Here is a 207,375-nt window from a genome sequence, read left to right on the forward strand (position 1 = left end):
TTATATCTATTAAGCTGGCTTTACTTAATATCAGATCTCTCGCCAACAAATCATTCTTGGTAAATGACATTATAATATCCTACAACCTAGATTTTTCTCACTGAAACGTGGCTAACAGAAGATTGTAGTGCTACTACTCTTAATGAGACAGCACTTGAAAAATGTGGCTATATGAATATATAAGGAGGAGGAGGAGGGGCTGCCCTATTCAAAGATAAATTCCAGTGCAAAGAAAATACACTAGGTAATTTATTTATTTTGAATACTTCTGTTTTACATTGAAGGGTACCCCCAAAAACAGTTCAGCATCTTAAAGCTTCCACTTGCTGTCTCAAAACACACTGCTATCAGACTTTTTTTAAATACATTTTAAATACATTTTTAAAATGTATAACAATGGACCTACAGCATATAGTTAATAACTCTCTGCAATCAGGCATCTTCCCAACGACTCTAAAAACTGCTGCCATTAAGCCCCTATTAAAAAAGAGAACACTGGATGCATCTATAATGAACAACTATAGACCTGTATCAAATCTCCCTTTTATAGACAAGATCATTGAAAAGGTTGTCTTCAATCATCTCAGCAATTTTGTGACCTCAAGCGGTCTTTTAGACAAATTTCAGTCAGGTTTCCGACCTCACCACAGTACTGAAACGGACCTGATTAATGTTTTAAATGATATACGGCTGAATACTGATTTTGATAAAATAACACTTGTGGTTCTATTAGATCTCAGTGCAGCATTTGACACTGTAGATCATAGAGCACTTATAGATAGGCTGGAAAATTGTGTAGGACTCTCCGGGACAGTCCTTGATTGGTTCAGATCTTATCTAGATGGCCGGAATTACTTTGTCACCATTGGTAATCATGAATCTGATAGGGTGGCTATGACATGCGGAGTTCCACAGGGATCAGTTCTTGGAACGCTTTTATTCAATCTCTATATGCTACCTCTTGGCCAAATTCTACAGAACAACAACATTAACTACCACAGCCGTGCCAATGATACTCAAATATATATGTCACTCGAACCGTATGTCACTGTATAGAGCACATAAATACCTGGATGAACCAAAAATGTCTACAATTAAACCAAGTTAAAACTTGGTTTAATTGTTTGGCAAAACAAAAATAAAAGAACAAGTATTATTAAAGAGCTGGATTCTCTGGTCCCTTAAAACCAGGGATCCAGTGCGTAATCTTGGTGTTCTGATAGACTCAGACATCACATTTAAAATTGATCACCAAAACAGCATTCTATCATCTAAGAAATATAGCCAGAATCAAAGGCTTTGTGTCCCAAAAAGACCAAGAGAAGCTCATCCATGCTTTTATCTCTAGTAGGGTTGACTACTGTAATGGACTCTTAACTGGACTCCCGAAAAAGACTGTAAAACAGCTGCAGCTCAATCAGAATGCTGCTGCTAGAAGGTTAACCAGTTCTTAAATCTTTGCATTGGCTTCCAGTCAGTTACAGAATAGATTTCAAAATGGTGCTTTCAGTTTACAAATCTCTGAACGGTTTAGGACCTGAATACATTTCTGATATGTTTGAAGAATATAAAACGAGCAGGGCTCTTAGATCCATGAACACAGGTCAGCTAGTAGAGCCCAGAGCCAAACTAAACATGGGGAAGCTGCGTTTATCACTTATGCTGTACACAACTGGAATAAACTACCTGAAGATCTTAGACATGCCCAAACATATCCATTTTTAAATCCAGGTTGAAAATACTTCTATTTTCACGTTCCTGTGACTGAGCACTTAAACTTAACCACACTGTTTAGCCTTATAGCTTCCTATGTTTTTATCCTATTTTTAATCTTTATATGTTTTTTATTGTATTTTTTATTATTATGATGTTTTAATTTTTTTTATATTTTTTTTAATTTGAGTATTTGTTTTTATTTTATTGTATTTTTATATATAGTTAATTTTTATATATATTTATATCTAAGTTAACAATACAGAACTGTATTTCTCTGCAATTGTGAGCAACCAAACACCTACTAAATTAACATTATGAAACATTATGAAAAGCATGCTATTTTCTAGGTCTCTCAACTCACTATGAAACATTATGAAAAACATGCTATTTTCTAGGTCTCTCAACTCACTACCCTGGACAATTTACAAATAGAACAATTATTTGTAATTTGGCTTGATGACAAGTTATTATTTAAAATACAACCTATGCCACTTTTATGTCAGTCTTGGAATATGGTGATACAATTTATAGGCAAGCAACTGCCTCACTTCACTGTGCCCTTAAATTAATCTTTGGTGACAGTTTCAGGACACATCATTTTACTTCAGATCTAATGGTGGAATGGGCCTCTCCATAGGTACGACAAGAGGAGCACTTTTGTATATTTACAAATGTCAATTATCAAAGTTAAAATAACAAATGACAGTATGAGAACATAGGACTGTGTAGTACTTGATACGCCAATGGCTGAACTACGTAAAACTCCTTTTACTTTTTTCATTTCAGAAGCAAAATAAATAATATAATAAATAAATCACATTTGTATAAAACAACGTTTTTGGGACTAGCTAATAGGCTTGTCCCACTGGCGATGTGTGCAGGTATACTGACATATTTTGGGGATTTATATATTTTATTAATAATCTTTAAAATCAGACAGTGAACAAACGTATTTCATATATTGCAAATATCAATAAAAAAGGAAGGCAGGAGGCTCTTGAGTGGCACAGCATACTAAGACACATTCTGTTCCCAGGAATCCTGGGCCCCCTGAAAAGATATAGGCCTGGGCCCCCTCACCAATTGAAGACACTGACATTATTACCACCAGTGGGCCCTGCCAAATCATGGTCCCCGTGCATCATCCCCACATTTCCCAGCTGTAGCTACAACCCTGCTCACGAGCACAGCTGTGTCATTAAAAACAAGGTTTGAATCCTGATTGCAGCATACTGATATTGCCTATCAGACCTACAGATGGTGGTGTAAATTCTCCGGAAATGTTCTTCCTATTGCACAAAATAGAGCAAAATAGCTGGGTTTTGATGACGAAATAGTTATTGACCACTCAGAAAACGTGGCTAAATAATGTGGTTGCTTCATGTTGCGCATGTACAGTCTTTCATTTAATACCCTAGAAATACCTGTGTTGTTTATTTTAGCTTTTAATACCTAGAATGTAGAATGGTGTGGTGTCTTGTTTTCTGTTCTAGTACACGGTGGGCGTATCCCTTTAAGTCACTCACTATTTTCACTATGAACAGTACATGGAAAGAGGTGTCTCTCTCTGTTTCTCTCACACTTTCACTGTCTCTCTCTTTCAATCTCACTCACACCCACACACACACTATCTGCAGACACACTCCAAAGAAGGAGTGTGTCTGCAATCAATGACATTATTTTACAACGCTGTTTCCAAACATTTTGAGACGCTGCGTAAAATGTAAACAGAGTGGAATGATGTGCAGATCATTTCAACCCTATATATAATAGAAAATAGCACAAGTCAACATATCAAATGTTGAAACTGAATTTTTTTATTGTTTCTTGAATAATATATGCCCACATTTGATGCCAGCAACTCGTTTCAAAAAAGTTGTGACAGAGGCAACAAAAGACTGAATAGTTGTGTAATGCTAAAAACATAAACCTGGTTGAATATCACACAACTAATTAGATCAATTGGCAACAGGACAGCAACATGATTTGGTATTACAAGGTCAATCCAAAGAGGATGGGTCTGTCAGAAGTTAGGATGGGGAAGGGTTCACTACACTGGGAAAGACTGCATGCAAATTGTGCAACAATTTAAGAATAATGTTTCTCAATGTAAAATTGCTAAATGTTTTGTGATCTCATAATCTATAATACATACATACAATCATTAAAAGATTCAGAGAATCTGGAGAAATCTCTATATGCTAGGGATGAGGCCGAAAACCAATATTGAATGGCTGTGATGTTCGGGCCCTCTGCACTACAGAGGGGCCCTCTGCAATCCTTTAGCCCATGCAATGATATGCAATCATTGCATGGGCTAAAGGAACAATTCCAAAAATCATTGTCTGTGAACACATTATGCAATGCAAGTTCAAATGCTACCATGTGAAGAAGAAACCAGATATAAACAAAATCCAGAACCACCTCCGCCGCTTTCCCTGGGCCTGAGCTCCTTTAAGATGGACTGAGGTGAAATGGAAAACTGTCCTGTGGTAGGAATCATGGATGCCCTGTCCTCCGGAGTAAAGAGGTGAGAGACCATCTAGCTTCACATTACAGTACATCAGCACACAGTACAAAAGCCAGCATCCGTGATGGTATGGGGGTGCATTAATGGACATGGCATGGGGGACTTGCACATCTGTGAAGGCACCGTTAATGCTGAACAATATATACAGGTTTTGCAGCAACTTAAGCTGCCATCCAGACAATGTCTTTTTCAGGGAAGACCTTGCTTATTTCAGCTAGGCAAGGCCAAACCACATTCTACACGTATTACATCAGCATGGCTCCATATTAAAAGAGTCTAAACTGGCCTGCCTGCAGTCCAGACCTGTCACCCATTGACAACATTTGATGCATAATGAAACGGAAAATAAGACAAAGGAGACCTCAAACTGTTGAGCAGCTGAATTCCTATATAAGCAAAAATGGGAATATATTTCACTTTCAAAATTACAGCAATTGGTCTCCTCAGTTCCCAAACGCTTACAGAGTACTGTTAAAAGCAGAGGCGATGCAACACAGTGGTAAACATGCCACTGTCCAAACTTTTTGAAACATGTTGCTGGCATAAATTCAAAATGGGCATGTATTTTTCCAAAAACAATAACATTTCTCAGTTCCAACATCATATTGTCTTCGTACTATTTTTAATTACATTTAGGGCTAAATGATTTGCACAGCACTGCATTCGGTTTTTATTTGCATTACAGTGTCCTTTTTACATCAACAGTTGTCACACAGTGCTTTTACAGATATCCAGCCTGAAACCCTAAAGAGCAAGCAACAACAATAATTGATGCAATGTGGCAAGGAGAAACCTCCCAGTAGGGTTGAAACTTAGGAAGGAACCTCTTAGGGGAGGAACCAGGCTCTTAGGGGTGGTCAGAATATGATCAGAGACAGACAGAAAACTAGTGAGAGAATATGGTCTGGTAACATTATGGTCAAAGAAACATGTTAGTCAATATCAGATAGTACTCACTGCAACATTTGCCACAGCGGCCATTGTCATAGTCCGGGTTTTCCAGGGACAGGGAGCGTTCTGTGGCCGAGGGCCTCCGTCCGCTCTTCTCCCTCAGACGAGCTGCCTCTTCTTTAGCATATGCCCCCAGGTCCTGGGTGTAGTGACCATACATCTGGAACGTACAGGGAGGGTTAGAAGAGCAAACAAACACATTAAAAGAAAAATATATAAATAGAAAATGATAACCCCTGAAGTTTGTAGTTTTTTTTCGGGCATTGTATGCTTTATTGGTGGTGAATGTTAGAGGGCATAAGTAGTGAAAGATAGAGGACAGAAATGTTTTGCTAAACAGCTACCAGGTCACATTTCTTACCACAAGCTGCAGCAGTACTTAGACCTCTTTATTTTCAGTTCAACATTGTTTGCATTCTGTACCTGACAACAAAATTAATGTAGTAGCAAGGTTTAAAGTCTTAAAATGTTTTTGCAGGTGTCCTAGCTAGGTAAAAAGCTAGTCAGTTGACTGTTAACTGCTAACTGCTAACTATTGGCTCATTGTGAAAGTTGCATTTTCTTATTATGTGGGGCTAAAAGTATTCTTTACTTTGATTTTGAAATTTTAAAGAACCGGGTTGGTTGAGAATGGTTTTGATGTACGTCATGAATGCTTGGTGAAAACAGCACAGCCGGTCCACACTCAGAGGAAATTAGTGAACTTTAGTAACTGCTCCAGTTTTTTGGTGTGTATAATCATTGTTATTTTTGATATCACATACAGTCCATTAGCAAATATAAATATGTCAGGCACGGTGCAAGGTACTAGAGCTTCAAGACAGCACCCATCAGAAGCATTCTTCCTTCAGGCCATAAAACTGTTAAAAATTGTGGTCAAATGAAAAATTATCAACGTCAATGATTATCAATTGTCTGAATTCATTGTACCGTGTCAGTAATTAATATTAGCTCTCTACACTCTGCCCACAATCTTCTCACAGGCATGCTCTTTCCATTGACACACGTGTTCATACATTATATCACATGTACAGTAACATTAACATGGATTCCAAAGTTGAACAAACATACAGTATGTATATACACACAGGCACACACTTCACACTCATCACACACTACTACTGCCACTGTTTATCCCTCAGATCAGGTAGAATATTACTAATAATATGTCCCCTATAGTGTGAGCCTGTTGTTTGTTGGCTAAACACTGCTGATGATGCTGGGCGCTGGCTGATCTGTTGGAGGTCAAGTCTCAAAAAAGCTCTCCAGTCAATTATATTTCTGACTTTTTTAATGTTTTGGAATTGATTATCCACTTCACTGTCATGAAGATGAGATGTTAATGAACAATTACAGACTAAAGCTTTTTTTGCAATCTTGGGAAAATGGGGATGAGTGGTACATGGAATGTAACATCCATTAAGCAAAAATGTTGTACAACATGCAACTTATATCAGACCATCTTAAAATCCTTTTTGTAAAGCTAAAATGTTCCTGTAAAACTTCAATTTCATGTTCAATGTGTGACAAAGGCTTTGCTTAATATCACCCCCTTCCAGTGGATTGGGGGCAGTCAATGTTGAGATATACAGTACCAGTCAAAAGATTCAAGTGAATGGGTGTGTCCTAACTTTTGACTGGCAGATTACTGTATGTCCTCTGAAGCACCTTCTGGTTCTGATAATGCACTTCCTCAACCAGGAAGTCTACCGGAGTCCTTATATGCCAGAGTTCTGCCTTGATTAAACAAGCAGGCAACCAACCCGCCACTAGGTGACGCTTGAGTGTGACGCAGAAGGGCAACCATATTCAATTGCTGTACTAAACTCGCCAAACTCAGATGGTTCTGGCAAATCATTGTGAGATCCCAATGATTCAGCTTTGTTTGCAGCAAGGTATACTAAACTGAGGATAGTCTTGGAGCGTACATTTCAAATGGAGGATCCTAGTATATAAAAGTGATATAAAGTCAGGGCATGGCATCTGTGGGTGCTACAACAGTGATTGGGCATTCCTATGCTATCTGCTGTCCTTCACAAAACATGGAACATTTCATCAACTGTGTAATGATTGATTTCTATCACGCACTATTTAAGATCTGAATTAGTAGTCTGTAACATACGAAACAGAGAGTGTAAGTACTTGAACAATAGTCAATCGTCTCTAAAGTAATAATGGAAATTATTATATTTTCTTCCAAACGGCTATCCATGTATTGAGCTAAGACTTAGGTCTCTTTTGTGTACACTCCCCCCAAAGGGTACTAGAGACAATCATGAACGTTGTATATTTGAAAGAATAAGTGGAGAAGGAGATGAGATGAAGACAAGCAGGCTGACCATTACAATTACCTAATAAACACTTTGCATTGGGAGCACTAATACTGAGCACCTGTAGAGACTGATTGACATGCTCAAAGAACTTGTTTTCAAATATACTCTGAAATTAAATCCATACTCACTTCCTAAGAGTGATTTAATCCATTAATATTCAACATGGTAATATGTCTTGTTGTATATAAATGTCTTAGATTATTCACTGTGGCTAACTGAATGAGCTTAGACTAATTAACTTAGGCTTTTTAAAACATTATTTATTTTTTACATGTTGTGAGATTGAAATCATAAACCACTCTGCCATAAGCATGTCATGACCTCTGATTTGATCTCTTATTTTACCAAAATGAACATGCCCAGCACAGCAGCTTAAGACTCAAACCTGATTTAGAAGGAAATACAGAAAGTCAAAGTAAAGTTCACCTACCAATGTTTGTTCATACTGTAGCTCCTGCTGATTTAACCCGGCCATGGCTGAGCTTTGTGATAAAAAGGCTAGTGAGAGAGATGAAAGTGAGGAATACTTTTGAGGTTGGAGTGAGACACGCTCCCTTTTGTTTGTGAGTGATTAAAACATGATGCTAATTATTGTGTCATGAAACTGATGACTCAAAATTGCTGCATAACAAGCCAACTCATTGTTTTTTCTCAGAAATGTTTTCACAACGTAAACAGTTCTACCGTGGATATATATACTATTTAAAGAACATATTGCTCATGGTTGTGTACAGTATAACAAGACGCTTGTACACCAAAAGAAAGATGCAAGATGTATAACCTGTTTATAGATTTTCTCAATGGCTTGAGAACTTTTTTCCATGCAGAGTTTCATAACAGTTAACACACAGGTCCTAATGAAAAACATTGTTAGCCAGAATGACAAATTTCGTTTTGACTTTAATTGAAGTGCAAACTTTTACAGACTGTACATCTTTGTCTTTGGGACACTTTATTGGGTAGGATTCAATTTCTTCCTGAAGGGCCAGAAATTGGTTTATGTTTGTATATAAAGCTGGCATGCAGAAAACACACACCTCTAAAAGGAAGTGGAGAAATGCAGTCATAGAGATGCTGCAAGCTTTTTTTAAGCTACTCCGATCTTGGAATGCTTTACAGGGTGACCTTAAATTAGAAAATCTGATGCCTATAATTCAGTTTAAACAAATGTCGTAGGTACTGAAAATCCAATGTGCAAAACCTTGTACAAAAGCTTGTGCAAAGGAGGGAGATACCTTCTTTTTTTCATCCACATATAAATATCCAGATTTACAGACATCATTAATATACAGACTAAACCCTGGAAAACTCTGTTTTGAACATGAAGAAATGTCTATATGGCTCCGTCTGTTACAATAGACTGGTTACAGGGTGCATACGTAAATTTTTTTGCATAAAACTTACAGCCGAATTCGTAAGATATATTACGTTATATGAAGTAATGTTTGAGTAAACACTGGCCGTTAGAACCAGTGTTGAGTGCAGTAAGAGTAAAATAGATGGGGCATTTTAGTAGGGGACTCAACACAAACCTTAGACACTCAAACCTTAACCCCAGTACTATGATACCTAAACATAAACAAAACTTTTTTCGTTTCATAACCTTAACGTTTACCCCAGTGATGTGATACCTAATTTTAACACTAAAATGTTTTCGCAAAATAAAATACATTTGTGTAAATTCTTTAGATATTATATGTTTCAATAACATTCGTAATATATGATACATTTTAGTAGCATTCGTAACATATGATACGTTTCTGTAGATTCATATTGTTTTGGTAGCGCATGGTATTGTAGCCTAATCTAACGTAACATATCATTCCTGATAGGGTGTCACAGATGTACGTATAGAATGTGACGTATTCCACTGAGACTACATTAATTACAATGGCCTGTGTTCTATTGCTAAGGTTATGTTCATACCATTAGCAGACCTGTGGTCATTCCTAAGGTCAGTTTCTTCAACAAAATGGAATTATCTACTGTTTTGAAAGCTTTTGACAGAATAATAAATAGGGCAACATAATATAATTTCTCACCCAAGGCTTTGGTAATATAATTCATGACCAATGTAGTTGTTGTAATAGTACTATGCCCAGATCAAAAACCCGCCTGATATGGGTTCAGAATGCAGAGCTGTATATTTACCCATGACAACATTTTAGCTAATACATGGGAGGTTTTTGATTAGAAAAGATGAGTTAGTTCTCCAGAGGGGCAGGAGTAACCAGCAGCAGACTGGGATAGTTTGTCAACCATTGAGGATTAGTAAGTGCCAATAACTAGTAAAGCATCGAAGACCAAATTTTTCTGTGGAACTGTGGACTTAGCAAAAACAGTTGTCTGTTAACAAAAGTTAATATCAGTTATTCTTCCATTACTTTGGATAAAAATTGACATTTTCTCTAAGAAAGGTGGCAATTTGTCAGGTCCTGGCTGGGGGCCTCTAGGCATCTGCATGCACCTGGGTGCCACAGTCAGGACCTGACTACAGGGGTGCCTCTAGGCATCTCTGCGGTACTGTTTTCTGCTGTCCCCAATTAGAGACAGCTGCGTCTCGTTGTCTCTAATTGGGCTCTCTATTTATGTTGTTCTGTTTGCCTTTCAGTTCGTTGGTCATTGTTTGCAGTTAGTGTTGTGTTTTGCTGTGCCTCAGTTCATGGTCATACTCTTCTTTTGTTGTTTTCTGCTTGTTTTCTGGAGAGAAACATTAAAAGGATGTTCCCTAGCTCTGCGCCTCGTGTCCTGCCTCACCTACACCATGACACAATTAAAGGCATCAATCAGTAATAGGGAGAGATTCCAACACTATCTGTTGTGGCAGGATTTTCCAGTTTTCCAAAATTTGTTCTATAGTTTTCCCGTTTTCCAATATGTGTCTTAATTCCCATTACAATTAGCTATTGTATCAGAATATATCAGATTTTATCATTCGAACAAGTTGTACATGCAATTTTCTTATTTGCTTAAATGTCAGCCGGTCTGAAGTTAGAGCTGTTTTTATAGCCTGGTTCCTCTCTAGGTTTCTTCCTAGGTTTTGGCTCCTTTTATGGAATTTTTCCTAGCCACTGTACATCAACACTGTTATTGCTTGCTCTTTTCAGGCTGGGTGTTTTGTTAAAGCACTTTGTGACAACTGTTTATCTAAAAGGGGCTTTATAAATACATTTGATTGATTGATTAAAAAAACGTGTCAAATATTCTAGCGATACCTCAGCTTCTGGTATAACAGAAACACAGTTGAATTTACTTTGGTAAATCTCTTGTAAGAACGCTTGCTCACTAATATAGAAAAAATATATATTACTGACAAGGCGAGGTTTGGCTCTCAGAGTTCTGACATAGCTGATACAAGTACCACAGGGCAATGGTGACTAATATCTAATTGAAAGGAACTAATAAACCTATGTTTATCTCAGACATTTGTCAATATGAAATCAATTATTGTAGAGTATAGGTTCCTTTTGATTAATCCATGTTGGCTTAGTGAAAAACAGGCTTAGGTTTAACTCAGACTCCCTATCTGAGGCATGTGCTGCAATCAGAAGTATATGAAAATATAATCATTTCAGTTTAACAAACTGCAGCTTACAGGTTGGTTAGCAGATTTATGTCCAGTACTTTGACAAGGGGAGACACTAAAATGTTAAACTTAAAGCTTGTAATTCAAACTCTTTAGTTTTGAGATGTGTTTTTGTAAAAATGGCAACATCTACACCCCTACCCAAACTATCTAATCTAAACACATTGTAACCAAACACATTGCATGGCTGACATCTTTACTAATGAGGCAAAAATCTGCTTAAAAGCAATATCCACTCCCATGAATATGGTGTCCATAATAAAAACTCCACAACAGTTCCAAAGGTGTGATCTAAATTTGTATATAAGATGATTGCATAAGAAGTTTTGAAATTATCCCTATATTGAACAGAAATATGTGTTGGTCTGATGTGTGTTATAAAAAATAATCTGATACTGCACTTCAAGCATTTATGAAATCCCTCCTTATGGATATTGATAGGCAAGTGCCTGTCAAGAAACAGATTGCTTGAGCTGCCAAATCCCTGTGGATAGATTAGAAAAACGGATGAGCAGAATGAGGCAAAGCAAGGGAATAGCAAATAAGTCAGACCATATAGCAGATTGGCAAACACACAGTCAATTTGAGAAATCATATTAAACTTAATTGGTTGTTGGTTTCAACTGTTCTCAAATAAGGTTATTGAGAGTGAAGTAGGGTTTTAAACTTCATTTGCAAAGATCCAAAGGTGGCTTTTGAGTAAATATTTCACAAGTACTACCAATGACTGTGTTTGCTAGTGAAGAAGAAATGCCTTTACTTCATTAGTTTTCAGTCCTGTGGGTTACTTTTATATACAACCTTTTTCCAAAAAAGTTGGGACACTGCGTAAAATGCAAATAAAAACAGAATGCAATGATGTTCAGATCATTTATCCCTAAATTTAATTGTAAACAGTACAAAGACAGCATATCAAAAATGCTATTGTTTCAGGTCCGGTTCCACGGGGGCGGCAAAAGGGGGCATTGCCCCCTCAGGTAGAAAGTTGTGCCCCCTCAGATTTGTGTCTCCATGTACATAGCCGATCGTATATGAATGCGACCTGGTCCGATCGTCACAATCCGAAAGTTGTGATCCAAGTGTTTCGGTCGGCTTAACATGCATATATACATTTATTTATTTTTTGTCTGGGGCCGAAAGTGATAAGACACGCCCCTCATATATTCATCCTGGCGCCTGCCCTGGGTTGATTTTGGAGAAATACACGCCCATTTTGAATTTGATGTCCGCAACATGTTTCAAAAAAGTTGGGACAGGGGCATGTTCACCACTGTGTTGCATCACCTCTTCTTTTCACAGTACTCTGTAAGCATTTGGGAACGGAGGAGACCCCATTCATGCTTGATATAGGATTGCAGATGCTCGACAGTTCGGGTGTCCTTTATCTTATTTTTAGTTTCATAATGCGCCAAATGTTTTCAAAGGGTGACAGGTCTGGACAGCCGGCAGGCCAGTTTAGCATTGTCTTGCTGAAATTTAGCATGGCCTTCCCTGACGTCATCTGGATGACAGCATATGTTGCTCTTAAACTTGTATATGTTGTTCAGCATTAATGGTGCCTTAACACAGGGGTTCCCAAACATTTTTGGCCGACGACCCGATTTCGATATCTAAAAGCCGGATTTTCCCTCTCCTCTTGAGCCCAGAGGACACAGCCTCCATAACTCCCAAAAACAATTTCAAATGTTGATTTGTCAGACCATAGCACAGTTTTCCACTTCACCTCAGTCCAATTTATTAATGAGCTCTGGCACAGAGAAGTTGATAGTGTTTCTGGATCTTGTTAATACATGGTTTTGTCTTTGCACAGTAGAGTTTGAACATGCTTCTGTGGATGCTGTGATGTACTGTGTTCACAGACAATGCCTTTCTGATGTGTTCCTGAGCCCATGCAGTGTTTTCCACTACAGAATTGTCTGTTTTAATGCAATGCCACCTGAGGGCCCGAAGAGCACGGCCATCCAATATTGGTTTTTGGCTTTGTCCATTGCATACAGGGATTTCTCTGGATTCTCTGAATCTTTTAATGATATTATGTACCATTGATAATGAGATCCCCAAACACACTGTTATTCTCAACGTAAAAGAGTGGGGAACCCCTCCCCATCTTTACTTCTGAAGGACTCATCCTCTCTGGGAAGCTCTCTTTATACCCAATCATGTTACTGACCTTTTGCCAATTAACCTTATCAGTTTTTTGAAACGTGTTGCTGGCATCAAATTCAAAGTGGGCACTATTTTCTATTAAATATAGGGTTTAAACGATTTGCACATCTTTGCATTATGTTTTTATTTCTATTTTACACCGTGTCCCAACTTTTTTGGAAGCAGGATTGTAACTAAATGATTCATTAACCTTTCCTTAAAAAACAGTATTAATTTTACACTGACCCATATACACTGATGAGAGAAAACATTATGACCACTCGCAGATAAAACTTAACGTTGATCATCTCCTAACAAGGGCACATCAAAGTCAGGGTAGAATGGTTTTATTCAATGTGTTGGATGCAGGAGAAATGGACTGGAGTAAAGACCTGAGTGATTTTGACAAGCCTCAAATTGTTATGGCAAGATGACTCGGCCCAAGCATCTCTGAAACGGTAAGAACTGTGGGGTACTACTGACAGTTGGCCGAGGAGGGACAAACCATAAACCAGCGACAGAGCGTTGGGCCATAATCTTTTTCGGTTTCTAATGACTTTCACTGACCTTGAAAAAATCCTATGTTGCTCAACTGTATACATGTTGGCTACAATAATAAAAAATAGCTATTGCCTGGTTCTCAATATTTAAATTAATGCATTAAAAGTTAAATAACTTGCACAAATCAATTGCTGAATCCTAAACCTCTTATATAGTGGATACAAAAATTCTACACGCCCCTGTGAAAATGCCAGGTTCTTGTGTTGTAAAAGAATGAGACAAAGATAAATCCTGTCAGAACTTTTTTCACTTTTAATATGACCTATAATGTGAACAATTAAATTGAAAAACAAACTGAAATCTTTGAGGGGAAAACATTTAAAATAAAAAACTTACACTAACCTGGTTGCATAAGTGTGCACACCCTCTTATAACTGGGGATGTGGCTTATAACTGGGGATGTTAAATAGAATTCATTACACACCTGATATTATTTAAAGTGACTCTGATTAATCACAAATAAAGTTCAGGTGTTTTAGTAGGATTTTCCAGACATTTTCTTAGTTGCATCTCAGGGCAAAAGCCATGGTCCGCAGAGAGCTTACAAAGCATCAGAGGGATCTCATTGTTGAAAGATATCAGTCAGGAGAAGGGTATAAAATAATTTCCAAAGCATTAGATATACTATAGAACACAGTGAAGACAGTCAACATCAAGTGGAGAAAATATGGCACAACAGAAACATTAACAAGAACTGGACGTCCCTCCAAAATTGATGAAAAGAGGAGAAGAAGACTGGTCAGGGAGGCTTCCAAGAAGCCTATTGCAACATTAAAGGAACTGCAGGAATTCCTGGCAAGTACTGGCTGTGTGCTACATGTGAAAACAATCTCCTGTATTCTTCATATGAATGGGCTATGGGGTAGGGTGGCAAGACGGAAGCCTTTTCTTAAAAAAAAAACATCCAAGCCCGGCTGAAGTTTGCAAAAACAAACATCAAGTCCCCCAAAAGCACATGGGAAAATGTGTTATGGTCTGATGAAACCAAGGTTGAACATTTTGGCCATAATTCCAAAAGGTATGTTTGGCATACAACACTGCATATCACCCAAGAACACCATACCCACAGTGAAGAATGGTGGTGGCAGCATCATGCTTTGGGGCTGTTTTTCTTCAGTTGGAACTGGGGCCTTAGTCAGGGTGGATGGAATTATGAACAGTTCCAAATACCAGGCGTATTTCAGGCGTCCGTTAGAAAGCTGAAGATGAAGAGGACGTTCACCTTTCAGCACGACAACGACCCAAAGCACACATCCAAATCCACAAAAGCATGGCTTCACCAGAAGAACATTGACGTTTTGGAATGGCCCAGCGAGAGCCCAGACCTGAAACCAATTAAACATCTGTGGAGTGATCTGAAGAGGGCTGTGCACAGGAGATGTCCTCACAATCTGACAGATTTGGAGCCCTTTTGCAAAGAAGAGTGGGCAAATATTGCCATGTCAAGAGGTGCCATGCTAATAGACTCCTACCAAAAAAGACAGAGTGATGTAATAAAATCAAACGGTGCTTCAACAAAGTATTAGTTTAAGGGTGTGCACACTTATGCAACCAGGTTATTGTGAATTTTATTTTCTTTTTTTTTCCTCAAGGATTTCAGTTTATTTTTCAATTGAATTGTTCACGTTATAGGTCACATTAAAGGTGGAATAAGTTCTGAAATGATTTATCTTTGTCTCATTCTTTTACATCACAAGAACCTGGCATTTTAAGGGGTGTGTATACTTTTTTTATCCATTGTAGGTATGTTACTGAATAAAGTGCTGATTGACAAAGTTGAAGAAAATAAACTGCTGGATGTTATAGATAGTAATCTTTCATACTCAAAACAAGAAGGCTCAAATGTGTCAAAAAAGAAAATATATATAAGTCCTAAACAAAACATTGCTCTGCTTTGTTGACATTTCACTCAACTATAAAGGTCCTAAAGGGTCTAATTTTGTTGTACATTTTACAACGGTCCACTTGTGTCTAAGAAGGTCATTGGTAAACAGCAGTTAGTCGTGAACAGAGCAGCACATATTGCACTCAGAGGTACACAGACTGTAAATGTCAATAACATGCATGTCAATCTCTAGTTGCTCAAAGCTGAGAGGACATAAGGTGCGTTACTATGTGCAATGTGTGGATATTTTGAAGGTGTCAAAGTGTTACCCTCAATGCTACCAGATATGCAATGTATGCATTAGTTCTGTCTGTACTCCCTAGGAAGAGCAGCTGCTGTCTTGTTGGAGGCTAATGTAGAACTGATCTAAACGCTATATACCAAATACTAAACAAGACTGATGAAACTGAAAGCAAGAAAGTTCAGGAGTGGATATTCCCAGGACATCCATATTACCATGACGGAGCCCCCCAAAAGTAATTATTTCCAGGTAGACAAACATAGAGTAACTAACATCATACAGGACCAATTAGCAATGTTAACTGTCTTGCTCAAGGACAGAACAGACGATTTTCCCCTTTCCCGGCTCAGGCTTCGATCTAGCGATCCTTCTTCTAACTTTTCCGTGGCTGTTGCTTTCCTATTTCTTTTGATATTGTCACACTCCCTAGTCCCTGCAGTGAGGGGCATACCTATAATCTCTCACTGACAGATACTTTTTGTAAACGTTGATCATTTGTCAAGGCTCACATATAATGATGTGATTTCAAGCAACAGTGGGCAAATTAGTTTTGGACGGTACAGTGCCCTGGTGGGCGATGTTTGCTTTTGAGTTTACTTTTTGGTCATGATAAACGGGAGTGACATCAGTGAAAATGAAATGTTGGAAGAGAAGGGTTTGGCCTTTTGTGAAGGAAAATAAATCAAAACCAAGTATTAACAAACCAGCCCCATGCGTGATTACATGCCCAAGGAGGTTACATGGATGTGATTATTTTCTATTTAGTAAAAAGTCAAGGGCGCATGCTATATTTCAGAGATAATGGGGAATATACTAGTCATTCCATACGGCATTGGACTGAATTGCCCAATTACAGAGGAGTTACTTAACTTATTAGTAAACACATGATTGCTGATGTGACTTGAATCCGCACTGTAATTTGATGATACAGACTGCAAGACTAATGAAATGTAGTGATTGGTGCTCTTTGAAACTAGGAACTGACTGTAAAATTAAACAGACTTTTTAAATCCGGCTCAAAGATTATTCCAAGGGTATCACAAAGGTCGGTACAATTGGCCAGGACCTTATGGGTTTTTTGGACCAGAGAGTGCATTCCTTCTGATTCCAGTCTACAGGATTCCAGTCTACATTTCCTGGTTGTGTGAGCAGGATGTTAAGAGTCAGAATGACATTGGATGTGCTTTAGAAGACACATATCTTGATATTGTTTGTCCTTGGTAAAAGTTTGAAAAGGTAACTAGGAAATGGAGCCTCACAGAATAGTCTAAAGCGCTTTTTTGTAATGCAAAGCTGAAAGTGCTTTGAAAGTGATTACCTGATTTAATCTTGTTCTTTAAAACATGTCTCTGGGTGGCTCAGTAGATCATACTTAAGTAGGCCTACCTGTTTATTGGACTAAAATCTAGGCTAATACCTATGGAATTTGTAGGCTAATTTCTTCTGTTTCCATGTCAGTAAAAGGTAGTTAAAACCAAAACTGAAAAATGTATGTTTGTGTGGGTGAGCCATAACTTAAAGGGGCACTGCTTCCAAGCAATAACACGACTTGTTACCTCCTTGTCTTCCCTATGAGACCGGTAAGGGAAGGATAGTACTCTGAGTGTCTAAAATGAGACTAAGGCAATTACAAGTCAACTGATATACGGGCTGGTGAGAATGTTCAAATGGGGATTATGTCAGTCACTCTGATACATTTTATAGAAAAATATTATTTGAACCATTTACTTAAAACATTTACTGCAGGTGTCTTACTTGCCATTTTTGCTTGTTTTTATTCTAGTAGTACAGTAAAAATCTTACTTATTACCCCTTTAAAGCTAATGTATAGAAGCATAGCCCAGTAATGATGTGCAGCCACTATGTCAAAAACAACCTTTTTTCAAATTTACTGATGAGGTCAAACTGCAGGCGATGTTCTTCAGATGTTGGGTAACTGGTTCCGTTGTGCTGAGGTTTTGATATAGTTGTAGCACTGTTCCAAACATACACGATTTTCATAATAATAATAGCCAAAATGTCACCTCGGCTGCAGAATGCACCATTCCTTGTCTTGGCATCAATGTTGAGCCTGTCACTGACCTAATGGATTTTCTTTTATTTATAGATTTATTTTCTGTTCTTGTTATGCTTTATTTGTCTGGAAAGTGTGTAAAGATAGATGAGAGAGTTTTTGCCAAATGAGCAGTGGGCCATATTCAAACCTATGCCACATCCATACATTTGTATTAGAGGCAGTGGCTCAGACGTCTTTGTTGGTCACAATCTATTGGTATTGTTGTATTTCTTGGTCAATGCATATCAGCATCCCTCCCTCGGGGTTCCTAGTGGTGAGGTTGGTTATAAATACAACAGAATGGGCCTAAGGAATGGTGATAAAGGAACCAATACATGCTAGGTAGAGCATGCCCCTATCTGAGCGGCTGAGAGGCTACCAGGACAAAACATTGTAGTGGTGGAGAAGGCATTATTTACTTTCAATCTCCATTCTTCATGATTGTATCATAAATTAGTTTATGTAGACAGACAGTGCATTTCATTTTGCCAATTAAAACAATTAGTAGTGCGTTATAGCAATTAGGATGTAAAATCATTAACGTGTCACTGTTAAAAATAATGGTGCCTTTAAAGATTGCTATTATTTTCATCATGTTTGAACATGATTCTAAACTATTTACATCAAAGAATATCGTTCAAATGAAATGTTTGTTCCCTTATTTCAATTGTTGCATGTGATCCTTTGTTTCAAAGGAACATATATGGGACAAATGCCTGTAGAATGATCTGAGGTGTAAGAAAATATTCTGCCCTCCTTGACCTCCCAGACAGCGGTTGTCTGTGAATCCACAACCTTTGAACCCACAGCTCTGTGTGCTAAAAAATTGCTGGGCCACAGTACTGCACTATAAACATTGCTGCAGAATATAGTTATTTGATGCTCATGAGATTCTAAAACTGCAAAGGTAGAGCTCTGATGAGTGTAAAGGTTTGGCAGGTTCTCTGCTAGCCACTTCATGTTTAATTGTTTTTGTCTCTGGGTATGAGGGAAGGTGACCTGAAAATAAGTAATGCGGAAGGAAGGGACATCCATTTTTATTTCATGTCCGACACACTCCAGGTATCCCTGATTATAAATAAATCCCTTAGCATACCCATAACATGATGTTGCTACCACAATACAAAAGATCGACAACCTTGACTTCAACACCCACAATGATGCTAAACATAGCCTGCTTGAGCCTGCTGCTGACCCACAAGTCCACTTACTCCAATGCACAAGTCCATTTCCTCCAATGCACCTGTCTTTCATTATCTTTTTACAGGGAGAGCTAGTGAAAGGTTCAGTACATCTCCAACCTGAAATGTAAGAGCTAGGGTGAGAAATACCAACAAAAAATAACCGGTAACACTTAATGTAACAACTGATAATAAAGCATTGGTGACCGATTCGTAAATAGTGGATCGTTTACGGATTTATTCATTGTTATTCTCACATTCACTAATACTTATGTGCTATTTCTACATATTATTAATTACTTAATAATTAGTATACAATCTTAAATTATGTATTTGTTTTTAATGTGAACATGTATAAGGTGTTTGATGATACTATTTCTATACTTTCTAAAGTATTTATGGACCGACCTTTACTTAGGTTTACCCAGCTACATAGGCTATGTGTCATAAAATGTAGGAACGTCATAGCAGTCATATCTTGGTGACATTTACAAAAACCAGCCCTACATACTGCATTCCCGTTTTGTCGCCTACTCTCTCTCTGACCCCTTTTTCTCCTACACCTCTTGTCTTCCAGTCTCATCCTCAGTTATTTCTCTCTCCCCATCCTTCACCCTTTCCTTATTCACAGGAGCTCTATTATGCAACTAGGAGGATGGCAGGACTGAGTGGTCCCTTTGCCAGCGGGCAATTAGCCGTGCAATTATGAAAACAACTGACAGATGCGTAGAGCAATGGGACGTGTACATCTATATCACTTTCTTTCATCCTCTCCTTATGCGTCTCTCTGTCCTTCCTGTCTGTCCTCCCCCCGGGTCCTAAGTTGAGGTTTTTGAAGTTAACTGGCTCACAAAGCTGCGAGTGGTTGCTGTAAGAGGCGGGTGATGCGACAGGTGGCCCTGCTGTTCAGTGGTCATATATTGCATCAAATGTGGATAAGCTTCTCTGTCCCAGTGTGGCACAGATGTACTGTTCATTGCCCCATTTTTACCTGGTTCTAGAATGAGTCTTGGGTCCTGATCTTGTCCACGTTGGGATGTCCTCATTTTTAGACAGGTTTAGATGTTTCTAACAGGCGTAAGTGTACAGAAACAACATTGGGTGAGGACATCACAACATCAGTATGTACTGTGTTAGAATCAGCTGTAAATAGGGCTTTGGGTATGGAGGTGTGTTCTGTGTGAATGTCTATGTTTGAATTTGTTTCTCTGTGTCTTTATGTGTGTGGAGAGACTGGCAACATGTTCTGTAAAATAAATAACATCGGGCACATATCACAGAAAGAAGCTCTCATTGCTGCCCCAGATTCTGTGTGTGGGTGTGTGTGTGCAACTTACTTTTAAAAGTTAGTTTAGATTAGTGTTAGGTTAAGGTTGAGGAATATCAAACATGGACTTCTGGATCAAGGTAGGTCTCAGGTCCCCACAAGGATAGAAACACAAACATGTATATGTGTCTGTGTGTGTCATTCTTATGGTGTGTGTGTGTGTGTGTGTGTGTGAAACAAATGTCTGGGTGAGCTCCTTTCTAAAGATAGACATTGGAACATCTGTCAGACTATGGCAGTAGTGAGGTGGTTTGTAAACTGTACAGTATGAATATTTCCACTGTGGCGGCCCCATCCGTCTTCACCCCAGTTTCCTCTTGACAGAGGCTGAGAGCCACCGCCTCACCACCCACTGGCCTTCTGGTGAACGTCTAGACACACTGTTAAGTCAAATGCTAGTCTCCTCCATCATTACCAAGCAAATGACTCTGAACTACTTCATTTCCCCCTTCTAACCATCAGGAGCGTCCATTTGAAGCTTGCATCGCCTGCTTGACTGTAGTGCACGTCTACCGAGCACCAAGGGTTACTGTCCTTCAAAGCCCAGTCAAGCTTTTTTCTGTCCTCAATCTCCAATGGTGGAACCATGAATCTAGGACAGCAGTCCCTGTCCATTTTTCAAAATCTTCTGAAGGTCTACATTTTCTAAGGCATCTAAATACTCTCATTCGTGGAATAATGCTTTTCCTTTTTTAGAACTTGCTTCTAGCAAAATCTTAAATGTAGACACCATGGCCTGGCATACAGAACTAGCAGGGTTGTAAATGTCTCATTGGAAAGCCAGAGAGTAATCTTTACAGATTAGATAGAGCTGGGAGAGGAGAGTTGGGCTGTGTTTAACCCATATTACACTCTGCTGCTGCCGCAGTGCTTAATTAAAACCACCCACAATTCCCTGGGTGTTGGGCGGTGAGGTGACACCTAGATAATGTGCTGGCTCTGGTGCGCGTGCACGCATATTCACACACACCAACACAGAAACATGCAGATATGCGCACATGTGCGCGCGCGCGCCCACCCACATACACACACTAAAGAGCGTAGATTTTGGGTGGGACGGTGGGGACACCACTAATAGTTACGATTATATTTTTTCCCATTTCACAATAGGTTAACACCTTCCAAGATCATCTGGTTGTAGGAGAGCTTTGATTTTACACTGAACAAAATTATAAATGCAACACTTTCGTTTTTGCACCCATTAATCATGAGCTGAACTCAAAGATCTAAGACTTTCTCTATGTACACAAAATGCCAATTTCTCTCAAATATTGTTGACAAATCTGTCTAAAACTGTGTTTGTGAGCACTTCTCCTTTGCCGAGGTAATCCATCCACCTCACAGGTGTGGCATATCAAGATGCTGATTAGACAGCATGATTATTGCACAGGTGTGCATTAGGCTGGCCACAATAAAAGGCCATTCTAAAATGTGCAGTTCCATCACACAGCACAATGCCACAGATGTTGCAAGTTTTGAGGGAGCGTGCAAATTGGCATGCTGACTGCAGGAATGTCCACCAGAGCTGTTGCCCGTGAATTGAATGTTCATTTCTCTACCATAAGCCGTCTCCAAAGGCGTTTCAGATAATTTGGCAGTACATCCAACCAGCCTCACAACCGCAGACCACGTGTAACCAAACCAGCCCAGGACCTCCACATCCAGCTTCTTCACCTCCAAGATCATCTGAGACCAGCCACTCGGACAACTGCTGCAACAATCGGTTTGCATAACCAAAGAATTTCTGCACAAACTGTCAGAAATCGTCTCAGGGAAGCTCATCTGCATGCTCGTCATCCTCATCGGGGTCTTGACCTGACTGCGGTTTGTCGTCTTAACCGACTTGAGTGGGCAAATGCTCACATTCGATGGCGTCTGGCACTTTGGAGAGGTGTTCTCTTCACGGATGAATCACGGTTTTCACTATACAGGGCAGATGGCAGACAGCGTGTATGGCGTCGTGTGGGTGAGCGGTTTGCTGATGTCGACGTTGTGGATCTAGTGGCCCATGGTGGCGGTGGGGTTATGGTATGGGCAGGCGTGTGTTATGGACAACGAACACAGGTGTATTTTATTGATGGCATTTTAAATGCACAGAGATACCATGACGAGATCCTGAGGCCCATTGTTGTGCCGTTCATCCATGACTATCACATGTTGCAAGCATCTGTACACAATTTCTGGAAAACATCCCAGTTCTTGCATGCCCAGCATACTCACCGGACACCCATTGAGCATGTTTGTGATGCTCTGGATCGGCGTATACAACAGTGTGTTCCAGGTCTTGCCAATATCCAGCAAATTCGCACAGCCATTGAAGAGGAGTGGAGCAACAATCCATAGGCCACAATCAACGTCACCAACTCTATGCGAAGGAGATGTGTTGCACTGCGTGAGGCAAATGGTGGTCACACCAGATACTGACTGGTTTTTGGACCCCCCCATCCCCCCCCAATACAATGAAACTGCACATTTTGGAGTGGCATTTTATTGTGGCCAGCCTAAGGCACACCTGTGCAATAATCATGCTGTCTAATCAGCATCTTGAAATGCCACACCTGTGAGGTGGATGGATTATCTCGGCAAAGGAGAAGTACTCACTAACACAGATTTAGACAGATTTGTCAACAATATTTGAGAGAAATAGGCCTTTTGTGTACATAGAGAAAGTCTTAGATCTTTGAGTTCAGCTCATGATAAATGGGTGCATAAACGAAAGTGTTGCGTTTATAATTTTGTTCAGTGTGATTTGTATCAGGCTGCCACCAGCTGTGTGTATGAGTGAGCAAGGCGAGTCACTGAAGAAAAGTAAGGAGTCTTGGATCATGGAAGCACTGAGTGAATGATAAACCTTAAAAAAAATTCTAATATTTCCCTCCTGAATAGTTTTGTTCAAAATGTATAGTTACTGCATTTCGTTGTACTGTACTTGTACCTGTTTACTGACAATAAAGTTGAATCTAATTGAATATTTTTCTAAAATTAGCTACCCAATGCTACCTCTATAAGGCTAATAGGAACACTAGTGGTTTACAGTAAAAAAGACAAAATAATGAATTCTTTGACTAAGCTTCTTTAAAATATAATGTATTGGGGATAAATATAGACTGTAAACTACAGTCTATATGTTACAAACATTTCTGATTAAAATTATTTATTTTCATTAAACGTTTAGTCAAGGGGGTGCTTTTCTTTGCAAATGTATCCATCAGAGAAAAAAATTATAATCCTTGTAAATGACTGATGTACAACAATACGTTTAACAGTTAAATACAGTAAGATGTATTTTACACGTATTAGAAAATATGAGTTACCTTTTAACAGACACCTAACATGTTGTTGCTACATTTTCTATGAGCGCTAGTTTATGAAGCCCATCTGTTCGGTTGGTGAACAAATTATATTGCACTTTCAATAAAAATGGTAAAACAGTATATGTGTGAAACAAACATTAATCCTTTACTTAAACATTTTGGTCCAGTTTTGCAGACACAGATTAAGCCTTGTCTAAGACAAAAAAAATGAAGTTCAATAGAAAACCCCATTGAGCTTGTATTTTTTTTTGTACGACTGTAGACTAGGCTTAATCCGTCTGCGAAAGCGGCCCAAAGAATACTTATACAAAAAGGCTTCGAAAATATATGAAAAATTGGGTTATCTAGGGGTCTTCAATACATCAAAGGTTTTCAGTTTCAACTTCTGAATTGACGGGGAGGAAGTACTTGGACACCCATAACTTATTAATGACAGCTGATTGATTGGCCACAAATAAATACATAGTTGTTCCAAGCAAATATAATTGGATAGAGACATTAAGCATCACAAAAATATATTTCTTCTCTTTTTGGCCTGAATTCCAAGATGGAAGTTGACTCAATAGGCAGTAACAGGATATTCAAAAGATGGTCAGATGACAGTTGTAAAGCGCAACATTCTCACAACCTTGGTTATCACCTACCACATACCTAAATAATATGAGTGCAACCGTCAGCTCACTTATCTGTCATCTTATCTCCACTTCTGTTATTCCTGGCCACTGTTGCTGGACACACCGCCTTGTAAGGAGAAAGGACTATGATGACTTGGGGCCACAGCATGCCACTTTCCCAGAATGCTTTGCCTTTGTTAAATTAGACACATAGTGACAAAGGCAGAGAGCTCAGTTTCAGTTTATCGGTGTATGCATTGGGAATAATATGGACTACTGAAGTCTCTCTGAGCAGAGACTCAATGACAACAGAGCCACCAGTATATTCCTAGTGTGGTCAACTAAAAGTTAATAGTACTTTTCAACGTTTGTGTTTTAGACACCACTCATCACCATGGCTGTGAGCAGCTCTTCGTCCAGTCGGTCCTCCTCTTCGTCGTATCGCTCCTCAGCACGCTACAGCAGCTCCTACCGGTCAGAAGGGTCTGGTGGTGGGGTGACTGACCCCCTGTTTGAGCCCTTCCTCGAGACGGAAGTGGTGGGACCCCACAGCCTGTTTGGAGAGGATGGGGACGTAGCCCCTCTGTGTCTGCCCCCCTTCAGCCGACACCACAAAGACGGCGTCCCAGGTGAGTGGAGAGTTGGCGGTTTGGGAAGTAGACGGCATTTGTGGTTAGTAAGCGGTGGTTAAATAAAGATAACTACGGCGCAAAAGCCTGGCCGTGGGTCAATTGGACCAGACAGAGTCGAAGTCTAGCACTTCACTGGTCCAAAGAGAACAGTAGGATGTAAAGTCTCTTAAACCAAGAACAAGGTGTGTTTTCGAAGGAGTGATCGTGTAAGTGTTTCAAACAGGGATCTTTCTCTGCCATCTACAATGGGTTATGCAAATGTTTTCCCATGGGGTGGGTGCCTCTAACCAAACTGCCTCTGGCCTTGAGTGCAGCAAATTAACGTCACTGTGGCGCCAGTCTGTCTCCAGGGTTCCAGTTAAAGTGTACTTACAGACAGTGAAAGAGGCCAGAGTGCTGGACAGTGGTGAAGCACTGAACGTTTCATAGGTGTTACAAATAGATAGAGAATAAAACAAATGAGTTACCGCAAAGCCACAAACAGACCAGATAGTGTGTTTAATAGACTGTGAATCTCAACTCTTCATAACATCATAATGCTGTCATTAAAGAGTGTGTTTATGGCCTGTGTGATTATTCTGCATGTCTAATAACCCAAATCTAAAAAATCTAATTGTTAAATGATTTGTATGTGTGTATATGTGTGTATATATTTGTATATATAAAGAAAAATGGGTGTAAAACAGTTGACAGCTTTTATTAAGAAATATTTGGAGTAAGAAATTACAGCATGTAGCAAGGAGTGGTCCAATCTCTACCACCAAATCCCTCATACTGATAAACGGTTAGTTGGCTCTGATTTGCTTCTTTTTTTTTCCACCTGTCCAGATGGACGTTTTACACTGTCCTAGTTCACTCATGAGTTGCAGTGTCTCCATATAAAACTGCAATGCATCCTCCTCGATAATGAACCTTAATCACCCCAACCTTACCTTAATTTTCCCATGTATTATTACCTTGTCATATTGCATTTGTCCCCAAGTAATTGTGTAAATGTGAACCTAGTAAATGAAGGGTTATGTTGATTGATAACATATTTTCCCTATTTGTTTTGTCTTCCAGGCTTAACAGGTGGTACCGTGACAGGCCGTCCTGCCAGTATGGGTGTGGTCAAATCATTGGGGGATAGTTACTCCATGTCAGCTGATGTCAGTCATTTTGAAGCTCATGATGTGGTGGTGATGGCCTACAACCACCACATAGTAATCCACGCTGAGAAGGTGAGAGAGGGTCAGTGGTAGAGCGGGTGTCTATGCACATGCAAGGGCTGGAAGTTCCCACAAAAACAGTGAATCCAGACAAAATTTTCCCCAAATGTTATTGAGCCCTCACTAGGAAAACTGTGAAATCCGTAAGAGCGCAGTAGCTCTAGATTACAGTTGCTGCAGTATGACAAAAAAAGTTGTGTGTGGTTTGTGTGTGCGCAGTGTGTTGGATTTAATGAAGTGCTAGGTAAATACTTTTGAGAGGCACTGTACTGGAAAATATTTCTATACGCATGTATACATACACACAGAGAACATTTGAATAGCAAGACAATTTGAACAGAAACACAAGTCCTTTCTCCTGCTGAAGAGCATGAATTAGGCTGTTTTGAGGAGGTTTGAATCCTGCCTACACACACAGTACAATAGACCAACCTGCAGTTGATACTGTGGCAGGATTAAAGCTGTGTGTGAGAAAACCTTGGTAGAGCATTTTTCTTCGGCTTCAAAGCAGTGCATAATTCGGACTTAAAAGGTTGTGGGTCTTCCAGCCGGACAATGGCCCCTTAATCCAATAGAAAAAGTATGCTAAGAGCTGAAATCAATCTTTGCCAATCATATTTTTCCATGTCATTTTTGTTTATTTTCTGAATGACATTAAGAGACTTGTTTCAGTAAGACCGTCAATGATAATGTGTGGAAAACAAACTGCTCTTAATTTTCTTCTACTTCCTTCTACTACAAGGTTGGGATTGTTTTTTTTGCTGCAGCTGGAAGTATGCCTCCATTACCCCCAAAGCAGTTAAGCAGTCTAATACATAAACATAGTGTGGGATTAAGTTTGTATCTGTATGTGATTAATTACTACAATTAATTAGAAATTATAGAACAACATTCCAGCCTTCCTGGATAGGTAATTTGTAAAGAGGTAGAATGGTTTGGGACGAAACAGTATCACAGCTTTTGTTGAAACAGACACAAACTGCTTATTCTAAAATTGTGAAATAAACACAAACAAGTATATTTTGGATACAGGACACTATTATCTTCAGATTTTGGAAGCAATGCAGGCTAGCAAGAACACTGTTCTTACTTTAAACCTTAACCCTTACTCCTACCCCTAAACATATCCTTAATCCAAACCTAGTTGTTATCCAACATGTATTGCATTAATTACTTTGCTTCAGGTAATATCTGAAAAAATGGTGTCCTGTGCATTATTTCTTTGAAGATCTGAAAAAATTGTCAGGTACATTGTAGATCTGAAAAATAATCCTGTCCTGTACATTAATAAAAGTCTTATGTTACAAAGTTTGATCTTACTCAGTACTATCCCAGAAAAACATACAAAATGTAATTTCATCAAAAAAAAAATTGCAATGGCTCATACAGTTGAATGTCCTGCCCACATGGTCCAGAAAGATTGTGAGCATACTGTTCACTTTCGCAGCAGAGTCCCAACGGATGCTCCTGTATTAGTTATTGAAACATGCAATGTGTAGCTTGTCTGGGAGTAAGATGTCACTGCCCATAATAAGGCTGGAATTCACTTTGTACTCCCTGCCAAACCCTTTTCATGTCTGACCCATTGACATGTGAATTTATTTGTTCTTATACTTAACTTTTTAACCAAAGCCATGTCATATTTCGCTTTAAAGTTGTTGTATGTCTCTAGGTTTTTCCTATCCTTTGTGCATCAATTCTTGTTGTTGCTTACTTACACTTTGGGATCTATAGGCTGGTTATCTGTAAAAGCACTTTGTTAAAGCTCCACTAAGTATGATTTTCAGTAAAACAAAAAATTACTATTTTGCATTACTCACCGGTCAGAAAGCGGTTACGCACCAATGCACAATAGAGAATGAACCTCATAATAATGAGAAATAGATTAACCTATTCCACAAAAAAAACTCAGAGTTCGATATTATTAGCCTTGCCTAACACTTTGGGTTCCTGGTTGCTAGTTATAGAGAGCTAGTCTTCTTTCGGTTCTGTGCAGTTTTCATAGTCTGTAGAAGACAACGGAAGAATTGGCAGTTTGTTATCCTGGTCTCTAGCTGCCATTATAGTTTCTTACAGTAAGCGAACTTCACTCCCTATGGCTACTTATGCTATATATATCTTCCAGGAAAAATTCGCTTTCTCAAAATAAGTCAAGGCAGAAGGCCGCCTCTCCAAAGGCTAATTGGCTTAAACCGGATTGCTGGAACAGAATTGGCTGGAAAGTGGCGGCATGCACCAAAAATTATAAATTGACATTCCACTGGCACTGAGCTGTCTGTGTTGCAGAACAACTCTTATAGAGGGCCTCGATCATAACATGTTTATAGGGGACATCACTTTTTTACTAAAACAATACCACCTAGTGCAGCTTTAAAACTATTCATATAAAAAGGGCCTTATAAAATATGTTCTTATTGAAATGTTAGTAGTCAATATATACATTTCCTGATAGACCCGCCAATTCCAGAGGCTTACCCGAAGCTTTACGTTGTCCTGTACAATTGTCCTGTACAATTGTCTTAGTTTTTTCTACAAAAAACATTTCTGTTTTCCTGAGATTGCAATAAGAATTTTACGGCCTGACTGTTAGTCAGAATACACATTCCCTTGCCCCCTTAATGGCTTCCACACGTTGGAATGATCCTTAAGACGAGTGGAATATTTCTCCCGTGTAGAACACAACAAGCCGACTAGCTAACTAGATGAACTACAAGGGGGAAGTGTGGTTTTTGTATTAATTACTTGTTTTGTCTGCAGAGGAAAACTTCATTTGGACTGTACGTTATAGCAACTTCAAAGAGCACCTCGGAGGAAATATTTGTTCAAAGATTTTGCCGCAGGGCAGCGACGGTTCATTGAATGCCACGTTGTGTTATATCGGGTGTTTCTTTAGTTTTTTTCATTCAGGCTAGGATGAGCAGAATCTAAGCATGGTCAGATTCTTCAACAGGGTGCTGGTGATATAGACCTGCACCATTTCTGAAATAGAGAAATGTATTGCATGGTCAAGTAGAGAATAACTTAAGAAAGCTTACATACATCCAGTCCTTCTATTCACTCCACCGGGCAGGTCCATGGTTCTGCTTAGACAAACACTGCTCTGGCATTAATCGTTTAGGATCCTCTGCCTGGTCTCAGCTCCCGAACTGCTTAGATTTACTACCAACCTCGGTCTACTCTGCCGTTGCTCATCCTCATTCACTTTTGTATTCTTACACCATTTCTGTCCTTACAGGTCCGGTAAACTTGAACGAATCATAACCCAATTTTCTGCCTCAGCGGATATTTCAGCCAAAGCCAGGAGAGTGTACTTAATCCTCATTAATATGAATTTTCAGATGTTACACAAACAATCGCACGAGGCAACAGTCAAGAACAGCGACAGCATTGAATCCCTGTGCATCAATGCAAAACGTGGCACAACGTTAAGTGGCCTTTCCCAGATCAGAGCTGTACTAGCAATAACTGCAAATCAGTAGTTAGCCGGCTGTGAAAAAGACTAAGAATTATGCAGTACTGAACTAGCTTTTAAAAATGTGTACGAACTATTTACTTGTACATTCCGGCTCCGCTGACCGGCAGATCCTGTTGTAGAGGTGGCAAGACGAGGAGAGCTACAGCCCAAACAACTTTGGTCAATCTGGCAAATAATGGCTAATGTGAAAACTGTCAGCAAAGGACATGTTGCGTAACATCGTTTGTATGCTTGACTCTTGTTCTTTTGGGGAAACTGGTGCATTGGATGTCATTTGCGTCTTGATACACGAGATCATTTGCATGGAGAGGACAGTTCAATGAGCACATGTTGCCACTGGTTAGCAACACCTGCTGGTATGCAGGTACATACTTCATTCCGCCTTGAAAATTCACAGAAATTGATTCCTTGCATTGATTAGAGCAGACATTTCTACCAGACCTTTAAGGGGAATGGCATTTGATTTCTTTTTGCACGACGTTAGATGGTTCAATTATCAGTTTTCTGTAAACATCAATTTGAAAAGAATAACTTCACTTTATTTAAAAATCAATCATTGTATGTAAGGATAACGTAAAAAAATATATACACAGACTTTTTTCCCATCAAGTTTAAAAGTGTCAAATTCTCCCTGAATCTCTGCTTGCCCTCTCCCTCATTCCTCTTTTATTTTATCTCCCTCACTCCCCCAATCTTTCCCTCTACCTCAGGTCTTGGAGAATGGTAGTGTCAGTGATACATTTACCCATAAGACCCTGCTACCAGAGGACATGGACCCCCTGTCGGTCAGTGCCACGCTGACCCCCATGGGGATGCTTGTCGTCAGTGTCCGGAGGACCCAGGCCCTGGGAGGACTGGAGCCCTCCGCAACCCCCTCATAGAGACACACTTCTGAAAACCATTCATCTTTTAGTCCTCTTTCTGTTTCACCACTATAGTTTTGTACTTTTAATGTAATTGAGGGAATTACAGAAGTGGATAAAGTGTTGAATTGTTTTTTGTCTTTTTTGAAGATTATTGAAACTTTAATTTGTTGTCTTTATAAAGACTTGTATTATTTTTCAAAAGGGAATGAGGCATTGCAACCCAATAAAAATACAATAGAGGTTTGGATATATAAAATGCACCTGAACAAAGCAACCATTAGATACCAACTAAAACTCTGAGTAGACCTGACGGAGAGAGTTCTGTTCTCCAGTAAGTAATACAAATAACTAACTATTGCTTGCATGATCCCTGGACAATGAATCCTTGCCCAGAGCCTTAGCCAGTAATATCCTGGATGATAATTGGTCTGACAGAAGGTTTTAAGAGAAGCAAAATGAAATCTCATGCTTGTCATTCTTCATCTCCATCTCCTCACCTTTAGCACTTTCTTTCACAATCACACAAAGACCGTGCGAGAGAGCGAGCAAGCAAGCAAGCGAGAATGTTTCAGCATCAGAGTTTAGGTTGCTTGTAGAAACCTTATTCATTGAGCTGTCTGCAATTTTTACCAGCAATTATACCAGTCTGCCTATCGAACGGAGTCATTGTTAAATATTCCTCTCCTTCTACCCTCCTTACTTTACAATGGACTTGATTATTTTGGCTTTGATACCTTCAACTGCTATTAACCAATGTAAAGTCCACATTGTCTGTGAAAGGAGACAAAACTAAAATGTCTGTCTCAAAGGACTAGCAACATCCATTCCACCGCAATAGAAATTACTAGTCCGGCAGTAAACTGGAGTCTAAAGACACACAACCATTTTCTGTGGGACATTTAATCTTTGTTTCTGTCACACAGTCACAGGAATAATCCAAATCTCTAACAGGATTAGGCAGTTTTTTGTCTCATCTCAGATTGCAGTGTTGAATGTTCAGGGATTAAGGAATGATTACACTGTGACATAATTCAGTATAAATCTAGCCATGAATTAACACACACTGTGTTTTCTATCCTTCCAGGCACCGGAAACCCAGAAATCCATCTTCCCTATCCTTTAGCCCTAAATCTGACACCAAGCCTTAACCCATAATAAACCCAAAAGTAACTCCAATTCCAACACAATGCCCATTGTGCATTTTACCCTAAACTTCACACCTTGCCCGGAAATCATACTGCTTTAGTGGGGACGATTTGTCAGGTTTTACGATCTTTGTGGGGACATCTGCTCCACCCACGCACACACACACACACACACACACACACACACACACACACACACACACACACACACACACACACACACACACACACACACACACACACACACACACACACACACACACACACACACACAGGAAAAGGTGTACTACTCACAGTGGATGTCCGCCAGCAAGGGATAAAGAAGCATACTTAACGAACAAACCTGTTTAGCTAATTAACAAAATATCTTCCAATTTCAGTACAGATGGTTCTTCACTCCAGGGAAAAATATTACATACCTCAGAGAGAAAGAGCAAGAGAAAAAAAAGAATGTAACAGACGAGAGAACAAGATGAAGAGAAACATTACTCTTGCTGTTATAATGCCTCTGGGAAGAAAAGAAGAGGGGAAGAAAGGAAACAAGGACAGCTATCAAAATGAGAAGTTATTCTGACCAAGACTCCAGACTCACATTTGTTAAAATCTCTTTATTCATCCCTGATATACAAAACATTATTCATTTGTTCTTGTGAAAAATAGCACTGGATTTGTTAAACTCTAGCTGGTTTGACCCCAGTGGGTTTTTGTAGTTGGCCTTTTCACAAACATATAGTCCAGATGGCTTTAAGCAGCGGAATTCATAAAGGGCCTGGGACCAATCAGAGAGTGAAAGTGTGTCATCATACACATACACACCGTCCTTTCCTTACATCCATACGCACGGTCACACAGCTTTATTAGTTTTCCTCATATAGACACACACATACATACATACATACACATGTGTATGTATGTATGTATGTTTATATATATATATATACACACACATACATACAGTGGGGAGAGCAAGTATTTGATACACTGACGATTTTGCAGGTTTTCCTACTTACACAGCATGTACAGGTCTGTAATTTTCATAGGTACACTTCAACTGTGAGAGACGGAATCTAAAACAAAAATCCAGAAAATCACATTGTATGATTTTTAAATAATTAATTTGCATTTTATTGCAAGACATAAGTATTTGATCACCTACCAACCAGTAAGAATTCCGGCTCTCACAGACCTGTTAGTTTTCTTTAAGAAGCCCTCCTGTTCTCCACTCATTACCTGTATTAACTGCACCTGTTTGAACTTGTTACATGTATAAAAGACACCCGTCCACACAATCAAACAGACTCCAACCTCTCCACAATGGCCAAGACCAGAGAGCTGTGTAAGGACATCAGGGATAAAATTCTCAAAGAAAACCATTAGTAACACACTACGCCGTCATTAATTAAAATCCTGCATCGCACGCAAGGTCCCCCTGCTCAAGCCAGCGCATGTCCAGGCCCGTCTGAAGTTTGCCAATGAACATCTGGATGATCCAGAGGAGGAATGGGAGGAGGTCATGTGGTCTGATGAGATGAAAATCGAGCTTTTTGGTCTAAACTCCACTCGCCGTGTTTGGAGGAAGAAGGATGAGTACAACCCCAAGAACACCATCCCAACCGTGAAGCATGGAGGTGGAAACATCATTCTTTGGGGATGCTTTTCTGCAAAGGGGACAGGATGACTGTACCATATTGAGGGGAGGATGGATGGGGCCATGTATCGCGAGATCTTGGCCAACAACCTCCTTCCCTCAATAAGAGCATTGAAGATGGGTCGTGGCTAGGTCTTCCAGCATGACAATGACCCGAAACACACAGCCAGGGCAACTAAGGAGTGGCTTCATAAGAAGCATCTCAAGGTCCTGGAGTGGCCTAGCCAGTCTCCAGACCTGAACCCAATAGAAAATCTTTGGAGGGAGCTGAAAGTCTGTATTGCCCAGCGACAGCCCCAAAACCTGAAGGATCTGAAGAAGGTCTGTATGGAGGAGTGGGCCAAAATCCCTGCTGCAGTGTGTGCAAACCTGGTCAAGAACTACAGGAAATGTAAGATCTCTGTAATTGCAAACAAAGGTTTCTGTACAAATATTAAGTTCTGCTTTTCCGATGTATCAAATACTTATGTCATGGAATAAAATGCAAATTAATTGCTTAAAAATCATACAATGTGATTTTCTGGATTTTTGTTTTAGATTCCGTCACTCACAGTTGAAGAGTACAGAATGACAAACTTCTACATGCTTTGTAAGTGGGAAAACCTGCAAAATTGGCAGTGTATCAAATACTTGTTCTCTCCACTGTACGTACATACATACATACATACATACATACATATACACATATATATATTTTTTTTACAGTTTTCAATTTATTTAAAAAAATAAGTTTCTCGCATTCATGTCAAGTCATAGATTAAAATCTGGTTACAAAGTGAATTGAACAAACGTTATTGCGCAAATTGATTACCTAATAATTCTAATAGAAAAAAGAAAAAAAAAATCACAGATTCTTCTATTTCAATTAATACATATTAATAAATATGCGCCTGTAATAAAAAATCTATGGAATGAGATGTCAAAGTGTGAATAAGGAAAATAAGGAGATGGACTGAGAAACACTTTGAAAAACAACAAACAGACAAAAACAATTTAACAAAAGCAAATCAAATATGGTCAAATCAAATATGGTCAAATCAAATATGGTCAAATCAAATAAGGTCCCTTCAGCAAGTCTGGGGACTGACAACGTGAACTGGCATGGTGATTTGGGCATAAATGAACACTGACACAGCCTTCTTCTTTGTCTGTGCACTCGTGCGTGCATGCATTTGTCATTTCCCTCAAACTTAATGACTAACAAAGCAAACCTATGCTACCCTTGTCACCCCACAGGGGCATGGAATGATGTAGGCACTTGTGAAATGATGAAGTCATATTAGCCACAGAACGTTAGAAGAGCAACGGATCTCTTAATGAGTTGTTAAATGTTCCTGAATGGTTCAGATTCCTGCAGGTTAGTGATGTTCAAATGTGGCCCTCAAAGCCAGTTCCACTCCAGTTGTTCACTGCAACCCCCCAATCAGGGACGTTGCCTTCTGATCTACCTCGTTAGTAATAGCACTCACCCGGTGTCCCACTTTTAAATAAGTCCCTGATTAGAGAGTTGCAATGAAAAAGTAGAATGGAACTGGCTATGTGGGTCAGCTTTGATTACCACCATTAACTAGTAGTGGTTAGTGGGAATCAGTCTACTAGTTAGTTTTATTATCATTACACAAACGTCATACAGTACAAACACTTTGGAAATGTTTGTGACATGCTGAGGCTGAAAAGGCATTTAATATGATCAGATATAGAGGAGCAATACACAACTTAATAAAACATTTAAGGAAGAGAAAATGGACAGTGCGCAGTGACAGATAAATTGATGAGATGAATGATTATACAAAAACGCTATGATATGTTAAATATATTAAATCTATAACCCTATAGCAAAGTTTAAAATCCACACATGGCCTAAAAGCCCTGTCCCTATTTTCGAAAGTAAGCCATGATCAAAGTTCGTCGGATGAATTATCAAAGCCAATCATACTTAACTTAATGATCCAAATGAATTCATATAGGAAAGACACAAAATACTCATAAGAAAAATACTCATGACAACTAAATATCCATCATCATAATGACATTGTCCATTAACGTTTTGCACAGCATATATTTCCCATATTTCTTGTTTGATCTATTTTGGTCATACCGTTAATGTCACGTGCGCTGCTTTTAGCAAGGCCATGCGTTCAAATAGGGTTGTGAGTGTCAGTACCAGACCCTATGCATATCAGGAAGGGCACACTATTCTGTGACAACATAAATGTGTTTGTTTTCTTTTCAGTGGGCGAGGCTACTGTAAATAAAAGCTTGTCATGCAATAACACCTCCAATTGGCGGAAGTGTGTGCGTGTACTTTGTTCAGTGTGGCACTGAATAAGACATCTACGTGCCTTACAACCACAGTCAGAGCTTGCATATAATAGAAGACACCTGACGTCGCTGACAGATAAAACATTAGCAACAACAGTCAAATCAAAACAACGACTGAAGGTAGGAGTGTTTGGCACAGTAAGTGACTCTGCTCAGTACAAGAATTACAACGAAGATTAAAAAATAAACAACAACATGACCCCTGTCAATCAGAGAGAGTGTGTGAGTGAGAGAATGGAAAAAAGTAGCAGCCATACCTACAACCAGAGATGTTAGGTATAATGACAATATATTTGTCTGCACCCTAACAATAGGATTCATAATAGGACATTGTTACCCACAATTCAGTGAGGGAGTTTATGCAATCTCATTGGAAGCTTCACACCGTGTTTGTGCAGAATGGGGCTTCTATTGCTAAGCAAGTCCTCATTAATAGTTAAATAAAATCAAATGATTAAGGAAACCATGCATCATATTGAGCTAGAAACTAATGCAAATACATAAATAAGTAAAAAGCAAAGGTCAGGTTCTACTGAATACACTCCCCTAAAGTAAAACCATAGATAAGGAAAAAAGGCTTTCATTTTGTCATCTTTCAGCCACCCAATCAATTTCCAACCTTCACTCCTTCCCCTCTACTTCTTCCTCTTCTCCTCACTCCCTCTCTTCCTGTACACTCCAGCTAAACACAGTGAGTCAGGGTTATTAAGAGCTATATTTGGAGAAAACGTGTGTCCGAGTATTCTTAGAAAAGAGTGCACAGCACATGTGCTTTCACCACCCTAAAATGCTCTTTCAAATATACCATTTGTTGGTTTGCATAGAGTAGGCTATTTACTCACCAAGACTCAGTAATGCAACACAGACAAATTAAGAGAGGAAGAAAGACAGAAACAGAGTTGTAATTATGTCTCCTAATAGGAGCCCAGTACAGTATGTGGTTCTGTCTACAGTGACAAGATGAGAACTAGCTACAGTACAGGGGGTGTTCTTTCTACTAACCACCCACCCTGCATTTCCAGTTTATCGTCTCTAAGGTGGAACATATTCCACTAAGGTGGTGACAGAATAAAACTGCTGACGTGTTGGATAATACAATAAAAATCACAAAGTAAGAAAAATAAATGGTTGGTTTTGCTACTTCGTCTGTCCAGTTACCTAACAAACCATTATATCCATAAACTCACAGTCCATACACTTACACTATCACTCACACCAACATACACACAGGTACACCATCTTCCTATCTCTGTTTAACCTTCTGTATATGGAAGACTGGTGAACATTTCTACAGGTCCCCAGAATACTTACAAACTGAGAGAAATACCCAAGTCCAAGCAACAAAAATAAAAATCCCTTTACAGTTCTACCATATTCCATAAATTTTGTTTAGCTGGGACATTTTAACCTCCCCTCCACACAGCTCTCTTGTTGTGGCCCCCCCCGGCCTGGTTGAGAGGAGGGTCCAGTTTGAGGTGAGGTCTTCCTCCTTCAGTGTTGTGGATTCAGTGCAGGGCCCAAAGACCCACTGGGGGTGTATGGGGGAGGAGGATGGGTAAAGGGGAGAGGGAGAGGCAGGAAGGTTAGGAGAGGAGGTTGAGGGGAGAACTTTCTACTCCAGAATTAAATATGGACCCAAGCCCTGAGGTTGCAGTATTGGTTGAGGCGGCGGGGTTCTACGCTTCTCCCCGCCAACATGCCCGTCCCCATTCTTTTCTACCTGACCCCTCACTGGGACTTCTCGTCAGAGTCGGAGGGCAGGTGCTCCCTGGGGAGGGACATGGACTTGTGGCGGTCCCACAGCTTGTGAAGCTCTGTGGCTTCATTTTCGCTATTGCTGCTGCTGGTGCCGCTATCCCGGAAACTGGCCAGAGGGGGGCGCACCTTCACCCCCTTCACCTCCACAGAGCCCTCGATGGCCTTCCGCAACTGGAGAACATAAAGGTAAGTAAGTCAACAAAGGTCAACAGACAGGCCCAATCCAAACCACGTAGCCTCTTCACACACAGAGTACACATCACAGGCGTGAATTCCCAGTCTATTTGGGCATGAGCACACAGTTGATGAGAAAGTATATGGCCACTTTTACACTAGATGCTATATCTTGCCCCTTATTCCAATATAAAAGGTGTTAACTAGGGCTGTCACGATTATTACATTTTAGTTGACGATTAATTGTCGCACGAATAATTGCGATTAACAATTTAATTGTCTAAATTGTAAATTGTATGCCACTATTATAGTGTAAGCCTAATAATATTGTAAAAATACAGCTCCACTGCACCTTTTTCTTTCTTTTCCAAAAACTTCTAAAAAGGAAGGTTCTGAGTGAGGAACAGAAGGGTTAAAATTAAGAGACCACTGCAAATTGAACTTCTGTACCTCACTCCAAACGTTCCTTTTCAACTTTTTTGGAAAGGAAAGAAAAATGTGCAGTGGTCTCTTGTTTTTTTCTGGAGTTGTACATGGATGGTGGATCTGGAGGTTATTCTTCAGATTTGTGGTATTTGCGCTTTTTAACACCGCCTTTCTGGAGCAAATCCGGCAATTTGCCTCCTCCAAATTATTGGGCTCACCACTTTCAATTTGGCTTAAAACCAAAATGAGCCCAGAGTGGTGCAGTTGTTTTCAAGGTTGAGTTTTAGTAATTGGATGAACTACACTGCTCAAAAGAATGAAGGGAACACGTAATCACAGTATAACATCATGTCAATTAAACTTCAGGGATATCAGTCTGTCCATTCAGGAAGCATAAGCGATTGTGATTCAATGTCACCCGTTTTGGTCCAAATGAAAGTGACAACAGGTGCACTGGAGAGGAAACAGCAAGACAACCCCCAAAACGGGAATAGTTTTGAAGATGGTGGCTGCAGACAATTGCTCTCTTGTTATCCTTCCTGGCAGATTTTCCTCTAGTTTTGCATTTTCCTTGTCACTACTGGTAGCATGAGGCAGTACCTGCAGCCCATTCAGGTTGCACAGGTAGTCCAGCTCCTCTAGGGACGGCACATCTATACGTGCTGTCGTATGAAGGTTTGTTGTGTCTCGCAGTACAGTCTCAAGAACATGGAGAAGATTCCAGGAGATGGGCCATTACAAGAGGAGATCTGAACAGGGCCATAGAAGGGCATCAACCTAGCAACAGGACCGGTATTTACTCCTTTGTGTGAGAAGGAAAAAGAGGTGCACTGCCAGAGCCCTACAAAATGACCTCCAGCAGGTTACTGGTGTGCATGTTTCTGACCAAACTGTCAGAAACAGACTCCATGAGGGTGGCATGAGGGACCAACGCCCTCTAGTGGGACCTGTGCTAACAGGTCCGGGGCCGAGCAGCTCGTTTGGCATTCACCAGAGAACCTCAGAATTGGCAAGTCTGCCCCTGGCACCCCATTCTCTTCACTGATGAGAGCAGGTTCACAATGAGCACATGTGACAGACGTGAAAGAGTCTGGTGAATGTTATGCTGCCTGCAACAACATCCAGCATGACCGGTTTGGTGGTGGGTCAGTGATGGTCTGAGGAGGCATATCCTTGGAGGGTCACACAGACCTCCACGTGCTAGCCAACAGTACCCTGACTGCTGTTAGGTACTGGGGTGAAATCCTCAAACCCATCGTCAGACCTTACACTGGTGTAGTGGGCCCTGGGTTCCTCCTGGTGCAGGACAATGCCCAGTCTCATGGGGCCAGAGTGTGTAAGCAGTTCCTGGATGATGAATGCATAGATACCATTGACTGGCCCTCACGTTCCCCAGACTTGAATCCAATTGAGAATCTCTGGGACCTTATGTAACGGTGTATCTGACGCCGCCAAGTAGCACCACAGACTGTCCAGGTTCTCACTGATGCCCTGATCCAGGACTGGGTGGAGATCCTCCAGGACTCCATCCGCCGTCCCATCACGAGCATGCCCAGATGATGTTGGGAGTGAACACAGGCATATGTGGGCCATACACACTACTGAGTCACATCATGGGTTGCCGTGATGAAATTCATACAAGTTGGAACAGCCTGTGATTTCAATTGTTTACACTGATTTTCAATGTGACATTGAATCCAGCCCGTGGTTGGTGATTTTGGTTTCCACTGACCGTTTTACGTCATTTTGTTCTCAATGAATTACACAATGTCCAGTAAAGATTTTTGATGCAACAGATATGCGACTGAAATGTGTTTGTCTACTAAATAACAGTGTTGCGAAATGTCATTACCGTGCATAACAAAACAATTATAAACTATGTTTTAACATGCTGAAGTTAAATTATTTTCAGTAAATGATCTGTGCCTATAACTTCCCGCAGAGCTGTCAAACGCTCTTCTGCTCCCATGGGCTAGACATCCTAACTGATGGAAACAGAAATCATTATCTGGCATTTGTTGAGATGTTTCCAACATTGGCCTGAAAACCCCTTATTCAGATTGGAAACATGATTTTGGAATCAAAAGATTGTGCCAAAAGATTGTTAAAAGATCATTGTTTATAAAAAAATTATTGCGATCGGGCTCAGCCGTAGTGTTAACAAATTCATTTAATTAATTTAATTACTAAAAGTATGCTACATCCAAAACCCCTAAGTAAAAAGATAATTAGACTCAATAACTTTAGCTGCTATGACTTCGTTCAAATGCTTCCTGTAGCTGATGTTCGGTCCGATAGATCAATGTTAAAACATAATATATCTTGCTGAAAAAAAGCATTTCTTCATGGCAGAGTCATCCAATATTCCTCCACAGCAATTTGACAGTGATCAACAATAACAGGAAGCATTTGGTTGAAGTAATTACAGCTAAAGGCAGCACAGCCAGTTATTGATTGCAAAAAGTACAATCACCTTTTAACAAATGGACATTAGGTGTTGCATAATGATGTTAATTCGGTAACTGAAATAAATACCCAAATAAAGTGTTATTTAATTACACAGGCTCCCTTGATCTTATATTAGGTTTTATTGAAGGATCTTAAACCCTTCAGTGTAAGAAAAGAAGCAACCATAGAATATACTTTTCAAAGGCACTGTACAGTTAGAGGTATCTACGTGCAGTCCAAAGCTGAATGGTGATGATATTACAGGGTTGTTGCTATGGTGTGACAATATACAGTATAATGAGTTGCGGCCAAGCAGGTGTACATATTAAAGTGGACATTGAGAATAGGTAGTGAAACAATGCTACCATGGGAATTAGATGATCAAATGTTATGGTTCTGAAACTCAACATGTAACAGACAATCAAATGTTTTGGTTCTGAAACTCAACATGTAACAGACAATCAAATGTTTTGGTTCTGAAACTCAACATGGAATAGAGGATCAAATGCCTCGGTTCTGAAACCCAATATGTAATAGAGGATCAACTGTTATGGTTCTGAAACTCAACATGCAACCACCCTCACACGCACTACCTCAGTGTACCCAGTTATTAGGAGGGATATGAAAAGCTAACGCAGCTGTGATGAGAGGCGTGAAGAGGCAATGCTCGTCTGACTCCTGTTTTTGTCTGCCTGTCTAACACCAAACAAAAGGCCTAAATGTCAGCCTGCGGAACAGCACCATGCTTAGCAACAACGCCTTGTTTTACTGCCAATTTACAAAGGCCGAGTGCCTCCGAAGAGAAACCAAGAGAGGAGAGACTGCAAGGGAACATAAAATAGTCCTTTGTCTCGCTGCCTGTCAGTGAACAAGGGATGGAAAGAACAGGGCTTATTATTACTGGCAGGGTGTGTGTGTGTGTGTGTGTGATGGTGGTAGTTCTGCTGAAGACTGACAGTTAGGACAATGATGGAAATGAACGGTGTCATAAACGATGACAGTGCGACAGTGTCACGCCGACGTGGTCAACACCAGGTGACCCGTGTCACTCACCTCTTTGAGGGACACCACCCCAATGAGTCGTCCGATGCTGGTGACGTAGGCATGGTCCAATCCCAGCAAAGAGAAGATGGTGTGGGTCTATGGAACAGGAGATTAATACACTTAGCCTACATCAAGAAGACGTTCCCATTTGACAGTACTTCAAAGATGGAATCCGTGACCCACCAACATTAAACATACTGACATATGGTTTGGTTTTTGTTTTCAAAAACAAGGGAGCTGGCATTTTGTGCCGTCAAATTATTTGGCCGGAATTCTTACTGGTTGGTAGGTGATCAAATACTTATGTCATGCAATAAAATGCAAATTAATTATTTGAAAATCATACAATGTGATTTTCTGGATTTTTGTTTTAGATTTCGTCTCTCACAGTTGAAGTTTACCTATGATAAAAATTACAGACCTCTACATGCTTTGCAAGTAGGAAAACCTGTAAAATCGACAGTGTATCAAATACTTGTTCTCCCCACTGTATTACATAGGTCCTGGCCTAATGGCGAAATGGTTTTGTCTGGAGACATGCGGTTTTCTACATTGTAATGGACAAGGTACAACCGTTTGTAGGCTGCAAAAGGGTGCTTACATGCTGCAGTTCAACAACATCTTTACTCATGGTTTTCACGATGCATGCACAGGGCACGTAACCTGTTGCCCCTCAAGCATAAACGAAAAGGAGAAAATAGCTATGATCCTGCAGAAAATCCCCCAAAAAATCATTCTTGAATGCTGCAGGCCAGACAGTAGGTTGTTATCCAAGGTTGTTGCTTGCTTATTTCTGTCTGTCACTAGCATAATCAGAGAAGTCAGCTTAGCTTTCTCCATTGAGACTGTGACTGTGCCTCGATCTAGGTCAAGCAAAGCAAAACAAAGTGGTGTTGACCACAGCAATCTTTCTAGAATAAAAAAAGATGGGAGAAAATGCATCTAAAAACGGTGTTAGATCCCGCGCTTCAAAAGCAGTCAAAGTCAATGAACTAATCACTCATCATACAGCTAAACCCCCAGCATCCCTCAAAAGAGGCGTGGTTAATATTTTCGACTTCAAATATCAATTTACATTCAAACAAATGACTGTTTATTGAGGTTCTAGCCATAAAATCTACAGGCCCTTTCACACTGCATAATGCAAAAATAACCCAGTTGCATCACAAATGTGGCCTTCATAAGACAGTGGCAAAAAGAAAAAAGGTCTCAGCTAGAGTTTGCCAAAAGGGATATGGAAGACTAAGACCAAATTAAAGAAGATTCTATGGTCTGATGAGACCAAAATATAGTTTTTAAGACCTGTGTTTGGCACAAGACAAACATAGTGCTTTGGGGTGGTGGAATCATGCTATTGTTATGCTTCTCAGCAGAAGGGACTGTGAGACTGGTCAGGATTGAGGGAAGGGTGAACAGAGCCCCTTAAAGAAAATTTGATCCAGAAAGTACAGGTTGATGTGAAGATTCATTTTTCACCACAACAATGAACCAAAGCACACAGCCAAGACAATTCTATGAATGTCCTTGAGTGGCCCAGTAACAGCATTCCTTAATGAGTTTGTAGAATTCATAACCAGACTGTATAGTCAAGACGGATAAACTTGACTACAATATTAAAATGTTCATGTTCAATGACCATCTCCCCAAGGCCATTGGAGCCTGTGGCTTTTATAAATAAAAAAAAATCTAACTTACACATTGCTACAACCATAACTGGGATTTAGTTTGGTCCTGTGGAACAGATATTGTGGTTTAAACTTTTTCCCGTCATAATCTTGGAATAGCAGACAGCCATCTAATTATGTTCACCGTCATAACAACTAACTCAGTGCAATATTGAAAAACATACCTTTCCAACTTGATAGAGCAGAATAAAAACAACCTAAAATGTATTTTCACAAAGTTGAAAAGCTAACTAAAAAGTAGCATTCCACAAGTAAAGTTGGCCTTCACTTTGACAGTGATGAATTCATGAATTTCTTTGACAAAAACATCATGATCATTAGAGGAAAAAAATAAACTCCTTCCTAAATAACCATACTTTCTTCAAAACTGACATCCTGAGATGGCACAGAACTGCCAAGACCTTGGAGCAATGGGGACACTTGGGGGAATTGGGAAACGTATTAATCTTGTATCGCTCTACACGTTCACTACAAAAGTAATGAGCTCTAAACTCACCAGCTGTCAACTGGACTCTATTTCAACTAAACCACTTAAGGAGCTACTTCCTCTGCTTGCCCCGCCAATGTTGAACATAAATGGTTCCCTAAATTGCTCCAGAAATGTACCAAACTCACTGAAAGTGGCAGTATTAACGTCTCTTTTCAAAAAGCTTGACCCGGGCAAATAAATAAATAACTACTGGCCAATATCAAACATCCTTTTCCTCTTCAAATGTTTAAAAATCTGCTTCGCTGGAACTCACTGCCTTCGTGAAGACAAGAACTAACTACAAAATGTCAGATTTTAGACCCCATCATAGGTTGAAGATTTGCACTTGTAAAGGTGGGAAATTACCTTTAAATGGATTCAAACTGAGAATCTGTCCAGGTTCTTCTTGAACTTGCCTTTGATATCATTGATCACTCCCTTCTTTAGGAAAGATTGAAAAACCATATTGCCACGTTTTGATTCTCTATCAGAAAGATATCAGTGTGTATGTTTGAATGGTCTTTCGTCTGACAAATCAAAGGTAAAGGTATGCTTTGGTGTAGCTCAACTTTATTTGAGACCATCTTTATTTGTTACTATATATTATATATATATGCCGCCTCGTGGGGATGTTATCCGGAAACACAATGTATATTTTCACCACTTTACAGACAACACAGCTCAATGAAACACGGCAAACCTCCAATATTGCCCACTCTTGAAGCCTTTGTTTCAGGCTTATGGAAGTGGATGACAGAGAATGTTTTACTTTTAAACTTCGAGATAAACAATATCCCATTATTCCACTAGGGCAGATTTCTGCCCTACAGCACTCAGCAGTCTTTTTAGGTAGGAGACTATTAGCATGGCACTTCTTGACGTGGCAATATTTGCCCATTCTTCTTTGCAAAAGCGCTCCAAATCTGTCAGATTGCGAGGACATCTCCTGTGCACAGCCTTCTTCAGATCACCCCACAGATGTTCAATTGGATTCAGGTCTGGGCTCTGGCTGGGCCATTGCAAAACGTTTATGTTCTTCTGGTGAAGCCATGCTTTTGTGGATTTGGATGTGTGCTTTGGGTCGTTGTCGTGCTGAAAGGTGAACTTCATCTTGAGCTTTCTAACGGATGCCTGAAGGTTTGGTGCCAAAATTGCCTGGTATTTGGAACTGTTCATAATTCCCTCCACCCTGACTAAGCCCCCGGTTCCAGCTGAAGAAAAACAGCCCCAAAGCATGATGCTGTCACCACCATGCTTCACTGTGGGTATGGTGTTCTTTGGGTGATGTGCAGTGTTGTTTTTGTGCCAAACATACCTTTTGGAATTATGGCCAAAAAGTTCAACCTTGGTTTCATCAGACCATAACACTTTTTCCCATGTACTTTTGGAGGTCTTGATGTTTGTTTTTGCAAACTTCAGCCGGGCTTGGGTGTTTTTCTTAGTAAGAAAATGCTTCTGTCTTGCAACCCTACCCAATAGCCCATTCATATGAAGAATACGGGAGACTGTTGTCACATGTAGCACATAGCCAGTACTTGCCAGAAATTCCTGCAGTGCCATTAAAGTTGCTATAGGCCTCTTGTAGGCCTCCCTGACCAGTTTTCTTCTCATCTTTTCATAAATTTTGGAGGGACATCCAGTTCTTGGTAATGTCTCTGTTGTGCCATATTTTCTCCACTTGATAATGACTGTCTTCACTGTGTTCCATGGTATATCTAATGCTTTGGAAATAATTTCTCCTGAAATCATTCTCCTGACTGATATCTTTCAACAATGAGATCCCTCTGATGCTTTGTAAGCTCTCTGCGGACCATGGCTTTTGCCCTGAGATGCAACTAAGAAAATGTCAGGAAAATCCTACTAAAACACCTGAACTTTATTTGTGATTAATCCGAGTCACTTTAAATTATGGGAGGTGTGTAATGACTTCTATTTAACATGAGTTTGAATGTGACTGGTTAATTCTGAATACAGCCACATCCCCAGTTATAAGAGGCTGTGCACACTTATACAACCAGGTTATTGTAAGGTTTTTATTTTTCATTATTCCCCCTTGAAGATTTCAGTTTGTTTTTCAATTGAATTGTTCACATTATAGAACACAGTTCTGGAAACAGTTCTGACATGATTTATCTTTATCTCAGTCTTTTACATCATAAAAACCTGGCATACCGGGGTGTGTAGACTTTTAATATCCACTGTAACCCCATGCCATCCCCAGCACTCATGCAATAGAGAGAACTGGGGGCTCTTTTAAGGTTGTTCGTGATCGGTTGGCATCCCTTTGGTAGTATGGATCTTGGCTGAGTAGGTGTAGCCAGTTCCTGTCAAGGGTAATCTTTGCACGGAAAACCCTGTCTCAGTCCCTCAGTCCCCATGGACATAACTAAGGACAGTCTGAATTATTAGCTGAGTATCACTGCCCACAGCCCGACTGGTCATCACTGGCCACAGCCTGACTGGTCATCCTGGTTCTTGTCCACCTGGTTGTGAGGCTGATCTTGATTCTGCCTAAAGTCCCTGGAAACAGCCCACCTGTACTTGTGTCATATGGTCTGAAAAGTTCCCAGCAGCCAGAACTCCTCACTAGGTCTCTGCATAGGTTCTAACCATACTAGGGAGTTATTCCTAGCCACCGTGCATACATTTCTGTTTGTTGCTTTCTCTTTGGGGTTTTCTGCTGGGCATTTGAACAAGCACTTTGTAAAAGGTGCTGAAGTATAACAAGTTTAACTAAAGTTTGATGGTCACAAGAATCAGATACAGATAAAGCTTCACATTGTCTTTGTTGAACAACTCTCATTTCTAGGCTAGGGGACCACCCAATGGTGTAGCCTCCACTCCCAAGAGTGTGGTGCTCAAAGCACCTTCTCCTGCTTCTCCCTTTTTTCAAACCTTCAAAAACTTAATCCAGAAATTCTTTATGGGGAACATTGACATTCAAGATTAGCCAGCAACTCTGTTTGATGGACCTAAAGCATGGTGATATGGTTCACACTGCTAACCGTTTGATGCAAAATGCCTCCTTCAGATGTAATCAACATGGTTTTGATAGAGATGGAGTGGCTAGGATCCACAACCTGGTTCATCTTTGTGCTAGATAGCCTGCTGTTCACAGGAGGCATTCCAAGAGCTCTAAAACTCTATGGACAACAGAAGCCCCACTGGCTTGTCAGGCCATAACAAGTATCTTTCAGCTTGAAATCAGAAAAAATGGGAAAACACTGTTTAGAAAGATGCCAATAAATATGGACCTCTTTAGCTAAGGTTGAGGGAAGATGGTCAGTCCTTCTGCAAATACTCAGTTGCTCTGCCAAAAACATGTAGTGGCGTTAGATCCGACGTCCAACTTCGCAGGAACACAATGTTCCTCGAGTGTAGCTGAGCTGATCACAGTAATCACGCAAACTAGGACGAACAAGGACAGCAAAAGCATGTACAAAATGAAGACCCAGAGACAAAGCTTCTGAATATCTATGGAAGCGACGTTGCACAGAATACACAAGGCAAACGACAGACCAAAATTCTTACTTGTAGGTTCGTTGTATGAAGGGATTACTTGGTCATGTGGGTGAAATTTAGAGCAAGAACCACACTGACAAAAGCTCGACACACACCCCATATAACAGGGAACATTTTATGTAATCGGGTGTTCCATTAATATTTGCAAGACAGCAACCAAACAAAACAGCAAAGGATACACGCTACCCTGACTGGCAGAAGCAAGAGAGTAAAAGCCACACATAAATACCAACATGCAGATGTACATAAAAGCACACATAAGCAATGTTTAATATGTGGAGGGAGATATGCATGGTATTGGGCGTTGGCAGTGTGCCATGAAGGAAGGGAGAGATTGATGGATTGGTGCAGAATCCAACTCTTAAATGTTTAAACAGCAGGCACACAGAGGAGGGAGGAGAGGAAGGAAAAGGGGGAGGGGTGTTATGAATGAGGGACATGCCAGCGCTGCCGGCATGTGAGAATGAGAGTATGTGTCGCAGTTGGAAACCTGAATCAACACTGCTCAAAGCCTCCCCTTCATAAAGCCCTGTTCCTTTCCTTTGCACTCAGAGGAGACTGGTATTGTATTGTGGCAGATCAGATGCACTTGTGTGTGTATACTGCAGTGGCTGTAATATGTCAACAATGGACTATCCGTCTACCATACTCATTTTAAAATGTTAACCTTGATGTTACGGGCTTAGTCAAAAATGAATGGGCAGACAGACCTTATGTAGTGAGGTGCGCTCCACCAGTTGGAAGGGGGCGGGGTCAATCTTGCAGTTATCGAAGTTCACCGGCTCATCTAGTTGATTCTCCTCCCACTCTGCAATCTGCAAACAACCCACCGAAGAGAAAGATGAAGGGAAACATTAGAGCTTCTCAAAGCCTTAAAGATGTGTAAAATATTTAAATGTTTTTACATTCGTGGTAAGAAAAAATTTGCTGCGCATTTAATTGATTTAACAGTAATTGAATATCCCCAAGCAATTGTATTGGTATTCCCATTAGGCAACTTTCAGTATTCACCAGAAATGGCTACAGTACTTTATTGTACTATAAATGTACTGAACTATACTGCACTGCAGGTACATTATATAAATGTATCAACTGTATTTAGATGCTGTATGTTATGTCCCTGTGTTGTCTACCACTAGCAGCACCATTAGGTGAATGTAAAACTCTGGGTATGTATAAATATACTTTAATTAGCCAAAAACAAATGATTCTGATTCTATTATAATCAAGTTAACTCTAGTGAATCTTGTTTTTCTCTGTTTACTAATGTCTGGTCGTGGTGTCGATACACTCATCCTTGTTCTGGATCAAGCAAGCAAGTTCATTTATATAGCACAATTCATACATTTAAGCGATTAAATGTGCATTACAAAAAAAAGAAACAAATATAAAAATACAATAACATAAAAATAAATACTCAAATGAAAACATCAAAAGGGTTCCAGTCTGGGCTTCACTGGTACCAATATCACAGGTAAATGTTTTAGATTGACTTACTATAGTCATGGGTGCATACATGTTCATGCTGTATAAAATATACTTTTAAATTAATGTGGGAAATGAACACGTGTACACTTGTTGTATTGTGGAGTACTGAGATGCATAGCCTGCAGGGGGCTCTATGTCCATTCAAGAGAGATTCGAATTGTCAGGACGTAGTCACTAGATACTACAGCCAGAATGTCTGCCCAACCAATCAGATAAAAGTGTGATGTCAAAAGTCCTGCCAACTGACATCTGAAAAAGGGAGTGTGATGTGGTAAACAAAAGAACTAGCTCAATATGAGGGAATTCATAAAAATCCCCCCCCCAAGAAAGTCTACTTTCATCATGAAGCAGCTATTTGAGTAAACCAAAATGTGAGTTTATGAATAAAACATGAATGGTGAATATGGTGAAATCATCGGTCTGGAGGCTATTACCATTACCTCAGTACAATATCCCAAGACTTGAGGTCAAACAACAAGGCAGGCTTAAGGAATTTTGGGTATAGTGCCACCATCTGGCCAAGTTACACCACGTTATCGGATCTGTGTACCGAACTACACCATGTACAGTGGGGAGAACAAGTATTTGATACACTGCCTATTTAGCAGGTTTTCCCACTTACAAAGCATGTAGAAGTCTGTCATTTTTATCATAGGTGCTCTTGACAAAAATCCAGAAAATCACATTGTCTGATTCTTAAGTAATTCATTTGCATTTTATTGCATGACATAAGTATTTGATACATCAAAAAAAGCAGAATTTAATATTTGGTACAGCAAACTTTGTTAGCAATTACAGAGATTATACATTTCCTGTAGTTCTTGGCCAGGTTTGCACACACTGCAGCAGGGATTTTGGCCCACTCCTCCATACAGACCTTCTCCAGATCCTTAAGGTTTCGGGGCTGTCGCAGAGCAATACGGACTTTCAGCTCCCTCCAAAGATTTTCTATTGGGTTCAGGTCTGGAGACTGGCTAGGCCACTCCAGGACCTTGAGATGCTTCTTATGAAGCCACTCCTTAGTTGCCCTGGCTGTGTGTTTCAGGTCATTGTCATGCTGGAAGACCCAGCCATGACCCATCTTCAATGCTCTTACTGAGGGAAGGTGGTTGTTGGCCAAGATCTCGCGATACATGGCCCCATCCATCCTCCCCTCAATACGGTGCAGTCGTCCAGTCCCCTCTGCAGAAAAGTATCCCCAAAAAATGCTTCACGGTTGGGATGGTGTTCTTGGGGTTGTACTCATCCTTTTTCTTCCTCCAAACACGGCAAGTGGAGTTTAGACCAAAAAGCTCTATTTTTGTCTCATCAGACCACATGACCTTCTCCCATTCCTCCTCTGGATCATCCAGATGGTCATTGGCAAACTAGGTGATCAAATACTTATGTAATGCAAAATATATTATAAAAAAATCATACAATGTCATTCTGGATTTTTGTTTTAGATTCCATCTCTCCCACTTGAAGTGTACCTATGATACAAATTACAGACCTCTACATGCTTTGTTAGTAGGAAAACCTGCAAAATCAGCAGTGCATCAAATACTTGTTCTCCCCACTGTAGGTCGATGTAGGTCTTTGCATTCAAGACCAACAGTTCTCCAGATCAAAATATACAAATGCAAACAGTTAAAATAGTAAATATTCTGTAGTTCTAAATACTTAAAATACTTAAAATGTGGGTTTTATCTCTTTCCATGGGTTGTCATGAACTATATACAAATTGTACTGTATTGTTCTTAACAGTTAAAATGCTTACACATGGAAAAATCTCTATGACTGCTTAAATTGACTTTCTACCAAACCATTTTAATTTAAAAAAATCCAGTCATTCCAGAAATCCACCAAATCACTGTCCAAACCCCAACCCATATCCAAATCACTGTCCAAACCCCAACCCATACCCAAATCACTGTCCAAACCCCAACCCATATCCAAATCACTGTCCAAACCCCAACCCATACCCAAATCACTGTCCAAACCCCAACCCATATCCAAATCACTGTCCAAACCCCAACCCATACCCAAATCACTGTCCAAACCCCAACCCATATCCAAATCACTGTCCAAACCCCAACCCATATCCAAATCACTGTCCAAACCCCAACCCATATCCAAATCACTGTCCAAACCCCAACCCATACCCAAATCACTGTCCAAACCCCAACCCATATCCAAATCACTGTCCAAACCCCAACCCATATCCAAATCACTGTCCAAACCCCAACCCATACCCAAATCACTGTCCAAACCCCAACCCTTATCCAAATCACTGTCCAAACCCCAACCCATACCCAAATCACTGTCCAAACCCCAACCCATATCCAAATCACTGTCCAAACCCCAAGGCCAAGGCATTCTGTTCCCTGTGTAATGTGTAATTGGCCTAATGTCCTCCATGAAGAAATTACAGATACACGGCAAGTTGTCAGCTTTAATAATCTCACAGTCATCAAATGCTATGACTAACTATTCCTCTGGTAATTAATCAACACATCACCCTAACTTTGATCAGACTGATATATTCTGACGGTGGGTGGGTTGGTTGGGCGGTTGGGTGGTGGGGGGAGGGCAGTAAAGGCTCACCTCTCTGATGGTCATGTCATCCTCCACATCATCATCCTGGGAAGAGAGGGACACAGGAAACATGTCAACACACTTAAACCCACTCCAGACACACGCCAGGCAGTAACTGCACATGCGCCAACACACAAGCACAACGTCTAAATGAAAGATCAGACAATATAAAGACAGACTGCACAAAACACTGCACACTAACACTACACATTAAAGGGACCGCGTTACTGCCTCATTGCGGTACAGCAGAAACCTGAGACAACATGAAGAGGTGGATGGAGAGAAGTGATAAATGAAACTAAACGGTCAATACCCAGATGATCCATGGAAAGGTGCTTGGAGCAGATGATGAGATTTGTAAAGTGATGACTGTACAGTATCTGACCATGAAGCTGTGATGGTCCCAGAAGGCCCTCAAAATGCTGAACTTGAGTATTTGTCTGTCTGTGTATGTCCGTATGTGTCAATAATTGTGTGTATATGTACAATTGTGTAAGTGTATGTACTGAACGTGTGTTGTTTTCTATATGTTTGTGTGTTCTGTATGTTTGTGAGAATTCATAAAGATGTGTGTGTCTCTCTCTTTCACTCTCTCCTCTACACGTGACCCCTGTCCCAGCCTCAGACCCAGGAGTTGATTGGTCCCTGAGCTCGTTCATCTGCCTGTCTGCAGTGGCTGACCAGCCTGCGACCACGGCGATAGTTGCCCTGGGTTCCGGCAAATCGAGGTGTCCTGCTTAATGTTCAATAATGTACCCAGGGGTCAGATGTGTGTGGAGTTGACCAGACACAATCTCCCTTCAGAGACTGACAGGCACCTAGCCCTGCATTTTACAGTACAGAGCCTACCTGATATTCACTAGGGATCTTCTGGAATATAATTGGCAAAATTCAACACTGGCTTCTACAATGCACTTTCATAATCGATCAATACGGTAAATGCTCTACATTAAATACAGTGTTACTGGCAAACCTGTATAGGTCTCCAAAACAAAGGCAGTACAAAGATGAATGAGGTGTGTGTAGCACACTGAGTGACTGAGTGAGAGGCAGAGAGTGCTGACAGGAGAGAATGAAGCTGTATTGCTTGATGTGCTGCTTTTCTGACCATCTTTTCCTCTCTCCTCCCTCCCCTCTCCCCCCTCCATCTATTTATCCTGCTCTCCACCCTCCCCTCTCCTCTTTCATCTATCCTGCACTCGTCCCTCTCCTCCTCCCTCCATCTTTCTCGCTCCTTCGATCCATCCTCCTCCCCCATCCCCTCTCCATCTATCCTGCTCCCCTCCTTCCATCATCCTCCTCCCCATCCCCTCATCTATCCTGCTCTCCTCACTCCATAATCCTCCTCCCCCATCCCTTCATCTATCCTGCTCTGCTCACTCCATAATCCTCCTCCCCATCCCTTCATCTATCCTGCTCTCCTCACTCCATCCATCCTCCTCCCCCATCCCCTCTCCATCTATCCTGCTCTGCTCACTCCATCCATCCATCCTCCTCCCCCATCCCTTCATCTATCCTGCTCTGCTCACTCCATAATCCTCCTCCCCCATCCCTTCATCTATCCTGCTCTCCTCACCCCATCCATCCTCCTCCCCCATCCCCTCTCCATCTATCCTGCTCTCCTCACCCCATCCATCCTCCTCCCCCATACCCTCTCCATCTATCCTGCTCTCCTCCCTCCAACAAAGCGATCAATCCTCCATCCTGTAGCCAATAAGCCAATCGGTGGCTGGGTTCCAAGACAGTCTCAGGAGGCAATAGGATGACAACTATAACATTTACATTTCAGTCATTTAGCAGACACTCTTATCCAGAGCAATTTGCAATAGTGTGCACATACTGAAAGTCGCTTGTACTGGGATTCCAATTCACAGTCCGGGCTGCGTAAACACAATCCATTACTAACTGTGCCAAACAGGTTAGACACCAGTCAGATTCAGGCGGACAGACAAAGGCAGACAGCAACAGGTGCCTTCCTTGTAGCAGTCTCAACACCTATCTCAGGGTCAAGGCTTCATGTATATCCTAAATGAAGGAGGAAGATAACAGGATGTCCCATGGGGAACACAACTAACCAATCACATAGAGCCTTGATGTGTTGCTCGCTCCTTCTGTCTCCTCTTCCTCTTTTTGACTATCATTGTTAATCTACTGACGTTTACTGCAGTCCAAACATCAAACCTCTCAACAGGCCTCTATTCTGGGCCAGACAAGCGTGACGCACACAAAGCACTCCTGAGTTGTAGCAAAGCAAACGTAAACATGTCCTCCCCACGACTGACTGATCCATATTCCATTGTCGATTCCATCATCAGGGAAAATTACTTCACAGAACTTTAATGACTAATACGTCTCAATTCAAACCCTTCAATACATTCAGGGAATCAATAACGCATTATTAGTCAAGGCATTACAAAAACATGACTGTATCAATAGTCTATTTTTTTCTATATTAAAAAAAAAATCTGTTGGTGTGTGTTTGTGTGTTTTGGTAAAGACATGCTCACCCCAAAATAACTCTTTAAGCTTGGTGGTGGTTTCTAGTGATGGAAATCCATATGTAATCAAGAGGACAGCAATCACAAAATAATATATATTTTTCAAGGTTGAATTATATAATGAACTACACTGCTCAAAAAAATTAAGGGATCACGTAATCATCACAGTATAACACCAAGTCAATTAAACTTCAGGGATATCAATCTGTCCAGTTAGGAAGCATAAGCGATTGTGAATCAATGTCACCTGTTTTGCTGCATATGAAAGTGACAACAGATGCACTGGAAAGGCCCCAACCCCCAAAAAGGGAATGGTTTTGCAGGTGGTGGACACGTATAATAGCTCTCTCCTTATCCTTCCTGACTGACTCTTCTCTAGTTTGGCATTTTGCTAGTGGCCTTGTCACTACCGGTAGGATGAGGTGGTACCTGCAGCCCATTCAGGTTGCACAGATAGTCCAGCTCTCCAGGATGGCAAATCCATACGTGCAGTCTCTAAAAGGTTTGCTGTGTCTCCCAATACAGGTTCAGGTGCATGGAGGAGATACCAGGAGACAGGCCTTTACATGAGAAGAGCTGGACAGGGCTGTAGAAGGGCATCAACACAGCAGCAGGACCGGTATCTGCTCCTATGTTTGAGGAGGAACAGGAGGAGCACTGCCAAAGCCCTACAAAATGACCTCCAGTGGGCTACTGGTGTGCATGTTTCTGACCATGACATGAGGGTGGCATGAGAGCCTGATGTCCGCTAGTGGGCTCTGTGCTCACAGCCCAGCATTGTGTAGTTCGTTTGGCATTCACCAGAGAAAACCGTGGTGAACATTTTGCTGCCTGCAACATCATCCAGCATGACCGGTTTGGCGGTGGGTCGGGGGAAGCATATCCTTGGAGGGTCACACAGACATCCACATGCTAGCCAATGATACCCTGAACCTCTAGAACGTTATGCATTGGTGCTTCCGACTCCGCAAAGTAGCACCACAGACAGTCCAGGAGCTCAATGATGCCCTGATCCAGGTCTGGGAGGAGATCCCCCAGGACACCATCCAATCCCCCAGGACACCATTGTTCTCAGCGAGTTACTTAATGTACAGTAAAGATTTTGATCTTTTATACATTTTGTTCATTGAGACCCAATGTGTGATTTAGATGTTTCCTTAATTTTTTTGAGCAGTGTATTTGGTGTGTAGTTATTTTATAGATGAGATACAACACGTTTAATGATACAAAACCTTGAACTTTCCAGATGGCTGTTCTATTGACTGTTTAATTTCTACATAACTCAATAATTACCATTTAACATTTTGTCAGGGGTGTTCATGCAAAATTTTATAATAGATGCAATCATCATTCTTAATTCAGAATTGGGCAGATATCTCATTGATCGACATGCATTGCTGTTTTGGCGTAGCTGATAATTGCATTGTGTATCATGGTTTGATGGTGACATTTTCCTGATATTTCGTACACATCCCCAATGCATTACATCTTCCTTGGTGGTTGTAACAGTCATTGATTTTTCATTAAACTGGAGGATAAGAACTACCTCTTGTCTTCCCAACAATATATATCATGCCACCCTCTCCCATTCCACAAAGAAGCGCACCTCCCTCCCCTCAAACCTAACACAGCTTGTGTCTTCATGACAAATGGTATGAACAACTACAGCTGATGGTAAAAGTGGGAGGTGTTTGGTTCTGTGGATGGGCTTACTGTAGCACTACAGGCCCCACCCACAAACCAGCAGAAGGTCACTGATTGGACACCTCTCATGACATGGCTGATAATGGACAGCGCAACAGCATGCTGGGGTTGAACCACCCTCTTCCCTAATTTCGACCACACCTCAAACACGACACCATGACTATGGAAAGAACAAGTTTGGATAACATTTAGTCAATGCACCTTTTTAGGTTCAAGATGTCGAACAGGAGTGGTCGAATTCACCGTGACCTTTGGACCAATTATTTTACATTCTGATGATGAGGTCAGCTATGAACCTAGCTAACAACCTCAGAAAATGAAAATATTGGTCAGTAAGGTTACAGGGACAGGGAGGAGGTTGTTCAATGAGTTTGGCTTGATGGCACAGATCAGCGAGGCTCAGTTTGGCACAGATCAAAGTCCATGGGCATGAATTAGCCCTGCAGTGAATGGAGATAGTTGATTGGATGGCTGACCAGCTGCTGGGCATTTAGTTCTTACCACAACGGAAATCCGGACACGTTTGGGCGGCCTCCTGAGGTCAGGAGTCGCAGGGCTCGATGCAGTGCCCCCTATGTCGATGTGGACATTGTTTTTCTTCCAGTGGCCAAAGACAAGAAGAACGTTAGCACAACGCTGGGCGAACGGTCACGCCAGCACTCTCAGAAGTCGTGCCCAACCCAGTGAAGGGAAGTGGTGGGGACCTGAGTTGGACGTGTCACTTAGAGAAACTTGGGAGAGGACAGAGACTCTAAGCTTGGACGAGAGAATCGGAGGAGTGCACGTGGGAGGTGGGGGGTGTGTGTGTGTGTGTGTGGTGGTGGGTGAAACGGGTGTCTCACCTCCAGGCCTTCTGTCTCAGGGTTGGCACAGAAAAGGTGCTTTAAGGTGCTGCCAGAGTGGTCCTGGGGACCTGAGAAAGGGAGGGAGAGATCATTAAAGTAGCTCTTAGTCAACCAAAAAAGTACTTCAAATGAATCTGATTTCATTACATTAAAGACAGAATAGCTTGTAACGTCAGTCTAGTGAGGGTGAAAATGATATGATTATCTTTTTTGAGAAAAGCCATTTTAAAATGCGTGACAAACCGTATTCTCAGTTTATGTAGGTGTGATGGTATTGTAACTAACTGTTGTGTTGATGTAACTGATTTGATCATATTATAAAAACGACCGTCCATTTAGCCAATGAGGTCTGTGTAATGTATATTGCCAACCACAAAACTGCATTTTAAGGGCTATTCATAGATTCCTCAGTGATTGTTTTAATAAAAGGTTTATTTAACTTAAAATTACTTTGTTTAAAAATACTGGGAACTAAAGTCTGCCAGGGAGATAGTGTGTGTGTCTTACTTGTGGGAATGGGGATTTCAGCAGGACGGTCCACCACAGAGGGTCTCTTCAGGGCTGGCTTCAGTGGCTTCAAGGAGGGAGTGTGGATGGGGCTGAATGTAGACTCCTCTGTGGAGATCTACACACACACAGACACGTTACTATTATTCTCTAAAGTACATATAATCATATAGTACCTACATCATCACAGACCCTGTACACGTTCCCCACTGCACTCTGGTATAATATGGTGACATAGTGCCACTGAGTTACTCTTGCCAAGTAACTAGATGAACCCAAACCAAGTCAACACACATACCAAAAATAACCAGGTGCCTAGATGAACCCAAACCAAGTCAACACATATACCAAAAATAACCAAGTACCTAGATGAACCGAAACCAAGTCAACACACATACCAAAAATAACCAGGTGCCTAGATGAACCCAAACCAAGTCTACACACATACCAAAAATAACCCAAAACAACAGGTATCCAAAATAACCCCAACAAAATGGGTACTGAAAGGAAATCCTACTGCAAAAGTACACAAAAGTATTCTGAACAGCTACTCATTAAAAACCTAAACAGGTACCCACAACTCTTACACCAGGACTGAGGGCAGCCAGGAGGGCTCAACAAGTGTAGTGTTAAACTGAAAAGTGTTGCAAACAACCAAGCAAAGGAATACTTCAGATTGAATGGTCAGGGAACAGAGAGAGTCTAGGAAACCTGGCTGGTCCTGGAAGTCTAGTGAGGGGTATGGTCCATTAACAACTATTGAAGCTCCAGTGTTGAGCTGCTGTTTAATATGGTCTTGAATCCTTTGATCCAGAGGACAGCAGACAACAATTTTCAGATGATCTGGTTCTGTTGAGTAAGCCAGTAAACAATACTTTAAGTAAAGAAATACAATTGAGAGTTAGTTTTGCCAACTAACTGGAGGGAGCATTTAGACAAACACCACTGCTTCCTGATTGACAAATGTGGGAATGACACAGGCAACCCTGGAAACTTTATTGAAAGAAATCTCAGAATGCAAGTGAAACCATAGGTAGGCAATGTTAAAATGGGTTGGCGGCTCTGAAGCCTTCTCTGAACATCCGGTATAACCCCCCCACTGTCCTGAGACAAATCCACAGGGTGGATCACAACAGCCGGGGAAGAAAATACACATTCACACGTATACACACATCACAGCACACCCGGTGGATGAACACAGTACTGAAAACAAGAATCACACCGACAAAAAATCATACACTCCTACATGCTTCCACACTTTCATATATTGACAATTTCCCTCTAGTGTTGCCTCAGGGGTTTTCCAGCACCGGTGTGGTCAAGCAGTGAAAATAAATACTAATTCCTGCCAACCTCAGCTGAAGGATGACGTTTAGACATATAGGTCAAAATGTGTCAACACTTTTTCACCCATGTGTTTACTAAATCTGATAAATTGATGGAAATGTAACACACATGACAACTAAATAAAAAGAAATAGAAAGCTGTACCTCTACTGTAGCAAGATGAAGAAAACATTTATGTTGGATTAGATAATAATGTGAACTAATTCAGTGGGGTTACAGTAGGCCCTACATCAGTCTGTGAAGCAGTTATATAGTTGTAAAACAAACTGCATTTTGAACATAGAAGTAAAATATACAGTACCCTTTTAAATTAGTAAAGATTGCATTTCCAGCTCAAGTCTGTGTAAATTAGGTCGCTATGGCAATGTGCAAGGGGTACTGTGAGATTGCAAGCAGGGAGTCACAGTAAGAGAGGACTGTTTCAGGATAGACAGAGAAAAAGGATACTAATTGCAATGCGCACTGTGTACTTTGAGAAAACTAAATAAGTAGTTTGAATGTATTTTAATATCCAGTACTATAGAAATGTCTTAGGCCACCCATTTATCTAAAAAGTGAGTGAAAAAAAGGAATGTTTCTAAAACAAGGCAGTATTTTCAATAGCCACCCTGAGGCTGAAGCAAATTGCTTTGATAGACTGTTTTTTTTTTTAATGTCATGCTTCCATGATGACTTCCAGGACTATATGAATGGCAAATGCTTCAATGATGATTTCCAGGACTATATGAATGGCAAATGCTTCCATTATGACTTCCAGGACTATATGAATGGCAAATGCTTCCATGATGATTTCCAGGACTATATGAATGGCAAATGCTTCCATTATGACTTTCAGGACTATATGAATGGCAAATGCTTCCACTATGACTTCCAGGACTATATGAATGGCAAATGCTTCCATTATGACTTCCAGGACTATATGAATGGCAAATGCTTCCAAACTCTTCTTAAGTCTTTGGAAGCTGGTTTCTGTTTGAACTTTAGTTGTTCTTGAGGTAAGGGCTCTGAGGATTTACAGATCGTTTTTATCAATCAGTATAATTTCCAAACATACATCATGATAAAAATCCATTTATATTTCACAGCATTCATCATTTTCCATGATTTTGTCCAAATCCCCTACATCTCTGGCTAAAATACACCCCCAGACAACAAACAGAACTGTCACTTTGCTTCAACGAAGGCTGAAGGCAGGCATCATTGTACTTCTTGCATCTTGCTTTATGGTCTTTTGCACTCAAGCATCTCTTCTGCATAGAGTCATTCCATAACAATAATTTCTTGCAACCTCAGCCAGAAAGGCCACTTCTGGAAACATTTATCACTATGGAAGGGTGTTCTTTGGTACAAGATGACTATGCCAAATCTCGAGAAACATTTCACTGGATTTCCTTCTGTCCCTCAAGAAAGTGACCCTTGACGTGTATACATCTAGCAAAGAAATAAAGGTGAGTGTTTCTGAGTCAATTATTGTTACATAGCGTAATGAAATCTCATATGGCAGATGTAGATATACTCAATTAAGTTTGCGTAATCGGCAGAAAGCATGGGCAACAGGACAATAGCCAAGCAACTTGGTGAGAAGGCAACAACTGTTGGCGCAATTATTAGAAAGTTCAAGATGACGGTCAATCTCCCTCGGTTTGGGGCTCCATGCAAGATCTCACCTCGTGGGGCATCAATGATCATGAGGAAGGTGAGGGATAAGCCCAGAACTACACGGCAGGACCTGGTCAATGACCTGAAGAGAGCTGGGACCACAGTCTCAAAGAAAACCATTAGTAACACACTACACCATCATGGATTAAAATCCTGAAGCGCATGCAAGGTCCCCCTGCTCAAGCCAGCGCATGTCCAGGCCTGTCTGAAGTTTGCCAATGACCATCTGGCTGATCCAGAGGAGGAATGGGAGAATGTCATGTGGTCTGATGAGACAAAAATAGAGCTTTTTGGTCTAAACTCCACTCGCCATGTTTGGAGGATGAAGAAGGATGAGTACAACCCCAAGAACACCATCCCAACCGTGAAGCATGGAGGTGGAAACATCATTCTTTGGGAATGCTTTTCTACAAAGGCGACAGGACGACTGCACCGTATTGAGGAGAGGATGGATGGGGCCATGTATCGCGAGATCTTGACCGACAACCTCCTTCTCTCAGTAACAGCATTGAAGATGGGTTGTGGCTGGGTCTTTCAGCATGACAACGACCCGAAACACACAGCCAGGGCCACTAAGGAGTGGCTCCGTAAGAAGAATCTCAAGGTCCTGGAGTAGCCTAGCCAGTCTCCAGAAATGAACCTAATAGAAAATCTTTGTGGGGAGCTGAAAGTCCGTATTGCCCAGCGACAGCCCTGAAACCAATGAGAATAACAGGATACATTTGTTTCACATTTTTCTACACATACACAATAATTACACACTTTTCTTTTCTCCAGCTGCCGAAATACCATTAAAGGGCAGTTTAACAAAAACATGTTTTCAGCATAATATTCAATATTTTTCCATCACACCTTTAAGTATTGTAGGCTACTGCATATCAGATGAAGTCAGCTTTTGGGGTGTTTCCACTGCATTTTAAGCCTTCAACCCAATTGTTTCTTTATTACATTTCTTCTAGCCATTGACTTTTTGTCTCTTATCACAATTTGTGTTGTAAAATAACAGATTTCATTTTTATTTACTAAACCTCCATCATGGCCCTGATAAATTTAGCAAAACTGTATTTGACATGTTGTAAGAATGTGACTACAATGCACTTCCTCGGATTGGGACTCATTTTAGGCTGTTACAAAGTGGTATTGATCGGCAGAAAATATTCAAATGGCAATATGATAATAAAACGCTACACTTTAACCAATGAAAACATAATTAAAGCATTACATGATTATTGTTTAGGCAAGCCTAAGAAAGTAGAGTACAACATGCCTTAACAAATTACATAAGTAAGGCCCACAAGGGCCCAGTAATCCACACATGCAATGTTCCTGAGCAATGTACTGAATTTCAAATACAGATTGAACCAGCAAGCTTTTCTGAAAGTCTGATAAAAATGAATATGCAGAACAAGAGAGATTCAGAACCCATGCAATACATTCAGTGTGGAAGACAAATCACATGTCAAAGGAATAAGCTTTATGTCTCAAATTACTGAGAGAGAGAGAGTGTGTGAGAGAGCCAGAGAGAGCCAGAGAGAGAATGCAAGCTTTGAAGGAGGAGAGAGAGTGGAAAGAGAGAGGGGAGAGGGAGGGGAGCGAGTGTTGAGAGCTACATACATTAGCGTGACTGCATATCCAAACCCTGGCGTCTTGGAGTGAAAACTGTAACAGTAAAAATATTTACCCCTTTTCTGCCATGCAACTCTTCCAACCTTTCATTCTTCTGTCCTCACTCCTTCTCATCCCTGCCACCACCTTCGCCTCTTCTCCCCTCAAAAGGCCCCCAACATGCTTGCCCGTGAATGGCTGACTAGCACCCCTTTAGCATGTAGTGGGGGATGGAGGTGGCACACAGAGGAGGGACCAGATCAGTATTCTGAACACCACAATGCTAGCCCTCAGAACTAAGTTAGACATTGGCCGACAGAAAAATCGAATCACAGAGCTCTGGGTCAGTGTTGAAACACACAACCCCAACCACAAGTGCGTGCGCACACCCACACCCACACCCACACACACCCACACACCCACACACACACACGCACACACGCACACACACGCACACACGCACACACACACACACACACACACACACACACACACACACCTCTCACTCTCCGTTTCTCCTGCTCTCTTATTGATGGGAAACTAAAGGCTTGTTAAACTCTTTGTAAGTAAATGGAGCCTTTGAAGCATTCTTTGTACTGTATTATTCCCTATGAAGATAGCTTCCCATCAGGTTCAGCTGTGTGCCTTGGTAGAGGAAGTGCCTTCCCATAATCCTTCACGGTCTTCAACACCGCTGTGTGACAGACGTATGCACAGTGCTGTCAGAATAACAAGTAAAACAGAATAGTTTACTTTTTTGTTTTTACTTATTTGAATTTCAACACCACTGACTTATAGTAGAGCAGTGTTCTTTACCAATGTTCAGACGGGAGCCACTTTGGTCGATTAAGCGTCATTGTGACAACGACCACAAGACAAACTAACGCAACCCTTAAAGCAATGGAGAAGCCAAGTGGGCCACAATGAAGGCCACCAGTGGCACACAGGCCTTGCAATGAAGAACACGGCCTACAAAGGGTCCAGCCATGGTCTTCTTTGCCATACATATGCATGGTAACACAACATGGCAAGAGTCTGAAAGGGGTCACAGACCCATTTCTAAACAATTCAAAGTCAATGATTCCACTGTACGACAGAATGAACATATGGAAACATTTCCAAACCACTGATGACCAGCCGTTATCCATCTTTTTCTGGCAACCCAAAAAATATAACAGAGATTACTAAAAAGGGTACTGTTCTGTAAACGTACAGACTGACAGATACAGTATGTCCCGGTGTAGAATGGTGTCTTATAACTCAGCAAACTAGGTTTTGACTGAACAAACAGAAAATATAAACTGCAGTTCTCAACAGAATTGTGGAAAATTCAGCCCAACAGCCGACTAAAAAACACAAAATGAGCACCTAAAACCTCAAAGTAAAATGAAGGCATTAACAGGCATCTTTTGCAAAAATCTGTCAAAGGGAACAATTCAACTGTCAGAAAGAGGCAAACTTTGACTACATATGAGGTGTGGAAGGAAAAAGCCTCCACTCTAAGCAAGAAACCAGGCAAGCCTAGTTCAGCCAGCCCGCAATAAAAAGTGTCAATCGGTACAGGCCTCCCGAGATTCAAACCTGGGTCGCCCACATGAAATGCTGTCTTAAGCCACTACGCCACAGAGCTACACATTTGCTGGGTGTCGGTATAACGTCTTGACATTATATAATTTAACATCACACCAAGTTTGAATATTTTGTTGGACACTACCATTGTGTTAAACTGACAAACTTTTCTTATTAAGTTTACCAAAACCACAAATAGCATCTATGAACTGGATGGCATTTGCCACTGGCTGTTTTAACAGCTTATTAACTTCACGGACTATCGGAACATGGATGTCCCGAATCCAAAAAATATGAAATTATCTTTAAAACAGTTAATGACAGCGAGAATCGGTTAACATCCCTGTTTTCCTGACGACGAGCAGAAAAAAATCATGTCTGGGTCGACTGCTCATGTCTTTCCTGGTCGTGGTCATCTATCCTAATGCAAGCTTTATCCTTATGCACCTGACCAATGGATGGGCTGATGGGTGACAGCATCAATGCAGAATCGACCAATGGAAGGCTGTTGCTAGGCAAAATAGTTTATTTTACCCAATCAGGGGAAGGTTTCTGTTACATATTCGAGCAAATAAATAGGTTGCGGGTGGGAAATAATGAGTTTGTATACTAGAGCAAAATTCAATAAGGAAAAGTTATACACTCACCTAAAGGATTATTAGGAACACCATACTAACACTGTGTTTGACCCCCTTTCGCCTTCAGAATTGCCTTAATTCTACCTGGCATTGATTCAACAAGGTGCTGAAAGCGTTCTTTAGAAATGTTTGCCCATATTGATAGGATAGCATCTTGCAGTTGATGGAGATTTGTGGGATGCACATCCAGGGCACGAAGCTCCCGTTCCACCACATCCCAAAGATGCTCTATTGGGTTGAGATCTGCTGACTGTGGGGGCCATTTCAGTACAGTGAACTCATTGTCATGTTCAAGAAACCAATTTGAAATGATTCGAGCTTTGTGACATAGTGCATTATCCTGCTGGAAGTAGCCACCAGAGGATGGGTACATGGTGGTCATAAAGGGATGGACATGGTCAGAAACAATGCTCAGGTAGGCTGTGGCATTTAAACGATGCCCAATTGGCACTAAGGGGCCTAAAGTGTGCCAAGAAAACATCCCCCACACCATAACACCACCACCACCAGCCTGCACAGTGGTAACAAGGCATGATGGATTCATGTTCTCATTCTGTTTACGCCAAATTCTGACTCTACCATCTGAATGTCTCAACAGAAATCGAGACTCATCAGACCAGGCAACATTCTTCCTGTCTTCAACTGTCCAATTTTGGTGAGCTCGTGCAAATTGTAGCATCTTTTTCCTATTTGTAGTGGAGATGAGTGGTACCCGGTGGGGTCTTCTGCTGTTGTAGCCCATCCGCCTCAAGGTTGTGTGTGTTGTGGCTTCACAAATGCTTTGCTGCATACCTCGGTTGTAACGAGTGGTTATTTCAGTCAAAGTTGCTCTTCTATCAGCTTGAATCAGTCAGCCAATTCTCCTCTGACCTCTAGCATCAATAAGGCATTTTCGCCCACAGGACTGCCGCATACTGGATGTTTTTCCCTTTTCACACCATTCTTTGTAAACCCTAGAAATGGTTGTGCGTGAAAAGCACAGTAACTGAGCAGATTGTGAAATACTCCCGTCTGGCACCAACAACCATGCCATGCTCAAAATTGCTTAAATCACCTTTCTTTCCCATTCTGACATTCAGTTTCAGGAGTTCAGGAGATTGTCTTGACCAGGACCACACCCATAAATGCATTGAAGCAACTACCATGTGATTGGTTGATTAGATAATTGCATTAATGAGAAATTGAACAGGTGTTCCTAATAATCCTTTAGGTGAGTGTAGTTTGGAGTCATAGCTTCGATGCTAACGTTTTAGCATTTTGTTCTTGCGCAACGATAACGTGTCGAACGGACAAAGAAAGGATATGTTTTCAACAGTTTTATAAGTATTATTATTAGTATAAAATGGCAAAACATAAAAACACTTTTACTAAATGTAGCACTAGTTCTTTACGATTTTCAAACCGTAGATAGCGGAGTTACCGGAACACAATGTACAAATGCGAAGCCAACGTACTAACTCCGTAGCGGAAGAACAGAGTCTGGTAAGTAACAACAGGTTACCTTTTAATTTTATTTAAAATGTGATCATTATAGATATTGTCTGCTTTGCGTATTTGGAATCAACTCAAATGTTCCACATGGTTATGTGGTCGGAATTCAATGATAATGTAACAAGATGGTAACGCACAGCAGGGATCCAAAATTACCTGGTAAGTAACATCAAGCAACATATTTATCATGAAATAATGTACTACAAATGTGATCATTATGGATATTGTCTGCTTTGCATATTTGGAATGGGAGAACTGTTCCACAGGGGTGTTTGTTGCCTGGTATAACCTGGTAATCAATGATAAATAGAAGAATGGGTGTCAAAAGCATATTGGACAGTTTGCACAAAAGGTGAATTATTTCATTGTTCTGTTCAGTTAATTTGAAACAATGCATATTCGTATAAGAAAAGTGTTTGCAGAAAAAAATTGTGTTGGAAAAACAAATCAAGACTGTTGCGGTGTGGTCAGAATTCAATGATATATAGAAGAAATCTGATTTGCTTATGAAATTATTAGTTTATTCTGCATAATCACTCAAATACTACCTTTATATAAGTACATTTTCATGCATGTTTATATTAGTTGATGTTAATTAGCATGATTTGAAGCCAAGTTCATAATGGTCCATAAACCTTACATATTGTTTATAGCCTAATGTAAAAGTAGTGAAAGGGGGGGGGACCCCTCAGTCACCCATGGGTTAACCATTAATGAATGACATTGATACAATAACTACTGTATCAATATAGGTGACGATAACAGACTTTTTCATCAAATGAAAAGACGAGAGAATCATGTAGCCAGCAAAGTGTTTTTCAATCCTGAACAAATCCTAATATCCATCAGAACTGTTTTATTTCAGGCTTCCTATCTACTGAAGGTTGTAGCTAGCGAAGCATTTGTCGAACGTGGGACCTGTTGCTCTGTAGTCCATGTCTCTAACCACTACGGTATTTAACAAGGGGTAGTCAGTCTGTCACTCACCCACTCAGTCAGTCAGAGACATTCGCTCTTTTAGGACGGCTACGCTTACGCAGTCCGGCAAAAACTATTACATAAATGCATGATAGATGTTTCCACCTGGTTGAAAAACAAGACTATTGGAGCAAAGTAAAAAAAAAACATGGAACTTCTCAAAGAGCAGAATTGATGTGGGGGAATGTACATGCAAGAAATGTCTCAAATGTCACAACTGAAGCAGTTCTGTAAGAAGGTTTGCAATCCTCACAATCACAGAGAATGATAGAGTTGCAAGAAGTGCTTACATAAATACATTTCTGGAAAGGGAGCGATACTGTATTTTCTTCCATTTCTGGAAATTTTTGTAGAACGTTTACAAATGTGCATTTTCAGCGTGACATCTGTCAATAGCAGAAAAATTAGTATCCTGGCTAAGCAAACAGTGTGATAACAAGCAGAGCTGCTTGGTGTGATATATATTGGAGGTCATCTCTCAATCTTCGACTCTTGTAAAACAAGATAAAAGCTTTAGTAGTGTTCTTACTTCCCCACGGCACAGTACTTGTACTTTGACCTTACTGACCTGAAAGCGAACCTCCTGGTTGACTTTGGTGGATCCATCCTCACTGCTCAGGTGTGACACCACAGACTGGCGTTTCTTCTCAGCTGCCGCCCGCTCCCTGAGGTATTCCAGCCTCCGGGGTCGCCCTAGCTGCTGGGAGAGAAGAGCCTGGAGCTGGGCACGCTCAATAGAACCCAGCAGGATCATTGACTCTGTGAGGAGTTGGGATGGAGGGGAGTGGGGTGGAGAGAAAGATGAGATGAATGAGCAAGAAAGAACAGAGTGGAAGGATAAGACAGGACACAGACAATGAAACACAAGGGACAAGAGCGGGAGACAGGTAAGATTAAAGGAGGGACCATGGAAAGGAGTCAAACTTTTAGAAAGGTAGTTAATGTGCAGACTGGAGCTCAATCCCAATCCTAACCCTAATCAGACACAATTCCTTTAAATATGTGTGTCCTTTCCGTGCAATCTCATTTTGTTACAGGCTGGACAAGGGTAGTGTTTGAAAATAACATTTATTTTGGGAGATTTCAAAATGTAACATCTTCACTTGAGACAAGATTTTAAAAAATTCAGGTGATGAATTTTTCTGAATTAAAATAGGAGGCTAAAGTCATATTTAGGCTGGCTGACATCCAATTTTGTATTATTAAAATATATATTTTTTGTTCCTGGGTAGTAAGTGTTATTTCCTAAATGTATATGCCTCAGAAGTATAGAATATGGCTATTATTCCCCAGAAACTTTGCTTTTGTTACTTTAATCAAACATCATGGTGAGTTTTTTGACAACAACCAGGATAGAGTTAGATTTATATTAAGGAAAATACATAGATGCAAATTCATGGTGACAGGAACTAAAGGCCATCAGGAACAGATGTTTAATCCTGGTATATGGAGTACGGGAATGATCCCTATAAAGACAAAAGATTCCAAGGAAATCTCTTGTAGCTCTATTCCATCAGAAGTTGACACTTCTAGCTGCTCAAATGTAGAAGTTTCTGAAGTGAAAAGAAGACCAACGGCACCACCAGCATTGAGCACAATTATCTATAACTTCCTACAGAAAACTGAGGAATTAAAATAATAAATAATGTTTCGTATAGTTCTACCATAATTCCCACTGGGAAAATTATTTCTGACTTACGGGTTTAGGGAAAATGTACAATTGGGCAATGTTAGAATGAAGGCAACTTTTAGGTGTAGCCTAGGCATTACTGGTTAGAAGTTAGGGCTTGGTTAAGTTTAGGCATATATAGGTTATTGTGGTTAAGGGTAACATTAGGTCCCCAAAAGAATAAAAAAACATGTGTGTTAAACCGAAAGCAACCTTTAATAGACAGGCATCCACTTATTACATCTAAATAAATAAATAAATAAGAACACAATTTATTAGGCAAAATAGAAACAAAGAACATACCTAGCAGTCATTGGACAGCATCTCTAACATCGTGCAATCAGTTAAATAGATCAATTATGAGGTTTGTTAAAAAAACGGTGAACAAACTATCCATAATTACTGTGTTGATGGAACTGAGCATGAACACATTTTATTACAATGGAGACCAGATTTTGCATGACCTCTAAAGCTTCTATCATGACACAAGCCTTCATCCTAGTTAAAGCTTCCTGACTTGGATGCAAAGGGAGTAGCAGGAACATTGAGAAGGGAAAAGTGATTGCATGCATAACAAGAAACGTTTTTTCTTATTGGGCACGACTCTAGCCAGGGATTGTCTCTGCACCATCCGGCAACACATGCCCACCCCCGGTTCCCTACAGTTTTCTGGAGAAGATTTTGCGTAAGGCTTGCCCAACCCGTTTTGATTCTGACATATCTAAAAAGAAGCTGGCCTAAATGGAGTGTCCAAATCAGTCCTAGTTGACTCACACATCATTAATCATGAACTTACGCATGCGCACTCACACACACATACACACACACACACACCAACTGTTGCTGTGACCCTGACTTTCACTGGTCTCAGTTATTAGTTTTAGAGAGATGATCAGAACTCCTCTGGCCATGTATGTGAATATTAACGTAACATTACATCAGATAATATTACGATCATTAGCCATCACCAAAAACATTAAAATTTCCATAGACCAGAGAAAAAATCTCTAACATGACCCAGAAGTTCACAGCTACCAAATACTTCCTTGAATAGGCACGCAGAAAAATATCAACTAGCTAGCTATAACTCTAAAAGTGAAGCTACTGTATTTATCATCCTCCATCCCCAAACCATCTCAGCAATGAAGCTAAACTTAGTTAGCCTGCTGCACTGATAGATCATGCTTGTCTTAGTAGAAAACAATTAAATTCAATAGTATTTAATCATGATCAATTAACGCTACATCTCTGATTCTGTGTTAAAACGTTTGTCAGCTGACCTGAACACAGGGCACAACAGCATGTGTAGCGTGGAACTTTAATAGCCATGGTGCAACAGAAATGCAGGTGCCGTTGATTTGTAACTAATCCTCTACCATTGGTCCGGTTCACAAATTGTGCTGTATAATTGAAAATTGGACTTTGTTTTCTAATTTGATCTTTGGACATTGGGGTATATTACGTATTGTTTGCATTTAAAATTGGTGGATGTAAGGAAAGGTCTTATAAATGGTCTGGATCCTTACGAACTGCATTGTGGGATTGTTTGAGTTTGCGGATTGTTGACGTGCTGTACACTGCCAGGCCACCTGCCAAACGTTTTCGAATTTACTCTATATTAACTAATTGGTCAAAATTATATTTTAAGAGTTTTACCAACGCAATATTTTTTATCAGAATCAGCCAGCGATAGTACACTGTTTACCGGGGGGCAGAGCCACCGACGTAGCCGCAAATCTGGGGTTGGTGCTAGCAAAGTCTAAAACTGGCAAGTATAGAGTACAGAGAGATTGTTATTCACGTTGGCACCAACGATGTTAGGATGAAACAGTCAGAGGTTACGAAGCAGAACATAGATGAGTCGGCATCGAGTAATTGTCTCTGGCCCCCTCCCAGCTAGGGGTGGTGACGAGCTCTACAGCAGACTTGCGCAACTCAATCGCTGGCTGAGTTCTGCCCATCGCAGGAGGTAGTTTGTAGATAACTGGCTTTCTTTTTGGGACTCTCCCAGAAACAGGGCCAGGCCTGATCTGCTGAGGAGCGACTGACTCCATCCTAGCTGGAGTCATGCTCTTCTTTTATCTAGGAACATTTACAGGAGTCTCAGTCCTATAGCCTTAACATGAGAGAGGGTGCAGGTCAGGCTGCAGGCTGTTAGCCAGCCTGCTAGCATAGTGGAGTCTGTCAATAGCATAGCCAGAGTAGTTTGTACAGCTTTACCTATTGCCACTGTGACTCGTTCCAGGCTGAGAAAAGTTAAACAAGGTAGTGCTAACAAAAACAACCTTATGATAAAGCCTTCCTCCACCTCAGTCACAAATAAAAAAAAAATGACTGTATCACTTCGCATCTAAAAATGGGATTCCTAAATGTTAGATCCCTTGCTTCAAAGGCATTTGCAGTAAATTAATTAATCTCTGATTATAAACTAGATGTTATTGGTTTATGTGAAATGTGGCTAAAGCCTAATTAATTCACTGCCTTAAATGAGGCCTCTCCTCCTGGTTATACTAGTGATCATATCCCTCGTGCATCCCGAAAAGGAGGGGGTGTTACTTATATTTATGACAGTAAATATAAATTTACTCTCAAACATATCACTGATTTTCATTCTTTTGAAGTTTTACTCATGAAAGTTAACCAGGCCGATAAATCGTTTTACATAGCTACTATTTATAGGCCCCCCGGGCCATACACAATGTTCCTCAATGAGTTTCCAGAATTCTTGTCTAACGTTGTAGTCATGGCAGATAGTATTCAAATTTTTGGCAATTTCAATATTCATATGGAAAAATCTCGATGATTTTAAGGTTTTACTGTTAACCTATAAATCAATACATGGACTAGCTCCTACTTACCTTGCTGAAATTATGCAGCCATACATACCTGCACTTAACCTACGATCGCAAGATGCAGGCCTTTTAATTGTACCTAGAATTTCTAAACAAACAGCTGGCGGCAGGGCCTTTTCTCAGAGCACTACTGTGGAATGATCTGCCAATTAAGGTTAGAAATGCAAACTCAGTGCAAGTTTTCAAGTGTCTACTAAAAACGAATCTCTACAGCACTGTTTATAATTAGGTGTAGCCTGGCCCGGGGGCGTGAAGGTGACCAGTAGGCTTGATACTGTCCACCCTTGCTGTCTTGCCAGGTGGGCTCTCGTCGCCACTGGGATGCCCTCCCTCCAATGCCTTTCGGGGGAAGAATCACTGGCTTGTTGTTGACACTCTGTTGCGCACTTGTGCAATTGGGCTGTACGCTGCTGGCAATACTTGGCCCTCATTCAGGGGCGTTGCGGTTGGTGGGTGTCCCTTTGGTTGATGCCTGGCAATGTGGGTGGATTGATTTCCTGCCTGTTGGGCCCTGTCCGGGGCCTCCCCCGGGTAGGGCCACAGTGTCGCCGGACCCCCCCGTCTCAGTTCCAAGGTGTTACGCTGCTATATTATTTTGCTGGGGGATATGAGGAATGCACTTCTAACTTTTCTCAGTTTCCTCCAGTTTTACATTTTAGGAGGAGATGAGGTCCTGGTCCACACCTGTGGATTACCTGGTTTGGGGGGTCCGTTGCTGTCCCTGTCCTTGTCCACCTGGTCATACTTCTGAACTAGTCTAAAATCAAAGACTCTGGATTTAGCCCAAAGAAATTTATTAATTATTCCAATTGGACTCTTAATATCTCACCCAGCACAGCCAGAAGAGGACTGGTCACCCCTCTCAGCCTGGGTCCTCTCTAGGTTTCTTCCTAAAATTCGGCCTTCTTAGGGAGTTTTTCCTAGCCACTGAAATTCAACACTACTGTTTGCTCCTTGGGGTTTAAGGCCGGGTGTCTCTGCAAAGCACTTTGTGACAACTGCTGTTGTAAAAAGGGTTTTATAAATACATTTGATTGATTGATTGATAAATCCATTCAGGGTCTGCTCTTGTTTGGACTCCTCCTCCGACGAGTAGGCTGCGCCTACCGACCAGCCAGGACAGCCTGTAAGTTAGCCCCTCACTGTATACTGTCAAAGCACTTCAGAGGGTGATTAAAATAGCAGAGAGCATCAAAAGGTCTGACCTGCCATCCCTGCAAGATCTCTACACAGAGAGGTGTAGGAGGAGGAGCGAACGGATCATTACAGATCCCAGCCACCCATGCCACGGACTGTTTACCAAGCTGCCCTCAGGCAGAAGGTACAGGAGTATTCAGTCCAAAACAAACAGGCTACAGGACAGCTTCTTTCCACAGGCTGTAAGGCTGCTCAACTCAGGAACCCCTCTTCCCTTCCGTCCATATTCCATGCACATCTCTAACTTTATATCATGCACACCTGTCACTTTTACATTGCATTACGGTCGTATTGTTGTGTAGTTATTATTATTGATGTGTTTTTTGTATAGTGTTATTACCGATTGGTTGTTTTATCTTTTTTTTATGATAATTACTGTTCCTTTTTAACTTTTAACTGCACTGTCAGGAGTAGGAAGAAAAAAAAAAGCATTTCATTGCCGTAACTTGTTATTGCAAATTACAAATAAACCTTCTGAACGTTTTGAACTCATATCACGTGAGTGTGTGACTGGGGGTTTGTCTCACCACTGGACTCAAGCAGGGCTAGCGTCTTCAAGTGGTGTCCAGCCAGCAGAACATCATGCAGGTCTCTGTAGCAGCAGTTGAGGGTGATATACGTCACGTCCCTGATCATGATATCCTCCACACGAATATTGTACTTCCTGAAGGACCACAGAAGAGAGGGAGGAACAGGGGAGGTGTGGAAGAAATAAGTAAGATTATACAGTTGAACATGCAGTGATGAACATTACAATATGTCCATGCCGTATCAGTCTCTACCTCCTAGTCACTCCTGAACGATGATCATTACAGAGGTGATGTGGCACATGGACGCTAGTCACACTGTGTTGGAAGGGACTTTGTGTCAGAGAGAGCATATTAGTGGTTCTTCCCTTCTGTCCTGGCTGGCCAGCTTCCTCTGACTGAACCCAACAACTAGAAACAGTCAGGTGTCCTTCCTGCCGGGTGGCAGCACTTGTATCTGTTAATGTGCCAGGCCCAGCCAAACACCAAGAGAACTGTAGGTTTATTGTGTTTGCCATGGCCCTGCACACATGATTCACACTGTTTTAGCTGGACGGTGAGTTGATTATTTGAATCATCAGTGAGGGTCAAAACATAAAGCAAACCACCCTGGGTACCCAGGAACAGCAATGAGGACCAAAAACCCTGTACCCCACCCATGCAACATTTGAAAACCCAAAACCCTGCACCCCACCCATGTAACATCTGAATACCCACACCCTGTACCCTGCCTATGTAACAGTTTGAAAACCCAAACCCTGTACCCCGCCCATGTAACATTTGAAAACCCAAACCCTGTACCCCGCCCATGTAACATCTGAATACCCACACCCTGTACCCTGCCTATGTAACAGTTTGAAAACCCAAACCCTGTACCCCACCCATGCAACATTTGAAAACCCAAAACCCTGTACCCCACCCATGTAACATCTGAAAACCCACATTCTGTACCCTGCCAAGTAACATTTGAAAACCCAAACCCTGTACCCCGCCCATGTAACATTTGAAAACCCAAACCCTGTACCCCGCCCATGTAACATCTGAAAACCCAAACCCTGTACCCCACCCATGTAACATCTGAAAACCCAAACCCTGTACCCCGCCTATGTAACATCTGCAAACCCAAACCCTGTACCCCGCCCATGTAACATCTGAAAACCCAAACCCTGTACCCCGCCTATGTAACATCTGAAAACCCAAACCCTGTACCCCGCCCATGTAACATCTGAAAACCCAAACCCTGTACCCCGCCTATGTAACATCTGAAAACCCAAACCCTGTACCCCGCCTATGTAACATTTGAAAACCCGATAGCCAGCATGATGTTTACATGCATTTGCTCCCGAGCACCTAACATATATACATCCACTCGGAAATGGTATACCACTCAAAAGCCGGAGATGGATTTCCCAAAATAAGGTGGAGAGGGAGAGCAGGAATGAGTGAGATGAGGAGAATCATGGCTAAACGTGACAGTGTGTGTGTGTGTTTTTTCACCCCACACAGGTGTCATATGTATTGCAGTATTCTTATGTTTGAGTATGCGTTTGTGTGGGGTTAGGATAAATTAACACGAGTGTGAAGAATGCGAACAGCTTGGGTGCCACACGACCTGCGTTTATGTCCTCTTTGTTCTCCTCAACTCCCTCACTCAGCTCACACACAAGCACCCTGAGACACTCACCCAGAGCTAGCAAACAAGTCCACACTGAGACACTCACCCAGAGCTAGCAAACAAGTCCACACTGAGACACTCAAAATGGTGAAATCATTGCATAGTGGGTGAGGTGAGACCGCAAGACAGGGAGAGTGGGAGATAGAGGGAGAAAATAGGAAGAGGTGTCTCCGGCATCAACACAAAACTATGCCTGTATGTGATTGAGTAACATGGCTCAACAATCTATATGTAAATTAGAAATTGTGTAACAGCTTAATGAAAAACCAAACAACCTGCACAGAGCTCAAATGACACAGTGTAATGACAGTGTGTAAAGTGTACATACACACACACACACACACACACACACACACAGCAGGAGAGCAAAGACAAGGCACTGTTAGACACATAGGAAGCAAGAGAAAATAAAAGAGACATGGAGGGATGAGAACTAAAGATGTCCAACAGAGAAGCAAGGGTCAGTAGGAGAAGCACTGCTTTACTTTCAATAAGTAGTTTAACAACTAATATCTGCAAACACCTGCTCCCTGATAACATTGCAAAACCTAGGAAGATGTCCAGCACAACAGATACATGCAATTTGTTGACACCACAACAGAGCAGAGCTTGGATGGTCTGTTAGGCAACAAATCTCCTAATTCCTCTGCTCATTTTTTGCGTCATTACAGTGGATCTGTTTTCACAGTAACTGGTCAAAGTGCTCTCATATTTTGTTGCATCAAAATGTCAAGAATTTGAAACATGAACATGGTCAACCCACTCTCTTGATAGATGGCCCTGGCACATTCATTGTCATGGTTTGCTAGGTTTGTCACATGAGAGCGTGACGCCTGTGTTCTTAACCTGAGACGTCGCAACCATCCCAGAAAATATTTTTTTCTTATTCCGTTTACGTAATTAATATACATGTAATGACGTGCTTTGACGTGCTATTCAGACCTATGGAACGTACGTTAGCCTATCATGTAGTATGAACTGATGTTCCATGCGGTATGCAGCCCAGCACGTTGCTAACCAACCAGCTCCACCGGCAACGTTACTCACTGTGTTTTTCCTGGCATTATCAGTAATTTGTCTATACAAGACGTATTGATGCTCATTGATATTCGGCAGTGTTTTGTCCTCTTCCCTGCTATCTACGATGGTGCTGGCTTTCGGTTTGCTCGTGTCGCACAGGGTGGGACGTGGGAACAGATATCTCGGTCTGGCTGATGCCAGCTGTCAGTCTGGAGCTGAATATACTGACTGTCTCCCTGATTTCAAGATATCTCTGTGGCTTCCCGTCTCACAACCTGGACATGATGTGTCTGGGCGTATTCTTCCACATCTATATTTAACTGTTGTTTGTCACCTTGTAGTTGTCTCCACCCCCATATATACAAGAATATAGTACAGAACATCATCTCTAAGTAGTTCTTAGTCCAGCGTCCAACTTGAAGTTCTGCCATGGCTCTATTTGGCATTGGTGCGACAATGCTGGTTTACTGGTTGTCCTTTTGTGTGTATTTTCTAGGGAAGGGAAGGGAAAAGCATACCAAAGTAATTGCAACTTGATGGGTTTAAACTAGCCTATTAAGAGAGACAAGGTCCTCAGTAAATATTGTTCCTCTAATTTTAGTTTCTTTGAAGAGCCTGAAGATTGACTCACGCAGCTAAGGTGGGTCAAGCCTATCACTCTACTTTTTCTACCAGCATGAGAAGCAATTCTGACACAAAAGGGAATTCCCCTCCAGCACAAAACTACTGTTGATAGGGAAGTTAGCAAAGTGATTGTAGTAGGCCTGATCCACTCAACCGTGATTGCTCTAATTAATATCTCAGGTCCAAACTTTGATACTCCCATTCTAGCTTTGATAACAGATATCTATCAGCCTGGTCATCGTCTGAGATTTCCTGAACACACACATTAAAAACACTTATCTTTGAAATGCGGAGGGTCTTTAACCCTACAGGTACAACATTTTCCTTTCACTCTCAGGTCAATGTTTACACCCAAATGCCTTTTCTACTCCTGTCATGGAAAGAATCAATATGTGGTCATCTTGGGAAATTTCCCACATGCTTTCTCCCTGAGATTCAAGGACATTTGGCCGAATAAGAGAGGCAATCTGAGGGGCCGCATCACAGCAGTCTGAGGGTTAAATCGGTAACTAGGTAACACCTCTTCTCCTTAAGATATTAATGACAGATCTGATTAGTCGGATTAATTCCTGTAGACATATAAAGTGGACCCCAGACCTACACATCTGCAGAACTTTCTGGAGTTAATAATTCCACTTCAAACCGAGAGGATTCTGATTTCCTCTGCGAAAATGTATAAGACATTTGGTGACATTCTTTCACCCTATTGAAAAAACTAGGTTTTTTCATGGGTGAGCAAACTAGTCCCAATGGGATCAGACCAACTGAACAGGGTGTGTGATCATCAGAGATCACACAGTAGAAACAATAAATGTAAGCCAGTTATTGGCTGAATCAAGGGAAACCTTTGGGATTCTACTAGGTTACCTTGCTGCCATTATTCCTGAAGTAATTCAGAACTACAGTTGTTGAACCTCTGAGGTTATCTCATCTCATCTCATCTACTAGCAACAAGCCCCACCCACTTGATGAGTTGCATTTTTTGTTTCCATTGTGTTTTTGTTTATGTTACAAACCAGAGAAACGCTTGATAATAGTCAATCACATCCCATGGCCGAAACGTGCTCAGTAGAATACTTGGTCTGTCAGTGGCACCTACAGTACAAGTCAGAAGCTTGGACACACTTTCTCACTCACTTGAATGACTCTTACAAAAGAAAAAAATATAATAATCTGGTCAGTTTTTGCGTGAATGAAATATATAAATACAACCCCATTTCCAAAAAAGTTGGGAAGCAGCATAAAATGCTAATAAAATCAGAATGCCATGATGTGAAAACCATGTATCCCTATATGTAATTGAAATGAGTAGAAAGACAACATACCAAATGTTGAAACTGAGAAATGCTATTGTTTTTGGAAAAAAACATGCAATTTTTTTATTTCATGCCATCAACACGCTAAAACAAGTTGGGACAGGGGCATGTTTACCACTGTGTTGCATCACCTTGTATTTGGCCAATATTCTGTAAGCATTTGGGAACTGAGGAGACCAACTGCTGTAGTTTTAAAAGTGAAATGGATTCCCATTCTTGAATGATTTAGGATTTCATTCAAAGTAGGCATGTATTTTTCAAGAAATAATAAAATGTCTCAGTTCCAACATTTCATATGTTGTCTACATAATATTTTCTATTGAATATAGGGTTTAGATTATTTGCACATAATTGCATTCTGTTTTAATTTACATTTTACGCTGCGTCCTAACTTTTTTGGAAACGGGTTTGTAAATGCTGTTTAAATTGTTACAGATTAGATTAGATACATTGAAAACAACTTACAAAACTCAACACTACATTAACACTGACATAATGTCTGATATTGTAAACAATGTGAAGTATGTATAGAAACATGTTTTTCAATTGGGTGGGTGTCCTTCTCGTGATACATGTGAATTACACACCCAGCAAAGTGAGAAATCTGTTGTTTTGTACTTGAGCAAGCCAGTTAATACGAATTGCTCTTGTAAGTCACTCTGGATAAGAATGTCTTCTAAATTATATAATTGTAAATAGCATTATATTCATGTACGCAAATAAAGCCAGTGTATATGCAAATGAGGAACATTAAAGTAAAAAAGTATAAACTATACTAAGAAAATGTATGAGTATAATTACAATTAAAAAAAAGTTATTTTACAATAAATGTAATTACTGAATTAACAACGACATGCCTGCACACTGTAATGTAATTCAGAAAATATCTGATGTATTTCAAAATGGTTTTATTATCCACTGTCCAACTGTTGCTGTAACTATATACCTTATTTAACTTGTTTATTTAACTTGTTCCCCCTTTCAACAATGTCTGTGACCTAGAAGCATCCCCATGGTTGGTGTCCTGGGTACCTCCACACCAGGTTAGGTCCCTCAAGGCTTGTCACATTGAATGGTGGACGCCATTAACCTGTCTTAGACAGCTGCTTCTTTGGATCAGGGATGCTCAGATGGATAAGTATTGTTGCATTGGCCATTACAGTAACACTTATGCCTGCAAACAGTTCCATCTGAAAATGAAACCTATGACTCACTATGCAACCAATTATTTTGCATGCAATCTATTCAAAAGGAAAGAATGACCAGGTCACGTCTGTGGTGAAATTGACTTCATAAAAGCAATGAGGTTGCTATCATATAGGGCCAAACCACATTTATCGGAGACTGTATCCACAGTACAGCATTACTTCTTGTCTATATTTACTTAAAGTAGCAGGACGATTTGGAGGTCCACACAACTACCTCATGGTTTCTGTAGGGGCTTGGGGGTGTCTGCAATACTGGAGTTTCATTTGTCCCATATATAGGTTGTCAAAAGAAAAAGAACAAGATCATTAACATTTCACCGGTCCGAAGATTTTTATGACTGAAATGAGTCACTGCCTTCCTCTCCTTGCAGGAGGAAATCGGCAGCCAGGCATGCTTGAATGGCCTGATTGCAGGCACACAAACTATTCTAAATGGACTACAGCCTCACCCCACCGGCCAGCTTGACTTGTCTCCATCCAAATTATATGTTTTATTGGCTACTTCTCAGGAAAGAGTTTCTTAAAAGTATAACCTCACGCATAATATCAGAGAATGTAAATTTCCTTGAGTTCTGACTGTCCTCTGCTGAACTCTAGAAGGAACAGGGCACATAGACAGATAGAATGGGAGAGGAATGAACAGATGAGGTAGAAGAGTTACGACATTCACTCAGTTGTCCCGAGCTAAGCAAATGGAAACAATAAAGAAGAGACAACGTTAGTAATGTGTTCCTACGTACTCATGATGTCCCCAGCCCAGCTCAGGGAGGTAGGGTAGTTTCTTGATCCTGATGATGGAGTCATATAACGAGGGCTGAAGGGACTGGGCCACAGCATTGGCCAGTATCACAGCTATCATCACTGGCAAAATGTGGCTGATCTGACCGGTTAACTCAAAAACAATGACCGCCGTTGACACTGTGTGAGTGACCGCTCCAGACAGGGCTGCTGCACCTAGGAACACAGAAGAGGAAGAGAGGGAAGAAGAGAGATGAAGGGAGGGGGGGGGGAGAAAAGAGGGTATAGAATGGGGAAAGGAGAGAAGAGAGGACAGAGGAGAGAAGTGAATCAAGGGGAGAAATGAGAGGATCGAGGGGAGATGAGGGTAGAATGATGAGGAGAGTTGAGAGGAGACAGAGAAAGAGAAGTGGTGAGAAAAGATCAGGAGAAAAGCAGGGAGATAAGATGGGAGACGACAGTAAGAGAGCAAAGATGAGAGGAGAATATATGGGAGATGAAGAGAGAGGGGAGATGAGAATATATGGGAGATGAGGAGAGAGGGGAGGGCAGATGAATAGAGAAGAAAGGGGAGATGAGAGGAAACAGGGCGGATGAGAGGAGTGAATTGGTACAGGGAAGGGTTAGGGTTACCATACAATGGTGCTGCCAAACAAGTAAAAGCAATATCAGTGCAATCTTATTTTATGTCACCTCATCTCTATAGAGACATAATAATAGTGGATTACTGAAGAGACAAGGGTAGAGGGTAGAATGGGATTGGCTGGAGTGAGGGGGGAGGGTAGGATTACGTTATACCTCACAAAGACAAAACAATTTGAATTTTAAAACTTCAATCTTTTTGAACCGTTAATGATGAGAGAAAAAAAGATGAGTGGAGAGAGTGGGCGAAGGGCAGATAGAGAGGAGACTTGATTATTCCTAACTTCATTAGGCAGGGGATGATAGAGAGAACAAGAGGGAAGGAAAAACTGAAAAATATAGCCACGATGAGATGAAAGAGTGCTCATCAGAGAGCACCGTGTTAGAGGTGAGTCAACAAGCTCAGCACTCACCAGGCACAAATCCAGATGTCATCAACCCCAACAATAAACAATAATAGCATAACCAGTCCAACCGTCAACCAGAATGCACTGCAATGACACATCAATAACTGACAGCTTCCCAAACGCCTCAACTAAAGCTCATTATGTTGTTTTTGACAGAAACGGTTTTGTAACTGTCTCTTGCAGTGCCTTATCGCATCTGACTTTGTACTCCCTAATTGTTACAACCATGGCATCTAGTCCTGAATAGGTATAGTTCATCTCACCTAGATGCACTGTTTGCATGTGTTTCTACATGAACTCACCCACAACGGCGTAGCCTCCTGGTACTATGGGATAGATGGTGCCATCACTGTGAATGCCATCAGGGAACCAGGCTGCCATGCTCTCTCCAACAAGACGGCCAAATGCTGCACCTAGAACACACAAAGTAATTGTGGCAATGCCATTCTGGTCTAGCATATCATGTCCACAGAATAATGTTATTTTCAAACAGTTCATGCTCTTATTTAAAAAACTATTTTTCAAAACTCTAAAAATAAACAACCCTAAACAAGCCACAGTTGTGGGAAACATCTTTTTTGCTCTTTTTTTTTTTTTACATATTTAAATTGGAAATTTGAGCTAAATTCAAACCACATTAATTAATAAATGTAACCCAATTTAACAATAACAAATCACACAAATATTTTCAACTTTGAACTTGAATCAGGTGCATTGAAACAGTTGCAAATGATTAGAAAATCATTAGTGTAACTTGGGAGGGTGCAGTTTATAATAATGATTATAAACTTGGTGGGGTTTGGTCTTAACTATATGGGTGTGTGGTAACATCATGCCAAGATGACAATCAAGAGGTTGTCCCAACAAATTCGATCCAAGAGCTGACTGAAAGATACTCTAAGAACCCATGGGTAACATCAAAAGATCTTTAGGTTTCTCTTGCTACAATCAATGTTAAAGTGCACGACTCAACTGTCAGAAAGAGGCTGCACAAACCTGACCTACCTGGGAGTTTAGGAAGTAAGAAGCCTTTGCTTTAAAAAAAAAAAAAGTGTGTTCTGGAAAGATGAGTCAAAGATGGAGTTATTTGGCCGTAGTATCAGATGCCATTTTTGGCTAAAACAAAACAATGCCCTTGAAAGAAAATAACCGCATAACAACCGTAAAGCAAAGAGGCGGTGGCATAATGGTTTGGGGCTGCTTTGCTGCCTCAGGGCAGAAAAGCAACCATGAATTCAACAATGTACCAAAGAAATCTTGAGTAGAATGTTGAACCGTGTATCTGAACTGAACATGGATCGTAAAACAGGATAATGACCCAAAACAAACAAACAGCATGCCTTAAAAAGAACAAATCTAGGGTTATGGAATGGCCGAGTCAAAGCCCAAATCTCAATCTAACCTAAAAACTATAGGGGGACATGCAGTGGGCGGTGCTTGCATGGAAGCCATTGAACATGACACAGTTGAAGCAGCACTGTAAAAAAAAAAAATAATTATGTCCCCCAGAGTATGTAACAGGCCGATAGACAGTTACAAGAAGTTATTTCAGCCAAAGTAAGGGACACTATCTACTGAAGCTATTTTTTCTGCATAATGAAATTGCAATTCTGTAGATTTTTTATGATTAAGTGATTGTAAAATATAATCTTTCAGTTTCATTTCTTAAGGTTCCAAATTACCTGCCGATAAAAGTGAAATTCTTAAGCCTAAAAAAACCTAACCTTAACTCCAAACTAATCCATGAATGCATATATATGCGTGCACACACTCTGCTCTTACCGATGACAAACACAGGCATGAAGGCTCCACAGGGCACAGGAATGGTGGTGGCCAGGGCAGACATCCAGAACTGAGACCGACACACAGACGGAGACAGTCACAGAGGGAACCATGTGGCATTTCAATTAGTCAACAGAACAACAAGGTGCCTGGATTATTCGTAGTTTATTATATATTTATTATGTATGACTCCATTGCAATAGCCTCATTAATTTCAAGCTGCAAACTGTACTACACAGGCTCTGATTGGGGTGAAGTAGAACTGTCACACAGTGCCTTCATTTGCAGAAAACCCTGAAATTAAGCCAGGGAAATTGGCCACCAACAATGGGAGAGCACGTTAAAGTAGATGAGAGAAAAAAGAAAATGTCACACGCCTGAACACACATAAATACGGCTCAAAAAAGACAATATTTTTGGGTTCATTAAATGGAAATCTGTGAGAATCCTGAAAAGTTATGAGGAACATTTTGAAAAGTATTTCACTAAACTTATTTTAATCGCCTCGAAAGGACCGTTTGAAAAAAGTTTATTTAATTAACAAACAAAATAATAAATACATTCTTTAAGGAATTTATATTGGTTCCCCCAGTGTCAAGAACAGCAAAAAGATCCTCCTGGAACCTTTTCCTTTGAGCAACCAGCAACACATAACCCTTTCCCACAGCCACACAGATACAAAAGTCCCCGATAAAACGCACCAGACACACAGCCCCCAATGGATTCAGTGGGTGTGAAGAGGACGGAAGTGTAACATGGTCATTTCCTAAAACTCTCTACAAATATCTGCCTGGTCTAGAGGTTTAAATAGACCTCTTAATTACACTCATCTCTTTCTCTCTTCCTCCATTTCCCTCCCTCTTTACCCTTCCCCATACACCCCCCATCTCAGTAGCTGTAATTAAGCACAGCTGCCAGTGTGTAATATATCTCCGTCAGCAACTCACACACCCTATGCTGCTTTCACGCCTCACAAACGCACACAAACACACACCTGGGAATGTCACAGGGGATTACTACGTCACAAACCCACGTTTGAACAACATTCGTCACAGCACACACCCGAGTCATGGAACAGGTACACACCAGGAGACACTGGCGGGTAACGGCGCGTAGCCGAAAAGAAGAGCCGTCAAACTAACATCTGTTCCTCATCCAAACTGTTCGGGTGTCAACAGTTGGACTGAACTCCAATCAAACGTCTCCGAAAGGTGCTCAATGAAAACGGCCAGGCGGGCCAAGCAAAACTCAATAAGGGAGAGGGTGTTAAGGGTTCCAGAAACTCATAACGGGGGTTTAAGGTTATTACCGAGGTTTGCACTCAGCTGGCATCCAGAAAACTGTTTGTGTGTGTATGGGTATAAGAGAGATTGAGTACAAAATAGATTTCATGATGTGCATTGGATCCTATTGCTTCTGAGGGAAAGTATTGAACACATCAGAGGAGAGTCGTGCAACGCAAACAAACATACCTTCCCGGACTTCTCCAATGACATTAGTCTTATCTAACCTAATAGTCTAATCTAACGTAATAGTCTTGTCTAACATAGTAGTTTAATCTAACAGTAACACAGCCCTTTCATATTGTTACATTTACATCCTCTAGCAGAAGCTTCTGTCCAGACTAAGGGTTGTGATATTTTTTTAATGCTTTTTTTTTTTACTGGCGCCTCTTGGGAATGAAACCCACGTTCAAGACTCTGTCGTTCAAGACTCTTGGTTGTCTTCTGTCGCCACACTACTCACGTTCACCATGTCTCTCACTCCTTTCCTCTACCTGGTCTCTAATGAGAAGACAGGAGCCCTGGCTTGGTTCGTGTTGACTGCTGTGTTCAATATAAAATCATTATTTCGACGTAGTCAACTCAGCCGCTCCAGTAATTAGTCCCTTCTGCCTTATAAACACACACAATAAAAGAACCCACGTGACAGGCAGACAGTGTTGGCAGCGCTCACAGACAATGCTTCCACTTGAACGCCGGTCGCAAGGACAGCAGCTATTTCCATGGTGACGGACTTTGGTGACGTTGACTTCCTGCCCCGGATCCTGACGTTATTGCCAAAGAGTTGTCTTTCTAACTCACACAGATATTAGCAGACAGCTATTATAGCTTCATTACTACTGTTTCATCAGAGCATCATCTACTATACCAAAGCAAAGACGTCCACACACACACACACAGGACTGGAGAAGGAGAGGAGAATCAGAGGGAAACCGATATATGGAATAAAATAAACAACAACTGACAAGTAGATAGTTAAGCAGAGGGAGGGTCACTGAAGTTCTACACGACTCCAGGACAAGTGAGCATGAAGAAAAGATAATTGCGAAACACTCTCACCCCAGTTAAACGATTCTCCGCCAGACAGAGGGCAGTTCTGGTCGATAATGACCAAAAGATCCTGCCACCTAAGCAGTTTCTTTCCCTCAGTAAACGTCCATCTGTCCCACAGAGACTATAGACACTGTAAAGACTAGAGGACAGCCTATCGCCAAGCCCTCTCTAGTCCTACAAGGACTCCTATTCCCTCCCCAATTACTAGCCTACCAATACCCTACAGAATACTGGGGATTAGGCACGCACGCATGCGCACACGCACACATGCAGTTCTCTCATTGCAGTGTACTTGCAAAAAACTGCTACAGTATAGTGATCAATGCACACAAGAGCAATGGGTAATTTAAAATGGGAGTCAAAGAGAACCATTTTCATAACATATTTACACACACACACACACACACACACACATAACATGAAACTTGTCATTCTTGTTCTGAGAAATGAAGGCCATCCCATGCAAGAATAAATGAATATCTCAGACTGAATGAATAAAAAGAAAAGATTAAGATGGCCAAAAGAACACAAACCCTAGACAGATTGGGGAAAAAGGCCAGCTTCACCAGTTGAGGACCTGTGAGGTGTCTGCACTAAGGTATTTGTCATCTTGCTCAGTTGTGCACTGGATCCTCCCACTCCTCTTTATATTCTGGTTAGAGACAGTTTGCCCTGTTCTGTGAAGCAATTAATCGCATGAAATAGCCTTCATTACTCAGAACAAGAATAAACTGATGAGAACTGATGAGCCATTTTGAGCCTGTAATTGAACCCACCATTGCTGATGCTTCAGATACTCAACTAGTCTAAAAAAGGCCAGTTTTATTGCTTCTTTAATCTGCACAAAAGTTTTCAGGTGTGATAACATAATTGTAAATGGGTTTTGTAATGATCACATAGCCTTCTAAAATGAAAAACCTGGATTAGCACACAACGTGGCATTACAGCAGACCAGACTCACATTAAATAACCAAATGTGTGCACACGCACTCACACACACACACATTCCCAAACACATAGTTCAAGTATTTTCTCTCAGTCTCAGGCTTACCCTCATTTCTCATTCTCTTCCTACCTTCTCTGTCTCTCCTTACTCCTTTATTTCCTCCCCACCTTCTATCTTTCTCTCCTGCAGGTCCTTGTTCAGGGACTGTATTACACACCTGGTTAACTCGATAAACACCGCCCAAGGCCTCTCACCCTCTCACACACACACAGACAGACACACACACACACACACACAGACAGACAGACACACAAACACAGACACAGTGAAAGCAGCTAGAAAACAAGATTTAAAACAGCAGCTCTATGAGTCTTTGAAAAGAGGACATTTCATTGGAGCTACTGGAGGTAGTAACCTAGACTTATAAAAATTCCATAAAAACTAACCAAAGTAACAAGATGCAACAACTGCCTTCATATAAAAGTTGACTGAATTGAAACGAGTCTCAGTACTACTGAAGAGCCTCAATTGTATTGCCTTGCATTCACGTCCACTAACAGGAAAAACATTTAGAATCTTGTCATATTACTTTCACCTTTAATGGAAAGAAATGATCTAAGGAGGGAGTAACAGAATTGCCAAAAAAAAGTTTCAAGTTGATGACGTGCCCACCTTCATGACGATGAAGACAACAAGGGTGACAAAGACGTTGACTTGGGGGTTTTTCCAGGCCTGAGAGTTGTCTGTGTAATCAAACTCCTTGGCTATTCCTTGCTTGGTCCATGTCTGGTTGTCAAAAAACGTCACCAAGGACTCCTTCTGTGTCAGCTGATTGGGAGAAATGGGAAGATACATTATCAGACACAGACGGAGCGCTAGGTTGGCAGGAGTTAATGGTTTGACAATATAAAAAAAAATGAGGTGAGGTGATGTGAGGCTGGAGGAGAGTGTCCTCAGTGTGTGGTGGTGTGAGGCTGGAGGAGGTGTGTCCTCAGTGTGAGGAGGTGTGAGGCTGGAGGGGGGGTGTCGTCAGTGTGAGGACGTGTGAGGCTGGAGGAATGTGTGTCGTCAGTGTGAGATGGTGTGGGGCTGGAGGAGATGCATCCTCAGTGTGAGGTGGTGTGAGGCTGGAGGAGATGTGTCCTCAGTGTGAGGTGGTGTGAGGCTGGAGGAGATGCGTCCTCAGTGTGAGGTGGTGTGAGGCTGGAGGAGATGCGTCCTCAGTGTGAGGTGGTGTGAGGCTGGAGGAGATGCGTCCTCAGTGTGAGGTGGTGTGAGGCTGGAGGAGGTGCGTCCTCAATGTGAGGTGTTGTGAGGCTGGAGGAGGTGTGTCCTCAGTGTGAGGTGGTGTGAGGCTGGAGGAGGTGCGTCCTCAGTGTGAGGTGGTGTGAGGCTGGAGGAGGAGCGTCCTCAGTGTGATGTGGTGTGAGGCTGGAGGAGGTGTGTCCTCAGTGTGAGGTGGTGTGAGGCTGGAGGAGGTGTGTCCTCAGTGTGTGGTGATGTGGTGTGGTGTAGAGTGGGTGTGTGAAGCAAGACTTCAGGGGGCAGAGCTGATATTGAAGAATCAACAGCTTATTGTGTCAGAAATACAGTCTTGATTCACATCTCATTACAGACAGAGAGAGGAGAGGATTTGAGACAGGAAGGGAGGGAGATTGGAAAAGAAAAAAGAGAGAGAGGCAGAGACAGAGACAGATAAAAGAGAGAGAAGAGAGGAAGAGAGTGGAAGAGAAAGGAGAGGGGGAAGAAAGACATGGAGAAAGAAAGTGACTGTGCCTGTAAAATGTATTGTGTGCGTGTTTGTTAGGCCTGAAGAACCGCTGCATAGTTATCTGGTAATATTTCTAAGAGGGCAGAAGAGTGAAACAAAGATCATTTCTTTGGTCAAAATTCTAGTTAATAACCACAAAAATCGGCCTCAAAGGTTCAGTTGTGACAAATATCAGATATTGTTTTGCCCTGGGTCACCATGCATGAGGAAGAATTTATATCTCATGAGGCAACCTTCAAGGATCGATTTCATACTTGAATGGGGGCAGGGTGCTAAAACCTTGAACTTAATGAAATAAAATACAATTATATTTGCTACTTGCCAAAGTTATTCTGTTTTTAGAAATTTCAAGGGGGAATTAAAAAAAAGAATGAATAGGGGCCCTATCGCAAGTAGTGTTCTGTGTTTAAACCCGTGAAATTAGATCATTGGTAAAATATGTAGAGTTTTCACACATAAAAAATTACAGGATGCTTATTTCGATATATCTTTTTCCAAGATGCATCAGAAACACAGATAAATAGGACCAAAACATTTTTAACAACTCCAAATCAATTTCATTTCCATGGCGTGAAACAAAACTCAGTGCATTAAAAAATTCCTGATTTTACTCACTCATTGCCTTTTTGTACTATCAAGATACCTGTTGGAAAGTCTTAACTGTGTAGGGCATAAATATCTCTTATTTTGATTCAAGTTAGCTTTTTAAGCACCTTGAAATATGCAATTAAAATAACTATTGATTTATTGCTAAACCCTCTCTTGGGACGACAGGTAGCCTAGCTTTTACAACCTGATGTCAGTAACCTAAAAAAGTTGCAGGTCCAAATCCCAGAATGGCAATTTTAATGTGCCCTTTTAATGTGCAATTTTGCCCCAATTGTTTTTGAAAGTCATGTGAATAGGAACACCTCAAATGAAGCACCATGGTGACACATACATCCCTCTACTCCAGACTCTTCAGAATTTTTTCCCCAGGTCAGGTCAATTAATCAACAGACATTTAGAACAACAGGTTTACTTCTGTGTTCTACCTTCCCATTCCCAGATGCTTCTGCTAAAAGATCTCACTACCCAGGGTGTGGCCAGGGAAAACAAACCTGGTTTGGGTGTGGCCAAGGAAAACTAACCTGGTTTGTGTGCGGCCAGGGAAAACTAACCTGATTTGGGTGTGGTCAGGGGGAACTAACCTGATTTGGGTGTGGTCAGGGGGAACTAACCTGATTTGAGTGTGGTCAGGGGGAACTAACCAGGTTTGGTTCAGATCAGGAGGGAACTAACCTTGCCTGCCATGAATTGTCCAAAGCCAGGGGGAAAGGTTAACGTTGACACCAGCAAAGTGACCAGAGCTGGATAGAGCAGTCGCCTGAGAGAAGGGGAGGGAGGGCGGGAAAGAGAGGAATAGTTTATTTTACAAAACCAACCTCTCCCCAACCACTTCCATGGCTGAGTGATTTTAAGAACATTACATCCATTTATAAGTCTGAAGATCTTTAATTTATCAGTCTGGTACAAACATGAGTAAACACCATTCATTAATCGAGACTTTTTAAAATTAACTTAATTTATCTCTGCTGAAGGGGAGATCTGCATCAATGAAGCTAACTTTGAGATTGTGTGTGTGTGTCTGTGTGTGTGTATGTACATATAGCTCTGGAAAAAATTAAGAGACCACTGAAACTTTTTCTTTCCTTTTAAAAAAAAAGTAGAAAAGGAAGGTTTTGGGTGAGGAACAGAAGGGTTACAATTAAGAGACCACTGCAAATTGAATGCAATTGAATTTTTTTGAAAAGGAAAGAAAAAGGAGCAGTGGTCTTTTCATTTTTTCCAGAGCTGTATATGCTGTATATAAAGTATATAAAACCCAGTATATGCCTTCAGATGATGTTGATGACATGATCTCTTACTTCTTCATGAGGAACTTGTTGATGGTCTTCTGTTTCCTGATGAACTGAACAATAAGTCTGTTCAGGTAGACAAACAAGGCCCCAGCAAAACCACTGGCAATACTATGGAGTGAAAAGGAGGAGGCGAGAGGGAGAGCGAGGGGGCAAAAAGTAGGAAGGAGGGAAAGAGATAAAAAGGACAAAGAGGCAGAGAAAGGTTTACATGCAGTAAGCTTATTTTTTTAGAATATTCCCAGGATCTATCCGCTGTTAAAGCTGTAGTGGTAGAGACTCAGAAGCCCTCTAAAATGAACTTACTAAATATTCTCTAAACCAACAGCAAATTACATGAATGTTCATAAATTAATTTTGCCAGTGAAAAGTGTGAAATACTCCTACTGTATATTAATGAATAGATGAAGACAGAGGATAATTTGTACACTTGTCCAGGAAGTGTTGAAACGTGTGTACTGTCAGTGTTGGTGAAAGTCTGAACCATTCATCTACGAGGAGAGTTATCTAAATGTAGCGTGACTAAGGGCTACACAAACAACTCTTACTCTCTCACTCTCAGTCTCTTCTATTCTCTCTCATTCTCTTCTCCCTCTCACTCACCCTCATTCAATTTTTATCAAAATGCTTTTTTGGCATTGGAAACACTTGTCCAAATGGTAAAAATGTGTTAATAGTTAAGAGCAGATGCGTTGCTTGTATCACAATACATTCGGGGCTTTTCCACCCCACCCCCCAAAAGAAAATGTTAATGAACATGCTAGCTGACAAAACCTATGCATTGTCAATCAGACATAACCTCTTTAGCTGCACTTATTATATTGCTCTTAGAATCATGATTCAATGAATGATTGTATATCCATAGCCGCCAGAATCAGATGGCAACACTGACCAGCCCTGTAACCGGTGCGCTGTCTCTCACGGCCACAAAACGTGCACGTTCCCAATAGTGCGAAGTAGATCGGCTGCTTGAATGACACAAAGAGAATCCAAAACATTTGCGTTTCTGAATCAGTGATCTCAAATCATTTTTTGAGGGTTTTAATGTATGATCGGAAATTGCAGATGAATAGATCAGGGGCTGTTATATATATTTTGGCTAAAAACAAAATCATATTTTGAGATCCGGGGCTATTAATAAAATATCGTGCAGGTCTAATTCCACACTGTGCTCTTTCGCCTAACAGATAAGAGAGTTATCAATGTTTGATATACAGTGGCTGTCAAAAGCATTCACCCCAAGACTTTTCTAGATTTTATTGTTTTACAAAATGAAATCCCAATCGATTTAATTAGGAGTTCTTAATGTAAATGCAAAAAATTAAATCAACATATTGCCCTAAATTAAATGAAATAAAGAAAGAATATAAGAAAAAAATAAAAAAATAATTGTGATTGCATAAGTATTCACCTCCGTTAGTCAGTACCTGGTAGAGGCACCTTTAGCACCAATTACAGCCGTGAGTCTATTTGGATAAGTCTCTGCCAGATTTGCACATCTGGAGATAATGTTTGCCCATTTTTCATATAAAAATGACAGAAGCTCTATCAAGGAACTTTGGTGAATTCAACTTTCAAATCTTTCCACATATTCTCAATTGGATTAATGTACAGTCTTTAACTGGGACACTCCAGGACTTTGAGGTTTTTGTATGTAAACTACTCCAGTGTGTCTTGTCCTAAATCTTGTCCTAAGTCTTGCTGTTCGTGGTAGTATTTGCTGTGTTCAATTGCTACCAGGCTAGTAGGGGGGTGTTTTGGTCCTTCTTTGGCTGCTTTCAATTGGTTGTTTTCAATTCATATCCTTAAGCGGCAACTTGAAGCTGCTTTTTGTCTAGCGACTGTTTTTGAATTCAACTAAGACTCTCGCCAAACAAAGGCAGTTCTGCCAAATCGTTCCTCTGACTCATTCAGTAGAGTTATTCGAGGAAGGTAAGAGTGGAGCAATATCAGAAAGGAGTTTCTCAAAATTGCAAAGAGTTTGAAGTTATCATCATCTACAGTGCATAATATCATCCAAAGATTCAGAGAATCTGGAACAATCTCTGTGCGTAAGGGTCAAGGCCGGAAAACCATACTGGATGCCCGTGATCTTCGGGCCTTCAGACGGCACTGCATCACATACAGGAATGATACTGTAATGGAAATCACAACATGGGCTCAGGAATACTTCCAGAAAACATTGTCGGTGAACACAATCCACCGTGCCATTCGCCGTTGCCGGCTAAAACTCTATAGGTCAAAAAAGAAGCCGTATCAAAACAGGATCCAAGGATCATTTAAAATGGACTGTGGCAAAGTGGAAAAGTGTTCTGTGGTCAGACAAATCAAAATTTGAAGTTCATTTTGGAAAACTGGGACGCCATGTCATCCGGACTAAAGAGGACAAGGACAACAACCCAAGTTGTTATCAGCGCTCAGTTCAGAAGCCTGCATCTCTGATGGTATGGGGTTGCATGAGTGCGTTTGGTATGGGCAGCATACACATCTGGTTATATCCAAGTTTTAGAACAACATTTGCTCCCATCCAGATGTCATCTCTTTCAGGGAAGACCTTGCATTTTCCAACATGACAATGCCAGACCACATACTGCATCAATTACAATGTCATGGCTGCATAGAAGAAGGATCCGGGTACTGAAATGGCCAGCCTGCAGTCCACATCTTTCACCCATAGAAAACATTTGGCGCATCATAAAGAGGAAGGTGCGACAAAGAAGACCTAAGACAGGTGAGCAACTAGAAGCCTGTATTAGACAAGATTGGGACAACATTCCTATTCATAAACTTGAGCAACTTGTCTCCTCAGTCCCCAGACATTTGCAGTCTGTTATAAAAAGAAGAGGGGATGCCACACAGTGGTAAACATGGCCTTGTCCCAACTTTTTTGAGATGTGTTGATGCCATGAAATTTTAAATCAACTTATTTTTCCCTTGAAGTGATACATTTTCTCAGTTTAAACATTTTATGTCATCTATGTTCTATTCTGAATAAAATATTGAAATTTGAAACTTCCACATCATTGCATTCTGATTTTATTCACAATTGTACTGTGTCCCAACTTTTTTGGAATCGGGTTTGTACAAAAATGTGTTCCTTAGGAACATACCTCACAAGGCTTAATCGTTGATTAAGTTACCAGAAATATATATATTTTTATAATAAATTCCTCAAAGATATTTGTTAAAGAACCACAAAGATGGAGAAGTGTTTGAGTCTTGGCTGAACAGAAGAAGGAAAGAAAATGTTGAGGTGTTGGTGGGACTAAAGGCAGAACTGGATACGTTAATGCAGAAACTTGATAAGTTAACCAAGAGACTGAAAAGTTGAAAAAGGAAACGTTCAAAGCAGGAAAAATATCTAAAGACACTCAAAGCCCATTCAAAAATAAACCAGGACTGTGTCAGTACTGGGGAATCCCTGGCCATTGGAAAGAACCAAAAGTGTCAAGGCGGTCACACGGTTGGAACACGAGACATTCTAACCACATGCCGAGCAGCGGCATGCAAATATCTCCCATGTATGGGATCCAGGAATCAAGGATGGAGGATGTTCTGACGGCAAAAGGAACTGAACATAAGCTTTCATAATCATTGATTGACCTTGTGTTAACATAAGGTTGAACATAAAGTTGAAAAAACTAATGTTTACAATAGACAGCCAGGGCAACATCAGATCTTTTTTGGTTGAAGTGATAATAAAAAATCAGTAAAGAGCTAATAACAGTTTCACACAACAGCTCTAAAACAGGAAGCTATAGAAAATTCTAATCTAATTTAAAACAGACACAATGGCATGGTTGTGAACTGCTGGAAGCTGTTGAAGGTCTATCCTTCCTGACAATCTAGTCAGCCAGCCTTTCCCCAGCGGGAAACCAATAATTTAGTTAGGTATGCGCAAAAATCACAAGAGTTTCTGAGAGCTGTTTAGCTAAATGAAAAACATTTGCTAATGCGTTATTTGATTTATAATCTCATAACTTGTTGAACACAGGATAAAACTTTTCTGGTTGTTGTATGTTTTTGTTTGTAATACATTACGTCAACTTTGGTTTAATACAGTAAGTCAACACATTACTGAATGGATATTAGATCCACACCAGCTAGCAAAGCCTATTTAATTTTAATATACATCCTGGAATTAACTGTTATAATATAATAACAGCAAGATGGCTCCGGCCCATTCATATGATGTTATTATGTATTCGCTCATGTCCTTTTCCACTGACTAATGAACAGAATGCAGGGGGATGTATCAGTTATTATATAATTATTATATTGTTTTATTTGAGTGATAACATTTTTGATAAACAATTACATTTTAATTTGAGTAGAATTGATCTCACCACTATGTTGTGCCTCTGACAAGACAAGCCAATTTTATTCTACTGCCAGGTGTTAACGAACATAAATACAACATTGGTTATCAACAAAGCACATCCTGGATGCAAAACAACACTTGACGTCAACTTTTATGATGACAAATCACATCACTGACAGGAAACTGGGTGTGAGTAAAACAGCATGTTTGAGAAGGATCACCACAACAATAGACGGTCTCTGTTCTCCCTCATGCTGACCACTCAAACGGCAGAAGACGTCAGGGCCAGAAGACTCAGATCCACACTCACATTGCAGATGAGCTATGGACAGCGAGATGAGAGAAGCAGAGACGACCAAGGAAGTGGCTTCGCTTAACAGATTTCTGTTCACAGGCTCATAGTCATCCAACAGATCAATTCAGTGTGTTTCACACATACTACAGGACAGAGAACCATTTGGATTGGGTCACTGGAAAGGTCACACGGTCCATACCACAGTGGGAAACATCGCTGGTGTCAATCTACTGAGTAAAATTGAAGTGCTGGAAATCTTTCACTATTCAGATACACACTCTCACCAACATTTGTTAAGACCTGATAGCTTGTCAGGCTCATAGAACTTGACATCACTGATGCAAGACAAAAAAGACGGAAGAAACTAATAACAGGACGACTGATTGGAATATAGCTTCATTCCTAACAATAAATAAATAAATAGTTTTCCTCATATGTATGGAGATTCATACCTCACAAGGCTGGTAGAGGACTACATATGATGAATTCTACTCAACATTGGTCATGTTTTATTGCGTAGGCACTTCATTGCCATAATACCAAAGATTACCCTGATATCCTTAATAGTGCCATATTCATTTTTAAAGGTAGAAACAGTCACTATCACACTCATTGGAGTGGAGTGTTGTGTTACATTCAGGATATATTGAGTCGTTTGGATGAAACTGATGCATGACTCATCACTTGGACATAGGGGAACTGTTTGATGGTTCAAAGGGTTTATTGTGGGAATGAATAATGTTTTTCATTAATATGTCATGTTGGGTCTGTTTCTACTGGACACAGTCATACAAATAGTAGCCTGTCTGAGACTTAATGTGAACGTAAAAGCAAGTTCTTCCCTGACTTCCGGTTTTATGATTTTGTTCATGGATCAAGTTTATGGATCAAGCATATGGACTGAATCTGTTGTCCTGTATAATAAACATTTGCAGTTGGTGTTGTACACAGCATTTCTCTTTCCCCTCCTTGTGCCCTTGTCATTTCTACAGTCACACCCAATCCCATGGCCAGGACCTTTCTGATTTGTGTTCCCAGTCCTCTCAACCCATGTGGAATACCTGCTAACAGTGTTTTGAACTGTCAATCCGGTGTCAACAAGGCCAAATGCATCTCAGCTTATGCTGGCCTCCAAGGCTCTTGACTTCCTGTCCCTTACAGAAACATGGTTTTCCTAAGGAAATACCGCTATTCCGCCTGCATCTGACTGTTTTCCCATAGTCCTGGAGTTTCTGATCCCAACAGTGACTACTTGTTTCTTCAGTAATTTTGAGATTCTCTCTCCTCCCTGTTGCTCACTGACACATTTCTGATGTTGAATTCCAAGGTCAGTTTGACCTTTTCATTCAAACTTGACATTGTTGTTATCCTTCGTACATGCACTCTAGGTGACGTCCTCAATGAGCTTGAGATGCCTGATCAGTTCATTACTAGATGATGGCTCACCACTTATATTATTGGGACAACCTTCCAACATCTTACTTTCAGTGATTTCTTTCCATTTCTTTTTTTCCACTGCTTTCCCATTTTGACCTCACTCATTCATTGTCAACTCCTGCCCATAAAGCAGGCAATGCACTCAATCTAATCTTTACTCGATACTGTATGACAACTAACCTCACCACTACAGCGCTGACTCATCGTCTGACCCCTTCTTTGTCTCATTCGCTCTTTCTCTGTCCCCTCTTAAAGAAACCCACACTTGACTCTGCTGATTTCAATAACTACAGGCCAATATCCCTCATATCTTTAATTTTCAAGACACTTGAACACAATGTCTCCATCCAACTCTATTCTTATCTCTCTCAAAACAATCCCCTTGACCCTAACCAGTCAGAATTCAAAACAGGCCACTTGGTAGAGACTGCTCTCCTTTGTGTAGCAGAAGGTCTTCGTGCTGCCCAAGCTAACTCTCTCTCATCTGTTCTCATCCACCTTGATCTATCTGCTGCCTTTGGCACTGAACTACAGCAACCTACTATCCACCCTCTCTGATTTGGCCATCTCAAGCAGGGCACACTCTTCAACATTTTTAAGTCGGCTTTATTAAAAGTACTGCAGCAAAGTTATCTCACTGTAATATGGTTGCTAGCTGGTATATACATTGAAGGGCACAGATCATATTTCTAAAAGAACCCCCAAATGGTCAATATAAACATTTCACATTCCTGAGGTTGGCAGGGGTGACCTACAGAGAGAGAACATATACACAGATGTATCTGTTGTTCTCATTATCTAGGAACATTTAACTTCCAATTAAACGTGGGCTTGTGTATACTGTGTTGTGCATTCTGGATTGCAATGTCTGTAAAGTCGAGGTACAACCGGAGGTTTCTTTGAGATCGAGTCTGTAACATCTTGAAACAAGAGACTATCAAATGCTGCAATAAATAATTGAATAACTCTCTCCCTTGACGACTGGGTACGCAATCATTATTTAATCTGGGGATTTCTTACACCAGTCGGCCTCTTGGTGGCCTCCCTGACTAGTGCCCATCTCCATTGTATACTTATATTTTGAGGATGGGCTGTTACAAACTGATTCACAGTATATTCTATCAATTTCTTAAAAATGGACATTACACTGCTCGGGCATATATTTAATGCCTAGGAAATGCTCTTGTATCCTAAACTTTAGATCTTCATTACGTAGTTGTTATCAAATACTGTAATAACCAATTGTGGGAGTTCCCTGAGACATGTGCATTTAACATGAAATCATGTGAATCCTCGTAATAACACACAAGGGGAATTCAAATAACTACCTGACTTTAAAGACAATTGGTTGCAGTACATACTACTACAAACTTTATATAAACGTTTTATTTGTACAAATTTTGTAAATGGTCTTTAAGATTTTCATATGCTAGCTTAGCAGAGACTCTAAAATGTCTCAATTTAAATTCATCCTTTCCTCCAACACAAACAAGATAAAAAAATATGTTTTTTTTAAATGTACATTTATCCTTTTTTTATTACCCTTGCAAGGATTTTTGGTCACTCTCTCTCCCTGTTATAACTGCTGCATTCTCCTTAAGCAGTTTTTTGTTTGATGAGTCAAAGCATCACTCTTCAGATCCTGAGTGGGTGGACATCCTCCACACAAAAAGAAACAGGAGGGGAAAAAAGTGAGGGATTTTCTTCTTCTTGAGAGCCCACACAGAGTTAGGCAAAGGGTTATGTTATTTGAGAGGGATATATAGACAGAAAGGAAGGGATGGAAAGCTGAATGCTTCGCTCCCTGGTCCCACTCAAGTCCATAATAAGCTTTGTGGCTCTGCTAGAACAGCAAACGCAAGTTCAAATCAATGTCCCATCTTGCTGACTGTATTATCCATGTTAGGTGACTAAGTTAGCTGGCTATCCTCCGGAACATTTCTGCAGAAAATAAAGACCTCAATGGCTTGCTGAGGCCAGCAGACTCACCCAATGACAGCGAAGGCCGGGAGCTCCTGGAGGTCGAAGGGGAAGTCCAGACGGAAACGAGTTTTAAACAGAGCTGTGATGGTCTCTACGTAGGAGGGAGTTAGGGAGGGAGAAACAGTATCCAAACAAAGTTAAGGGGCACTACAAAGTATGGGTCTGACACCAATGCATGATTCTGGTAGCAAACATTACGTCCACATAGACCAGACTTACCCTCGTCTCTGTTCCACACAGCCAGAACTCTGAAGATGAAGGCACTGAAGGTAGCAGCAAAAAACCCTCTCCAGTAGTTCCTCACCGCAAAGAATGTAGATGTTACCTCAATACTGAAAAGCACACCTACACATACACACACACACACACACACACACACCTTCAATTAGGGGAGTGAAAAGACAAGAGCTGAAAGTTAAAGTGTAGGGCTCAGCCAGTGTGTCAGTCATAGGGTTGTGCCCGGGTGGGTCACGTCTGGGTGGGTCACGTCTGGGTGGGTCACGTCTGGGTGGGTCACGTCTGGGTGGGTCACGTCTGGGTGGGTCACGTCCGGGTGGGTCACGTCTGGGTGGGTCACGTCTGGGTGTGTCTGGGTGGGTCACGCCTGGGTGGGTCACGCCTGGGTGGGTCACGTCTGGGTGGGTCACGTCTGGGTGTGTCACGTCTGGGTGGATCACGTCTGGGTGGGTCACGTCTGGGTGTGTCTGGGTGGGTCACGCCTGGGTGGGTCACGTCCGGGTGGGTCACGTCCGGGTGGGTCACGTCCGGGTGTGTCACGTCTGGGTGTGTCTGGGTGTGTCACGTCTGGGTGTGTCACGTCTGGGTGTGTCTGGGTGTGTCACGTCTGGGTGGGTCACGTCTGGGTGTGTCTGGGTGTGTCACGTCTGGGTGGGTCACGTCTGGGTGTGTCTGGGTGTGTCACGTCTGGGTGGGTCACGTCTGGGTGTGTCTGGGTGTGTCACGTCTGGGTGGGTCACGTCTGGGTGTGTCTGGGTGTGTCACGTCTGGGTGGGTCACGTCTGGGTGTGTCTGGGTGTGTCACGTCTGGGTGGGTCACGTCTGGGTGTGTCTGGGTGTGTCACGTCTGGGTGGGTCACGTCTGGGTGTGTCTGGGTGTGTCTGGGTGTGTCACGTCTGGGTGGGTCACGTCTGGGTGTGTCTGGGTGACCAACCTCCTATAGGGGCAGCAAAACAGCAGCCCACCCCCACAGCACAGGCAGCAGCCAGCATCTCAATGTTTCTTGACTCATTCTGTAAACACACAAGGAGGGTGTGGTTACCTTCACAGTCACATGCGCGTGCACACACACACACACACACACACACACACACACCTGTGAATGGGAAAATGCATTGCAGAGAGATGTCTCTATTCAAGGACATAAGAGTGTTAAGCTCAGAGGCAAGGCAGACAGGGATGTGGGATAAGTCCAGTGGTGAAGGATTTATCTTCAAAAATTGTGAATAAATATGTGATAAATAAAAAAAGTCAAGGTACCAACCCCGCTACATTCACTAAAAAGTAACAGGTTGGTATTTCACTCTCACACATTTTACATTTGCCTGTCACAATCTCTGATGTTTATTATCACACGTGACCACTATAGTTGATCTTATAATCAACATGCATGGATTGAGGAATAATTAATGTGTATTTGCAACTAAAGACTTGGTGGCAAAAGCAATTTTCATGAGCAACCACAAAGGATTATAGGCTAAACTTAATAATATTGCTTTGAACCGTCCTGCAATTTTATATTTTTTTTCTCATGAAATAGATTTCATATCATTGACTAGATTTACAGTGCAAAACGCCCTAGAGTATTTGATCTGTGACAAAGCTTAAACAACAAAATAAATTAATACCCATGTTGGGCTGGGCGGTATGGGCTAAAAATGACAGTATGTCATGGTATATTTAAAACACTGGACAGTAAAAGTATCTATCACAATCTGATTTGTAGATTTGTGTTTAAAACTATTTGCTGATCTTCTTGGGATTTCACCAAATATTGAAGGAAGCCCCTTTCTTTCTAAAAAAAAAGATTTGATTGTTTTGGAGAACAGAGTGTAGACTTGTAGTGTGCCAACAAGACTACACTCTGTTCTCCAAAACAATCAAATGCATGGAAACAGAAACGTGTTTCATTAGCCAAATTATAGCTGAACAATAGACTCTATTCATGATTATGATCTTCAGATAGAATTTCTGCGACAACACAGTGCTTTACATCGATGCCAAGCTCCATGCTCTAGCCTACCACGGCACATATGGTATGGGCAAATCCATACTGTGGCTTGTATTTACACTGGCATACCGTTTCTACCATCCATACTGCCCACCCCTAACACATGGTTTACATGTAATACGAACAGGTGACCTAAAGATGGAATGTGGAGTTGGAGGAAGACAGGTGTGACATTCCACCCTTCATATCCAGCCATGCTTTACCTTGTTTCCTATGAGGCTCGGCTCCTTTTAGCAGCGTTTAAGTGAAACAGAGCTGTGAGTGTGTGAGTGTACTAAACCCCCTCCACCCACAAACCCCAACCCATACACACGACAGACAGGAAGGAGAAGATGATGTGGAGAAGGACACAGACAGACAGGAAGGAGAAGATGTAGAGAATGACAGACAGGAAAGAGGAGATGATGTGGAGAATGACAGACAGGAAAGAGGAGATGATGTGGAGAATGAGAGACAGGAAAGAGAAGATGATGTGGAGAATGACAGACAGGAAAGAGAAGGAGGAGATGATGTGGAGAATGACAGACAGGAAAGAGAAGGAGGAGATGATGTGGAGAATGACAGACAGGAAAGAGGAGATGATGTGGAGAATGACAGACAGGAAAGAGAAGATGATGTGGAGAATGACAGACAGGAAAGAGAAGATGATGTGGAGAATGACAGACAGGAAAGAGGAGATGATGTGGAGAATGACAGACAGGAAGTTGGAGATGATGTGGAGAATGACAGACAGGAAAGAGGAGATGATGTGGAGAATGACAGACAGGAAAGAGGAGATGATGTGGAGAATGACAGACAGCAAAGTGGAGATGATGTGGAGAATGACAGACAGGAAAGAGAAGATGATGTGGAGAATGACAGACAGGAAAGAGGAGATGATGTGGAGAATGACAGACAGGAAAGAGGAGATGATGTGGAGAATGACAGACAGGAAAGAGGAGATGATGTGGAGAATGACAGACAGGAAAGTGGAGATGATGTGGAGAATGACAGACAGGAAAGAGAAGATGATGTGGAGAATGACAGACAGGAAAGAGGAGATGATGTGGAGAATGACAGACAGGAAAGAGAAGATGATGTGGAGAATGACAGACAGGAAAGAGAAGATGATGTGGAGAATGACAGACAGGAAAGAGGAGATGATGTGGAGAATGACAGACAGGAAAGAGAAGATGATGTGGAGAATGACAGACAGGAAAGAGAAGGAAGTATGTAGCAAAGGAATAGTGTGCCCCACTCGAAAGGGAATGGCTCAGATTCTTCAATGCCCCTATCCCCCTCCACTCACTCACACACTAATACACACACACACACACACACACACAACTCTCATCTTCAGAGTAGAGAGAGATGAGTCGACTATTCCCTCTCTCACTCTCGTTCCAATCATACCCCGAGGCCCAAGCGCAACAAGCATAGTCTTTCAACTTTCTATCTCTCTTCTTCTCTGTGCCTGTCTGCCTATATTCATCCCCCTCTCTAACTTGCTTTCAACCCATCAAGCTGGGGGATTAAAGATAATTCATTTAAATCAATTAATATCTGATTTAAATATGTATGTGTGTAAGATACAGAGGATCTGAAACCAAAACAAAACCAACAGCAAATGTAGCATTTGATTATTCATAAGCAAGAAACAGGTAGCAAATCCCACAAAGAAGTGAAACCCAAGGACTACATACATCGGACTGTTTAATACTGATAAAATGATCATTACTTGAGACCAGTGTTAACGGGATACCAGAACATTTCTCTATGAGCGAGGCTCTCTAGTGTCATCGCCTCTGTTCAGCATAGTGTGCAGTCATCACATGATCCTTGTTCCCAGTCCCCAGGTGTTATGCTCTGCAGAGTCAACCATTAGACACCGCTTCATCCATCCCACAGAGTAGGCCACATGTTCCGGTGAGTACATACCCCCAGGCTGAGGGGTGATTAATGCTAAGGACAGCCTTTTTCGATGATGAAATTAATGCTTTCAGTATAAAAGTAGACGCACAAGGCAACTCTCTCAAACACTAATTTTCCCAGGTTAATTAGAGCAGTACATACTTTGTTACATTTAAGGCCCCTGCCCATACACCTAAAGGGTACCAAGGACATTTTGAACAGTCTCAACAACTGGACTCTTAAGCCAAGACACTGTAATAGTATCAGTAGACGTTGAAAACCTGTCTCGCCGTATACCAAATGACTAAGCATTAAAATCTGGTCTCGCATGTTTTAAACACACAGGAAATTGGACCTAATGCATTTTTATCAGCAATTTAAAATCTAGTTATTAACAATAGTTATGGGGAAATTGTAAAGGAAGCTGTACACAATCTTAATACCAACACTTACTGTTATTGTACCTTCTCAAAATACCAATAGTTGGCACACTGATTTATTCTGATCCATCTACTTAAAATTGATCAGCTTGACTTGAATTGACACTTCCAAATGCAAAGCATAAAATCAAGATTGCATTTGGAGTTTACTGTAGCCCTCAATCTGATCCATATCTTGCTCACAGCCAAACTGGTGTTTGATTCAAATGGTGTTTGAAATATTTGCATGACTGTCAATAATTATGCATACCTAATTCCAGCTATATTAATTTGATGAAAAGACCTATATTCTAAAAAGTTCTTGTCCCAAGGTATGATAAGTTACCAATACCATCAGAGGGCAGAGCCGAACCTGCATCAGTGATAAGGACCAGATACTCTATATCATGTGCACAGAAGTTCCCCATACTCTTTCCTATGACTGTACTTTTTTATGCCATGTACTGTTTTACATGGACGTGGAGGTTAGAACGAGGAGCGTTTGGGCGTGATTTTGATTCAATAGACAAGAGCATAGCCAACAGAGGTATATTAGCCCTGATGGGATTGGACAAATGCCTTATTTAGGGTCCATGTGCTGTTTCCTGTGTAAGGGAAGGTTGTTCTAGATTACCATAAATCTGCGAGAGTCACTGTTTTGATGTTACAGAGAATGACAGGATGTTGTTACTTTAAATATCTTCTTAGTTACAGTCAGAAAAGCTCAAAGGTCTGTCAAGGGTATGAAAATTAATATAGAAACTAAATGAAAAAGTTATACAATCATGGGAAAAAGTACACCCCCTTCCTAATATCCCCTTCTTAAATTGATGGATGTTTGCCCATTCTATTTAAACTGCTTCAACTGCGTCATATCTGAGGACATGCTTCAAGTCCACTCACAGCATTTCAACAGCACTGAGATTTGGGCTTTGACTTGGACATTCCATTACCCTCCATTTCTTCTTTTTGGGCCATCTTGTTGTGGCTTTTCTTGTGTGTTTCGGATCATTGTCTTGTTGCAAGATCCAGGTTTAGCTTAAACTTTTTGACAGATGGCCTAACATTCTCATTAAAAATTCTCTGGTACAATATGGAATTCTTGTTTTACTTAAATTATGGCAAGTTATCCACGTCCCGAGGCAGAAAAGCAGCCTTAAACCATAACACCTCCATGCTTTACAGTTGGTATGTTTTTTCTGTTTTCTTTTGGCCAAACATCATCTCAACATCTGTCCATTGCGGATTGTTGCAGGTTTTCAAGTTGATCTGATCTAACATCTCCAAAGACGGCACAGGCACAGTCAGCCCACATCTTGTCTTTGGAAGAGATGTTAATAAAAATACAAACTTCAAAACCTGCCATGTGAATGGCATGGCCTACAATCAGTCGAGTTCTATCAAAATGCTTTTGTAGAGGGAAGGCAATAGAACCCCCTGATGCTGCTCTCTCACTAGCGCGGCCCTGCCTTCCCAGAGTGCACCGCTACTCAAATGGTTAATGAACATAGGCACCTTGTGGATTTCTGCTGCTGCTCCCCCTTCAACTGAGACACATTATTTCCCTTGTCTCTCATTATACATAGATAACGTTTTGCAAATAACTGTATAAAAAGGACTGTATATTATAAATGTTAGTGGACTGCTCCTGGAAATGTTGTCCGTTTAATGCACACAAAAAATAAAACACTGTTAATAATAGCTAAATGAGATTACAATCAAATTATGTTGGATCTGAATGCATTTGAATACTACGGTAGTACTTTAATCCAATTTCACTTTAATGGTCATAAACATTGCATCACAGGAATAAACAATAGACGAGGTGTGTGTGTGTTTACTTGTGGTTTACCTCGTATATTCCTCCAAAAAGAGACATGAACTTGCTAAGGAGTGCAGCACATAGGCTGGCGATGTGCACAAACGGACCCTAGGGAGAAAAAGAGAACAACTTGTGTAAACTTAAATGAATGTGCACCATCACAGTTGGAGTAGATACAGCAAATACTAATTCCACGTATCATCTTCAGTTCTTCTCAGTTCTGAATAAAAAGTTTTATCATTCTGGTAGAACCAAAGAGCCCAAAGAAACACAGAAAATACCAAAGAAAGCCAAAAAAACTCAATAGCCTAGCCTACTCCTGGTGTTGACAAGAGACACTTCTCCCCAAAACAACAACACTTTCCTCAACACAAGCAATCTACAGGATATAAACACCATCTGCATATCTAGTTCAGGCTAAAACCACCCATGTATTATTCAAAAGGAAAAACACTTCCACTCTCCCTTTCCACTTATATTACTATCAGAGAGGGGGGGGAAAGGTCACCAGTCTTCTTTATTGAGTTGTTGCAGTTCTTGATTTTCTAGATTCATAGCTAGAAAAAGAGAGATTTCTGCCCCATGTACAGATGTGCAAGATCCATTATTGACTGCTTTCCCCTCCCCTCTGAGTTGTTGCTCAATGCTCACTATTTGTATATTCACAGACGTACATACACCCCGATTACCCAAGATCTGAACCTGTATTCAACTTGGTTGGATACAACATTGACAATCAGATCACAGATTAGATCCAGGTAGAGGTCCACGGATCTCTAATCTGGGTGATAGTGTGAAATATTGACCAAATCCAAACCTGTATATATTTAACGAACTGTCCTAATGAAAACCAAATCTAAATCCCATTTGCAGCACACTGCAGTAAGATCAGGACAGCTCCTCTCCTGCGTCTGTTTTCCTCTCCTTCTGGCTTGAGCTTGTTATAGGGAGCTTGCATTGGCCTGTTGTAGCATAGGTTAATGTGTACTGTTCTTACAGTAATGAGACTGGCACAGTTATTTGAACAAGGTGTGCTCCTTCAACTCATTTTACAATCTTTTCACTAGAGGTATTGGATCAGAAGATGTTCTTTATTCTTCACAGAAGTATGGTAGTTAAGCTCATATAATACATGTCCTATTGTCAACCGCAACAGGTGTGAAACACTAATGACAGTGTGAAAAGATGCAAAATTGGAAGCTCTGTAGCTTTTTATAGGGGTGTGTTTGTGCACAGGACAGGGAGGTTCCTTTCTTGCAAACTACAGGCTATACAAACACAATTAATGTGTACCAATTAGCGGAAAACAAAATGTGCATTCTGGAGAATTGCATAGCACGATATCACAACAGACTCCCTCCCCTCTTAGGTCAACATTTTAAAATGAGGGATGATATTAAGGAGATTATAATGTGCGAAACATAAATCGTGCATTGGACTGACCTGGCTACAAGACAAAATATGTGAAACGTTAACCAATTTGGCGGCCTTGCAGGACAAAAAAGCATGATTTTTCCAATTTGGATTAGAGTTCTCACGCAAATAATTACAGTCAGATCTGGTGTACCTTGGATACCAGTCAGATTGGGCATTGATTTTCTAAAACAATTTGGTGTCAGATGGAATTTTCTCAAATTGAATTTGGCTTAGATATCAATCTCAGAAAGACCCTTATCTCACTCACTCAGTGGCTTCATTGAAGTATTTAAACAAACATGGTGGCAAGATCACCCGGAAATCAGAAAAAAGGCTGATATTGATTCATATTTATCTCCTGGTAGCGGAATTCATGATAAATTTGGTAAGCGAAGACACAAGTAAATTAAAGAAAAAAAAACTACCAAAATAGCACAAACATGCCAGGAATGGGGACTTACGCTACAATACAGATTTCATAGATGACAAGTTGTCATAATGCAATCACAAGTACTAGTGATGTCCTAGGCCAAAGGGAAGTTAGTAAAAAAGTCTGGATCAGAGATGAAACCCAGAAAGAAAGAAATTCAGGAAGAGAGACCACATTCAATACGGAAATTGATTAGACCAAGAAAAAAGGTATGCTGCAAAATGACCAACACAGAAACAATGCACCAGAATGAGGTGCAAGTGGGACTAGATTCCATACACTGAACAAATAGCAAGTAAGCTACAGATGGAGCAGAAGTCCAACAGCAAGGAGTTGAAGATCATCCGACAGCTGTGATCTTCCCATGCCAGCAAGGCAGGACATTAGGAAATGATAACGTATCGCTTGATGTTGTAACTGACATCCGTATTACTTCCAGGGTCTCCACACAGCTTACTGAATGACATCTGGCAAAAGGTTGGTGTTCAGCAATCCCCAAAACAGAATACCTCACTGAGTGCAAGAACAGGATTGGAATCATGCAACATTATTTATTGCATTGTTGGATAAAAAGCAGGATGCAACAAACTATGAAGAGACTATGAAAGAAAAAAGCAGGCTAACTCCCTTTCAAACCACATTGAAAAACGCTGGATAATTGTCAAACATTGCTATGAAAAGCAGACATCAACTTCGTAGAATTTTGAAAAAGCTTTCAAGATGCAGAAACAGTCCATAAAACCTGCTTAGCGTCACTAACTTAGCAGTATGTAAGAAGCATTCACTGGCCAGGTAACAAGACATTTCAGACAGGCTACACATCCAAACTACTGTATGTTAAGGCTACTTACTTACCGGATCCACTGTGTTTTCTAAAAGCCATCAACCGCACCTTGATGAGATCCACCAGTCACCAAAAAACAGGGATACGATAGAGCCAACCAACAAATCCCCTGAATCATACATCATGAATCTTACAGAGGGAATCTTGAAAGCAGTATCAGCATTGATGTCTCTTTCAGCAACTCCCTGCATTACATTAAAATAATACGGTGGCCGAGTAAAAGATCCCAAAATGACCTTTGGTAGAAAAATGTAAAAGAAGACCATCAGCAATGTCAACGCAAAACAGAAATGACGGTAGATAACACATACATTCAGGAAAGAGAAACAAGACTGGCACTGTACCACAACCCTGTTACTAAAAAAGTTTGGATGATGTGTAAAATGAAAATGAAAACAGAATTCAAAGATATGCAAATCATTAAAACCCCATATTCAATAGAAAATAGTAGAAAGACAACATATAACATTTTGAAACTGAGACATTTTATCGTTTCTTGAAGAATATATGCCCATGTTGAATTTGTTGCCAACAACACATTTCAAAAAAGTTGGGATAGAGGCAACAAAAGCCTGGAAAAGTTGTGTAATGCTAAAAAACTAAACATGGTGGAATATCACAACTAATTAGGTCAATTGGTAACAGGACAGTAACATCATTGGGTATTAAAAGATCATTCCAGAAAGGATGGGTCTGTCAGAAGTGGGGATGGGTTCACCACTCTGTGAAAGTGCAGGCAATTAGTGCAACAATTTAAGAAGTGTTTTTCTAAGTAAAAGGGCAAACAATTTGGGGATCTCACCATCTAAGGTACATAATATAATTAAAAGATACTGAGAATCTGGAGAAATCTCTGTATGCAAGGGACAAAGTCGAAAACCAATATTGGATGGCCATGATCTTCAGGCCCTCAGGCAGCACTGCATTAAAAACAGACAATTCTGTAGTGGAAATCACTGCATGGGCTCAGGAACACTTTGGAAAAACACTGTCTGCGAACACTAATGTACATTAATGCACTCACAAATGCAAGTTAAAACTCTATCATGTAAAGAAGAAACCATATATAAACAAGATCCAGAACCACCGTCACCTTCTCTGGGCCAGAGCTCATTTGAGGACTGAGGCAAAGTGAGAAAACTGTCCTGTGGCCTGACGAATCAACATCAATTATTTTTGGGAATCATTAACACCGCGTCTTCCTAGACTTAAGAATAAAATAGGACCATCTGGCTTGTTATCAGCTAACAGTTCAAAAGCCAACATCTTTGATGGTATGGGGGTGAATTACTGCACATGGCATGGGTGACTTGCACATCTGTAAAAGCACCATTAATGCTGAACAATATGTACAAGTTTTGGAGGAAGATATACCGCCATCCAGTTTCAGGGAAGGCCATGCTTCAGCAAGTCAATGCCAAACCACATTCTGCACATTCTGCAGCATTGCTCCGTAGTAAAAGTGTCCGGGTGCTAAACTGGAGTCTGCAGTCCAGACCTGTCCCCTATTGAAAACATTTGGCACACTATGAAATGAAAAATACGACAAAAGAGAGTTTGAACTGTTCAGCAGCTACAATCCTATATCAAGCAAGAATAAGAAAACATTTAACTTTCAAAATGACAGCAATTGGTCTCCTCAGTTCCCAAACGCTTAGAGCGTTGTAAAAAGAGGTGATGCAACACAATGGTAAACATGCCCCTGTCCCAACTTTTTTGAAATGTCTTGCTGTCATCAAATTCAAAATGGATATGCATGTTTCCAAAAACAATAACATTTCTCAGTTGTCATTGTACCATTTCCAATTAAATGTAGGGATAAATGATTTGCACATCATGGCATTCTGTTGTTATTTGCATTTTACGCAGTGTCCCAACTTATTTGAGCAGCGGCAATCTTTATTCAACAGGTAGAAGTCCTTGCAGGGAAGAAAAGTGGAGTTATGGACTTCCATATACTCCCAAGGAGGTCAAGACATCTAAGACACTGATCTAAGACAGGCTGTTTTAACAGCTTATTAGCCAGTAACAGGCTTACTAGTATCTAACTTATTACTTGAACTTAACACAGCCAAAGCTATTTCATGGCGCAAAAACATTCGTTTGAATATCATTCATGAATGACATTGATAAAATAACTATCAATATAGGTGACAAAAACTGACTTTTTCATCAAGTGAAAAGACGAGAGAATCATAGAAACCTCTAATCTTTTACTGCCCAAGGGGTTATCTAGCCTATATTACCCTAAAAATCATGCACGGATGCGTACTTCCACTAAAAATAGTCACAATATAAACAATTTTATTTTAGGCTTACTATAATGCAACTACTGAGGTTTGTAGCCAGCAAAGTTTTTATCTATGAGAAACAAAGCCTAATGAATAATTTGCTTTGACTGTGATGAGATTTGAAAGCGGGAACTATTGGTTGCAGGTCCATGTCTCTAACCACTACGCTATTTAACAAGGGGTAGTCAGTCACTCACACACTTTCAGTAAGAGACATTCACTCTTCTTGGCCGGCTCCGCTTACACGGTCTGGCAAAATAAATTACAGGAAATTAGGAGATGCAAAATACATTATTAAGCGTTTTGAAAAACAAGGAATCTTCTTGTTTTGGGCAGACATTAAGTCAGAAAAACAATTACTCAGTAGCTCCTTTAGACAGAAAATCCAGTAAAATGGCTAGACCTAATAATGTAGTTGGCTGCCAGCTCAACTGGCAGGGCAACTAATAACATAAGCCCAAAATTCATTCAGTGCAGAAATGTGCGTCGTGATTAGAGCAATACATCAACCTAGGAATATTAAAGCTGGACGCAGCTTCCAATGTAGCATTCACTAAGCTTGGGTCTTGTGTAGCTTAGTTGGTAGGGCTAAGACACCAGGGTTATGGTGTGAAAATGCATGCACTCATCACTGAATCGCTTTGGATAAGAGAATCTGCTAACCAGTGTTGCCACTCCCAGACAGAAGGAAGCGAATAGGGAGATGGTGCTGCTTCAGTAAGTAGGCCAGAATTGATGAAGCAAGCTGTACTCAGAAATGCTGGTCGGAACAGGTCCAGAACCCAACACAGGTCTTCGTAAAATTGACAGAAATTGCTTAAGAGAAATTTGTGACCTGCACACGACAAAGACTTTTTGAATACAGGATATTTATTTACTGTAATATTTTTTAGATGTTCAAAGAAATGCCCTCCAGGAAGAAATGTATGTAATAAATGTTGTGGATAAATGTTAATGTTATGGTTAGTTAAACATTTAGGGTAAGAGTAAGGGAAATGTAAGAATTGTAAGAACAGGGTTGTTAGCCCTTTCGCAACTCAAGCTCCACACTCATCCTGGTTAAAATGCAAGTTGTGTCAATCAATCACATACATTTCTTCATTTCCAATATGCAATGTGAGCCCATTTCATGAAAACCTGTTATTATGTCCTGCCAAATTATAGTCTTTAGGGACTGTAACAAAACAGCTGACTAGATGTGGTAATACATTTTGTATTTTGTTGTTATGGCCAGAATAAATTTACACTAAGACATTAGCTATTTTAAGGCAATTCACACATATCACTGCGCTAATTCATGGGAGACAATGCATGTTTTTTTTTTTTATTATTTGCAATTGGAATTAATGGAAAAGCTTGTAACAATAATTTTTAATAAATCACTTGTTATGAAATACTAACGACTTGACAGGCCTATGAATTAGGTTATCTGAATGTCTCCTGAATAAAAGTATATCTACGCTAATTGTTTATACTAAAACGTTATTGAGGTTGTTAACCCTTGGTAGCCTATGGGGCTTTCGGCCGGATTTCACTACTGGGACATTTTGGGTCCTAGATTCATTTCTGTAACAGATACAACCTATTATGATGTATCCTTGTAATAACAACCCCTCTGGCTACAATAAAAACACATCAAAACAGACTTCTGGGTCACCATTTATAAAACTAATCTGTTTGAAAGGCAAAAAAAAAATTTCGGAAAAAATTTCTGCCATTCAGCATCAAGATTTTTTTTTGAAAGCATTATGAGATTTTGTGTCAATGGCATTTCCTCATACTTTCATGCCTTTACTATCAAATTACACTGTAATTGGGTTGAAAATAATGAAATAATTATATAATAGAAGGTAAAAAATATAGGCACCCCCAAAAAATGTGGTTCTTCAACCTAGAAATGAAACACTATAACATGAAAGATTATAAAGCAATAAAACGGTTCCTTTACGTGTAATGACACAAAACTAGATCGCTAGTTACGTTTGGACTTATATATTTTATAAACTCAGAAAAATTACCAACTTCTTCCCAAAAACTCAAGAACATCCCCATACTATTTTGACTAAATATTTATTTTTATATCTTATATATAATACAAACGATGTATTATGGTTCAAAACATCATATATAGTGATGTACACCCTTGTAATATCTATTCTTGTGTACACATTAGCCTTTCTAAGATGCATGGTCAATGTCGTTGCCTGGTGAAAGGTTCTCATAGCAACCCAAACTACACAACTATACAAACCATATTATACACGGACAACCCAAATTATACACGGAACGCTTCACGAAAGTGGCTACAAATAATATACCATTGGAATCGGACGATTATGGCGAATCCATTTTTCGAAATATTTATGCAAATGAGCACTGTCCACGGTTCCGCGGATGTCGACTATGGATGGTTAACTACACTTTAAAATAAAACATTGAATTTATTGCATAGCATATTGCAATTTACATTAATTTTGTTTTCATTTAGTACCTCTCTTTTTGCCACGAGTGGGTGGGATCGACTATTCAAAGACAAAAGCTGAGGAATTATCGATAGTGAAAATATTTGTCATGCACATCCCTACTGTAGTTACAAGGTCCCTAAAAGTGTGATCCTATCGTCAAAATGGTTTAAAGTTCCCAGTCAGAAGAGTGTGCTTTTCAGTTTGCATTCAGGACTAAGCTTGGCGTAAAGGATGGTACATTTTGTCATGCTTGGCCGTCTATGCAGCGAAACTCATGCATAGTTATTTCATGATTAATTGTCTGCTTTTAGCGCCACTCAAGTGCACATGTTAGGGAAACAACACTGGACTTAAAATAGTATATTATATGTCATCCTCTACACGCAAACCCAGGGGAGTTCTCTCACCACTCCTCTTTATCATCAGACACTCCTGTTCTTGATGAATTTGTACACTGGTGTGTCAGGGTGTTGTGGCAACTTAATGTGACACCAAAGATAAATGTATTTACTTGGGGGGAACATAATAATTAAGGTGGTAGACAGTGTCACCACAAACAGCCATCTTGGCACCACAAACTGTAAGAGGTAGATCTTTTACCTCCTTTCCCAGAGGCATGCCACTGCCCAGGGCACAGGTGAGGCCGATCACTTTGGCCACAAAGGTTTTAAAGGTAAGGTATTCCTTCAGCACCACACCCCTCAGAATGGTCTTCATCTCTGGGATACCTGAACCTGGAGGGAGGGAGAGAGGTGGTTAACGTATGCCTCGGTGCACAGTGTGTGTGCGCGTGTGTGTGTGTGTGTATGTTCGAATTAAAATATTGTGGAAAAGTTATTTTTTTCCATAATTTAAATCAAAATCATATATTCTAGATTCATTACACAAAGTGAAATATTTATTTCTTTTATGCCTTTTTTTTTTATCTTGAAGATTACGGCTTACAGCTCATGGAAATCAAAAATCCAGTTCCTCAAAATATTAGAACATTTATAATACAGAAATGTCAACCTGAAAAGAGCTGTAATCAGCTAATTAACTCACTGAGCCTTCAGTACACACAAACTCAATCAAGGGGAAGACTGCTGACTTGACAGTTGTCCAGAAGACATTCATTGACACCTGCCATGAGGAGGGTAAGACACAGAAGGTCATTGCTGAAAGGGCTGGCTATCAAAGCATATTCATGGAAAGTTGACTGGAAGGGAAAAGTGTGGTAGGAAAAGGTACACAACCAACAGGGATGACCGCAGCCTTGAGAGGATTGTCAAGCAAAGCCGATTCAAGAACTTGGGGGAGCATCACAAGGAGAGGACTGAGGCTGGAGTCAGTGCATCAAGAGCCACCATGCACAGACGTGTCTAGGAAATGGGCTACAAGTGCCCCATTCCTAGTGTCAAGCCACTCCTGAAACAGAGACAACCCTTGTACCTGGGCGAAGGATAAAAACAACTTGTTGCTCAGTGGTTCAAAGTACTCTCTTCAGATGAAAGTACATTTTGCATTTCATTTGGAAATCAAGGTCCCAGAGGCTGGAGGAAGACTGGAGAGGCACAGAATCCAAGTTGTTTGAAGTCCAGGGTGAAGTTTCCACAGTCAGTGATGAGTTGGGGCGCCATGTCATCTGCTGGTGTTGGTCTACTGTGTTTTATCAATTCCAGAGTCAATGCAGCCATCTATCAGAAGAATGTAGAGCACTTCATGCTTCCATCTGCTTTCAAGCTTCATGGAGATGCTGATTTCCTTTTCCAGCAGGACTTGGCACCTGTCCACAGTGCCAAAACGACTGGTAACTGGTTTGCTGGCCATGCTATTACTGTGCTTGTTTGGCCAGCCAATTCGCCTGACCTGAATATTGTCAAAAGGAAGATTTGACCCAACAACCAGACCCAACAACACAGACAAGCTGAAGGTTGCTATCAAAGCAACCTCAGCAATGCCACAGGCTGATTGCCTGCATGCCACGCCGTATTGATGCAGTAATTCATACAAAAGGAGCCCCAACCAAGTATTGAGTGAATAAATTAACATACCTAGGAAAACTTTGTAGGTGCTTTGAGTTTATTAGCTGATTAGAGTTCTTCTCTAATAAACATTTCTGCATTGTACATTTTTAATTCTAATATTTGTATTTCTATGAGCTGTAAGTCAAGACTGTAACAAAAAACTTTTCCATGGTATATACACACACTGTTGTTATCAAAAGTATTCACCCCCCTTGAACTGGTGAGTCATAACAAGAAATCAAAATGGGTTTAATCACAAGTTTTGCCAGTGATCAACACATGAAAGTCCATGTCAAAGTGAAAATAAAAAATAACATCTGCAAATTGTTGTAAATTAAATAGAAACAGAAAATGTGATCAAATAAGTATTTACCTACCCCCTTTGCTATAACATAGTTTGGTCCAGAAATATTCGGACACTGACACAATTTGTCATAATTTTGTCTCTGCACGACACCAAAATGGATTTGAAATGAAACAACAGAGATGCAATTGAAGTGCAGAAGTTTCATACACAGTCCTCTTATTTCAGGGGCTCAAATGTAATTGGACAAATGAACACAATCATAAATAAAATGTAAATTTGTAATACTTTTTTGAGAATCCTTTGCAAGCAATGAATGCTTGAAGTCTGGAACGCATGGACATCACCAAATGCTGGGTTTCCTCCTTTGTGATGCTTTGCCAGGCCTTTACTGCAGCTGTGTTTAGTTGTTGATTGTTCATGGAACTTTCTGCCTTACATTTTGTCTTCAGCAAGTGAAATGCATGCTCGATCGGGTTGAGATCAGGTGATTGACTCGGCCATTGCAGAATATTCCACTTCTTTGCCCTAAAAAACTCCTGGGTTGCTTTCACAGTATGTTTTGGGTAATTGTCCATCTGTAAAGTGAAACCCTGTCCCCGTCAACTTTGCTGAATCTGAGCAGACAATATATCCCTATACACTCCCGAATTCATCTGGCTGCTTCCGTCTTCTGTCACATCATCAATAAAGACTAATGACCCAGTGCATCGGAAGCCATGCAAGCCCATGCCATCGCACTGCCTCCACTGTGTTTTACAGATGATGTGGTATACTTCGGATCATGAGCCAGTCCAAGCCTTCTGGGAGGTCTCACAGTTGGTTTGTGCAATTCCTACCGAAAACTACATCATGAAGATGAGGACATTTTCAAATCAAATCCGGAATAAGGTTCTTCAAAAGCACCAATCAGTGGTAGGATATATAAAAATTTCCCAGGCACTGAATATTTTGTCCATTATGAGAGCTGGGAGACACTGTGCATACTGCAAAAATAGCCTGGGCACTACACAAATGTGGCCTGCATGGGAGAGTGGCAAAAGCTATTCAAGGGCTCTATTTTTTCAGTCACTCCTAAATCCTGAGTGGCCCAAGATGCAGTCTGACATGCCTCGAAGGCTTGTGCGAAGCCCTGTCAGATCCGTAAGTTTACGTTAGAGACGCCTTCAATGGTGACGAGGTTCGCAAAGCACTGGCCAGTCAACCAGAGAGTAGATAGAATTTTCTGGATTGACTAGCCATCATGTTTTCAAAAACTAATGGACTGTTTCACTTTGCCTATTTAAGCTATGTGTACTCTTGCCATAATATGGACAACTACAGTACACACAGTCTCAACATCGGCTGAGCCGACTCTGGGATGCTGGCCTTCTAGGCAGAGTTCCTCCTCTGTCCAGTGTCTGTGTTCTTTTGCCCATTTTATTTTTATTGCCCAGTCTGAGATGTCTTTTTCTTTGCAACTCTGCCTAGGCGGCCAGCATTCCGGAGTTGCCTCTTCACTATTGATGTTTAGACTGGTGGGTACTATTTAATAAAGCTGCCAGTTGAGGACCTGTGAGGCGTCTCTTTCTCAAACTAGACACTAATGTAATCGTCTTCATGCGGAGTTGTGCACCGGGGCCTCTCACTCCTCTTTCAATTCCAGTTAGAGACAATTTGGGCTGTGACGTACACAAATTTGTACAAGAATATTCAGTTTCTTGGCAATTTCTTGCATAGAATAGCCTTAATTTCTCAGAAAAAGAATAGATTGACGAGTTTCAGAAAAGTTCTTTGTTTCGAGACATTTTGAGCCTGTAATTGAACCCACAAACTCTGATGCTCCAGATACTCAATTAGTCTAAAGAAGGCCAGTTTTATTGCTTCTTCAATCAGTGCAAAATGTTTCAGTAGTGCTAACATACTGTAATCACATAGGGTTTTCTAATGATCAATTAGACTTTTAAAATTATAAACTTGGATAAGCAAACATATAAAAAGCCTGTGTAAATATTCCTTTTGAAAACTGCCATGTCTACATTGTATTTCCAATCAATTTGATGCTATTTTAATGGACAAAAATGTTGCTTTTCTTTCAAAAACAAGTATATTTGTAAGTGACCGCAAACATTTGAACGGTATTGTATATTACAATGTGGGGAAAAAAGCAAAACTAAAGAAATACCCTTGAATGAATAGATGTTCAAACCTTTGACATGTACTGTATACTGTAGTGTGTGTGTTTGTGTGTGCGTGCGTGTCACTTACCCACAGCTTGTGGGGCTAGTATCTGTGTGAAGCCAGCTGAGAAGGTGATGAGTACCACAGGGTAAGTGACCCAGGCCAAATACTGAAGAAACACATTACTTTCCAGACCCCCGTACATCCACTTCTGTGCTGTGGACACACACACACAAACAGACTAATATCAACTGAATGTCAATCATGAAACTGGAAAAGGAAAGTCATGCTTCAACTGAGATTGTCAGCATGATAACTCAAGAGCACATCAACAAGACAATATTTCAACCCAGTGTGTGGAAGAGGGGATGAGAGCATTTGTCTGGATGAGTGCCTTGCTTGTTAATGAATCAATCTTGTCCCCTCTTTAATACATCACACACACAGAGAAATATACACACATACACAGACACACTTGGTCTATACTACAGCAGTGTATGTTTGACTGAAGAAGGGATTAGAAATCCTAGGCTGTTTTTAATGGCCAAATAATGCTGGTTATAGATCAAGTGCATATCAAATCCCACACATCCTCTGACAACACAACAGACATGCTACACACACACACACACACACACACAAATATGACATTTAGCCTGACTGAAACTAATAACACACACACACACACACTTTCTCACATAAACACGCACACCTGCATGAATCTTAGGGAGACAGTAATCTGTTCTTGGGCTCATCATGAACACCACGGTTTGTGGGGTGTGCATAAACCACAGTGTCTGAGATTATCTGGAATGTGTGGCTTAATGTCATCTTTAGCTGCATGCAGGAGAGGTGTCAGATTAAATGACTCAGCCTAAGGAACAGTGTGTGTGTGTGCGCGTATGTCCCAGAGTGTTAGAAGAGGAGGTGGGTGGTCCCAGTTGGTGGTTAGTAATGCTCTGTATCCCATTATGAAATCAGTAGGGTGTGTTTCTTTTTCTGTTCCATGGCCGACTATATGAGACTGTCGTTAACAAGACACGCAGAAATGTTCTTAGAAATTCCTCCCTCCCTGGGTTAGCTAATTGGACCACCCAGCTGACCATAACCGTCAGCAGACACCAAAGTCCAACACTTCATCCCTCCCTCTTCATCCTAAACTCCCTTCTTAACAGCCTCACTGACCTTCTAGACAGATGGCAATAGCGTAGTCCATCACCCAGCTGACCAGAGCCATGAACAGTCCCAGAAGGATGAGGAAGATCCAGTCTTCACCCACACGAGAGATGAGGAACTTCTGACAACGGAACGTACAGACTGGGGAGAAGAGAGTTACAGGAACACTCCATCAAACATACGTTCTAGTCAGTCAGAACTACAATTTAAACAACACTATTTCTACCAAAGTTCCAGTCAGAACTACAATTTAGACGACACTTAATACTAGAGCACAAGTAAATCAGAACAACAAACAACACTAAGTACTAGAGCAAGAGTCACACCGAACCACAATATAAACGACACTATTTCTACCAAAGTTCTAGACAGTCAGAACGTCTGCCTCCTCTATCAGTTCATTGGCTCCTTCCCTCCCTCTCACCCATGTATCTTTCCTGTTCTATTCCGTTCGCTTAAAGAGACAACTAACAACAGGGTTTCCCATCCTCTACTTTGATGTCACACATTAGAGCCTCCATATTGTCCAAATGTTGGGCCTGCTCTGCTCCACTCATCTTATTCGAATTACTCTTTTCAAACCACACTATTACTTTCAACCTACAAATATATGTACAGACTATAAACTATGAAGATTTATGTGAATAAGAATCTATTAGAAAAAGCAAATGACAGCAAAAAAGTTACATGGATTATCAAAACATCAAGAATACTTGGCATAATCAATTGCATATACTGGCAAGAGAAATATCATTTATAGAATTGGCTTTTTTGCAACCAAAATACACATTACTAAAATGCTAATTTACAATAATTTGATCATAATAACATTAAATATTCAGAATTTTGAAGATTTGACATTTCCTCATATACTAAACGGCAGCCATAATTTGCATTGCAATTAGTAAAAAAATTAATGAAAAAAGCTGTGGGACTGATTATGGCAGTATGCTATCCACCTTCTGGAGAACTTACAGAAATACTGCCCGATGGGGATATTCAGACGGTTGCTGGTTTCTGTATTTTTGTTTCAGCAAGTTATTCATAGAACTGACAGTTTTATTTCTGTTTTGAATAAGGATCTCATTGAAAATGGCCATACATAGTTATATCCATTCATAGCCATAGCTGGTACGCACTCTTCCCAGGTAATCTGTGAATAATACAAAATCACTGGCTCTCTATCAACTCCCTGACATTACCTTAATACCATGTTACCATAAAAACCTGGATTTAAATAAATCCTTATGCTATCATTTTCCGAGAACACCAGTCAATAAAAATCTCTAAGGACTGTAGTTTCAGAGGGCGTGAAAGTTTGACATTGCAGTTTCATCAAGTATTTGTAATATTGATTGGGATGCAAAAAAATGAGGTAATTTAGTTTTAGTAGAGTTATATGAGATGTGGGACAGAAAGGTACAATCCTAGGCAAGTAAATAATGCATAATGTTTTCAAAAGATCTGTCTTTTCACCCCAAAATCAGTGATACAGGTTGTATGAATAATGTATGAATAATACTTCATTCGGTCTCCAGAAAACAGGTTCCAAAAAAGGCCTTATTGTCAAATCACTGTATGTTTTATTAGGTGTTTTAACATGTCAGAATAACACAAAATGACTTCATCTGTGACGTGGAGCCATGCTCAGGATACTGGGAATGTGACTCTTAAAATATGGGCGCCAAACAATCACTAGACGCAATTTCAACAGTAGAATAATATCTACAACTTAGATATACAAAAATAAATGCAGGTATAGTTCCGGAACAGCTGAACAAGCTTTCAATATGTCTAAGACACAGAGCATAACACAGGTAACATCAATAACTCAAGGATTACGGGAGCATTGGGAACAGATATATGCTTGGTAATAAGGATATGAGAATAATTATAAAGATGAATAAGGATCAGGTGTGCCGTCGGTGACAGGGCAGTCCGTGGGGCGTAGAAGACTAACAGGGTTGTGAGGTGTGGGGAAACTGGTGGTGACACCAGGGGGAACAGTGGTGGCTAGAAAACTGGTGACATCAACTGCCGGGAACCTCCTCGGACCAGGGGAGGAGGCAGCCAAGGAGGGAGACGTGACATCAACAATAAAAAACACTATCAGTCAAAAGTATTAAAACACCTCCATTTTTGTTATTGAAATCACATAGTTTAATACCTTAATGTACTCGGAAATTAAAGACTAGAAAAAGTAAGCAATTGTAGACAAAACATTTTTGTTTAACAAAATGTTATACACTTTTGAATCAAAGTAGCCACCTTTTGCAGACAAACACACTCATGTAGGATGTACCCCTGACCAACTCGGCATACACCAGAGGGAAGTGATGGCCATTCAAGGCTTCATTACTGTTCCTCTAGCATCAGGATATTATGCTACTAGCACTAAATCAGATGTTAATTTTCAAAATAAAAGCCATTATTGAAATATATAAGGCAATATAGTTAACAATCTAATCTGTAAATTTTATATGTTTAACGTCCGTTCCAATGTTGTTCTTGTCTGTTCTTTTTTACAGACCTGATTGTTAACTATATTGCTTAATACATTTCAATGATGCCGTTTAATGTGATAAAGAAAATCTGAGTGATGCCAGTATAATATCCTGCTGCTAAAATAACGCAAATAAAGCCTCGTTGGGCCATCATTTCCAGAGGGTATTGCATGGTGCTGCAAAATGATCTGGTAGCCGTCTTGGTTCAGGGTGCCACTCTGTGCAAATTGCCAACTCTGGATCCAGCAAAAGAGCCCTATACCACCACACTTCCTCCTCCATGTTGGTGTCACACACTGAAGAACAATCCTTTTCCTACTCGACGGCACACAAAAACTCTGCGTGATCAACCAAACGTTTCCAATTTTGAAGAATCAGTCCATAAGACTTTCTTCCAGTTTTCAGTAGCCCACTGGTGATGTTTCATGGCCCAGGGAAGCCTCTTTTATTTTGCCATCTTAGCAATGGCTTCTTTACTGCCACTTGACCTGTCAAACCTGCAGCTCAAAGTCTTTGCTTCACAGCTGAAACTGAGATTGTTTACTTCAAGCAGAGTTAAGCTATGCTTGAACTGCCTATCAAGCAAGCTGCTGACTCAGAAAAATTTGTTCTGATTCTGTTGGGGCTTTGGGTCTGCCAGACCTCTTCCTGTTAGAGTTTACTCCAGTTCCCAAATGCCCAAATGGTTTAGAAAACCGCACACACGGATACCTTGGCTTTCTTTGAAAATGTTCTAAAGGAAAGACCAACGCTTTTAAGGGATATAAGGTTAACTGCCTTTTTCCAACTTCCTGCAGTACAATACTGTCCAAATAATGCTTAAGAGGGTGTAGTAACACAGTCTCTTCTAACACTGCTTTTAAACAGACAGAGCGTTTGTAAGTCACCAACAAAAGTTGGGACACCTGCAGGAATTGTTTGCATCAACTTTTGAGGATCAATTAACTCCCACTGCTGCAGAACAGCTGTAAGTTGTTAACCCAATACTAGTTCCCTGAAAACTGTATTTTTTATAACTGAAATGTACATTATTTACTCAGTTTCTGGTGACCTAAACTGTTTTTACCTCAGGCAGTTTCCAGGTTACCTTTGTACCACTTCAAGTTATTCACGTAAGTTGAACTGTTTAAAGTTCCAATTTCCAACATAAACTGTAAAAATGGGTGTGTTCTAAAACTTCTAAAACAGGTAGAATGACAAAGACAGAAAAAAATCATACTCATTCGATTCAAAAGAACTGAGTAGTTGAGGTGGTAGAGTAAAGATGGATTTAGGAAAGGGAGTGATCAAAAGAGTAGACATGGATATATATTGAATGGTGTGTGGTGCAGTGTGGTTACACAGCAATGTTTACTTCTTGGTCTTTCAAGTCAGAATTTCCAATGAACAAAAGCTTACTTTGCTTTTTGACTGCATTCACAGCATTTTCAATACTGGGAAGTCTTCATTTTATTTTAGTGAGCACAAAATCGGTTCATTGAAGTCAATCTTACTGTAGTGATCACCCCGTTTTAATTTTTTTTCGCTAACTGAGATGGGCTATATACCTCTTATAGTAGGTGTAGGTTTGAACTGTACTAAGTGTATCAGTGTGTGACAGTACATGTGTTCATAGTGTCAACTCGCCCACTGCCCGGGTGTGTTCTAAAAGCCCTGCCTGTCCTCTAGACTCAAGTCAACCAGGGAGAGGGTTTTGTATGTGTAAATCTGTTGTGTTTGTCCCAAATGGCTCGCTTTATTCTACTTGAAACTGTAGAATTGAAGACAATCCAGTTCCTAAAGTTACATCACTAGTCTATGGTAACTAACTTAATGTTTGCCCACTGAAGATGACATGAGGGAGAGAAGCGTGGGAGAGAAGTGCATACGGTAGGCAGTCTGTGAGTAGATGCACACGCTGCAGAAAGAAAGGACACAGATGAAAGTCGAACGGAAATATGACATCAATGCGGTAGGGTCAGTGACTTCTCAAGCAGGGCAAAACTATGATGCCCCATCTCTATTAATTCAGCCTTTGCAAAATTTGGGAAAATAACATTATTTTACACTTGTGTTATTGCTCAGGGAAGTCCTTATCTCAACAAGATAAGGACCAAAGCCAAAAAGAGCATAGTTTTTTTGTAGTATTTCAGAACCACTTCTGTTGCAGTTCAGTACAATATATAGAAACAAAATAGTATTTAAGTACCACTAAAAAAGTAATAATTTTACTTCAGGGCGTTAAAATGGCGTTAAAATGGCGTTAAAATGTACTTCAGGGCGTTATTTTATACATTGGTATACGTATGTACTTGCAAAGAGCTTTTTAGTGCATTTGAAAAAAAACTAAAATACAATGTTTTCAAAAAAGTTGTGACACAACGTAAAATGTACAGAAAAAAATGAATTCACTGATGTGCAAATCATTTAAATACAAAAATACCATATATTCAATATAAAAAAGTACAAAGACAACATATAAAATGTTATAACTGAAAATGTTTATTGTTTCATGAAAGATATATGGCCACTTTCAATATGATGCAACATGTTTCAAAAAAGCTGGAACAGGGGCAACAAAACTGGAAAATTGTGTAATGCCAAAGAAAAACCTGGTGAAACATCTCACAACTAATTAGGTTGATTGGCAGCAGGTCAGTAACATGATTGTGTATAAAAAGAACATCCCAGAGAGGATGAGTCCAAAAGATGGGGAGGGGTACACCACTCTGTGAAAGAGTACACAGACAAATAGTGCAACAATTTAAGATTTTTTTTTCTCAATGTAAAATTGCAAAGAGTTTGGGGATCTCTTCATTTACAGTACATAACAACATTAAAAGATTCAGAGAATCCCGGAGAATCCAATATTGGATGGCCATAACTTTCGGGCCCTCAATGCATTAAAAACAGACACAATTCTGTAGTGGACATCACTGCATGGGCTAAGGAACACTTCCAAAAACCATTGTCTGTGAACACAGTATGTCGCTGCATCCACAAATGCAAGTGAAAACTCTACTACACAAAGATAAAACCATATATGAACAAGATTCAGAAAGTCCACCCCCTTCTCTGGGTCCAAGCTCATTTAACTGACTGAGGCAAAGTGGAAAATTGTCCTGTGGTCTGACAAATTAAAATGTAAAAGGATTTTTTGGAATCATGGATGCCACATCCTCCTTACTAGAGGAGAGGGACCACACCAGAGGTGCTGCCATCCAGAGGACATCAGGGAAGGCCTCGTTTATTTCAGCAAGACAATGACAAACCATATTCTGCACATATTACAACAGCAATGGCTTTGTAAAAAGAGAGTCTGGGAACTAAACTGGCTGGCCTGTAGTGCTAACCTGCCAAAATTATGCGCAATATGAAGCCAAGAATACCACAAAGAAGACCACAAATTCCTAAGCAGCTGCAATCCTATATCAAGCAAGAATGAGAAAACATTTCATTTTCAAAACTACAGCAATTGGTCGCCTCAGTTCCCAAATGCTTTAAGAGTATTTAAGAGTAGGGTTAATGCAACACAGGGGTAAACACGCCCCTGTCCCAACTTTTTAGAAGCGTGTCGCAGGCATGAAATTCAAAATGGACATGTAATTTTCCAAAAACATTTGTTTCAACATTTGATGTGTTATTTTTGTACTATTTTCAATTTAATACCGGGATAAATTATTTGCACATTGCATTCTGTTTGTATTTGCATTTTACGCAGCGTCCCAACTTTTTTGGAAACAGGGTTGTACTATTTCAGTACAGTAAAACATAAGTGGTTCCAAACCATAACACACTAAGTATAAAGCTTTCTTGGCTTTGGGATTCTTTTCAATAACATCAAACAAAATTTAATGTGCATTAAAATTATACTTTTCAAGTATATCTCAGTCTTAAGGAACTGTATTTTGACTTCCCATGGCACCCATTTTCCCTGGGGGAAAAAATTATAGATCAAAGACATACTGAACTCAAATAGACACAGGACTTTTTAGCTCAAAAACCTGGTTACCTCAGACAGAAGAAATTGGGGGGCATGTGGATGTTTAAGCAAGACGATAAATGAAATCCAAAAAGTTTAACTGAACACAAAATCTAAAATGATCTGGTACTATTCTGAATGAAGGAAAGATTTAGGATTCCTTCATGTGTTCCCAAATCTCACAAAAAAAGAATAGGAAAAGGTTCAGTGCCATTCACTTTGCAACGCAATGGGGCACAAAGTACATAAAACTAGGGTGCCACGGGATCCCACAGAACAATATGAAACATTGATGTCCTTTGTAGCCCAGTAAATCACTCAAGCCATGTGAAATGAAGAAGCGCCCTAGAGTGTTTTCAATCCAAGGAGAAAATGACTTTGGTTGACATTTGGACACCACACGCAGCCTGGCAGGGAGTGGAAGAGCTGGTCGGAGACCTACTTCATAGAATCTGGCCATCATATTAGGCATGTACTTTGAACAGTTCTGGCAAAAAATCGTGTTAATGTTAATGGAGCGACAGGAGAACCTCGTCTGTGATTCGCTGTTCATGGAAAACAGATGTATTGGTGGCACTTGCTTTTGTTTAGACCAGGCCAGCCATTCTGAAGAATACCAGGACCACACTTTACTTTGACCAATGTAGAACATCACATAATTGGTTGAACAGGGGTGGATCAGTGATCTGTTCTGTTGAGACATCAACGGGGGACACTATAGTAAGAAATGTAAATGCTTAGGACAAACATGTCTGTCTCTACTGAGCTACAGATTTGAGATTATCTACAGATGCATTCACTCATCAACAACAAGTGTCTCATCAGAACCGGCTTCATTTCCAGGAAGATTTTTTTTGTGTGAATAGGCCAAACAATTGACCTATATCTTAGGTAAATTGTAATTATTCAAATGATCATGTTCCATTCTGCATAGTAATGCCAAATAAGCACATCATAATTAGCTAGGCCTAGGCTTGGCTGTGTATATGACCAGCAGCTAAGATTGAAAGGGGTAGCAAACCCCCTCAGTCAGCTTTTTAGCTTTTCCATGCATAAGATGGTGCTGGAAGGGGGACAGAGAGGGAAGAGAAGACAATGGTTATTTTTGGTGGACCCAGCGAGGGAACAGGAAATGATAAACCATTTGACTCCTAAATGCTGCTGTATCTAACCACTTCTGTAACCCAACCCATCCATGGATTCTTTATGCAAATGACATAAAAGGGATCGCAGGATGTTTATGTAAGTGCTTTAGAAATGTGGTCGCTCGGTCTCGGGTGATCGCCTCGTCAGTCTCGCCTCGTCATGTTTCTGCATCACATCACTGCCCTGCGCGAGGGGAATGACTTACCACAGGGTTGACAACCAGCTTATGAATTCACATCACAATGACACCGCTCACAAAAGAAATGACACACAAAACTATGATCCTCTGCTTGCTTCAGTAACCACATCTCTATCCCATTCTCTAGGGTGGAATTAGAGATTTAAATGGAAACACAATGAAATAACTCCAGACATAAGGGAGACTTTGGCATGACAGGATAATTGTTTACAGGTGAAACCTATATGCCAATCTATGGTCTATGCATGACAGCTGACATGAGACCTGACAGCAAGTGCAAACACCAGTAGTAGTTTGACTACGAAAATGACTGCAAACCCCGCTCCAGATCTCTGGTTACTCATTTGTTTCCTCTACTCTCCAACTCTCCTTCAATTTTAATCGGGACCAACCCAAATGGTCCCACGCCACCTCAGTCTTCAATCTCTCTCCCACTACTCCCTTCACATCATCTCCTTTCGTCTAAATCATACTCCCTCGTATCCACCAACTTGACTCTACTCTCCTTTTCCGCATTCTTTCGATTCTCCCCGTTCCCTTTCCTACTGGCTGGCTCCACCATCCCCAGAGTGACTCACTGTGTGCTCGCAGAACAGGGCATTGAGGAGCTGAACGAAACGGAGGAACAGAACTTCCGGATGATTGAAAATGTTTCCAATAAACTACCCACTCACGTTCTATTCCTCTATATCTACTGCTTTAGCCACTTTCTATCACCCCAAATTTCAAGTTTCACGTCTCTGTACTTTCTCATCCCTTCTAATTTCTTCCTTCTCCTTTGTCCCTTCTACTGATGACTGTCAACCATTTTGAAAAAGAGGCTAATGATGTCTAGCCACCCAACAACTTGCCCAAATGAGACAATTTTCTTTCTACTCCGGTGCATCTCTAAAGCTCTTCTCCCATCACTCACTAACATCAACTCATCCCTAAACACGGTCACTCCCTTCAAGAAACCAACACTTGACCCTTTACACCGCACCCTGGTCGGCATCTCTACTTGGTTTCATTTCCAAAACGTATGCATGCCTTCTCTGACTGCAGCTCACTCAACCAAGACCTCTCCCCGGTGTCTGTGGCTAGTGCCTCTCTACTCTCTGCCAAAACGGACCTCTGTTCTTCCTCCTAGATCTGTCAGCTGCCCTCGACAGTGTGAACAATCAGGTCCTCCTTTTGTGCACCCTCCTGGATGCCATCCAACCTAGCGTATCACAGGCATGGAGAGGAGCTACATCAAAGATTTCCGTTTGCGCCACGTACTCTTCCTGCCAGCGTCCCCCAGGGCTTTGCCCCCTCGCAATACACCTGTCGCCACTTACCATATGAGGCTACGACAGGTGAGTCCCATCATCGTGGTTTGAATGTCACTGCTTTTTGTACTTCCTCACCCGATATTAACACCCAGGTGTCCATTTCGTCAACCAGAATATCGAAAAGACAAAAATTTTTGTGATAAATGGCGATGCTTTTAAGAAACTACATGTTATTTTTTGTATTTTCAGTTGACCAAAACTCTGCAAGACAAACGGATCTCGCACTACAATCTAACCGGTAATATGGGGACGGGACAAAAGTGTCTGTAGACTGGGACAAATCGAGCAGAACAGCACAGGTCTCCTCAGCTGCGGGAGCGCCAAACCCTGAAAACAGCCCACATTGGCTGGAGAGATGCAGATGAGCAGGCAACGAGTACAGGCTGACAGTGAGACAGTGAGACTCCCCTCCGGTTGCAATCACTCACACTGCACGGGAGACTCTTTTGCTTCCCTGTAGCTAGCCGATCATAGCAGCCTTCTAGTTGATCTAGTCAAGAGATCTATTTTATGGAATTCAAAACCATTGGTATACGTATTCACCATATATGACTAGGCAAATCCTTTTGCTTCATGTGGACTGAGATGTGAGCATTTGGACCGGGACAAGGCTCGTAAGGTGCAACACACTGTATGTTGTGAATTAGGAATGATTTCATGTAACTATCACTTAAATTATAACATGATCAGATTTTATGTAGGGGCAGGCAACCCTGGCATGCCACAGTATTTGTGTGACCAATCTGGAAGACCAGGTGTGTGGCCAGGTGTGTTAAGCACTTTTCCTAAATCTGGCCTAATTGTGAAAATGAAGAACAGAATTGAAAAGTTCAACTAAGCCAAAAAGAAAAAAAAAACATTAGGGTCATGTATACATATACGAAGAAAACTGTTAACAGCTTCCTAATTTTTTAAGTGATCAATGCTAAAGGTAACATGTTAAATCATGGTAAAGTTTTCATTCACAGCAAATTCCCAGCAGAAAAGAAAATCTATTAAGCCTACAGATCAGATAGCAGATATTCATGTTTTTTGTTAGATCGCATATTAAAGCCGAAGCATACAGGCCCAGTTGTTCCATCACTTTTATTTGTACCCCATTTTTACATTTGAGTTAGTTAGTTAGTTTTTTAGCAGACACTCATACGGAGAGACTTCCAGGAGCAATTTGTGCTTCCTCAGGGATAGTACAACCAAATTGTTCATTCCAGTCGCTCTTGGATTTCATCCAGCAACATTTTGGGTCCTTGTGGTTCAATCAATGGCACAATCATAACACAAAACATGGCAACAAAGAATTAAATGAATTGACCCCTGTTTAAAAGTCTGCATACCCTTAGTTCTAAATACTGTGTATTGCCCCCTTTAGCATCAATGACAGTGTGCAGTCTTTTGTAATAGTTGTCTATGAGGCCCAAAATTCTTGCAGGTGGAATAGCCGCCCATTCGTCTTGGCAAAATGCCTCCAGGTCAAGCAAAGCCTTTGGTCATCTTGCATGAACCACAGGTTTGAGATCACCCCAGAGTGGCTCAATGATATGAAGGTCAGGAGACTGTGATGGCCACTCCAGAACCTTCACCTTTTTCTGCTGTAACCACTGGAGGGTCAACTTGGCTTTGGGTCATTGTCGTGCTGGAAAGTCCAAGAGAGTCCAATGCGCAGCTTTCATGCTAAATTGTCTGCCAGTATTTTCTGATAACATGCTCCATTCATCTTGCCATCAATTTTCACAAGATTCCCTGTGCCTTTAGAGCTCACACACCCCCAAAACATCAGTGAGCCACCACCATGCTTCACAGTGGGGATGGTATTCTGTTCACTATAGGCCTTGTTGACCCGTCTCCAAACACAACGCTTATGGTTGTGACCATAAAGCTCTATTTTGGTCTCGTCACTCCAGATAACAGTGTGCCAGAAGCTGTGAGGCGTGTCAAGGTGTTGTTGGGCATATTGTAACAGGGTTTTTTTGTGGCATTGCCGCAGTAAAGGCTTCTATCTGGCAACTCGACCATGCAGGTCCTTTTTGTTCAAGTATTGTCGTATTGTGTTCCTTGAAACAACCAGTCTTTTTCCAGAGCAGCCTGTATTTCTCCTGTGTATTTATCCAGGTCACCTGTAGGTTTTCTTTGTATCCTGAACAACTCTTCTGGCAGTTTTGGCTGAAATCTTTCTTGGTCTACCTGACATTGTCTTAGTATCAAGATACATTTTCTACTTCTTATTAATAAGTACTGACTGCCAGTACTGACTGGCATTTGCAAGGCTTTGGGTATCTTTTTATATCCTTTTCCATTATTAGAAAGTTCCATTACCTTGTTATGCATGTCTTTTGACAGTTCTTTACTGCTCCCCATGGCTCAGTATCTAGCATGCTCAGTGCATCCATGTGAGAGCTAACAAACTCCTCGAGTATTTATACATAGACACGTATTGCAATTAAAAAAGACACAGGTGTGGGAAATTAACCTTTAATTGCCATTTTCACCTGTCCAAACATTCAAGGGTATGAAAACTTTTGATCAGGGCCATTTGGGTGATTTCTGTTATCATTGTGATTTATAAAGCAGCCAAACAACTATGTGATAATAATAAAATGACACACTTTCTGCCAGGGTATGCAAACTTCTGAGCACAACTGTACCAATTGGCTTTGTCAAAGCCAATTAACACACTTAATATGAATTAAGACAGTAACAAATTTACCTAGCGTGCCTTTGTTCGCTAATGAGAACAAAGACACACCCATTGAAACATACACACACACCTCTTCAACAGTTACAGCCTCAGCACCAAATAGGAGATGCAAATACATGTTCATACACATCAGCCTTGCATAAAACACACACACACACATTAATTAAGGCATCAATGAGACTGTGTGGTAAGCATCTAGTGTACGGTCATGGATAATTTCAGAGTTCTGGAATATACCATACCATTATAGGGAACTGGCCTGTATATTGATGATTCTGTCATGCTGCAGGTTACAGTGTTTAATCAAAGCCATCCATCTCTCTCTGAAGCAGGCCTTACCAGAGCCAATCTAATACATGGATGTCTGTGTATTAGTCCAGCATAACCCAGGGCAAGAAACAGCTGTACTTGTTCTTTCACAACAGCAGAAACCATTGAGTAATGCATCATGCACTGGAGCTAGGTGGGTGGGTGGGTGGGTGTGTGCGCGTGCGTGCGCACGAGCACACTTGCGGGAAGAGCCATGAACAGAGCAAGTATTTATTTTGCATTTTCATTACAACAAAGTTACTCAGCTGAAATGAGTCTCCTAGAAGCAGCATGTGGCTGGGATACAATGAGGCGGAGGTTGGGACATTTTAGAAGGTACTGCCACGCACACACATGGATCAGAAGACACTCTCAGTGCGACGGACTGATGGGGTCAATTAAAAGGGAGTATTAATTTGGGCAGGATGGCCTTCAATGTGTTTAAGAAAGTTTAATATGTTTTAATACAGGGGGGATAATCAAAACGGATGTGTTGGTTTACCAGACAGAAAGTCCTGGGGAGGAGCCTGAGTGTAGGGATACCCTGACCCTGGGGACAAACCACACAACATGGTTAGGGAATTTCTCAGTGTGTCTGTGTGTGTGTGTGTGTGTGTGAGAGAGTGAGGTGGTGATAGAGTGTGAGTGTGGTGTGTGATAATACAGTACATACTACACAAATGAAATCACAGCCCCAGTGTTCAATGTGTCTGGGGCCCAGAGCACTAAGATCGCACCACGGGCAAAAACCAAATACGAAAAAGCATGTTCCAGTGCATCGTCTCTGTTCCTTTGTTTGCCTCGACCGAGGGTCTTTAAGGATGGCCATGATCCATGAGGACCGTCTGGCATCAAGGAGAAAGAGAGGAAAGAAAATCAAAGAGACAGAACAAACAAGAAATGCTGAGATAACGCAGAGAGACAGACAGAGAGCAGGGGATAAGAAGAGAGGGAGAAGGTTACACAGAAATACCGCAGGAGAAAGAAATGATAATTAGAAAAAATGGTAACCAGAGGTGACAAATGAGCAACACCACAAGAGAGAAAACAAAGTCAGGAAGATATATATATATATATATAAAAAAGAGAGAGAGAGAGAGAGAGAGAGAGAGAGAGAGAGAGAGCGAGCGAGAGATAGAGAGCGAGAGATAGAGAGCGAGAGATAGAGAGCGAGAGAGCGAAAGAGAGAGATATAGAGCGAGAGAGAGAGATATAGAGCGAGAGAGAGGGAGCGAGAGAGAGAGAGCAAGAGAGAGAGAGCGAGAGCGAGAGAGCGAGAGCGAGAGAGCGAGAGAGAGAGAGATTTAAGGGAGAAATACTGCAAGAGAGAGGGAGTGGAAGAGAAAAATAAGAGGCACAACAGAATGAGAGGAAAAGCCAATGAGTAACACTGCAGGAGAAGGAGGTAGGTAGTTCAATATTGCAAAATGGCTTAGTTGGCAGAGTAGAGCTATACTCCTCACAATGTAAGGGTGCCTCCATGAAAATGCTGGAATGTGGACTGACTAAGTGACATCGTAGCACAGAGTTTATTTACATGAACACAGGACTCGCTGTCCCCAGCTGTACTGTGTAACAGAATGTACACACAAGCCTAGCTATTCATTCACAAAACAAATGTATATATTACTACACCGGTAATGCAAAAACGGAACCAACAGAATAGATGGAGCGGGCTGGAGCAGGAATAGTGGGCTCATTGCTGAGGTGAAAGGTTACATTTTCTATGTACGACAATTCTAAACGGTCCAAATGACAGTGAAATGGCTTTTTTTCTGTTTGTATCTTTTTGTCCACGCATTCATGTTTTCAGGCATTTTGACTAATGCCGTGTTTATGCCAATGTAAGCAAGATTCAATAGCAATCTAATCCACCCCGTAACAAGGCATTTCATATTGAAATAATTGCTGTTCTTAAGTAATGCCAAAGCTATACATTAAACAAACATTTGAAGAGGAAACATGGTTTACATAGTCATCCCATGTGCCCTGTCAGGGTGTGAAACTTTCAGCCCACCAGTAATTAGAGAGAAACAACTCAGGAGAAGGAACCGAGCCTTAGAGCCAAGGATGGAAGGAGAGGAAGGAGAAACAGAGAGAGGAAAAAGGAGAAAGAGTGAAGGGGATTGAGGGAGACAGAGAGGGAGAAATGTATTGAGAGGGAGAAAGAGAGATAGATGGGGAGAAAGGGAGAAAGATGGGGAGAAGGAGACAAAGGAATGAAGGGAGAAAATAAAGAAATAAATGGATGGAGAGAATAGGAAAGAGAGATGGGCGAACGAGAGGGAACTGAGGAAAGAGGGGGGATAAACAGAATAATAAATCAAAAAACCTCCTGTCAGCAAACAACATGTTGCACTCCTCCACTCACTCTCCCTCTACCTTCACTCTCCCTCCCTCCCCACCAACCCAACTCTTCTCTCCACCCCCGCCGTCCTATCCCTCTTCTACCCACCCCTGCCTCCGCTCCGTCCTTCACCCCCCCCCCTCGAAAAAGGAATAAACAGATTTTACTGGAGGGAAGGAGAGAAGAAGGCATGGAGGAGGCAATGATGAATCACAGACAGGTTGGAAGGCAGAGAAGAACAGTGGAGAGGAGACAGCAGAGAGAGGGAAATGGGGAGAGGACAGGGACACTGAGGAGTGATTAGAACAAATAGTCAAGTAGAAAATGAGATGGAGGGAAAGAAAAAGAGTGGGGCTAGGGCTTTTCCCCCAGACAGAGACAGAGAGAGGATATACACAGGTGGGGCCAAGAGACCTGGCACCCCTGCACCTCCTTCAACTAACTCAGTCTCCAAAAATATGTTTCAATTGACCAAAGTATTTAGTCTCCACAGTTTATTACATGTAACTGTTAATATTACATAATATTAATACTGTTAAAGTTTCACCACTTTTATTTCTATAAAGTGCGAAGGGAGCCAATACTTTTGGAAATAGCCACATATTACATTGCCATAGTCTGCCACGGAAATGTTTCTACCATGGTAGAGGTCAATCTGCCTCTGAGCAAAGCACTTTTGAAAAAATACCAGGTGAAATAATGAACACAATATCAACCCTTTTACATCTTTAATTAGGTAATAACTAAAGACGTCAATTTCAGGTTAATAACTTAAATGTACAGTTCTGTGCAAAAGTCTTAGGACACCTGAGAAAACTGTTAGTTATTTATCTGAGCAGTGTTATTTTCTTCCAGACAAATAGCTTAACATTTCCCAAGAGTGTTTAAACGTTTGCACGTATATAAAACAAATTGGCCATGTTTGGAGGGGATGGTGGGCTCTTTAGTTTAACATGAGATCCTGTGCCTGTAGCAGTTTTACCTACTACATTGCAGTAGTAAACAGAGTACATGTTGAGGAGTAATAGGCTAGTAGTTCATATTTAATGCAGGGATCTGTTAATACTGGGGTGAGTGGATGGATTGGAATTATTAGGCTGGCTTGATGTATGTACTTCACAGGCATAACAAATTCACTATGACATTTTCACAAGGTAGGCTAACGCACAGATTCTGTTAGCAAAACAGAGATGGTTCTCTGAGGATGAACGCTAACGTAACAGCATTTCACGCTTTTACTAACCTTATACGTCCATGTTTTTGTAGTTGCTAATATGAAGGTGAGTGAATGTTGACCATCAAATCATGGATTCCTCTCATTCCAGGCACTTTGTATTAGACGCTTTAAACTAAATCAATTAAGTCTGGGTTTGGTGGGGTTTGCAGTATTACAAAATTAAAAAGCCGGCTAAGAGACAGGTTAGGTCTCTCAAATTGGTCCCAAGAGAACCTTATTACATTTGAATATTACATTTAGACCAACCATTTAGAATCGGTGGGCTGATTTAGAACATAGCATTGCAGAACCATGTTATCCATCCCTGTAGTTAAAAGTGCCCCACAGTCACATGTATGGCACTGTATCAAGAGACTAGGGTGTCTCTCTTATGCTGGGACGTTTCAGCTGAAAGAGATTTCAGATGATAATGTGACCTGAGAGGCTCTTTAACAGTTGCTTTGCCCTGGATCAGTGCATTAAATAGGCTAAAAGGCATTTAGCTGATGTAAGGCAGTTAGCTAGCTAGTTAGAGATTAGGCCGTTTTAGGAAAAGCCAGCTTGTTAATCCCAAAGCCAAGGAAGCGACATGCACACTTGTGGATTATTGTGGAAAACATGTGGATTCATATTATTAAGCAACGTTGATCTCGGTGTCTCAGTGTTGTTCTTGTTTCAGAAGAATCTGTTTGTATGCATTGGTAGCACTGCATACTGCAATGGTTTGTACTAGTTATCCATGCACAGACACATGAGGTTTGAAGTAAAGCAATAGTTCCAGTTAATTCAGGAGGTAATTATTAAAAACTCCAATAACCTTCAATGCTTTCCAATGTAGTTTCCTTATATTCAATATATTTACAGATATTGAAATTGAATTAACCAAAACCCTGTAATGGTCACCTGCACTGCACTCTTCAAATTTGTAATGGCTTGGTTGGACACAGTATGACACGGTGCTAATATAGCCGGAGACAATCAGAGCAGACCAATTCATTCAAAGGCACTGGTCCAAAGGTTACCTTATACGAACTGGCACACCACAGGTTTTTCAGAACGGTTTTGTCCTGTAACAAAATCGGGTGGGAACCATTTACTGATTTCCATAAAATCTGACAGGAATCATCAAACAATTCAAAAATGATGTGAAACAAGAGGAGAACCCAGAGGGGGGGGAAGTGTGTCAGCTGGCCGGGTGAATGACGTAACCACATGCTGCATATCGCCTCAGCAAGGACAGGACATGTTTTACATAAATAATCAAAAAGTATTTATGAGCGATTGTGTGTGTGTGTGTGTGTGTGTGTGTGTGTATATATGTGAGTGTCCGCGCACGTTTGTCAGCATGTTAATGTGAGACTGAGTGTGTTAAGTGTGTTTGTGTACAGTATACATTTCAAAACGGAACTTAATACAAACTAGATCATAGCACTTCAGAAGCATCAACATCAGTTCAATGGTAAGAGACAATCTTAGAGGGAATACTGTTTAAAAGAAGAAAGAGAAGGACTGAAAGACACAAAAGCAGAAGGTGCAAAGTCTTTGTAAAAGTGGTTCCTTGTAGATCTTTGTTTGTGGAGCTATTGCGACAGTGTTAATAGGTGAGTGAGTGAGTGAGTGAGAGTGAGAGGCAGAAAGAGAGAGAGAGAGAGAGTGAAAGGCAGAAAGAGAGAGAGAGAGACAGTGAGAAAGCAAGAGCATGAGAGTGAATGGTTTTCCTGTCAGCCTTCATTAGAAACATTACACCTGAGACATTGGAAAGTAACTGTGTCTGTCTGTGTGTCTGTGTACCAAACCATCTCATTACCAAGACATCTTCCCTTCTAGCTAGCGGGCAGGAAAACAAACATGTACATAAATATACTGTAAATACTGCTACAGAATATATGAAGACAAAGAATAACAGCAGTCCTTCTGAATAACAGCGGTCCCTCATCCCCCCTGCTAACCCACTTAATCCGTACTGGAGATTTTGATTATTTCTTTTGGGGGGGTATTTCTTTATTTGTTTTAGAAATGTTCTGTTTTACTGCAATATTGGGTTGAAGAGAGAGAGAGTGGAGAGAGACAGGGGCAAGATGAGGACAGGGAGAAAAAGGGGATGGATGAATGAGGACAGGACAGAGAGAAAAAGAGAAATGGATGAGGACAGAAAGAAGAGGGGGTGGATGGATGAGGATAAGGAGATGACAGCGAGTTGGGGAGAAGGCGGTATAATCGCCTGGCGCTAGCTAGTATCCATGGCGACATGTGGAGCCAAGCCGTGCACCTGTTGCGGGGAAAGTGTGTGCTCCTGGAACCAATTTGAAATGACATGATGACCAAACCCCCAAGCATTGAAAATGCAGATTAGCATGGTGGGGACTGGTTAAAAAGCCTTGTGGGGACCGCTTAAAAAGCCTTGTGGGGACTGAAAAGTGATACTTTGTGGGGAGTTTTGTTGCACACGGGATCTCCACATCATCAAAAACAGGCGAAATGTGAAAACAATCATTTAAATGTTTCCATCTCACCACAAACTGGAGTGTGGTTGGTTTTTGAAAGACATTTTTAAAGAAAACCTGTAATTAAATTATGTGTCAATGAAGTGTGTACATGCATGTGTCCTGTTGGGACTCTCCCAGCCATGTTGACCGTATCAGATCCCAGCGAATGTAAACAAACCCCAGCGGTTGAGCTTTCACCCTGTAACCCCTGGTAACGCAGCACTGCAGTAACAAGAAACAGCCTGTATATTTCAGTCCTACGCTCTCCCTTTCTCTTTGCCCACAACTCCCCACCCCTTCCCCCTCCATCCACCTGCTTTTTTCTTCTTTGGTAGCTTTTGCAGCTTAACGGCGCCCCCCGCTGGCTTACCCATGCCATACTTAGTCGAGTAAAGCAGGGGTAAGCAGCTAGATTCCGCTGCTGGCTGGAGACAATTATAATCATCGAGTCAAAGGGATGAAAGCTGGCACACAGCCAAAACATTTCTAGTGTGGTACAGGAACTAATGGAGAGGAAACTTTATGCTATAAAAATATGGAGACCCAGTCATATGCTGAGTATAAAACCTTCATTAAACCACACAAGAATGACTGCATGTGATAGCATGTCATTAAAACATGCCATAAAGAAGTTTACATGCTCACTCACACACACACACACACACACACACACACACACACAACAATAGGCTTAAACGGAGTGTGTTGAAGCAAAACAGACAGTACTTTATATTTATTCAAAAACAGAAATACTTGAGCAGCTATAGTGTGTATGTCCTGGAGAGACAGGCAGTCTGTATGCGTGTATAGTGGACAGGGTAGTGAGTATGTCCTGTTGAGACAGGCTGTGTGTATGCATGTATAGTGGACAGGGTAGTGTGTATGTGTGTATAGTGGACAGGGTAGTGTGTATGCGTGTATAGTGGACAGGGTAGTGTGTATGCGTGTATAGTGGACAGGGTAGTGTGTATGCGTGTATAGTGGACAGGGTAGTGTGTATGCGTGTATAGTGGACAGGGTAGTGAGTATGTCCTGTTGAGACAGGTGGTGTGTATGTGTGTTTAGTGGACAGGGTAGTGTGTATGTCCTGTTGAGACAGGCTGTGTGTATGCGTGTATAGTGGACTGGGTAGTGTGTATGTCCTGGAGAGACAGGCTGTGTGTATGCGTGTATAGTGGACAGGGTAGTGTGTATGCGTGTATAGTGGACAGGGTAGTGTGTATGCGTGTATAGTGGACAGGGTAGTGTGTATGCGTGTATAGTGGACAGGGTAGTGAGTATGCGTGTATAGTGGACAGGCTGTGTTTATGCATGTATAGTGGACAGGGTAGTGTGTATGTCCTGGAGAAACAGGCGGTGTGTATGTTCCTGCGGGAACGCTAGCAATAATAAAAACAGATGCTGAGCTAGGAGCTAGGAGCTAGGAGTGGAGCATGTGACAATTACATCCAGTGCCAGAATGAACTACTGTACCTCCAACTGTCACAATAGAGTGAAACAGTGAAAGTGTGTAGAGTGTGTGTGTGTGTGTGTGTGTGTGTGTGCGCTTCTCATGTCCTTATTGTCATTCCACAGAGAAAGACAGAGGTTACATAGAAGAAATCTGGTGTTAACGTACGTAGCATTCTAATCATTCCTCTGCATTGGGTCCCTGATCAAAACAGAGAGAGTAGTGAGGGGTGGGATAGAGGCAGAATGATAGCTACAGCTTAGTCATTAGTACAGCCACAACACTGGAAACTATTCGATTCAACAAAAACACACACACCAAACAAATACCTCTCTGGACATCTCGCCTCATAGATGTCCAGCCTCAAACACATTCAACATCACTTAAAAACAATAAGGCCTGTCACACAAAAAATAAATTGCGGCAGAAGTGAGCATGGTACAATGAACGGGCGTACAACAGTAGAGGGCACTCCAGTCACACACAACAGGCTGTGATCTAGGACTGAACTCTGACACACACACACACACAAACACAAACACACACACACGCACACGCACACACAAGTTCTGTGCTTCTGTTGGTTGTGTGTGTGTGTGTGTGTGTGTGTGTGTGAGTAGTGTAAACACATTTTCCATATCAACTGTCTCGCTCCATTAGGTGTTTGCCAGGACTGATCCGTAGAGAACTGAAATCAAATTAGAACAGCTGAATTTCCGTCTGTTGACCCCGCGCACGTAAGGCAGTGTCCAGACTGATTATACACATATTCTTGATTTCCAATGCTTTCTCAATGGGGTTCGGAGGTTGACAAAATGTTCTGTTGAGTTTCATTTCTAACCCAATGACAATTCACATGCGTGTGTGTAGTGTAAGAATCTTTTTTCCTGTGATGCATGTCTAGAAAGGGATGCGCCATCCCAATCCAGAAAAATTAGAAAATCGAGGAGAAGTATAAATTGTCCCAGTGTAGCTGTTAAAATTCATAAAATGCTTTGGTTTTATAAATTGCTGAGTGTGTCCACACTTCCTCTTTTCTAATTGACTTGAGATGGTTCGTATCCATAAATGGCACATCAAAGGTTCAACTCATCTGACGTTTATGTGAGTGAAAATTTATGTGATTTTAATATAGACGTGTGACTATATATGCGTCATATCCACAGACCACCAATACAACTCTCATTGAAAAAGCTTCAGGCCAATTTTGCGGCAGACATACAGTACTCTTTATCTGATTAACATTCACAACCCTGACTGTCTGAAGATGTTTCCTCTGAATGTCAAATGTATTAGCGATGCGCTTGGTTACTTTAATATCCCAAATGACATTATCATTCCAATATTTGTAGCAGGCTGCATCTATGTTTTCTTTCGTTTGGCCTATTTTAACCAAGAAAAAGCCCTCTCTACATTAACTTGTCCATGTTACATGAAATAAACCTTGGTATATGAAATTAATGAATCACATTCAGAATGTGGTGTTATGATACTCCTGCTTCCATGTCAAATTCCTTACATACTCTGTTGTTAACAGCGGTTTTATTTTGTATACCTACAGCTGAGACCTGAGCTGCGTATTCAAAAGCACAAACTTCAACAAATACATATTATCATCAAAATCCAATAACTGTGGTGTACGGACGATTGAGTCTGGAAAGAAGCATGATGCATCATGAAATTGGAGCCGTTGTGACAGCAGTGACAGCAAAAGAACCTCAGTCAAAGCGGACGGTGCAGACGTGCATGGCGCAGCTCAGAGTCCAGCGGGGACCGACAGATTCCGTTCATTCGGAATTAGTTGTGCAAATAAGCCCAGCTATCGATGCTTTCTGTTAACAGAGATTTGAAATGTGTCTGCCATAGCTGGAACTTGGGAAGGTGTTCAGAATTAGGTGTGTCTCCACCTCAACCATCACCCTCTTATTTCAGTCAATAAAAGCTTTGCAAAAATAATATAAAAAACACTGGTGGAGGGTCAGTGCATGATCCTTTAAAAAAACGAATAAGAAAAACGAATACATTTCTAGACCCAAAATCTTACAAACGTAAAATGCAACAACAAACTAAAGAGAACATGCACAGATTGCGTCTCGCTGTGCAACATACAGCATAGACGCATTTAAGAGCCTACCAAAAATAACTTGGAATGTTACCTTCACCTTACCCTAAACGGAAGACCTGAACACTGTGACAAACCCAAAACGAAGAACACCCAGGACAAGAAAAATCTATGTTTAGGCAAACCTGTCTCTCAATAAAAGACAGGCTATTGTATGTGCACACTGCCTACAAAAAAGAAGTGGAAACGTCTCTGCACTTCCTAACCTCCTGCTAAATGTCTGACCACATTAGAGACAAATATTTCCCCTCAGATTATACAGAACCACTGCTAATTTGAAATGAAATCAAATGTCGATAAACCCCATCTGTTGGACAAAAGACCTCAATATTTTGCAGCAAGATCTGTGACCCAATGACAAGATAAAGTGCACAAACAACATTTGTAATATGTTCCTTTAGAAATGTGTCTAGCAGTTAATTAGGATGACAGATGACATTTAATTTATTATATCTAATTTTCCACTTGCTTTGGTAATGTAAACAAATTTCCCTTTCCAATAAAGCAATTTTAACTGAATTTGAATCGAGAGAAAGACAGAGGGAACAAGAGCAAAATAAATGGCGAAGGAGAGAGAGAAAACAGTAAAGCATTAATGTAGGCACCAGTTACATTTCCACCAACAATCATTTTTTATTAATATTCAAATTTACAAAAAACATTCCTGCTGCGCAAATAATCTGCTGCAGATCAACCTTGATTGTTTGTAGATATGCATCTCTTTAGTCACCTTGATTTGAAGTATTCCACATTATGCAATCCATCCTTCATTAATTAAAGTAGAGAGTCCTTTTTACACACACACAAGTATTACAAGTATTTGTTTGTAATTTGGCAGTATTCACCAGGAGACATGGGGTGCAGGCCACACTTCAACCACATTAGGGTTAGACTTCCTATAAAGCAGAGGTCCCCACCTCTGCATTGTTTTAGGGCAGGACCAACAGAATGGTTAGTTAGGTTACTAGCAACGGTTAACGGACAGAACTCCTCAGTTGTGTGGATAGAACACCTACGGTGTCTGAGCGAGGAGCATCGATTTTCAAGAGAATTGCAACTGAACCTCTCAGGAATAACGTCCGTATGGAACTATTTTGTAAACCACAGTTATGTGGGTAAAATCGGTACAATCACGTTCGCTATCAACATTTGTTATCAATAACCTATGCGGTCAGGGGTTAACTTGGGGTTAAAGTTAGCCATCACAGTGCTGATGTTAGGGTTAGCATGAAGGGTAAAGGTACAAAAACAGAAAAATACCTGTCTAAACAACCCAATTCCCCATTAAAAAATCTCACACAAACATGAGACTGAAAGTCATTTGCAAAAACATCCCCCCACAACTCCATAGCAAACAGCCAATATATTAATACGTTTAAAACTGCCCCTAGTGGCCGGTTTCTGATAGTAGGTAAACGACAAAAATTATCCCCTGCTGATTTTGTATGTTTACCCACTGACAAAGAAATGATCAGTCTATAATTTTAATGGTAGGTTTATTTCGAAAAGTGAGACAGAAAAACAACAAAAAAATCCAGAAAAATGCATGTCAAAAATTTTATAAATTGATTTGCAATTTAATGTGTGAAATTAATATTCGACACCTCTGCAAAACATGACTTAGTACTTGGTGGCAAAACCCTTGTTGGCAATCACAGAGGTCAGATGTTTCTTGTAGTTGGCCACCAGGTTTGCACACATCTCAGGAGGGATTTTGTCCCACTCATCTTTGCAGATCTTCTCCAAGTCATTAAGGTTTCGAGGCTGACGTTTGGCAACTGGAACCTTCAGCTCCCTCTACAGATTTTCTATGGGATTAAGGTCTGGAGACTGTGCTTCTTCTTGAGCCACTCCGTGTGTTTTGGGTCATTGGCATGCTGGAATACCCATCCACAATCCAATTTCAATGCCCTGGCTGAGGGAAGGAGGTTCTCACCCAAGATTTGACAGTACATGGCCCCGTCCATCGTCCATCGTCATGGCACAAATGTTCGATTAGTTTAAGGTTGAGGATCCAGACCATTAAAGGACATTAACCTTTTAATAAGTCATCCCAATGTTGTGTTGGTTAAGAAACGTACAAAACTGTGTGCTTTGGGTCATTGCTCAATGGTGGAATTATGTCCCAGTTTCAGCCTGTTTCTAATGTTTTCTACTAGCATTTGTCTCTACATAAATGCAAGCCTATTCTGAACTGGGTAAGACTGCTTTTTAATATTTTGCCCCAGACTCATGGAATCCCATTCAGAGTGATCTTAAGTTAAACAATTTGGTGCCTTTAAGCAGATTTAAATGTCTTACAAAGGATCTATTTATTTTCATTTGTGATTTTTTTTGACTTATTTCCATAGTGTTTTTATTGTTTTAATACAGGGCTCAGCTGTGAAAGACAGCTTTGTCTCACTCGATTTCTCTGTATAAATAAAGTTAAAAAAGTTTAGCCTTTGACCCCCTACTTGTTTGGTCCAGTTTGAAGGGATGGCTTTATCCAGGTAGTCTTACTGATACCAGACACCTTACAGACAATTAATAATTATCTTGCTTCAAAGACTTACAAAGAAATATTTGAAAATTTGAATACAGGGGGAGGCCTATTAACTTTGTGATTTAATACCTGTGCTAATGTTGAATTGGTATTCCCTGAGGGTTGGATATTTGGTCTCATCCAAGCGCTATGTATTATCAATAAAAGGAAGTCCCTGTTGGTGTGGAAAAATAGGATTAAAACCGAAATTGAAATACATGAAACATTGAGGCACAAAGTGAAAATATAAAAGTTCAAGGGAGTTCAGACTTTCTATAGGAACTGAATTATGATTTTCTGTTTGCGTCCTATCTCCAAAGAAGTTAAAACCTGTACAGCTTAATGTTTTAAGAGTACAAAGTGCTGAAATGCATTTAATCAAACACAGATGTATGGAAGAGTACGCCAGCCAGTGTAGAGAGGCTTGTGAACATGGCCAAACTCTTTTTCATTCCCTAGCTCCCTTTCACTCTGGTCAGTACTGGAACAGTCAGCAACAGAACAGGCAAGGTAAGGAAGTGGTAACATTCCTTACATCTCATCAAGTGACTCCTTAAAGCATACAACTAAGTTGCATTTAAGGAAACTGCCAACACGTACAATGTACTAAACCTTGCAAATGATTACTGAAATTGTTACCGAACTAAATCATTGAAAATACATTTAGCAAACAACAAACAATAGTAATGGTTCGACTTGACTTATTGAGTTTCTCTTTTGTAAGTGGCGCCAGGTCCGTTACTTCGAAATCCTTACATGCAATGAAAACCTCTGTCATGGTCATTGTGCGTAATAGTTTTTTTAACTGAGGTTCAATCAGTAAAGGAAGTTTCTGAGGTAAAAGTTCGACAACAACAGGTCAGTCAGAGAGAAAGAGAACTAGTCAGACAATATGGTCTGGTTGCAGTATTACAAGACCGACAGGTCAGACAATACTGGACAGTACTCACTGCGACACTTGGCACAGCGGCCCTTGTCATACTCCAGGAGTTCCAGGGAGCGGGAGCGTTCTGTGATTGAGCGCCTCCGCCCGCTTTCCTCCCTCAGACGAGCTGCCTCTTCTTTAGCATACACCCCTAGCTCTTGGGTGTAGCGACCATACATCTGGAACATACAGAAAGGGTTTTAAGGGAGACCTGGATAACACACCCACACACAACATAAAAATACTGACAGGGCTGAGGATTGACCTTTTCTCTGACCTTCAACGGAAAGATTGAAAATCTTCAGCATATGTGGATCACTTCCTGCACATGTATTTATTATCTATATTGTCTTTATGTACAGTACACCTGTTTTGCAGCCCCCCAACTCAACTTTCTTTGTCTACCCACTGCTGAATATCTTCCAGACTTCTTAGAAGCTGCTCGGATTGGAACAAATTGAACATGTATAAATAACGTGGGGAACTCTGGGGCTATTTTAACATGGTGGGACTATTCTTTTATTTAGGGGTACAAGATAGGATGGACCGTTAGATGGGCCTTGATGAGGTTTTCTGAGACACAGCTTTGAATTCATTAAGATGTACTGCTTGATCATAGCTAACAGAGACAGGAGTGACTTGCCGGGGCTGTAAGATCATATCCAAGGCCCCTGCTCTGCAGGGGTGTCTCGAGTTGACTCGTTCACAGCTGAATTCAGAGCAAATATAAACTCATAATGGGTTGTCCCGAAGTTTGTAATTTTCCCCCACATAAGCAACAATTTCAAAGTTCAATTGACCTTCTGGTCTGGTTGATAAGCCGTGGTAAGCTTGAATCCCAGGTTCCACCTTTTAGCAGGTCTCTCCGAACAAATCGGAAATGAATTGTGAACCCGGTCAGACAGGATGTGATTAGGCACTCCCTAGCGGTTAAAGACCTCTTTTGTAAGGATGTTGGAGATGGTCCTCGCTGTCGCCTGCCGAAGGGCAAACAGTTCCACCAACTTGGAATTGTAGTCAACCAAAACAAGCATGTACACATTCTGATTTGTGATTCTGGGAAATGGACCCATCAAATCCACCCCTAACATTTCACGAGGTCGGGTTGCTATGGTTTGTTGCAACTTGCCAGTGGTCATCCGGCCATCTGGTTTGTAAATTTGACAAACATGAGTTTCATATGTGATTTTATGTCCGGGCTGAGATTCGGCCAATACAGTAGGGCTTGTAAGCTTGTAAATTCCCAAAAGACCAGCAAACTGGTCTTGGAAATGTTAAAGCAGTTGAAGATATAGGGATTCAGGAGTGTATGCTTGGAAGAGTGCTCTGTATGGTAGTTCCACAACTCTATAGACTGTCTTCAATGATAACAGCTTTGCTGTTATCTTGCATGATATTCAGATACAGAGCATGTACTTCCTGATCATCCTGTAGGGCCTTACATATAGTAGAATCAGAGATGGGAAATTCAATTTTCAGGGAGTCTCGACTGGTGAATAGGACAGTAGCATGTAGGGACTGTGTCGCTACTAGTATCAGCTTGAACACACAAGCAAAAAAAAATAACAAACGAAGAGCAAGTTTTGCCAAATGAGGGTTTCACTACCACACGCGTAACTGACAGCCATCTTGTCACAGCTGAAGTGGAGAATATAATCCAGGGTTTAAAGGAGAAGTGCTTGTTTCAGAAAGAATGTTTCAGAAACTTCTGGACCATCAGTTTGAGTAGAACATTTAGAACATTGAGTGTACAACACTCAACAGTTCTAAATGGCCAGAAAAGCCCAGAAAAGCAAAAGTAAAAATATACACTCTCAAAATAGATGGTATGTACTTACATAAGCTGGATATTGCAAGAGTGGTATCAACATTTACTAAGCCACTCTTATCATTACCCACTGTAGAGCAGGGCTGCGCAAATTCCTGTAGAGCTACCGGTTCTCTCTAACCCAAATTTAGAACACCTGATTTGAATATTTAGCAGGATGAAAAGCCAAATCAGGTTAGTCACAACTGAGATTAAGTGAGAAAACCTGCAGGACGGTAGATCTCCAGGAACAGGTTTGGCCAGCCCTTCGTTAGAGGGAATTAGCTTCCACACATATTGGGGACAGTTCGGAGCACACCAGCATGTTTAAGCACAGCGCAGTATACAGTATGGTCTTAAATGAATGGCCGTAGGGTGAGGAAAACCCCGGATCCAGTCGACAGGGCTGAACAACTGGCCTACAACAGATAGGATGCATGAGAGCTATGGGATTTTCACTCTGAGGCCCCTAACAGTGTGCCAGCCAAGCAAGTTGTGCTGACTCGTGTTATTACCCTGGCTGGACCTCCCACCCAGGTTAGGTGTTAGAGATCGAGGTTAATCTGCAGGCTTCTGAAGCCACCGCCCTCACTCCTCACCTTTACACACTGACTCAGCCATAACCAAAAACGACACATGTACAGGCCGCCAAACAAGTCACGACACAGAAAAAAAACCGATCACACACAGGTTCCTATAAAAACTGGATCTTATCTCGCATGACAACATCCCCTAACCTCCACACTCGCATATTACAAAGCAAGGGCATAACAAATCCATCACATATTACTGTTTCCATTCTGCTGTGGTACACTTTGACCCTCCTCCCTGGCAGCAAGTTGGATGATAATTGTTTTTATTGGCTTGTCTCTACAGACCACACACCACAGAGACGCCTGCCAGGTCAACAGGAAGTAGTATCTCCTGCAGACAGGAAGCAGTGGTCTAGACCTTAGTCCTCCCACAATCCTCTGGTTGGTGTGGTGTACAGGCAGAGGAAACACTAAAGACTTCCTCCTGACCTAATGACCTTTAGATCATTAAGCGTTTTCACAACTAATGGTAACAGTACGGTTGGAGAAGCTAAAGCTAGAACCAACCTAGTGGAAATCCCCCCACCAAGCCCAGAGAGACAAACTGACCCATCTGACAGCCCCATCTCAGATACCAGTTCTGAGTCGGCAACACTGAAAGCAGCTTTTAATCACAGGGCATATACAGTACGCAGGATACACATATGCCTTCTCCTTAACACAGACACTTATCTTTCACTACCTTGGCACAGTCTCCTTTCCACTATAAAACTGTCATATATTTTTATTATTAACAATCAAGTCTGCCTTTTTAAATAAACACACAGTCTTAATGATATGTATTTCTGAGAGTATTTTTCAGTGCATTAATGTAAAACTAATAACCATTGGAACGTTTCTTATGGAGAAAAAAAATCAGACTTTTAGTAACTGCTCACACCCTTCGGATTTCCATGAAATATTGATAACATTAGATTCAACTTTATCACGAAACATTTGTCCATGAAACATTGATTAGATTAGATTAGATTAAACTTTATCACGAAACATTTGGCCATGAAACATTGCCAATAATCACTGGCAATAAGTATAACTTTGATACAATTCCATTTAAATAAAGATAAATCATTCACCACAACAAAACCATGAGGGTGTTCATCTTTTATTAAAAATAAAGGTCCAGGTTCCTTCCTAGTTTTTGAACCTATTAGGGAGTTTCTTAGCCACTGTGTGAGACTTTGTGACAATTGTTGACATAAAAAGGGCTTGATTGATTGGTAAAAGTCACTGGTATGAATAAGCAAAAGTATTGGTCACTTGGGTCAAAGGTAACATTAAGTTGCCTTAAGTACTATATAATGAGGTAATGCAGTGTGTATGAGGACCTTATCACCAAGGAATATTGGAACATCATGAGGGAACAGCATAGGGTGCACCAGGTAAAATGGCCTCATATTTCTTGGCTGTTATATGACCAAGCAGAGCAATCATCGGACCCGATGACTCCCATGAGATGGCTGCCCATACCATTACACCGATCACCATCATCGATTTGGAAGAGGCACACGTTGGGGAGAAAGTGAGTGGTTGATATAATTAGAGTTAGAAGTTATTTACAAATCATTGGTCAACCACTGAAAATAGTAAATGTGGCTTTGAAAAGCTTGTGTTTCAGTTTTTGGATATTTTTATCCAGTTCACGTTGTAACTGAGCAATATAATTACATGGGAATTTGTCACAAATTAAAATGGGTATAACAAACCGAACTATTTCAATCATGCTAATTCTACATGCAGCTCCGGAAAAAATTAAGAGGCACATTTTTCTTTCCTTTGCAAAAAAGTTGAAACAGAAAGTTTTGAGTGAGGAACAGAAGCGTTCAATCTTGCAGTGGTTTCTTAATTTTAACCCTTCTGTTACTCACTCAAAACCTTCTTTTTCGACTTTTTTGGAAAGGAAAGCAAAAGGTGCAGTGGTCTCTTAATTTAGTGGTCTCTCAACTGACAAGTTTCAGAAATAATATCTTTGTTTCTGGCCATTGTGAGCCTGTATTCAAAACCAAAAACCCTGATGCTGAAGATACTGAACTAGTCTAAAGAAGGCCAGTTGAATTGATTCTTTCTTCAGCACAACAGTTTTCAGCTGTGCTAACATAATTGCAATGGGTTTTCTAACAATCAATTAGCCTTATGAAATGATAAAGTTGGATTAGCAAAAACAACGTACCATTGGAACACAGGAGTGATGGTCACTGATAATGGGCCTCTGTACATGTATGTAGATATTCCATTGAAAATCAGCAGTTTCCAGCTACAATTGTCATTTACAACATGTTTACACTGTATTTCTGATCAATTTGATGTTATTTTAGAATTGAGCTTTTCTTTCAAAAACAAGGACATTTCTAAGTGACCCCAAACTTTTCAAAAGAAGTATAAATAAACACTTCCTATTTAAATTAAAAGCTTTATTTCAACTTTAAGATACCTAAGATTTATGCGCAGTATTGAACATATTTACTGCTAATTGGCAACAAACCTAATGTGACCTAAACATGAGATAAAATGTATGATTTATAATCTATCTGGGAAAAACCCTTAGAACATGGTACTAAAAGGTTCTATCAGCAATCCAATCACACAGTGCTGAGAAGTCAATAAAATAATACACATTTTCAGGCACAGGTAAGTCTATTTTATTTACCATTTGTAAAATAACTGATGAATTAACTCTAATTTCCATCTGATAGTTAAACAGTCACATCATAAGGCGTTCCTGTTGAATAAACAAGCATGAATGTCCCCTACCAAAATAACTCCATCATTTAAAGACTGCACTCTGCACCGAAAATTGGATGAATGAAAGGGTCATCAGTTATGAAGTGAAATAATATTTGACAGCTGTCATCAGGACCACTACACGTGTATTCTAATTTGTGTGTCTAATAAAGAATGCACGTGTGGCATCTCTGTCCAACCACAAAGCTTTAGAGTATACTGACCATTTTGTAGTAAATTCACTCAATTTCATGCAGCTGACATGGGGTAAGAAAAAGGATTAAGGTCAGAGGGGCTGTGGTATATGGTTAATATACCACAGATAAGGAATATTCTTATGTGGAGGGCCCAACACAAGGCCCAACACAATTATTGACAGCCAAATTTTCATATACAATCATATTTACAGATAAAGCACAGCTTTCACCCAGTTCGGCGAACCTCTAATGCTTGTTTGTGTAGTGAAGCCAGAAAAAAACAAGACGTGACTAAACAGTTCTCAAATCACATACTTGAAAACATGCAAATGATGGGATCTTCCCGGTGGTGCAGCAGTCTAAGGCATGCTTTTGTAGCTCTAAGCTGACCACTATGTTCAAGGCTTGACTTGTGCCAATAACTGATTAGTGGCTGGGAAGCCCCAAAGAAAATGCAAAGTTGCCACTACCACCTGGGGAGTGAGGAGGCATTTTCAGCAAGGATTTCCAGGTGTCATCGTGCCCTAGGGACTCTTTGGCATCTCGGGTGCCTGCAAAGCTACAGTAGTTGAGGTTGTCCGGTAAGAGAGCTTGACCTCACATGCATTGACCCACGTTGAGTCGTTTGGTTCTGATGCATATTAGGATGGCTTTCCACAATCTTTCAAATCCCCTGAATCCTTTGAAAATTGACAGGCCAATAGATGTATAGGAAGAAATTAGGGAAATTATAAAAAGGAGGGAGTACAAAAATACTGTAAATTGATTAGCCCTTCAGTATTCATGTAATAGGTTGTCGTCACCTTTGGCAATAACTTTGATTTGTTTCAGTACATTTTTTAGGAAGAATGTCCATGACGTAAGTCTTTAGGGTAGAAACAAATAAATACAGGTCCCGTTGGAGTAGGTTCACGGCACATTTGAGAGGCATTGCTATTTTTGTCTTGATGTATATCAATACAAAAACATCCATGAAAGGGGTATTTAGCAAACATTACAAAAAACAAAAACAAATTAAGAATTTAGTTCGGAATTTGATACTTTGCACTTAGGTTACCTTAAGAAGGTGACCATACCTTATGATACTGTATCAAATGGTTCTGAGATCTCAGTTGTAAATGTATTGATACTCATTATCTCAGAACTACGCTTCATGCAGATGCATGGTACAGTATCACCTAAGTCTCTGCTTGTAATTCCAATATACAGTGGATATAAAAAGTCTACACACCCTTGTTAAAATGCCAGGATCTTGTGATATAAAAGAATGAGACAAAGATAAATCATGTCAGAACTTTTTCCACTTTTAATGTGTTCTATAATGTGAACATTTAAATAAAAACCCTACAATAACCTGGTTGCATAAGTGTGCCCACCCTCTTATAACTGGGGTTGTGGCTGTGTTCAAAATGAACCAATCACATTCAAACTCATGTTAACCACACCTGACATAATTTAAAGTGACTCTGTTTAATCACAAATAAAGTTCAGCTGTTCTGGAAGGATTTTCCTGACATTTTCTTAGTTGCATCACAGAGCAAAAGCCATGGTCCGCAGAGAGCTTACAAAGCATCCGAAAGATATCAGTCAGGAGAAGGGTACAAAATATTTCCAAAGCATTAGATACACCATGGAACACACCATGAAGAGAGCCATCATCAAGTGGAGAAAACATGGCAAAACAGAGACATTTCCAAGAAGTGGACGTCCCTCCAAAATTGATGAAAAGACAATAAGAAGACTGGTCAGGGAGGCTTCCAAGAGGCCTACAGCAACATTAAAGGAACTGCAGGAATTTCTGGCAAGTACTGGCTGTGTGCTACATGGGATAACAATCTCCCGTATTCTTCATATGAATGGGCTATGGGGTAGGCTGGCAAGACGGAAGCCTTTTCTTACAAAGAAAAACATCCAAGCCTGGCTGAAGTTTACAAAAACAAACATCAAGTCCCCCAAAAGCATGTGGGAAAATGTGTTGTGGTCTGATGAAATCAAGGTTGAACTTTTGGGCCATAATTCCAAAAGGTATGTTTGATACAAAAACAACACGGCACATCACCCAAAGAACACCATACCCACAGTGAAGCATGGTGGTGGGAGCATCATGCTTTGAGGCTGTTTTTCTTCAGCTGAAACCGGGGCCTTAGTCAGGGTGGAGGGAATTATGAACAGTTCCAAATACCAGGCAATTTTGCCACAAAGCCTTCAGGCATCCGTTAGAAAGCTGAAGATGAAGAGGAAGTTCACCTTTCAGCACGACAACGACCCAAAGCACAAATCCAAATACACAAAACCATGGCTTCACCAGAAGATGAACGTTTTGGAATGGCCCAGCCAGAGCACAGACATGAATCCAATTGAACATATGTGGGGTGATCTGAAGAGGGCTGTACACAGGAGATGATGTGCCATGCTAATAGACTCCTACCCCAAAAGACTGAGTGCTGTAATAAAACCAGTTTATTGTTTGTATAAGTTATCAAACCTAATCGAAGTAACAAAATTAAATTTGAAAATGTAAGCATATTTGTAGTTAAATTCAGTTTACTGAAGAATACTTTGTAATAAAAATATGTTTTATTTTATTACAAAATTACCTAATAATTACATTTAATGCAATGTATCATATTGAAATGAAATATCAACTACGGTTTGTTTGCAACTGTAGAAATGAATTAAAATGCATCAAACAAATAACTTTTTTAATGTTTTGTGTGAACATTAGCCTAGGTGAGACGGTTATTCAGCTTTGAGCTAACTTTAAAAAAGGCACACCAGTTAATTGGAATGCATTCCAGGTGAAGCTATTTCAGAAAATTCTAATTGTGCGAAGATGTCTGGCTAGTGAAGAATCTGAAAAAAACATTTATTTTGATTTGTTTATCACTATTTTGGTTACTACAAGATTACATGTGTTATTTCATACAGTAGTTTGAACGCCTTCACTATCATTCCACAATGTGGAAAATAGTAAAAAATAAAGAAATACCCTTGAATGAGTAAGTACCCAAACTTGACTGCAACTGTACACTCTGTGTAGGACAGGAGCACAACAGAAACAGGGTTGGACAGCCCTGCTGTGGATCACACTATCAGCAGTGTGTATATTAGATTTTTTCATTTCATACCTAACAACCATACAGTAAGCGAGCATTTCAAGAACCAAAACAGGCATAGGTAAATGTTTGGAACCATCTTCATGAAAAACTGCACTGATGTATTAGAGTTTAGTAATACCAGCAAATGTAAAAATCTTTTTATTTTTTTCTTAAGCAATGCCCAACACTCTCCTAAATATGAACCTGCACCAGTACACAACAGTACGGACAGACAATTACATGTTCTGATTCACATGCAGTGGGGAAAACAAGTATTTGATACAGGTTTTCCTACTTACAAAGCATGTAGAGGTCTGTAATTTTAATCATAGGTACACTTCAACTGTGAGAGACGGAATCTAAAACAAAAATCCAGAAAATCACATTGTATGACGTTTAACAAATGAATTTGCATTTTATTGCATGACATAAGTATTTTACCACCTACCAACCAGTAAGAACTTTGGGCTCTCACAGACCTGTTCGTTTTTCTTTAAGAAGCCCTCCTGTTCTCCACTCAATACCTGTATTAACTGCACCTGTTTGAACTCGTTACCTGTATAAAAGACACCTGTCCACACACTCAATCAAACAGACTCCTACCTATCCACAACTGCCAAGACTAGAGCTGTGTAAGGACATCAGGGATAAAATTGTAGACCTGTACAAGGCTGGGATGGGCTACAGGACAATACGCAAGCAGCTCGGTGAGAAGGCAACAACTGTTGGCGCAATTATTAGAAAATGAAAGAAGTTCAAGATGACGGTCAATCTCCCTCGGTCTGGGGCTCCATGCAAGATCTCACCTCGTGGGGCATCAATGAACATGAGGAAGGTGAGGGATCAGCCCAGAACTACATGGCAGGACCTGGTCAATGACCTGAAGAGAGCTGGGACCACAGTCTCAAAGAAAACCATTAGTAACACACTATGCTGTCATGCGCATGCAAGGTCCCCCTGCTCAAGCCAGCGCATGTCCAGGCCCGTCTGAAGTTTGCCAAAGACCATCTGGATGATCCAGAGGAGGAATGGGAGAAGGTCATGTGGTCTGATGAGATGAAAATAGAGCTTTTTGGTCTAAACTCCACTCGCCGTGTTTGGAGGAAGAAGGATGAGTACAACCCCAAGAACACCATCCCAACCGTGAAGCATGGAGGTGGAAACATCATTCTTTGGGGATGCTCTTCTGCAAAGGGGACAAGACAACTGCACCGTATTGAGGGGAGGATGGATGGGGCCATGTATCGCGAGATCTTGGCCAACAACCTCCTTCCCTCAGTAAGAGCATTGAAGATAGGTCATGGCTGGGTCTTCCAGCATGACAACGACCCAAAACACACAGCCAGGGCAACTAAGGAGTGGCTCCGTAAGAAGCATCTCAAGGTCCTGGAGTGGCCTAGCCAGTCTCCAGACCTGAACCCAATAGAAAATCTTTGGAGGGAGCAGAAAGTCTGTATTGCCCAGCGACACCCCCGAAACCTGGAAGGATCTGGAGAAGGTCTGTATGGAGAAGTGGGCTGCAGTGTGTGCAAACCTGGTCAAGAACTACAGGAAACGTATGATCTCTGTAATTGCAAACAAATGTACCAAATATTAAGTTCTGCTTTTCTGATGTATCAAATACTTATGTCATGCACTAAAATGCAAATGAATTACTTAAAAATCATACAATGTGATTTTCTGGATTTTTGTTTTAGATTCACTCACTCACAGTTGATGAGTACCTATGATAAAAAATGACTGACTTCTACATGCTTTGTAAGTGGGAAAACCTGCAAAATCGGCAGTGTATCAAATACTTGTTCTCCCCACTGTATATAAAAGTTACATATAGATGGAGAGTCCATCAGTGTTGGTGACACTGACACCCAAATGCGAATGTTCACGGAGAGGAGGGCTGCACTCAAACAACACTTAAGGGTTAAAGTAAGTTAATAGACCAGTGTGGATAAGGTTAGTATTGAGGATAGGAGTAAGGTTAGTCAACACAAATGGTTAAGGTTAGATAAATATTCAAGTGTGGTCAAGCTTAGGTTTAAGGAGAGAAATAAAAATGCATTGTGCATCTTGTTATTTGAACGTGGTGTTTACGGCCCGGCCCCCACCCACGACCACGACTCCCTAGCAGAACTTAAAGCTACGTGTCAACCCCTGCCCCTAGCAATGGTACTGGAACCTCTACTGTTATTGTACCATACACATACCATACACGCTCTGAAGTAGCACTGAAATGTTTGTTCATTGAATAATATCCCAACGCAAGTCTGTAGAAAAAAATAACAATTATTAGGTTGGTAATAAATACCATATTTACACCAGAATGCAAACACCTGTATATTTACTTTTAGGGGCAAACACTACATCTGAATGTATTTTTCAACACTTGATACGTTGTCTTTCTACAATTTTTACTTAAATATTTGCATGCAGCGTCCCAACTTTTTGGGAAACAGGGTTGTAGATCTAGTGTCTTAGTTCTTTAAAATAGTGGTCTACCGGAAAGCCATTTGAGCGTCAATTATCTCAGAGCGTGCAACTTCAATGAGGGGGTATTTATGACTTAATACGTCAGTCCTGTTCCCAACAGTCCACAATTATACAGGCCTCTTGTTTAGATAGGCCACATTTTCCCCGGACCCCCCTTTCTCAGTCCCCTGTATCTGTTTCAGTAGTCTACTATATGTGCCAGTGTTCTGGGGTCAGTCTGTCTTATCTGATGTTATTTATCCTCTGTTATCAGGTATCTTGTTGAATCTTAATTAAGCTCCTCTAATTTCTCAGCTGTCCTGTTGTATCTCAGGTGTCCCTGGCCAAAGTCCAACTGGTCATGTTGCTGATCTAGATTATGCCAGACAACTCTTGTTGTCGCTAGCCACAACCCACCTGTCCTCACCTGTATTTACCAATTCGCTGATCTTTTGAACTGTTTCTTGTATTGATGAACAGTGGCTTTAAAAGGTCATGTACTCTTAAAGTTCAGCAGGCACAGCCAGAAGTAACATGGCCCCTCCCAGCCACAGCCTGACTCTTCTCTAGGTAGCTCTTCCTAAACACTTTTTCTTTCATTTATTGCTTGCTGTTTGGGGTTTTAGGCTGGTATTTTTAACAGGTAATTCAAAAACTGCAGAATTAAACATTTTAAAATTCTCAAGACTGATTTGTTGAGGTCTTGAGAAGCTAGACAAACATCTTATTTTCAGACTTCTTGTTCCTACACAAGTCAGAGTTATATTTCCTGAACAGGGACACTCTAAACAGGTACTGTAGAACATTCTTAATAAAATGTCCCCCATAGCGTGAGCCCATTGTTTGTTGGCTAAACACAGCTAGCTAGCAACAGAGCCAAGTGCTGGCGCATCCTTATTGCTACCCACCCCTAGGTGACGGAGAGACATGAAGGCAGGAGTAGATCTGAAGATATCCCCCAGGCTCATTCACCTTTAGTCCCACATAAACATCACCAAGCTATTTATAGACACCCAGTTCCCCACAAACCTGCAACATTATCTTGGCTGGCATTATGATGGAATGAGGAGGGCAGAGAAGGATGAGATTAACCTTTATTTGACTGTAGAGTGTTTATATTTCTGTAATGGTGTGGTTTCTGCCAGTCTGCCACAGCCTTTGCTCTGGCCAGATTCTGGTGGCAAGAAATTTAGTGTCCGTATTGATGGGCGGGGAAAAAAAGTTTGACGTGTTTGTGATGTGTCCATGTATGTTGTCTGAGTCGTAGGGGTACGTGTGCTCACACAGGAGTCTGACATATAAGAGCACATCTGCGCCTCGGCTCAGAACAGAGGTCCCTGACCTTGGACAGCAGAGTCAAGAACAGCATGACGGAGCCCAGGACAAGGGCCTCATGAGTAAACACAGGCTGCTCAGCTCAGCAGAGGAACGGGAACGTTTGAGACTGACTGTCCTGTCGGTCTGCCCCTTCAGACTGCCCCGTCTGTCTGCCCCAGTCTGTCTGCCCCAGTCTGTCTGCCCCAGTCTGTCTGCCCCAGTCTGTCTGCCCCAGTCTGTCTGCCCCGTGTCTCTCCGTCCTATGGATTTGTTGAGTCCCAGGCTCATCAGATGCGTCAAGACACACAGCTGTAACAGGGACAGTAATCGAAGGAGTTCAGAAGGGGTAAAATGAAGGGATAAGAGGTGTGTATGTGTGTCTGAGTGAGATTCAGGGTGTGACTGAGATTACAGTCACACAGCATTACTCATTAGCAAAGTAATTAATTGATTAATGTAGCACACAATCCATAAGAACATCCAAGGAGAACCAACTGGAGCAGGAGAGATCGCTACAACAATGGAAGAAAGAAATGCATGGAGGGAATATGGGTGTGATGAGTGGAAGAGCTTTTGGTTCTCGACTTCAGACACTGACTGCCATTACCCAAGATTCTGAGCTGCGCTCGGAGGCCACATTGACGATCTTTAGTTCAACGTTTTAATTAAATAAAGAAACTTCAAAAAGCTGCGGAAACTCAACAAGAGGCCCAAAAAAAAGGTCAGAAATAGCTTTTCACAGATGAGGACGCCCCTCAACAAACCGGAATGTACAAAAACTGAGACCAAAGAAGAAGCAAATACACACTTCCAAAACAAAAGGCATGGCGAGTTCAAAACCTATCATTATGCCAAGTATAGACAGCTCCGAAATAGGCACTTGGCTCAGATTGCTAGCCTCGTTTAATTGATCCCAGATGAATCGAAGATAGAGTATATGCTTGACTTGCCACCCCCTCCCCACCCGACCAAGGTCCTGGATGGGGAAAGATGAACAACAAGGGGGGGGGGGTGCATAGCCCAGGAGAGGGGTACTGACAGGATCCAGGCAAGGGGTACCGACAGAGGGGCCTTAGGTATAACTAGGACTAAGCAACAGCTGAAATGGAACAGTGGCATAGGCAGAATCTGTAAGCTCAGACAAACACCGTAGACAACAGGGTCACAGGTCTGTCAAGGCTGGCCGTCTGACCACACACAAACAACCACAGGAGATTCAGTCATAACATGCCATGTCCTGCTGGAGTGGAGCATTCGTTTGTTTACATCACCTCCAAAACCGGTCTCCTCAGGTAGAGTATTTACATAGTCTGACACTTTTAGGGCAGCACCTCAAGAGGTAATAAAGCAAAGGTAGATTATTTAGAGGCACCCCATCAGTCTGGTCCAGAAAGTGCACATTAATGGAAGGTGAGAAGGTGGATCCCATCTCAGTCTTTTGAGATGCTGCCAGAGACATGCTAAGAGGACAAAGGTGGCTATTGTCTCAGGTGGCCAAGAGAGGCTTGTTTAAAGTCCCACTTCCTCCCGCTCTGCCAATCCCAAAGATAAAAGTATGCCATGTCGGCTTTGGGATGGAGGTAAGGATAGGCCAATGGGACCCAAGCTAACCTCTTGGTTGGAGTGCGTTACTGTGCGTGTGCCAACAACATAAGGCAGCCAGTGCTAATGAGGAGTCCCAAATTAGGGGCAATGGATGGGTCAGCACTGGAGACCTGAATGACCACACAAACACACAGGGAGCTGGCCAAGGTTCAGCACTGACCCAGTACATTACAGCTAATGAGACAGGCTGAATGAGACAGGAGGATGGGAGATAAGTGTGCGCTTTCTTTCATTTCACAGATTATCTAGAAAACAGTGGGATATTGAAAGAGTGATTAAAAGAAGTCTGAGACACACAGAGACACACACACAGACACACACAGAGAGAGAGAATGAACAAATTGAGAAATTGATAAAATATGAGATTATGTAAAGCATGTGTGAGAAAAAATAACAAAGGGTGGGAAAGAGAGGAGTGGAGGAAGATGGACGGGAGGGAGGGAGGGGAGACGGGAGGGGAGACGGGAGGGGAGGCCCACTACACTGACACTGTTACTGTGGGACGAAGTTAACAATTCAAACAAACGCATCACTATGTTACCATGGGAATGAGAGAATAAGACAGTGGAGGAGGGCTGGAGAATGAGTGAGAGACTTTATAAGAGTGTCAGACAGGGACAGAAAGAGGTAATGAGAGAAAGACAGATGAGAGGAAGAGAGGTACTGTAAATTACCAGGCTTACATTACAGGGCCAGGGGGAAGGTTTGGGCGCTGTGGTATCCTTGTGCCAGGATACCATGCCAACCTAAAGGCCTCTGTGTGCCACGTCAACATGGGCACAGAACAGGACAAATGCACAGGAAAGAGTGGAAAGAAATAAAAGTGTGGGAGCTCAAGAGAGGAAGAAGTGATAGCTTGACAGGAGGTGTGTGGGAAAACAGTGTTAAGTGGTAACAGACGGAGGGAAGCAAAAGAAGTGTAGAAAAAGGAGAGAGAGAGAGAGAAAGGAGAGAGGGAAAGGCCTCAGCAGAAGGTATAGATGAAAACAATGGTGGGCTTATAGATAGAAGGAACTATAAAGGACGAGTGAAAGAGGGACGGGGAGGGAAGGAGAGTTGGACGCGGTTGGCAGTATGTACAGAACTTTAATTCACTCAGCAATGTGAGCTGAATTAGAATGTTGCCATGAGAAGAGTGGGTTGTGCAGCTGTGTTAACACTGGCATATCAGTGATTAATGAGGTGGATCTCAATGGCCTTCTAGTGGTCCGCTGGGGCAGTGCAGCCAACACACGCACGTGCACGTGCACACACACGCGCACACGCACACACAGAGGGGATCATTACGGCATTGTTTCAGTGCTGTAGGTTTGGTGACAGTGCCACAGGCACACCTGTCATACTGTCCTCCCTGTACAGCTCTGCTGCCTACCACACCGTCTACCAGCACAAGAAACATACACTCAACACTATACTTCACACACACACACACACACACACACACACACACACACACACACCCAGACACTGAATACAGCGGTACAACACACAGAAGCTGAGTGTATGGTGACGGTCTATATTGTGAATGCCCCTTGTTGCAGAAGCCTGATTCAAACGTGACACTAATGCCAATGCACAGCTGGCAGCCTGGCACAACCTGATTACTGAAGCAAGAGATGTGGAAGGAGACAGACAGGGAAGAGAGACAGACTGCCTGCCTGCCTGTCTGTCTGTGGGGAACTGTCCCAGGGACAGGGGGAAACTGTGGAGAGGTGTCTGCCTGCCTGCCCGTCTGTAGGGAACGGTTTCAGGGACAGGGGGAACCTGTGGAGAGGTGTCTGCCTGTCTGTCTGACTGCCTGCCCGTCTGTGGGGAACGGTTTCAGGGACAGGGGGAACCTGTGGAGAGGTGTCTGCCTGCCCGCCTGCCTGTCTGTGGGGAATGGTTTCAGGGACAGGGGGAACCTGTGGAGAGGTGCAGACTTGCAGAAGAAAGAACAATGGCATCAGCAGCAGGTGCCTTCTCTATCTGCCTCATTAGGAAAACCCATATCTGCCTGGGCAGGTTTTTCACTGCTGGCATCCTCTCTCCCACACTCTGCCCACGAGTCCCCCCCCCCCCCCTGAATCACTCTCTCCACCCATTATCTCTCTCTGTCACTCCCTCCCTCCACTCATCCTCAAACTCCCTCACTCTCTCCACCCATTATCTCTCTCTGTCACTCCCTCCCTCCACTCATCCTCAAACTCCCTCACTCTCTCCACCCATTATCTCTCTCTGTCACTCCCTCCCTCCACTCATCCTCAAACTCCCTCACTCTCTCCACCCATTATCTCTCTCTGTCACTCCCTCCCTCCACTCATCCTCAAACTCCCTCACTCTCTCCACCCATCCTCTCTCGTTCTCCGTCCACCCTACTGGAATATTACCAGCCTTTCGTTGAGTCTGCTTGATTCCACCCACAAACAAAGACAGAATGGATAGCTGTCAAAGCTGACCTGTTAGAGAACACGGCCAACCCGGAATTGAACTTAGACAAAGCAAAAATTAGATGACATGGGCCTGGCCATGGAGCGCTCCATTAGGGTGTAGGCAGAGGGCACAGAGAACTACACTGTTCCACCATCACACACATGCTGTCTGCCAGGGGGTGGCACTGGGAGAGACATCAACATGGCACCACTCTGTACCAGCAGAGAGTTGGGAAGAGTGGAAGACGGAGCAGTCTGAATGAAAGACAGAGCGAGAGAAAAAAAATGGAGTGGACAAAGAAAGAGCAGAAAAGAGAGAAAGAGCACAAAAGCAAGTGAGAGAGAGTGAGAGAGAGAGTGCATGAGAGAGCAGAAAGGGACATCGGGAGAGAGCAGGAGAAGACAGAGGGGAAAGAGAGAAAAACAAAGAGAGAAGGTAATAAAAAGAACGTGAGACAGTAACCGAGACTGAGCAAGAGAGACAGAAAGCAAGAGAGAGGAGACAACCAGTTCTCGACCAGTAGGTGCGACAAGTAGTAGCACTTAGACATCCATCACTTAAAGGGGCCATATGTAAGATTTTTACTGTACTACTAGCATAAATGACCAGAACACTTCTGCAGTTAATGTTTAAAAAAAATAAATCTAGAAAATGGTTCAGAGTGCCTGAGATATTCCCTATTTAAACTTTCTTGCCAATCCGTCTATCAGATGGCATTGACGTGCAGTCTCCTCATATTGGCTTTAGACACTCACAGTACTATCCCTCCACCCCAAACCGCCCTGGACTACCTAGTACTAATCTAGTGTCAGTCAGTAAGTATGTCTTCTAAACATTAGATGCAGGATAATACCATAGCGCCCCTTAGACAATAAAAAAATCTGACTGGCTTAAAAGCAACATGGATTTAATAAGCATCACCATATTGGTAGACAACAACCTTCATATTTTTGCTGATTTCAATCCAAAGGCAGTGGGCTTAAAGTGAACATGTGTTGAATAGGTACACTTACCCTATACTGTTATAAACAATCACTGGAGCAGCTGCCTATTCAGAATTATTTTTAACAAATGATCCGGAATAATCTACCAACATTCTGATGACACCAATTATAACTTTTTTAGTGTATAATTGTATAATCAGCCAGCACCGATTGTTGGCTGATATATCAATACATCCCTAAGCTGAACATCAACAAAGAGCGTATGACATGAAAGTCATGGTAAGAAAGGCCTTCTGTGCCATCAAAAACATCCTAACACTTAACAACCAAATCAGGATCTGGCTCAATCAGTCACATAACACATTATGCATGCAGATCTGAATGAGGACTAAATATCCTAATAATAAAAATCTAGAAAAGAGCTGCAAACACGTCACACCCACCTAAAAGGAAAGACATTGCCAAACGTTCCGCATCAACATCTTCTGAGGGGCGAACGTGGAGACGAGCCTCCAAAGCAGTCTGGTTTTGTGGTTCAGTTGACAGATCCAAACAGGCCCCAAAGAGCCCCAGGGGAACAACATGGTTAGTTCTAACCAAAATTACAAATGACAAAACAAAGAGATTTATTTGACACATTGGAAAGAACTTAAACAACAAACAGAATCAGGAATGGTACACTGCACAGGAAATATACTGTAAAAATAGCTGACTACTGTGACTGACTGAAAATGTACATAAACCTTGACTCTGTACAGATTCTGTGAGCATAGCCATGCTACACAGGGAAGCTGCCATAGGCAGACTTAGGGTGTCTTCTCCCCAGAACCATGTGGCCACTGCCCACAAAATGAGGTGGAAATGGAGCTGCACTTCCTAACCTCCAGCCAAATGTAAAACCACATTGGAGACAGGCAAATCCTTTTAATAAAAATCAAACACTGCTACTCCCAAATCCGTTAGGTGAAACATTCCAGTGTGCAATCACGGCAGCAAGATGTGTGAGCCGGTGCCAAGAGAAAAGGGAAACTCAGTGGAGCACAAACAGCATTGTGAACAGAACCAATATTCATCTCTTTATGTTCCTTTGTCAGTCATACTCGTAACTAAGTTACAACACTCTACATCACACTGTGCATGAGTCATATTGTCTCTACGCTTCACGTTTGTTTTTTATTTGGTGTTTCTCAACTCAAAGTGGCATCGGCAGTGGAAACGTTTCCCATGCCAATAAAGCCCTTTAAATTGAAATGAAACGGAGAGACAGAGAGAGGCATAGAGAGTGATACGGAAAGACAGAAACAGGGAGACAGAGCCATACAACAAGAAGGGAAGAGAGAGACAGAGTGCAAAATAGAAAGAGAGAGCCAGAGGGATAGAAACAGGTGGCGGAAAAATGAGAGCCCCAGGAGGGGACAGAGAGCAAAGATGAGAAATAATAGGAGAGATCAGCTCATTGAGACCTAGAACATTCTCCAGGTGCAGGGGAGACAAAAGGCCCCTCCCACACCTCCCCAGAGGGTCCAGAGACGTGGCAGAGAGGAGCGAGAGAACAAGGGAGGAGGGAGAAGGTGTAATGCAGGGTGCCAGCAGGGCTTGCATCAATATCTGTAATGGAATAAAGGCTGTCACAACATCCAATCCACCGCAGCCCAAGTGTGTGTGGGAGGACGGTTTTAAACTTGAATCATCAGCCAGCATCCCCACTACAGAAACCCCCCACCCCCCGAAACCCAGTTTGCCCATTATCTTAATGCCCTGTAGCCTTGCTAGGGAGAAGAGATCGAGAAAGGCCTGGAAAACGCCTGAGGTGTTTGCGGCCACGGGGGTAAAAGCTGTCGTCTAAGATCTCAACTCATCACTATGGGAAATGAAAGGGGAGTTTTCTATTGGATTAGTGAGCTGGCTTCTCTCAATGTTGCTGAGTAAGAGATATGGCTGCAGCGTCAAATGTGTGCGAGCCGCACTTTACTGCTATTGATAATATTGTCCCTTAACAAAGACTGGGATGTGTGTGTGTGTGTGTGTGTGTGTGTGTGTGTGTTGAAACTCTACACTCAAACTCACACAAAGCCTGCGGCTGAAACTAGACACACATGCTCAAACACACTAGGAGTGACTTTTAGCCTGTTTTAGGAGATTAACTTTCTTAGCTTTATCACGAGGGATGAGATTAACTCAATCAAGTTTACAACTCAAACAATGCAGTCTGCAGCCACTGGAAACAGATTAGAGAGAGGAAGAGGTGAGCAGAGGAGGGGAGCGGAGGAGTGGAGCAGAGGGGGGGAGATGCCAATACAAAACGATTGTAAAAAAGAAACGCTGACGGATGATGAGATATGCTGATAGAGTAACATTTTGATGACAAATGGTAACACAGTATCTCACAAAAAAGAAAACATCAAATATTTCCTAATATTTGATTATAACTTTTCATGTGATAAAACTGAAGAAATTACACTTTGCTACAATGTAAAGTAGTGAGTGTACAGCTTGTATAACAGTGTACATTTGCTGTCCCCTCAAAATAACTCAACACACAGCCATTAATGTCTAAATCGCTGGCAACAGAAGTGAGTACACCCCTAAGTGAAAATGTCCAAATTGGGCCCAATTAGCAATTTTCCCTCCCTGGTGTCATGTGACTCGTTAGTGTTACAAGGTCTCAGGTGTGAATGGGGAGCAGGTGTGTTAAATTTGGTGTTGTCGCTCTCACACTGGTCACTGGAAGTTCAACATGGCACCTCATGGCAAAGAACTCTGAGGATCTGAAAAAAAGATGGTTGCTCAACATAAAGATGGCCTAGGCTATAAGAAGATTCACAAGACCCTGAAACTGAGCTGCAGCACAGTGGCCAAGACCATACAGCGGTTTAACAGAAAAGGTTCCACTCAGAACAGGCCTTGCCATGGTCGACCAAAGAAGTTGAATCCACGTGCTCAGCATCATATCCAGAGGTTGTCTTTGGGAAATAGACGTATGAGTGCTGCCAGCATTGCTGCAGAGGTTGAAGGGGTGGGGGGGGGGTGGGGTTCAGCCTGTCAGTGCTCAGACCATACGCCGCACACTGCATCAAATTGGTCTGCATGGTTGTCATCCCAGAAGAAAGACTCTTCTTAGGATGATGCACAAGAAAGCCCACAAACAGTTTACTGAAGACAAGCAGACTAAGGACATGGATTACTGGAACCATGTCCAGTGGTCTGATGAGACCAAGATAAACTTATTCGGTTCAGATTATGTCAAGCGTGTATGGCGGCAACCAGGTGAGGAGTACAAAGACAAGTGTGTCTTGCCTAGAGTCAAGCATGGTGGTGGGAGTGTCATGGTCTGGGGCTGCATGAGTGCTGCCGACACTGGGGAGCTACAGTTCATTGAGGGAACCATGAATGCCAACATGTACTGTGACATACGGAAGCAGAGCATGATCCCCTCCCTTCGGAGTGGGCCGCAGAGCAGTATTCCAACATGATAACGGCCCCAAACACACCTCCAAGACGACCACTGCCTTGCTAAAGAAGCTGAGGGTAAAGGTGATAGCCAAGCATGCCTTCAGACCTAAGAGGGTAAAGGCAGTGCTGGAAAATAATGGTGACCACACAAAATATTGACACTTTGGGCCCAATTTGGACATTTTCACTTAGGGGTTCTTAGAGAGTTCCATGAGGTGCCATGTTGAACTTCCAGTGAACAGTATGAGAGTGACAACACCAAATTTAACACAACTGCTCCCCATTCACACCTGAGACCTTGAAACAATAACAAGTCACATGACACCGGGGAGGGAAAATAGCTAATTGGGCCCAATTTGGACATTTTCACTTAGGGGTGTGCTCACTTTTGTTGCCAGCAGTTTAGACGTTAATGGCTGTGTGTTGAGTTATTTTGAGGGGACAGCAAATGTACACTGTTAGACAAGCTGTACACTCACTACTTTACATTGTAGCAAAGTGTAATTTCTTCAGTGTTGTCACATGAAAAGATATAATCAAATATTTACAAAAATGCGAGGGCTGTACTCACTTTTGTGAGATACTGTATATGAAGAACCCAGGAAAACTCTAGCTCAAAGAAAGCTGTTGTTTATTACACTGGCTTGTTGATGGGATACATAGAGCTCAGAAAGGGCTTTAAAGTTATCCGTTGGTGTGTGTGTCCGCGTGTGTCCACAGAGACGTGCAGCTGACCAAACTTCTCACCAGGTGGTTGACAAGATCAGCGGTGGTCTCATATCCTCCCAGGACCGCACACTAAAGACAGGGGAATCCACACCTGGCATTGTTCCTGGCTGTGCCCTGCGCCTCTACCTCCCCTCCTCTAATGCCCCTCCACCTCCCCTCCTCTAATGCTCCTCCACCTCCAATGCTCCTCCACCTCCAATGCTCCAATGCTCCACCACCACCTCCCTTCCTCCAATGCTCATCCACCTCCCCTCTACCTCCCCTCCTCTAATGCCCCTTCACCTCCCCTCCTCCACCTCCAATGCTCCTCCACCACCTCCCTTCCTCCAATGCTCCACCACCACCTCCCCTCCTCCAATGCTCCTCCACCACCTCCCCTCCTCCAATGCTCCTCCACCACCTCCCCTCCTCCAATGCTCCTCCACCACCTCCCCTCCTCCAATGCTGCTCCTCCACCTTCCCTCCTCCAATGCTCCTCCACCTTCCCTCCTCCAATGCTCCTCCACCTCACCTCCTCCAATGCTCCTCCACCTTCCCTCCTCTAATGCTCCACCACCTCCCCTACTCTAAAGCTCCTCCACCTCCCATACTCTAAAGCCCCTTCACCTCTTCTCCTCCACCTCCAATGCTCCACCACCACCTCCCCTCCTCCAATGCTCCACCACCACCTCCCCTCCTCCAATGCTCCACCACCACCACCTCCCCTACTCTAATGCTCCTCCACCTCCCCTACTCTAATGCTCCTCCACCTCCCCTACTCTAATGCTCCTCCACCTCCCCTACTCTAATGCTCCTCCATCTCCCCTACTCTAATGCTCCTCCACCTCCCCTACTCTAATGCTCCTCCACCTCCCCTACTCTAATGCTCCACAGACCAAATAATGGTATACAACTCTGTGGGTGATAGTAAACATTAATCCACACAGCTTTCATAGTTCCATTCCTTGCAGACCAATGAAAGTATTACTAAAGAATAGACATAATAGTGTGAGAGCAGAGCAGGTCTCCGTAAGGCCTGAAGTGGGAGCTGGACTATGATGAAGTTCTCCAACCTCCGTTTTGCAGCTCCTCTCGTTATGGGGAAAGGTCAGCTGATCCTAGATTTGTGCTGAAGGGCAACTGTAGAGGTGGGCCTGAGGGGTTAGAGTTCACCAGCTGCGGTATCTCATACAGAAAATCTTAACAACATGACATTTGACCTCAGCTGCATGGTGCCTCACACACACACACACACACACACACACACACACACGTTACATAAGAAAGTGTCCCAGTGACTGATAACTCACTGCTTGAGAATGGAATTCACAAAGATCGGTTTCAGAAATCATTGTAACGTTATTAATGCAACACGTCATAGACATAACTAAAATCAAAGCTCAAAACACAGTTGATACAACCTTAATGACTAACATCTGATTCAAATAACCTGCCCACTAAGTGGGAACATGTCAAAGACACCCTAGGGTTCCTTATCAAATATTAAAGCCCTATCTTACCGCCCTGCAATAAACTGACACACACGCACACTTTTTCCCAGGACATCCACCCGTGGAGCAAGCCTTCTCAGATGTGATTAGTCCAGCCAGCTGAGCCATACACACCATGGGAGAGAGGGAGACAGAGAGGCAGGGAGACAGAGAGGCAGGGAGACAGAGAGGCAGGGAGACAGAGAGGCAGGGAGACAGACTCAACCATTAACTCTTCATGTGCAACAGCTATATCATCAGAATGGCACAGTACTGTATGACACAGAACACTTAAGTAAAAAGGAGTTTAGATGGTATGTGCGTGTGTGTGTGTGTGTGTGTGTGTGTGTGTGTTTGTGGGCGCAAACTCATCTCTAATTGTATAATTTCCCCCTGAGTGAGAGATGAGTCATTAGCGAAAGCACACATCCATCATATTAGTGATTATCCCAAAAGTACAGAGAGTGTTTGTCTCGGTCTGGTCTGTGATCTTTCAGGAACTAATTTGCCATGCCTAGCTGTTGTAAAGAAGTTGGCTGGTGGTCTGCAGTGCCGCTCGGACTCTACTGGCCCAGGGGAGTAATCAACTGTTAATGACAACAGGAGGCAATAAAGGGAGCTCACTTAACCTCACAATGGAGCATACACACTCATGTACGCCCCCACACACAGGGCCACACACACGTGCACGCATGCACTTGTCAAATATACCAGTGAAAAACATGCACACACACCAACACACAAAACCATAATTGGCTGAGAGTGAATAAAAACATACTCTGACTTTGGGCTATTACTGAAGAGAATATTACAGCGAACAGGATATTTGTTTTGTTTATTAAAAGAAACATCAGCCTATAACTTAATAAAACTAACGTCCCTCATTCACCTTACATTTAGTAATTTGCTTTTTTTTTAACTCACTCCTTCAAGTTCCCCTGACTACCTTGGTTCTTCAAGTTCCCCTGACTACCTTGGTTCTTCAAGTTCCCCTGACTACCTTGGTTCTTCAAGTTCCCCTGACTACCTTGGTTCTTCAAGTTTTACTATCCCACTCCTTTTCCTCCTTCCATTTTTCAGTCAGCCCCTGTACATTTCCTTCGTTAGTGTGTGTATGTGTGTGTGTGTGTGTGTGTGTGTGTGTGTGTGTGTGTGTGTGTGTGTGTGTGTGTGTGTGTGTGTGTGTGTGTGAGAGATAAGAACACTGTGGTGAAGGAGGTAGCATAGAAGTAGGGATGTCCTAGAAACTTTAGCATGGCAGTGACAGGGTGATCAACAACATCCTCAACACCTGGGACCACGCTCCTCAATCATCAGTCTCCCTCATTCCGCAGAAAGATGATTGAGGAGCGTGATCCCTGGTAAACTGCATGAGGGAGAAGGATAATTGAGGAGCATGGTCCCTAGTAAACTGAATAAGGGAGAAGGATAATTTGTGTGAGATCCATATCTGTATGAGTCTATGGGAGGGGGGGTAATATCTGCACAAAATAGAACCTGGAAAATATGTCCCAAAACTTTTTGGGAAAGGACCCCTAGTAAAAATGCAATTCCCAGCTCAGGGATAAGGTTTAGACATAGTGTTTGAATTTGTAACATTTAGATTTAGGAATTACCTGTCAAGGTCAGAATTGAACATTAGGGGTTACTTAAGACATCAAAATGAGGTTCTTGAGGTTAAGATTAGGATTAGGTTTAGTGGTAGGGAACATATATAGAAAGACAAGTGTGTGCGATTATTTATTTGCGACCCCATACAGTAATCCCGGGGTCCAGTGTGCTCAGACTATTACACCTTCCAGCTAAGGATAAACAGCCATGCTAACAACACAATACCAAGCTCAAAGTAAACCTCTTGCATACAACATCGAACACAAACCATGCATGTTGGTTCTCCTCCCCTGATAGTGAAGTGTGAAACACTGCCATATAACAGATGGCTTATCCTCATAAGTACCACATCCTTACAGCATATCTGACTTCACTCATCAAGGTTAAAACAAATCACATAACAACAAATGACTGGTAATGCGGGATACACCTTGGGTGGCTACAGAACTAGATAAAACAGCTTTCAGCTTTAATGCCTCACAGAAGAATGAGCTGCAAGAAGACGTTGAGCAATGTTTCTCAACTGGGTGTCCAGGAGCAGGGTTGAGAAAAACTGACAGAGCTTCAGAACTTGTAATTCTTTTCAGAATTTAAGACTGCAGGTGGTTTCTGGTGCTGATTCATAGTCCTAACTTATGATTATATTTTTTTTACTGTATGATTATGGGCACATTTGTAAATGAGAAGCGGTCCTCAATGTGTCACCCTGAATACAAAATAAATAAATAACTGTATGAGAAAAAGGAGATAGTGAGACCAATGTCCATTTCAATATCAGTGTGTGTGTGCATGGGTGTGTGTCTATTCAGCCCTTTGCTGTTGGCTGCTTTCCATGCTTAAAGGTGTTCAAGGTCACACTCTGATTTGCTTTGTTGAGAATTTGTACGTGTTTACGTGCGTGTGGGTAGATTTACAAACTGATGTCCAGACACAAAAATAATTAGCACCTGTGATAAAGATGAGCAAAAAGCAGTATAAAACAAACATTTAAAGAAAAAGAAAACGATAAAACTATCATCTTTAATATTTGTACAATTACACAGATACTTTACACAGATATTAATTACTATATTGATTTGACATCTTTAGGAACTGTGCTTTGATTATGTCACACATTCTTAGTCCTCGCTTGTGGACTCTTCTTGCAGCTCACCCCACATGTTTTCAATGAGATTTAGGTCTGGGGATTCCGATGGGCATTGCAAAAGCTTGACTCTATGGTCAGTGAAAATGTTTGTGTGGATTTGGAGGTGTGCTTAGGACTGTTGTCCTCTTGCAAGATCCAATGACAACCCAGTTTTAACCTGCTAGGAAGAGATGCAAAGGTTTTGGCCAACTTTGAGTCCCAGTTTTCATGTATCCTAACAGGAAGTGAAATAGTCCCAAAAAAAAAATCCCAAATCTGTTTTAAAGAGGGGATTAGATCATTTTCCGCATGACTTGACAAACCACACCAGGGTTAATGGTTTGAAAAGTCAATGGGAGAAGGGAAAAATGCATCCATATTAGTTAATATCCTAAGTCCAACCAAGATCAGAGGAAATGACTGAAGAAGCAGGAACAGTCCTAACTACAACTATAAAAAGTGACAAACTGACACCATATTTGTAAAAAAAAAAATTGTTATCTTAATTTAATTAGAGAAGTTATTTAACAATGACACACTAAAATTATATACAACATTAGAAAACTATGGAAATAATAATAATAAAAAAACTCAATTCAAAATCTTAGTAAAAGCAGTATTTAAACATACTACCAACCAGCTATACAAAAATAAATAATTAAAATGTTCATTAAACGGGTTCTTTACCATCCCTTTTAACACCCTAAAATACATTAGCAAGTCTAAGTTTAAAATGCTCTGGAGTGCTAGTGTACCTTGCTGTTAGCAAACTGGAAATATATTTTGGCATTTCCTGCAAAATGGCCTAAACTAATACAATGAAATGTAAAGACACACCAGCGATAACTTATCGGTGGACACACCAGCGATAAGTTGCAATAATGTTCTCCAAAGCTATCACCAGCAATAAATCCAAGAGTACACTGATGTACAATAATCTTGGTTTTATGACTCTGTGTCTCGCTGTGTCACTGTATACCTGGATGAACCAAAATTGAATGAACCAAGACAAAACAGAGATTGTGTTTGGCAACAAAAATGTTATATCTAGTATTAGTAAAGAGCTGGATTCTTAAAACCAGGGATCAAGGGATCAATTTAAAAGAAAAAACTACTTCATATGGACAGGGCGCCTCTGATTTGAAGGTGTACACAAGCGTAGGTCGATATGACAGGACTGTTAGACCCATTGATATGTTTCTGTACATGTTGTGCGGGCTTACGTCTCCATGACATCGCCTACGAGCATGGCTTGGAGAATCTATTTGGGGAATCACTTTTTGCATCTCCCAGCTCCCTCCATCTTTATTATCCCTCAGCTCGGAGTTCTACACCAAACCAACCAGCCAACTGCTAACCCCTGACACGTCTTCCTGCTCCCCTCCCCATGTCTCGCTTTGTCAGTCCCTCTGTCCCCCTCTCCCATGCAGGAGGTGTGGAAGTGCTGAGGCGGTGGGGAACCTATTAGAGAGAGATCGATGTGTGAGGCCTCGATGTGCACAGGCAGAACGAGTAGGATGATACATAGGCCAGCATGCATTTGGAGAGAGAGAGCCAGAGAAGGGGGCAGTACAAGGCTAAAAATAGGCAGTATTGATCCAATATTAACTACAAAAGAGTAAAAGATGCTGCAGCACCGCCTCCTTCTTTAACCCAATCACATTACACTCTGTCCAACTAAGAGATAACCATAGGTTTATTTAGATGGTTGGAATATCACCAGGCAAGCGGCAGACTGTCTGTGTCTGGTGAGTGACTGATAGAATGAAGGAAACATAAAAAAGAAAGAAAATATGGCCACAGAGGCTGGTCATCACAGGTCACCCTGGTTGACCAGGGAGTACAGGCTGTGCTCACTGGTCCCAACGAGAGGGAGAGACAGCTTTGAGAGAAGGTTTGTTTCCCAAAACGATCTGTCATTCCAAACAATTAGCAAAAATGTGTATTGGGTGAAAAAATGTAAGGTTTTTGGGCAGCCGAATGTCACCTCCTGCTGCGATCTCAAGGACAACTAACGAAACAGCAATGACAGGAAGCAAACCTGCTTGCCGTTTAGGGTTGGTTTTGAAGCCTTTTCCATCATGTTGTGACTGACGTAGTACAATTTGACTATTATTGCTAAACTGAATACCATTCTAACTTATCTTCATTATTGCCATTGGTTGACCACTGTTACTAAACTTTGACAAAGTAGACAAACTTTCCATGTCAATAATGTCTACGTGAGAGTGGGAGAGACATACAGAGGAAGACACACACAAGTACATTTGAAATGCCTCCTACGAGTTTATATCCAGCCTCCAACCAGGGGCAGTGGATTTAACAAACACACACTGGGAGACCCACATAGACCCACCTCCTGTTCAATACCCACGACTTTTGCTGTAAATAGACTGAAAATGAGAGAGCGCAAGAGCAAACGGGAACAAGAGAGAGATAAAAAAATGAAAGAGGGAGTGCAATGGCATCAGAGAGTGGATGATCCACCTCACCCACTAAACCTTCCAGGGCTGTGCCATCATCCCCTAAAGTCACGGGCCCTTTGTAAGGGCATAAGGGCGAGGTCCGGTTGCAGACACTTTCCTGGCACACAAAGGCACTGATTCTCCTCAGACAAACTCCCATGTGAAACACTCATGGAACACAATGGGAGTTGGCACAGCGACACCAGTGTCCTCTCAGACCCTTCACCTGCTGTCTCTGGTGATTATGAGAGGAGAATGAAAGGAAATGGACTGTCTAACCGCCCAGCCCCCCTACCCCCCATGCCAATTCTCACCCGGCATGACATCAGTGTCCTAGCGACAGAGAAGATGTTATCAGTGTGGCCATGTCACCAGCCAGAGACAGCGAGTCCGACAGGACAGATATACAGGATAACACTGATACCACCACAACCCCACTGGCCCCGGAAGGCCGACGCCTGCTTTGCCCCGCCAAACTCCTCCCATTCGACGGGCTAGAATGACCGTCTGTCTGTCGTCGCTACCGCCACCATCGTCACGCCCTTAACCGTTCTCCGCGGGTCGTACAGAACGCCCGGCCAATGAGTGACTAGCTCACGGAGAGCGGGACAGCGTTACGGTCCAGACACACGCTCAGCGTAACAGGTGGGAGGCACAGAGTTCACACGCAGTTACCAAGGCATCATTAACGCCCATTCATGCCTGGGGTGGGTTGGGGGCAGAAGGAGGGGCGAGGGGACAGTTTGTGATTGACCGGTCAGTAGTGGATTTAATACAAATTTGACCAGTTTGCACACCAGTCACACACGCACACCATTCTAGCAACTAGCACTGTGTGGGTAGACCTTGGGTTGCGCGCGTGAGCATTCTGGTGTGTGTGTTTACGTGCGTGCGTGCGTGTGCATGCGTGTATATAATCGTATGTTGTGGTTGGAAACAGAAGGGGCGTTCAAAGCCACAGTCTGTTCTCCAGGGACTGGAATGCTGGAATTTTTTATATCCACAGAAAGAAAAAAACAACAGGAGAAAACCAACAGACAAATACACTCCAATGGGAATTCAGACAAGGGAGTGGGAGATCCCTGAATTGAACTGACCAGAGTGGAAGTGTCTTCAATGAGAATCAATAGATTAAACGGAGCCTGAATTATATACACCAGATTGGAAGTATTAATCTATTGTTCCTCTTTGATGAAAGGGACTATGATAAAATTGGTCACTCTTGCATTGCAGGGTCAGATCAGGAGTTTCGTGAACAAATGACCTGGCCCTATCATTTTCTGAACAGATCATACCGAAGTCAGTGGCTGAGTAATGGTAAACTTCGAGACCACTGTGGCTGTTGTTCAAAAAGCTGCAGTTATCAGGGCAACATCTGCAGACACATCGTCACTCCCAAAAACTGACTCTGCAGTGTTGGCAGTCTTCACATCTTGGCAACATTTCTCCAATTAATCGATCGAAGTACACTACACACACACAAAACTTTGCTTTCAGACAAACACAGTATGTTTATCTCATAAAAAGTGTGCGCGCAGGCGTGTGCGTGGGTGCGTGGGTGCGTGTGGGTGCGTGCTAGACCTGCAGGCACCTTGATAACTTAAACAGCTCCAACTTAATCTCTCATTTTCCCTTACCCGTCAAATCATATTAAGCGCTGGATCTGTTCTGCCAGCCTAGTACTCACAGCCGATCCATTCAAACAGCCACAGCAATCTGCAGTCATTCTAACATACAAACCTTCACTCAGCCAACACACTGCAGTCTCAGCACAGCTCTGATGAGGCGGGCCTAAGGTGCACCGGGCGGTGTGGAGTTTGGTACGCCAGGGGCTCTTAGAGTCTAACTCCTCTGTGGTCACAATACAGATCTGAGGGGTCGCCGGTGTGAAACACAATGGTATAACATGCATTTCTACAATTTAATAGGATACATACACTCAGTGGAACGTTCTTAAAAGGTACAGCGTCCTGCTCAAATTGATTGCTTCTACAGACAGTGAGTCACCTGGATTGCTACAAAAGGCGGTGGCCCTCAGTTTAATTAGATTGAACATCTGAACAGTCAAAAGGCTAATTTGACCACAGCACCGACATCATGCCGGTTCCATTACCTCAGAAACATCCTCGCGCCTGGGCTTCTCACCCACAGTTGGGTCTAGGATTTACAGACAAAACAAAGCCAGCGGCTGTCCTGTGGGCGAAAGAAGAACAGCATCTCGGGAATGCGTATATCGTCTGGATGGGCTATGGCAGCACATGGCCACAAGACATCCCACTGCTACCAGCTGAAAACAAGACGAAGCTTCCATGGGCCCATGGTCAGCAACGCTGGGCTGGTGAAGGACAGATTCCTCATTAATCACATTCATAGTATCCATCTACGGCCCTGTATCATCAACCCACAACGGTTTTGTGCAATAGGTCTTATCAAAGGCTTCTTGGCACTGTGAGGACTGGAATACTGGATCAGGCTGGGGTAGAATGGGGGACTACCGGAGTGGGCTGGGGTAGAATGGGAGACTACCAGAGTGGGCTGGGGTAGAATGGGAGACTACCGGAGTGGGCTGGGGTAGAATGGGAGACTACCGGAGTGGGCTGGGGTACAATGGGAGACTACCGGAATGGGCTGGTAGTCTAGAACTAGGCTGGGTTAAAGCTACGGACGTACACTGGAAGTTCATCAGTGGAACGCTGCACTAGCCTAGCAGCCTTGGGTTGCAGAGGCCATTGCAGAGTGTTCTGTGTTCTGTATGCGGAATCAGTGTGGCAGAAGTGGTACCAATAGCCTGAACTTCTGTTGCACACATACACAGATGATGTAGGCATTTCAGTTGGAGGATTGACGCAGTAGGTGCAAAGAAGCGTACGGTTGTGCTGAGAATTGGCCAGATTTAGGGGGCCTGTTTCAGGATCAGCAGGTGTTTGTGTCAAGAATCAGATTATGATTAAACAGGAAGTTACACCAAACGAAGAACAGAACAGGCAGGCAAGAGGATCAGGCCTCCCACCCTGACTTCTCCTAGTGAGACACTTCCTCATGACACACACACACACACACACAATATTTTGGTGTGTGTAAGAATATATAACAGGGACAAAAAAAGAAACTCAAACTGTTGTTAATCGAAGAAAAAAAAAAATCCCTGGCCAAGGGCTTAAGTGTGAGCTTTACAACAAAAGTTACATAACTGGAATTAAGGTTCCAATTGGCATTACAGGTTCAGTTTACAGTTAGAGGAAGATTAGGTTAAGTTTAGGCATGAAAGTTTGGTTATTGAGGTTAAGGATAGGGTGAATTAGGTTTAGGATTAGTGAAAATTAGATTTTTGAAGATCAATCTATGGTGTGCTTGTGTTGGAGGTCTCTGCATATCATGATGGCAAGGTATAAAGTTAACAGAAAGACACTTTGGCCTTCTAAAGTACCTCTACCCACAGGAGAAAAGTCACCTCGGCACTGAATGAAACAGACAATACACAAAAAGTGCTTTAAATGGTGACAAAACGACAGATTGTAATCAAGAAACAAATGTATCTGCCCTGGAGAGATGGCAGGGTCATTAGAGGGTTAGGAGGCCATGTCTGAGATGACCACATGATTGAAGTGTGTGTGTGATAAAGTTCCCCTTTTGGTTCGTTGTGTAAAACATACGCCTTTATCAAAAATCTCTTGGATAAACAGTAGAACTGAACACCAAACAGACACTCACCTGTAAATGATGACAAGATGGCACCTACAGATAGGGACTACAACTAGGTCCAAGACAACTCCGCAATATCAGAAGTCTCTAACCACAAATCTGAATATCCTGACCATCAGCCCTTTTATTTGGATTATCTAAAGCAACTCCATTCACACACTCTACCCAGGAAACACAGCTCGATGAAGGGTATGTGAGCCAGGGTACTCAAGAGACTCAGGAAACAGACAAAATGGAAAAGATTTCCCAGTCTATGTAAACACAGTACATGCAGACTGCCCAATTCAACTCATGTCACACGGACAGGACTACGGTTGCCCAGGGTACATGGTTAATGACATGGTTAATGACGCAGGTGGGGTTGTGGTAAAGGACAGAAACGTCTTATGCCACACGGCTCGGTGACAATACCTTTTTGCACTTTCATTTCCATGACGGATCTAATGAATTAGCCTTGTGTCCCTTCCTCTGCAGCAGACATATGAATTTACAATATATTGTTTTGGCAACTCCGTATAGCGAAGTTCCAGCCCTACCTAAGCCATCGTCTGTTCTCTCTGCTAACTTCTAGCAGGGACAGAGACTGAAGAACAGCTTCTTTTACCAGGCCTTTTGGCAGCTGAACAGCTATAACTAGTCTATCGGCACTTCACATTAAAGCCTTTTGGTGATATCAGGCAATTGACACACTAGTGCGTCTTAGTATCATAACGAAATCTAAAATAGTGGAATTACACTACAGGACCGAAAGTATGTGGACACCTGACCATCACACCTATATCAGCTTGTTGGACATGCCATTCATAACCATGGGAATTAATATGGAGCTGGCCCCCACTTTGGAGCTATAACAGCAGTGTCTCTGTGGGAATTTCTGCACATTCAGCCAAAAGAGCATTTGTGAGGTCAAGCACTGATATTGGATGAGAAGACATGGCTGGCAATCACTGTTACAATTAATCCCAAAGGTGTTCAATGGGGTTGAGGTCAGGGCTCTGTGCAGGTAACTCGAGTTACCGCCACACCAACCTCATCGAACCATGTCTTTATGGACCACGATTTGTGCACAGATGCACAGTCATGCTGGAACAGGAAAGGGCCTTCCCCAAACAGTAGCCACAAAGTGGGAAGCACCCAATTGCCTAACATTTTTTGTATTGTGAAGCATTAAGATGACCCTTCACTCCAACTAAGGGGCCTAGCCCAAACACAGAAACACAGCCCCAGACCCTGATACCTCCTCCACCATGCTTTACAATAGGCACTATTCATTCCGGTAGGTAGCATTCTCCTGGCACCCATCACATCCAGATTCATCCATCAGTCTGCCACACAGTGACGTGTGATTCATCACACCAGAGAACACGTTTCTACGGCTCAAGGTCCTGTGGTAGCGTGCTTTGCACTGCATGTTAATGTAAGGCTTCTGTACAGCTGCTCTGCCGTGGAAACCCATTTTGTTAAGCTGCCGATGCATAGTTCTTGTGCTAATGTTGCTTCCAGAGGCAGTTTGACTAAGTGATGCAACAGGTGATAGGCAATTTTTACCCGCTATAAGCTTCAGCACTCAGCGACAGCGCTCTGAGTTTGCATGGTCTACCACTTCATGGCTGGGTTGTAGTGGCTCCGACACCCTTCCACTTCACAAGTGTAGCACTACCATTTGACTGGGGCAGGTATTGAAGGGCAGAAATTTCAAACTGATTTGGTAAAGGTGGCATCCTATGACAGATCTTCTGTACGACCCATTGTGCTGCCAATGTTTGTCGATGGAGATTTCATGGGTATGTTTTCGATTTTATGCACCTGTGAGTAATGGGTGTGGCTGAAACACCAGAACTAAATTATTTGTAGGGGTGAGGGGTGTCCACATACTTTTGGTCATAGTGTATGTGTAAATGCAGAACAATATTTGGTTAAAATACTAGGAACCTATGATAAAATAACATATTTAACTGTATATCCTCCTGACAGGTTATTCTTTTTTAAAGGAACGTACCTGTATCTTTGCAAAAGTCTGGGCAAATTTTGAAAGGAATGAGCATTATATTAGAGCTAGCAACCTTTTTAGCAGGCATGCATTACTACTATCAGACAAGCTAGCTAAACCATAGTTGTTCATCTGAAATGGCTTCTTGCTAGTTTGTTAAAGAATATGGGAGATTGGTAGCCCGTATATAGAAGTTAACTGCCTAAAGCTTTCTTCATAATAAAGGATTGTTAGCTACATGGCTAGTGTAACAGAGAAACCACATAACATGTTCTATGCATCAAGAGGAAATCAATTAGCGTGATAACATTCAAAGTTAAAAACATACCGTGAGTGCTCCCCATCAAATCAATGGGAATGTTAATCTGTCACTGAAATACCAACTTGAAAATAGTTAACTCATCTTGTTACAGACTTATTTACTTAGCTCATATAGAGTACGGTCAGTGAAACAGAGAAAAAACGGTCGCTGGAGGTCTCAGGTCCTCTTCAATCACTGCCCTATACTCTCCTCTACTGACAGGAATCTTGCACCTCAAAAGAAACAACTAACTAGGGGGATATGGGGGAGGGGAAGCTATTCCACCTGCAGCAGCTACCCTTCCTGTGCATGTTAAGGAGAAAACCAATCTACTCACTGAAACATGAGTAAAATACATCACAAGAAGCTTACCGAAGCTTCAGCACATACACGGATCACATTTAGGGACACATCACACGGCAACTAATATTTGATGCTAATGTTTGTGTGAACCCTACATAGTTGTGTTCTGTGGGTGTCACAGTGTATGATGATATTCCATGTCATATGTGCACAATATATAGAGAAGTGTGAAAATACACTGGACTGTCAACCATAAAGCATCCCCATAAATACAAGTGAGAGTAGGTCTCGTAGGCAATAACATTACTATAAGACAAAACCACAGCCGCATTGAAGAATCATTGAATTTTCAATGATAATTCATCAAGTTGTATGCAGAGTCAATAAGCATTTTAAACACTTTTGCTGCTTGATATGAATTGTGATTCTGTAGAGATGCTATTGCTGTATTTAAACTGGCTGTAAGGTGTGAATTTGAATTCAGTGAGCTCTGAAGTACGGCTTAGCTCATGAACCGGAGACACACGACAGGCATACAGGATTGATGGGGGAAAGTCTCACATCTCCATCGGCTACGCTTCCACAGGTACACCCCTCCCAAGGGCTTTCAATAGTTCTACTACTGAGAGTGAGATAGATGGAGACAAAAAAAGAAAAAAGAAACTGCGTACATGGTAATCCAGCCTGTGCTTAGACCATTGGCTCATAGGGAAGATGCCTTTATATACTGGTAATATAGGTTGACTGTCTGGCAACCAGTAAGAAACTGAAGGAGACTTAACTGTGTAACCTCACCTTTGACCTTCACTTAACATATGGATGGACTGAGTTGACACACCTCACACTTTTGACTGGAATTCATTCCAGATGTTTTGTTTTAGCACTTGATATTCATCATGGAGAGATAAAACAGTCAATAAGATTGGATTTCTGCTGGGTTACTTTGTGTAAATCTGGACTATTGCATTATTAACAAAGTTGTGCAAGGTTTCCTTCCTACTACAGAAAGCACAGGAACACACAACAAAGAAACTGTAACTTAACAAGGAATGAGGTGGTGATGTATGAAAATGTGAGGAAGAGGGAACTGGTTGGGTGTGAAATGTAAAATTCCTGTATAGCTATAGAAGCTGATATCAAATAAGCTGGCGGCTACATGAAGTCAGATTACAACAGAAAGTACCAACAGGCAAAGAACACATTGTTACAAATTCCCTTGTACCACAGCCAAACAAACACACCAAAACACACACACTTTGACACTTAGTTGCCCTCTTTTCCTTGGGTTATCATTGTAATTCTTAGAGACATCAACAAGCCCATGTCATATTATGACTGTAAATATAGGCAATTCCTTAGAAAGGTCAACTTAAGCATAAACCAATAATGTTATTAATATAAGTTAGTAATAAGTTTGTAATATAAGTCATTTCCAAATTAAACTTCAATAATAATTATTGTTATATAATCCAATATGTTTAGGCTTTAGTTATTTGAAATGTTTAGGTTGGATATGTTAGAAATGTTGACCTTACAGAGTAGGCTGCCAAGTTCTAAAAAAGCCTTTTCAGTCCATTATATTTAATATCTTTTGGATATTACATCTCTTGTTTTTCCACTCACAGCTGTCCCTCCGTTTTAGTTATGGAGATTTTATGGAAGCAGTGCAGACCAAATTAAAGTGTCCTGGGTTTTATTGGCATGTTCTACAGTTTTGTAACTGGGACAGGCAATGTTTTGGTTTTCTCCTTAACATGCACAGGAAGGGTAGCTGCTGCAGGTGGAACAGCTAATGGAAACAGCTAAACCAACGAGATCATCTTTAAACGTTCTCATCATGTAGGGTTGCCCACTTGTACATATCGGAACCTGTTAGCTGACATGCCTATGTCAAGACCACAGTGGCCTCTCCGTTTTGATCTGTCACGGATTCAACTTCTGATTGCGTGTTCAAAGGTGACGTCCTCGACGTTGGAATCTCCCAGCAATCTTAATTACATAAAATATCCATGTTCTCCATTTGAGTCAAAAGGTCAAGATGTTTTAGGTTTCTATTTTATGTCACCCCTAGAGGGCACAATGAAAAAGTGGCCTTTCTATAGGCTGATGTCATAATTGAAATAATGGGATATACAAATCACAGCGACACCGTTACATCTGCAGCAAAGCAGTAAAAAGTTATAAAACTGTTGGATATCACAAAACAATTATTGGATGGACTTCATTGAAAGTCCATATGTCAAAGGAAAAACTATTGACCCACTGGAATTCAAATTCACACTGGAAGAAGTGAAACCATTTTAAGAACTGGGCATCAATTACTGTTAGCTAATTATCCTGAGCGGTCCGGTGGTAAGGACTATAAAGAACATGCCAGTGTATTTGTGATGGGTATTGCCGAAGTTGTTACCAGATTATAAATTAGGAAAAGGGACCTTGGTTCAATTTGACCAGGATCTTAACTATAACATTAGAGTTTTCTAATCTAGGGATAATATCAAGCTAGGCTTTGACAAAAATACTGCTGAGATAGCGTAAACTAGCATACTCTGTGAACGTTGCTCACAAACAGAAAACACCATGGAGAACCACCTTGATGGTAAGCGCCCTGAAACGAGAATGTATGAAAGCAGAATGTAAGTTGAGGAAAACTAAACTTCAAATTCACTATGACATCTATGAAAAAACCCTTGGTAGCTTCAGCAATGGGTTATGCAGGGCCAGACAGCAACATATATCGGGAATGATCAAGAAGAATATCAACAATAACCACACTCTATTTGCCATGGTCCACAAGCTTACAACACCCCTAAAGCAAATAGCATCAGAACTCAAGTCCACTGTGAAATGTAATGAATTTGCATGTTTCTTTAGTGAAAAAATTATAAGTATTAGTCGGAACATCAGAACTACACATCTAACAAGTACTCTGTTCCGTCACCACGACCCCCAAGACATAACTTGGTTATTATGTCACAATATAATACAACTGATCAACAATCCCAAGAAGAAATAGTTTGAAATCTTAAAGCTTCCACATGTTGTCTCGACACACTGCCATCAGACTTTTTTTATTTTAAATTTTAACTCTATAACAATGGACCTACAGCAAATCGTAAATAGCTCTCTGCAATTAGGCATTTTCCCAACGCCTCCAAAACAGCTGCCATTAAGCCCATATTAAAACCGAGAACACTGGATGCATCTATATTGAATAACTCTAGACATGTGTCAAATCTCCCTTTTATAGCCAAGATCATTAAGAAGGTGGTCTTCAATCAACTCAGCAATTTTGTAAACTCAAGTGGTCTCTTGGACAAATTTCAGTTAGTCTTCCGACCTCACTACAGTACTGAAACAGCCCTGATTAAAGTTTTGAATGATATACGGCTGAATACTGATTCTGGTAAAATAACAGTTCTGGTTCTATTAGATCTCAGGGCAGCATTTGACACTGTAGGTTATAGAACACTTCTAGACAGGCTGGAAAAATTAGTAGGACTCTCCGGGACCGTCCTTAATTGGTTCAGATCTTATCTAGATGGTGGAGTTACTTTGTCACCATTGGTAATCATGAATCTGATAGGGTGGATATGACACGCGGAGTTCCCCAGGGATCAGTTCTCGGACCAGTTCCATAATGATGCCGATAATACTCAAATATATATGGCTCTCGAACCGTATGACAACAGCTCAATTGACTCACTGAGTCACTGTTTACCTGGATGAACCAAAATTGTCTACAATTAAACCAAGATAAAACAGAGATTGTGTTTGGCAACAAAAATAAAATAACTAGTGTTAGTAAAGAGCTGGATTCTCAGGCCCTATAAAACCAGGGACCAAGTGCGTAATCTTGATGTCCAGATAAATGTGAGGTCTGAGTCATATCAAAGCAGTCACCAAAACAGCATTTTATCATCTTAGAAATATACCCAGAATCAAGGTGTCCCAAAACGACCAAGAGAATCTCATTCATGCTTTTATCTAGGCTTGCCTAGTAGGGTTGACTACTGTAATGGCCTCTTAACTGGACCCCCTAAAAAGCCTAAACAGCTGCAGCTCATTCAGAACGCTGCTGCTAGAATGTTAACCAGGACTAAGAGAATAGAGTACATCATACCTGTTCTTAAATCTTACCATTGGCTTCAAGTCAGTTACAAAATAGATTTAAAAATGGTGCTTTTAGTCTATAAATCACTGAATGGTTTAAGCCCCAAATCCATATCTGATGTTTAAAATTAATGATAAACCGAGTACGGCTTTTCGATCCATGAACACAGGTCAGCTAGTTTGAGCCCAGAGTCCAAACTAAACACGGTCAAGCGGTGTTTAGCAGTTATGCTGCCACAACTGGAATAAACTACCAGAAGATTTTAGACATGCCCCAAATGTATCCATTTTTAAATCCAGGTTAAAAACACCTCTTTTCACGTGCCTATGAATGAGCACTTAAACTTAACCACACTGTTTAGCCTTACAGCTTTTATAGCTTCCAATGTTTTTATTTTATTACTATTTAATTCTTCTGTGTTTTATTATTATGATGTTGTTTTAATGTTGAGTATTTGTTTTTATGCAATTTTTATATTTTTTCTTTGTAAAGCACATTAAATTGCTTCTATCTAATGAATTGTGCTATATAAATAAACTTGCTTGCTTGCATTCACACCTGATCGAGTACTCCTTGATTTATAACCCAATGAAAATGTAAGACAGAGGAAAGTGCTCCTAATACTCAGTGTGGTTAAAGTTAGGGTTAGACACCACTTCCAGAGAGAAAAAAAGCAAATCTCTCGTCATACGAACTTGCAAGCATCGGGGTCCGAGTCTGGTGTTTACACCTGGCCACTTGTTCCAACAATGACTCCAACAAGGAAAACATGCACTACTGCCCCGAGCAATAGTACCCATTGTCGAAACGTGCACATATGCATGTAAAACTTTGAAATGTACTATCATTGTACCATACACATTCCCAAATTGCCATTGGCAAGTTTTTTCTGGGCATATTATAAAAAGGCATATTATAAAAAAAACACAAAAGGAACCAGGCAAGCCTTGTTCAGCCGGCCCACAATCAAAATTAATTAACAATGCAGGTCTCCCACATGAGAAGCACGGTCTTTAACCACTATGCCACGGCGCTGCTCTTTAGGCAGTGGCTAGACACCATTAAGCATTGTGTTAAACTGACTAATGTTTCTTATCAAATTTACCTCCACCACAAATAGATTCTATGAAATATGGCTTTTGCCACTTGCCATTTTAACAGCTTATTAGCCAGTAATAGGCTTACTAGTATCTACTAACTTCCTAGGAATAGTCATAAGAATTGAGCAATTTCTAGCGAGACCTTTTTAATTTTTCCCTGCCAAAGCTATTTCATGTCATGGCAGAAAAGCGTTTGTTTTTCTTTCGTGAATGACATTGATACAATAACTATAGGTGACGATAACTGACTTTCGGATCAAGTGAAAAGACGGCTTACTGTAATGTAGCTACTGTATGTTGTAGCCAGCTAAAATTGTCTATCCTGTCCCAAAAAGCATGCATGGACGCACACTCCGTAAATCTACCAGAAACAGTCTAAATATTACCGTAAACAGATGTATATTAGACTTACTATAATGTAGATAGTGAAGGTTATAGCCAGTGAAGTTCTTGTCTATCCAAATGCATACTTTGTTTTGATTAGGGAGATTCGATCGCGGGACAAATAGCTTGCAGGGCCGCTTCTCTAACTACTATGCTGACAAGGTCAGTCAGTCACTGACTTAGTAAGAGATGTTCGCTCTTCTTGGCCGGCTCCGCTTACATGGTCCGGCATAAAATAACCCATACAGGCAGGTGACTTACAAATCTCCTTTTGATAGTGAAGATGACATATTTAACAAATGCAAGTGGATGCAGTTTAAACTGATAAGGGAGACCAATGGGTTATTAAAAGTCCACAAAAATGGCCCCGAAATCATGGAAGAGGCGATGCCCGCACACACACACACACACACACACACACACACACACACACACACACACACACACACACGGCCCATTAGCCAGACGGAGCAACAAGGCCCACAATAACAACACGCCATAAAACTCTGCAGATTGTCAGGGCTTGTTATGTTTGGCTGTCAGTAAACGACAAACATTGAGGGAAGTGAAGGAAGAGAGAAATTAAGGAAACAAGAATACCAATAAACAAATAATCATGGAAATGTGAGGAAGGGTGGCATGGGTAATGACCCAAGTAGAATGTACTCTAACATCATCCTGGGGAAACTAGCAGTCCCCTGTGGCTTACTGAACATCTTCAACATACAGAATAAGATAGGGAAACCTGAGTCCAACTACAGGGGTCAACAGAAAATAGTAAAGACAACATCTCAAATGTTGAAACTGAGTCATGTAATTGTTTCTTGAAAAATATACTCCACTTTGAATTTGATGCCAGCAACACGTCTCAAAAAAGTACTCAGAAAGGGGCAACAAAACTGGAAAAGTTGTCTAATGCTTAAAAATAAAAAAAGAACATCTCACAACTAATTAGGTTAACTGGCCACAGGTCAGTAACATGATTGGGTATAAAAAGAGCATCCTACAGAGGATGTGTCTTTCAGAAGTAAAGATGGGGAGGGTTTCACTACTCTGTGAAAGATAAATAGGCAATGTCTATCCAATGCAGCCGCCTTCTCTGGGCCCAAGCTCATGTAAGATGACCTTAGGCAAAGTGAAAAACTGTCCTGTGGTCTGACTAGTCAAAATTTAAAATTCTGTTATAGAATCTGTTTCTGCATCCTCCAAGGTAAATCCAACTTCTTATCAGCACACAGTAAGTTCAAAAGCCAGAATCTGTGATGGTATGGGGTGCATTATTGCAAATGGCATCAAGGTTATTATAGTTTAGCATTTTTTATTCGTTTTTATTTTTATTTCGTTTTAAATTTTTGTTTTCAAATTCAGTTTAGTTTGAATTAGTTTTTAAAGTGGGTTTGCTAGTTTAGTTTAGTTTTTATTTTCTGAAAATGCTTAGTTTTAGTTTAGTTTTTATTAGTTTTAGTGTTAGTTTTAGTCTTTTTTTGTAATATGGGCTATTTGTCAGGGGCAAGATTCCAAAAGGTCAGAAAAAGTATTGTGTAATAACTCAACAAAAACATCATACAATATTAGAAAATAGTTATTCAACAATAAAACCAGTACATAAAATGTACATATGGGCACAAATATGTCAACAGTCTACACTCCGCAATAAATGCAAAATGTGGAAGTGACGTGTGCCAAGACAAAAAACTAAATAGCCAATAGACTAAAGAAGACATACATGATGAACCGCATGAATTCAACTCATTTTTGAGTCACACAAGAAATTTCTGTCAGAATGTCAGGGAGCTTAATCTGAGAAAAGAACATGACAAATAAAAATAAAAAATAAACTTGTGTCCCATGTGTGTGTATGTGAGTGACAGAGAAACGGAGGGAGAGCAGGGAAAGGAAACAACTGAGCGAATACTCTGCGTGTTTTAAATAGCGTTAAAAAAGGAAAGACATTGACAAAGACGAAAACTAAGAACATTTACTCTATAATCGTATTTTATTTTAGTTAGTTTTGTCAACCACACATTACAGTTTTATTTAGTTATCGTTTTTTTTGTAATGACTTGTTTTTATTTTTATTTCAGTTAACGACAATGTTTTTCCCACCTAGATTTCGTTTTTTGAATGGCATGGGTAACTTGCACAGTTGTGAAGGCTGAACAATATATACTGGTTTTGGAGCAACATATGCTGCCACACAAACAAGTTAATTTTCAAGGAAGTCTTTGCTTATTTCAGCAAGACTAGGGCTGTCACGATTATGACATTTTAGTTGACGATTAATTGTCACACAAATAATTGCGATTAACGATTTAATTGTCTATATTGTTAATATTATGACACTATTAGTGTCTAATAATATTGTAATTAATACACATACGTCTTATGAAGGCATAATTTATTGACAATGAACATTGGAAATGTATTTATAAATAAATATAATTTCTGTGTTCTTTGTAAACAAAAATTGCACAGGGCAGATTACATAACTTAACTTCAAACTTTTGCATGCAGAAAGTGCAGTTTTTTCAACCGTATTGAACGGCATCATTTCTTTGACTATATATTGTGTTACACAGTCTGTTTAAAATGTGCGCCATCTGGCACTGTCACAATTGTATTTAGTATTTAGTCACTCGCCCCGAAAGCGTCCACAATAACCAACTGCCGGGAAGGAGATGCGGCTGCAGTTCTCTTTCCAAGTTTGGGGAATTGTATGGGATGGTGGATCCGTAGATGGTTCTTCTGGTTTGTGGTGTTCCTGCATTTGACTGCCACCTTTCTGGAGCAAATCCGGCAATTTGGCTCCTGCAAATTATTGGGATCACCTCTTTCATTTGGCTTAAAACCAAAATCTACCCAGAGCAGTGCCGTTGTGTTCGATTTTGGAACTTGTGATACAGAGGATACAAAAAAAGCCTCCACACCCCTGTGAAAATGCCATGTTTTTGTGACACAAAGAAAAATCATGTCAGACCTATGAAGTGAACAATTCAATTGAAAAACAAACTGAAATCTTCGAGGGGGAAAAATGAAAAATAAAAACCTTACAATAACCTGGTTGCATAAGTGTACACACACTCTTATAACTGGGGATGTGGCTATGTTAAGAATTAATCAATCACATTCAAACGCATGTTAAATAGAAGTCATTACACACCTGCCATCATTTAAAGTGACTCTAAATAATCACAAAAAGTTCAGCTGTTATGGATTTTACTGACATTTTCTTAGTTGCATCGCAGGGCAATAGCCATGTCCGCAGAGAGCTTCCAAATCATCAGAAGGATCTCATTGTTGAAAGATATCAGTCAGGAGAAGGGTACAAAATAATTTCCAAAGCATTAGATATACCATGGAACACAGGGAAGACAGTCATCATCAAGTGGAGAAAATATAGCACAACAAAGACATTACCAAGAACTGGATGTCCCTCCAAAATTGATGAAAAGACGAGAAGAAAACTGGTCAGGGAGGCTTCCAAGAGGCCTACAGCAACATTAAAACAACTGCAGGAATTTCTGGCAAGTACTGGCTGAGTGCTACATGTGACAACAATCTCCCGTATTCTTCAAATGTATGAGCTATGGGGAAAGGTGGCAAGACAGAAGTATTTTCTTACAAAGAAAAACATCGAACCCTGGCTGAAGTTTGCAAAGCATGTGGGAAAATGTGTTATGGTCTGATGAAACCAAGGTTGAACTTTTTGGCCATCATTCCAAAAGGTAGGTTTGGCGCAAAAACAACATCACCCATAGAACACCATACCTATAGTGAAGCATGGTGGTGGCAGCATCATACTTTGGGGCTGTTTTTCTTCAGGTGGAACCGGGGCCTTAGTCAGGCTGGAGGGAATTATGAACAGTTCCAAATACCAGTCAATTTTGGCACAAAACCTTCAGGCGTCCGTTAGAAAGCTGAAGATGAAGTTCACCTTTCAGCATGACAACGACCCAAAGCACACATCCAAATCCACAAAAGCATGGCTTCACCAAAAGAACATTCAAGTTTTGGAACGGCCCAGCCAGAGCCCAGACCTGAATCCAATTAAACATCTGTGGGGTGATCTGAAGAGGGCTGTGCCCAGGAGATGTCCTCGCAATCTGACAGATTTGGAGCACTTTTGCAAAGAAGAGTGGGCAAATATTGCAAAGTCAAGATGTGCCATGCTAATAGACTCCTACCAAAAAAGGGTGCTGTAATAAAATCAAAAGGTGCTTCAAAAGATTATTAGTTTAAGGGTGTGTACACTTATGCAACCTGGTTATTGTGAGTTTTTTATTTTTTAAAGATTTCAGTTTGTTTTTCAATTGAATTGTTCACGTTTTAGGTCACATTAAAGGTGGAAAAAGTTATTTTACATCACAAGAACCTGGCAGGGGTGTGTAGACTTTATATCCACTGTATAAGAAGGTGTCGTTTTTTTTTTAATTACAGAAAAAAAACTTTTCCAAAATGTTCAAATTACTGGAGATGCACCTGTATATCAAGCAAGAATGGGAAAACATTTAACTTTCAAAACTACAGCAATTGGTCTCCTCAGTTCCCAAACATTTACAGAGTATTTTTAAAAGAAGAGGTAATGCAACACAGCGCTGCCATGCGCCAACTTTTCCGATATGTGTTGCTGGCATTAAATTCAAAATGGGCTTGTATATATCCAAAACAATAAAATTTCAGAGTTTCAACATTTGATATGTTGTCTTTGTACTATGTTCAAATAAATAATGTGATAAATGATTCACACATCATTGCATTCTGTTTTCATTTACATTTTACGCAGCGTCCCATCTTTTTTGGAAACAGGGTTGCAGTAAAAAATCCCTTGAAAGTGGATTAGGATGGACAAACTAAAACAAAGCGTAAATAATTAAGAATTATTTAAATTCCAGACCAGTATATACACTGCTCAAAATACTAAATCATCACAGTATAACACCAATTCAAATGAACTTCAGGGATATAAATCTGTCCATTCAGGAAGCATAAGCAATTGTGAATCAATGTCACCTGTTTTGGGGCAGATGCAAGTGCATTGGAAAGGCAATACCAAGACAACCCCCAAAACGGGAATGGTTTTGCAGCTGGTAGCCACAGATAAAGGCTCTCTCCTTATCCTTCCTGACTGATTCTTCTCTAGTTTTGCTAATGTCCTTGCCACTACTGGTAGCATGAGATGGTACCTGCAGCCCATTCACGTTGCACAGGCAGTCCTACTCCTCCAGGATGGTACATCCATACGTGCTGTCGCAAAGTTTGCTGTGCCTCTCAATACAGTCTCAGGAGAATGGAGGAGATACCAGGAGATGGGCCATTAAACGAGGAGAGCTGGACAGGATCGGTATCGGCTCCTTTGTGTGAGGAGGAACAGGAGCAGCACTGACTGAGCAATACAAAACGACCTCAAGCGAAACGACCTCCGTGTGTGTGTTTCTGACCAAATTGTCAGAGTACATGAGGGTGGCATGAGGACCCGACATCCTCTAGTGGGACCTGTGCTCACAGCTCGCACCTTGCAGCTGGATTGGCATTCGCCAGAGAACTCCAGGATTGGCAGGTCCACTATTGGAACCCCATTCTCTTCACAGATGAGAGCAGGTTCACACTGACAACGTGACAGACGTGAAAGAGACTGGAGATGCACGTGGTGAACAATATGAGCCTGCACCATCATCCAGCATGACCGGTCTGGAAGTGGGTTCTTCCTGGTGCAGGACAATCCCCGGCCTGTAGGCAGTTCCTGGATGACGAAGGCATAGATGCCATTGATTGGCCCTAACGTTCCCCAGACTTGAATCCAATTGAGAACCTCTGGGACTTTATGTATTGGTGCATCCAACATGGCACAGTAGTGACACAGACTGTCCAGGAGCTCATTGATGCCCTGATCCAGGTCTGGGAGGAGATCCCCCAAGACACCATCCGCCGTCTCATCAGGAGCATGCCCAGACGTTGTCGGGAGTGCATACAGGCACAAGGGGGCCATACACACTACTGAGTAACATTATGAGTTGCCGTGATGAAATTCAGCCGGTGATTTCAATTGTCTACTTTGATATTCAGAGTGAGTTTTAATCCTGCCCTCAGTCGGTTAGCGATTTAGGTTTCCACTGACCGTTGTCACGTAATCTGGTTCTCACCGACTTACACAATGTACAGTAAAGATTTGGATCTTTAATATATTTCCTTCACCAAGACCCACTGTACAAAGTGTTCCGTTAATTTTTATGAGCAGGCTATGTTAAAGTTTCAACAGGATTTCTATATTAAATGCTGAAAGACAAGTAGTGTGCCAAGATAAACAACAATACGTAATATGTTGAATATTTTAGTACTCACTCATAAAAAGGCCAGAAATATGCTGATTTAAACTGGGGACTCTTAAGATATATACAATGCCTAATGTAAGAGTGGAACAGCTGGTTTGTTGGCCTCAAACTATCGTGTTTCTGATAGCTACAGTAGTCTCTTTCATTTCTAACCCTTATGAGATGCCCACACACAACCACATCGCCTGCCAATGGTCACACAATGGAACAGTGTCACGGTGACTCACGGGGTTGCTACAGGCGAGGAGGGGGAGAAGGAGAGAGATGAAAATGAGTCGGTTCAGTGACTCCCTCAGAGAGAGGAGCGAGCAGGAGCCGAGCACGAGACCTCAAGAAGGTGACACAGCTGAATCAGCAGTAGCTCATTTTGTAATCTCATACAGAGGCGCAACACACAGTAAGAAGGAAGTCTCAGTAAAAACAGCCACAACAATATTGCTTTTCACAAGTTCCTTTTGCTTATCTCAGTGGCCCTTTAGGCTATATATTTACTCCCTCCACTACTGTGTAGCCCTGTTGCAGTAAACATCAAGCATGGCAGACAACCACATGCTGCTCGATCCACTTCACTCATTCATTCCAGAGACCATTGACTAGGCTGACCGCAGTGTTTCCGAACCAAACATTTTGCCTTGGTGCAAATTCTATGTTGCTATTCTGCAAATGTTTTCTTGGTGTATCAGTTTTAAAGCTAATTTCTTGCCAATTAAATGTGGTACCATGGGGCTGAGAGAAAAATGTGCCATTTTATAGTTCATCTCATTACTCGTTTACATTTTGCCATGAAGGTTTGATAAACATTTGCAGGTTTAAAATTAATATTCCCTAGAGAAAGAAATTAAAGTAAAACCATGCCCTGTTTAAGTGCATTTATATCATTATTAGTAATTTAAACATGTTTGCGATCTGGTGCAGGCCATGTGTCTGGTCTGGCTGTCATTCCCCAACGCATTGCATGTCAAATAAATCTGCCTGTCTACATTTTTTACATTGTTCACACTGAATGGAATTTTAGCCCACTCCTCCGCAATTTACCTCTGTGACATGCGGATTTAAGCATGATGTGCTTGGGCCAGTGACCAGCCACAACATCTCCATAGGCTTTAGGGCCAGACTGACTCAGCCACTCCAATTTTAACGTGTTGTTCCTCAACCATTCTGACTTAGTCTTGCTCACCGGTTGATGGCCTTACATTCCCCATTCAAATTCTCTGACGCAGAGCAGATTTCAGGGTTCCTTCTACGACGGCAAGGAATCCAGGTCCTGGTCCACGACCCACGCGTGTGCCACCAGTCAGTATTGTCACAGAGGAATGCATTGTTTCATTGGTTTTCACAGACCTGCTACGGGAAATGTAATGTTGATTTCTCTACAACGAGCAACTGCCTACTGTGTTTTAGAGAATTCAGCAGTACATCAAAACGGGCTAACAACGGCAGACCTAGTGTAACCACGCCAGCCCAGGAGTTCTACATCCATCAACCCAAAGGTGGCAGTGGGGTTTGGTATGGGAAGACATAAGCTATTGACAATGAACACCACTGAATTTTGCTCATGTTAACTTGAATGTACACAGAAACACTGTGACAACATCCTGAGGCCCAATGTTGTGCAATTACTTAGCTACCATCACCTAATGTTTACCATAACACTAAAAGCTGTAACTTGCAAATTGGTTGAACGCTGCAAAAGATTAACAACGAGTTAGCAAGTCAGAAATGTCAGAGATGAAGGTTGATAAACTACAAGACAATGAGAAAGTCTTTGTGGCCTAGGTAACCATTGTAGGGGTGTTTTGCACCAGGTGAAAATTGATTACATTACATTTTGAAACCAAGCTGCGTCCTAGCAGGCAGGCCTTTGCCCCATTCTGGCCAAAGAGCAAAGTTGGCTCATAATAAAAAGGCTATTAGTTTGTGAAATTAATGAGTGGCATTCTATGTTTTCACATGTCAACGATTGCTTTTAAACATGACCTATATCTGTTAATATTAAAACTTTTTTTTTTTTTTTTGAAAATGTAAAAGTATGTAGGTTTCTAAACTATGCTCCATGCGGTCATGTAGATAGCAATGTTACAGCATATGCTGTCAAATTAGTGTTTCATTTAAAAAGGGTCTCCTCCGTCTCTTATACCACCTGACAATATGATGGATCATAGCCCGCTTTACCCTATCCTTGGCAAATAGAACTGCATCATGTCTATAGTATCCAGAGAAGGGCAATGCAGACACTGCTGCCCAAATGTCCTTCAGTGTGTGTATGTATACCACATTCTGGAGAAAAGCTGTTGACCTCTGTTAGAAATGACACTTCTGTAAACAAATAGTAATTACAGTTTAATAATTAAAATTGGCCTACGTTAGACCAGTTATGTTTTTTTCGCGTTTGGCTCAAAGGTTTTATCTTGGATAGAACATCATTTCCCATGTGTTACTGTGCAAGTCTTGTAAGACTGTAAGTGGGCATTTCTAGACTATGCTCTTCTCGCTTCAGAGTACTAGCACAAAAACAAAATAAAACGCTGCCATTGAGTCGAACATATCGATGCAATCCACGAAATCATTGCTGCATCGACTAGCCCTAGGCCTGTGTTGAAGTTCAGAACAGTCGTTATTCGTGCATGGAATATTGTTACTCCTACTTTTTGTAGCTGAGCGTATGGATTAAATCGTCATGGTTGTGATGGAGAGGGAGAGATAGAGAGAGACATTGTTCTGAACAAATCCAGATGTTTTCTCATAATTACAACGACCATGAGTGTTGTATGTTTAAAGATTGTTCAGAACTGAACGAGATTAGTATAATTCTAATCCAGTGTTTGGAATATAAAAACACCGTAATATAAGCGAAACTCACTAACTTTACCCAATTTAACCAGCAGGTGCGAGCCAAAGACTTTGAACTCATTGAAGACGTAGGCTATAAACACAGTGACTCAAACAGGCGCAGATAACACACACTGCTGTCACGTTCAACGAAATTAAGTTGAAGTGGCATCAAGTTCACTTACCAAAGTTTGTTCATACTGTAACGCCCGCTGATCGTCCGCGGCCATGGCTGCGCTACCGGCAGAAGTGCCAGCAAGAAAGATGAGTGTGAATAATTCGTTTGAGTGAGACACAAATTCTCTCTTGTTTGTCAGTGGTTAGAACAAGAGGCTTATTAATGTGTCGTGAAGTTGATGACGTTCACGACATGAACTTAGAAGTGCTACATAACAGAGTTCCTTCATTTTATATCCCCAAATCTCTTCCAGGATCCACACAGAGGCGGGACTTGTGCGGCTTGAAGTTGTACGACACCCCTCTAAATCGTTTAAATGGTACAATCTGTCCGTCCTATGAAGTTTTCCAGTTAGTTAGGTTCGCTGAATTATAGCAAACACTCGCTTGCACCGTATCGCGTTTGTCAGCCACATATAGCGTCCAAAGCGAGTGTAGTTTTATTATTAATATATATTTTTGTATAATGGTATGTCTGTGTTGACGTTATTTTCCTCAGGTCCCGTGTACTGCGGTAAATCAGTGGTCAGGTAAGTTTAGGGGGTGTGTTGGAAGATACCATTATATGGAAACAGCGGAGATCTTCACTATTAATTTTTAATTTGTTATAGAACTTGCGTGTCACATGTTAAACATGGAAGAAATCAGTTTGTTGTGAAAGCACTGGTTAATACTTTATTTACATCACAGTAAAACCTGCCGCCAATAACTTTTTTAAAATTCAGTTTCTCAAAATGTTGAGCACGAAATGTATAAACAAACGGTTATTTGTCAAGTATGAACTATTTTTAGCATGTTTTTCATTCAATTCTGGAATTTTGGTTTGAAATTACACAACGCAAATAGTGTTGCAAATGGAGGTTATATTACTGTGAAAGTAAACTAGGCGTCTTATATATAGGCTACTATACAGACTGGTGATCTATTGGACATTTTGGGGACTTTAGATTATCACAGACATCTAATTATCTAAGGCCTTTTGTGTGATTCACAAGATGCAATATATATATACAGCCCTCCATTCATACTGTCTTCCTTTGTACTCGTTTTCATTCATCAGCTTGATCTAAAACGAACAATATGTGAGAAATCTATTAATAGAGGTAGAATTGGTTGAGAAAAAGTAATTAAAAATACACACAATTATTGGCACACCTGAGTATGTTACCAAAAAAACGACAATGCCCACTGGTGAAATGACCATAATTACACTCCTCAAATAGATAGAATGGTCTTGGTATGATTATATACATTCTAGATATATCTTCCTGTGTTAAAAAAATAGTTCAAAACTTCTAGCCGACATAGATAATGCTTTATACACTGACTATATAGCCAACAATAAACCTTCCACCTTGTTTTATTCTATATTTTTTTGTTTCAAATACATTTTTGGTCAGTAATCTCTCAGTACATTTAATACAGAAACAAAGGTTTTCTTGAACATCTGCCAGCCTGGCTTGTACAGAGAAACATTGTTTTGTATAATTCAGGCAATATCTAATGGATTAAAAATGATAAAAGTTGTAATGATCAGAATTGATTGCAAAAAGCTTAATTGTATACGTCGGTCCTATGGTCGGTATGCTAGATTGCAAAATGTTCCAAGGTTTTGAGGATGCTCTGAATTAATAGTGAAATACCATTATAGCAGGAATCCCCTTACCTTGATTTATGGAGACTTGTGAAATTAGGGAAAGATACTGGAATTCTGCATTCTATATATAGGTAATAGATAAGCCAAACTCAGATGATTGAACTATGGTGAGAGAATAGTGTTTGTACATTCCTTGAAGCAGGTAGAGAATAGAGATCAATGTGAAGAAGATTGTGCTATGACAAAACAAATAGTCCAGTAGAGATGGATTTAATATAAACAGGTATGATACAATGGTTAGTGAATGAGTCCACATGCTTAATGCAGTGTTCAGATTTTTCCTACCTTGAAATTATATCTCAAAGGGGAATAAGTAGGATTATCCAAAAAATCTAAACAACCTACTCCCACTTTCTAAAGTTAAAGAAAACATCCAATCGTGAACATGTTTTGAATGTTCATGTCCTCTTAATCCTGTGTGTTAATACTTGGTGGTTAGATATGATCCTTCCATATTTATTTTGATCCTGGCCAATAACATTCAAGTTTTTACAGGTTTCAAGCATCCCCAAAACATGATGCTGTGGCCACATTACTTGAAAACTCAAAGGAATAAACAACATCACATTCACTCCACATTGCTGGCCTGTATGAAAGCCTCAACACAGTGAAAACTGAGTACAAATTAATAGTATATCTGGCACTAATCCCAAAAAACCTAAAGCTGGAGTATAGTTTTATTTTTCAGCATGACAATAAGTGGAATAGTAAGGCACATTAGAATGGCATTTTAAAGGAGTTGAATATTATAGAGTAGTCCAGTCTCAGACTTTAAGGATTTCAATTTGGCTGTCCATCAAACATTCCCAATGAAATGCATTAAGCTTAAACTTGTTTGACCAAAAAATCGATAATTTTTGCCCTAACAGATAAGCCAACTTTGTATAATCGCAAAATTATTAATAGCTGATGCTTTCAGGGTTGTAGGCTGCTGTCTGTGACAGAGATGTATGAGTTGGCATGGGTTTTGATCCAGTCATTCAGAATGTTCACATCAGAGTTATATAAAACAATTCTTGAAAAACTATGATGCATTAATCTGAGGTACCTTATCAGTTTGTGTTAAATGGTCAGATTAAGTTTTATATTATATTTGTATTGCTTTCATTTAAACTCTGTTGAATATTGGAAGGGTCAAGATCAGTTTTTTTCAGGGGGTGAAATTGAACTGTCTGTAATATTTGAAGGGCTCATCATCCTTATTTGGCACCATCATGTACCTTTTACATGCTAGTTCACCAAAACACAAAGAAACACAAATACAATACATAAACACTCAACCCAAAGTGAAACCATTATCATTTGATTTTCCAACATGCTGCACAAGTCTCCTGTTTGCAGTCATACCAAAGACACACCCATAACCCCCAACACATACACTGTTTGTAGGAACCATCTGGACTAGTCGGTATCATGGTCCTCCTCTCTGCTCCTGGTCACCACCAGAACCACAGTTAAAATCACTAGTATATCATATCTGGCAGAAATAACACAATTTATCTTGTCCTTCTGATAGAGTGATACTGGTATCAGAACACTGCTTTAAAGAAAGGTGCTCTGTGATTTCACCACATGCCTCTGAGCTCTAAAATCACACATAACATCACTACCAGAAGCATGTCAGCTTGCTCTTTTTTCTTTGTATCAGTTAACCTGTTCTGGCCTTTGCTCTCTCTTTACTCTCTTTGCTCCTTCTACTCCACTCTCTCTTCACTCCTCCCCTCTCTCTATTCTCTCCACCTCCACTCTCTTTTCACTCCTCCTCCTCTGTCTTTTCACTTCTTCTCACTACTCTCTTTTCTTCCTCCCCTTTCTTCAAACCTTCTACTCTCCATCTCTCCTCACTCATTCCCTCTACTCATACTCCTCTCTTCTCTCTCTTCGCCTGTTCTCCTTCACACTCTTGGTCTCTCTCAACTCTTATCTGCTGCCATCTTAACCAGTCAGCCTCTTTTGTCAACCATTGTTTTTGATCTGTCTTCTGACTACTGTCATCTGTATTAATTAATGTACACATAATTTTTGGATAATACAATGTCATGCCACAAAGTCATGATATACGCAGTACATATGCTGTAAAATGAAGTGCATGCAACACTGCCCTCTGCAGGTTCACACACACCCCCCCACACACACATACAGATCTGAAAAAAATTAAGAGACCACTGCACCTTTTTCTTTCCTTTCCAAAAAAGTCGAAAAGGAAGGTTTTGAGTGAGGATTTTTTCCCGGAGCTGTATATATTTATAATTATTAGGGCCCGAGATTCCAGCTATTTACTAATACTAGTTCTCTTATTTATGTTGCCAAGCACAATAATCTCTGTTTTATCTTGGTTTAATTGTAACCAATTTTGGTTCATCCAGGTATTTATGCGCTCTATACAGTAACACAGTGCATCTATTGAGCTGTTGTCATATGGTTTGAGAGTATCATCTGCATAGCTATGGTAGTTAATGTTGTTCTGCAGAATTTGGCCCAGAGGTAGCATACCAAGATTGAACAGAAGCGGTCTGAGAACTGATCCCTGGTCCCAGATTCATGATTGCCGATGGTGACAAAGTAACTCCGGTCATCTATATAAGACCTGAACCAATTAAGGACCGTCCCGGAGAGTCTTACCTAACTTTCCAGCCTGTCTAGAAGTGTTCTATTATCTACAGTGTCTATGCTGCACTGAGATCTGATAGAACCAGAACTGTAATTTTACCCGAATCAGTATTCAGCCATACACACATTCAGACAAAAGCACTATAATGACAAACAAGGATGATACAATTGTTGAAGAGTTCCCTTTCAGTCGGTTACTTCGGTATGAACTATTTCGGAATATTCAAGGAACTTTGAAAGACCTGAACTATTTATTCAATCTTCTTTTCAAGTGCTTCAGCTGGTCTTGAAGCGCCGCCTTCCAGTTGATATAATCAGGCTTAGTCCTTGTCACATTGATCCTCCGCTTTGAATGTCACACTGAATAGAAGGTCTCATGATTTTCTGAGGAAAACTTTTTCTTCCATCACCTGTTTTTTGGCATCAGCTTAACTGTTTATTTTGAGTGTTTCCCAGCCAGACGGTGTTGCTGAAAACAGTCAGTAACATTTTCCCTAAAATTACTGTTACTTGTTGTCAGGCGAATCCCGAAATCGAGTAAATGCTCTTTTCACAACAAGCCAACGAATTCAGTTTACTGTGACTTCACTTCTTGTTGGCTTGTTTGGACGATTGGCAGGTCGTAGCACACAAACAGGCAGCAACCCTGTCTCAGTTCTCCTTTCTCAGTACGTACTGTATCAGTGCGTGGGTGTATCTGTGCATAAGTACTCCTTCGAAGAGGACAGCTTTCGCCTTGCCTTGGTCCTGTTTCAGTGGGGACACCTGTAGTGCATTTTGGCACGTACCTTTGCTGGTTAGTGTGTATGACAGCTGTCATTCACTTTCAGGGCTGTTTCAGATGACACCAGTTCAGTGCTGATTTATTTCTACACGCTTGAACACAACTTGATACAACTCAGATTATTATTTCCTGGAAGAGCTTTTGGGACCTGGCTCTGGTTCTGGTTCTGGTCACAACCACTGTAACCCGCTCTGGTCATGGTATCAGTTGATAAACCTGCTGGTGTTCCCCAAGCGCTATCCATGCACCGCTTCTGTGCTGCCAGTGATTCCATGGTGACACTCCACTCAAAGCGAGGCATGATCGCAGGAATTACATACATATGTAACTATTGCTCATTCTGAACAGAAAACGCGATAACTGTTCAGAATGAACAAATCAGCACTGCTATTACATTCAACATCAACATATTCCATTGCAGTTGGTCCTTAATGAAGAGATTACTTTCAGTATCAACATAGGATAATTGCCGTTTACCTACAGTACCATCTCAAACCAGCTGCAAGAGGCAGTCATGAACGTATTACTAGTTAAATAGAGTGGCCATTTGCTAGGGTGCTGTGGTCGTGGATGGTCGGTGGGCATCTTCTCAAACGACTTTCAATCCGATGGTTGCAAGTTCGATTTTAGCGAAAGGCAATACATCTTTTTGTTTTGGAAAAGTGTTATTTAGACGTTATTAGCGTTTTTCTGTTTTTGTCATTTTACCCTTGAACTTCATCCTAACCCTAACCTCAGTGCTGTGATGCCTAACCTTAATCCTACGCTAAATGTTAACCGTAAAAATGTTATTCGTATCAAGGCGTTATACATTTTAAGTCAACTGTGTTAAAGACCAACATAACAGTGAAACGTTAGGGACCAAGGTAATATGGATGAGTAGCACCGTGTGTTGAAGTGACCTTGGCTATGGATACGTGCTGCATGCTGTCTCTGCTAGGATTAAAGGCCTGCATTGATTTAATTACAAACATTGATTATGCTTCTTTGATCTACTAGGATTTTTGTTTGCGTTTTGTTGTGTGTGTGTGTGTGTGTGTGTGTGTGTGTGTGTGAGAGAGAGAGAGAGCACTCTACCTGTATGATTATGTGTGTAAGCGTATTGCTGTCCAAACTTTTCAGCTCCAGTATATTTACCTGAAGTCCCTGCATACTCAACACCATTATTTACAGGAAACTCATTCATATTCCTTGAGGAAGGTAAGCATCCTTTCTGCCCATAAATCCTTGTGTCTGGGTCCATTCTAAGTAATGACCGAGGCTACCGATGACTACAGAAACAACCAAACATGAAACCAACCTATAACCAATCTATAACTGCCTCATAAACGTACTTAAAAAAAAGTAAACAGCAGTTATTGTGATGCAGGTGTTTAAATGTTAAAGATGATGGTAGCAGCAGCCAAGTAATTTGTTATAAAGTAATTCAATGTACTCTGTTTACCTCTCTCTTCTACTCCTTTCTACAGACAGAAAAAAAATCACATAATAACTCTCAACACTTCATAGCCTTTAGATGGTCATCTTTAGAGAGAGATCAGCATAAGGTGGAGCAGGAGCCAAAGCAACCCCACAGACAGATTTCTAAATAATTCCTCTAAGCCTCATGGAAAATGATTCCCTCAAGCCTATTGCAACTGTCATGCTACAATCTCTCTCTTTCATATTTCTCTTTTACACCTAGGGATGGACATATGACCTTCCTTTTCACTCCACTGTTTTCCTTCTTTTTTTTTTCTGTCTTTTTGTACAAGTACCTTAATCTTTAAACTGAGAGAATGACCTAGAATGGCCACCAAGACCATATGTTGGCACACATTGCGTATTGGTTGCTACTGTACAGTTTGACATGAAAAGGTACAGATTTCCTTAATTTAGAATGATTTCATTGGATTTTCAATGTAAAAGCCACAGACACAAGTACATAATTTACAGTACATTGAACATACAAGTTAAACAGATGACAGATGACTTGTAACTCATAAAAGCAGGGTATGTAATGTATTCATCTAAGACTTGAAATGAGCTACATATAGCTGTATCTACTGGTGCTGCTACGGTGGGAACAACAATGAGTTCTTACAAATCACTAATTGAGCAAGGGAATTCACTCACACATTCTCTCTCTCCTACACACACACACACACATACACACACAGTAGATAGATTAATGAACTAGAAAGGTATTCAGCTAAAAGGGATAGTCGTGAAATTAAGGGATCCTCAAGAAATCATTAGAAACTTGCACTCTCTCATTACTAACTGATTTAACAGTTTCATTTAAACAAGACAGTGATAGGGCAGGCAGGCCTTAGGAGGGAGGTTATCCTCTTTTTTTTGAAAACACATTAGATAAAGACACATTGGTCATCTTCCAGACACACTTCTTAGCCTGTTTAGCATCTACGAGGAAAAAGAGATTTCAGTGTTGATGACTAATATCTCAAAATATATTCTGCCCCTAAGGTGTCACTCACTGTCATCTGATACATCTGTATCACCCCCCACACACACACAAACATACACACACTTTCTACAATTGTTTTTTTTTAAATGTAGGGCAAGCAAACTTCAAAACATCCACTCATAGACCAATCTGATTAGCTAAAGCACTGTCCAATTGTACAGGATTTTAGTATTACAAAAACGTCGTATTGAAAACTGTGTATACACCTTTAAGAAATCACTGGAACTTTTTCTTTACTTTCCAAAAAGGTTGAAAAGGAAAGTTTTGAGTGAGGAACAGAGAAGCGTTCAATTTGCAGTGGTCTCTTAATATTAACCAATTCTGTTCCTCACTCAAAACCTTCCTTTTAAACTTTTTTGGAAAGGAAAGAAAAAGGTGCACTGGTCTCTTCATTTTTCCAGAGCTGTATCTCATGTTGTGGTGTTGAAGTCAGGCTGCCAGCTGTCATTTTTGGATACTTGCATCCATATAAGAACATTTAAGAAATGAGAGCACATTTTGTTCATAGTCTCCCCATTTTTGGATAACAAAAGTATTTGGACATTAGTACTAGGTTGTGTATCCTTTGCATGGAAAGGTCTTTGACCTTTAGGCATTACCAGACCCTATGAATCTTCCCTAGAGATGCACCGTCAGGCATGTACCGCAGCCACCCTCACTTCCTGCCTGTTTCTGGGCCTTTTTCCTCATACTTCTCAACAGCATGTTAAAGGCATGGTTAGTTTAATTCAGATCAGGTGCCAGAGCAAAACGTTCCACTTTCTGGCCCTGAAAAAGTGTTTGGTGGTTATGGTAGTGTGTTTGGTCATTGTCCTCCTGCATGTGACGTCCAATTAATTTAGGGGCATTTGGTTGTATCTTAGCAGACAAGATATTCTGTATGAGAATTCCTCCTGCTGCCGTCATCGCAGTCATGACATCAGTGAAGACTAGGGAGCCAGTTCCATTAGCAGCAATACATGCATCAAACAATAACACCACCTCCATTATTTTTCCTAAATGAGGTCAATCATGAGCAGTTCCTTTATTTCCCTAGAATTTCAAATTTTCATCCCTTTTGTAAGTTAATATTTGTGATGTACAGTTCTGCTTGGTTATTCATCTCCATATGTTCAGTCTATGACAAATCTATGACTACCTCATGGAGTGCTGCTCGTTTCTTGGACTGTTGTTGGAAGTTCTTCTTCACTACTGAAAGTATTCTTAGACTAGTGGTCTTCCATGGTCTACCAGGTCGAGTCAATATTTGGCTCACCAGTGCTTTCTTTCTTCTTGTTAGTTTCCCTAAGGCTTAATGTTTTAGCTACATTTCTTGGGCTGTATCAGTTTATTCTGAATTATCTGCCTCATGAAGACAAGCTTGACTTCAGTGCCCCTTTGGTGCTCATGTTATCAGACAACTGATACAGACACCTGCCTTATAAGTAACAGCTGTAAAGCTGTCCAAATCATTTTGGTACCCTAAAATGGGAAACTATGTACACAACATGCTGTAATTTTGAAATGGTTAACTTTAAACACATTAATTTTTTCATATTGGAAGGGATGTGATACAGACATGAAAATAAAACAAAAATGTCACAATCCAAAAACTTTACAAGTGCAATGCATGCTCCCAACGAATACCAAACAAAGCTAGATAATTTTTTCGACCCACTGCAAAGGTTAGTTAAGTACACTTCTAAACTGTTACCAAATTGTAAGAAGTATATTTAACTTAATCATTTGAAAAATATATATACTGTACTCTGTTTCCTCTATTCCACCTCTCTAATGGTTTGTCTCTGTGTTAAGGATCAGGATTTGGTTTGGCAAGGACAAGGTGATTCTTCTGTGTGTGTGTGTGTGTGTGTGTGTGCGTTCATGTGTAGGCATGCGTGCGTACGTGCGTGTATGCCAGCCTACCCCAGTGCACCATCATCTTGTGATCTGAGCGCCACGGGGTGCGTTCAGCATGTCTTGTGATAATGAGGATAATGTTCACTGATAACCGTGACCATGTCGTAACCGCGGGCCATCCACGGAATCGGGGTTCTGAGAGACCGGGTGAGGTGAGGGAATGCGGGCGGTTGCTGGTAAATGGGCAATGAGAGCTGTTTAAACAGTTCCCAATACTCACCATCCTTGCCTCGGCTTCTTGGGAATGCGATATCCCGTACTCAATCCTAAAGTGGCCGGGTTGAGTTCCAGTCACCTGCGATTCTCCATCTCTCCCCAGTGCATTGGGGTGGAGGGTTGGGGGGGTGAGGAGGGAAAAGACGATTAAAAAAATCTAAATTTGTATACGGTCGCGTTCTTAAGCAGAGTTATGGCGAGTTTTTTTTAACACTCGCACTGGAGATGGTTGGCTTGCTGCTATAGTAGGCTACATGCTACTACCGCTGCCCACGAGTCTGAATTCTAATCAAGGTATTCCTGTTGCTTCAGAGCCTCCTCCGAAACTGCCTCGTCGGCTCCCAAGCCTATCACGCCGCTGCTGATGAGAAATCGTGCAGTTCAGAGTCCAACTTACAACACGAATTACTCAAGCCGCATTCTCTGGTCAAATCAAGTGGCAAGGGAATAAAAAAATACAGCTTATGGATCAGTGGACGTCACGTCTTCGAGTTCTGTTATTTTGGAGGAGAGAGACGAACACCATGCATGCAACAGCGAGTCTTGCCCAGCCTGCTACACTCGAACATCGATTCTGTGTTGCAATGCGGGTGCTGCCGCAGCAACTGTTTCTGCCCTGTTCAATGTGGTCTCCTCGCGCTTCCACATGTGGACCTTGCAGTAGGATATAGGCTCCACGCAGGCTATCAGTGTCGCAAAAAAATATTAGGCCTATTCTAAATATACCACGCCGGTGGTCTCATTTAATTAAGATGTAACCACAGGAATGAATGTGTGAAATTGTGAACAACCCATCCCTTTTGCTTTGAATGTGTCATTCATTCGTTTCTCTCTGAGGTCCCCTGACGCACACAGTTACCATGATTTCAATTATTTTAGATTAGAAGCAAATAAAGCAAACACACGTTGAGAGTACAACACTGTGTTAGTTGCATTTCTATACCGCGTCTTTGCTCAATGCTCACGCGGCTCAACTGTCTCGTGGGCTTTGCGCAGCTGTCCATGGTATTGCGCGCGGTTGGCGCCTGAAGGGAAAGCGGTAGGTTTTGTTCATAATTTGTATTGGTAATAAGTCAAGGCAATTGCTTTTTCAGTCTTAGCCCAACACAGTAGCCAATAGTCTACAGCAGCAACCTGCTGAATATGGCCTAAAGATAGATCTGGAGGTAAAGGTTGTCATTTCTTTCTAATTTCTGCAGCTTTCAGGTTTGGAAGGAATACTTCACTTTTCCTCTCAAAGAAAATAAATAATGAATAAAACAAAATAAAAGACGGTTAAGTATTGCCATAAAATGTACCCTAGGCCTAATCTAAAATAGAATAATTTTCCCTTCCCAAAAAGTGAATACAGGTGTAAAACCGCCCCATGACATAATGAATCATACCTTCTTCGCGTGAACGCGCACTCACTATTCTTCATTGTGGCGACTTGTTTGCTGGTGGAGATGTTAGCCCTTCACTCTGTAATCAATTAAGCGTTCGTTTCACTGATGTGAGTAGCAAAAAAAAAACATTATTTATTTGTGTCCTTATAGAGAACAGTCAAATGATTACGTTTTCTACATGTTATTAGAGAAAAATAATCGCCTTTTGATTGCGCGGGAGGCACTTGCAATGTGTGCAGTTTTCTGTTAGGCTATTTGTTTCAAGTAGGCTGTATTAAATTATTAGGACATCCCTTTTCCAAAATTACACGCCATTATCTCAACCATGTCTCCCATGTTTTATTCGACTAGTATATTTAAAAGTGTTTTTCAATCAAGTCAAGCCACAGCTGTTTTGACAAATTGTATTTAAATCAGCTGTTCTGAGAAAAAGCAAGAAAATGTGTGTGGGGAGTGGGGTGGTGGGGGGGTGGTGTATATCTTTTAGGCAGGCAAAAAATGGCCTTGCTGAAATTCCCCTTTAATTTTCTTCCTTTTGTCACAAGTGTGAAATACTTTCTGTGGCACATAATACTGGTCAACATGAGCTACCCAAATGTTTTTAAAATGTGCCAGACCAGACAGTCCCGACAGATATGGCAAAAGAATTATGAACCCCCCACAGAACCCCCCCCCCCCCCCCCCCCCATGTTTTAATTTCTGTCAGAACAGCAATGACCTCATTTTTACTTTTTGTCAGGACAGCTATGGATAGATTAATACCCTGACACACTTTAAAATATACATTGAATAAAACTTGGGAGAGATTGGCAGAGATGCTAGAATATGAAAGTGAATGTATTTATAGACTAATACAGTGGGGAGAACAAGTATTTGATACACTGCCGATTTAGCAGGTTTTCCTACTTGCAAAGCATGTAGAGGTCCTGTAATTTTAATCATAGGTACACTTCAACTGTGAGAGACGGAATCTAAAACAAAAATCCAGAAAATCACATTATATGATTTTTAAATAATGAATTAGCATTTTATTGCATGACATAAGTATTTGATCACCTACCAACCAGTAAGAATTCCTGCTCTCACAGACCTGTTAGTTTTTCTTTAAGAAGCCCTCCTGTTCTCCACTCATTACCTGTATTAACTGCACCTGTTTGAAGTCGTTACCTGTATAAAAGACATCTGTCCACACATTCAATCAAACAGACTCCAACCTCTCCACAATGGCCAAGACCACAGAGCTGTGTAAGAACATCAGGGATATAATTGAAGACCTGCACAAGGCTGGGATGGGCTACAGGACAATAGGCAAGCAGCTTGGTGAGAAGGCATCAACTGTTGGCGCAATTATTCGAAAATGGAAGAAGTTCAAGATGACGGCCAATCTCCCTCGGTCTGGGGCTCCATGCAAGATCTCACCTCGTGGGGCATCAATGATCATGAGGAAGGTGAGGGATCAGCCCAGAACTACACGGCAGGACCTGGTCAATGACCTGAAGAGAGCTGGGACCACAGTCTCAAAGAAAACCATTAGTAACACACTACGCCTTCATGGATTAAAAACCTGCAGCGCATGCAAGGTCCCCCTGCTTGAGCCAGCGCATGTCCAGGCCCGTCTGAAGTTTACCAATGACCATCTGGATGATCCAGAGGAGGAATGGGAGAAGGTCATGTGGTCTGATGAGAAGAAAATAGAGCTTTTTGGTCTAAACTCCACTCGCCGTGTTTGGAGGAAGAAGAAGGATGAGTACAACCCCAAGAACACCATCCCAATCATGAAGCATTGAGGTGGAAACATCATTCTTTGGGGATGCTTTTCTGCAAAGGGGACAGGACGACTGCACCGTATTGAGAGGAGGATAGATGGGGCCATGTATCGCGAGTTCTTGGCCAACAACCTCCTTCCCTCAGTAAGAGCATTGAAGATGGGTCGCGGCTAGGTCTTCAACGACCCGAAACACACAGCCAGGGCAACTGAGGAGTGGCTCCGTAAGAAGCATCTCAAGGTCCTGGAGTGGCCTAGCCAGTCTCCAGACCTGAACCCAATAGAACATCTTTGGAGGGAGCTGAAAGTCCATATTGCCCAGCTACAGCCCCAAAACCTGAAGGATCTGGAGAAGGTCTGTATGGAGGAGTGAGCCAAAATCCCTGCTGCAGTGTGTGCAAACCTGGTCAAGAACTACAGGAAATGTATGATCTCTGTAATTGCAAACAAAGGTTTCTGTACCGAATATTAAGTTCTGCTTTTCTGATGTATCAAATACTTATGTTACGCAATAAAATGCAAATTAATTACTTTGAAATCATACAATGTAATTTTCTGGATTTTTGTTTTAAATTCCGTCACTCATAGTTGAATAGTACCTATGATAAAAATTATAGACTTCTACATGATTTGTAAGTTGTGTTCAGACTAAGGGGGTACGATTCTGTCAGGGGGTCGGTTTTCGGCACCACACCTGTTCTCTAACTATTGAAGATGGAAAACATTTTGGGAAAGTGATAAAAAAACATTCAAATGAAATTATTTTACGTATTTATTTTCTTACCTATACCTGGTGCTTTAATGTCCGCGTTAATTGTTTTGGGAGTTCGTTTTGCCCTGCATCAATGAATGACACTCTGGGACCCTATCACTATCTGCTTAAATGTATCATATGTTACGAATGCTACTATAACATATCATATATTGCGAATTTACAGAAAGGTATTAATTGTAATATTAACTTTAAGTATCACAGCACTGGGTTCAGGGTTAATGTTTGGGTTAAGGTTATAAAACAAAAAAGGTTTGGTTAGTTTTAGGTATCAGAGTACTGGGGTTAAGGTCTGCCTCTGGTCTGAACTTGCACCCATTGGAATGAAGGTCAGGTCATGTTTCTGTTCATCCATCATACAATTCTAAAATGTCCCACTATTTAAGACAGGCTCTAACAGCCGGTCTTTATCATTATGACAGGATTTGCATTTGGGAATCATATTGGTGTGTTACTCTGATGTTATATATTAAATTGTAAATGGGGTTATTATTTGTAGAGGCCCATTCAAAGTCATTCTCCCTTCCTCCCCCCTCTTCTCATCTTCTCCTTTCAAACCTGGAGGCTAACCCATGCCGATGCCCTTGGTAAGGAGTCATGTCCAAGGGGTGGATTGCTAGGCCTACATGAGACCCAGTGGACATATTAAACATTATATCAGACCATTTATGCAGATAACACCCAATGCTACTCAAAGGTAGTCTTCTGTCTTCTCTCCAGTCTCATATAATTACACAATACATCCAGTAGATGGCGACTAAACAATTTATACATCTATAATTAGATTGACCGCTCTGATGTGAACAAACCTAAACCAGCTCCAGCCAGCTTAATTGGAGTGTCCTAATTATTATCACGTTTTGCCAACAAAACTCTCAGGGTGACTTCTAGAGAGTGGCGGGAGGATCAATAAACTTCGGGAGAAACTCCTGTTCCACTTAATAATAATAAACCATGCATGAAATATATCTATCTATATAATTAATTCATATGGGATTACACTGCAGACTCTCAGCTTTAATTTGCGAGTATTCACATCCAAATTAGAGGAAGGGTTTAGGAATTACAGCTCTTTAATATGTAGCTCCCTCTTATTCAAGGGACCAAAAGTAATTGGACAATTGACACAAAAGCTGTTTCATGGACAGGGCTATTCCTTCATAATTTCTTCATCAATTAAGCAGGTTCAAGGTCTGGAGTTGATTCCAGGTGTGGCTTTCCAATTGGGATGCTGTTGCTGTGAGCCCACAACATGCGGTCAAAGGAGTTGAAACATGCAAGTGAAACAGGCCAAGAATAATCCATCAGAGAAATAGCAGGAACATTAGGAGTGGCCAAATCAACAGTTGTGGATGATCATAGGATCCTTTCCATCGTAAGGAAAAAGCCCTTCACAACATCCAGTCAAGAGAAAAACACTCTCCAGGAGGTAGGCATATCATTATCCAAGTCTACCATGAAGAGAAGATTTCACAAGAGCAAATATAGAGGGTTCACCACAAGGTGCAAACCATTCATAAGTGTCAAGAATAGAAAGGGCAGTTTAGATGTTTGCCAAAAAACATCTTAAAAATCCAGGCCAGTTCTGGAACAGCATTCATTGGACAGATGAAACTAAGATCAACCTGTACCTGAATGATGTGAAGAAAAAGTATGGAGAAGGCTTGGAACGGCATACCACATCATCTGTAAAACACAGTGGAGGCAATGCGATGGCATGGGCTTGCATGGCTTCCGATGGCACTGGGTCACTAGTGTTTATAGATGATGTGACACAAGACAGAAGCAGCCAGATGAATCATCTGATCTCAACCTGATCGAGCATGCATTTCACTTGTTGAAGACCATACTTACCCATGAACAAAAAACAACTGAAGACAGCTGCAGTAAAGGCCTGGCAAAGCATCACAAAGGAGGAAACCCAGTGTTTGGTGATGTCCATGCAATGCAATCATTGCCTACAAAGGATTCTAGACAAAGTATTAAAAATGAAAAATGTACATTTTATTTATGATTTTGTTAATTTGTCCAATTACATTTGAGTCTCTGAAATAAGGGGTCTGTTTGAAAATGGTTGCAATTCCTGAATGTTTCATACAATATTTTTATTCAACCCCTTGAATTAAAGCTGAAAGTCTGCACTTCAATTGCATATCGGTTGTTTCATTTCCAATCCACTGTGGTGGCGTACAGAGCCAAAATTAAGAGAATTGTGTCAATGTCCAAATATTTCTGGACCTAACTGTGTGTGTGTGTGTGTGTGTGTGTATATATATATATATATATATATATATATATATATATATATATATATATATATATATATATAAAATGTGACAGGTCTCCTGGGGCGACAGCCAAGTGAGTCCAGGATGTTATTAAGTGTCATTCAATTCTGAGAAATGTGTCTGCTAAATGAGGATACTAAAACTCCTGGGTAACCACAGAAGGTACATGAAAAGACCATAGACTTACTGGTAAAATGCACACAAGGTGGGTACTTTAGGCATATTAAACGCAGAGACAAATTCAGTCAGTGGGGAACCCTTGAGCAGAATAACAGACATGTTGTTCAGCCCTGGACCTGGAGGGCACAAAGACATCTGCTTTTTTCTGCCAGCTTGGTAATTGCCTGGTGTCTCAGGTCTGAATTTGTCCTTGATTAGCAGGACACAATAAAAAACAATGTTTCAGCCCTCCAACACCTGTGCTGGATAGCCCTACTTAAGAACAAAGGTTATGCCTTGTTTATCAGTGACCACTAGAGGTCAGAATAGACCTAAACCAATTCAGAATGAACTATATTAGTGAGGGTGTGTGTGGGTGGGTGTGTGTGTGTGAACAGTGAGATTTGAGCATTTTTTGCAGAGTCCCTAGCTCCTTCTGGTGATTTGAACAGCTGTTATCGCAGTACTACTGTTGCCGTAATAAATGAGGGGGGCAGTGTCACTAATTACCGTGGTGAAACCCTCTCCATATTATTCTCTGTTTTTCTACCCCTCTTCCCGTTTCACACCCCCCTCTCGTTTGATGATGCTGGAGTCTTGTTGACCCGCTTCACTCCTCTTATGTTTCTACAGGAGGAAGATAAACGTCTCCGG

At 41.2% G+C, this 207,375-nt stretch overlaps 3 protein-coding genes across 6 annotated transcripts in view; 1 reads left to right on the forward strand and 2 right to left on the reverse strand.

The window, feature by feature from the left end:
- The window catches only part of LOC105016082 (chloride channel protein 2), a 72,006-nt gene extending 63,927 nt beyond the window's left edge, over window positions 1–8,079 (reverse strand). The window contains exons 1-2 of the mRNA XM_010879701.4: window positions 7,961–8,079; window positions 5,204–5,357 (exon numbers count right to left, since the gene is read on the reverse strand). Of these exons, the coding sequence (XP_010878003.2) occupies window positions 5,204–5,357; window positions 7,961–8,005 (199 nt within the window). The 5' untranslated portion in view covers window positions 8,006–8,079. The remainder of the gene's footprint in view (window positions 1–5,203; window positions 5,358–7,960) is intronic.
- Window positions 8,080–24,638: 16,559 nt separating this feature from the next.
- On the forward strand, window positions 24,639–30,751 carry LOC105016004 (heat shock protein beta-7-like). Its single transcript, XM_010879585.4, has 3 exons — window positions 24,639–25,069; window positions 26,135–26,292; window positions 30,466–30,751. Exons 1-3 carry the CDS (start codon window positions 24,835–24,837, stop codon window positions 30,634–30,636), a joined length of 564 nt encoding a protein of 187 aa, XP_010877887.2. The 5' UTR covers window positions 24,639–24,834; the 3' UTR covers window positions 30,637–30,751.
- Window positions 30,752–35,078: 4,327 nt separating this feature from the next.
- Window positions 35,079–190,967, reverse strand: LOC105015878 (chloride channel protein 2). Of its 4 annotated transcripts, XM_034292780.1 has the most exons (26): window positions 190,728–190,967; window positions 141,506–141,659; window positions 128,913–128,960; window positions 116,293–116,424; window positions 115,195–115,323; window positions 111,238–111,371; window positions 103,222–103,299; window positions 97,984–98,062; window positions 97,031–97,156; window positions 96,818–96,902; window positions 88,785–88,886; window positions 88,159–88,243; window positions 85,779–85,934; window positions 81,825–81,894; window positions 80,345–80,455; window positions 78,996–79,209; window positions 72,413–72,549; window positions 66,736–66,926; window positions 56,882–56,999; window positions 56,372–56,442; window positions 56,031–56,126; window positions 51,337–51,372; window positions 47,973–48,077; window positions 41,596–41,682; window positions 37,457–37,665; window positions 35,079–37,264 (listed from the first exon to the last, which is right to left on the reverse strand). In XM_034292780.1, the coding sequence occupies exons 1-25, from the start codon at window positions 190,770–190,772 to the stop codon at window positions 37,465–37,467; spliced, it is 2,790 nt and encodes a 929-aa protein (XP_034148671.1). In that variant the 5' UTR covers window positions 190,773–190,967; the 3' UTR covers window positions 35,079–37,264; window positions 37,457–37,464. The 4 variants fall into 4 exon arrangements, with proteins under 4 accessions (XP_034148671.1, XP_034148670.1, XP_010877684.1 ...); XM_034292779.1 differs by having other exon boundaries at window positions 35,079–37,665; XM_010879382.4 differs by lacking the exon at window positions 128,913–128,960 and having other exon boundaries at window positions 35,079–37,665.
- Between the last annotated feature and the right edge of the window lie 16,408 nt (window positions 190,968–207,375).

This window comes from Esox lucius, chromosome 1 (genome assembly GCF_011004845.1).
Source record: "Esox lucius isolate fEsoLuc1 chromosome 1, fEsoLuc1.pri, whole genome shotgun sequence".
In the NCBI taxonomy this organism is placed as follows: domain Eukaryota; kingdom Metazoa; phylum Chordata; class Actinopteri; order Esociformes; family Esocidae; genus Esox; species Esox lucius.

Coding starts and splice junctions, on each gene's coding strand:
- LOC105016004 (XM_010879585.4), top strand. CDS start 24,835: ATGGCTGTGAGCAGCTCTTCGTCCAGTCGGTCCTCCTCTTCGTCGTAT. Junction 25,070..26,134: donor CCACAAAGACGGCGTCCCAG/GTGAGTGGAGAG, acceptor TTTGTCTTCCAG/GCTTAACAGGTGGTACCGTG. Junction 26,293..30,465: donor TAGTAATCCACGCTGAGAAG/GTGAGAGAGGGT, acceptor CCTCTACCTCAG/GTCTTGGAGAATGGTAGTGT.
- LOC105015878 (XM_034292780.1), bottom strand. CDS start 190,772: ATGGCCGCGGACGATCAGCGGGCGTTACAGTATGAACAAACTTTG. Junction 56,127..56,371: donor CTGAGACAGAAGGCCTGGAG/GTGAGACACCCG, acceptor GGCCACTGGAAG/AAAAACAATGTCCACATCGA. Junction 37,666..41,595: donor GGGTGGTGTCCCTCAAAGAG/GTGAGTGACACG, acceptor TATGTTCTCCAG/TTGCGGAAGGCCATCGAGGG.